General features: G+C 37.8%; 2 protein-coding genes and 1 non-coding gene across 3 annotated transcripts in view; 1 reads left to right on the top strand and 2 right to left on the bottom strand.

Moving 5' to 3' along the window:
* CCDC178 (coiled-coil domain containing 178) overlaps positions 1-63,242 on the bottom strand; it is a 172,025-nt gene extending 108,783 nt beyond the window's left edge. Inside the window, exons 1-16 of the mRNA XM_054192444.1 lie at positions 63,185-63,242; positions 61,137-61,264; positions 58,005-58,039; positions 55,326-55,420; positions 53,766-53,966; positions 50,343-50,563; positions 48,423-48,565; positions 41,440-41,593; positions 38,316-38,411; positions 38,057-38,193; positions 27,312-27,495; positions 21,869-21,931; positions 18,503-18,664; positions 15,030-15,143; positions 10,990-11,135; positions 7,321-7,480 (exon numbers count right to left, since the gene is read on the bottom strand). Of these exons, the coding sequence (XP_054048419.1) occupies positions 7,321-7,480; positions 10,990-11,135; positions 15,030-15,143; positions 18,503-18,664; positions 21,869-21,931; positions 27,312-27,495; positions 38,057-38,193; positions 38,316-38,411; positions 41,440-41,593; positions 48,423-48,565; positions 50,343-50,563; positions 53,766-53,966; positions 55,326-55,420; positions 58,005-58,039; positions 61,137-61,264; positions 63,185-63,242 (2,097 nt within the window). The remainder of the gene's footprint in view (positions 1-7,320; positions 7,481-10,989; positions 11,136-15,029; positions 15,144-18,502; positions 18,665-21,868; positions 21,932-27,311; positions 27,496-38,056; positions 38,194-38,315; positions 38,412-41,439; positions 41,594-48,422; positions 48,566-50,342; positions 50,564-53,765; positions 53,967-55,325; positions 55,421-58,004; positions 58,040-61,136; positions 61,265-63,184) is intronic.
* On the bottom strand, positions 30,996-31,066 carry TRNAG-CCC (transfer RNA glycine (anticodon CCC)). Its single transcript has one exon. It is a non-coding gene; the product is annotated as a tRNA-Gly (tRNA).
* A 35,713-nt stretch (positions 63,243-98,955) lies between the features above and the next one.
* Positions 98,956-236,153, top strand: ASXL3 (ASXL transcriptional regulator 3). The gene is made up of 14 exons (XM_054189564.1): positions 98,956-99,140; positions 125,951-126,014; positions 127,816-127,898; positions 128,239-128,241; positions 163,283-163,391; positions 164,740-164,848; positions 174,421-174,542; positions 187,036-187,153; positions 188,075-188,194; positions 192,681-192,844; positions 217,265-217,361; positions 217,838-217,943; positions 223,034-224,984; positions 227,654-236,153. Exons 1-14 carry the CDS (start codon positions 98,956-98,958, stop codon positions 231,335-231,337), a joined length of 6,915 nt encoding a protein of 2,304 aa, XP_054045539.1. The 3' UTR covers positions 231,338-236,153.
* The last annotated feature ends 2,173 nt before the right edge of the window (positions 236,154-238,326 follow it).

Here is a 238,326-nt window from a genome sequence, read left to right as displayed (position 1 = left end):
TGGTAGTAACTTCATGGAGAGGACATACTCAAGGAATTCAGTATCAATTAAACATTTCAAGTATATACAAGCCTGGAGCTGAACTGACACACAGTGGCTTAGGAAGGAGCTAAAGTAACTCTAGTTATACCACGATCTTAAACTTCAAATCATGAGGAGAACACTCATTATTTTAACTTTGGAGCCAGAATAAGAAAAAGGAAGTTGTCAAAGAAGCCTCACAGCCTAGCTCCATGGTACGTAGTAAGGGTTACCTTCTCAATACTGTACAACACATATACCTCATGAAGGGCATACAGCAGATTTCATACAACAAAGGAGAATTTTATATTTACCATAAATTACTACATTCATGTAACACTAAAGGTTATCCCATGGCTTCCTTGCATTGCATTGACGCGTTCTATCAGCACAAACCAGTCACCTGAATGCCCTTAGAATTAACTAAGCCCAGAGAGAAAGACTAACCATGTTCCAGAAGTCCTCTAGGAGTATGTACTGATCCTTCTTAATGCAAGCACACGAGGTAAAATTCTCCAGTACAATGGTCCATTCTCCAGTGTAATTCTCCAGTGTAATTGTCCAGTACAAACAGAATATTCAAAACACCAGTGTCTTGCCCTCAAACCAGATGGAGGCTTAACTACCACAGGAGTATTTCAAAGGCACAGTAAAACTAAAACACAAAAAGGAACTGTACCTAAATATAAAAATCTCAGCATTCGTTTTCAGTGCATTGGAGATGTGGCATGCCTTGTGGGTTACCTAACAACAGATATGGTATTTAACAGCAGAGACGTCCGGATTGCAGGACAGCAAAAACAGTCCAACATTTTTTAACTGATGAGTTTGCATACTTAATGTTGTGTACTCTTTTTCAGTTAGTTCAACTGAAAATTTAAAAAGTCATTTTAGGAACTTATGGCCATAAAAGTACAAATGCTTACTTCATCTTAAAAAAAACAAAGCAGCACAGACACTTAAGACATTCTAAAAGAAATACCACCTAGCACCTATTACACCATATTTTGAAATTTGTGTCATTATGGGGAAAAAGAAGACATAAGGAAAGATGTAAAAAGAATTCTAGGACTGGAAACTGTATATTAACTAAATGTAATGTCCTGTTTCTGAAATTTCTCACTGAATTCTTCAGCTCCCAAGCCTACACACACCCTCCTACTATTCCATGCAGTTGCACTTTCAGGCATTAATCGTGATTTTTCAATACGCATGTTTCAGACTTGCACTAGATTTTAGATTACGTGAAAACACTGTAGGAAACTTCTTTTAAATTCCTACATCCATAATAGAAAATGCAGAAAAGAATTTCTTCCAAATTTGAAATGCAGCCTTGGCAAAAATCAAATTATTTTTGGAATATTATAAGTGAAGGAATTATAATGAAATGTTGTTTGCAATCTTAGAAAGAGCCTTTGTGTTTGTAGAAAGAATGATTAATAAGTGTTTTAATTTTTAAAAAATAATTTTTAGACCATTATAATAGCTCTCATTGATGCTTTTTAAAATAAAGCGAGGGTTAATTTGCTTTTAAGTATTATGTATATGGCTTGTTTTTCAATGAAGAAACATAAAACTATCCTTTAAAATTTCTATTAACCTTCCACTTTTACATCCCTTTGATTTTCACTCAGAGTATTATTACTGTCATGGCACCCAACCTCTAGCTATGCTTATTCCTCAGAAGGGAAGGTATATGACTTCCCTATGAGCCAATAAAATCAGTGGGATGGTTATTTGGGTAATACTGCCAGCACTTCCCACAGGACAGCATGTAAGTTGATATGCTAAGACTACCCAGGAGCATGGAGTAAGCTTCAAAAGTCTATCTTGTAACATGGGAGTCCCACACACCAGCATAGCACACTGTTGGAAGCCACTGAGTCAACTAATTAAAGACAATTTTATAGCCAGACTATTTGTTATCCTTACCCAGCACACACAAGAAATAGCCTAAAGGGAGCAACGGCTCTCTAGCTTTTAAAAAAATCCTCTTTTGTCATATATCTTCAAATGTAACTCTTGTGTGTACATGGATATTCTGTAACAAAGCTCTTTGGTAACACCAATATTGATTAACAGTATTTTCTGAAAGTAAGAGATAGAAACTGCTCTGAAGGTATTAGTGCAGCAAGACTGAAAAGAATGACTAGAAAAAAAGATAACCTAAATAGATGAATAGTAAATGATAAAAGACACCCAGTGGATTTTACCTAATACCACGATGATAAACAGCCCCCTGGATCTAACTTTGTTTTTCCCTATTTCTTAATTCAGCTTTCAGCAGTATATTATCATATTTCTATAACAATCCCTTCTGAAATACGCCATTTTTTAGATTATGTCATTAGCAATACTCTCAATATCTGATGAAAAAACATATCATGACTAGCTGTTACAACCGGTCATGGATTTTCTGATATATCATTCACTAGATGGAAAATGTTTTTCTATAAAAAAGAAAGTGCTCATAGGAACATGCTGATTTGTTTTAAAATGAAAAAACATTTAAGTTAAGGTAAAATCATTCTGATCAAACACTTGCAGATTAAACATTTTGTAAATAATAATTGATTCCAAACTTATTTTAGTATCTATAAAATTTAAAGTAAAATTTTTTTAAAAAGTATATTCCCCCCCTTTTAAACTTTCTGCATTGTGATAAGGAGACAATATTGTCATTCCTTTAAAGGAATTTCCAAATGCCCTTTTGTATATCTGAGAAATTCTTATTCAGTTTTACATGAAACATTGCTGAACTTGGTGCAATTTTAAGGTACAATGGTAAAGAAATACTGATTTATTACCATCTTCTTTTCCAGTATCATGCAACAGTCAAATAAGTTAATAGAAAATCTAGAAAAATTATTGGGTAAGGAGTTTTTAGCAGAAGACTAATGTTAATTAATAATGTTAGGAAGTTAGGATATTGCTACTCTTTCAAAACAAAAAGAGAGTCAAAGTATCAATATATCCATTAATGCTTCAGATAACAGTATTTAATGGGTTTATCAAAAGTACAAGCCTGTATACATAGATGTCTGAATTTAAAGATTTACACATCTGCACTTCAGAAATATATGTCCATGTGTCCAATACAAGATACTAATGAGGACCAATTTTCACATGGTCATTCAAAATGTCTTGCTCCATCTTCAAAAACCACAGTAATCTTTTTTACAGTTACTTTAATTGAAAGTGCAATAATCACATTAGCAGCAGAAAATAGAGCAAGCAGGCTTGTTTTGAGGTTAAGAAAACAAGGCACAACATAATCATTCTGAATGTGATCCAATACTCATTATGAATTGTTATGTCAAATAATTCTTATCTGTGTGTTTAATACAGCACATATCAGCACTGAACCAAATGGCAATAAGATAGTTTGGGGACTGTACTGTCTCTGTAGAACATAAGGTAATGAGATGCTATGAGAGTAGTTACAAATAGCACAGTGATAAAACATGCCTATTACACATGTAAATTTTGCCACATTCAGTAGCATGCATGTCAGTAAAACAAAAGTCACATCTTCTATTTAGCTGTGACTTTTCTTACATTCACGTGGCATAGTCTTAAGACCTGGCAGTCCTTTCTCCTGTGAGAACACAGAATCTAGAAGGTCTGCAAAAACTATGACTCAGCTCCCCAGCCAAATCATACATGATGTGTATTCCTGCAAGAAACAGGCACAGAGGTTCTTCAGCTTCTTTTCCTATTCAGTCCTGATCATGAATAGACCGCAAGAGTCTCCCCGCAAAATTTCTTTTTCTGTCTGGATCTGTGCTGAGGCCGCTCATTTCTCATGCAGATTCTCCCACAATCAGGGCCATTCTTCAACTCCATTTCCTTTCATGATCCCTTCATGACCCTTCAAGGGACCCTAGTTTTCTCACTGAATTTCTCATCTAGTTTCTGTCCAGTTTATCTCTTGATAAGAGATTGTTTAATCTCCTTTATGGGTTTAATAGTTCCATCCAGCTTCCAGGAGAGAGGGACCCCTTACTCTAATAAAGATGTCACTGTCTATCCCCTTCCTGTCAAGCCATTCAAACCATTTTTCCTTAGCAAAAAGGTTTTCCTTCCTCTTTTCCTCACTTACTGACTTTTATTCATCCTCACAAAAATCTACAAGTCACCACAAAAAGGACACTTTACTGGACCTTTCTGTAGATCTCAAGCTGGGTTTTTCAATCTCACTCTTCAACCTTTCCATTTATTGCTGCATCATTCTCTTCTGAATAAGGTGTAATGGCTCATACCCGTCCATCTTAAAAATAAGATAATGAGGATGATTATTAATTCTAACCCCCAAACTGAACTGCTAGCTGTGCGCCTCTAATTTTTTTTATTGACTTAAACATCTGCATTTCTCCTTAAGTAGGAAGAACTATGCATTAATTTTCAGGGTCAAGAGCTTGTTTTCCTGTTCAAATCTGGCCCTGAATCAATCAAGCAAAGCATCTAACAGCACTTCTCCCAAACTAAAAGCTACAACTTATGCTGAGTTGTTTGAGGTTTTGTTTTCACCTTACCATATGTATTCACAGCCTATATATGAAACAACCCCTTTTAGTTTTTGTACTTCATGACACTTGGAACAAAGTATTCTAATTGTTTCAGCTATCAAGGTAGGCAGTTCTCATTCAGTATGTCTAACTACAGTTTCTAGAAACCCTAAATCAGAACCTTTTGAACCGTCTCCCGTACTCTGTACCCCAGAAGTAAGGGCATTCCTTTTTTATTGTTTTCTCCCCATGGGGGTTAATCCTGTGAGGAATATTTTTTTCAGCAACTCATCTCTCACCTTAAAAATATGCTTAGTCTATTCCTATTGCATTATGTATCAGTTGGGGATTGAATGGTCTCACCCAGCTTCAGACCCAGAGACGCAAAGCCTGTGAAAACTGGTCTGACACATATGCTCCACTACTACTTCAGTAAACCAGCTTTCATCTCCGGACCCTGGGTGACAAAGCCTCATAATCATTGTACCATATTACCTGAAGTTAGGACTTTATAGAAATTGTTCAATCCAAAATCAGAATTGAAATGCTTTTTCATTCAGCCCTGGTTAAAGGAGAAAATTTATCTTTATCATTCGATACCGAAGCAAGGTAGATGATTTGACTTTTTACTGTCAGGAAAAACTGCTGAAAGCTGTCCAAGTGACTTTTCCAGGGAGCCACATGGGTCATCCCAAAAGCCATGGCCCAACTTCCACAAATCACAGCTAGCCTCCTTGAGGAGCCTGTAAATCCTAGGTCCAATGCCCTCAAAAACTTCCTCTACCCACAAGAACTAGGCCTTCTGCCCATTTCTGTTGGGTAGTAAAATGAAGACCCTGCTGAAATGTTTTGATCGTCCGTAAGGAATATTTGGCTTTGCCAGTGCTATTACCTCCAGTTTATTCCTTCCTGACTAGTCAGAAAAAGAGAGTAAATGAACTTGGTGTGAGGAGGCAGAGAAAGAGAGACCTTTCTGATGTAATATAAACATTTAGGACATATTCTACTTTTTATTTCTTAATTTTTAAAAACATTTTCAAATGGATCAGTGGAGTTTGGGATTTTATATATGTGAATAAGTGTTTTTATCTGTATTTTCCATAAAAATAATGAAGACTGACATAAAAATGACTAGGTAATAACACGGTAAATATTCACAGGGTGACGTTGTGTGCCTGCATTCCAGCTGTAGGCCTAAATGGAGAGATGTGATCACAGAGAGCAATGTGTTCCAGTAAAAACTAAAACAGGCTCTCAAGCACGTAGCATAAGATTTCTACTTACATTTAGCCACCAAAAGCTTGGCATAATCTCATTATTCCAACATTAATTTAATAACAAAATACTGTTAAGAGCTCTGTACTTCATGCAATACCCATAATTCAGCATGTAAAGGAGATGGGAGAAAAGATGAGACAGGATAAAACAGGACACATTAGGAAAAACAAAACTTGATGTCCTAGAGCAGGAGGTAAGAAAGGCATCTCACCAAACTATCCTTACAGTGATTTTTGAAGTTAAGGTGATGATTAACAAGTCAACATACTAGCAAGTATCTTTGACCTCAGAATTAATTTAACACAATAAAGGACCCAAATATGGTATTTTGAAATGACCAGTATCCCTGTAAAAAGTAAGAAAGTAGCAACCTCTTTAAAAAACATGTTCTTGTTGCTGTTTCCCTTTCTTTCACATCCTGATCAGTACAGACTTTGTGAAAACAGATAAACCCATTAATTAGAAATAGGAAGGAAAAGTGAATACTAAGGAAAATGTAATTGAGTAGCTTGCTTTATCTAAACTATTCTAAACTAACTGAGAAATGTACATGATGGGCATAAAGGTAAAGAACACAAGATCAAAAGTGAATATTTTAATTATTTCTAATACAGCTACAATTGCAAACATGTTAATTGGGGAATGTTTCCTCAAAGGAGAAACATTTTAATGTCATCATTTTCATGTAAAAACAAAGAAAATTACACATAAAGAATTAGGTTATTATCCATTTTCTTAGGAAAATGTTTAAATAAGAAAATAATATAGAAAAGAACTTAGAGAATTGTACTCGCATCTGATTTCTCTGATGATTTTGTGGTTATTGCCCCTATATATTTTATACTTCTATTTTAGATAGCGCTGATTCCTCAATTACATCTACAAAAACTCTGGCTCCTGTCTGCCTGGTACCAACCACAGCATCTAAAATCCGGATGAGGGTCTTGTTAAGGAGTAGCAAACAGCTCAGAAATGGCTTTATCCAAAAGACCAAAGTTTGACTGCTGCACTAGAAGATTCCATGCATTGAGCACTACTCTTGTACTTAAGTGATTAAAAAGGAATGGAAACATATTGATGCTGATATTAGTCAAAATTATCTGAGATATATTTGTTACTGAGCACTTGGTGAATAGGAGAAAAAAATTTTCATGTTAGCAGAAGTGATGTCTTATCTTTTCTTTCCCAGAGGTATCCACAAATCAAAGCAAAAGAAAACAGGGAAGAGAAAGTATATCACAGCACTAAGCATTAATGAAAAATTAAGTGCCAAAGCAAATGAACAATTTTATAATTTTCCTAGAATTACTTCTTTATTCACAGAAATAAAGAAGTCAACTACAGAAAAATAGCAATTTATTTAATTAGAAATACTTGCATATGGACAAGAAGATACTACTTATTTCAAACATTTGATTAAACTGGTATCCTTTTTAGACCTAAAAAGAGCCCGAACTAACCAAATAAATGTTTCACTTCTCCCATAAAGAAACCCAGCTCTGATAATACTCACTTCCAAATCTTTCAGGTTTTTCTTTCTAATCTGTAGTAATTCTCCATATGTTTTTTCTTCCCGCTTTAACCTTTTCTCATGTTCTGCTAGCTCATCTTGGAGATGATTAAATACCATCTGAACATTTTGCTGCTTAAACTTCACACCGCTTAAATTTTTCCTTTGAAAGAAAAGAAATTCAATGAAGTAATCAAGATACTCTGCTATACTGTTTTTTAGTCTTTACTTACAGGTTTAATGTTGGATTTTATAATAGCTAAAATAGTGTATTCTCGCAAATAATGATACCCTTTAAAAAAAAAAACAAAGAGTTATCATGAATGTTTAGACCACTTAAAGATGCTCTGCCTACCAATCCACATCCAATGAGTCTATTGAGACACATAACTCTCACCATTTTAAAAAACAGCTTGCATTTTTAAAACAACTTTCTAGACAATGGACTGGTTCACTCCCACATGTAAAGTATCTGCTCAAATAATGATATTCTGAGACACAGAATGAGACCATGACCAGTGCCATATTGGGTAACCACTGCTTTACTATTTATTGGGACTGGAAGTGGGAGCTTCCCACCATTTGTGTAATATTTCATTTCTGTCTCTGTCCATACCTAGTATGGTTTCTTTAACCTGTACATATGAAATATGTAACGTTAAGCAATTTTCAGAGGTTTTCACTTGGTATTAATATTCTGTTTTCTTAGGGTCTGTATTTCTGTTACTTTTAGACAAAAGCGTAAGAAAAACAGAAAAAAAGAAAAAAAAGTATTTCTTACTGATTTTCTGCAAGATAACCTAAACTAGAGCCTTGTAAGTAATGTAACAGTTGGCTGCATAGTAACGACTGTATCACAATGCGCACACAAAAAAGGAAACTCAAGAGACAAGCTTAAGGCTACTGTTTATAATTTTAAGGCTTTGTTGTGTAAATCAATGTTATTTTAACACTAAAAGAAAATATTTTTTAATTTTAAAACAGTCTGAGAAAGGGAAAAATCTGTCATGTAAAGATTATGCTGACCCCTCAGGAGCCATTTATTCTGCTAACATAGGAACAGCTGAGACCAATAATAAGCTGTTACCTTCTTATTGCTTAGCTTGACAGAACAGATGTATTTAGGAGTTTTGGAATTTAGTTCTAAATTCTGGAGGTCACAACATCCTCCTCACAGTCTCTTCTGAGAAAAACAACCCACTTTGCAGAAAATTAAAGCATCTAAGGCCTCCTCTGAATCAGTGACTACAAAAATCTCTCTAAAGAGGGGCTAAGGGATCCATCAGAAATTACCTAGAGTTCCTTTTCACTGAAACACCCTTCCAGCCTTCCTAATCTCCAGTACATCCCCTTAACTTGCTTCCTGCCCTTATTTCCTTCTTGCTGGAGGTAGGTGCACCAAATGGGAACTGATGCATATAAATGGTAGGGTCTTCAATACAAGCAAGGATGCTCCTCACACAAACCTTAAGTTCACGGGATTTGCTCATCTTCCTTCTAATTTAATTAGCACCAAAGTCCACTGAGATAAAAAAAAAAGAATGAATATATTTCATGGTCATTCTTAACTTCAGATATGAAGACATGTCTTTATGTCTTCCAAAAGTGCAAAAGAAATTTTTGAAAAGTTATTGATATAAGATGGTTTCTAGGTGGGATACCTGTGGCATATAATTTTCCCTTGGTTGGCAGGTTAGGCTAAATTTTGCAGGAGACTTCAGTTTTGCAGTCAATTTTATGGTGGAAAAAAGTATTTATTTCAAATTACTGTTATTTTGATAATGTGTCAATGTTTCTGTTTCACTCTAGTAGCTATTATTTAGTCTTTTTATTGCATTAATGGTAAGCAATAAGTTAAGAAGGTGTTATTCAGAGAAAGATGCTAGGTAGTACCTATAAACAGTGAAGACTGAAAGCGGAAGTAGGGACTCCTTTACCTCAAGTTTCTCCATTAGATCAGGCTAGAATTATCCTGATGACTTGTCAGAAAAATGGAAATAATAGCTGAGAGTGAAAGTAAAAACAGTTAATCCTTTATTCCCAGTTTTTCTACCAAGTCATGCAGGTATCAGCACTTTTATGAAAAGAAGAAAGATCAGTTCAAATAGTTAAGTCCATTGGATATTGAACTATATGTATAACATAAAATATAACAGGAAATGGCTAGAGCAGACTTTCTTAAGATAGATTGATGAAATGTCCTGTGATATGTCAGATTATTGGAAACATTAATAGAAGAAAGTACGTTAGCCTGAAAGAAAATTTTTTTTCTGAATATTATCACCAGTAATCTTCATTAATGAGAAGCAGTAAGCAATGAAAAAATGCCAACAACCAAAACCTTTTTTTTTTTTTTGAGGGGCAAAACTCCTTTGCCCCTCAAGCGCAGAGTGGCTGAGTGCTCTGACAACCAGAAGGCATAAGCATGCAGTCAGTTTTCAGCAAGTCACATGATAGAGAAATTCCCATGTGCCGTATCTTCTGTGTTCAGAGAATGACAAAATAGCTATTGGGATGCATAATTTGAAAGTCAAAGGGGTATTTTTGGACGTTTTTTTGGCTGTACAGTTCTTTCTATTAGATGGAATGTCTAAAAGTGGGTTATCAAGAAAAATGCAAAGTTTTCATTACTATCTATTTCAGGTCTAGAAGTTGGAGAATTTGCAAGAAAATTCCTCTTTGAAAGAGAGATGGACTTAGATATATAGAAACAATGAATTGCTGTAATGAACTTTCAGTGCCCACTTTGTGTTGGTATTATCCCTTCCTTGACTGAGTCTGAATATAATGTCACTGACATGAAACTACTGACTACTGGCTAAAGAGCTGTGGGAAACAAGATTTTCAGTCACGGAAAGATGCCTTCCATTCTTGAAGTTCAGTAAGTTCCACTGCACATTGGGTCCCTCTGAATCATTCTGTTTGAATCAAGAGTTGGAAAAAAACACACCCAGTCCCACATATTCAGCTAAAAAATTTACACAGAAAAATATTTTTTTTCCCCAGTCAAAAATTTCATGGAATAATCTCTCAAAGATCTCAAAGATCACTGACAGTACATAAGTGAATGAGATCACAGAAAGGGAGCTGTAGTATAACGAGCAAGGATCACTTTTTCACTATTTAGTCTTTCAACAGTCCAAGCTGATTTCTCTTTTGACATTGCACAGCAGGTTCACCTTTATCCTTGAAAAGAATGCTTGCTGTGCAATCAGCATATACGGCCCTCCAAGGCTTGCATGGCCTAGAAGGCAGCCTGCATTGTCAGTTGGATAGAGCACTTTGAGACTATTTTCAGGACTCATCAGTCACGGTAAGTGTAGGTGCACACTTCTTAAACCAGAGAAAACACTAAGTGTGCGGAATCCCCCATTAATTAAGGATGCAACTGACCACGAATATTATCAGATTTCCAAAAGTAATTCTGATGCCCGAAATGCAATTTGGTAGGCAGACAATTTATCATGAATAACTTCTATAGATGTGTTAAAACTACAAGCAGTGATCAGACAAAAACACTCCCAAATTATTGATGAAAAGTGCATTATATTTCCTAGAAATAATATTGTAAAATAATAAAAGTATCTTTAGTAATAGTAATAAAGTAGAATTACTAAATTACGTTAGTAAAAGTAATAAACCATCTTTTAAAATTCATAGAATAGGTCTTACCGCAAGTCAACTAAAGATTTTTCTGTATTTTCCATCTCTATTTGCTTAATGTTCCATAATTCATTTAATTCTTTAAGTTCATTTGTTAAATTTTCCATAGTGTGAGAGTTTTCAGCAATTTCACTGGAAACAAATGAATTTTTTTCCTGGGAATTAAAAAAAAACACCACAGCATGTAAATTAGGCAGGTCTAGATTTCCAAATACTGTATTTTAAGCACATAATTATGGGCAACAACTCATGAAACTGTATACCCAAAGAAAAAGAACTTCTTTCAGAGGGGGTAGTTGGAAGAATTGCATTTCTGTAAGAGCACGGCTTTGCACATCCAGTTATAGTTCTCCAACTTGTTGCACAATTCTTCTACCATATATCCACAAATTTTATTATGGCACTTGTATTTTTGCAGTTGCCTATGTTGTATATGGATGTATGCATATTTGTAGGCTACCACCTTCATAAAATACATATCCTCTTCTTTTATTTTTGCTCTCATACATAGAAGTTTTGCAAATAAGCACTGGCTTGCACAGCAAAAACTTTATTAAAGTGAAAGTATTTAGTGAAATTAACTTTATTAAAGTGAAAGTATTTAAGTGAAATTAACTTTATTAAAGTGAAAAGTAACAATTTTTGCATATGATCTAAGTCTGGGCCTATTTATTTCAGCATATGAAGAGTCAGCATCTTAACTGGCAGCTTTTGTTGTTAGATCATTACAAAATGTAATACTGTTTTAGGCAGATACCTAAAATCTTGACTTTCAGGAAAACCCAGTATTTTTAGTTGCCATTCTCCAGGGAGAATGTGTCTTACTCATTATGTCTGAAAATTGGCATTTTTCATTTAGTTGCCTGAACAGAGAGTTGTTCTCTTTAGATACCAAGTTTTGCATAACGTAGTTGTCCTGTACTCCAGATACTGGAGGATTAAAGCACTGAGAATGACTCCTGAAATCCTGCCTACTTCCCTCAGCTACAAGTACACAACTCAAAGAGATGCTGACGTTAACTCGCTGAAAACCTTTAGATTAAAAATTATTTTAGCTAAACTTCCTATTCTACAGAAGAGAGATTAAATTGAAATGTCTTTTTCATATCAAAAGTGATTGACAGTCACAGGACCTAAAAAACGTAAAGATTCATGACACAAGCAAAAATGTAAAGATTCATGACACAAGCAAACTCTACTTTCATGAGCAACAGTATCTGGTAAACAAAGCTTGAACCTCCCCACAATGAACAAGGCAAACATAAAGCACTGTAGCAGTTCAATAGTAATAAACAGGTGGGAGTCTTCTCTTTGGGTGATACTTCTAAAGTGGTCTTGCTGCATTAGATTTTGTAACCCACGCTAACGGGCTGTAAGCAGCTATGTAAATGGGTTACATTACGAGGGAGGAAAATGCCTTTTGGTTATCCTTATATATACACATGTAATTTAAGTTCACATGTGTACAAATACCTAATTTCAAGACCTCAAAATTCAGTAGGTAGAGAATGCATCACAGTATTTAAATAAAGATTAGTATTTAAAAAATTTCTTCTTTAGATACTGCCCCATTTTTCTGAAGCAGTAGCCTAATGCATAGTGTAATGATCCTTTTCCTTATGAAAGAAGTGCTTCTTAGAGGTATACCTAAAAGGTAGATGTAAAAACACAAGGAATCAAAGCTTTCGTAACAGATGTCAGCATAGATATGAAGGTGTGGAAGGTACCACAAGAATATGACATTTTTAAGGCCTCGGAATTTTGTAGAAGTACCTGTATGGGATTAGAGGGAAATTTCAGGTTTCTTGCAGGAACATAGAATCATTAGAAAGAAAATGAAGATATGGTAATTAATGCAAATCCCTATGCAACTAAACCGCCCATAGAGAGTCTCAAACCTCTGAGGAAAAATCATATTAGTTTTAAGCTTGGTACCAAAAGAACTTGGAGAAATGTGATAGCCCGTGATATACAGGATGTCTGTATGACCTGCCCTGGCCTTAAACTTTCCAAATAACGAAATCTGAGATGATTAATATACCAGGGCCAGACATAAATATGTACACAAAGAAGCCATGACATGTTTTTTGCCAAAGAGTCAGGTTCACATATGAGCTGTGTTAGGTCAAAACTGACATTTAAGAAGAATTTTGTCTCTTTGACTTCCTGCACTTTTTCAGGACCTTTTAAACCAAGGCAGATAAAACCTGTTGGCTTCCAAGCATATGGAATAATAGTCATTGAGTCAGTGCAATCTGGTACCTATCACAGAAGACAGAGAATTTGCAATCAGGTTTTAGAACAAACAAACAAAAACGGTGAGATATTCTACATTCTGTGATCCAAATATCGATAGACTGACCATTTGTTGATAACAGTCCAGTATCCTGCCTAAGCTGAATGAGTTCCTTGGCACTTGGTCATTCAGCTGTTCAATACATGAACAGTATTCTTCATTCTCCTCAGTTGCTGAACAAGACTACGGGTGTTATTATGGGGCAGAATTTGTATCTAGGTACCTAGCTTTTAGACTCTTGAACGTCAGCAGACCAAACTAAGTCACTTCAAATTCAATGGTGAGATGCAGAAGCCTCCAAGGTGTAACTCATCTTGTCCTAAAATAGGTAAACTATGAAGGATTGGGTGAATTGTTTGCTCAGTTGGAAGCTGGAGACTCTCCTGTACTAAGAATATTATGGAATCATAGCCACTTCTTCCATAACGTCATTTAAACTACACACTGGACAAGCTTTAAACAAGCCAATGTATTAATCACAGGAGAGCACTAAAACCTCTGAATATAACTTTAAATAACTTTTCCTTGAAAACAATATAACATGATTAACAGAATCATATAGTGTGACCCTGAACAGCTAGTAATGGCAGTTATTGTTAAAAATAAGAAATTTTATAAATCCCCCTTATACAAAACTTCAATTGCTATGATCAAGGAACTGTATCAGGCTCTAAGAATGCAACTTTTAAGGTATCCAAGTATTGTTATGAGTTCAGAGCTCTACAGATCTCATAAAACAGGCTTTGTACGTTGTTTCACTCCACTTACCCAGAACGCTCCTCTAATACTCTTCCAGAACAGCAACTCAAATATCGCTCAAATAACTAATGGGTACAGTTATTTAGACTTACTAGGAAAGGCAGCATTAAAAAAGTATAGAAAAGAAATACACTGAAAAACATTGTAGAATTACTGATTATCTGTATTCTGACTCTTCAGTCACTTCCTTATGTTCTAAGATCTATTGGTAAACCTGCAGTTTGGTAGAGCACAATCTTTAACAGAAAGGGATTTATCAACTCTGTCCTCCCTGCCAAATTTAGAAATCTGTGTGAATCAATGAATTTCTCAATGCTTAATTTAAGATTCTGTCATATATAGGAAGCCTCGGAGTTTTTCAATAGAAATTACCAGATTCATGAAAGCTTTTCTTTTTTTAAAATTTTTTTTTTAATCCCCATGACTCATCATTGATGCTGTAATATCTAACTTAAGTTTATACAATATGCAAATGAAAGAATAATAAAAATGAACAGAATCTTAGAAAGTAAATGCTTGTTCCTTCTAATGTTTATAGCCATGTTTATATAAAGTATATAATATGAAATTAAATAATTCCCTTTGGTGGATTATACAGTTTAGTAACTGATATAGCAGATATAAGCCATCATTTACAAAAAGATGCCATCTGCTGAGCAAACATGCAATCAGCAGGCACTTCCTATTATACTAGAATCTTTTTCGTCCTTTATTGATTTTCTCCATTGCATTTCTAAAGCCCCTCAAGCAATTTGAGCCAGTGTAGCAAATGAAGAAAGAAAAGGACTTCTCAATGACCCCAATATCAATTCTGCTTTGTACTTTACGCTGTCTCAAGGCTATGGACCTCATAGGCTAGTTCAAGCAAGACACAGAAAATAGTACATACACTGTATGTACGTATATAGTTACGAGGCAACTGTGTAGAAATGACAGCCTAACCTTTGAGATTAAACATACTTCAAAAAAGCCATACAAGCATTAAATTATTCACCTGTATATCATTTAATTGTTGCTGCATAATACTTGTTTTTTGTTCCAGTTGCTGTTCAGTTTGCTTCTGCTGTTTATCTAGCTCTTGTACTCTCTGATCCAAATAGGAGAGCTTCTGGAGAGTTTATGCATAAACAGATGTGTTAGTATTCAAAAGTTATTGTCGCATGTTCCATAGAAATCAGAAAATATATTAGTCATCAGATACTTTAACAGTTACCATTCTTAAGCTTGTTTTTGTTTTCCCTTCCATACCCATTTTTTCATCATGTAGGTTTATATACTCTACGCTTTGAATGAAAAAATGCACATTTATACTTCATATAGTGTTTACAATCTTACAGCAAAATATCACTGCTTACCCTGCTCCCCATACTTCTTTACTTTCTTTCTGCCAAGGAAGTTAAAAATAAAGTTCTGAAATCAAAATATATATTTGGAATAGCCTCCATGGAATTTGTATAAAGTGAAAAATAAATGTTTATTACTTATTATCACCAGCTCATGAAAATAGATTAAGGACAGCTAACAAGAGGAGGAAGAAGAAAGAAAATAAAATATTGGGATATCTCATTTTTATATTTTTCATTAATCCACTCCGTTATTAATTATGACCTCAGAAAAAAAGTTCTTGTCTATTGTATTAATTTCATTTGCATCATTAGTGTGAGCATCAAATATTAAATGACATAAATTATTATTAATACATGCAATAAGGAAAATTTTACATTAGTAAATATGCTTATATAAATTGTATAATAGTCATATTATTTAAAGTTTTACATTCCATTTAGCCTATATAGCAAATAATGTTAAAATAGGTATTAATATTTCCATCCTGAAACAATAATTTAAACATTTAATCTATTAGAAAGTTCTTCCTTGAAATTACCAGCATCTTTTGCATATCATTCCTATACATATCTGCTTGTGGAAACCCTGTTTCCAAGCTTTTAAAACAGAAGCAAATACACAGCTATACACCATGATGGATAACTTACACCACACCTCTCTAGGTTTCCAGGAAACTAATGATGTGATCTTTGTCACACTGTTTCTACTTAGTTTTAGTTGGGGAAGGGCTAACAACATTAGTCACTGACATTAATGCATTGTTTTGAAAATACTATTAGCTATTAGAGGAATCTTTTTCTTTTTTTCCTTCTAATTTTTCAATTTGACTTATCAAACCCGCATTAAAAATAAACTATCACATAATCCATTGTCTGAACTCAAACAATTCAACATCCTCCATCTCTCCTCCCAAAATGGTGAAGTATTGCTACATGCAGACTATGTCAAGAACCCTTCAAATAGAATAACACTAAAAACCTGGAGAAGACAATCCCCCATGACAAGCTATTTACTAGTAGTCAGATAACAGAACTATGAACCTACAGACTGATTCTGCAACAAAAAACTTCTCACTGAGGCAACAAAAATTCTTATATCTGGGCTTTGGGCAAAAATAAAAAATCCTGTATCTAAACTGAATAGGCTCAGAAGATGTTTATCTTACTTGATTGTAAGTATGTTCCATAACAAGCATATGGCTTATTGAAAACTCCTTGCCTTAATTCTGGACATAAACCATTGACAGCTAGTTTTGTTTCCTATTGATTTGGAAACAAAAATGAAGGAATTTTGCTTTTTCTTTTCTGGCAGCAAGGTCCTGTGAAAATGCCCTCCTTTTTCTTACACGTAAGAAATAATTACTTCTTCCACACTGATTACTGTATTTTCAATTCTGGTCCCTAAGACACTTATTTCCTTTGCCAAAAAAAAAAAAAAAGGAAACTTCAAATACCTTCCCTAGACTGTAAAACTTCCCTAGATTGTAAAACTGCTCGTTACAGTGAACAATGCTTGCCCACCTGTTTATACAGTGTGGGGCAGCTCGCATTTGGAAGGACTTGTTTGCAAGGATTTGCACATATTTCATGGTGGAATACAAAACAAAGGCTTTGAGTGGTACACAAACTTAATTTAAGCATCATGATAGAAGGACAGACCCTAATTTTCGTATTGCTGATTTGTACAATTTCCAGTGTGAAAGCCAAACTCTGTTTCACTCATGATAGAAAACTGAAAACAACTAAAACTTTTCCCACGTTTCCAGTTGTTTTCAAAACCATTTCCCAAAAGAAGAAAAGGAATAAGCACCTGCTCAGGGAAAACACATACAAAAATGATTAAGCAAAGGTATGGAAATGCTCTTAATTAAAAAAAAAAAAAATAATCTGTGAATAAATTACATTCCAAACAGGTCTGCAAAAGAAAGATCAAATGGTTTTGTTTAAGAGCTTTGCTTCAATATAATGTACAGATATTACATCTTGCACTAAACTACAGTTCAGATTTTGAATATTTCCACATCAGCTCAGAACAATAAGGTCTGCTTCTACAGATGTTTGTTGATGTGGCAGGGGGACCTACAACTATCAGAATCACTTAAGGAAATGATTGTCTACCTACCTAAGGTCTCATGATGCTAGTCAACTTATCCATGTACTATCAGGTATTTTTCAAATGCATCCATCATTGTAATACCTTGCTTTCAAACAGAAATTTATTTAGATAACATTGTCTACTTTGCCCTGTGCTCTCTGTTACAACTGTTGTAGCACTCCATATAATCCAAGCTTTCAAAGATCTAAAATATCACCGTATCTATAACAGGAAAGTTTATTAATGAAAGGAATGTTTCTCAGACATACAAGTTTAGTTAGGATTCCTGTTACTCTTTTGAGCAGGTCTGGACAAAAGGTTACTTCTCTGAAAAATTTCCTGAAGTTTTAACCTCAGGGAAGGTTAACACCACTAGCATACCCTGCAAATATGGAAAGTAGGCTACTAGGTCATCACTGGACAGCTGAAGAAAAATGGCTCTTTGGCCACACTTTCAAGATGATAGGGGGGCCAACCAAAACATGTCATACTATAACAGCAGGAATGCTCTACCAGAAGCAAAAGAAATGCTTGGAAGAGAAGAATGTATCCAATTAGGTCAATTCAGGTAGGTTGAGGAACTGTTTTTAATACAAAAATTTTGTGTTTTTTTTTCTTATTATACAAAACAGACCTTTCATGAGAGGAAGGACAAACATTTTTACCAGTATCATCCGTAAAGCAGGGAAGGAAAGAAGGTCCCCAGCATGCCATGGCTGGGGGCTTATACACTAGTTGCTCTCTTCAGCATATTAAGTAAGCAAAGAAGTACAAGTCGAACAAGCAAGTATTACACAGTCTTCCCTTTTGTAAGAAAACAGACTAAAGAAGTTAAAAGAGACAGAAAGATTTTTATGATACAGATAGCAAAAAAGGTGAAAAAAAAGGCTGGAATTATATTTTGTTACATTGTATCACAGCACAACTGCACAGCTGCAAAATCCAACTCTTCTGTTTTACCTTATTTTTTTCTAATAATGACAAAAAAAATATGCTAGTGGGTGGTCCAGAATCTACTACTTTTACCTTCTGTTCTTCTTTAAATAGATCTTTATTTCTTTTGAATTTTGTTTCTAGATCAGGTACTTGTCTCTTAATCTCTTCTATCCTCTTCGTATCTTCCTTTCTCTTCTTAAATCTAGCTTTTTGCTTTTCCTCTAGCTCATCATATACTGCTTTAATCCTGGCCTGTTTATTAAAATATGTATAGTATTAGCTTTATGTATAGAATGTGTATAAAATATGTATAGAATATGTATAGAATCCAGCAGAAGTGGAACATAAAAAATGCAAATCTGAAAGAACATTTATATGCTAAAGGAAACACCATAGAATATACCAATAGTTAACAAATACATCATAAGGTGATTCAAAATGTCTTCAAAATGAAGGAGAAGTTGACCATTAAGTCAGCATATTGTCAGAAGCTTTTGAACAGGAAAAGCTGAATAGCCATCAGAACTGGCAAACACAAATACAGCAGAGAAATCGGCAATAAATATTAGGAAATGTAAAAATGACATTAAAGCAGACAATGAATTTACAGTACTACTTAAGCAGACAGAATAAAAGAATTCCATAAAAGGGGAATTAAAATTCTAAATAATAACACCAAGAGTGAAAATCTTTTCTAGTGGGAAACATAATCACCATAGGTATGTTCCCAGATTTTTTAAAAAAAGGAGTGAAAAAAGAGAAGGAAGACACTGCGGAATAAAAAGGAACAAAACCTTTGCAAAATAAATGAACACCCTTCAATACTGGGAAACAGAAGATCCAGCATACATCCACTCCAAACTTCTCCCCTCTGCCCAAAGAAAGAAAGAAAAAGAAAGAGAGAGAAATATTATGACCAGCAGCTGTGTTCTTCAGAATGGGCAGGTCTTACACACACTTAAAATTTCTAATATCCAAAATTCATGATCACTTGAACTCAAATACTTATTTATCTGTGTAGCAAAGACTGAATACACAACATGTGATATTGAGACAGATACATATATATATATACACACACACACACACATATATACACAAACAAACACAGGTATGTCCATATATATTTAAAGTGGAATGCAGCTGGCAACATTTTGAATTCCTTTCAGCTGTAGAAGCAGAGTGAAATAAGCAAAGTAGATTATGGGAAAGAGGGCAAGAAATGACAATAGATGTGACTTACTCTTTTCAAAGTATTATGCTAGGTGGTAAATAACTCGTTTTTCTAGTTTTAGATCAAAGCCTACAAACATAGTTATCCTTACCAGGAGTGTTTCAAGTAGGAAATGCAGCACAATTTCTGAATTCCAACAGAATGGCACGCTATTAGGATAAGTTATGGATAATGTTCCAGGTGACAACATGGTTGGTAGGTGGAATGGACAAGCTTCTCAGAAAACCACTAACATTTCCAGTTTGCTTTATACTCAGAAAGCATTAGAAGATTCCTTATGGCTACCTCAAAACAGACTCTTCTAAACTCCTATGGACTTTGACAGTCACTAGTTAATCATAGTTTTTGCACTTTCAACACCCTTTAACATCATCATTAAGTTTTGTCCTATTAGTAAGAAAAAACCTCTTGACAGCAAGGATATGTATGTTGTCTAACCCAGAGAAATGAAGCTTTGGAAGAAAAATAGAAAAAATAGGTTTACAGACTCACAGAATGGTAGGGGTTGGAAGGGACCTCTGGAGATCATCTAGTCCAACCCCCCTGACAGAGCAGGGTCACCTAGAACAGGCTGCACAGGAACGCGGCCAGGTGGGTTTTTAGTGTCTTCAGGGATGGAGACTCCACCACCTCTCTGGGCAGCCTGTTCCAGTGCTCTGCCACCCTCAAAGTAAAGAAGTTCCTCCTCATGTTGAGATGGAACTTTCTATGCTCAAGTTCGTGCCCATTACCTCTTGTCCTGTCGCTGGGCACCACTGAAAAGAGCCTGGCCCCATCCTCCTGACACCCATCCTTTAAGTATTTATAAGCATTGGTAAGATCTCCCCTCAGTTGTTTTTTTTCCAGACTAAAAAGACGCAAGTCCCTCAACCTTTCTTCTTAAGAGAGGTGTTCCAGTCCCCTAATCATCTTGGTAGCCCTTTGCTGTACCCTCTCCAGCAGTTCCCTGTCCCTATTTAGTTGAAACAGATCTTTAAAACCACCTTAGAATAAGTACAGGGTGCATCTCAAGAACCTCTTCTTCCTGAAAAAACATGGACTACAATGAAAAAAGCAGTTCTGAGCACAGGAAAGCATTCTTTTTGCTTCTGTCTGTAAAAGGAAAGAAGTGGGCTACAGTTGCCACTGAGGATTTTTATCAAGAATCAAGAGAAAGGAAGGAGATTTTTAGTTTCAATGAATAATTGAAAAGGGTCAGTACTGAATACCAAAAAGGGAGGAAGATATTTGGAAGCACCAAATCAAACCTGTCATGCTGTGGCAGTCAGGCCCAGAAATGTATCCTTCAGCCTTCTCTGAAGCAAAGCCTGAGAATCAGTGGGAAGTGTGCATCAACCACAGATGCATGCAATGGAGACCTTGTGCACCACCTGGCTTAGAAGAGGAACATTCAACATTTTCTGCTAATGATGTCTGGGACAAACAGGAACTGCAAGATCTCTCTTAGGACTTGTCTTTCTAGAAATGGGCGATGTAGACACTAGATTCTGCTGTTGAGCTTTTGCACAGTTCAAAGTCAGAGAATAGAAGAAAACAAACTTTGTAACATAAGCAAAACTGAGACTGTGATGGCTCAGAAGCAAATAAAAATGGTTCAGACTTTTCTTAAATAAAAAAAAAAAAAGAAAAAAAATCTCCGAAGGACTTCTGGTCATCACAGTAAATCCAACATTCAATTCTAAAGAAAAATAGGCTTTGACAGCTCTCAGAGTAAATCTCTCCCATATGAGTCCATTGCAAAAGGAGCCAAAGGGGGTTTGTAACTCAAGGATTTGCAGTAAAAGACTGCAATGCCTCCCTCCAGTTTTGGCTATGTTTGGCTACGTTCTTTCAATCAGTATAACATACGGTAAGGGTCTGACAGCAGTTTCTGCAGAAACTGAAGAAAAATACACTAATTCAAATGACAATGTCACTGTGTATATGGATTATTACTACAGTTCTTTTTATCTTTTAAAGCAAACTGGAAATTACTATGAATAACTGGGACACAAATAAAGTGTTTCATTTTTTCACGAGCATTTAAGTTTTCCTAGTTGTTAAACAGCAGGCATCATTATTTAGAAAAACCTTCTTATTATTACTTATTATTACTTGTCTTATTACTTAGCAAAAGCCTTCTATGTGAGTTGTTCATAAGGTACTCAGTTAATTCATAATAGAAAGTAAAAAGAAGATAGAAGAATTTAGATTTGAAGTAAAATGGTTACTGTCATGTTTACCTGAGTCCCTTTCCAAATTCTTTTTTGATCTTGAATTTCTTTTTTAAGATTCCACTCCGAATTCTTAGGAAAAAAAAAAGCCATATACAACAAGTTAATGGACAACAACAATGAAAATTAACATCACAGCAAAGATGAGCACAACTTTCAAATTTTTTCTCAAGTATCACAAAACTGTGTTAAAAAAGGAAATTTCAAGAGAGTGTCATGCACAAGAGGTAAATAAATATAGACCATACTACAAGAAAAGTAACAATATTTTCTATATTTAATGTAATTTATTTTTGGTGGCTTAAAATAATTAAATACATGAAAATGCTGAGCTGGCTTACCTAAATGGATATTGAGCATCAAATATTCAAAATTTAAAAAACTCAGTGCCTTCTATATTTTATATGGTGATACTTTGTCTGTAACTTCTAGTAAAAAACTGAACATGTTTTAGCCTTTTCTTATATGACTGTCCTACTCATATCACTTCTAGGATAAGAATTATATAGCACATTATTATAGTTTGTGCCTTGAATACCTCTAATTTAAAGTATGTCAGATTAGCAGACCACCGAAACTATACCTGATTACAATCTACATCAAGCCCTAATTAAGGCTTTCTGTTTCCTTTATAAGTGAATTTTGGGAGTTGGAAAACTGATTATTTAAGCAAAACTAGGCACAACATGGCCAACCGCAAGTTAAGAAATGGGCTCAATCAATTCTATTATTGAAATGCATTTATTCAAGATGTTTTATTCACATCCATATCTGCACTTTGGAAGTGCATATGCCATCAGCACTTGGAGAGGGAGATTCCTGCATAAGGTGGTCATAAACATCTCCCAGATGACATACACATAAGAAAATACAAGAACAGGTGCTAAACATCCCCATGTATTCTCAAACTCCAAATCATAAAGATTATTAGGAACTTCAAGGAAATGGAAGCAACAGAGATCAGCGTTCATTGGAAAACACATCCTTTAATCGATGAGTAAAAGCCTTCTTTTCCAGATGAAAGTTTACACATCTGCTCCCAGGATAACTCCAAGCAAGAACTCCTGCCCATGTCCCATGCCTGCCCTCCCCCTCACATCTCCTTGCCCACATATAGTGTACCCAAATCCAAATCCTGAGTCTATAAGACGAACCATGACACCTGGACTGCGCTCCAAAATGCAGCAACATTTTGAATGACTAGTGATAATGCTTGGTGATTGCATGAATATATTTTTTACTCTACTCAGCAGCCCAAGGATACATTTTAACTGGTGGTTACAGACATACACTTTTTTCTGACACACCAGGGGGTAATTGCTCTCACAGAACATCAGCAGAGACCAGGCAGTCAACTATAAATTGCACCTTCATTTATATGGTAATATTCCAAATTCACCACTATTCAACTGTTGCTTAGGTAGAGAGGTATCTTAGCTTCTGGGCACTCCATTCACATTTTACCTTGCAAATAGCTCTTGCAACTCGTCACCTTCCCCATGTATGTCCTCATGTGTATATGTATGCTTTAATTGATTACAAACACAATGCTTTTGCTAATTTATGGTAACTAAGACTAAATATAGCGGTGTTAACTTAAAGCTGTTAACAGAATGGTCATTCAGCAAGTGGTAGGAAGGGAGGTATTAATTAACAAGGGCACTGAAGCAACTTGAGTGGTGCTTATCTTATCAGTCTTATCACTGAAGGCAGGACCACTAGCAATGGCTTCATTTAGAAGTTAAGTTGTGCCAACAATAAACCAGAATACCTACAGAATGAAATCTATCTTTAACCATAAATGTATAACTTTGAGATACATTTCTGACTGCCTACATGTCCGGGATTTTAACACTAACTATAACTTGAGAAGAGAGCTTAAGGAAAACAAAACCAAAAAAATGACGCTGCAGTCAAATTAAAAAATGATGTTTAACAAAAATTAGAAGAGTTTATTAAAAAGTTCACGAGGAACAGCTAAAAGAGTAAAATAAGTGCAAGCCAGATGGAGATTACGTACAGATATCACATTGGAGGCTCAAAGTATATGCAAGCCAATTTTGACAGAAAATTTGAAAATATCAAAAAGAAAATCAATGCCACTAAACAGAAGGGAAGCGATTAGCAGCAATACAAAAAGTTGAAATTATGTTTAAAAAAAGGAAAACAGATAAGATCCTGAACTTTGCCTGTTTAAATCTAAAAATACCATCAGGCAAGCTAAATAAGAGTTTTTGGAAAAATCCACAAGGGACATAAAACAAGTCCTTTTCCAAGGACTTTTCCAAGGACATCTGACAGGCAGCCTGCTAGACACAACGTCAGGCCAACAGATGATCAGAAGCACTTAAAGACAGGCTTACCATGAAGCATGCAGAAAACAGAACAGGATTGGGGGAAAAAAATCCAAATTCAAAAACAAATAAAACCTTCCAAACCTTAAGAAGCAAACTCATAGTGTGAATTATTATAAAAAAAAGAATTAGCTGATACATGGAAAATTTGATGCAAAGGAGATGAATCAGCATGACTGGGAAGCAGTGCCTCAAAATCCATTAGTTTTCTGAAGGACTTAAAAAGTATATGGAGAAGAGGTATCTGGGTGATGCAGTCTACTTGGACTCCCAAATGGTATTTGATAAAGTATTATATGAATTAATTTCACATGAGTTAAGGATAAAAGTTCTCACATTCATATATAATGCATTTAAAGACAGAAGACCTACAATAGAAATAAATTACCAGTTTTCATAGTGGCAGTGGGGTCTTGCAAGTATTCATGCTGGATCCTGTGGTTTCCAATTTATTCATAAACAATATGGAAAATGGAGGATTTTGCGGGATGACTTATAAAACCAGCTGGATTTCTTATTTACAGACAAAATTCAATGAAGGTTAATGTATGTTTGTACATTAGGACAAAGTCTTCACTTTAGACAATGCTAGACTCTGAGCTGGCTACTAATCAAACAGGAACGTGATCGTGAAGAATGTAATGCTCCACTGCATTTAAAAGAATAAATTTAATGTTAAGTACTATTAAGAAAGGAACAGAGAATAAAACAGAAGTCATCTTTACACCACTATATATGCCTATGATGTATCTATGTACTGAATACTCTATGTTCTTTCCCCATAACAACAGAACTGGAAAACAGATCTGGATGACAGACACGGGACAGTTTCATTAAACAAGTTAATGGATTAGGAGATTTCAGCTCAAAAACGAGGAAGAATATGACAGAATCCTATAAAGTCACGTCTGACTTGTAGGAAATGAATATGGAATGACTGACCAATACATCTTTGAAAATAAGGACTAGGGCATTGTATGAAGATAGTATGTGATAGGCAGAAAATAAAGAAACAAAGTAATTTTTGACACAAAACATGAGAAAGCTGTCAACGTCCTTGTCACAGAATGCTGTGGATGTCAAAAATCAAAAATGTGACTGTAAAATTCATGGAAGAAAAAATCATCAATTCTAAATTAATTTTTAATAGTTAAAGGGAAAATATAAATTAAGACACCAAAAAAGAAAGGATGTAGGACAGCAAATAAGCAGGGGCTTTGCCTGAATTCCTTCTAAAATCCTAATTTCTTAGACAAATATTTAGTAACTCTTAAATACTTAAACCATAAGAACCATAGTAGATTCCCATGATTGTACTGTTGAACATCCATTTGTGTAAATATTTCAGCACACAACACTGAGAATGTGGAGAAAATGGTGCTTGGCAAATTTATACACAATCAAGAAGGAAAAGTCATACAAATTTAGTATTAAAACATATGGCTATAAGCCAGCATAATATATAAAAAAAGACAATTTATAGAACAAAATTACATGGTGCAAATTCAGACACTGCCGGCAATATAAATTTGATCCAAGAGAAGACAACCTGGCACTACGAAAGGCCTTAAAAACACAAAACTGACTCATTCCTCTTCATTGTGAAAACAGCTGTAAAGTTCTCCAGCTCATGTTTTACTATTTTTCACCTTGACTATACAAGCTTTTTAACTGCCTCTGTTTTAAATCACATCCAACAACTCCTCTTTCTTTTCAGAAGCAGAGTCTGGTACTTGGACATACCTTTATCTTCGGCAAGCAGGTAGATGAAAAGGAAGGCAAGGAAGCACGTGGAGTGACTAATATACCAATGTGTATTTTAACCAGGAAAATACTATTAATGTTCTTAATTTTACTGATTACAAGTTTGAAAATCCTAAAGTTATTACAGAAAATAAAACTGTGAAAGTCTTTCCTTCCAGGCAATCTATACTTTACATGTAACAGAAGATCTCTAGCGAAGAATAAGCAAAACGCCATTTATATCTCCCTGGTATTTCATCTCCCTTTAAAATTCCCCATATTATTTTCTTTCCATATTTCTGAATGCTGAATCTTCCACCCTGCAATAACCCTGATCCTAAAAGCTGTATCCATATGTAAAATATTATTCACTAAGAATTATGTAAAGTGGAAAAACAAAAGCCTTGCAAGTCTTGTAAGCCTTCATAGCCAAGGCAAGGCTTCCATATGAGGATAAATTAAAATTTTAATTCTAGATAACTAATGGCATCAAAATGATAATTAAATAATTATTCTAATGTCGTATTTCATTTGCAATGGTTACATTTAGCATCAAATAAACCATACTGATATATGAATTCTTTTAATAATTTAGATACATACAGAATGAGATTATTATTTGTTAGTATTAATTTTAAATCACCTAGGAATAACAAGATCTTTGTATTGCTGAGAATATTTAATGTGTTAACTTTACTTCTTAGCCTGCCATTACCTGTGACCATTTAGTAACCATTTTATTTTCTCTTCAAGAGACTAGTATTATTTGCTATTTTTCAGGTGTTTTAAAGTACACAGTTAAAATCATAAGTTTTAAATTATTGGTTTTTTAGTATTATAGAATCAGAGAATCATAGAATGGTTTGGGTTGGAAGGGACCTTAAAGATCATCTAGTTCCAACCCCCTGCCATGGGCAGGGACACCTCCCACTAGACCAGGCTGCTCAAAGCCCCATCCAGCCTGGCCTTGAACACTTCCAGGGATGGGGCATCCACAGCCTGCCTGGGCAACCTGTTCCAGTGTCTCACCACCCTCACAGTAAAGAATTTCTTCCTGAAATCCAATTTAAATCTCCCCTCTTTCAGTTTGAGGCCATTACCCTGTGTTCTATCATTACACTCCCTGATGAAGAGTCCCTCCTCATCTTTCCTGTAGGCCCCCTTTAGGTACTGAAAGGCTGCTATAAGGTCTCCCCGGAGCCTTCTCTTCTCCAGGCTGAACAACCCCAACTCTCTCAGCCTGTCCTCATAGCACAGGTGCTCCAGCCCTCTGATCATCAAGGTTGCTCGCTCAGTAATTCTCTGATAAAAAGATCATTATTTTCAATTCTTCCACTCTAAAAACTGAATTATACCTTATAAGAGATTTCTTCTGCAGTTTTGTTTTTTTTTAAGTCATCATACTTTCTTTTTTTTTCATTGTAGGACAATTCAGCATTACAGAGCTCTTCATTTAGCCTTTCTATTTGCGTTTCGATCTCACAGATGCTTTTGCAGATAGTTTCAACTTCTGACTCATACACCTTCTTTTTTCTTGAACTGTTGAAACAAAACAGCCAATCTTACATTTCATTTTATAAAGTATATTAATTAAAATAAAAGTAAAACCCATTATTGAATAAGTAAAGCTAAAACATTTTAAAATCAAAAGCAGTATTTTATCATCCTGGTATTTGATGCTGAATACACCAGGCTCTGCCTCAAAACTTTAAAGTCTCTTTATTCATTAGTATAAGCCCTGATAGTTCATTGATATCAAACAATTATATGTATCCATTTTTTTGTTTTCCTATATATCTATACTGTTAACCTGTATCATGGAAATATAGATTGGCTGAGATTGGAAGGAACTTATGAAGATTCTCTGGTCCAAACACCCTGCTCAAGCAAGGCAACCTAGAGATAGGTGCCCAGGACCGTGTCCAGATGGCTTTTCACTATCTCCAAGCATACAGAATCCACAACCTGCATGGGCAACCTGTGCCGGTGCTCAGTCACCCTCACAGTGAAAAAGTGTTTCCTGATGTTCAGAGGGAACCTCTTGTGTTTTGGTTTTTGCCCATTGCCTCTGGTCCTGTCACTAGGCATCACTGAAAAGAATCTGGCTCCGTCCTCTTTGCACATTCCCTTCACGTATTCATACACATTATTAAGATCCCCCTGAGCCTTCTCCAAGCTGAACTGTCCCAGTTCTCTCAGCATTCTCTCAAAGGACAGATGCTGTAGTCCCTTCATCATCTTCATGGCCCTTTGTTGGACTATCTCTAGTATCTCCACATCTATCTTCTACTGGGGAGCCTAGAACTGGAAACAGCACCCCAGGTGTGTCTTCACCAGTGCTGAAGGAAGGGGGAAGGACCACTTTCCTCAACCTGCTGGCAACACTCCTCCTAATGCAGCCCAAGAGGCCATTGGCCTTCTTTGCAGAAAAGGTACGTTGCTGGCTCATGTTCAACTTGGTGTCCACAAGGACCTCCAGGGCCTTTTCTGCCAAGCTGGTTTCCAGCTGGGTGGCCCCCAGCATACACTGGTGCCTGGTGTTGCTCCTCCCCAGGTGCAGGACTTTGCACTCCTTGTTAAACTTCATGAGGTTCCTTTTGGCCCATTTCTCTAGCCTGTTGAGGTTCTTTTGTTTGGCAGCACGACCCCCCATTGTATCAGCCACCCCCAGTTTGGTGTCATCAGCAAACTTTCTAAGGGTACACTTTGACCCATCATCCAGATCATTAATGAAGACAAAGAGGACTAGACCCCAAATTGACCCCTGGGGTAGACTGCTAGTTACTGGCCTCCAACTTCACTTTGTGACACTGATCATCACCCTCTGAGCTTAGCCATTCAGCCAGTTTTCAATCCACCTCACTGTCTGCTCATCCAGCCTGTACATCAACAGCTTCTCTATGTGGATCGTAATGGGAGACAGTGTTGGAAGCCTTACTATAGTCCAGGTAGACAACATCCATTGCTCTCCCCTCATCCACTAAGCCAGTCATTTCACCATAGAAGGATACCAACCTAATCAAGCATGATGTCGCTTTGGTGAATCCATGTGACTACTCCTGATGAATTTATTGTCCATGTGAAATGTGCCTGGAAAATGGTTTCCAGGATTAGCTGCTCCATCACCTTCCCAGGGACTGAGGTGAGGCTGGCTGGCCTGTAGTTCCCTGGGTCCTTCTTGCCTTTCTTGAACATAGGAGTTACATTTGCTTTCCTCCAGTCCTCAGGCACTTCTTCCAGTCACTCAAAGATTACTAAGAGTGGCCTCACAATGAAAACAGCAAGCTCCCTCAGTACTCGTTAGTGCATCCCATCAGGACCCATGGGCTTATGTATGTCCAGTTTGCTTAAGTATTCCCTGATCTGATCCTCTTCAACCAAGGGTACTTCTTCTTCACTCTAGTCTTTCCTCCTGGTCTCTGGGACCCGGGATTCCTGAAGGCTGGCTCCTGCTAGTGAAGACTAGAAGCAATGAAGGCCTTCAGTACTTCAGCCTTTTCCATGTCCTGTGTCATCAGTTTCCCTGTCACATTCAGCAATGGGCCCACATCTTCCATAGTCTTCCTTTTGTGACCTATACACTTACAGAAGCCCTTCTTGTTGCCTTTGATATCTCTTGCCAGATTCAATTCCATTTGGGCTTTGGCTTTCCTAACTTCATTTCTGTCTGCGTGCTCAGACAACTTCACTGTATTCCTCCCAGGTTACCTGTCCCTGCTTCTGCTTTTGATATGCTTCCTTTTGCTGGGAGCTCCTTGGTCATCCATGCAAGCCTCCTGGCATTTTTGCCTGACTCCCTACTCATTGGAATGGACTGCTCCTGAGCTTGGAGGATGTGATCCTTGAATATTGAACAGCTTTCTTGGGCCCCTCTTCCCAATTATAATATAAAACTATCAATTTTCGATAAAGAGAAAGTGGCAAGAACAGCACTTTTATCTGAAAATTTTAAAAATTGGTCACAGAGTCTCAGTTCATCTATCTTACAATAAATGACCATGTCTAGGGTACTTCATGCCAGTGCAGTGGTACAGGTTAGCCATACAGCTGATGAATTCAAATTCCTAAGTATGTTTCTATTTGCAGAATTCTTAGGTCCCATAAAACAATTTTTGTTTATTTGCATACAAACAAACTTTCAGTAGAAGTGAAGTGTTTAGCAGAAATGAACTTAAAATACCATTCGTTTAGACTGTTGGATTACAGTGCAAAACCCAAACTGAATCAAATACAAAAAACCTACAGATAAGCATTGATACCGCTTTGACTGACAGAATACAACCTCTGTATGAGTATCTGCTGAATTAGAATGATAAACCTAAATGGTATTGTGGGGTATCCCACTTCATTGGGATATCCAACTTCATGGATTTCATTCACCCGCACACATACACTCTGCGCATTCCATTTTCAGTGCATGTGAACTGCTGGTTGCTAAATATACAGCCTTACAGTCAGTAATATTTTCTATGTAGTCGTTGAAAAATCTGTAAGACAGTGCAAGCCCACAGCAACTGAATTTCCCTCCCCAAAATTCAAGAAGTACAAAGAACACAGAAACACAAAGCAAGAAAACAAAAAACATTGCCTATATGTGTCTTGATGACCTCTAGCTAACATGTACCATCTATGTAGTATGTATTACAACTGCCCCTTCTCCATTAAGAGATTGTCCATAACAAGACTAAACTTACTGTGATTCCCAAGCAGTTAACCAACGTGATAGAGATAGAAACTCAGTCCAAATAGAACTGAAACTCATTGTGGTCTTTCCAAAATGCAATATATGACTTAAGGACTTCAGCAATGTTACACACCTGTAAGGCCCTGGTTTAAAGCCATGACTGACTGGTTTATATAAATTGATATACAAGCATTTTTCAAAGATATTGCAGAAGCTATAATAGCCCTACTACCAAACTGAGCTCTACACAAAACAGGAAGAACTATCATGCTTTAGTGCAGGTCAGGGTGATTTCATTATTTAAAACTTGCAGTGCTGCACCTCTTGCATAGGGTGGAAGACAGTGACCTACCCCTGCACCAGCCGGGAATCGAACCCAGGTCACAAGAATGGGAATCTTGCATGATACCACTACACCACTGGTGCTTCCCTATAACTGCAGAAGAATCAAATCACCATGGGCTTCCCCAGAGTGCTAAGTGCTGCATAGTCAGTTGTTGACTTAGATAGGCCTTAAATACAAAGGATTCCTAGCCCTTTTTTCAGCTGTTGAGACAAAAGAATCTTGCATAGATGTAAAATATCTTGTTCCTTGTGAATTAAAACACAAGAGATTACCAAAATCTGCTGAGATTACCAAAATCTGCTACAAACTTGTTAGGAAAAATACAGCATACAGTACACACGTGAATGGCCCAAATCTTACCTAGATGATAATGTTGAAAGATGAAGACAAGAAAGAGTTACAGAGATTTTTTGGCTAAAGGGAGGCAATATGAAAGCAGTCATACTCTGGTACTTCCAAATCTAAGACATTTTTTAGTTAGGAGCCAGCTCATTAGACAGTAATAATAGTTCTATTCTTTAGATTTTTGCAGGTCTGCCTCTATCACATACACTGATCACATCCTCCTGCACACCAGTGAGGACAGGAATGAGATAGATACAGACCAACAATACCAATGTGAGTAGTAACCAAGGCTGTGACATAACCATGACTTATGAGAGATATAAGTGTAAACAGATTACCAGTTACAGACAGACTGATGAAGGAGGTCAAGAAACTATTGCTATGAAGAATCAGTGACAAATAAGGAATTTGTGACGGTACAGTATGTGATGACTTTAGACCAAAGACCAAATACTTAGATGGGATCAGAAGCAATTACTCCACCCAGTAAAGAAAGTTTCAAGGATATTCTGACTACTAGATGAAACTTTTTCTGTCAGACAGGCGACTCAATTTTGCAAATTCCACATGTAGAAGACTTAGAAATCACATATTTCATGACACATGCAGTTGTGTCAAACCAAGATAGCAGTTCTCCCTAATTAAGCACCTTTAAATACGTCCATATATATCCCATAACATCCTCATATGAACAATACTTACAGTAGACTATGTAGGAAGAAGAATTCTCTACCAGAAACAAATTATCTAAAAACAGTAACACATATTCTAAACACTAACAAAAGGTCATTGGGCAATTAACTACTCACTTTGCCTAGGGAAGTTTTGAAACAGTCAACACCAGAAACCCTAAAAAATTCACCTGATTGTTTCTTAAAAGGGGTTTAGGTCTAGCTAATCTTCTTTTTTGGAAGGCAATGACTAAATTGTTTCACAAATTCACTAAATTATGACTATAAAAAGACTTAAATTTCAAAACACCAAAGCCAAGAGAGCAATTCATCGAACAGTGCAGAGTGAGCAGATCTGTGCTGAAGCTGGAAAGAAATAAAATGAACCAAACAATGACTATTCCACTCTAATTTCCTTTCATGTGAAGCAAAATTGTTTTGACGCATAAAAGGCTACTCATGACTCTGGAAGTCAAAACACTTTAAGCATGGATGCAAGAGGAACATAAATATTCCAATCAGAAAAGCAAGTGGACTACGGCTGAAGGAAGAACTATGGTCCTTTGGTGCATGGTTCCATACTACACTCCATGTACGGGCGTTGAAAATGTTATCACAGCTTCTGGGGCTTACTCAGGAACTCTGTCCCCATTTGAGAAGCATATTAAATTTTTGATTTTTCTTTCCCTAAGCTTTCACACATTTGGTAAGTATGCGTAGCATGTGGACCTGAGATTTTCTGATCTAATAGTATCTGTAAGATATACTCAGCCTTCGTCGGCAAAGGGTATATATCAGGTCAAATGCACTGGTTTTCCTCAGCTTCTTTCACTCAAGATGCTTAACATACTATGAAGGAAAGGCAACACAGATAGGGGGTGAATGTTCACATGGACAACAAATCCCAAAGTATTCCAGTAATTGGAACTTTTTTCACAACACAAATACTTGTTTGCATAAGCTTTGTATTTTAGATCCTTCTAAGCCCAATCACAAGTTACCTGGATATAGGTTTAGAATTCAAGATCATTTTCACAAAGGCAACACTATTTCTGTATGTCTCTGCAGAGCACTCAATATCAGTGTGTGTGAAGATGCCCTCATCGACGTCATCAATATAATTTGAAGTACACTTCTGATTATTAAAAGGAGGCCCACTTGAATAGGCTCATAGAAGTAACTGAAAGAATATGATATCCATTTTAGAAAATGTAGGAGGTAGAACTGTCTCTCTCTCATATCAAGAAAAAACACAGGAACTTTTTGAAATTGCTAATTCTCTGTAAGAAGAGGTAAGGATTTTACATTTATTGACAGGAAGATGTCTATACGCTGGATCAAAAAAACTCATAAACCAACTGCTTGGTTCATGTAATAAGGTAATTTGAGAAAAACAACACAGTATAAAGGGGATCAGCTAACAGTATGGATTTTTTTTTCCTATTATGAGAAACAGTACACAAGAAGATTCAGTCAGAATCTGAACAAGTCAGAAATGGATTAAAAGGTGTCCCCATCATTGTCATAAGAAACAAGTTTAAGTCTCTCTATGAAATGGGATCCTTAGTAACAGAAAACACCTTCCCTAATTTCTTCAGAACTGTGTGATAGAAAAGCACAAAAGAGATTTCAGTGCACTGAGGATGGGAAGAGACTACCATGAAGTGAAAATAACGGAGTTGACTAGCAATCAAAACCCCTTCAAATCTAGTACGAAAATTAATTTTATAACAACATAAAAAACTTTGACCTTTCTGGCCATTTATTCCATTTTGCTAAATACATATTAACAAAGAAATCAATTAGTAAAAAATAATAAGATCAAACTAGTGAGAAATAATGAGGAACTGGATAGTGAGAAAAAAACAGCCAACAGATAAATGTGCCCCAAGTTCAATGCAAGCGTAAAAAGAGAGCTATGATCTTGACAATGGGAAGATATTGGTAACAAAACTGTTTCAGACAGGTGGGGATAGTGAGATGTCAATGACAAGTCCAACCCTACTTTGAGGATAATTATGAGCAGCAGTGAAGTTCAGGATAGGTATGGAATCCCTTGGACAGGTTTATTGGGCTTGTCTCAGATGGAGTTAACTTTCTTTATAGCAGCCCGCAGGGTGCTGTGTTTTGGATTAGTGGCTAAAACAGTGTTGGCTGCACACCGGTGTTTTGGCTATTGCTGAAATGTGTTTGCACTTTCTCTTCTTTCCACTTTGCTCCCCTTCTGACAAGAAGTTGGGAAGGGACACAGCCAGGACAGCTGACCTGAACTGCATGCATTATTGCATTGTACAATCATATATCTTTAAAAAGACATGAAATTAGTGTAGTGAAGTTTGAGACGTAAGAACTAGAAAAGCTAGAGTCACCATCTGAACATGAAAGTCTGAAACGGAGTACCTTTTTTGTAGCTGCTACATTATGACCCAAAGAAGAAAATTTTTGTCACTTTGTCCAGACTGACAACTGGTTGTAGCTGTCGAAGAAGAAAAGAAGTTTCTCTTTGCTAAAGCAGATTCTTATAAACAAGAGCTGAGAGAACGGAGTGTACCAAGCAGATGTAAATATCTTTGCATTGTATCCAGGATCCAACTGTTTATCATAAGGTTTTTCTATGTATGACTGAAGCAGTCAGTTTGAAAGAGACAAAAGAGAAAATTAATGATGTCCAGCTACACTTACAAAGATGTTCCTCTTGTTAAAGTATATAAGACAATGAAAGACACAGGTTGCTCATCTTTTTCTTGTTGAAATGCTACCTCTTCCTCTGAAAAGGAAGACAGGTAAAGGTGCAGATGAAACGTTACCTCTGCTAAACAAAACTGAAATGCTCAAGAAAACACTCTGAGAATAAAGACTAAGTAAAGGAATGTCACATCTCATCTTTTTAATTTTTGCATTATGAGATGATGCCCACCAAATGGTTAATGCTTCAAAAGAAGACTGCATATCTCATGGTATAAATCATATGTTTACAGATCAGCGGAAGCAGTTAAACTTCCATAAGGAGAGAAGAAAAATTATATCTAAAATCTGTTCCCCAGGCTTCAGAAAAGTCATGCAGAAGACATTCTTATTTAGCCAGTAAAGCAGCCTTAACTTAATTGAGAAAGTATATCTTCTTTTCAAAAGCACTGAGATATTTGAAACTATCCTCTAAATTATTAGTGTAAGAACACTTCCCCTTCTTATTTAATATGACAGTCACCATAGAAGATAGGTTTGGAGGAGTTTTATGAAATTAGCAGTTCATAACGGGAACATAAAAGTTATGATTGAATCTCCATACCATAGGGTTGTTGGGTAACCAATCTAAAATAAGAATTGTCTTAAGGAAAGATGAGAGAAAGAAATCAAAATTGTTTAGACAATCCAACACATATTTCCAGTTGACCACTGTATAAGAAACCCTGCCAAAACATAACTAGGACAGAAATACTTTAAAGAAAAGTACTAGCAGTAGGACACAAATTTAGAAGTTCAGTCAGTAAAAATGAATTGGGGGCAGCTGAGCTTTGTTTTTTACCCACCTTGTACAGGAAATGAGACTGCATATGCCCCTAGAATCTCAGGTGAGTATGAAATGCATTTCTTGCGTGCACTGCATGTTCTAAATAGGAAAGATACACAACTAAGCTTTCTATAAGATCATTAGAAGTCAATTCTCTCTCTTCTTGCAGCCTAGTAGGAGGCAGAGAGTCACTCACTTTTTAGTCCTGTTGAAGTAATGTCAGGACTCTGTTAATACACAATTAATCAAAACAAGCACTCCAATTATCAGATTAACATGAGACAATGTGTGGATTTTAAAGAGTCACATTCTGACAGAATATAGCAATTCCATACAATACTGCAATTCTTCCCTAATACAAAAGACCACACAGAAATCACAATGTATTCAGAAAGAAAAATGAAAAATAAAGCATAATTATATCAAGAAAGTTTGTGAGGCTAGAAAAGGCTCGGAGTATCAAACTAATGATCTGACATGCAAAATATTTCCAATATATGTCAACAGATTACTGGCAGATCAAATAATTTAAAGGTACCTGAGCAGAATCAAACATCCTGCCTCTCTCATAGCACTTAATGGCAATCCCCTAAAGCGAACTATAGTTATAGCCTTTGTTTATAACATCCCTTACTCAGTCAAGAACTCCAAAAAGATAAAAGGGTATTTTAAAATAAAAAGCGCTACAAACAGCACTTTTCCTTTGTGCTTACATTCAGTAACACACAAGAGGAATGCACACAACTTCTACCTTTTAGTAGGGATTAGCAATTGCTTTCTCCCTTAAGAACTAATGTGTTTCATGCTAGGTCAGTGGTCTTGAAAGTAGAATTGAGAGAGTGTAGGAGTTCTATAAAATATCATTCCAGAAAATCCTTCTAAGAGTTAACTTAAATTATCATAAGAAAGTGATGAACAGAAATCTGGGATTGTATCAGGCTGACTAAGAATCCTGTTTTTCCACTAAAGCAAGATTTAAAAGGTAATTCTTCTGAGTTAGTATTTTTCTTTAAAAAAAATACTTAAAATTGAATTCTATATTGAGCCTCCGCTCATTGTTTCCTGGGACTAGACTAAATAGCAGCCTGAAAAGATATTTTCCCTTCGAAGTATATCTTCAGATCATCCTTTACAGACATAAATAGACTGAGCACCCGGAATCCTTTGTTACTAGGAACTTGTCATAACCATTCTCTGGGTCTTAAATCTGAACTTTCAGATGTGTTTCTTGAACTCCTGAACATGTGGAAGGGCAATAATCAGGACACACTCACAACAGTAATTATATACGAAATAGATAATGCTCAAAGGATTTCTAATGTGAACTTGTCCAGCCTTTCTAGGACCCCTGTAAAGTATTAGTGTACAAGATGGTCTCAAGTAATAACACTTCACAAATCCGTTTTCCAAGAACTCCTCTCTCTCTTGATGCTCCGCATTTGCCTGTACATGTTTTTACAAATCTGAGTTTCCTCTTTCAGCTTATCAGTTAACACTCCCAACATGGGCAAGATCTCTCTCCATTGTCTGACATGTATGATGAAATAAAAGTTTTAATCCATTAAAAAAGATGTCAATGAAATTGAAAATAATAAATTTGGAGAGCTACAGCACTAATTCTAAAATGTTCTAATAATCCCAATAAGTAGTTCTATCAACGTTAGAACTAATGAAGCCTGGTTTCTTACCCATTGTGTGCCATTGTTGATTTGCTTTGGTATTTGTTGATTTACTTTGGTATTTGGTATCTGTTTATCCCCTCCCTTTTTCCACATCTCTTGTATGGAATTTGGGGGGAGCTGGTACGGAATGTCTTCATGCTGACAGGATGTCTGTATTCAACTCAGTCATCAATTTCTACAAAACTTGTAACAATCTAATTATTTTAAAGAACTTTTTTTTTTTCAGTTGACTTTGCTGAAACCAGACAATAAAATCCAAAGTTACTTACTGGGGGGAAAAAAGAAGACAACCTGTCAGATATATAAAAACAGCATACACCTAGTGTCCAAAGGAAGATGGAATGAAAATTTGATTTTATTTGCTGTTATATTATAAACGCACTGAGCATATTATGAAAAAAATTGTTTGGAGTATAGCTATTTCGAATCAATAAACTGAGGAGCTACAAAAGATGGGTGCATAATGTCTTACAAGAACTCGAAGAAAATAGAGAAAAGCACATTTCAGATTGTATGTTTATAACCATTATATATGAAAACCCCACAAATGAAATTCATAACAGTTTTTACCAAAATGTTTTTGGGACTGAGGATTCTGTTAACAAAGAGAATTTCAGCATCTTCCTCATTTTGTTGTTCTTAATTATCAAAGTATATATTTTGCCTATTGCAGAATTTTAGTTATTTTCTTTCAAATGAAGGTGAAAAAAGATAGATTATAAATTTCAGCGTGAAGTGATTTGAAACTCTTGAAATGTTAAATTACAGACAGCATTAAAAGAAAAGCAAGGTTCACTTTTATAGACATGCTTTCAGTGAAAAAATAATGCTTGCTTCCTATATTTATATTGCATGCATTACCTATTTCCAATGTTTTGCAAAATCTCTTCATTTTCTCCCTCAAGTTCTTCGTTTTCACATTTCAAAACGTCCAATGCTTCATTAAGATATAGAATCTTTTGCTTTCTATTCTGTAGATCGCTTTCCCTGGTGGATTTCTAGTGAACATTAAAACATTAAAACACCTTTAGCATAAGTTGAAATTATTTCAGGCCAACACAGAAGATGCAAGTATGCAAACATTTTTACTTCATTTATAAAAATACAATAAGAAACTTACTAATTCTTCCAGAGCTTTAATTACTTCAGAAGAAGCATCTGATATCTTTATGCTCTCATCTCCTTGGGCAGCTATTCTATTATTCAAATCTTCTATCTATAAAATATTTTATGAAGTAAGTAATACAAGTATCTCCTATATTTCTTTATAATAATTAAAGAATATATTTAAAAATAAATTTCAAAGGAAGGCTATTAAACAGTAACTAGATGTATTTCGTGCTATATTATTCATATGCACATTGACATTGCGATGTATCCTAGCAGAATCTTTCGACTTCACAGTATCAGGAAGCACACGCTCACAGCCTGCTAATTTATACATGATATATGTGATATTATTGAGCAGAATACCTTACGTTACTCTCAGTCTCAAGATTTTATTTAATTTCAATATACCTGTTGACTTAATACAGATTCATACAGAGATTCAATGATGGATCAACTACTGGAGCTTAAGGAAAAAATTAGGATGTTAGGGAAGCAAGCATCTATAGGAAAACATCTAAAGTGGCTTCAGATACATAAAGGCATACCTGCTCACACTGAGCCTATGACCTTTGTTTCCTTCACCTCTCCTTCCTCTATAGAGGCTGAAACAAGATAGCTATCCTGGCAGGACTTACCTATACATTCTCCATAGAGATATGGGTCTAACCGGAATATGACCAGACAACAAACATGCCCAAGAAGATCAGGGTTGATAAAGATGTTAGCATAAAGGTAAAAAATACATATGGGAAGATCAGGACAGAATTAGGACACAGGTACTCTAAATGGCACGTAATTTCCTACTGCTAACTCAAGAATCTGATTAAGAGCAGATTTGCATAACATACTTTGTGACTATGTCCCAGCAGCTAAGGAGGGAAACAACGCAGGCTTTGTCTTTTTATCTTGTCTAGAATGTCATAGCTCTGCTGTGTTATATGTAGGATTCTACTGGTTGTTCTCGTATGGTTGCTTCTTCTTAACTAAACTAGTTGGGGACTGAAGGTCCTAACCTGAATAGTTAGGGATTAAAAAACATGATCTGTGAGGAAAAACTGCAAAGAAGCACCTTTACTCATCTGGAAAAAGGAGATAAAAAAGCAAATTGTTAAGTCTCTCGATACATAAAATATTCTAAGAAATACAATTCAGGGGAAGTTTGGGAAAGACAAAGAGAAATTGGTTACGACTGCAGGGGAAAAAAACCCAATGGATTAAGTGTGAGCAAAATGTCACCGTTTCTAAATTGCTAGTACATAGGAAAAACATGATTTAGAAACAGTTTTCCCCCTTTCAATGCCTTTAGCGCAAACATTTTGACAGGAATGACCTGAAATACTACCACACTCTGCAGGTAACTAATGAAGACAAAAGAATAAAGAAGGAATAGTTAAGTATAAGATTAATTTTATAAGGGTTTCTTCTAATATTTGAAGAGCAAAGCCCATGCAGATACAGAAAATTGATGTAATGCATACAGAAACCTTTTTTAATGCAAATCTGGGTAACATGGAAAAAAGAAAACTCACAATTGTCATTACAGTGTCAAAAGTTGTAACACTCCTAATGAGTAATATACAAAATTTAAAAACCAGTGCGAATTTAAAAAGGGAAAAAAGCCAGGGAAAAAAAATGCAGAAAAATATTAGCTCACATCACTAATTCTGTCTTCAAACTTATTGATGTATGTGACAATTGTCATATTATAATTTGGATTCATTTCAAACCCCACTGAAGTCACTGAAAATAATCCCAAAATTTTCCTGATTCCCAAAATAACTCCATTATCCCAGTAACATTTCTACGATGATCAGAAGAAATACTTTGAGCTTTCTGAAAATCCACTATTATTTACAAAGATTTATTCAGTTAGTTGGTTTAGATACGTTTTTGAAGGAAATTTACAATAAAATGTCAGCTCTATGCTAAAATGAACTCTGGCTCACCTTTAGCATAAACTAATCAAACCAAAGGTGGTCACCAAATGGATCAGTTACATGCCCCACCTTACCCCTGTTGTGCATTTCTCCCTTTCCCTTGTGTTGGTTTAATACCCAAGTAGTACTCACTGAAGTATATCAGATCAGGCAAACCCAGCTGGAAACACTTCCATAAAGAAAAATGAAAAAAAAAAAGTTTACTAATAAGCATTGGCTCTATTTGAAAACAGTGGTCTTCTAGGTATCAGTTGGTAGCATCGCTGGTGCCAGTAACAGGAAGAAAACTGTAACAGTTGGAAATAAAAGGCAAGAACACACCCATTGGTGGCTGCCTAACGTGACTGTATCTTTACTTTTTCGGGGGGGGTGTGTGTGCTTTGGGTTTTTTTTGTTAAATTCTGGGCATGCTTGGTAAATTCAGCTTCTCAGGAATACTCCATCTGGATTCTGGATTACACTGGATCCTTAGCAAGACCTAGCTATCTAGATGTACAAACCACAACAGTACTGGGCGTGTACAAGAGAACGAATTTCATACTTTATTTATACATATATACATACACATATATACATATAAAAAAAAAGAACAAGTTCTCTTGTGGGCATCTAAATCCTGTTTTAGGCATTTTCTACAGTGTCCACTTATGGAGCTGTCAATTAATTGAAAACGCCTAGTCAGTCACTGCGAAGAACTCCAGTTCAGATTTTAAACTGCCAAGTACAATAAGATTTCAAAATGAATGCTAAACAAATATAACAGAAACATGGGAATTTTAAGTAAAATAGGGTATCAGTATGCATGCTGTAAGAGTGCATCACATGCCATCTCAGGCCAAGAAATCTACTAATTCAAGAGAACACATGCTGTCCTGCTAAATGGATACATTTTCCTTATGATTTAACAAGATAAGCAATATTGAGCATATGTGCATCCAACAAAAAATACCCAGGTCATTTAAAGGAATGTAAGATGATTCTTGTATTTTTAATAATTAAAGCTGAAAAATAATACTACATTAGAAGAATGAACATGGGACTTCTATAGAATCTACCACACTATTTTTAAATCAGTATTTGTATTTTTACTTTTACAGAGGATCTTAACTCTTAAACATACAAAATATTCAAGCATTCATGTACTTTTCAATAAAAGATACTCATTTACTTGCTTGTTTATAAATATTCAAGACTCACTTTGCTGTTCCAACATTTTACATCTTCCTGGATTTCTGCTTTTTGCTTCACTAACTCCTCAAGGTGTTTTTCATCCTTTATAATCTTCTCCTCTGTTTCTTTTAACTTCATACAGTATTCGGTCCAAATAAATTCAGAATGCTTTAACTCATTCCTAATAGAAATACACACAAAGTGAATCCATCTATTTGGAAATATTCCAAGGTAGTCCCTCTCCATAAAGGAAAATGTAAAGCAGATCTGAATTAGTAAAGATTTATTTTGATTCTCTACTACGTTTCTTGAACAGGTATGCATGAGAGAATTTCAAAATATCTACCCTGGCAGATTCATGCAATTTCAGCCAGATATCAAAACTACTCATGCTACCCATTCACTCGCACTTAAACAGCCTGCCAACATTAAAACTTCTAATTGGACTTCTGAACAGGTACTGGTGTAGTTAAGCACAAGACTTTGTTTCATACCATACACGTTAATTAAAATAGGAGTCAACTTCTTTCTCTGCTAGTGGATGAATCTAGTTCAGAGCCATCTTCACTTAATCAACCCACTGCACTGTCATCTCGTGGACAAATGTAATCTTTACTGACTTCAATTCCTCATGTGAAAAGGAACTTGCAGACAGTAGACAAGGTCAAAGGAGGGGATAAAGACTTTAGTTTGAATACTTTCACCCTCAATAGCAGATTTATCAGCATTATGAAAAGGAAAACTGGCCATAATTACAGAAAGAGATAATAATAACTAGATAATAACAACTACAACAATCGTGAGGAAAACACTCCCACGAGACACTGTTAGGCCTCATTACAGACTGTGCATGGGCCTTTTGTTATAGCTGTTCATAAGAATGGATTTGGTGAAAGGCAGAAGAAATAGAGGGATATCAGGTTAAAATTTTACAATGACTGCTGGCGCTTGTCCATTATTTTTATTATTTTTTTCAGCAGGCAGAAAAAAGGAGTTTCCCCCACGTTCCCCAGAGAACTATCTTGGTCAATAACACATGCCAAAGTATGCCTTACACCGAAAAATGAACCCACTGCAGCAGAACTAAGACCAACAGTAGTTGAATTTTAGAGACATCTACTGCATTACAACCCAAATAATACCTCAATGAGTTTTGCATACTTAAACATAGTAAAACAACAAAAAAACAATAATGAAGAGACTTCATTACTAATTCAAGAGTCATTCCTACAAGATTATTTGACCGACACTCTTCCTTTATTTGCTTCCAAGATTTCCATCTAGTGATGGAGAAAACACTTACTTTGCAAAGTCACATTCCAAATGTCACAGAATATATATAACACCAGCAGGAAATGTAACACTTTAAACACTTCTACTTTCTTAGATCCATCACCCATGAAAGAAACATACACATGATACTTGGAATTATTCTAATGACAGACATGTAACAGGCATAGACTGTAATTTTCTTCTCATATTACCTATCAGCTACAACTTTCTGAGCACAATCTCGTGGAAAAATACAGTCGTACCAGCCACAGTGAATATGTGTGAAAATAACAGACTGTGCTGTGTGATGTACCCCAGCCTCAGTATTTCGAGCTTCAGGCAATCTTCATAATTTTCTCACTGATGGCACTGAACATAAAGAAACTATCAAACTGCAGAACAGTCTTTCAAGTCTGTGCCATCACAAATGTCTCTTTCTCACACCTATCAATACCACATGTTATTCTAGTCCTCCTCAGATGGTAGCTGAAGGGACTGCTCCCTCTGTAATGTATGTAGGACTTGAATTACCAGTCTAGCAAATGGCTGGGGAAAAAGAAAAAAAAAGATACAGTAGGCAAAAAAATTAATTTCTTCACTGAGGGGCAGAAAAAAGTCTTCTACTCGACTTTTCCCCATAAATGCCGATATTATTAAACACTTGCATCATTAACATTTTTACTTTTAGTTGCAAAACAGGTTGCGAGGTGCACAACAGTCTACATCACTGTCATATGGTATGAATAGGAAATCACTTAACTAGGTGAAACAGAAAACTTACATGGTATATTTCTAACAGTATAGATGATGAATTTCCCATATTAGTTATTTATTGCCACTATCATGGTGACTTTACTTACATTACAATTTGTTTCAAGAGAAAAAAGAGTTTCTGTAAAGCAATTTTAATGCACCTCAGAACAAAAGCTTGTTACAGGAAAACAGAACACTTTCTGTCTTGCACATGAAACAAACTCAAGAGCCTTGATTTCCACCAAGACTACAAAAACAAAACAGGAAAACTGCCCACTCTGACCTACAACTGCTAAGTAAGCCAACAACTATGACACAATGACGGAATTTTAAAGGGAACTGAATAAAATCCTGCATAAAAGACTATTAAAAAGTGAAGTAGTCAGAAGGCGAGATGAAAAATTCTAATATTAATGAAAAAATGTAGAAGTAAGATTAAGCAATCAATTTTCATTGAAACAATAGGTCAACAGCATGGTATCTCAAAATCCCATATCTGTTGCTTTGATGTATTTACAAATGATCTGAAAGGGAAAGGAGTAGTGAAATTAAGAGTCTGCATATAATGTGATTACAATAGGCAAGGCCAAAAAGAACTTAGAAACTTAAGAAAAATTTCAAGACAAGCTAAGTAACTGCAGAACACAACAGCACATACCATTTAGTGTCCAAACTCAAAAAAAGTGTAAGATCAGAGAGATTAAGCACACCTTAAAATTCTAAATTAACTGTATAAAACTGAGAAAGACATGTATGTATTTCCACAAACACTCAGAAATTCTACTCAATATTTCGCACACTTAAAGAAGCTAAGAAGGTGTTAGATTAATAAGAAATAGGATGAAAAATACTAGTATAAAAAAATGAGAGTAAGACGTCCCTGTTAAAGTCATTGACAAGGCTTAATTTGGAATACATTATCTTTCAACCCATTTCAGAAAAGTATATTACAGAAGTGAAAAGGAGTCAGAGGGCATTCTGGAAAGGTCATAAAATACAGAAGTCTTCTGAAAGCACCTTGAAAATAATGTAAGTTGCTTTAGAAAACAGATAGGAAGAAGAAACAAAGTAAAAATCCAAATTCACACAGGATATACGCTAGTAAAGGATCAAAATACACAGCAATACTTATCATCACATAACTCTTAAAGCTTAGATTCCAGAACTACAGCAATTTGCCTACAAGAGGACAATAACAAATCACTTCTGACCACACTTTGTAAATATGAATTGATAAGGAATAAAGTTTAATAGTAGGTATAAGCTGGAATAGTTAAAAATAAAAAATGAAAGAAAAGTGAAATCATATACTTTTAACGTTATTTATTCTGGTATTACATGATAAAATCACCTCCAGCAATGGTTCACTATAACCATTGCTAACAATTCTTCCCAGCAGCTAGTAATTCAGACAAGTTGACAGAACACTAAATAGGCCAGTGAAACACTAAACTGATTTGCAGTGTATCTGAATACATAGTAATAAATCACACTACGTTTTTGGTAATACTTCTTACTCAGGACCTGATCTTTCCCATAATTAAAATCAACATGAGGTTTGCAATGAACTTAACCAGTTACAGAATCAGGGTCCATGCTGTCTGATTTCTCTCAGCTGGAACCCACGGAGGAGCTAATGAGCATTTGATCAGATAATCTCTATACACATATTTAAGCTATAATTAAAATTCCAAACATTGTGAAGACATTGTGAAGCTTGCATTCACAGGCTCATATCCATCAAAAGTAAGTATTATCTCCTACTCTTCACACACCTCTTCCTTTGTTTAGACACATGTAGCGACTTTAATTGGAGAATCACATGGTAATTTCCATAAGTCACTCCCGCTTTGATAAGTGTTGGTATTACAGAATTCTGGTCTCTGGTTTTGTATAATAAAATACTTCGGTTTTTAGCTATATTTCTGACTACAATTTTAATTTTCATATACTACTATTCTTTCCAGATTGCAAACTGGGCTCTAAAATGAAGAAGTTCAGCTTTAGTTAACTAAACATAAACATGTTGTCTGTGAATCATTTTAATCTTAGAGGTAATAAAATATAATTAGCATAAATACCTCTAAATATAGTGTCAAAATTATTCTGAACTAAAGAAAAACTAGACAAGAAATTCACTGTAAAGGTCAGAATCAAAAAAGGAAAAAGTCAAACATACTGACAAACGAAAAAAGTCAGACAAAGACATTTATTTTTCCAGTATTGTTAAGCTATCCATCTTACAGAAAAATAACTTTTTTTATCCTCACTGACTTGTCCTTACTGAGACACAGACAGTTTGGATCTCATTACAAGTGCACAGGCACTTCATGAGTGCAAGACTGGAACTTCTCGAGCAGCAATGTCATTTGAGTAAAAGCATGTTACCCAGGATGCCTCCTGCTCCCATATTAAAGTATAAACATATTACAGAAGAGCTATGATCCTTCTTTAATTCTGCAGTTTAGTGCCAATAGCAAAGATATCCACAGTGATATGGTATCTTAAGGAAACAGGATTATTGCATCTAAATAACCTTCCTTTCTTCAAAAATGTGTCATTAAGGTTTCTGCTCGAGCTGACTGGCAAGCACAGATCTCCCTGGATAGCAGACATCGAAAACGCCAGTCATATTAGCCAAAGTAATGATTTCCTGAGGTTGATATCTACCCCCAAATACACTGTAAGAATGCTCTGTTTTTCAAAAGTCAGTGTTACTTTGTGTTGCAGGCTTAACAACTTCTAAGATTCTGAGGCAGGTAGTAAGTACTCCTTCTGTGGGACTGAAAAAAGGTGTTTCAAGTTTCTTAGCACTAATCAGTTTCTGAAATAAAGTTGCCAAGATGCTATAATCTAAAGAAATTGTAAATGTTACAACCAACCGCCCTTATTTCAATCGGGTGTGGCTCCTTACCAGGCCTACTGAGCACCATAAACGGTAAGTAAAACAATCACGCTTATTATCACACCAACAGAAAACAGCTACAGCAGTTATGACCTCTTCTTTAAGTCCCTTTGAGAGCGGGTCCCTTCACAGAGGGGACTAAAATACCTTATTCCCAAATTCTACTGGGCTTGTGCGTAAGTATACTACTGGTTTTGGCTGGGATAGAGTTAGTTTTCTTCATAGTAGCTTGTATGGTGCTATGTTTTGGATTTGTGGTGAAAACAGTGTTGATAACACAGGGATATTTTAGCTGTTGCTGAGCAGTGCTTACACTGAGTCAAGGCCGTTTTTGATCCTCAGACTGTCCCAACAGCGAGTAGGCTGGGGGTGCGCAAGAAGTTGTGAGGGGATGGAGCCGGAATGGCTGACCCCAAGTGACCAAAGGAATATCCCATACCATAGGACATCACTCTCAGCAATAAAAGCTGCAATGAGGAAGGAGGAAGAGGTCATTTGTTTGGAGTTACGGCATTTGTCTTCCCAAGTAACGATCACACTTTCCTGGAGATGGCTGAACACCTGCCTGCTGATGGGAAGTAGTGAATTAATTCCTTACTTTGCTTTGCTTGTATGCGCAGCTTTTACTTTACCTATTAAACTGACCTTATCTCAATCCACAAGTTTTCTCACTTTTACCCTTCTGATTCTCTACCCCATCCTGCTCAGAGGGAGTGAGTGAGCAGCTGTGTGGGGCTCAGCTGCCTACTGGAGTTAAACCACAAGAATAAGATATTCATAACTCCTTACTTTCCATCTTTTTAGAAAGTCTGTCAGTGTGCTGCTGGCCTGTAAACATGCAAAATCACAAAGTTTATTTCTGCTGGTAACTATTTCTACAATTTCTTGTTTTCCTAACAAAGATGTGTTGACACGTGGCATTAGATTCTTAGATACATACAGATGAGAATTACCTTTGGCAAATAGGCTTTCACTGAGCAGAAGTGAATAACATCTCTTACATATATTACATCTGTGCTGGCGTGAAGAGTAGCTCTTGTAGGTCACAGTCATATTTAGAAGCATAGGGAAAGACTGTCACAGCATTCTAGAATCATCCAGTTATCTAGCAGACACAAACCCATCTCTTTAAGGGACCTTTGCTGTCACATGGCCACAATACGGAAACATCTGTTACTGCCAGTAAGGTTATCTTGAAAATTTACTGGTGTTTTTCAATTATGCCTCTAAGCTTTCCTCATCTCAAGTGAAAAAGAGTCACTATGTCACTTGCTACTTTGCCAAATAAAACCTGGCAACTAGCCATAGGCATATGCAGCAAAGTTGAGTGCAAACTCCTACCAAACATGAAAGTACTTGGCATTCTTGTTATTTGTCATAGTCACTCTTGGTGCCGACTCTTTGTCTGTATGTTCAGCAACAGAAAGGAGAGATTACTTGTCAGTGACTGGCCATTAGTGATGTCCTACTGTTACTATAGCTCTAATTGGTAATTCAGGGGTTAATAACCTGACAAGAGGTTACTGTGAGGAAACTGCAACATAAGTCACTGCCATACAGAAGCTACCTTGCAATCCAATAAAGTTATAGTAATTTTGTTTGTTTGCTAAATAGAAGAAAGATAAGATATTTTAGTAAGTTCAAAAGTATGTGCTGTTGGCTAGAGTTGTTCTGGTTAATACACAAGTTCAAAATTAAGTTATAATTGTAACTGTGGTACTACTCTAAGTGCTGATGTTCAATGCAAGTAATTTGTGCAGTCAATAAGAATGATATCAAAAAGTTCTGTCAAAGGGATTAAAAATTCATAAGTAAGTAAAATAAGGCAAAAATGGCATGCTTTTGGAGTCAATTTATGGAACTTAGAATCTGGGTATTATTTCTAGACATCACCCCTTCCTTTTTCTGCTAATGCAAGCTAAGACAAACAAGGCAAACACTACTTTTATATATAATCCTATTAATTTAAATTTTGCAAAAATCAGAATTTCAAATGATTCCTAAAAGCAAATTTTCAATAGTTTGATTGTCACTATTAAAACTAACAAGACATTATAATGCCATATTGAATAGCTCTTACTTGTATTGACTCAGTAGCATCTCAGCACATTTGATTTTCTCATACATAGATTCTATCTTCTTTTCAGATTCTTCATCAATTCTTTTCATTGCCTTTCGGATTTCCATCAGTTCACAACAAATATCACTGTATATTTTTGATGCCTAAGAAAATAAAACAAGTTTTCTGAAAGATGTTATATAAAAATCATACATAATGTTTAAAATAAAAAACAATTTCAAAATTTGACTGATTTTTTGCAGTTTAAAGTTGAAGTAGTACTTTGTGATGTCATACAACTTAGCAACAAATTCTGCATGGTCTGCAAGAGATACAAACATAGCGAAAGATAACAGAATGTGTGTTGTAAAATTTCATGGCATAAATGTTAGCAAGAGGGCTTTTATTCTGTTACAAAACTTTAAAGTTACTGTGAAAAGGTGGCTGCTTCCATGGGAAGATAGTGACCTCTGGAGCAGAAAGAAAGAAATAATGTTGAAAGAAGCCCCCGAGGTTTCACTCAGTAATCTGACAGAATCATTACTTAAACATCTAGAGGATGTGCAAGTCCAGCAGCCACCTATGTAAAAGAGGGGCCTGAGACAATGCAGACAGTGAACACGATTTTCAATGCTCTAAATAGTATCAGGACACTCAGTTTGTAACAACTCTCAAATAGAGATATGTACGTCTACTGTCTCTGCTTTTTAAAATATTATAAATATTAACAAATAACATGATATAAGATGTTTATTATAATCCAGCATTTCACAGCTAAAACTTGTTCTTTGGATATTAAAAGCTAGAGATTCAAAATTAAATAACTGTTTTAATTGCAAAGAAAATTAAGTATCAGCTGCTTTTTTAAGGCCATGGGAGGAAAAAACATACCTGAGTGAAAACCAGCATATTAATTAGAGCAGAATAAAAGTCAGAAATAACTTGACAATTAGACATTTTGTTGAAATGAAATGTATAAATAAGTTACAGTAACATCAAATCTATCTTCTTATGATATGTAGTGTCCCTTTTTGGAAAGAAAGAAAAAAAACCCTCTGAAAAGAAGCAATTTCATAGATCAGATCTAATTCATGATAATTCTCATATTATTTGTGTAATAGGCAATTAACTTTTTAATTTTAGAAGTATTTTGACCTGACCGTTGAGCCCTCAAAGTTCAAAATAAAACAAATTAAAATAAATAATATTAAGAATCACCTACAAACAAGACCCTTTTTAGACTGTAAGTACCTTGAAAAAGAGATTAATCTCTAGATTTGTATTTAAAAATTACTATAGAAAATATATAGAAAAATAGAAAACATAATACTGTACTAAAATCTGTATTTGAAGTAACGCAGTATCCCTTCCTTTTTAGACATCAATTTTAAACTGCCTACAAATTTGCTACACTTACATTATTCAGACTGACATTAGCCACATTAGGCATTTATTATCAACAAATAATGAATTATTATCATTATCAATAAATACTATCAACAAATAAATTAGGAAAAAATGTACATCAGCGCTTAAAAATAATTAAATCTTAAAAACATTTTTGTAACAGCTTCTAACATCTCCATGTTCTGGAACAAACGCTGATGTCTGTGAGAAATCTGAAAAGAATCTATACCTATAACAGGTATGTGCCTTCTGCCTTTCCCATGAAAAATCCTGCGTGAAATCAACTTAAAAAGTTAGAATTACATTCCATATATGCTTAAGAGACATTTATTAAAGGCCAACAGCATTATCCTCCCTGGATTCTGTCTGCACTTAGTGCCTCTAATAACGGTCTGGGCACACAATTCACAGTCTTCGTGTTCAAAATTTAAATCAGACTTTGGTACTTCCAAAACACTTCTGTTCTCTAAAACCGTATGCACCTATGGAGTGGAAAGATTCTAAAAAAAACATCGTCGTATTGTCTGCATTTACCTTTTCATAAGCCAGCAACACTTCCTTCACAGCTTCACCCTCTAGAATCAGCTTTTCTTCCAGCAGAGGGCTGTGTTTCTTCATGAAGTCTATATCCTCCTGAATCTTTCTGTTGACTGTTTCTGTCTGAAGTATTTGGTTTTGTAACTGTCGCAGCTGATGGCTTTTACAATCAAAATGCCATTGTAGCTCCAAGGTATCTTGAACACACATGTCATATTCTTTTAAAAAGATAATCAGCATAACGAAATTTGAGCGACACCACTAATACGTAGTGAGATTAGGAAACATGTTGTCATAATACTAAGACTTGCAAAATTTTGCTGTAAACTACTTTGAAGGCCAAAATAGGATATTGGTTACAAAAGACACCACCAAATATTGCATTAGCAGTGGAACTGTTTTTAAAATCACACTTAATAATACTATTATGTAATTCAAGCAAATTTTCACAGTGAGGGGTAGTTTTGTTTTTATGAAGGAAAATAAAACATCTAACCTTAAGGCATATCTAAAGGAGGCTATTATAACACAATAACAGCTCTACTGAGCTTCCCAGTCTCCAGCAACAGACATATGTGGATGCAGAGGAAGAACAGGGCAAGTATAAATCCCACATCCTCTTAATATGCCAACTATTTTCAGTTCAGGGACACTTCCTGAAGTAGATGTGGGTTCAAGAAAATTAAACTAAAGATACAAACTCAAAGCCAACAAACGAAACATATTCATGTTGCCACACAGAAGTGTGTCAGTCTTAGTTCAGTTTGCTGCATTTACTCTTCTGACTGGCATACATTTCCTATGGGTCTTTACAAGAAAATACGTGACTAGACCACTGGTTGCTGAATGACAACATATATTTTATTTTGCTCAGAAAAAAAAAAGCAGCACTTATTAGAGATGGTGTCCTGCAGCAGCTGATGTTCTATATGGAAAAATTATTGGTATGAAACTAGGAAAAGTAAAGTAAGATATCAGCTAAGAAAAAAAAACAGAAAACGTCTCAAGAGCAGTAAACTTTGCCATAGATTGGAGAGAGAGAAGCACATTTTACCGAGTAAAAAAAAGGCTCTCTAGCTCTGAGAAGTAGCTGTGGAATATTCAGTGCAATCCCTTAACAGTCGTCACAATTTTGCTGCATTAACAAGACACAAATCACAAATTTACAAAATTATTATTTCATTGCTACTAAAAACTAAAGAGACATTGTATGAATAAGTGGCTTTTATACATCACACAAAATTATACCCAACATTGAGACGAATAAAATGTTTTCCGTTGGATTTTTTTTACATTTCAGAGAAGGTAATTTCTGAAGATAGGTTATGTCACTGCAATTACCTGAGTGTGCTACAGGACACAGATGTAGTGGGAGCTAGCACTAATGGAAACCAAGGGAAGTCTAAAGAAATAACAGGATTCAGCGTCTACTCTGAATGGGTCATGCAAACTCTTAATTAAGAATCTCCTGGGTTTGTAATACTTAGATTAGGGATAATTATAATATCCCTGAGGGTCTTTCCCCTTTATCCTCAATTCCAATTTAGCGTAATTTTTGTCTAATAGATAATACTATGAAAAGTCATAATCCTGAAAATGACAAATTTACTCCAAGGACATAACATCATACTGACATAGCCCATTGATAAATCAAGGGAGAAGAGATGGTTAATATTCACAGCCAAACTTCATGCTAGTTTATTTTGCTTTTTTCTTAAAACATACCGTATCCTTGCATATATTAAAAGAATTGAAAATGTGTTAATTATATGCCACTATTCCAAACTTTTCATATTTATAGAGAATGCTAAACAGTAAAGTAAAAGTGACAGGAATGTGTAGCAACACACAAAAATGATTTACAGCTGCATCACTGTAGGTAAGTACATCAAAAAGTACAAAGTAGCATCTCCGCAGCTCAAATCCTGAACTATTGTGCTGAATAATGGGGAAGAAAGATGGAGACAGACTTTTTGGTAGGGCCTGTTGCAATAGGACAAGGGGTAATGGTTTTAAACTAAAAGAGGGTAGATTCAGACTAGATATAAGGAAGAAATTTTTTACAATAAGGGTGGTGAGACACTGGAACAGGTTGCCCAGAGAGCTGGTAGATGCCCCATCCCTGGAAACATTCAAGGTCAGGTTGGATGGGGGTCTGAGCAACCTGATCTAGTGGAAGATGTTCCTGCTCATTGCAGGGGGGTTGGACTAGATGACCTTTAAAAGTCCTTTCCAACCCAAACTATTCTACAATTACATTATCAACCTTCTCTTCTTGCAGTTCTTTGCTTCTGTAAAATTGACCTTTCCATTGCCACAGGATTTTCTGCTGAAAGCAGTTTCTAACCTATCACTGAATTTTAATTCTGATTCTTTATTCGATCTCCTCTTCTGTTTTCAGGATATCATAAATTGTTCTTCAGAAGCAACTGCTTTTAAGGAAAGCAATCTCTGCAAACTGGTAACACCATAACACAGGTTTCTAGTTTCCAAGTCAACAGTTGTCCATTGGCTAAAATAAACAAAGAAACAAACAAACAAACATAGATTGTTCTCATATATTGTTAGGGGATGTGCACTATCTGACATTTTGCCTTCCTAAGGAGGGGGGAAAAAAAAGAGAGAGTGAGAGAAAGCATTTGTGACTAAATGACTCCTGGCTTGCCTCCCTTATACACTACTTGTCACTCAGTATCTACCCATCAGTAAACACAGTTATGGAAGACACTTGCATTATCACCACACTCTGGACTGGGAAATATTTGTCAAAGACCTCAGGATGATCTGCGCTAGAATATGTACTAAAGTACTAACTGTGATTGTACATTTGAGAACCTACTGTTATAAATTATGCAACTTTTCTATAAGTCTAGGTTCAGACGGTACCTGCTTCTGACTGTGAGTCAGAAGACAAACAGCAAACAGCTGCTGCATAGCTGCTTTCTTTTTTTCTTTATTTCCTTAATTCTATTGTGTAGATGCCAGTTCATCACAAAAGGTAATGGCAAACATCCTTAGAATCTTGGATTTCAAGGAAATCTATCAATGGTTACGTCAAACAATTCTTACTAAATACGTTAAGTATTTTATTCAAGTTTATCAGATTGTAATTTTTCTCAAAACTTTTTTTTTGTGGTTTAATCTATGGTTTAACTCAAATGAATTGTTTTATAATTCTGTTTTGTCTTCTCATTCCTTGGCCCAAACTGAGCACTTGTTATCATCTTAAGATTGTCTTGTCTACTCTTATGCTATTTCTCAAACAATGCTGAACATTCCATAGTACTTTCCATATACCAAATTCAGAGTAAATACTGTACTCCTATTACAGTAAACACAACTATAGTCATATCATAATTCTTATTCTTGGTAATGAGATGACTGAAAAATAACAAATATTCTTAGTTTCAATACCAATACCTTTTTGAACAGCTGCAGGAAGCTGCTGTAGCCTCCAAAGTGACATAGAATCAATTTTCATGCCAAGCTTTTTCCCTCGCTGTTTCTCCAACTCCAAAGCTTTTTCTGCTTCCTCTCGATCAGCCTCCAGCCGCTTAATTAGCTCAGTAACTTCCAATAGCAAAGCTTCTGTTTCCTGCTTCAAGGTTAATGTCTTGTCGTCTTTAAAAATACATTAAAAAATATTTTTATGAAAGCTTAATCATATGTTTTTTATTCAAACTTCATTCTCAACACAAAGTTGGCCTGTTCACATGGATCACAGTAAGCACAACTGATTACAATTCTGCCTTTAAAAATACATTATAATTATTTCTTATGAAAGCTTAAATATACACTCTTTATTCCAGCTTCTTTCTCAATATAAAGCTAGCCTCTTCACATGTATCAAGGCAAGCACAACTGGTTACAAACAAAACTTTCACGTTCAACAGCATTTTCCCTCAGCTTATTTCTCACTTATTCAGAGTGCAACAAAAGTGTATTAATATAGATGGGGCAACATTTTCATCTTTGCCTCATTGCTTGAGTAAGTTATCGTCCATATAATAGTACAAGTTCCTCATCTTCTAAATTTTTAAAAGAATACTTATTTCATTTTATTTTCCTAAGAAAGTATCAACGACTTCATTAAGGTCTTTGGAGTTCTAAGAATATTTAGTGTAACATCTCAACCACACTATTTTATTTGTGTTACACACAAATCATCATTTCATACTGGGAAATCTGGCTATCAAAATTGCCTCAGTTATTTGTTTCGATAAAAGATCCTTTGAGGTCATCATCTATAGTGCTGATCTATAAAAAATGGGAAGTATATATGCTATAGAATCCAAGACATTTCTATTTTGATTCCACAGTCAATAATTCCTTAAATTATTTTGATTAAAAACTGCAAGCATTGAAAAGAAGGACAACTACTTAAAATCTGGAGTGAAATTTTGGCTTCACTGCCACCAACAGAAATTTTGTCACACAATTTACTGCAGACAGGATCGTCTGTGGCTAGTAGTACTTAAAAAGTTGCACATTGTCTTAAAAAAAAATTGCACACATTCTCTTTAATATTTAAAATTTAATTCAAAAATATATAACCTGAATAAAGATGCAAACTGTAAAAAACAGAACTCTATGTTGTGAGTACATTATGAATACCCTGTAACAGCAATGCAGTTATTTGTTTTATAGAAACTAAATAAAAAAACCCTAGAATTTCCAACAACCAACCTAAGTAGTTCATCTGGTTCAAATCCTAGATGGATTAAAATACAGTATGAATCTAAATACAGAAATGTAAATCATCTTCTTGCAAACAAGATGATTAAATAGTACTTAATATAGCATTTAAAATGTATGTCTTTCAGCTTATCAGATGACACACAGATTTCAAAGGATACTCATTTCATTTACATAAGACACAAAGCAGGCAACAAGCAACTATTATTGCAAATGCAAAGCATATATTAAATGAGGATAAGTAACTTCTACCACTCAGACTGGATAATTATGAAATATTTTTACCTTCACAAGATACTTCAGCTTCTTTAAAATCCAACTTAGTGGATAATGATAACCAGATATCTTTAATAGATTCAGCAGTGACCTGTTCTGTTATCCTGTAGATAAAAACCACTGTCACTAAAAAATTTTAGGCTGAATTTAAATTAGCATTATTAAGTAAATATTACTTTAACAAAGTCAAAATTTATTTTATTGAATCTTACACATTTAAACGCTGGCAAGTTAAATGGAATAATCATTAAAAAGCACTGCAAGTCATACAGAAGAATTATTAACTGTACAATTCAGTACAATACAGAAGAATTATTAACTGTACAATCCAATATAAGTGCTTTTCTCGTATCTCCTTATAGAAATACAAGAAACAGATTTCTTTACATCTTGTACATACACAGATCTTCATTTTTTGTCCTTATACCCAAGAACGTGCCAAAGTGAAACTGTTGTAGAAAAGCTGTTACTCTTTACGAGTTCTGAATATACAGGAGAAATACATGCTATACTTTCCAGACTCTTGTAAGTGGCAGAAGCATTTAGTGCTGTATCTGTGCAGACACAGATACCTTGCCACTGCAGGCCAGATGTAGTTTCAGTTTTATCAGTTGAAAGGAAGTCACCACTTAAGGGTCAACAATGAAGAAAAAAGATTTTTGAGAGATACAAAAGAAAAAAGATCAAGGCACAAGGCTTAATCAATTTCCAACAGAAAAGCTTTTGAAATCTGTGAGACTCAAAAGTCGAGATGAGGAGGGCTTTATTAAAATGAGATTAGGACAAAGTGAGAAGGTGAAGTAAGTAACATGAGTAGCCAAAGAAGAACACAAGGAAATCATAACCTGCATATGAACTTAGGAGGCTCATTAGCCTACTGGAGTTGAGAAAAGCGGAGGGAGGATAACCACCCTCCGCTTATACCCACACGTGCAGCTTGAAGAGCACATACAGGTTCTTCATATGCAGCTAAGATGAAACAAAATCTGCAGTCACAGTGATACACTGCACATACACGCATAATGTGAACGCACATATTTGAAAGAACTCCACAAACAAGTTCCTTTTCCATGAAGAAATAACAGACAAAAAGCCTATGCCAAAAACAGACCAAAAGAAATACTTTTCAAGCCTTGCTAGATCAACAGAAAATACATCTAAATTACAGGGAATAGAACAAAAAATTCTGTGCAGTAATGGAAAATAGTAAGACATTGGACAGGAAAACTAGGACCTGGTGTTGGAAGAGATATCAAATTAGATAAAGAAGCAGGAGTTTGATAAACAGGAGTTGGATAAATAGGCAAACACAAAATAACTCAATAGGTGTATCTGATGTGAAGTAAAAATACACAGGGAAATACAGAGTTTGTTGAGCAAAACAGTCAGGACAACAAGCTCAGTGCATGAGATACATCGTCCTCTTCAATTTTCATCTTTTTAACTAGAACTACATCATAAAGTACCCTGCATCATGAATAATACAATTTAGCCACACATTCAGGCTTACTTTGCATACCTCTGAGTACTTGCCTTTGAAGTACACTTGTATTATATCCTAGGTTAGGAGAAGTCTGAGTTCTTTAGTGTATTTCAAAATACATGCAGCCAGTATGTAAAATTTAGGAAAAACCTGCATGAGTTTTATGTTTTAAAATTACATTTTAAATTTACATTTTTAAAATTACATTTTAAATTTATAACCTTAGTAACTCTGTATATATTCTAGATATCCCCAGTCCAAACATATCTAGAAAAAGACAATTCTTCAACTTTTTATTTTTAATTTAGGAATTATGTTCTAGTTTGATTTTAACAAGCATCCTTTCTTGTCCTCTAACTTTAAAGATACATAGTTGCAAACACTGTAGTGTGATTCAAGGCAATTTTGTCACTCAAACACATGGAAGTTTTTTGAACTAAACATAAGTATCTGGAAAACCACACTGAAAACAAAAAATCATACATTTAGTAAGAATCTTAACAGTATGCAGTATAGGAAAACCAGGAAAGAAAAAAAAAAAGAAAAAAATCTTGTTTTTTTCCCCATCTTACTACACCATGTGATGAAGAAATGGCCATTTCATTCAAACTTTTTTCCTACTCTCTTTTTAATTACTTGTCCTCTCCCTGTGCCTAGCCAAGTTGAAATGAGAGTAAATTCGACCCTCTATGCAAATTCAGAAAATTGTACACAGTATTTAGAGAACGTCACAAAGATCAGAGTAAGTATAAAAAACATTCAGAACGCTTACACATCATGTTCCAACCCAAAAGCTAATGCAATGAGAGCTTAAAATAAGGATCCTTACTCATATTTAGGTACCTGAGATAAGTGGCCCAATTGGCACAATTTCAGAAGTATCAATAACTGAACAACTGTTATCAACAGAAATTCATTGCTTAGGTGAGTCCTGAGACCTATGATCACCTTGAATCTTTGAAAATTAAACACTGAGTAGGGAAGGTATGAGAAATTCTCCACAAATGCTTTTGGTCTTCTGAAGTAACTAGATCCTGCAGACACTGAGAATGCTTATTTTAGATGCATTCTGCATTACAGAAGAACTTGGTAAACTCCACAGTTCCCAGAGCAGACTTTATAACCAGACTCGAATCTCATCAAATAATTACCTAACATTAAAAGAAGTGCATTATTTTGTATGATTTTGTATATATGATTCTTACCGTGGTATTTTCTCCTCCTTAAACACATAACCATACTGCAAAAGCAAAACATACAACTCCATTATACATCTCAGATATTATACACTTCTTTTTCCTAACAAAAAGCATAATAGGCCACTGAATATAGTATCATAAGAAGATCTAATTAGTGTACATACAGATGAATGCTTTCCAACATTTTAAAATAATTACAAAGCTTTTTAATTTCTAAAAACTGTGCATCTCCGAATAGTTGGTAATAAACCACAGCTTTTGTACCTACATGTTATGCATTACTCAATGTTGTTGAATGTGTTTTAAAAATCCCTTAATATTGTTAATTCTATTTTCCATCTTAACCTCTGTACTTTGTTTTTAATTACAAAACTACCACAGAAATTCTGCCTGAATGTCACCTGCTTTTTCTTTAGGGCTATGTCTACAACAGTAAATTAAACACTGCCAACAAAGTTTTCTGGCCCCAGCAACTTTAACACCTACACCATTAAACTGTTACTAAATCTTACTGGTACAGCCCACAGTAAGGGACGTTACCACATTCACAAACCATTCCCAGACTGTTTCCAACCACAGTCCAGGAACTGGAAAGGGTCAAGGGCCATTCCTCAAAAGCAGTGCGCAAAATCATAGAATCATAGAATCGCTGAGGTTGGACGGGACCTTCAAGATCATCAAGTCCAACCTTTAGCCTACCCTGACAAAAGCCACTTCTAAAGCATGTCCCTAAGTACCATGTCTACCCTTTTTTTAAACACCTCCAGGGATGGTGAATCCACCACCTCCCTGGGCAGCCTATTCCAATGTTTAATAACCCTTTCAGTGAAAAAATGATTCCTAATATCCAATCTAAACCTCCCCTGACGTAACTTGAACCCGTTTCCCCTCGTCCTATCACTTGTCACCAGGGAGAAGAGGTCAGCCCCCATCTCCCTACAACCTCCTTTCAGGTAGTTGTAGAGGGTGATAAGGTCTCCCCTCAGCCTCCTCTTCTCCAGGCTAAACAACCCCAGCTCCCTCAGTCGTTCTTCATAAGGTTTGTCCTCCAGACCCCTCACCAGCTTTGTAGCCCTTCTCTGGACACGCTCCAGCACCTCAATGTCCCTCTTGTAGTGAGGGGCCCAAAACTGAATGCAGTACTCGAGGTGGGGCCTCACCAGTGCCGAGTACAGGGGGACAATCACTTCCCTAGTCCGGCTCACCACACTATTCCTGATACAGGCTAGGATGCTGTTGGCCTTCTTGGCCACCTGGGCACACTGCTGGATCCTATTCAGCCAGCTGTCCACCAACACACCCAGGTCCTTTTCTGCCGGGCAGCTTTCGAGCCACTCCGCTCCAATCCTGTAGCGCTGCATGGGGTTGTTGTGTCCCAAGTGCAGGACCCGGCACTTGGCCTTGTTGAACCTCATACCATTGGTCTCAGCCCATCGGTCCAGCCTGTCCAGATCCCTCTGCAGAGCCAACCTACCCTCAAGCAGATCAACATGCCCGCCCAGTTTAGTGTCATCTGCGAACTGACTGAGGGTGCATTCGATCCCTTCATCCAGATCATTGATAAAGATATTAAAGAGAACCGGCCCCAGCACCGAGCCCTGGGGGACACCACTTGTGACCGGACACCAACTGGATTTAACTCCATTTACCACCACTCTCTGGGCACGGCCATCCAGACAGTTTTTTACCCAGCGAAGAGTACACCTGTCCAGGCCACGAGCAGACACCTTCTCCAGGAGAATGCTGTGGGAAATGGTGTCAAAAGGTTTGCAAAAATCCAGGTAGACAACATCCACAGCCTTTCCCTCATCCATGTCTATCCTGTTTTGGTGGGTAAGAATTTACCATTATGGATATAAGGTTTTCCATGTCAAATGGACATATTATTGGTAACATTTAACTTACGAGCAGAGGTTTAAATAAGTTACTATATAGACAAGTAAAATCCAAACTCCCTGTATTTGTAGTATAACAATTTCAGTATATATCCCTAATTTTGATTTCTAAGAGCATTAATGAGCTAACATTAAAATGTATACACATCTGGATGTGTCAATGCTTATCCATGATTATCTATTCCTGTATATTGATAAAATTATGACATTAAAATCATTTCACTATTTTTACATTACATTAAAGGTGAATGAGACAATATAAAATTTCCTATCAATTTAATGTCTATATTGTAAATCAAGATATCACAGTAGTTCATGCAACTTGAATTCTTCTAATATCTATGCTGCAGTTACAGAAACCTCCCTGCAGAGTATTTAACAGCGTTTGCAGAATACTAATCTAAGACAGTTTTCCTGATGTTCTGCTATGATGACATTATTGTCGGTACTGGAGATAAATTATTTAAATATAACTTGTCTGTGCATGCAGTGATCAGATCTTCTTACTGCAGTGCAGACATATGCAAAAATTATTAACATTTGGAAAACACTTCTCCAGCAAAATTGAATAATTTAAATGATATTAATCATGTTCTCAAATAAGTTATTGGGAAGACTTTACTATACTTTAAAATGGTATATACTGCATTCATTCTTCATCTAGCTACCCGTGTTTTTAGCTTCCCTTTATTCTTGTTTCTATTCACACAAAATCTATATAGGCTAGGAAAACATCATGTACTGCTAGAGAAAGAACCATAACATTTTCAGATTCATGTCTCTCAATATGAGAGTAAAGAAATTTTTTAATCAAGGAATTGTTAAGTATTCAGAAAAAAACACTGCTTACTGTAAATGACAAAAAATGGCACACAGCTGAATTTTACTGTCTACTCAAGACTAGCATCAAGAACTGTTTTGCAGACAATTGATATGATTGAAGCAACTTGACCGTGTATGCATCTGAATCTTCATATATGAATTTACTATCTTGATGATATATTGATATTATGTTATGATATTATGGTATATTGATTTTAGTAAGATCGTTTCACTTGCAGAAACTGTTAGGTAGATGAAAAACACACCATGACCAGTAAATGAACCTGCTGGGCACTATTTTGGAGAGTACATATGACATGAAGCTAAATTTTTATAAAAATCAACATAATAATCCTATTTAAAAATATACTTGTTCCTATAAAGATAAAAAGCACTTGGCCATTTTTAACCATAAATGTACCTGCTCAAAGCATTTCTCCACCTTTAATTCTAACTCTTGAATGTGATGAATGGCTTTGTTAATACAGGGTGATGGAGTATTTACAAAAGCACAGCTACGATGCCTTGTGGTGATGCACTTGTTCTTATCTGGAGAAAGAGAGAGAATACAGAAGGTTGCGAAACTTCATGTGTGGGTGTCCTGCGTTTGAGATAGAACAGAACCATGTGTGAAATTTTCTCATACCTGATTTTCTTCCTTTAATTTGGAACTTAATGAACTTTGGTCTTGAAATTGACTAAGAGAATGTAACAGCTACATCTATCACTATGCACACTTTGCACGCAGAATGTTATTCCTTTTTGAATACAATCTCAAATACAAGGAGAGAGATTCAAAAATGTTTGAAGAATATGAAGGAATAAATTGAAAGAGATGAGACATGATAAAGTGAGATAGGGTCAATATACAATTCTCTATAACTAACTGCACATAATTAATACCAAATGAATCGAGTTTGATGCTTATATGCTACTCCTCAGCAAGGATTTTGTCCAAACAATAAAATAATACCAGAACCCAAAAAGGCAAAGGTGGCAGCTACCACAGAAATGCTCAGAGCAAAACAGAAAAGGTCACAGGGCCTTAGAGGCAAGCTTAGACTACTCTTATGTATACAATACTTAGTTCCAGCAAATGTTTGCTTCAGCCTTATGAAGGGATGAGGTTCCAGAACAGTAGTTCCCGTGCTGGGAATTTAAAGCTACATGACATAAATGAACTGCTTTATCAGAACATGCGGATTTCACAATTATGTTTTTTTTTAAACTCCCTTAGCCTTATAACCACATAAATAAATGATACCATGGCACACTACTGAATGTTAACTATTTAATGAACACACAGAAAGGGAATCTGACTGCAGAGTTCACAAATGAAAGGTGTCAGGAAACAGAACAAGACACTGAAACTTAGTAGTAGAGCTACTGAAAAGTCTAAGAAGCTGTCCTACAAACATGAAACATTAATCTAATTATGTTCAGGGGGATACAGTGCTTTAATGTGCCTTGGAGACGAACCAAAAATAACAATAATAGGAATTAAAATGTAAAATAGAAGCAGATAACCTTCATATACAGTCTGTGGATATTTTTATTTTGTTTTTTAAAAAAGAATTATCTTTTAATGTCTTAATTAAAGTGTGAGCCCAAAACATTAAAAATCTGTAACTTACATAAGGCTCTTCGAACTTTAGTTTATCATAAACAGCCCTACTGGAAAGGAAAAGATGGTTTGCAAGATTTTGTTTGAAAAGACAACCCACTGATATGGATATCAAAACCTGTTTCACAGGATCTTGTTCTGCCCTTTTCCTAGAGCCAGAAACCTTCACAGGATGCCTAAGCAGCACAATCCTAACAAAGTATGTATAGACTTTGTATCTTTCTTGTACTCTGAAGCACAACACAGAAGTTCAGATTTTGAGACCAACATTAATTTACCCTAGTTGCTTATACTGTTATTATTCTTCCATTTTACTACATTAACATTAATGTTGTTGTAAAAACTATGTTTTTCTTCTACATCACTAATGCAACTAAGAATACCACTATTTTTAAAAAAATCTGAAATTTCTGAACAGCTTTAATAAAATAATTACTCTCCTACTGCTTTGGTCTTCTTTGGAAAATGCAAATGTTTATACATGCAACTCTTCTAATCCCTTTGTAAAAGCAAGCTAGAAATACAATTCAGTGAGAAAGTGGGATTCTTTACCACTTAAAATCTAAAAATTAAAGGTAAATTAAATACAGCCAATCTTGTTTTCAGACAGAAAACTGAACTATCATTAGAGGATGGATTGACACCAGTAAGTCAATGACTGACACTCAAAGTCTACAAATGCATCATTTGTATGAAGATTTTTCAAGCAGCGTGACATAAGAACCAAGAAAGAGGACTAGCGTTATATTGCAAACACAAATTATAAAATAATTTCTTATATCTTAAATTTAAGCCCTTCATTAAACTATTTGAAAACTGTATAATAGAAGACTTATCTGACATACCTTGGGATGGCTCATTACTGTCATTAGAAGAACAAGAAAATGACTCTGTTTCACACATTATTGCTGGTAGTACTTTTCAGCCTAATGATGAGAAAAACAATAATACACATACATATATACATACACATATACACATTTTAAAAACTCTTATTTTCATCAGCAATAAAATGTGTTCCATCAGTGATATATCTACAGTATGTTTAAAGGTTAGCAAACCTATTTTCATTTTTCCTACTAAGGGAAAAGCAGCAATTAAGCAGTTGATGGCAGTACAAATCACACTGTGGATCCTATTTAAGTAATGAAATTACAGTTAAAAAGTAAAGGAAAACCAAGACTGCCAAAATTCAACCTATGTGGCCTGGCTTTTTAAATTATACAGGTTATTTTGGAGCCTATCATGACAGTGATAACCAACACTAACTAGAAAAATGTGAAAACCAAAATGGATAACCTATGAGATGAATTTTAATTAAGAAACTGTCAATGGAAGGGAAGTCCATAAACTTGTAAACACTGTTGTCTCAATGGACAGAAGACACATAAGAGAGGAAAATAATCTACCTATTTGCATATAAACTTGTAACTCAGATTTACTACAATAAATAAAACCAACATTATTTATTTATTATTTACATAATTCAGAAAAATAATATTGGCTGAAAACTTAGGTAGTTAAGCCTCAGGACATCAAGCTAAAGTAATTTACCAAAATATTTTATTACCCTAAAAATTCATACATTTGACAAATAACTGTATTGCCATACAGAGATCCAGGTGGACATCTCTCCCTCCTTATCTCGCCCGACTTGCGCAATTCGCATATTGGAAGTCCACAGTAAATTGTGGATTCCAACTACTATCAACCTACAAAAACTGACTAGTAAAAAAGCAAACCCCAACATTTATATTACAGTCTTTATCAATATAAAATATCGCACAGATCACAGATTTTAGCATTCCATATTCTTGTAAGCAGTACTATTAAAAAATAGATATATGTTTATTCCAAATTCCCTGAAATGGAAAATAGTTGCCTGAGAGTTCAAATGGATGGACGGACAGAGAAAAAAAAGAGCAAGACCAAAATATGCTCTTCACACCTCAGGTTATTGATCCACCAAACCCAAACTCAAGTCTGTTCCAAAGAGAGGTTAGAAGACTGTAAGTGTACCAAGCTTGCCAAAAGAAATGATGAATCCACAGCTGATCTTCTGCATGAACTTCCATGCACTGCAATGCAGACAGCATTATTGCTCTGTTACCGTAACAAACTATTTGACTTGGAAACTCTGAACAATATCAACAAAACCTTACAAACGTTCAAACTAAAGCTATGGAAAAGATTTTTTAAATTAAATAAAGTTCATAATACATATAAGTAAGTAAGTTTCAAGTCACCACATTTTCAACTATGCAACTCTCCTTAGGAAATGTATGGAAAATATATTATATGAGCCATTCTTGAATGTCATTTGCACATTAATACCTTTTTTTTTGTAAGTTTGGTGGCTTTTTCAATTTCCTGAAACAATCATTGCCAGCGGTGGGGCTCAATGCTGTTCAAAGAAATATGCCAATTTGGCAAGCAGGAATTTTTAACTATACCTCTGACAGGATGTCAGCTTCTTGGACTCTGCAAAGTGATATTCTACTCTCCTACAGGCTCATCCTGGCAGTCAGACCAGATGGACCATATTAGCTCCAACAAGGAGTATATAAAAGAATCTGAAATTCGTAGTTAAGTCAAAGAAAATAAGCATTGATAGACAGAATAGCTCTAGAGAAAGGAGGAAAGAGGAGAAAAATACTGCATATGAAAGGAAAAAATCCAGGAAAAAAACCCTTAAGAAACAGTTCCAATTTGTTGTGTAATACATTCGGAACAAGGTATGAGCAGATCTGACACGCAAGCATGTGTTAAGAGAAAGGTGAGAACATCACTTGCTTGATAAGGAATCATATACACAACAACACAAAGACACATTCCACTGTACATAACATGCCACTGAAAAAAAATATATTGGACAAATCTGCAGTTGATGACAAAACTATCATTTCAATCTGAGGCTTGGAAAAAAAATTAGCCAGCACATGGTTCATTTAGTCTCTGGTGAAAATATATAAAAATACTAGACTATTTATATTCACAGCTGTAACTATCAAAACACAAATTAAAATTTTTCTTTTATATTGTCCTGTCCAGAAAAAATCAGCCTAATCCAGTGAGTTAGCACTCACAATTCTATAACATATACCTCTGACCTTCAGGAAGTGTTATTCTGCACAAACTGTTACATAGAATTAAAACTAACTTTCTCACTCTAACAAAGACAACAACTACGTTAGTCATATTACTACAGTATACATTTTAAAAGTTATTGTATGCTACTCCAAAATGAAAAAAAAAAGCATTGTGAATCTTTCATCAGGTAAATGTGTATATATATATTTATAAAAGTATACATATATTGTATGTATTATTAAATATGACTAAAGCTAAAATAAATGCACATACCATTTTAATTACTTTCTTGGTACTTTACTATAACAGAAATAATTTGTCAGCTGCTAAAAATAAATTTCTAATACCAATATCTGAAAGAGAAGGATAAGGAACTAACAAAATTTTTATTAAAAGCAAAATCTTTGATAAATTTTTTTCAATGAAAGAGATCAGAATTCAGATGTTATAATTTCTATCCATGTAACATAAGCTAGTAGTACTATTTCTCATCATAAATGCCATTCCCCAGGCAGAGTATTGGGATATTCATAAATATGCCTCATGAAAAGCTTATTCTATAAAAACCTTTTTCTCATCAACTCCCACACTTCCCTCTTCACCAAAATTCTTATTCACTATCAAGTAAACTAAGTGCAAATTGAGATTGTGTACCTCATAAACACAATAGATATGGCCAAATCACAGAAGAATTTTATTTCAAATATTCTCATTGATTCTTGCTTCACTGTGACTATGTCATTTGTGTTGGAATTTTTCCTCCTTCCCCAAAATGCAATCAGCATAAATAAAAATTATAAACTAACTCATAGTTAAAAGAAGCTAACATTCCATGAACAATCTTCATTTTATTCTATCATTTTCTGACCTCCAAGTGCTAACTTTCTGCAAATATAGCATTTTACCATTTGGTTTTAGGGCCCTAAAATTTCTTGCACAATTTCTGCCTGTCCCCAAATGATGCAGTGAATCCTTTTAAACACTGAAATGCAGCCCAGGTTTACTTCAGAATACACAGAAGGGGATTAATGTCCCTGAAAATATACCCCCAAACTACAATTTGTGTAGATGTTTCAAAATAGTACACACTGCTGTTTAAATAGCAGTTTGCCACATTAAAATGTGTTACAGTGATAGTCAAGTCTCACACTTGAAAACAAGGCTTCATGTATAATTTCATAGACTGGGTAATATAAACCACCAACTCTAATAGAAGGATTAGAATTATTATTTAAATCAACAAAAGACATGAAAAATTCCTTAGGTTCTTTGTTGTATTTTATTCCTTTCACAGGAACAAGATCCCAAGAATTAGTCCATTACACTAGCGACTTTAAGCTTTAAGAAGGGAATTAGAATCAAATAATGTCTCTCACAAATTTCCAATGGTATCCAAAATGAAAAATATTATAGCTGAGATCTTACTACTATCATATAAATACCTGAAATTGTTCTGTATCGAAAATCAATTTGATTTTATTCCAGTATTCCACTATTCTTGTGGTTCATTTCAGCTAGTCTGCAACTCAAATAAACTTAATCCCTATTCTTTTTCCACAGACCTTAGTGCAAATGTGAACTCTAAACAAAACAACAAACAAACCCACAGACCATTAAACAGGATGAAAAACAAGGACACTGGAAATCTGTAATAGGCAAGGGAATTAAATCCAGGTTTTCTGTGCCATGGTCACGAATGATGCACTTTGTCTTTCTCTATATATTCTTGAGTTCTGACATGAGTCAGAAAACAGGAATTATACTTCTACCAAGTAGTATTGAGAAAATAAATACCTTCAGAGCTGCTCACATTCTGCAACATGGGTTCACATAAAACATAACTGTGACTAAAGGTGCTACCTAATCTACTGTTTCAGTGTCCCTCCTCACGCATTCCAAGGCCAGAAACAAAACAACTGGAGAACTACTATTCTCTCCCTTATTCCTGGGAGGTGAAAGAGACCTGACAGTAGCAGGAACAATCTCCCTGCTCAAGCAAAAAACTAATTCATTTAAATTGTTAGAAACCAGCACACAAAATTCTATTACCACAAGAATCATCTAAATATGTTTTAAAGATGATTACTACAAATGTTCATGCTACTAAGCATGTTAGTTATTTGATCTGTCCCCTTACACATAATTAAAATATCATGTACTATAGCGTAATATTTTTGCAAAGATTATTAAATCTTAAACCTACCATCTTCAATTCTGCTGTATATGTCTAAATGAAATACAGTGAATATTGGTTACCATAGTAACCACAGAACTGAAGAAATTTAGTTTTGGCATAATTGCTGCATATGTTCATACAAATCACATCTCTTATTCTGCGAATTAGAAATGAAGACACTTTTGAACTCCATTTTTTAAAAATAGAGTAATGAAGAAACAAAAAATTAGATCGAGTATTTATAGACATAACGCAACATATTCTTGTTTAATTCACTGAATCACTTTTATAATTAGAGTATATTTTCTTGCATTCTATTAAACAATTTAGTTAAATACTGTTTAAGTTATCTTTTTACTTATTGATAATTAAGCCAGTTCTGGTTTTGTCATTAAATTCAAAATACTGTTTTAGAATAATAAATTCATTATTAGTCAAACATCCAGAAATGGCTAAAGAAACTTCAGCAAAAATAAACGCCCCCAACAGCCTGTGACAAACTTTTTTTTTTTTTACTTGCAATGAGGTTCACATTGAATAAGGATAAATTTGTTTGTTTCTTTGGTTTCAAGAAATAGTAGAAAAGGAAAAAGTGCTCTAGGCATGCTGACAGTCTTACAACAGCATAATTTTCTCAGCAGCATTAAAAAACACGCATTCAGCAGGAACAAATTAACTCAATTCAACCAGCCCGTGAATTAGCTACAAATTCCTCTCCACTTCCTTATCAGCTCCCAGAATGAATCTTAAACATCTCAAAAAACTCACAACCCCAAAACAAACCACAAGCCCACAGGTCAGATGAACAGTAGGGCAGTTGGGTTTCTATGCTTTTACTTCAACACTAGAATTCTTTCATCCTTTCCCTTCTCTAGCTTGCTATGCTCAATAATTTAGATCCGATTTGGTTGTTTCAGAGCTACCTTACACTTATCGAGTTCATTACCATCAGTACCTTTCATTTTAATATTCAGAAATACAAACAAACAGAATTTCAGAAAGAGTTTGGTAATACAGAACAGATAAATAGACAAATAAATCTTAGTTTAAAACAAGACAAGAGAGATCATCTCTACTTGAAAGCTTGAAGTCTTGGAAACTTAAAAGTCTTTTCTTAAGCTGTCACACACATTGCAAAATAAATCTGTAATCAGCCAATACACTGCAACAAAGAAATGCAAAGTCCAAGAATTTGTTTGGCACACAATATAACACTCCTAGCTTGAAGTACAGTTTAATTTTTGGTTTACCTTATCTCTTCAGCCCTTCCTGGCAGGAACGGGTCAAGGTCTTAATGAACATGTGGAACTGATGCACCCAAATTTTCAAGGATATAACAGGTTCTTCAAAAAAATGAAGATAAAACAGGAATAATGGATGAATGAAAAATTGTATTATTTGAAATAACTGCTACTTATTAAGCAATGGCCTCACTGATATTGCAAAGAACAGAGAAAAAAATGCCAAGAACATTTTACAGCCAAAAAAACCACCCCAGCATTCCCATGACATTACAATCAGTAAAGTCTTCCATGGATTTCCAAGTTTTCCATGGATTTTTGTGCAACATTCCCTCACAGAAGCCCGGCTCCCCTCAGTGTCACTAAGCCTGACCAACACAGCTTCCCTTATTCCTTTCTGGGCATGTGCATAGGACTGGTTTGGAGCTTGGCTGGCTAACCAAAACATGAGTCAATTAGTCAGCTGACTGCTGCCCTACAGAATATGTAAAGGGCCAATTTATAACACCTTTCTTTCAGATAAGGAAATAATTTGTGTCTTTCTTCCCGTTACTTAGCTGCCAATTTTCATGAAACTTGAAGAACTTAACATCTTTGACACTCCTACCCATCTGTCAAATCTCGTTGGAATAGACAAAAGTTACTGGAGGACAGGCACTGGCAGATCACATACAGTGACACTGTACACTTTGTTTTCTTAGATATACCAAAAAAAACTCTTTAATTGAAGGCTACTTAAAGTCACTTGACTGCCTTCATTTATTTCATAGTCTTTCCATCAAAATATGTTTTGTAGGGATCTTAAACTTCACTATTTTAGAAGTAATGCAGAGAAAGGAGAAAAAGATGACATCTTGTATATGCTAAAAAATAAAGAACATAGAAAAAAGACAAAAACAAGTGAAAGAACCAAGCATGTGGGTGCTGCCAATGGTATAGAAAAGCAGGTTGGACAGGGCATTCAAGGAATGAAAGGTGCTTGCAATGCAAATCTGGAAAACATATATTACGCAGTAGGGAAAGGGAGTTTGTAAAAAGATACAAAGATGACAAAGTAAATGAGAGCTAGAGGGGAAGAAAAAAAAAAAAACGACTGACAAAGCCTAGCTACCAAAACTGTAATGGGACAACATAAGTAAAAATGACAGAGGATCCGTAAAAGAATAATCCTGAGGTGCATTATAAAAGAGCGTGGCCAGCAGGTCGAGCAAGGTCATCTTCTCCCTCTACTCTGCCCTGGTGAGGCCAGATCTGGAGTACTGGGTCGAGTTCTGGGCTCCCCAGTTGAAGAAGGACAGGGAACTGCTGGTGAGAGTCCAGCGGCGGGCTACAAAGATAATTAGGGGACTGGAACATCTCTCTTATGAGGAAAAGCTGAGAGACCTGGCTCTATTTAGCCTGGAGAAGAGAAGACTGAGAGGGGATCTCATCAATGATTATAAATACTTAAAGGGCGGGTGTCAAGAGGATGGGGCCAGACTCTTCAGTGGAGTGGACATGGGGCAACGGGCACAAACTGGAACACCGGAAATTCCATCTCAACATGAGGAAAACCTTCTTTACTTTGAATCATAGAATCATAGAATCATAGAATTGTTGAGGTTGGAAGGGACCTTTAAGATCATCGAGTCCAACCTTTAGCCTACCCTGACAAAAGCCACTTCTAAAGCATGTCCCTAAGTGCCCCATCTACCCTTTTTTTAAACACCTCCAGGGATGGTGAATCCACCACCTCCCTGGGCAGCCTATTCCAATGTTTAATAACCCTTTCAGTGAAAAAATGTTTCCTAATATCCAATCTAAACCTCCCCTGACGTAACTTGAACCCGTTTCCCCTCGTCCTATCACTTGTCACCAGGGAGAAGAGGTCAGCCCCCATCTCCCTACAACCTCCTTTCAGGTAGTTGTAGAGGGTGATGAGGTCTCCCCTCAGCCTCCTCTTCTCCAAGCTAAACATGCCCAGCTCCCTCAGTCGTTCTTCATAAGGTTTGTCCTCCAGACCCCTCACCAGCTTTGTAGCCCTTCTCTGGACACGCTCCAACACCTCAATGTCCCTCTTGTAGCGAGGGGCCCAAAACTGAATGCAGTACTCGAGGTGGGGCCTCACCAGTGCCGAGTACAGGGGGATGATCACTTCCCTAGTCCAGCTCACCACACTATTCCTGATACAGGCTAGGATGCTGTTGGCCTTCTTGGCCACCTGGGCACACTGCTGGCTCATATTCAGCTGGCTGTCAACCAACACTCCCAAGTCCTTTTCTGTCGAGCTGCTTTCGAGCCACTCCGCCCCAATCCTGTAGCGCTGCATGGGGTTGTTTTGTCCCAAGTGCAGGACCCGGCATTTGGCCTTGTTGAACCTCATACCATTGGTCTCAGCCCATCGGTCCAGCCTGTCCAGATCCCTCTGCAGAGCCAACCTACCCTCAAGCAGATCAACACGCCCGCCCAGTTTAGTGTCATCTGCGAACTGACTGAGGGTGCATTCGATCCCTTCATCCAGATCATTGATAAAGATATTAAAGAGAACCGGCCCCAGCACCGAGCCCTGGGGGACACCACTTGTGACCGGACACCAACTGGATTTAACTCCATTTACCACCACTCTCTGGGCATGGCCATCCAGACAGTTTTTTACCCAGCGAAGAGTACACCTGTCCAGGCCATGAGCAGCCAGTTTCTCCAGGAGAATGCTGTGGGAAACAGTGTCAAAAGCTTTGCAAAAATCCAAGTAGATAACATCCACAGCTTTTCCCTCATCCACTAAGTGGGTCACCTTATCATAGAAGGATATTAGGTTTGATAGGCATGACCTGCCCTTCACAAACCCATGCTGACTGGGCCTGATCACCCTGTTCTCCTGCATGTGCCGTGTAAGGGTGGCAGAGCACTGGAACAGGATGCCCAGAGAGGTTGTGGAGTCTCCTCCTCTGCAGATATTCAAAACCTGCCTGGACATGTCCCTGTCCAACCTGCTCTAGGTGACCCTGCCCTGGCAGGGGGGTTGGACTAGATGATCTCCAAAGGTCCGTCCCTTCCAACCCCCACCATTCTGTGATTCTGTGAAAATAAATTGATTATTTAATTAAACACATAGAAAGTTCCATGAAGAAGGGGTCGTCCTGGGTAGAAACTTATTTTCTCTTTAGTAATGACAGAAGTGTAGTAGAATGTGAAAACAGATTCCATTTGTAAAATAATGCCTCCATGCATTGAAAGATCCAAGGCAGTTTCACCTAAATCTAAACCATTTCTGACAGATGCCTGTCAAATATGTTTTAAAATCTTTTAGTGACAGTTTCTACCAGATATCTAAGCAAACTTAAACCAATCTTAACCATCCATGCCATTAGTTAGCCCTCCTAATGTATAATATAATCTTCTCATCATATCTATATGGACACAAAAAATAACACATTGCCTTCACCTTCTGAACAACTTCTTAAACATTTGAGAACTGTTATCTCTTTCCTTCTCTAGATAGACCAAATTCTTCTAATTTTTTAAACACACACACCCCTGCCCAGAGATTATACTTTCCAACTGTTTTTCCACTCTTTTGCTACAAATTCTCCCCACTTGGTCCAGGTCTTTTCAGGCATATATTCCAAAGAGGCCACAGCCTTCCAGCTGATGCCTCACCAGTACTAAGAAGAATGGAAGTATTATGCAATGCTTTTGGTTTCATATCCTGATACAACCCCTGCTTCTATCACAAAGCTTGATACTGGTTTTCATGTTTAGCACTTCAACCTACAGATCTTTTGCTACCTTACCAAGCATTTTCTTCTCCGCTGTACACATTATTTCTGCTTATGGATGGTACTTTGTACTTGTTCTTACTGATTTACATCCTATTCTCTGACTTCTCAAGATCATTTCAAATTCCATATTATCCTGTTCTCCAGAATGCTTGCAGCTCCTCCAGCAAGACATTATGTCCAAATTGAGAAAGAATCACGTAGTAAGCCCTTGCTGTCAGTATTATTCAAGTACCTCCGTTGTTCTACAGTGCCATGCATAAGACATGGTTTGTGCCTAAGATGATAATACTATGCTCTTTGAAAGAGAAAAAATGGAGAAATAAACATTTTAAAATGCTGATCCATCTCTATTTGATTTCCCATTTTAAGCTGTATGTATTTTATTACTTTATGTTTCAGAAGGACTTTAAGTTAAATAGTAATTTTAGCCATTACATATATTATATAAATAGTTCAGTTGCAAAGATTAGAAAAACAAAATGAGTTGAAAATTTGGCAGGATCATACAATCTATTAAAAATAAAAAAGGAAACACAACACACTACTAAATAATATGAAATTGCATCTGTGTGTTTTCTAGTTTGAAGAGAAGATCTTGCCAAATTCCAAATCAAGTGCTAAGTAACTATAAACACATTCTTGTTCAGTTGGACTAAGATGTATTTTGTGGCACTGCTCAGATCTTAGCAGCTAATTAATTCTTGATGCTATATAAAAGTCTTGTTTAAAAAGAAAATTAATAGAAAAATATTTTTAAATACATACAGTCTCAGACTGTTTTTTATAAGGATACGACATTAAAGGAAAGACTAATTTATACAATTCAATATAGCTACATTAAAAGTATATTCTTGTACCTGTCCTGCAATATAACCTTAGAAGATGATAGCTCCAAGACAAAGCTCTGCATGACAGGAAAATATAAAAAAAAACCCCAACCAACCCAACACACAAAAAAAGACTAAAAAAGTAATGATAATTACAAAATCAACAATATCGCCAAGCTGACTGGAGCAGCTGCTCACTCAAGCCAATGCTTTCTCACCATCTACCTTCCAAAGTGAGACACATCCTAAACCATAAAACTTTTTACCTAGGAAATGTGACCATTACCTTTACTCGGTGTTTGTGCTCCACGATTCAGTAATTCAACTTAGATTTTCAAACAAAGCTAAAAACACACAGTAAAATGAATAAATAAGTAAGTTTTAAAACACTTTATATGAGATTTTATTACATGTTTGAGCAAAAAGAATGCAGGAAGGGCAATTTTTTGCTAGATTTACTCTGTCTCTGAATTTCTGCTTCACCACATAACTGTTCTCAATACACAGTAGTTCACACCATGTACACATTCCAAGGTCATAGAAACACCCATTTTTTGCTGAAGAGTTTAATTTCTTAACCATATGCAGAGACTGGCATAATCCTTAGTGTTTTCACTCTCCTTAATGGCAGTGATCAACTATGCCAGTACAAAGCCCTTTTAGATGCATGTAGTTAGCCTAATGTTAGGAGAATTACTGTAATGCACTATCTACCTCATCACAGTTCATGGCACAAGTTTTGTGTACAGACAAGTCCTTTGAAGTTAAAAAGGAAGAGACTAAGTGATCCAGATTTTCTCACTATTCACTGTTAAGTGGTTTCTTGTTTACACTGTGAAGTCAACTGATTCAGAAAACCAGAAAAGTTGTGTAAATTATCTAATATCCAACTTTGAGATACAGAATTCAAAATCAGTTAAAATCATTTTGCCTACATACTATCTAAACTCAATGGTTTCATGCTTTAGTTATTACGAAGATCATAACTGTGCACAAAATCAGGAACCCCACAGAAAGCTGGAATAGATAAATAGTCTTCTCTATATTAGGAGATTTTATCACTTTACAAATAATGAACATTTTTAACCATTCAATTTCTATTCTGACTCCAAACTCTCTTTTAACATCAAGTGTAATACATCAGTAGCCATCTCGTAAATACCACAGAAAATAATTTTACTGTCATTTAGGTCAATTTCACTAGACCTTCTATGGGATCTTAAAATATGACAGCAAATATTTTGGGCCACTATTGCAGTATTAACTTTTGATGTTAGTGTGGATAGTAATCTTCCAAATGATAATTTCATCCAAAACTGCATCAGGCAAGGAAAGAGGAATAGGAAATGTCTCCGTCTCATGTCCAAATTTAAATAAAAGTTCTAAAATCACCCTTCAAAAGGAGACTTTTCCTCATTCTGTCTTCATGGTGACAGTTTCAGACTTACCTGTCCTGTTACGCAAGGTATGAAACCTGAAACGGTCACCTAGAGTCCTCTTTTTATTTAACTCCATCTGAAAGCTCTTTACAAAAAGGCTTACAAAAGGCTACCTATAAAGCAGATCATCATATCGACATCATAACAGCAGAGGTTAAAGTCAGATATTTTACCATCATAAAACTCTAATTGGAAATAGGCTATATGCTCTGAAAAGATGAGCGCACTTAGAAAAATTCAGAGCCCCTCAGTAGGGAGGAAGGCTTAAGAGACACATGTATCCATTTTGTAAATTTCTTTATATAATATCTCACTAGAGAGAGCCATGCTGCAACTCCACGAGGAATAATCTTAAAGGATTGCAAATCAAACAGCTCCAAAACCTTACTAAATCCCTGAATACCCAACAGGATCTCATTGTGTTGGCAAAATTATTCAATTTTCCAATTGAGGCAACCTGAAAGAACACAACCAGTCCCAAAATGATCACACACTGGATTTTCATTTGGGATCACGACCAACCCCTCCGCTTCCAATATACATCTCAATATGATCAATATGGAAAAACAAGAAGGAGTTGTTTCTTGAGGTACCTTCTGCTGAAACACAACAGTCAAGCCTACAGTGCATTTTTTCTTTTTTTTACATATTTCCTCAATGTATCCACCTAGGGTCCTGTGACCAGAGTGTGACCAAAACTTTACAATTCTATCAGCCGTTAAAACAAGTCCACTAAACCTTCACTGTCATGAATTCCCCCATTCCTCATTATTTTCAGAAAGAAATAAAAAGACAGACAGAAATTAGAGGTCAATCATTATCACTGTAGTGACAGCCACCTCTTCCTTCCATAAGGTTTTCAAAATATCTTCTTCAAAGTCTATTCTACTTTAGCATGGTGTTATTATAGAGCAAAACTAAGAGATTCCACTCTTTAAAAAACAACCTAAGAGCTTTTGGAAGGTAATAAAATTCTGGAATAACTCCCATACCAAGTCCTTCCATGTTTTCTAGCTGTATGCATTGTGCTTTTTAAGGAGAGAAAAAACTAACCGACAGAATAATTACTATACCCTCTACAGGGTAAAAGATCTAATTTTTAATCAGTCTCCTCTTCAGTAGTGACTCATCACATTCTTGAGCCTGTGCAAAATGTTTGTTATGTATTTGAAACTTGGAAAAGGAAGGCTTAAAACTCTTTTAAATTATATATCAGAAAGTTCATTGTATTCTTTGAATCAGTTAAGAACTCAGCAATAAGAGGGCAGAGCCTATTTAGGCATACAAGCTCAAAAATCGGATCTCTCAAAGATGCTTTAGCTGCTGCATCAAGCACTGCAGGAAGAAAAGGGAATTAATTCCAGAAGCCCCAACAAGCCATTCTAACTGAACCTCTTCCCCAAAGCAGAGATGCCGGCACGCTTCTGCAGCAGGAGATGTACCCTCCACTTAAGCACTTTCCCAGGCTTCAGTTGGACACCTCCAAAGGTGCAACTTCCTGAAGACAAAGACCACTCCTTTGGCTTTTTCTGACACAACACCACAGTGAACGAGGAAGAACGGGATATGCCACACACTGCCCCAGACTTGGGCCAGGAACCCTTCATGACCACCAGCCAAACTTTGAAGAAGCGACAAAAGGCGCTGCACCTACAAGGGCCCTGCACACCCTGTGTGCCAGCAGAGCCCATGGGCAACTGCAGTTCCTGGTCCACCTCCCACTCTGGCCTAGGGCCCAGCCAGCCGCTTGGAGTATGATAAAATACAACTTCAGGGTGCTTAGAATCATAGAATTGTCTGGGTTGGAAGGGACCTTTCAGATCATCGAGTCCAACCATCAACCTAACTCTGACAAAAACCATCACTAAACCATATCTCTAAGCACCATGTCTACCCATCTTTTAAACACCTCCAGGGATGACAATTCCACCACTTCCCTGGGCAGCCTGTTCCAATGCTTGACAACGCTTTCAGTGAATAAATTTTTCCTAATATCCAATCTGAACCTCCTCTGGTGCAACTTGAGGCCATTTCCTCTTGTCCTATCACCTGTTACCTGGGAGAAGAGACCGACCCCCATCTCTCTACAACCTCCTTTCAGGTAGTTGTAGAGAGCAATAAGGTCTCCCCTCAGCCTCCTTTTCTCCAGGCTAAACAATCCCACCTCTCTCAGCCGCTCCTCTAAGACTTGTCTCTAGACCCCTCACCAGCTTCGTTGTCCTCTGGTCCAGAACCTCAATGTCGTGTAGTGAGGGGCCCAAAACTGGACACAGTACTCGAGGCGGGGCCTCACCAGTGTGGAGCACAGGGGGACGGTCACTTCCCTAGTCCTGCTCACCACGCTATTGCTGAGACTTGTCTCGCACTAGGAGCGCCCGGCACCGAGCCCGCCTCCCAGAGCCCCCCTCAGCGGGAGGGCGGCAACGGGCCTCCCTCCCTCCACCGCCTCCCCTCGGCGCGGAGCCCAGGCGTCACCGAGGATCTGTTACCACGCACACACGCCCGCCGCCGGCAATGCAGCTGGCTGCCGGCCCCGGCCCCGGCCCCGCCTCCCGGTACTCACGGCTCCGGCTGGGCGCCCGCCGCCGCCGGGCGGGAGGAGGGGACCGGCAGCCAGCCGCCGCCGCCGCCGCGGCCTGCCCGGCGTCCCTTAGCCCGTTTCCCTGGCAACGGGCGGCAGGGCGCGGCCGGGGCCGAGCGCCTCGATGCTTCAGAGGGGCCGGCCGAGGCCGCTCCCGGTGCTCGGGGCGGGGGGAAGCGGGAAGGAGAGGCGGGCGAGGGAGCGAAGTACACCCGTGGGGGTGGTATGGCTGCCCGCAGACTCTCCCCTTTTCTCTCCCCGCAGGGAATTCAGGATTTAAAGATTTACTTCTGTCCCTGTCCCCCAGGGGATCCCCGCGCCCGCCCCGCGGCCCACATCTGCCAGAGTAGCGGTCTCCAACCTGCACTGCTTGCAGGGCCCGTGCTGTGAAATCATCCCCTTTTTGCATCTTTCCAGTTAAAACTTTGCTGCCGGCTTCGAAGGTGCAAATGAAAATTTATAACAGTGCTCCACGGTCCGAAATTTGGGAACGACTATCTTGAAGAATAAAGCTAATCCTTGCCTACTTAGTTCTTTCCTGTATAAATTATTAGCTGCTAATGAACCCGGTCCGGACCCGTCCCCGTGGTTGCTGCCAGTCCTGATTATTAAAATGCACTCCTGGAAAAAAATGCAACGGTATAATGATGTGAAAAGCCATTTCACTCAAATTTAAGAAGAGACTAGGACTCAGAGAGGGCTCAAATTGGACTTAATTAAGTTAAGGTTTCCCTCAAGAGAAGGATATGCTCTGCTTTCTATACTTCTTATTTTAATGGTAGGAGTTTAAGTTAGGGAAAATGGCAAAGAGTACCTTGGAACTGATATAGGCTTATATTTATTCCTAGATTACCCTTTGTTTTCTCTTTTGACACCTTGTACCTGTCAGAAAAAAAAAAAGTCTGTGACATTTAGGAGACAATCCAAAAATCACTTTCCCCTGTGTTCTGTGTCCTCATCACTTCTTCATCTTTATGTGCATTCTAGTATGTCCAAGTTCAGCCTATATATTTTTAATGAGAAAAAAAAAAAGAGGGGTGGTGAAGTGTTTACCTTACCTCACCTTACTTCCTCAATATAATCTTAGTGAAGACAAGATGTAAGTAGCTTTTGTTTTAACAAAAGTGGGCCAGGTAAAACCAATGTGCGTTTGCTACAAAGAAGGCAAATGGCATTCTGGGCTGCATTAGGAGGAATGTTGCCAGGAGGTCAAAGGAGGACATCCTCCCCCTCTACTTAGCACTGGTGAGGCCACACCTGGAGTGCTGGGTGCAGTTCTGGGCTTCCCAGTAGGAGACATGGATATACTGGAGAGAGTCCAACAAAGGGCCACAAAAATAACAAAGGGACTACAGCATCTGTCTTATGAGGAAAGGCTGAGAGAGTTGGGACTGTTCAGCATGGGGAAAAGAAGGCTCGGGGGAGATCTCATCAATGTATATAAATATCTGAAGAGGATGGAGACAGGCTCTTGTCAGTGGTGCCCAGTGACAGGACCAGAGGCAATGGGCACAACATGAAACACAGTAGGTTCCCTCTGAAGATCCGGAAACACTTTCCCATGAAGGCTGACGATGCAGTTTGTGGATTCTCCATCCTTGGAGATATTCAAAAGCCATTTGGAAACGGTCCTGGGCTACCAGCTCTAGGTTGAGAAGAAGGGTTGAACCAGATGACATCCAGAAGTCCCTTCCAACCTCAACCATTCTGTGATTCATGCAATGAGGGGAATTAATAGCATTGGCACTCTGGAATTCAGAACTACCCTTTTCTCTCTAATGACGTTGCACAGAGATAGAAACCTCAAAATAAATACACTTTGACAGAGAAGGAAAAAATACCCTTCAGCGCTCAAGAAAGCTATGGGACTGCAGTTATCAGAAGAAATACCATGTTTCTAGATATTTTATAGGCTTTGAAATCACAGTTTTAATGAGGTAATTATCTTTAGCAAGACTGAAGAAAGCAGATAGGTAAATGTGATAGATACTGCATTTTTACTTTTCCAGGCTAAACCCAGAGCTTCGGACCCCCAAGCTGTTGCACATATTTCTCCTATTTTGATTTATCACTGCTTATTTGGCAATACACAGTTTCTGCCGCCTTCTAGGCTTTTCCAAGGAAAAAGGAAACCACTCTTGAAGCAATAAAAGGAGCTCTTTTGAGTCACAAATGTATGACAAGTTTTACCCTTACAGTGTTTGATCTTGTGGAGTAGTTACTGATCATGGTAACTATTGTGAGTCAAAGAACATGTCTGATCTTTTGATTGCTGTCACAAGAGTACTGTGGTCATCCTTAGTTGTAGATTTCTTAAATAAAATAAAAAAAAAATTGTTTAGATAGCTGCCAGTTATCTGATAAATTTGAAAAATTTAGACGGTGTTAGTAAAAACTAGATTTACCCAAAAGTTGAGTGTCTTTGTAGTTAGCTGCATAATTCATTCATAAATAGGAATAAAGCTTCAAGAGTGTATTAATATATTCATTAATCTCATAGAAAACATTGCCTGGTGCCTTTTTTTTTTCCTTAGAAGAGCATGAAGTTTATTCTTACAGTTAAACACTTTAAAAGTTAGGATTTAAAAGTTGCTCAAAAGAAGCAGGACTAAGTACATAATGTATTACTCATGTATTAAGAAACATTTTTAAGTTTTACAATTATGGAATTACAGGTATATATAAAATCTGCAAAAAAACCCATGAAGATGATCAACTGCTAGTTTGTATACCAACTAAGTATTTCCAGTGAACATCTCTTTATACCTCTCTTAGAACCTCTCACCCTCACTAAAGAGTAATTAGGACCTTAACAGAACAGGAAAGATCCTGAAAATGTACTACATGTCACTGTTTTGTTCACATATTTATCTTATAAACCAGACAATGTAAAATGACACAATAGAGAATATTGCAAAAAGGCACACTCTAAAATATGGCTTATTTTACTCTTCTGAAGGCTTCTTCCACTGTTGAAAACTCCTAATATTTTTTTCTTTGTTATTATCTGTAAAACATATGCTAGATCAATCCATAAAGGAAGGGCAGTTGTTCTGCATTGCATGTGTTGCAGAATAGGAAAATTTGAAAATATGGGACCAATTATGCCATTTCTTCCAGCCTACACACACTGCACTAGGGCATGCAGAAGCTGTAAGAAGCCAAGCTCTTAGCACTGAATGCTGAATTGCTGAATGATACTGAAATTCAGGGTCCACTTCTTTAATCTTCCCTACAGAAACATAAGAAATTTGTACATGTATGATGAAAAAAATTACAAAAGCAAACACATGTATCTTCTCTGCTAATGGAGAAGAGGAAAGAACAAATATTGGAGAGGTGCTAAGTCACATCAGAAGAGGCACCAGGCCAGCATCCATAGCAGTATTTCTACACCTAACTGGTAAATGGGAACTTGACACAATGCTTTCATTTAGAATGAAGTACCTAAAATCATCTAGAACTCAAAACCTCAGCACCTAAGTTTACCCTGAACAACCTCCCTTCTGTGCTACCTCTCTGGGCTGCATCTCAAGAAATGGAATGGAGTTGCCCCGTCTGATTTGTGTAAGTGGCTTGCACCAAAATGTTGGTAACATAAAACAGCTTTTATTCCCTTCTTTTTTCCTTCCTTTTCACAGTTCATGCCTAATAAATTTGTTAGATGTCCAAGTTGTGTTTTTAATTACATATGTGCAAAGTGTAATTGACTGTAGCTTAACACAAATTTTGGCAATGTGTAAGCAGCAAGATAGTCCTACTCACCCTGCAATACTAATAAGAATATATAAAGATGACCTCCTCCTCCCAATTGCTCGTTATATGCATTACAAATGTTTCAGCAGATTCAAGGAGAAAATGTACTTGTTTAGCAGTGCACCATTTTCATTAAGCAAAATTTCAGAACAAAACCAGACCCTGAGGTTGCCCTTTAAAGAGGTTTTACATTTTCAGCCTTTATGCAAAATTTTAATAATACAGTATTGTCTTATGTGGGAAAATAGAATCTATGTCTCAGATTCACTTCATACTGTCTGCTTTCTACAAATCAAGTAGTGCAAAATTAATTATATTTAGCATAATGAGTTGCGCATTCTGCAACTTTGAGAAACTCCTAGTGTGATGGAGGAAAGTTTAAGTTCTTGCTGCATCACACTTACAGGTCATCGTGTAATATGTAGGGTGGGAGAAAATTAAGTGTACTGCAGGATATACTACTGCTGCCCCATCCTCAGTTTTTGCAATTACATTTCAGGACAAAGTACGAATAACGCCCCAAAGCAGCTGTATCGTTGTGAAGAACACTTAAAAGCAAGAGTGTTTTATAAAAGTTTGCGGGAGGAGACAAATAAGAGATTTTTTTGAAGGCTTTTTTATTGGATCTTACAGACTATTCTATGAAACGTATTTGTCAATTTTATAATGGTGTGCTGTAATTATTCAAATTACATTAACAACTGAAAAAGACTATAGTCAAATGCAATCAAAACAAGCCACTTCAGGTCATTACTCCAGCAATGGAGAACAGCTTCATATGAAAACTGGAGGGAGAGGATTTTCCAGCAAGTTATAAATTTCACATTTTTTATTATGGTCTCAAAAATGCTCTATTTAGTCCTGCTTAAGCAGGGGGGTGGACCAGAAAACCTCCAGAGGTCCCTTCCAGCCCAGATATTTCTGTGATTCTGTGTGAAATGCTGAAGTATTTGAGTCAGATTTGGTGAGGCACAGTTTTAATCACTCACGGGACTGAAAATGTGAGTTAGAGCTCCTCAAAGTAGAAAGAAACACTAGATACGGGTTTCTTGCATCTAGGTTGGCTGCTTCAGTACTGGGTTACTGAACAGAAGCAGTTGGGTGTATGTTGATGTCTATATGTTTTTCTTTAAGTGCTTGAAAATAAAAATTGTGTTACAGAACAAACAGTGTGTTTAATTTAGCATAAAACTTTTTGTTTGTTTGTTTGTTTTCTAGTGAGAAAAGCCACAAATTTGGTTCTTTATGACTCATTCCCACCACATATATTTTTCACTTTGGCTGAGAAGGCAAATATTTAATTATTCATGCAACTCTCTTTAGAGCAGACTGCAGCTATAACAATGCTGGAAAGCCAAATATTATGCTTAGAAATGGTGTCTTGGCTGCCTAAACTAATACCCTTGCACATGACAGTTATCACAGTCTCTCACAAAGCTGTAACATTTCATGTACTGAAATGAAGGTTCTGTGACCAACAGAGACTTTTTTACAGGGTTAGCTTGTCTATGTATATAAATGCCACCTCCGTTGCATTCTCTAACTGTAAGAGGAATTCTGCTTGATAGTCATATACCTCTTTCTATCTAACCAATTTTTGTTGATTCCTGTAAGTCTAAAAGAAGCTGTCACTAAAGGAATAGTGTTTCTCACTTGAGTCAAGTTAATTTGTATTGAACAACTGATAAAGATCATATCTGGTATCAAAATACATGGTACTGGGAGACAGACATTGTCTTCCGGCCATTAAGAGGTGGAGATGCAAATTCTTGTGACAGAGTTGTTAATAACTCAGAAGCTGCTGCTGTGAATTTGAGTAGAAAAGTTCCCCACTCAGATCAGAGCAGGAAAACAAGATGAGGCATGTGAAGATAATGCACACAAACACATGCTACAGGCATAATATATGCAAAGTAATTTAAACTAGACAGTAGCAACCAAGGCATTAATAATAGATAAGGAAATGCATCACTGTGTGGAAGGACATAATACAGTTTGTAAAACTATGGTTGACTTTATATTAATTTAAAAGTAAGTTACGTATTGGAAAATTCTGAACCTAAGAGTTAAAAATGACATAAAAATCAGTTTTAGGAAAATAAGTGAAAGCAGAACATTGATTTAAAGCAGCTGAGGACTTGGGTCTCTGTTTCTTCCCAAGAAGTAAATCTTTGTACAAGAAACATTAAAATACAGGTCTGTGTTTCTACATAATCCAGAAATATGTACATTAATACATGATTGTCAGCACTCCTAACTCGAAATTACCCATTAGCAAAACCACTACCAGTTGCTATTTCATTGATTCAGTGCCATTACTTCCCTTTTCAAAAGTCTTACTTTGCAACAGTGTAGTATCATGAAACTTTATCCAAAAAAAAAGCATACAAAGCCCACCGAGGACAAACTTTCCGAAGGCTTTAGTTGAGACTAATGTGTGAATTAATGTATACACGCCTCCACACATAAAAAGAACACATATCCTTCAAAAAAAATTTTAACCTAGGAGACTTCATTACAATTAATGCAGAAAAACATACACTTTCTTTCAATTTTTTTTTCTCTAAGACCCCATTCTTACCTAAGTATTCCTATGAGATGATACTGAACCAGGACACACTTCTGAATATATCTTAGGTTGCCACTATATTTATACACAATATAATAATAGCAACAGCAGAAAGCAGTTGTGTAAACTTGAGATGCTTTTTCAATTTTTTTTTTATAGAATATACAATAAACTTAACAATGAGAAAAACAGCCAAAGTAAATACCTACCAAAGCGTATGCCTGGCAACAAAAAGTATTTAATAACTTGGAAGCTGTCTGAAGTCTGAAGTCTTGCCAATAATTTCATCTTATCTCTCACATATGGCAAGCGATAATATTTTAAATTATTTATTATATAGCTTAAAAGAAACTTCAGGAAAATACTTTAAGATAGATAAAAGGAACAATTGTTTTCATAACATTCTTCTGTATTTTCAGACTGCAACTGATATAGTCACATAAACATCTCCCCTGTCTGATCTGTCATTCAAAACTGTTGTCACAGGTCTAAGGTCTTAAAATTGCATAGTTTTGATTGGCTTTCAATAAGAAAGCAGATGAAACATCTTACACTTTAGTGACTTGTGAGAAAGCGGTTGTGGTTTCTAACTATCAGCATGTTTCCTAGATAATGCAAAGACTTAAATCATGCGTACTGACAATAGCCCAGGTACTCACAGCAGTGATGCTCTTATGCCCTTAATTATATTTTATAGTTTGAACACTTATTAAAATAGCCCTCATAGGAGAAGTTTGAAGGAATCCAATAATGAAAGAGATTTTTTTCTGAATTTCAGAAATCTCTAAAATGAATGTAATGAATTTTTAATCTAGTGAACATTTCAGGTAAGTCTAAAATGCATGTCATCTGATAACGTTTGTTTCAGTTGGAGAAAGTGGCATTCTTATTTCACATCATTACTGCCATGGACATTACTGAACAATAAAATTATGTTTTTCAATTTGCAGTATATTTTCATGGCACAGTATCTGGTGATAGCGCAAAACTAAATAATATATATGTAACAGATTTTGAGAAAGCATTCTGAAGGTTTTCGTTACATTGTGGAGAAACATTGGCAGAATTTTCTTTGATTTATTTTGACCATTATGCTCATGAATGCTCACTATCTAAATTGCCTGGAAGTATACGTAATAAAAGACCGAAAGAGAAAGGAAAAAATGTATTCCCTGTTCATATTGGTCTGTGCAAGCATATAAACTATTACCTTTCTATCTTACTTCTAATACTTGCCACACTTGTTAAATACATTCAGAAGAACAGATGTTTATTTTAAAGGTGAAAATGAAACCACATGAATTGTCAAGGAAGAGCTTACTACATTTTCAATAAATGTTTCATTTATTTACAGTAATTAAAAATGCACTTAGTAGTTGGCACTTGGTAGTCTGGATATACCACTGCTGTAGCTTTCAGTATCCCCATATTTCAAACAGAATTCCTTTTCTGGATAAAAAGGTTCCATAGTAAGATCCTGCCAGGAGCTTTCATTTAAACAATACTGCAGGAGAGACAGATTAAATAAAAGCTGTTACAGATTGAGTAAAATAGAACTAACTGATACAATATTAAGAGTTTTCAGGAAGTGCTAACATTACTTGGACATTGACAGTGGAAATATTTTTCCAGAAGCGCTGTAGTGGTCTAGCTAGAGTTTTAATTCCATTAAGATTCACTATTTTATCATCTGGATTTTTACTTATTTTACTGAGCACAAGTGAGAACTCGGAGGCATTCTGAAGATTCAGTCTACTGGAAGCAGAGCAGAATCTCAGGAAGAGGTGCTTGGCTGATGAAGGAGTTATCCGAAATAAAAAGTGAAAGTAGATGCAGCTGGAATTTGAAATTTTTATTTAAAATAAAATGTAAATTAGGGGGGGGGAATGCCAGGCTAAATCAGAGTCTTCACATGGCAGTGTTCATATTTCCAGCAACATGGTATTTAAAAATAGGTTTGGTATCAAATTGAAACCTTTGCCTTTATTAAAGTCAATTATTTCCTGCTGATCACGTAGATTTCCTTTGTTTTGACACCAAAATGGTATTTTCAAAACCCCAAAATATTCAATTCCAGATTTGTGTTTTCATTTCTCAAATAGTTCTTCTGTAATGACTTCACAGTCTACAAAAACAATATCTACACCATGTTCTGTTGGTTATGTGAACATTCAGAAAGAACGACATTACCTATCATATCTTCATTTGTGGGTCTCTCAATTTATTAGCAATTGTTCTGCAGTTTGTTTCTAGAAGAGGCTAGTGCCCCCATAATAACACTGTCCCTGTTAATTTTTAGAGCTTTTATATATATGTGGAAATAATTTAAAACATTCACTGGTACAGGAAGTTTATATAATTGGTGCATGGAGCGCAGATATATTTCTGTAGTGCCTATATTTCTGTTACATTTAAATAACGATCATCCTCCCAAATCAGAGAGTCTCTTCTATGGTTTCCTACAAGAGAATTTCTGACCAGAGAGAAAAAGAAATAGAAACAATTCCTACCATATAAAAATTATGTTAAATAAATACAATAAAATTAGTTAAAAATCCCTATTCTGCCACTCTGGCTTTAATAACAGTTCTACTTACAAAATGGTATGTAATTATGAGAGTAGTCTACCTCTGATCCTTTCTGTATGTTTTCTCTCGGCTGAATTTTTGATCAACATTCAGATACTGATTATTCTCTTAATTCTGTGAATAATGAGGTAACGGTAACAAGATACATTTTAGCAATAGTCAAGGTTTTAAAATGCTCTAATATTACTGGAATATTCTTGTTAATCACTGAAACTAATCCAGTGTTCATTTATGATGAAAGAAAATTAGTAGCACACAAAAACAATTAAAAATGTCAATCTTTATTTGCATCTGATCTGCATTTTTAATGGTACCATTATGAAATAGTAATTTCATAATTAATACTTAATTTTCATGAGGAATTAGTTTAAATAAATTATCAATGGTCTCCTAAAGAAAACTGTCAAATTAAACAAAAGAGAATCTGTTAATTAAGTTTATTACTCTCAATAAACCCAATAGGGATATTTTAATTATGTTTTCAGTTACTCAGTTCAGAGAACATGACAAATCTGTTACTTTCTAATGAAATTTTTAAAACGAGCAGTTTTCACAAAGTGAATAGCCATGTCACTTCTGATGGAACTCTGCTTTTAGATGATAATGAATCACAACATGTGTGTAGATTTATAAAATGTTACACGTGTTGACAAGCATTAGTTGTGCTTTTTACTTGTTAATATTGCTGTCCTCGCAAATTCTAAGGCTCGTGGAATGATAGCCATAAGCTATGTACTACGGAAACATGAATTTCAACAAGATGTGTAAAATCAACATTCTCAGGTTATATAGCAGGGCTGGAAAAAATCGTGACCTCATGAAGTCAATAGCAAAATTCCCACAGATTTTCTTCCCTTGAGTCTAATTCCCCATTTTTAAACTTACATTAACATCAGTTGAAAGTTCTCTGTGTTGTTCTTTAAAATATTTTCTGTCTTTCAACATGAATGACACTTTTTTTTAGATTGTAAAATACAGTCATAAGAAGAAGTATTAAAAACACTAAGGAGGAAATAAATTTATACATTTGCGTAGTTCTTTTAACTGAGAAAATTAAAATCTGAGTAAAATATGATAAGTAAGGCTAGATGTTTGTATAAAGTTTGGCTAAGCGATTGAAGAATTATTTCCATATATGTTGAATGCTGCCTACCACCCACTTCCTGAAATAAAGCACTTCATATATGTATCATCTGAATTCTTTAGAGGCTTAAACGGACTTAGGTAATGATTCAGTACAAATTGTCATGCGTGGTCTCACGGACTGACAATAAAGGGTAGAATTGCAGAATTCCTTCATTACTAACCAAATGTCTACTGTAAAGGTCTCATGGAGAAAGTGAGCTCTAAACAGCTGTGTTGTATTTTTAGTGTATTTGTCGGATCGAATTGTCTGTCTTTAAATATATTCAGTCTGTACAACATACATGAATTACAACAGCATTGTCAAGATGTATTGGAGGAGGACAAATCAGAAATGTAGGGAATAGACATATCCCAAATATGGTCATAATTATTCCATAAATTACTAGAAGGCATGTCAACAGCACTATGAATAGTACTGACTTTCATTCCTGAGTTACAAAAATGTAATATGTTATCTGAATTATTTATTTGGAAGAAGAACATACCAGTTTCCAAATAAAATGTCAGGGAACTATTTGAAGTATAAATATCATAGGAGCACAAATGCAAACTGTTCTGCATCTCAACCTTTTTACATTTTTAGTCAACAAATTGTGGAATACACTGAGACTGTTAAAATATGGAAGAAACATACCATGTGGATTATTGAACTCCGGAAAGCTATTGAAATCTGGCCTTTAGGAAAAAAGGGCAAAACCTATAAGTTCCAGGTGGAATAATATTCTGAAAGCTGAAATCCCCAAATGTAGAAGACGGAATACTACTGCCAGTGTTCAAAGAATACTGAGAATTTGAATGTTAAAAGAATAACAAACTGTAAAAAAATGGAACAATGGCAGCTACAAGAGTCAATACATCACATTTTAAATGTAATTTTTTTTTATGCCTCCCTATCTGATCACAAAAAATTATTTAATCATCAAGTGTCCTCTTACCTTTTTCCCTCAATGCTGATGAAAAAAACCCACCTCATTGCATAGAAAAGTGACTATATTTATTGGGGGACAAAGTGAACAGCATGAAGAGTGTTGTGTACCTTTCCCTGGAATCATATAAAAATAATCTAGACCTATTCATTACCTCTAGACTTTGAAATCAGCTTGTGTGGTCTTAATATTGGAAAGCGGAGGTATAGGAGTTATATAAGAAAGAGCAAACCATGCTGGCTCCACTGTTTCTGGTAATGAAAGCACAATTAAATCTATGGCTGAATTTCTCTTCAGTATCTCATATTGCAACCTTTTTGAACAGTAACTTTTCTTCAAGTTAAACCTGACCAGCTTCACCTGAATTTAAGCTTTTAGACTATATTTAACAATGTTTGGGTTTGTGGTTTTCGGTCACGAAATTGTGACAGCTGAGAAGATATGAGTTTAAGGGGCCGTTTGCAACTGAACAGAGGTATGACAATTTACCTCACCATTCTCAGAGTCTTGAACTCCTCAGAAAATGGAATTATTAGAAAAGAAAAGATCCAGCCATACAATTAATATTTCTTATTTAAAAACAGAGGAAGAAAATTCTCCTTAGAAAGGATATACAGCCGCTAGTATAATGATTTATTCTTATGTTTGCATCTGTGCTGAAACTTCTTTGTACAGAATTGCCAAATTCAGTCAGTTTTGCAGTCTGATAAAATTATTGCTGGTTCATATCTTTGCAATGTTCCAGTTGTGCAAAATGTCCAGAAAGCTGCTGTCATTGGCCAGCTGACAATTTTCTCCCACTCAGTCTGACAGAGTGGACTATTCACACACCGCATTTCGACATTTGGCTTTCCCTAGATATCTATATGGAAAAAAAGGTGAGTAATAATTTTATGCTGGGAAAATTGTATTTTTCAAATATCATACAACTGCCATTTACCTTAATATATATACAAATATATATATAAATTCTTTCATATGGTAGCCTGAGACACCAAACCAAGATCATGTTTCCACTTTATTTCATGATGTATACATACCAAGAGATTTTCAGTCCCTGTTCTGACAAGCTTTCAATTTGAATAAGCAAGGAAGACAAATGGAGGAAGAAATGAAATATTAATATCGCTAGTTAGAGACAGAGAACTGTGCTAGAGAAAAAGCAACTGACTTGCAGGGATTCAAAGAGGGAGCGGAGCCAGGATCTGAGCGTACAATTTCTGTGATGCTGCAGCATCTCAATTTGAACGTTATCCTTCTTGCATGCCTCGTGGGATTTCACATATGATTTTTTTTTAAACCAAATCTGGTTCGCAATCCTGACTACAGCGACCACAGTTTTTCTTGTTCAGACCAGAATACCCATCCTCCATTTATTTTGGAACTTGAAACTCTTGTTCCAATCTCTTCCCCACAGAGGAAATGCCAAAAGAAAAAAATGCTTTAATAATGTATGGATAACCACAAGACTAAAGCTTGAGTAATTTTAAGTGAAACTTGATCTTATCAAAGAAAATCTGTATATTCTAGCTAGCTTACCCAGTCATTTAAAAGTATAACCACAACATTACAGTAAGTAAATAAGACAATACCTAAGAGAAGGAGTGGTAGGCACCTTGCTAAATTCTTTGATTACAAGTAGATAATTTTCTTTCAGTACATCACTAAATGTCACCAGGAGTCCCATCGTATTCTGCTTATTACCTTTAAGGTAGAGTTTTAGGTGCCTTGCCTGGCTGCTCACAGAAGGCAGGCACAGAAGCAGCGTGGTAGCAAGAATGCATAGAATGGGCAGCACGACAGGCAGGTTCCACGGGACTTTCCAGGCATTTCCAGGCAAGAAAAATCTTGGGGAAAAGCTTTGGGGTTTGTGACTTTGGATTAAGGCATTTCTGCATGAGTCTGATTCAGGCATCTTAGCCTCTTTTTGGCCTGTAAGCTTGAGAAATATTTCTTATGATGACCTCATGGATTCATGAAATGAATCCTCCATGTAAATGTTTACAGAACAGGTCTTCAAAAGAGTTAATTAGAGGAAAAGCGTTGCATACTTCATTGTAACCTTAGACTACTCCTGATTTGGAAAACTGAAAATGAACAAGTTTTCTTTCAAATTGCAAGGACACGTTTAATTATAGGCTGAATAGACCTGGAACTGGATGCAGCTGCAGCGTATGTGGTTGGGCTGCTTAGTGAGTACCGATCATCTGAAAAATAGCGGTAATCTCTGTCAGGTGGTAAATTAAAAACACATCTTTGTGTTTTTGCTATAGGATTCCATTGCATAATAGCTAACGCATACTGCCATGCAGCATGCCATGTAAATGATGCCTAGGTTGTGAGCTGGCCCCTTGCTCAATGGCAAATTTCCATCTAAGAATTTAGCCAGCATATGTAGTGTTTTGTTTAAGGAAGGATTACAGTAGGCCTTTTGCTGCTGAGCTGTAACACTCCAATTTATCTACCTGAAATATTATTATATCTGGATTGGTGTAAGTGATATTTTCAGCCCCACAATGCTTATTAATATAGAACATTGTCATATGCTCTGAAAAATTCTTACAGTGCACTCCTTGAACTAGTTACCTTGTTCTTTATAAATAACCAATTTAGATCTTTTAAATCAAATCAAGAAAGGCAGTTTCTCCTTTTTGTATAAAAAGGTCTTATTTTCAGTTACTTCTCCCATGTGCATGTAAATGGCTGGCCTTCATCAGGGCAGGGTAGATGTTGTGCATGCAGCATATTATTCTTTGGAAACCATTTGCAGTAATTATATGTAACTATTTTCTTTCCTTGTCTATAAACTCTAGCAGGATGAATGCAGAAAAATTGTAAGATTATTTTAATTGTCTCTTAAATGCAAATAGAGTAGACCAAACTCGTCAGCTATAAAAGCAGCTGACCAGAAGTGATACTTTCCTGTTAATAACATGTGTTATATTCTTTCATTTCCCAAAATAACTTCCTTACAGGCTCTCTCCCTTATAATTATTGAGTATAACCTAAAAGCCAGCTATTTGAAGTGATTGATCTAAAAAGCTCACAGTCCACAAACCTTTATTACAAATTGCACACTTACTTATAATCTGCCTTGTAACCTTTACTTCCTGTCCCTGCCCTAACCTCAGGTTCTGAAAAGAGGAGTCATCTGCCATGCAAATCCTTAAATTTTCCAAATTAGCCCTCCAGTAACTTTTCATAATTTAGTGAAAGTGTTTCCAATCCATAAACTTCCCAATGGCCATATAAAACCCAGTGTAGTTATGTAGGTAACTTGCGGTACTGACAGTGAGCATCCATAGGTGCTAATTCTTCTAGAAAAATATACCAAATCATCTGAGGGTGTGTTTAATTTATTTTTGAGTGGTTATTTAAAATTAACTTTCTTAAGCCAGGATTAACTTCATAAACTCACATTTTTACAAGGATGCTTTAAAAAAAACCTGGAATTTAGAAAATTAAAAAATTAATTTCTGTAAGTTATCACTGTATCTTACTACAAGATCAGCTAGGCGTACTAGGAAAGTGCTATGCTCACTTTTGATTATTTAATAACTTAGAAAGAAGCAGCAGATCCAGACATCGCACGTATGTCTCCTCCATGTGCCCTCTGCAATCCAACCAAATAGTTTCCAATACATATATTACCTGCTGACATGCTGGAAGCCTGGTTCTACTAGTGTTTAAACATTTCCTTCACACAACTATTCTCATGAACTTCAGTGGGCTGCTTCCATATTTTAAACTGAAAAGGGTATAGATCCCGGAATAGCAAAGGCTTTAGACTTCATCTTGTTTTAAACTTTGGAATATCATTGGGCCAATACATGCCAACTAAACTGTGAAGTGTCATATATGCAGTATTGATAATAAATTTTAAGTTGGTTTTGTAGCCTATAATAAACAGAATAGAAATGAAAGATATACTTCTTAGCTATAGTGAGAAATTCTTTCTTAGAAAATGTAAAATAGTATAACAAATATTAATTTAATTTAATATTAATTTTATTTATTTCTTAAAGGTCTGAATATAAGTGTTCTGCAGTTGAATGGATGGACTATAGAAAATGGATGGCTCACAGGAACAAAATTTGGGATGTCCTATTGTGGGCATAAGTTTATCTGAGAGATATGGCAGACGGTAGCTAAGGGTGAAAACAGAAGAATGACTGAAGAAATCAAGCACAAAATACTCTGACATTAAAAATTTTAACCTTATTGTTCTGACTAGTATGTTTTTAATTAAGACTCTCGGTTTCTTGTGTGATACTCACAGAATTTTTAAACTTATTATTTAACAGTTCAAAAAGAGTATATAAGTCAAATGTGCATAATTTTATCTTAAATATATTTATATTGTTATTGTTGTGATGTCTACAGACCAATGTTTGATGTGGTAACCACACTACAAACACACTGCCAAGGATCAGTCCCTGACCGAGATTACAAAACATATATTTTTATATGATAGTAATGAAATATTGTCATTTGAATAACTGTTTTATTTGGCTTTGATTTAAATAGCTAACGAAGTTGTTATGTAAAATGGCACTGATGTGGCAAGCATCGGCATGAACGGGGTCTCTGGCAGAGCCAGGGCCTTAATCAGCAGAAGTGCCCCAAGCCCGCGTAGATTCCTCTGCTAACTTCAGGAGAGGAGATGGTTATTGTTCCTGAAGAGTCAGCACAGCTCAAGTAGAGAAACATAATATAATACACCTAAACCAGAGGTGTTTATTGACCTGTGACGAAGTATCGTATACAGTGGGGTATAAGCGATGGTTGTTTCTGTAGCTGCAAAGGAGAAAAAACACCGCCATATCTACAGCAAGAGCCTAGACTAAGCACACAAAGAGATTCCCCACGCTGAATTCGCTTTATCGCATCAGCGCATTTGAGAAATGCCCTCTGCCGTTTATCACCAATACTGCATTGACCGTATTCTTTTTAAGAAGTCCGCGGTGTTAATAAACCAACGTTTTATTTTTGTGCTATGTTTTTGTTATCTAAAAGTTTCTGATGTGTGCAGATAGTTATCAGCAGTTAGAAGAAGGCTGACCAGACGATCTTGTTCATTCGTCTTGTAATGCAGAGAAAGTAAGGGAAAGTCATCTATTATGCACAAACAATTCAAAATATTTCTAAGTTGCCCTTGGCAAGCAGGTGCAAGCAGGTGTGTACTTATCCCAAAGACAGCTTATATGTATGTAGTCCTTTTCCCCCAACGAGCTTGAGAGACTACATAAACTCTGACTCCCCTTTTCAGAGGATTCCAGGGTTTTGCACTTACAAAGCCAAATTTGAATTGCAGATCCCAAGTACAACAATGATCTTTATTACCTTTCATGCTGTTGAACTGTGTGTTTTGTATCTGATTGTACTACTACAGCAGGCTTAGAGATCCTCAACCTAGTAACATTTAACTCAGCATGTGTAGCTCTCCAGGCATTATGTTTAGGAAATTATTTATGTGATTACATGCCATTCTAGTTTTTCATTGGCTTTAAGGTAACTTGATGATGACCTTTTACATAGATTTTCCCAGAAAAATTGCACATTTTAAGAAGTTAAATGGTACTAATTCTTACAGCTTTAATTCTTGGCTGAAAACAGACAGGAAAGTGATTATAGCAGCAGATGTCACACAATGTAAATGCTCTGTTTGGTCATTTTATGATGTCATCTATCACAGAAAGATAGCTAGATACCTAGAGTAACTGCCCAAAGGGGCTGTGATGTCAGTCATTCATGGACAAAAAAAGGTAAGGGGTAGGCTGTAATGCTACTGCATGAGTCACTTGTATGCATGGTAAGTGATTTTAGGGAAGCTTCAGTCCTTCATATCAAGTTCTGGCCACTAGTACTTGTCCTGTAATTGTTGGTTTGTTCTGACAACTTCAGACTTACCATGAGCATGATGTATAAATTTTGCTTGTAATTCCTCTGGGACACCTTCACAATTCCTTAAAATGCTATATAACTTGGGGTGACATTTTATTACATACCTATCTTGTGGGTGAAGTTCATTCTGTAGGCTGAAACATGGTATTGAAATAGCATCCATGCATTTGGAATTCCTGAATTGCCTTCTAGAGGATATATAATTTCTGCTAAATCAGACACTACAAGAAAACAGCTTTAAATTTTTCTCATGTAATTGCAGCAAACATATTTATAATCCACACAACAACTTCCATATAATCAATTAGATAAGCATCTAAAAAAGCGCAGATGAGATAAACTATCAGATGCTGTGTTTTTGATTTGACTAAACTGTGTCATATAAAAATGAAAGTAATCTTGCTAGCCATCTGCAGACAGATCCTGTTCTTCTGAGTCTTTCTGTCGTTAACGGAACTGCCAGGAGGTGTGATCTGTATGCAGTTGGAGTGTAATGCCTCAGAGGCAGGTTCCCTACTCTTTTGTCGTATACGCACAAAGAAATGTTTTCTTTCTGGCACTTTTATGGTATCTTGTAAGCTGTTCATGGTTCAAACACAACGGTCTTCTCTTAGAAACTGTCCCCATGGATTTGGGGAGAAGTGGCTCCATATTCTTAGGATGAGAAAGTGATGGCCCAGCATGACCTGGGAAAGTGCTCCGTGGAAGGCAGTTTGACTGGAAGGTGACTGCTTGGTAGGCTCTCCACGCTGGGGATACCACTGCTCATCCGTTGGGAGGGCAAAGCGGACCCCAGGTTAGCTGCAATCAGGTTTATTAGTTCAGCTGCAATGCCATAAAAAAGACCTGAGTGTTTATATGGTTGCCAGAGGGCCATGAGGGAGTAAAGGAAATAGCCCTATGTTTATAGTAGTTGGTCATTCCTGGTCTGAGACAAAAGTAATGACAACTACGGTGAACAATGAAGCCTACACTATGACTATTCACAGTCAAAGCTTTAATTGTTTGAAAATTTGCTATTTTCAGATACGCCTCAGGTAAATTTTAGATTTTGCAATGTACTGTTCTTAATAGTTCTACAAACACCTCACAGTTAGGAATAGAATGTATACCTTGATTTGAGACCTGAAAATATGGTTGTAATTCTTTTTAATTTTTTTCCTGGGAAGGTTGAGCCCTTCTAAATGTTCTACAACCTTTTCCAGTCCTGATGGAGAGATGATGTGCTCCAGAAAACACTACCATGCATCTGATTTAGTATTTAGTAAAATTCAGCTTCAGGTCTCCTGTATTGACATGTTGAAGTACAGCCTGTAGGGTTTTTTCATGAGCTTCAGGAGTCTTTCCAAATACAGTAACATCATCCAGATAATACTAGATTCCAGGCTTGTTATTAAGAAATATTAACATATTTGAAAAGCTCTGGATGTTGATTCACGTCCATATGGCATATGATTAAAAGAGAAAAGTCCATGAAGTGTAATAAATGCTATGAAATTCATGCTGTCTGAACACTTGGTAATATGCATTCTTTAAATCAAGAGTAGAAAACATACTCTGCACCTATGACATCAGTATCTGTAAATGGTTAACTGTCACTCACAATGGCTTTGTTTGACTTCCCTAAGTCCACACGAAACCAAGGATTCTGGTTTGCTTTTTGGTCACCACTGTGCTGAAACTAATTCAGAAAACGCAGTGTCTCCATTAGTATCATTCTTGGCTATTTTTTCAATTATCTTGTGACTCAGCATCTCTCATTCAATTGTAGAGAATATAATTTCCATTGTAAAAGTGGCACATTAGATTGAATGGTCATGTTGTGAATAAATCCTCCTGCACACATACGGCATTTCCATGTAATAGCTGATACTATTTCTTTTGTAACAGCTGAAACTGGAATTTGTATTGCAGCAGTGTTTCATTGTATTCAAACAATGTCCATATATATATATATTTGCATAGGTAGTGCAGGTCACAGATTTCTGCTTAAGAGGAATATTACTGTACACAATAAAGAATTCCACAGTATGTATCAAAAGTTAATTTTTATATGCAGGAAACAAGAACAATGTTCTTCGGGTAGCTCACTAGATATATCAAGTGTCAAACTTCTATAGCATTGCAGGTAAATGCATTCACTGAGTACTGAAACTCAGAAGCCAGTGTCCAATGTTATTTTAGTAGCATACGGCAAGAAAAAAGTAACAGGACACAAATGCATTCATAATAAATAGCTGCTTCTATCTGTCGTCAAAACAGTAACATCTGGAACTGTAACGTCACATAAATATTGCTTAAGTAGGCATTAATGATATATTTTAAAATAACATCTTTCTGCAGTATTTGCAGGTTTACAGCTCTCTTACAATGTGCTGTGGAGGCAGCAGTAGTATATTTACACACACACACATATATATGCACATATATGTGTTACATATGCTGAGCTTTTAGTCATAGTTCCAGCGTCTGCAGTTCGAATAGTTCACCATTTCTCAATTTTGCTATTGTCAATTCAGTTAGAGTAGCAACAGTTATGATCTCCTGTAGTGTCAGATCCAATTCATGCAGTAAATACTATCTATAATCAATAGGAAATGCTTTCTTCCATAAGCTGAACTTGACCTTTTTCTGTTGTGCTTCCAGACTTAGGCATGATTTTTCACTCCCTTAAAGCAGCAGTGTATTGTTCTGTGGAGTCACTTGGTTTTTCTGTATGCTGACAATCTTTATAGGATTCAGATAAAACTTTCATTACAGAAAACTAATTTTTCCTTTCAGGAGCACAGATTCTTTTTTTTTTTTTTTTTTCATCAGGAAAGCATACAGAATGCACACTGTCTCTCAGCTCTGATACAGCAAACAGCATAAATGGTTTTCTTTCTGCAGCAAAGTCAGTGCCATTAACTATATGATTTCCAACTATTTGCATGTGAACAACAGAAGGAACTTAGGAGCACCTGGACTTGGTAGAAATGATGCAAATGAATTAAATGGCAGCACAGACACTGGTTCAATTTCTTCACCAGCTGAACAGAAAGGATGCGTAACTACAAAGATTATTCCATGTGTCCATAGAAATACCAGATGAAAGTGCGATCCTGACTGCTGTGAACAATAGCACAAACCAATCAAACCAACAAAAAAACCCCTCAAAGTCAGATTAGCTTTACAGGGTCCCTGAACTTCTCTTTACCTGACAAATGTCCTCCTCTGTCCATCACCAATACTGCAACACCAGAGCTCTCCTGAGTAACAGAGGTTCAGTTCATGCTATGCACGTGAAGCAACTGGATCAACCACCAGATCATCGTCTACCTGTGAACAGATGGGGAACTAATGCAGAACATTTGTTTCAGTCTTGAAACAGCCACTTCTGATGGGAGTGACTGATAAACTTCCCTATGCTTTTTTGTTTTGTTGTAGTTTCAATACTGAAAACAATTATGGTATTTCGAAGGCAGTTTTAATGAGGTACTTAAAATACTAAAGATGTAGACTTTTAGCATGGGGGATGAGATGCAAATGAAGCCTATATGGTGTAGGAACGGAAAGTTACTAAAGGCAAAGAAACACAAAAGAAAGAAAAAGGAAGTAGGACAGAGACATAAAAGGCAGAAAGCAAAGTCAACGAAACAAAACATAGACAAAGAAGTGATTGTAATAGCAAACATTTCCCTTCTAAATGTTACTAAAGTGACAAAGTTATTCAGTAAATAACAAATGAATACATAGCTGTTTTGACAACTGGATGATTGTAAAAATTTTTACACAGCCTATCCCTGTTGAACCTGAAATAATCCAGTTGCAACAACATTTTTCTCAATAACATTTCTGAGGCATACTCAAATCCTCTGATCAATATTATACAGTCTGGAATCAAAATGAAATTTAGAAGCAGCTGTTTTAATAGAATTTTTTTTTCATTAATATTTGTATTTTCATTGAAGTGGGAACGAACTATGAAATCTGGAAACATGTCGTGGTAAAGAGTTATTTTCCATGTATCATTTCCAATTAGAGCATAAAGATGAGGAGGAAAAGCGAGATGCATCTGCAGCTGGAACACCGTACCCCATCTGAGGGCTCTTTGAGAGAGTTTTGCGAATGCTATCAGGTCGCTGCTTCTGCTTCCTCCGGGACTGCCCCCAGCCCTTTTCTAGATAAAACAGACTGAGCATTGTGGTAGCTGGGAATGATTTTTTTTTTCCCCCCAGTAAACTGTACATTTGTGGGAAAATAAGGTTTAATGTTACCAAAGGCAAGAAGGCAAGGCGCAACAGGGGTACTGCTGGGAATAGGATGACGGAGGGAGCAGGGACTGAACAGATGGAGAACACAAAAGCTTGAGTAACTTCTAACTCACTTCAGTCTGATCAACAAATGCCAAATATGTTTCGGTAGTATTCCAAATGTATTTTAATAATTGGGGGAGGGAGGAAGCAGGGGAGAAAACCCACACCACAATATCCTGCAATTCGGAAAGGTGCGCCAAGTCCTTCGCTCTGCCTTTGGTGGGTATCTCAATCCTGGGTCATCCAATAAAAGAAAACATCCTCCAGCAGTTCCACGGGCGCAGCACATCCAACTCCTTTGATTACACTGGAACAAGATGTTCTTTCCTGTTCCGACACGAAGAGGAGTTGAAACGCCGCCGCCGCGGGACCCCTCCGAGCTGGCACCGACCCGGCCGGGGTCTGGTTTGCCGGATTTCGGCACCAACCGAGGGTCGGCACCAAGCGAGGAGGGCACGGCCGGCGACCGCCGCGGCCACCGCCGCCCCGGGCAGCCCCAGCAGTAAGTAAGCGCCAGCGAGGAGGTCGCCCGCCGTGGGGGGTTGAACGACGACCGGGCCTTATTTTCGTCTGGGTTTACCGAACGCGCTCTCGGGGTGAAACAGGGGAGAGCTGCGGGCGGCGCAAGAGACCCCACCGCAACCCCAGCGCCAACGAGAACAACCGCCACCGCCGGCCGCCCTCGCCCCCGCCCCGGCAGCGCCCTCAGCGCCGCGTCCCCCGGGGAGACGCCCCGCCCGCCGCGCTGCACCACGGGAGTTGTAGTGCGGCCCCGCCGCCCGCCCGCCGCGCTCCCCTCCCCTCCCCGCCGACCCCGGCCCCGCTGGCGGGGGGGAGCGCGGCGCCGCGGCCGCTCTCGCGAGGCTTCGGCGGCGGGAACGCTCTCGGGCGGCCTCCTCGCGAGGGCGGCCGCCGCCGCCGCCGCGGGGATGTTTGGTGCGGGCGCCATTCCCCCGCGTGACGTCATAGTGCATTGTTGTGAGCGTAGCGGAGCATCCCTCAAGCTGTCAGCTGTGCCGCTGCCGCCGCTGCGGGGAGCCGAGCCGGCCCGGCCCCCTCTCCCCTCCTCCTCCTCCTCCTCCTCCTCCTTCTCTTCCTCCTCCTCCTCCTCCTCCTCCTCCCCCGCCCCTCCCGCCCCGGGGGCTCCAGAGCTCGGTGTCACCGTATCATTGTCCGTGCGGAACCCCTCCGGGCCCCCCCGCCCCCCCGGTCCGCCCTCCCCCCGCCCCCCCCCCCCGAACCACCTCAATGAGATGCAAACATGAAAGACAAGAGGAAGAAGAAGGACCGCACCTGGGCCGAGGCTGCCCGCCTGGTAGGTGCCGCGGCAGCATTGTTGTGTATGTGTGCGTGCGGGTGTATGTGTATGTGTGTGTGTGTGAGTGTGTGTGCGCGCGCGCGCGGCGCGCGCGTCCCGCCGCCAGCCCGGCGCGCTGCCCGCCGCTTTGTTGCCGGCGGTTGGGGCCGTTGGGGCGAGCGTGCGTGTGAGGGAGGGAGGGAGAGAGGAAGGGAGGGGGGAAGAGTGTGTGTGTGTGAGGGAGACTGAGGGAGAGTGTGAGAGGGAGTATGAGTGTGTGTGAGGGGGTGCCTGTGAGTGTGAGGGGAGTGTGAGTGCGTGAGGGGAGTGTGTGGGAGGGGGTGCCTAGGGGCGTGTGAGGGCAGTATGGGAGGGGGTGCCTGTGTGTGTGTGAGCGGAGGGAGTGTGTGAGGGGAAATGTATGTGAGGGGGTGCTTGCGTGTGTGAGGGACTATGGGTGTGAGGGAGTGTGTGAGTGCGAGGGGGTGCCTGTGAGTGTGCGGGACTGTGGGTGTGAGGGGGTGCCTGTGTGTGTGAAGGGAGTGGGTGAGCGTGAGGGGGTGCCTGTGAGTGTGACCGAGTGTGGGGGAGTGTGAGCGTGAGGGGGTGCCTGTGTGAGCGTGAGGGAGTGGGGGTGTGAGTGTGAGGCAGTGAGTGTTAGGGGGTGGGAGTGTGAGGGAGCGTGAGTGTGAGAGGGTGCGTGTGCGGGAGTGCGTGTGAGAGGGAGGGTGCGGGAGTGCGTGTGCGAGGATTTGCGGGAGGGAGCTTGTGCGTGTGCGAGTTGGTGCGTGACGGGAGAGGCCGGGGTGCCCCAGCGTGAGGGGGGCTCGGGCGTGCCTCGGGGTGTGTGTGTACGGGGGTGCCGGTGAGGGGCTGCCTCCCCCCGGCGGGGCCGGGGCAGCCCGCTCCGAGCGTGGCTGAGCCCGAGCTGGCGGTAGAGGCAGCCCCCCGCTCTCCTCCCGTCCCCGCCTGCAGAAGAGAAATAGCTACATCCCTTCTTCGGTGTATGTGTGAGGAAATGCCTATTCTTTTCTTCTTTTTGCATGTGTGTGTGTGTGAATACCCAGGGATTGTTTCTATCTCTGCAAGTTCATGCATCAGATATCCCACGAAAATCTCTCCTTTTAATTCTAGAGAAAAGTGAAATATCTGGGAATTGCCTTTTCATCCCTTTAGTGCGGATAGGAGGGTGAGGGGCGAGGACGTTAGAGAGAACTCTGTCCTGGGATTTCCCTTCACCCTCTCTACTTCCCCCACTCAGCAGAGAAATATCCAGGGCAATCGAACCCGCTTCTGGAACGGCTCTGTGGCTCTGGAGACCTAGTCCATTGCCACTTCATTAAGAAACTGTCACCCTTACCCTACTGTATCTGTTTTCATGATTCCGTATTATTGTTTGCTAAGTGTAATAGACTGCATTGTTTATGTTGTTTTTCAGTTTCAGAGTATGTACGGGTTCTCTGCATTCTAGGAATTTTACAACAAATAGTTATGCACAATACAGCATGTATGATTGTACACGTTCGTATGTGTGTCTTCTGCAAAGTTGGGTCTGGTTCAGCTTCAGTTGGGTGTGTAGAAAGATGACAAAGCTAGAAAGACAGGCTGCTGGTTATTGCCTTTTGTATCTGCACTAATTTTGTCTTTTATACATCTCTGATCCGAACTTACTTGCTTAAGTAACACGTCTGTGCTAATGGTGCGTCTGTTTTTGGTAACGGGTATTGATATCTTATTACTATTACTTGTTTAGTTGTAAAGCACATTTCTTGTAAAAATGTTTTCACCTTGTGGTATGAATTCCTTCATAGGAAGTTCAGCCTCTCTCTCCTACGTAAATAATTATAAGGTATTAGGCAGACACTACCTATAGATGTCTCTGTAAGCTGTACCAAGGTATTCTCATATTTGTGGTCAGCGCTAAATTCTCATATGGCTCATTGTACGTCCTACAACATCTTGTAATGATGCTGCTTCAGTGAAGACATTCTGATGCAGTGTCATTATTGTCCTCTCTTATTTCTGACGATTGTAACAAAAGTTTAACTGCAGTAAAATGCTCACCTTTGCCAAAATAATTTTGGCAGTGTGTGTTGCTACAGTACTTGTTTCTCCATGCTTTAAACTGGCAACATGTATTCAAAGCCTATAAAATATGTTAAATGCTATTCTAACTTTTTCAAGTTGCTGCTGCAGTTGCCATTATAAGCTGTGTTTTGTTTGACAAATGTGCATAAAGGAATTTTATTGTGTATCGAGTAAAATTGCTATTCCCATGTGGTCCAATGTATGGAAAAGTTTAAAGCTTCTGGAGAACAAAGGCTGAGCCAGTGCTGAGGAGAAGGGCTAAGACTGTCTCTTATTTTCATGATGTCACATCACCTCACGCTTCCCCTAGAAGGGTCACAATTTGTTGAAGTCAAGTAAAAATGATACACTTCTGTATATAAATGGTGGAGATACACAAGGTCCATGGTGTGGTTTTGTCGAGCCTTATGGCGTTGACAAGTTATGGAGAACTTGTCCCAAGTCTATTATGTGAATGATACCTAGTGCAGCTCAGACCAGCTACAGTCTTGCACAGGGCTTTACTTGTGTAGTGACATATGTTTGCAAATCACAATGAAAGACTGAAGCCAAAATTGCCACTCCTTACAGTGTTTTATGTTAGGACCCTGATGGTTCATTATGACTTCGTTTTCTTGGGATACATCAATAAGGTATTACTGCAAGGTTTGATTAAATCAATTTCTTTCCAACGCCAAGTAAACAATGAAGTGATTGATATCTACTCACAAAAAACGACTCATGAGTTACCTAGATCAATATGTTGTAAAATTGTGTGCCGTGGAATTATTTTTAGGAACAAGAGGTTGAATTAACACATACAGCAAATGTATGGATATTTACGTGTTAAATTTTCTACAGAAGCCCTTACATTACAACAATATTTGGCTTTCAAAATGAAATGCTAAAAAGTATGAAATGACAGAGGTAACATTGCTGGCATTGCTTTTTCCCCTCTGTTGTGCATGTCCATATATTAACAATCTAGACTTTAAATTACATACTTGCGTGCCAGTTTCCCAAGTACTTCAAGTTCACTCACTAGAGCTGCTGATTTTTTATTTGCTTTGTTTGATGTGAGGTGCCATACTTAATTTTGTACAAAGCTTTCAAACTCTGTGCTAAAATATATTTTTCTTTTATGTTTCAATTGTACATACATAGCTATTATTAGCAACACCCAGTAGCTTCCCAAACTCAAATGTTTCTATACTTATAACATGCCTATGAAGTTAAGTATTTTGACCTCTGCTTTACCCATGCAGAGTTGAGGCATGTAAAGATTAAGTACCTTACTCAAAGCTGTGCAGGAAATCTGTGGGAGAGGCAGTTATGGTACCAACAGCGTCTCCGTAGTAGTTCTGTTTCATAGTCATAAAATCATCTTCCTTCTGTGGCTACACTTTTGCCTCATTCACTCTCTATTACTATTTCTCTCACAGTAATTATGAGAGAAATGGATATGGTCATGTCTCTATATTCAATCTATATTGAAACTCATAATGTACCATGTAATAGTTATGGATAAAAAGGAGTACAAAAACTGGACTTGAGCCTGAAATCATTACACAGCTTTCCATTTCCCACATTCATAATGAAAGAAGCAGAAATACTTTAGAAAAATACATTACATGATAGTCTTAAAATACATTGTAATGTGTATGTCCAAGTCGTGAGGCTCCAAACTGACAGTGTTGCATTTGCTCTTTCTTGGTATTTTATTAAAGGGTCTTTGAAAACTTAAGTTCCTGCAATGCAGTGTTTTTTCAAGCTGTTCCCTTAATTTTTAAAACATAAGCAGGAAAGGACTCCCATTATATTCAGCTCTTGCCGTACATACCGCGTATGTGGTACAGGCAGTAAAACAGGAGCCACTGGCATGTCCTGTATTGGAACTTACATTTTGTGGAAGAAGCCTCCTGCAGAGAGTAGAATCTTTCAGTCTGCGACACGCTGCTTTTTTCCTCATGCAAGTCTGCTTATCTTAGGGCAAGGCATAGCGCAGCTTACAAGCATTCCTGAGAAATGAACGCATGTGCAGGATCAGTGGAATGGTGGCATACCACTAACAGTTCATGTTACAGTACCCATTTTGTAGAACACACTTTTTTATGGACAAAATTGCAATCTGTCTTTACAACCTGCCAAAGGGCATATCTTTGATGTAGACCCGATATGTCAACTCACTTTGTACTTTGCAGCACACTACAGCAATGCTTATGTACAACCTGGGCATTATCTCCATACCAGTTTTCAGCTTTTTGTGTCTGATAAACTAAGATAGAACACTTAAAAAAAAGAGAACAAAAGAAAATATTTAAAGGAATGAGGAGAAACATCCTGTCTCTTCTCTGTCTTTCAGTTGATCCTCATTTGGTGAAACCATATTGTTGTTTTCTGCTCATACGTGGAGCTCATAAAAATTGAATAGAAAGGTTAAACACTTGAGTAGTTTAAGCAATTTGTAATGATTCCTTTCAGTTGAAAAAACTCACATCCGTTTAGTTTCATCCATTCTTAAATTTACAAGGACTCTCATGCAGCTGCTGGAAGTACTGAAATAGTGAATTCTGCCTCAATAATTTAATGACATAAGATACTGCATAAAAAATATCAAAATGAAAAATCATAGAATCATAGAATACCAGGTTGGAAGGCACCTTAAGGATTGTCTGGTCCAATCTTTCTTGGCAACGGCACGGTCTAGACAAGAAGGCCCAGAACCCTGTACAGCTGAATCTTAAAAGTGTCCAATGTTGGTGAATCCACCACTTTCCTGGGGAGATTATTCCAATGGCTGATTGTTCTTACTGTGAAAAAATTTCCTTTGGTGACCGATCCTAATCTTCCCAGGATTAATTTGTACACATTACCCCTCGTCTTTTCCATGTGACTTCTTGTAAAAAGGTAGTTTCCATCTTCTTTGTATCCATCCTTTAAATACTGGAATATGGCAGTAAGGTCTTCCCTAAGCCTTCTTTTTTCAAGGTTGAACAAACCCAGTTCTCTCAGCCTTTCCTCATATGGCAGGCTTCCCAATGCTTTGGTCATCTTTGTGGCTCTTCTCTGGACCCTCTCCAGCCTGTCCATATCTCTTTTGCACATCAGGGTCCAAAACTGAACACAGTATTCCAGGTGTGGCCTGAGAAGCTCTGAGTAGAGTGGCATAATGACTTCTTTATCTCTGCTGGTGATGCCCTTGTTGATGCAACCCAGCATCCTGTTGGCTTGCTTTGCTGCTGCAGCACACTATTCACTCATATTGAGCTTGTTGGCCACCAGGACCCCCAGGCCCATTTCCACAGAGCTGCTCCCCGGCTGGTTAGATCCCAACTAGTGCTGCACTCCTTGATTATATTTTCCCAGGTGCAAGACCTTACACTTTTCCATATTGAACTTCGTAAGATTCTTAGCCCAGCCTTCCACCCTATCCAGGTCTTCCTGCAGTGTGGCTCTCCCAAAGTGTCCACTTCCCCACTCAGTTTGGTATTATTGGCAGACTTCACCAGGGTGCACTTGATCCTATCATCCATATCACTTATGAAGATATTAAACAGCATTGGGCCCAATATCGATTTCTGGGGAACCCCACTTGTGACAGTTGCCTGTTTGGAAAGGAGCTATTTACCACCACCCTCTAGGTGAGGCCTGTCAACCAGTTCCCCACCCACCACACAGACCACTTGTCTAGACTGTAACACATCGGTTTCCCTAGGAGGAGGCTGTGGGGAACCATGTAAAAAGCCTTGGAGAAATCCATGTAGACAATGTCTACCACTCGCCCCATATCAACCAAGCAGGTTATTTTGTCGTAGAAGGCAATCAGGTTTGTCAAGCACGATTTGCCCCTGCTGAATCTGTGCTGGCTTTTCCCAATCATGTGCTTCATTTGACTTGTGATAGACCCCAGGAGGATTCATTCCGTAACTTTTCCAGGAACTGAAGTAAGACTGATGGGCCTGTAATTTCTAGGATCCTCCTTTAAGCCCTTCTTGTAGATGGGGGTGACATTAGCCTTCTTCTAGTCTTCTGGGACATCCCCTGATCTCCGCAACTTCTCAAAGATTATGGAGAGGGACCTCAATGTCAGCCAGCTCTCTTAACATCCTTGGGTGGATAATGTCAGGGCCCATCAATTTGTAGGGGTCAAGCTCCTGTAATAGTTTGCATACCTACTCTTCCTTCACTGACGGTGGGTCTGTGTTTGCATCAGCCTGGATTTTTGTTCCTGAGGCCTAGGGCCAAACAGTGCTGGTAAAGAAAGTGTTGCAAACCTCTGCCTTTTCAGTGTTGTTGCTGACTAATTCACCTCACCTGCTTAACAGTGGGCTAATATTTTCCTTCTGTTTCTGCTTATTGTTTACGTACTTGAAGAACCCTTTCTTGTAGTTTTTGACATTTCTGGCCAAGTTCAATTTGAGCTGAGCTTTTGCTTTTCTAATTGCATCTCTGTATGCCCTGGCAATACCCTTGTAGTTCTCAACAGGTGTTCACTCACTTTTGCATCTCTGGTACACTTCTCTCTTGGTTTTGAGCAGACTCAGAAGCTTGCAGTTAAGCGAAGGTGGTCTCTTGCTCTGCCTACTTCCCTTATCTTTAAAGGGGATGAACTGTTTTTGTGCTTCCAGGAGACTGTTCTTGAAGCACTTGCTAGCTCCTTTACGCTCCACGGAGGCTTCCCACGGAATCCCTCACAACTGAGCTCTGAGTGAGCTGAAGTTTGCTCTTCTAAAATCTAAAACTTTTATCTTAGTATTAACCTTCAGCGTGCTCAGCAGAATCCCAAACTCCACAATATTGTGATCACTGCAGCCAAGGCTATTGCTAACCGAGAAAGTACAAAGCAGGTTTTCTTGGTTTCCGAGTAGCAAGTCTAGCAGTGCCTCATTGTGCCTGGTTGGCACATCTAATATTTGTATGAGAAAGCAGTCCTCTACACATTCCAGGAACTCAATGGATGACATCTCAGCTGCTGTATTGTTGTTCCAACAAATGTCTGGGTAGTTGAAGTGATCCATAAGAGCCAGGTTCTGTTGACCCGAAACTTGCTTAAGTGACCCAAATACTGTTTCGTTGGCCCTATCGTCTTGGTTTGGAGGTTGGTAGCAGATGCCTACTGTAAGATCCCTCTTGGAGATGACCCTTCTGATCTTGACCCAGAGGCATTCAATAGGGCTTCCACAATTGCTATAGTTGACTTCTATACATTCAAGGTTCTCCTTAACATAGAGCACAGCTCCCACTCCTCTTCTTCCCTGCCTGTCCTCATGAAACAGCCTATATCCATCCATCACAATCTTCCAGTCATGTGAATTATCCCACCATGTTTCAGTTATTCCTATGATATCATAACTTTCTGACTGTGCACAGAGCTCCAGTTCCTCCTGTTTGTTTCCCAGGCTGCATGTATTGGTATATATACACTTGAGGTGATTGGTCTTCTGGTTCTTATCTTGGGAGGCACCTAAGGAACAGCTGTCACTGCTCAGGTTGGCCTGGCTTATTCCCTAGTGGGTTGCAATGGCGTGAGCGTTGCCACCTTGGACCTCACCCCTGAAGTCCTACAGTTTAAAGCCAGCCTCACCAAGTTGGCCAGCCTGCTGCCAAAGATTCCCTTGTGTCTTCTGGACAGGTGGATCCCATCCCTCCCTAACAGGTTATAGGCATTGAAGAATGTCCCGTTGTCATAAAAGCCAATACCCTCATGATATCACCAGCTACAAAGACAGAAGTTGATTTGCATTATACCTCTATTTCTGGGTGCACCCTTTCCTCTAACTGGTAAAATGGAAGAGAAGATAAATTGGGCACCAATACTTTTTGCTTACACCCCCAGGGCTTTGTAGTCTTCCTTGATTCTGCCAAGGTTTTGTCTTGCAGTGTCATTCATGCCCACATGAAACAGTAGCAATGGTTAGTAGTCCGAGCTCTTGACAAGTTGCGGCACCCTCTTGGCAACATCTCAGACCTTAGCTCCTGGAAGGCAGCAGACATCTTGGGACGCACTTTCAGGCTGGCAGATGCACACCTTAGTGCTTCTTAACAGAGTCACGCACTATAAGCAGTACTTTTTGTAGTATCCCCTGTGTGCTGACAACAAAACATGTCTAAGGATACTCTGCCACACAAGAACTGATAATAGTTTTAAGTAGGTAGCAGTGATCCAACTTCTGTCGTTTGACTGCCAGACACGATCCTTTGTTATTTGTGATGTAAAAAGGTGAGAGGTCTGAACAAAATGAGTGGAGACTGCCCACTTTGGGAATGCAGAGCTCAGCATATGTATGAAGCATAGAACATCTGCCTATGAAGGGTGATAATTTATGGTAACATTTTAAAAGGATTATTTATTAATAGCTTGCCCTTATTATTGGCCTCTTCTCTTTCCTGTAAGTGGTGTTTTGAAACACAGTTCAGTTAATTCTCTAACACGAGTTGACAATAAAGCAAGAATGAGAACAGCAGTGCTTGTTGGGTTCTTCGTGTATTGGATGTTCTCTCCAGTATTTTTGCTTTTTTTTCTCCAAATTTCATCCTGAAAGAAAGGTTTTCTTATGTTACTGAAGACTATGTGCTTTACAATGCTATGGAGAGTCCTCAGGGTTCAGATGACGTGTGCATATTGGGTGAGTAATCTTCGTACCTTAATTCTTGTATTTCTTGCACTAGTCTGCTGACAGGATCCAGCTGTTAACTAAGAGTTGTTCTCTTGCTCCTGTAAACTTTAAGAAAATTATACTAATTAATTAAGGAAACCAATGCTGAAAAAAACCCTGAAAATCAACAAAAGCCCATTGGAATTGTTAATTTGCATGTTACTATTTAATGTGTCTGGCTGTCCAAAAGCTGGTTGTTGCTTTGTCTGGTTTGCTAAGATAGTGGAGTTGAAACAGATCATATAGAGGTATAGAAGTATTTTTGCATTACATCTTCATATTGAAAACCACAAGTGAAACAAAAAATTAGAGTAACTTCTGTGTAGCTAGACTATTGATGATAATCCCTTTGACTTTTATCTTAAGTCTTTGCTTTTGTTACTATAAATAACATTTTAAAGCATTGTGTGAAAAGAGCTTCATGTATCTTTAAAAATGGGAGATTTGACATAACTTTGTTTTATGGTATTAAGGATTTCTTTGTTGTTGGCTTAACAGAGACCTACTATTATTTCCATATTTGTTCTGAGTTAATTCTTTTTCAGACATGCAGAAACATTGTGGCTTGGGAAGTTTTGATGGCCTTTCCCTTTGATCCACAATCAATGCTGCTTTGAAGAGCTATATTTTATTTTGGTTTGCTCTAGGGTTTCCTCCAATTTGTTTTATTCAAAGTAATTTTTGTACTTGTTAGACAAGGTTGAGCCTGCACTTTTTTTTTTTTTTTGCCATCTGTGGTTGTGTTTAAAGTGTCAGTATTTTATTTTGTTAGTATGAAATAATACAGAGATTATTGTGGCTTAATATTTTTTATTTTAAAAGGTAATCTGCAAGTAAAATATAAATGTAGTCTATTTCAGCTACCTTTTGCATTTTCATAGGGCAGATTGAGAGGAATGAGATTCTAACTCTTGAGACAGCCCTTTAACCCTTGGCGTCACAGACCTTTAGGAAGCCAGGAACACAACCCAGGAATGGGACCTTTTCTCAGTAATGTCACATTACTTCTGTCAAAGCAGGGTAATATAGGAGAAAACCCTTATAGGAACCTAAATATGAGCATTCCTCAACAATGAGATGGTGTTCTCAGTGCCTTAAGGTATGGTTTAATGCTCACTGTAACAGTGAATGCTTCCAGTGGCTCCTGGCTTACCTTTCTCTGTAGAAGAACCAGTATTTTCCTGTCATACTCATGCTTCTGTTGAAATAACTAATCTGTTTTTCCTTCTTCCAGCAGTTGACAAGTTTCTCACAAACAAGATTTGGTCAGTTTCATGTGAACTGGTGGAATCATAGTGAAGTAGTTTCCACTAACCACACCCAGTAGTTCCCACTACCCACTCTTCACAGCTAGGTTGCTCCAGTTCTGCTAGCCCAGTTCACCAATTCCCATGATCAGACCCTGTAATTGCAGCATCCTAGCCTGGACCAGTAGCACGCTCTCCTCAAGGAGAAAAGTGAAACTCACTGTACTTCCTGCCGGAGCCTTTCTTTGTTCTTTATACTCTGACCAGTGGATTACAGTCACTTTGCGAGTCATTTGCTAAACTTGACCTCTTGGCCTTGGAGACCTCTTGGCCTTGGACTAATAGGTTTTTTTTTAAATGTTGTAAGCTTCAAAATGTTTTCTGTTTTCCTGGGTGTCATGGTGATAGTCTTGGCATTCCCTGTAAATAGCGGTAACTAAATAGTGGCCTCTTATTCCACTATGTCTGCTATCAGGACCTGGGAGAAGGTGTGATTAGTCAAAATTATTTCATTACAATTCCATGGGTTCCAGTTGAAATTGATCAGATCCTCCTTTTGGGAAACTTACAGATGAAGGAATCAAATATCATAGCATCATAGAATAGTTTGGATTGGAAGGGACCATTTAATCTCTTATCAACTTTGAATGAGAGTCATCCACCCCAAAGAAACCCAAATCATTGACGTACTACCCCTCAGAGGCTACTCTGTCTTTGTGATGTCCTGCTAGATAGTTTCCTATTGGTAGAGTTACTTTCCTGGGAGGAGATGTACCTACTGAGAATGTAAAATGCATAGAGAGATGCCCTCTTATCTGCAGCTAATCTTAGGAGGGGAATGACCTACATCTCTCTGAATATCATACCTTAAGCAGACCAGTACCTAAAGATATCCACTTATGACTATGGTACTTTAGCACAGACATCATAAGTATCAGGTGACAGTTAATAAGCCATCTGGCAGTGCATTCCTTCTTCCTAGAGCCTCTTTGGTTTCAGTGCACTGATTGGGGTTGGGGACTGCACTTACTGGTGGAGGGATCTAGAGCAGCACCATTCACTCTGGTCTAAGCAAGCTTTGGTGTTTCTGGCATTGGAACTGGAAACTGGGGGGGGGATCTCGTGTTTTTATCCTTCAAATGTGAAGAGTTCAGCTTGCTTTAATGGCTTGAGCTCAGCAGGACAAAGTCTGTGTGTAACCTGGCATGTAGCTTTTCTCAATATCAGAGAACCTTTTAGTTGAGGTTTTTAACATATGGGATCCAGCTGTTACATTGCAGGTTCTGAGTCTGATGTGGCATCCTGTACCTCAGGTGTCTGAGGAGACTTGTTTTGTCTTGAGTTCATTGTCATTGAGTTCAGTTTCTGTCTGACAACCTTTGCCAGGATCGGCAACCACAGTTCAGGGTGTGCTTTGGAATCATCACGGGCATTCACAGACTTATTAAGAGGATTGGGCTATAGTTCTCTAGAAGACATTCCAGGTCATGTCCTAGTTTATTGTTCATGATTTTGGAGCATCAGAAAGTTATTTAGAAGGCACACATTACCTACTCTGTTTTAAAACTTGTCCTCCTATATGCATAGATTGGTCTAGCCTAGCCTGTGGTGATGAGGTTTACTTACTTCATTAAGTGGTAACAGATTTGATTGTTTTTCTTTCAGTTCCATCGGTTTAAACTGAACGAATTCCACATCCAGATGTTTCAATGCATCTATTGATGTCTATTTTAGGATAAATGTTAATTCTTTTTATGTCTCAAAATTCCCAGTTATCCACCAGCTGCTGGGATATCTATTTGCATTGCTTTATCAGAGAAGCATGTGACATCCCATGTCACTACACTTATGTGCCATTATTTCCTAGCAAGGGTAATGTGAGAAAATAGACCCTTATTGGCCATAGTGTGCTGTCATTCTTCTGGACCAAGATTCTGGCAGTGATCTCAAAATCATGACACTCTCTGATCACACCAGCTTCTTTCATCTTATTTGGCATTTCTGTCATTTAGAAATTCTAGACATGTAAGACCAATGAGAACCTCTTTAGAATTCGGTGTTTAGAGTGGGAAAAGCATCTTAATTAGAGCATTAGAGATGACTTTGGTAATCATAGAACCCATAATGATAGTAGATGAAGTTGGAAAGGGCCTCAAGGTCACCTTGTCTGTTTAGACTTGAAAATAAGACACATGCCCAAATTAGTTTTAGTTTTGTGAAATCAATAAAATCATGTGGTGACTTCCATTACCCTAGGAGCTAGGACTTTGCTGGCCTTTGCCAGAACCTGGTCTTTTTTTTTTGTGTAATTTCACATCCTACTTAAAAAATGGGATAACTAGGAGAATAAAATGATTTATGAAAAGTTGTCCGATGGGAATGATTTAAAATTCAAATGTATCGTTACCTCTTTCTTTCTGACAGTGACTAGACAGAAAACATCAGTTTTCTTGTACAGATTGAGAATTTTGTATTCGTTTAATGGTGTTCATTCACATTCTCTGCTTTTTTGAGGCTTTTTTGGACTTAGTTGGATTTTTTTTTGGCAGTTTGATGTAGCAATGCTGCAGCAGGTTCATACTTAGAACAGTATGCTTAATGCATTCTAATCTATTTCATAATTCGTTTCATTCATCGTGCAGGTTTTTGAGACATCTTGCAAGCACTCATCTTCTGAGAAAGAAAAAAAAAAGTAAAATAACATAGTGGGGTTCACTCTCTAGCTGTGGAATAAGCTCGGTAAATCGCTGTTAAAGACATTGTCAAATAAGTTACTGTTGAAGTTACTATATTAATAACTTTCTGTTACTGGTTTCAAGATGACCCATGGCTCCACAAGTGTGTACCTTCCTGAAGATGTCAGGGACTACCAAGCATTTGCCTGGATTGTTCTTGTACTGAGGTCTCTCCATTTCAAACTATTTTTTGGCCAAGAATAATAAAAATCTGTGTAACCGATTTTGCTACATTAGCAATCCTTGTCAAACAGGTTGCTTGTCTTCCTTTTGTCCTGTTCCCGGGATGCTGTGCTGTCAAGTTGTGTTGCATTATTAAACATCTCCTGTCTGTTAAGCACACGTCAGCAGAACGGCTGGACAGTTCAGCAGGTGCTTGGGTCCATCAGGCCATCGTAGAAAAGAAAGGGGAAGCAGTAGTATAGAGCATGAGCTGTGTTTTATGAAGCTACTGATCTTTTAAAATAACTGTGGGGATTCTTGTGATGATTTATTTCACTCTGCCTGGTACATCTGTGCACCTGGAAACTTTGAATATAGATCACAGCACAACAGTGACCTCCCGGGCAATAGCCGAAGTAGCTTCTGCCAGGGATCTCAGTAGAAAATATTCGATGGGAGGACAGAATAAGGATTCAATGTTTTGATACGGTCCCTTGAATTCCTGACACAGCAGCCCAAATCATATATATACATGATTGAGATTATATTATATATGTATATATATATGTCAAGTATTGGGTTACAGCCCTGTGAGATTGACTGGGAGAATCATAGAAACAAGTCCGTGTCTCTGGGTCATTCGGTCTGCCCAGAAGGAGCCCCAGCATCCTTTGGGTAGACAGTTAGCAATAGCAAGAAATGGGCACTGCTCCCAGCTCTTGGGTTGGTCCAAGTTGTGTGTTTGTTTCATCTTGCAAAACAAATTCTTTGTGCTAAAATGCTGTTCCTCCAGTCAGTGTTCAGAGATCAGCAGACTCACTGCCCGTTTCTCTATTGCTTTTGGAAAGTGGGCTACACATCTGAATGGAACTTGTCAATGATAACCAACCTATGTCTTTGTCTTGGTCCAATGCTCCTTGTCCTTACTAAAAGTCTACTTAGTAAATACTGTGGTTTCTAGGGCACAGGACTGCCCCCCAAAGAGCAGATACTGAAAGAAAATGAAATTACTGCTTTAACCTACCTTGAACATTGCAGCTATCTTATGAAGAAGGATCTTTCCTGCTCTGTGTGATACAGTGTTACAACGACAAGAGCCTCACTAAGTGGTTGTGATGTTAAAACATGCTCTTTTTTAGAGTTGTAGAAGCACTTAAGAACTACAGGGCTGTGGCTTCAGAAGGTAAATTTGGAGATTTTTATCAGTCTGGCTGTGCAAGTTCCTGCATGCTGTATACATGCATTGCTGATGATTGTTGAATTTACTAAGTACCTCCACAGGAACTTCTGAGTACCTGTGCTATGATCAGCCCTTCACAGTAAATGTTTGATGTTCCCTGTAACCATTGTGGGTTATTAATTTAGCCTCCAGGCCCACAACAGTGGTGGCGCTTGAGGAGGAGACTGCAGAACTCATATACGGCTGTCTGGGGAGTTTCCCGATGAAAGAGATCATAAATGTGAGAGAAGTGAACAAACAGATGCTTGACTGACTGAAGGGTTCAGGATACAGTGTGAGAGAGAAGTAATAGGAGGAGTGGGCAGAGTGAAAGGCCTTGAGGATAAAGTCAGTGTCTGAGCAATCATTTGAGCTATTGTGCTTCACGGACTCTAAAACGGTAGTCTTTCGACTGCTCTGTGAACTATGGATTGAAGAAGTTCAATAGAAGATGGGAAACTAGAAAAAATTGTGGAGTATTAGATTCAAAGCAGTTGATCAAAAATGTTTTCTATGGATTTTAGAAGTTAGATCAGAAAAGCATTGTCTTATCATCTTTTAATCTATTTAGAAAAAACAACCAACGAACCAAAAAAAATCTAAAATAATCTTTCAAATTAGTATGGCCTAAGTGTTTTGTTTTGGCTTTTTTTTTTTCAGGGACCTGTTAGAATTTCTTGTAGATTAATGAAATAATTGGTATGTTGCAAAAGAGAACACTTCTGCCTCCATTAATTTGTGGGATTACCTACTTTGCTTAGAGATAGATTGTTTGACACATTATCAAAATATTCCATCTTCCTATAATTCTCAAAGTCTTTTAACAGTTCCATTAAATTAAAAAACAGCAAAAAAAGAAAATCTCTTGTCTGAGTAGTCAATTTTAACTATCCTTAATGAGGACAGACTCAGTTTCATACTGTAATTTTCATGTGGTAAGTCATTATATTAGTGTCTGAGCTGTAGGAGAATGTTTCAAGCTATTAAAAGTGATGTTAAATAAAATAAAATAATGCTCCTGTCTTCGTTCTGAGCCAGATCTACAAAAGCGTCTGCCTAGATAACTGAGGTCGGTATATATGCATGGTGATAGGGAAACGCATCTGAAAGAGCTGCAAAGAGAATGAGTGTTTTTAAAAAAATAAAAAAATCACTGCACCTGTATGCTGTTATCAGCATTTATAGAGCTGTTATGGCAAGAAGCTTCATGTGTTAGTTAAAGTGTTGTTAAATGCTGTAGTTAATTTTATAGAAAAATATGGGTGTGTAGAGGGAGGGAAGGGATCTGGGGAAAGCATTCTGAGGATTACTGTTCAGAAAAAAAACAAGGTTTTACGTGCTACATACATACATAATAATAGTTATGAAGCTTATTACTTTTAGTACTTGCATACATTTTCTGGGATTAGTAGAAGAGAATGAAACTGGGTTTGTGTCTGCTGGAATGTCACGTGATGAAAAGACGGTGTGCCTGGCTGATACTGATGTAATCCTGGGGAGGAAAATGGTAGTACTATATTGGGAAGTGGTGAAGAAGAGATGGAGGTGTTCTTGTACCAATGAGAAGCACAATAGGAAATATACTGAAGGAAGGAAAAAAAAAAATAAATCTACGACTGACAATGAAAGAAATCAGGAAAAAAACCCAAATGCCTTCTGAATTCTAGGATAAAGTTGTATTTAATTTGTTTGTTTATTTATTTTCGTACCATTTCACTTAATTAGATAACTGGCTAAAGTCCCAAAACCTTCATCTTTAAAGTTTGGATTCTTCTCAAACTTTGGTAGCATAAGAATCGCAATGAAACACCGAGATAAAAAAATTCTGTCTTCTCTCCTCAAAAAGTTCAGGGCCTTTGTCTTGGAGATTAAATGCTATGTTTTGATTACGTTGCATTCTGTTTATTTTTTAGAACATGTTCCCTTATGGGTTATCTCAGCCAAAGGAGTATTGTTGAAATTATAAGTAATCCCTTTGAAATAACTGAAAAGACCCATTTGAAACATTTTCTCATCCATTTGGTAGTAAGATCTCCTATTAGAATTCTCAGAATTGGTTTCAAATTGTCTTGCCCAGGTTATTTCTAGAGCAGCAAAAAATACAAATCTAGAATCTCCCATGTCCAAATGTCTCTCTGATGTGATGTTTGAATATGAGACTGTGGTAGTTTTCTTGTTGTGAGTCTGGACACCTTTGTTTATTTCTGTTTTAACCTCTGAGGACATAGCATGTAAATGTCCTAAATATAATTTTATGTCTTTGGATGAGATTGTCTGGCACAGTTAAAGGAAGATTGCATTCCTGGATTTGAACTGTAAGGCTAATTTCGTTACTAATTATCTTTGTTTCAAAGGTACGGTATGAGTTCAGTAGTTACACTGGAAGCCCAAGTTGAGGCAGTGTAACTTAAAACAGTTTTAATTTTTCTTGTCCATTTATTGCTAGCTATTTTTGGAGGGAAATGGAAGATTATTATCCACTTCTAAAACATTAAATATGAAATGATGTGCCTAAACGCCATAGACATTGAATTTATTTGCCAGTAGCATTTCCTAGGAGGTGACAAATTTTATTGCTACATTTGCTGAGGAGATACGACTTTGGGAAAATTCATGTGTATGTATGTTGGTGCCCATAGAAAAAGAATAAAACCCATGACTGAATATACTGTGTAACAGCCATGTGTTGCTCTCTCTTGGTTTACTTTACTTGTGTTACAGTTACTGTCCTGCCTGGTAAGAGTTGAATCTGTTTAATGTATAGTGAGGGGTCTTTGGTTAAGAAATATGCTGTGATATTAAGGACCCTTGGACCCTTAAAAATAGAAGCTTGTCTTGAACAGGAAGCCTAGCTTTATAAGAAGTCTCTATTTGTATTCCTTTATAAAATCCTCTGTGTTTCCTCTCTGTTGACCAATTACTTTGTTGTGATTATGGAGTTCGATGATGGCACTTGCATGATGTGTATGGCTGATGGTCGTTTCTCACTGTAACCTGGTCGGTGCTTGCCCAGCTTGGCTTGAAGGGGTCAGCCAGTCTTGTAGCTCAGAGTAATGCCTTCAAGCAGGGTCAGGAGTTTGGAGCCTCCACACCAATTGCAGATTATCCTGAACAGGTTTTTCCCCCATGGAGGAGGAAGACATGTTCTGTATTTTGGTTTGAGATGTGATTACAAACTGTTGGTTTAACAACGAGCATTTTGTCTCCTTACAGACTCCAGTTTTGAAGTCACAGTTCACCTTTCTTCTTTATAGGCAAGAGGTCGTATTTAATTTGTTTACCTATGCCAAGTGATTGGGCCTGTTGGTTTAAATCTCTAAGGGAAATTGGCATCCAGCTGGTGGACAGTTGTACTGATGAGGAACCATTGATTTTTTTCTCCTATCAATAAGAAATGTCCTTAGCTTTCATTATACTTCTTCCCTGCCATAATGTTGCCCTGTTACCTGGCTGGTCTCACTGTCAGGGCAGCTCTCGGTTGCTGATCGCATTATATGTAGATGTGATTAACAGCCTGATAAAAATGTTTAAGCCAATACTTGAGAAGCCTAGATAAAGATAATGCTTTGTGGTGAGAGCTTTTTAATAATGTGTTCTGTTTGATGTAAACCAGTTGTAAAGAATTGCTGTTTTTAACAGAAAAAACCCTTTTATATCAAGGATTAAAGTTTACCCAGCTTGGCATGATTTAGCAGTATCTAGAAAAAGAGAATTTAAGAAAATACTTCATTTTTGGGGAAAATAATTCTTCCCTTTTTAGCAGAACTTTTGCTTATCATGTTTTTTTTTTTACATCACAGTATTATCTGAAGTATTTTCTTTCATAAGGAGTGGGGACCATGTAAACAAAATATTCTGTGTGTATTTCTCCAAAGTGATAGGTTTTTGAAAAATTATTAACTTAAATTTAGGATGGTCAGATTATTTTACAAGGTTCCTGGAAAGAGGTGAGCATGTAACTTTTCTCAAAACTTGAGAAATGCTGTTCCTTCTATCCCAAGCTTTGTTTATGTATTTATATATGAATACAAACACAGATACAGAGCCATTATATTTTCTTTCTAATCTGCCTGTGTTGTGATAAATGTTTCTTAGTAATAGTTGTTAAATAGATATTTAACCACATATTACCTTTAAACAGATATTACCAAATATATCTATAAACCACCAGCATGCACTTCAGTTCTGCAATAAGTAATGTGTTTAACAGGACAAGCGTGGGTGGACTTAGGTGACGAGATGGGGGAAAGGACTGTGTGGAAAGACTGATAAGAAGGACTGAACAAATAAACGACACAAAATGGATATGAGTTAGTGAACTACAAAATATTCTCCTATTTTTGAAAATCTTAGATGAGTAATTGTCAACTGTGCCATCTGTAAGTAATGTGGGCTTCCAAACTTGTGGCAATTAAAACTGCCTAGCCTCCCACTCCAGCCCTTTATTTTATTCTGTGTACAAGTCAGTACTGAAGACTAATCTCTTATGACATTAATCGTCTCATGAGGAGAGACAGAATAAATCACAGTAGCCCTTCCTCTCTTCACTCATGAAGATAAATGCCATAACATGATGGCTGATCTTTGTTATGACACTAACCATTATATATTTAACAGAGATAGCAAAATCCCACTGACAGCTAACAAAAGAATTCTCTCTTTACACATTCTATGAGAAGGCTGTATTTCTTTAGTTCAAAAACACGACTTACCATATCTGCTCTCAGAGCAATTTAAGCAGTAGATCTGGATTGTGCCAGTGAACTCTGTTCTCTACACAATGATGTAATGATTCAGACTAATGAAAACTGATGTGAAATAATTGTGCAAGTTTTGGAAGGAAAAAACTGCATAACACCCAAGGACTCCTAAGATTCTCTTGTATTGTCTGTTCTGACAAGAAAGAATAAGTCTTCCATTTAAAACAAACAAACAAGCAAGCAAAACCCCCCCATCCCTCCACCTCCCCAAAAAAACCCCACAACCAAACCCAAACCAAAAACAAACCCAAAGCTTTCATCATTTTTCATTTTGTGGAGATTTCGCTTTCATAGAACTAAAAGTGGCTTTTGTTTTGACAATTTTTCCAGCTTCATCACTCCCTGTATACCTCTTGGGAATTTCTTTCCAGGTCTTCCATGCATTAGACACATTCTGGTCTTTCTTTCTGAGATAAAATTACTAAGAAGGATTCTTAGTAATTTTCTGCGTCTTTGCTTGCTTATTAATTTGAAGGGAGCGATGCTGTGTATCATCCTGTGAGTGAGGAACAGAGCAAACAACTGAGTTGTGAAGTTTATGGACTTCTCTTTTGACGTGAAGAGGATCAATGTGACTTATACTGGCTTTTCACCTAAGCATCAAAATGTGCTGTAAATTTCATGAGGTAGTTTCATGCCATCTATCTGTATAATTTTTACAGCTTTATTTTTATGTTTGCTGTCATTAACCATATTTTAGTAACATGGATAGAATTGCTTTTCAGTTGGTTAAATGTATTCATAGTGCATCAGTAGAGCCAATGTCAGTTGCAGCATGAAACTTTTCTTACCTTTTTAGTGGGCAAGTTTTACCTGGATGAAATACTTAAAATGTCCAAAACTAACACGTAAGAATATTTAGATAGAATGATAGAGTGCATAGTTTAAAATACTTTATTTGTATTCTGATGTTCTTTCCCCCCCACCCCTCTTTTTTTTTTTTTTGTTTTCTCTTTTGCCTTCTGGAAATCTTAGATCTGTATCTTTAGGACACTGTCTAACAAGATAAGCTCTGATAGGAAAGCAATGGCAAGAAAACCGGCATAACTGTCACCTCCTATTAAATTTGGTACATTCAGAGAGTAGCCAGTAGGAATTTTATTTCTCACATAAAAAGTAACCCTTACACATTACATTTGCCTGAAGAAACGAAGTGATGAAGGCTTTTAAAACAAACACATACTCATTCTCTCTGTTATTTTTGTGGGAAGTTTTACTCATATTTTTTTTTTATTTTACTATGTTGAAACGCAAGTTACACAGCAAACCTTTCCGTGTCTCAGAAAAAAAAATAATCTGTTTCAGCTTTCAATAGAGAAACAGCATATATGAAAGTGAATATGTTTAGGGTTTGGTGCTTCTCAGTATTTATTTTTTTTATTCCCTTAGTAGCGATGAATGTATTCACAATGGTGGAAGTTCTTTCCTCTGTTGTCTGTAATACTGATTTCCTCTGTAATCCTGCAGCTGACAGGACACTCATATCCATTCCACTCCATTAGTACCAGTCACCTAAGCATCACCTCTCTTCATTTTGTACAGGGGTAGGTGCCAAAGCGGAATATTTATCCCTGCTGGAATTAGAGGCATTTCAGGATTGTGGCCTGTGTGATCACCAAATGAGTGCTGATTTCAGAAACACTTTTGGGTGGCAGAGCTGTGTTTTGCTCCTGGCCCCATTTCTGGAATAATGATTCGTAGCTGTAAACAGCTTTGACCCATGTTTTTTCAGCTGGGTGCACTGATACAGAAATTGAAACTTCTACTCTAAACTAAATAGGCAAGGAGTATAGTCTGCAAGCAAGAGGAGGTTCACATTACAATTTGTCCTGTCAGCGCCTAAGAGCTACAGTGTGCTCCAAGCTAGTTGTTCAGTATTGACTGTCTAGGCAGCACTTATGTACCTGTGGGGGGGTTTTGGGGAACCCATGGCAATGAGCTGCATTTGTATGGATGTGCTAATGTTTCAGGAGGTAGAGGACATAGGAGTGTAATGTGGGAGTGTACTGTCGTAAGGACAAGGGAAGAAAGGTAGAATAGAATCATGGAATCATTTAGGTTGGAAAAGACCTTTAAGATCATCGAATCCAACCATTAACCTAGCACTGCCAAGTCCACCACTAAACCATGTACCTAAGCCCCACATCTACCCGTCTTTTAAATACCTCCAGGGATGCTGACTCTACCACTTCCCTGGGTACCATTTTCCAATGCTTGACAACACTTTCAGTGAAGAAATTTCTCCTAATATCTAATTTAAACCTTCCCTGGTGCAACTTGAGGCCATTTCCTTTTGTCATATTGCTTGCTACTTGGGAGAAGAGACTGACCCCCATCTCTCTACTGCCTCCTTTCAGGTAGTTGTAGAGAGCGATAAGGTCTCCCCTCAGGCTCCTTTTCTCCAGGCTAAACAACCCCAGTTCCTTCAGCCGCTCCTCATGAGACTTGTGTTCTAGACCCCTCACCAGCTTCGTTGCCCTTCTCTGGACATGATCCAGAACCTCAAAGTCTTTCTTATAGTGGGGGCCCCAAAAATGAACACAGTATTTGAGGTGGGGCCTCACCAGTGCCGAGAACAGGAGGATGATCACTTGCCTAATCCTGTGGAAAGGTGGGAGATAAGGAAGTTAGGGGTATTGCAACACCACAGAAGATCAGAGTATCACTTTGAGATTAGAGAAAGGCTGGGCAGGGTGGGAGGCAATGGGGTATTGTGATAGAAAGCAAGAAGAGGGATGGCTTGCATGGCTAAGCAGAGTCTGGAGGCTGGACTGCACTGTCAGAATTGAGCAGTCATTCTGAGAATCTGGGTGCTCCGTTGCTTGAACTGAAGTCATTGCTAGTAATCCTGCTGCTAATAATGGAACCCATACCAGGGTAACACGTTTGATATCCTGCTCACTGGGGTATGTGTCTTTGATCCTGATCTTACAGAAATCTGGTAGGATTCTGTGTGCTCACTGGGTTCATCCTGTTACAGTCACTGAGGTGTTTACGGATCGAGGCTTACAGAGCCTTTAAGTGAGTTCCTGCTTGCTTGGCCAGGCTCATTGCATTAGTAAAGAGAGAAATACAAAGGTTACCTTTTGTTTCAGTATGTTAGACCAGATTAATAAGTTGTTATAAGACAGTTGTTTAGGGTTGAAAACTTTACTCTGTGTTTTCTGGTGTGATGGACGAGGTCACTGTCAATGGCAGGATGTCATTGCTGCTAGAGCTTGTGTCTTTTAAAGGAATAACACAATTGCATGTTTAATTTTAACTGAATTGTACTACAATTTCTTTTGAATTCAAAATGCCAGTGTACAGCTTATCTGGAATTTCCAAACACTGCTGCCGCCTTTCTATCAGTTTAAAATATGACATAATAAATAAATTAGAAAAAGAACAATAAAAGGGTCTAGACATCTCAGAACAATCCTCAAACCAGACAGTCAAAGCAATGGAACGAACAAACAAATCATTCAGCTTCTTTCTTGGTCTTTCCTTTCATTCAGTGTTTTAGGAGATGATAATGCCTTGCATACGTATCTGGCAGGTTAGCAAAGCTAGGCACTTTCAGACTGACTTGCAAACAAATTCCATAGTAGAAATTCTCTTGCAGGAAACACTTTCCCAGTTGTTCCCTGTAGTTCATGCTAAAGGAACTGTAAAGTGGTCTTGACTGAAAGAGGCGTGGGGAAAAATGTTTTTTTGGGTGTACTTTAAAGCATTTGAGCTCTACAGGTCAATTGCATTACATCTGAACCTAAAAAAAGTGTGGACTATCAAGCATGCACATAACTGATGTTAAAATTTAATTTAATGTATTTCAGCAGGTTTAGGTATTTTGGTGTGTTGCTTTCTTGTTCATGTTACATCTTTGTTCCTTTCCTTGATTGATTTTACTTTTCTTTCTTATCTGTAGTGATGCATGGATTACAGAGACAAATTCATAGTATGGAGCATACCGTGAAAGACATGTCTTATGAAACACACCTTCTTCTACTCAGATTTTATAACTTCCTTATTGCAACTGAACTGCCCAAAGCCAGAAGTCCTACCAGGAGAGAAATTACTCCCATTTCAGCTTCTTTTAATATTTTAGGACTTAGAAACTACTCTTTACCTTTCTCTTAATCACCATCAGCAAGAGCTCCATGAGTATCTATTTGACATCTTATGTTAAAATAACTTGTAGCGCATCTTCCCTTATTTTCATTCCTCTTTACTCTTTTTCATGTATCATGTACCCTCCCTCCTCTCAATTTTTTTTTTCTGTTTTCTCCTCTTCATCCATCTCTATGCACTTCCTTTCTTCCCATACTCTGTATCCTACCCTACCCTCCTCTCCTAACCATTTACCCATCTTTCTTCACACAAAGAGCTTTGAACTTTTACCAGGCTGCTGATAATTCCCCAATGACTGAAGCTGTTAATCAAAAATGAATACAAAGGATTTGAGTGGGGCATTTCCCACAATAGAAGTCACTCCTCCTGTTAACCTCACACAAGCAGCTGGAAAAGACAATGCTGGATTTTTTCCAGGATGCTGTTCTTGTACCCTCTTTGGGACTCCATCTTTCAATTCATTAATTTAATAATGGGTGGCTAGAAAATATCATATATTTTATGCTTCAGAGAAGGAAAGTTATTTTTCTGTTCTTTTATTCACCCTCCTGTCTTTGGGCAGTAAAGATTGTCTATTGTGCAGTTCAGCATGACTTGTATTATAGCTGTTGAGTGGGAGTACTGGCAAAAACTGTACTGTTCCTCTTTCTCCTCCCAAATTATTTAAATAATGTTCTAAACAGAATTGCTTCAGTTTGAGAGTAGTGGCTCAGCCTATAGTTTCACCAAGCAGACGTGATAAGATGATCCTGATTTTTGTCAGCTACCTGAGATTCAGATCCCTGCAGGCAGCTTCCAGGAATAGAAGAGGCTCTGGCCAGTTCCAGCTAACTGTACTTGGCCACGCATTCAGCATCAACAAGACTACTAAACTGATCTGCCTGCTGCTTTTGGACCACAGCACAGTATCAGACCACCTTTGGTTATTGTTTAAAAGAATCATATTCTGTCAGCATAATAACTGATAGCTGCAGGAGCAGCGACTGCTTCTCTGGCATAGCTTCCCACTTTCTGCAGGAACGTTTATGGGTGTCAAGAAGGCCAGCTTTCTCATTCGCTTTTCTTCATGCCGTCCCTCTGCTTGTGTTCCCTCTAGTGGCTGAAAAGCAAACGATTGGGCAGATCTGATTCAGGTAGTCACAAGCAGCTGTGTATGTAAATTAAACTAATAATTCCATCAGTTATGTAGAGGTTCGCTTCTGATTTTGTAGGTGAGCTGAGCATTCAGGATTTTTCTCTTATGCAAAGATGAGAGTCTTGACTCTGCTCTAGAGTTTTCTTGTTAACAGTTCAATGGAAAGTGTTTTTTCCCCAGTGTGGCAACTGATTTTTTTGACCAGTTGTCAATGCACAGAAGATGATAGATGCCGTGGTGAGAAAAGGAGTTTGGATTTTTTCCTGTCCCATATAACTGACATGACTTTTCCAATGAAACTGGGAATGTGTGTGTTTGTGGCATCTGTGTAATTATTTAATATCTCAGAAGTTGTGGGTTGATGCATGTAGGTGATACAAACATAAAAATGTGTTAGGCTCCTACCATTTGCTGGGAGGTTTGATTCCACAGTGCTCGGTAGGGGCTAAGTTGTCTTCTCTTTGAGCTATTAACCAGGGTTTGAATGAACACCAAGAATGTGTTCAGTGCAGTGACGACTTCTTTTCTGTTCCAGATTGTCCTGATGGGTATCAAATTATTTGTCCCAGTTATTTAGCGGCTGTCCCTTTTTAAGGCTGTGGTTGAATGGCAGGAATAAATAGAGCATATTTGATCTTCTGTGATAGAGGTTGCAGACAGTGCAAATCATTCTTCTGCCATTGTCCTTCTTAACAAAATACATTGAAACAATCATAATCTTCATGACAGTACTTTGGCATGCTTTAATTTCGGCATTATTAGTCACTGTCCATATATGATACGAGCGTTGGTGGAGTGGGAAGAAGGAGAAAGATAGTTAAAACAGATAAAGATTTCCTCCCCTGATGTGCATTAGTTTTTCTGACCAAGAAGTCTATGACAACTATGCTACTGCATTTTAGTGCTTTATTTGCCTGAAGGCACAGTTAGTAATTCAGTTTGAATTTCTAATATTATTCTTAAAAGTCTTAGAAATGCAAAAGGGATTGCGGGCTTTCAGCAGTGTTAATGGTGAGATACAGAAGCAAGAGACACTAGTGCAATTATCCGTTCAGTGTCTTCATTAGCTCACGGAATCTTAAATAATACTCTGGTGCTGTTTTCCATAACTGGAGGAAGAAAATGAGATTATCGTTAAAATATTTTCACAAGTAATTATTTTTATTTTCTTACTGTGATAAATGCTTTGGTCAAAATGGGGGGGGGCGAGTCACAGCATGGTGAGAGGGGCAGAAAAAAACATCTTTGCTAAGGTTTTTGGCTAAATTAATCTTTGTTCTGATAAAGAAAACTTAATCAGGTACACAATAACAGGTTTTTCAACTTAAGCAGTGTTTGAATTGGAGAATTGATGCTTTTCAGTTAGGGTATGAACAGTTCTTTAAATAACAGGCTTTAAAGTCTTTAAAGGGTTACATGAAAAGAATTAAATTCATGGGGTATATGAACTGCAGCCCATGCTACATGTCCGGCGTAAAACAAGTCCACACAATGGACAATTGTTTGCTCCAGCACTTTCAGCCTGTCTAATACTCTGCATTTCAGTTTGTCATTATTCCCTGAATGTGTTCACTTCATAGTGTGGTATTTGAAGTCTGCATTGTGGGTTTGATTAAACTTTCTGTAGTGGTGTTACATGTCCTGCTTGTTGGTTTCATTGTTTTTTGGTGAAGATGATCTTCTGTTTCCGTATGTCTGGCCATTGTTTCCACAACTAGTTCAGCGCAGCTTCCTCAGCACAAACTGCTCTTTCTTCTCCCATTGTCCAGAACAGAGTAACTTCTGATGTTTGCGTAGCTGTATTGTTTTCTTCCCATTATTGTCATACTCATGTGGTAATACTTGGCACTTTTACTGACTTTGTAGAGTAGGATGTGATGTCGTAGAGGAGGGGACAGGGCTACCCAAATTTTCTCAATTGCAGGGAGGAGCTGCCCAGGTGTGCTGAGGGGCCTGTACTCAGGAAGAGAAACAGGGAATCCTCCACAGTGAGTAACCCCACTTTCAAGTGCACACAGTTTACTTCATAGCCGCGTCCAGTACAGTGTAGTTTCCTCTTCTGTCCTTTCCAGTTTGCCCTCTGGAATGTTCCCAGTTCAATTCCCATCTTTTCCGTTTATTTTAGTGTATTCTCATTTTACCTTGTCCTTTTTCTTTGTCTTCTTTCTGAAGGTTAAAGTTTCCATTTTTTGTCTCTTCACACCATAAATCTTTTCTCATCCTAGTCTTAATCTTTATACACATTGTCATTTTTCCAGTGTGTCATTGTGGTTCTGTCACTAATACATCGTATCGTTTCTCTTCCCTTGCTGTGCAATGGCCCTTTTTCCAGCCCTGTGCAGTTCCTTCCATCCTTACTCATTGCTGTGCTCTTTCCTACCCACTCTTCTTTCTCCTTTCAAATCACCTTTTGGTTTTCCTTTCCTGACGGGTCCCTTTTGAATCTTGCCTGTTGAGGTACATGAGATAAGCTCAGTTCAGCTCCAGACCTTTCTAGTGCAGCCCTCACTTCTGCATTTTCCTTTGTGGAACTGAAAGATGAAGGATACAAAGCTTATCTGTAGCAAAGAACTGAAGGATCTGGTAAACTGTGTTTTGGCTGCGAAAGGGGAGAACAGGCAGTAAATCAGAACTGTAAAATGGCAGGAGAGGGCTGAGCTGATCAAGTTGTAGTGAGTAGGGAGGGTTTGGGTGAGCTGCTTGAATTCCAGCTCTGGCTAGCATCCTTCACAGTTTGATGACTTGCATGATACGATGTGGTGGTGTCTCTAGTTCTTAGTGGGCAGGTATGCACAGGTAGCTACTTTCACAACTGCCATCATTTGGTAACTGCTAGAGATAAGTTCAGGATCGGATGAATTTGAAGACCAAACTGATTTCTTATTTACCCAGGGTAGAAACGCAAGTTCTGGCTGAGATACGTTGGCAAGATGCTCTGGGAAGCTTGACTGCCGTAGCCTGTGCTGCACCTTTTACTGCTGATTGAAAGGTTTAATTTTCCAGGGCTGTCAGTCTGGCACTTCACATGAGCAAAAGAGTGGCTGTTTGTTTAACAGCTTAAAACTGATGGGGACAAAAAGGAAGCGGAAAACCAGAAAAATCTGTACAAGATGGTTGTATCTGGAAAGAGGAGTGGGTTACTTTGGGCTCAATTGGAAAAGGCAAAGGAGTGGAAAACTGAGCTGAACTGGAAAAATATACTGCACTTTGTCATGTAGCATCTTGCGTGCTATGACTGTTCTGACTGCTTCATTTTTCATTGCTTTTAGAAAGAAAAAGCATTTTAAAATTGAAACCTATCTGCGTCAATTCTCAAAGTAGCTCCTGCTCTACAAATTGAAGGTTTTAGCCAATTTTGTTCCTGAGGTCATAACAAAACCTAAGTGTAGAATATTCAAATGACCTCAAATAGTTCTAAAGTAATAAAATGAAAAAAGAAGACTAGCTGTCTCTTTTTGTTTTGGTTTGTTTTTTTCCCTCCTGCCTGAAAGGAACTCTGTTGCTGTGTCATAAAATTAGATGCATATTTCAACTCTTTTATTTGGAACCTGGTAAGAATTTTTCCCAGGCAGATGTAGCAGATGGTGCACAAGAGCAGCAAGTAAATCTTATTCTTGCTGCAGTTTCCTGGATTGTATCTGGCCTTCCAACAAACAGAGGACTCCAGTCTCAACACTACCGTTCCCTGCCTTTCACAAATGACTACATAAAAACTGCATGATCGCATAACCTTTCAGATTCACAGGACAGCTGTGTCTTGTCACTTACACATTTATTATTTCTTTTCAGGCATTGGAAAAGTACCCCAACTCCCCAATGACTGCAAAACAAATACTGGAAGTCATTCAGAAAGAAGGGTTAAAAGAAACAAGGTCAGTGTTTATATGTTCTGTGTTTTTGCTGTCTCTTTGAAAACCATCTAGGAATGGTATATAATCTTTACAAAACATAAAAGTGCTGGTTAATGGCTGAATTGATTTCCAGTGCCAAAGTGGGAAATAGAGCTGCTGGGTTTTGTTTTTTTGTTTTAAAATGATTAGTGACTGGCTTGCCTTTGTACCTTCCAAAAGGAGTCTGTGGGCCAGCTCCAGTCCAATGGCCTTTCTTTAGAAAGACAGTATGATCTGCTCAGGCAGCCCGGTGCTACTTCTCATTTTTGCTTAAGGACTGAAGCTTGACAGATGGGTTGCCTCTGCCACCATGGGCATGGAGAAAGTGTGAGATGGAGCTAGACACACCCCTTTTCTCACTTGGGTTTGTGGTCTGGTGCTTAAATCACTGTTATGACAAGCTGGTGTTGCCTGTGTAATGGGGATTGTGCTGATAAAGAATTGGGACTAGAAGGAGAGGGGTGTTTGAACACTGGGAGCTAGTCTGTTTGGCTGCAGAGGTTGGATATGGAGTTAGAATCAGATAATGGTTTCGGTTGGGAGGGACCTTAAAGATCATCTAGTTCCAACTTCCCTGCCATGGGCAGGGACATCTCCCACTAGACCAGGTTGCTCAATAACAGTTGCTTAATAACAGCATACTTTAGATGTATATTTCAACTATAACCATTAAGCTATTAGGGGATAGGTGGGTTATCCAGAGCCTACAGAAATCAACAGTTTTCTTCCATTGACTCCTGGTTCAGGTGGGCATGCAGCTTCTTGTTCCTCAAAGGTGACTGGTACTTGATAGGTCTTCTAGTGACCTGCATATTGAAACTTGGGCAGGAAGTAAAATAAGTCAAGGAAAAACTGGTTGGTTGGTGGGAGTCTCCTACAAGATGAAGTTTCCACTTCTCCAAATATTATAGTAAAAATTTTATATTCTAATAATTTTTTTTTAATACTTGTTGCTGTCTTAAAGCAAAGGGAAACATCCGCTTTTACTTTAATTATATTCTTTTAGTGTGGAATCTAAAATCTAGGCCAAGAGAACTTCAAAGCCTGCGTAGAGGAGTAGTAACACATTATGTCTGTTACTTCTGAGTTTATTCTAGTGAACCAGAAGTAACCATGGGACATATTTTTACTTAATTCACTGTTGTTCTTAAGAAACAGAACACACTGCATGATCATTTGCACTGCATAACCATGCACTGCTTTGTTGGTAGCCTCTTAACATGCTTATAATAGCTGTATTTTGGTAAATATACAGAAGAGATGGTGTGCAAGACAAAGTTCAGTTTGCCACCATTTACAGATACAAAATGTTTTAGTTCCTGTCAAGAAATTGCTTCAAGTATATTTATTGATGATGCCAAAGAAACAAGGGGATGAAAACTTTGGAAAATGACGTTCCAAATGTGTGTTATGCTGCCAGAATTTGCATACAACAACAAAAAAGCAAGAAAACCTAACTTTGAAAATCTGTTTTTATGGCGATACTGTTTCTCACAGCAGTGAATAGATTACTTTCTTCTTCTTTTGTCTTGTGATATGAGACAACTGCATAGGAGAGGCTCACATGCCTGATAATAGCATTTCTTTGTAATTTTAAAAATTCTTGTTTCCCTGAACAGTGCACGAATAAAATTTTGTGTGCAAAACCTATGTGAGGGAGTGAAGGCAGCGTTTTTATTTGATTTAAATGTAGAAAATGTGGAAGCCCTTTTTAATAGCTGTGAAATGAATAATAAGACAAAGATTCCTTTAAAGAGGTTTTAAAGCTAGATCTTCTTTCATTTCTTCAGTTACTAAGAAACTGAGAATTGCAGGGAAATAGGAAATAAATTCAGGTTCGTTCTGGTTTTTATTCATGGTATGGTATGTGCAGGTATGTGTGAATGTGTAGTAGATTGCAAGATGCTGTATGTTGTCATGAGTATCTTGATGACTGAGAAGGATAAAATTTAATGTCCTTTACTCCTTACTTGAAACATTGTACTATGTTATAGGCTAGGTCATCCAAAACTGATTAACCTAAAAATTCTAAATTCTGCAACTGTAAAAACAAAAAATGTTTATTCTGTGTTGGGGTTTTTTTTAAGTATTTGGATTCTCATTTAACTTCTGATTTCATGTAAAAGTTGTGTTTCTGCTGCATTTTAATATTGATCAGGCAGAAACCTGCAGTTATCTGAGTTCCTGACTCTTAGTAGGAACCGATAAGATATTTGACTTCATACGCATATTTGTTGGTTGGGCCTCAGTGCTTAAGTAATGTTTTGTTTTGACAGTCCTTGAATTTAGAGTCTTCCATTTACTTCATCCAGCTCTGCAATTTCTTTCAGTACTTTTCTGCCACTATGGTACCTTTGCCATTACTAACGATGAACTTTCCTGGTCTCTGTGCTGCAGCAAGCTAAGATGTGCAATTACCTGGTCATAAGCAGTAGATTGGCACAAGCATATTTTATTCTCTATTGATTTGTGTATTCTTCAAGTCTGAACTTATACCAGCAATATGTTGCTACTTTTAATATACTTTACTTATTCCTTTATACTGGTTATCATTGTCAGTAGAACCTTGGCAACCCTAAATGAAGTTCTTCAGAAATTTTCCTCTCTATTGTTCCGTTTATAGATGAACGAGATTAATTGGCTTAGTCATTTTTCAAAGATACTGCAGCATTAATTAATCTAAAGCTTTTTGCTGTGGTAGTAAATCTGAATGAATAACGTATGATTTTCAGCAATCTCATTGTAGTCATTTTGTGTAATCTTTAAAAAGACACTGTCAGACTGTTCAGCCTCTTCTCCTCTTTGTTTGCAATAAAGACCTCAACTTGCACATTTATTTTTTTATTACTTACATAATTAAATACAATAGGAGGAAAACTCCACAGTTATAAAGCACATAATATGTTAGAAATTAAAATAAAAACTTACTGACATGTCCTGTGAGAGGTTATACACATACACAGTTTCATATATCTTGGGGGATGTACAGCTCAATTTTGGTTTTTAAATATCTTTCCCGTTATGATGGTTAGTTCTAAAATGGTCAGCAGGCAGGCAGTTCTTCTGCTACTTAGAAGGAGTAAAAACTTCTAAGATGAACATTTTGGGGATGTAGAAAATATGTGGTTTTCTTCTGGGCGTGGTGGTGGGAGGAGAAAGAAGTACTTATTTTACATTCATGCCTGTGCTGATAGTGAACAGTGTCAAGCCAACAGCCCTGAACACTTAAATCTCTTTACAAAGAAGATAGACAGCTGCTCACTCCAGTAGTACACAGTGCTCTGGATTTTCATTCCTAGTATCTTCTCTCCCATTCTTTTGAAAACAATTCCCTGTTGCATTGTAAATTTGTAGACTCTCAACCTGCTGGTTGTGCATCCTAGCATGAGATTTTGCTGATTTTTTTCTAGTGTGACTTAGACTACTAGTCAGAATATGATCCACACTAGCCTCAGTCCTCCTTTTCCACTCTTCTGCTGCCTTGCTAGTTGTTCTCCATCTTGTATTTCTGATGTTACTTACTCCCGTTAAGGTCTAGAATTCCCCTTGCTGAATTGTGGTCAGGTCTTCTGCAGACCGTTTCTCAAATTTATTCAGATTGCTTTAACATATAGTCTTGTCTTTCAGCATGCGTGCAGCCCATCCAAGTTTAGTGTCATCTGCTTATTAGATCTTATTTCCTTTTGCAGCATTATATTTCTCATTAGTGGTTATGAAAGTCTCATGAGAAACAGCGTCCAAAGACTCATTAAGTCAGGCTATATGATATGTACTGCAAATTCTCTAACTACAGGGTCTGATACTATGTCATTAAGAGTATTTTGATAGGTTTGAAGTAACTTGTTCTTGACAGATCTGTGTATTACTCAACTTCTTATCTGCTAAATACTTCCAAATAATTTTTATTCCATATTTTGGGAGAATTGAAATTGAGTTGCTGCATCTCTACTTCCTTGGCCCTGCCTTTTTTCATTTTTTTAAAGCTTGTCACTAGATGTTACCCAGTCTTTTGGAATCACTGCTGCCCCCTACAAACTCTCAAAAGTGACTATTGATAATTGTGAGACTGGTCCAGTCAGCTCTAAATACCTTATGGTGAATTTTATCAGATTTAGCTGATTTGAGCTGATTAGATTAACATCTAATTTATTTCATTATCATCTAATCCATTTTTTCCATGTTTGTTCCCAATGTTGGTTTTAGTAGCTGTCTAATCATAGATACCTTTCTAATTAGGTGCCAACAAAGAAAAGGCACTGGCACTCCTCTGCTCTTGGTGTAAGTGCTCGGTGCCACCTCTTCATGGAAGAGCAAGTCAATTTCCAATGTGTTGGTGTACTTACAGAAATATCTTTGTGCATAGCGGGTGGGTGAGTTTGATGAAGTTTAATTTCCTGAAGCCTGTTTCGTTTGTTTTGCGTTCCCCCTTATTTTCCTAAGATTGAAGAATCATTCCTTCATGAACAGTTCATGTTTTCAGCTGCTTCTTCCTCACTGGTTCAAGTCAAACCTAGTACAGCCTTCCTTCCTAACTGCTTTTTATAGCTTCTGGTTAAGGATTTTTGTTCCTAACACGGCCACAGGAACTTGCCAGATGCTTCTCTGTGCATGTGTCTTTCTTTTCCCAAGAGGTGCTTGCATAGTCACAATGGGGATATTTAAATAGGTCATGTGTTTTAAAAATTTTTGCTGATTCTCACAGAAAAATGCTTCTCTCTCCAGTTCATCCTGATTTCTTGGTTTATTAAACTCTGACCCTAATACTGTCCTTGGTTTTGCCCTCTTCTGTCATTACTCGGAAATTGCCTGTAGGACCACCAGGAATAACCTGTCTATTCCCTTCTGTTTGGGGCACTGCACCTTCATGAACGGTAGGACCAATTGAAGACTGCTTAAAATTATACTGGAGATAAAAATAGGACAGAAGTTTGTATGAAATAGGTGTTTGGATTAAGGAAGAGAAAATGGAGTTTAGCCATAGTAAGTCTTCTGATACATAAAAAATAAGGAAAAAGTAAGGGAGTAAGTTACCCTGCATGTCTGATATGTACAGGACAAGAAAGAAGGCCTTTAAATTGTAGCAAGAAAAGATTCCGATTAGATATTATGAAGATTATTTTATTTTATTTTCTAACAGGTATAATTGATTTCTGTCATGAGCTGGGAGGGAGATGAGAGATCTCTCTAGATCTCTCTAAAACCAGTTTAGATATGTCTCTGTCAGGAATTATGTAGATTTGGTTGATCCCGCCATGGACTAGGGGAGTGAACTAGCATACCCCTTGATCCATGTTTTTCTATGAATTTTTTTAGATAAGTTTGCAGTACTTGGGCCATACATATAGTTTGAGTCCTAGGGGAGAGTATCCAGCCAAATTCTGATAAATGTTTGATGCTAGTAACTCTAGATTATGTCTTGGCTTCCTGTAGTTCCCGTTCTCCTTTGCTGGGTGAGGCTGGGAAATTGACTTGTTTGGAAAAGATTAAAGCCAAAGATTCTCAGTATAAGTTAAAAGCCAATAAACTTTCAAAATGGGACAAGCAATTTTTAATTTTTTGGAGTGCAACTTTAGCCCACAGCTATGCTAGCTTTCCTCCTCCATTAGACTCAGGACTGTGAACCCTGGAATGGGATAATTTCATAGTATTTTTGCTGTTCAGCTAGAGTAACTGACCTCTGTATTGTCAGGTGACCTTGATTATTATTTTCAGGTAATTCACATAAGAGGTTAAAAAATTGCTGCCTTCTCATTCAGTTTTTCATTTTCCAGTAGGAATTTTAAACTTCTTTCTCTTGATGTTTCTTTGTTGATCTTCAACTATGAGAATCGTGGCATTAGTCCTCCTCCTTTTTTCCTCTGCTTGTCTTTTGCTACTCAAGATTAAGCTATCTATTGATTTATTGTTGTGACAGTAGTCTTTCAGAAGACTAAGAAGAGATGCTTGCCACTGGCACTGGCAATAGTGCTGTTTCTTCTGCACTCCACAGTGTTGATAATATCTATCATGAATGATATCATAACATATTAAGTCTTCTGAGCCTAGGAAGGCAGCAAGGTATGACCCTTATAAATCTCAGGACACTCTTACTATATTTTTACTCTTTGTGCAGAAATATTAAACTGGTGGGTTAGCTAGAAATAAACCCTCTTTGAACTGTTGAGCAGAGTCATCGATGGAATAAAAGTCACGATCCGTACAGGGTCTGTCTGTAGCTCTGAAGTGAGATGGTACTCCTGAAAATATTACCGTCACTTCTGAATCCTTTGATCTTTTTGACAGTGTCTCTTTAAGCCTGTGCAGACTTCATCCTTAGAGCTATTGACTTAAAAATAAAATCCTCTCTGAATGCTGCTGTTTCTGTAAATAGGCTAAACAAGCTGGCAACTGTGTTCCATTGTTTATCTTTTTTGATTTCCTTGTTTTATTGTGTATGCATGTAGACAGAGAAATTTTTTCTTTCTGTATCTGTGAAGTAATTCGAAGATGTCATTGTGATCCGTAATTATTAACAAGTCATAGTTTTTATCTTCCACTTAAAAAAAAAAAAAAAAGAAGGCGGCAAGTGCCATCTAATAACCAAAAGCTCTTAAAAATTTCACTGAAGGAACCACAGTTTTTGTCTTAAAGCTGTGATTGTTAACAGAAGAGTACAAGGAGTTAAAAGGCTTCAGTGGTTGCATATATGTCTGATAGAATTTATTTGGGAGCCTCTTCAGCTGAAGGAGTGCACTGTTTTGTCTTGAAGGTAGTTATTCCTTGCAACAGACTGAGAGGAAGCCTTGGTGGGAAAAGAGAGGGAAAGCTGTTCGCATTCTTTTGCCTGGCATTATTAGGTTGATTTTTATGCCTCTACAGATGAGGCTTTTGGCTGTAGAGCAGTGAAGGAAACAAACTTTCAGTACAACCTGTCTTTCTACATAAGTTCACTTCAGACATCTCTTTGAAACACTAGTCTTCCCAGTGTAACAACAAAGCACCTAATTTGGTAGGCAGTTGTGATAGCAGCAATTCACCAGCTGAAAATCACAGGCTTGCTCCTTCTTGCCTAGGTATTCCCGGCGTGGTTTATGCCACAGTTCAGTCTAACCTCTTAAAACGGATGGGTTTCCTAAGTTATTGCATTCCAGTATTGGAACTGTAGCTTGCATAATCACACCCATGTCACCTCTGTGATAACTATTTCAGTTTTTGATAGTGATGTAGCCCTAAAACAACTACGGTATTAACTCGAGCCCAAAAGCAGGGTTGTAGGTCAGTTTGGTAATTCTTGATTCCATGTTGCTGCATTGTCATTGCCCTACCATTAGTTTAAAGCTAGCTTGCTTATGCCTGTACAATGGTAATCCTGTCTTTGTATTGATTTGGAAAACTGTTTTTTGGGTGCTAATGAAACAGATGTAAAATAATAAAACCAAATGTTTTCTCTCAGCTAGTTGCAATGACAACAGAATTTTTATTTGTGATGATGCTTCTTCCATTGTGTATAGCTATACAATATATGTTTCAATATAAGATATTTAACTACCTTGGATGTTTGTTTTTTTTTTTTCCTGAACCACGTTTTTGCTCTCATATTTAGACTTTTAGAAATTATCTGCTGTAGTTTTTGTTTTAATGCTGCTCCTCTTCCGTTCACAGGACAATGGAGCATCTGTCCAGGGACTTTAATAAACAGTCCATTAAAATCAGCCTGCACGTCAGCATTTTTGGTAAAATTACCTGTTTGTTTGGGTTTGGTTTTTTTTCCATGACACACTAGTAACAGGTGCCCCAGCTGTTACAGGCAGGCTAAAAATCATGCTTGTGTCACAGGTGCAAATTCCTTTGTTAGTTGTATTAAGGTATGGATGTAATTTTGGAAATATTTTGGATGATAAATAACACAATGTAAACAGCCAGGATCTTTTGAGTATGACTCAGAATACTTTGGAGGATACTGTTCTTACTGCTAAGAATTGAGCATATGTAAAAAGAGAATGGAGATAGAAGCAAAGTAATATTTTTGAAAGCTAAATGCAGAGCTAAGAATACATCCCAGTTCTCTGCTACTCCACTCCCAATATCCTGTCCATTAATTAATGTTCCTGGTGCAGTATCTCTACTAGTTCCTGTCTATATGCAATCGCTTGTCCCAAGAGTTTCTGCTACATGAATCTTCCCTCTTTTTCAAACTGGGTTGCCAATCCCATAGTCTCCAATTACCCCAATCTGCTGTCATCCTTTTTTCCTTTCCCATATATGAGGACTCAAACTTCACTTATTTGACCATTCTGTGTGCCTGAAATTTTCTTAAGTAATCCAATGTGGGCATCCCAGATTTCAGTATTTATTCTGACTCGGGACCGACAAAGCTTTCTTCTTAGTTTGGTCCCGGGACCAATTATGTGAAATAAAAACACAATTCCATCATTTTATCATGTCAAGGACGTTCAATAGATGATTTACAACAATTTAGAAAAGTTTCTATAGCTTCCTCTTTTGTACTTTGCCCCTGATGTGTCATCATGTTGAAATTTGTTTTTGTATGCTCTGGTGAACTGAGATTTCAGAACAGTTGATTCTCTTTTTTAAAGATTATTATGTTACCGTTACTTTTCTGTATACATTTTTTCTCATATAGTGTTCAGTACTTCAGTTTTCCATTTTGTACAATAGTTCTCTGTGTCTGGGTGCTAAAACATATATTGTAACTACCTTTCTACCTTTCCTGGAAGTAATAGGAAATAGGGCTGCCTGATTTATTTTTTGTTTGTTTTGTAATTTTTTTAAAGATCTGCTGTAAAGTTGTTTGCTTTAAATCTGTTAGCAGCTCTGCAAAATGTGTCTGCAAAGACTGGAAAAACAGGAATCCAGTCCGTGTGACACACTTGCTTCCTTGGTACTATTAAACTATTTCTATTTTACTTGTGCAGTTACTTAGGTTTCTTCTCCTCCCACCCAGGCCTAACCTGTATTTTCTCAACGAATGTTATGCTAGTGCAGCATATAAAGCTTTTTTATTTGTTTGATGCTTTACTGGTAAGAGAGACTGGCCCATGTGATCATTAGGTAGTCAAGTTATAATAATTCAGTGGAAGTGTGAAAATTTGGAAAGTTAATTTATTTAACTATAGTAGAAAAAATTATGGTTGTTAAATTTTGTGATTTGATAAACATGTTTCAGATTCTAAAGGCCTATATGGCAAAAATATTTGCTGCAATTAAGACCACCATAATATCTTACCGCCATATTAAATATATTCCTTTTTTAATACAAGAGGAAATCCAAAAATTTAAATGTAACAAATAATAGATAGCAGTGCAGATGCTGATGGTCTTAGATTTACTACTTATTTTGTGCAGTAATGACAACACTTCCTGTTAAAGGATGATTTATTTTGAAGTAGGGGTTGGACATAATCTGTGACTAAATAGTGTAAATTTGTCAACAGATTCTGGTGTTGGCTTTTTTTGCATAGTGTAATAATTCCTTTGTCAATGTATTTTGGTGTTTAATGTAAGAATGTGAATTGTGTTTTCTTTTTCCTATGTTGTTTCTCTCAGTGTAGACTACTACTGAAAGAGACTGAAAAGTAGTGATGTAGTTCAGGCTGATGAAAAGAAACACCTTCTGTGTTATAAATGGCTGTTGCCAATTCCATCATCCTGAAGTGTATATTGTGTGATAATTGTCTTCCCACATATCTCTTAGAACGTGTAACTTCTCTTTTAGCAATATTTAAGTATGAGTTCTACAGATCTTTTCTCTTTAATGTTTCTATATTTCAAAGAGTAATTCTGCATTAAAGTTTGTGTCTTTTTCAGAAAGAGAAATTAAATAAAGATATCCAAGATATCTAAACACGTTCAAAACAATCAGATACTTGTAGAAGTTATGTTAGGAAAGTTTCACCAGATCTTTAGTCCATCCTCCCAGCAGTGCAAGTTTTTTGGTTGGTTAGTTTGGAGTGATTTTTTTGTTTGTTTTGGTGGGATTATTTTGTGTGTGTGTGCGTATGTGTATAGTATGTTTCCCATAGCGTAGTGCTTTAAGCCTGATTTAAATGACTGAAGAGATGAGACCTTCCAGTCTACAGAGTGTTTTCCTGTTCTTTTATCCAAAGTCTGCTTGCAGTTCTATAAACTGATCCATGGCTATGTGGAAGGTAGGTAGATATATATGTTATTTGATTTTACTACCTTTATCAGTCTGCTTTGCCAGCATCTTTTGCAGAGGAACAAGGATATAGAATAGCTTTCCAGTAACAGTTATCCATTGCTGTCCAGAGAGAAAACTTTCAAAAAGATCTTTGGGAAATTGAGATTTGACAGTTTGTATTCTCTTTCCATCATTGTTCTGAAATGAAGATCACTCACATGTTAACATTAAAGTACACAGGTAATAAACTATTACTGTAAAATAAAAGTCAGAAACAAGACCTGCAAGAGAGCTTAATATCAGTGTGTGCTAGTTAGGGGCAAAACGCAAGAACTGTTACTGAGTAGCCAGCAACCTTGTTCAGCTCTCTCGTGCTTAGAAAAGGCAAGAATAATGTAGTGTATTTCCTTTAGGAAGTATTTGAGCAAATGTGATTCAACACATAACCTGTCAGGAGCAGCCATAGATCTCAAACTTTCAAACACAGAAAGGTATGGAGACTTTAGCTAGGAGGAGTCACCTTTTGAATGAACATTCTATTAAAATATTCTTAGGAAAAGAGTTTAATCTGTTGAAGACTTAAAACCTGCAGTGAAAATTGAAGTCTGGCTGGGAACTTGAAGGCATGACTGGTTTAATGGATTTATGAGCTTTTGTTGCAACATCTGAGTAACCTAAGAAGCTGCTTTTTCTTGCTGGTGTAAAATGAATTAATCTAGGTTTCAACTTGCTAGTTGCTGATTGAGATTTATTTGTTGGGGTTGGATTTTTTTGACATTTCTGCTTTGTTCTCTGTGTTTCTCTTCTGCATTGAAAAGTTAGTATTTAAACCTATTATTTATTACTGCTTTGAATCTCATTTATCCCACAGCTGACTTTTGTCTTTATTTCTAAGTGCTTAGTCTTAAGGGACATGCACAACATCCCACAAAATGGCATAATCTTTTTTATGCTATTTCTAGTATTCCATAGCAACTGGGGAAAAAAAAAAAAGCCTAAACCGAACACTACAACACAGGCAATTCATTACAGATTTTCCGCTCAGTATTCAGTAAATTGTCAAGTCCTTATTTTCATCATTAGCATATTTTTCACAGAGCAGAAGCATAGCCATTTCTGGCAGACTGAATTAAATATGTTTTACTTGAATGTGAAAGAAGAAAACATTGTCATACTTTCTATGAAAGCATCATTTTCTAGTAATAATTTATTTTCTGGAACAGTTTGCAGTGGATGTCTTTATGTTTCCATGAAGATATGGGAATGTGTTTCAGTCTACCTGTAATTAAACCATTCCTTAACTGAAGGGGAAAAAATATGAAAATAATTCTTTTCTCTTATTTTTTTTCCTTGATATTGCACGAGCTGAAAAATTTACTAGTTCTCTTATAGTCATGCACCGGCATACCGGCATATTTTATTTAGAATTTTGAATAAGGTTTTATATAATCAAGACCAAAAAAAGCCTCCGAATTTCACATTCAAGGACTATGAAAAAGATTAGATATAACTGTTCAGAAAATTCGTTAAGACATGAATTTTTTTTCTAAGGCTAGCTGATAGCAATTCCATTTTATTTATTTTGAGTCTCATAGGTAGTCATGTTAATTACTGTGAAATTAAATTACGTGCACGCTCTTCATTTCAAAACAGAATTTTGAAAGTGCCTAAACATCTTTTGCTTACTTACATACTATAATGTGTATTTAAACCTATTATTTATTACTGCTTTGAATCTCATTTATCCCACGGCTGACTTTTGTCAGCTTATTTTTGCATAAAAATATGGTTTATGCAAGATATGATTTTCTTTCAGCGGTATAGAAAGCTCCCATCTTCTGCTTGTAATCCCAATAAACTCTGCATTTGTCAGTGAGGCTGTTGTATGATAGCTGTATGCTAGAACTAGTAATTCTGTGGCTGGCAAATATTTACAGTATCAACAGAGAACTGAAAACCAAGGCACATATATCGAATTTAAGTATAAATAAAAGAACTTAAATACTGCATGTATGAAACTGTGTTTATGTGCTTGAGTGTGTAAATACACCTACAGACACAAATTCACTTTTGTACACATGCACGTACACACATATGCAGTTGTAAATCACAAAATTGTACTCAAATACGTCCTTTACTCAATTATACCAATAGTAAAGGCTATGGGAAAGAGCTCAAAAGATTCCCAAGAACTGTTTTACTGTTTACCCTCAACAACTAAAAGAGAGGACAGATTGATTTTCCCCCCGCCCCGCCCCCAGTTTCTCTTGGTTTTCATTTTATTTGTAATATGAGAAAAGAAAAATGGGATCTAGTAGCTCTTTTGCTGGAAGGTAAAACTTACTAAAGAAAAAACAAGCAAAAGTAGCTAACTGTAATCACCCTATTTAGCACCTTATAGCATCCATAGCTACTGCTGTATGTTTTATATGTTTCAATAAGGCTGCTTAAAATATGTTTATCTGCTATCAGGAATCTATCAAGATATACCATTCTGTACCTTTTTCCTAAAAGAGCTTCACTTGTGTGCTTTTATATTTCATTTACAAATAAAATAAAACAAGTGCAGAATCTAGACAATTATTATTCTGTCTTGCAAATGGCCCCCATTACTTGTTATTGCTTCCTTTCTTTTTCTTGTGTTACCAATATACCTGGAGGAGTCTTTGTTTTATAGACTGCTAAGTGCTTTAGGTAGCCATTATCAAATATGGAATCATTGTGTCAAAAATAACATGCCACCCCCTACAGTCATCACAAAGGAAAAAAACTATTACCTATAAAGGACAGCAAGGCACTTTTTGAGAAGAAATCTTTAAGAATATATGAAAAACAGGAAGTTGTTTTGTTTTGTTTTGTTTTTAAAGACAGTCAGGGAATTTTTTCTTGGCCAGTGAAAATAAGGCGCTTTCAAACTGTATGCATACTCTTAACTGTCCTCTTCAAGCAAAACCAACACCATTAAACCGAAGCCAACCATTAACATTTCTCTGTTTGAAGTGGTAGTTTAAGGATATTAATGTAAATAATTGCATCAAAATATCATTCAGTCAGATGGTGTACTGAACTGTATAAACTAACATAGTAGTGATACAGGATTATTTGTGCCCAGGTTTATAATCCAGGAATTCATTACATGATTGGCACTGTCAGTTGATTTAATTTTATACTTACCATTTAATTCTTTATTAAAAATATTTAGACACAGTGATCAGGGTGACTAACAAAACAATTGCTGGTTAAGACTGAATTTTGTTTGTGATGCCACATTATGTTACATTTCTTTGTCTCTTTCTTTGTACGTTGTGTGTCTCAGCCCCTACATTCAAAGGGACTTTATTAATGATTTCAGCAGAATCATTCCTTTCAGATGGAATGATGTACCTATTAAGCATGGGGAGTCCAAAACTTTTATTTTAGGTATCAATGCTTTGTATTTACAAATTATTTGATGTTTACTATTGTTATAATTTTAAAACATTGTGACATTTTGAGATTAAATTTACTTTTAGTTAGCAGTTAAATAGAAACTTAAGTCTTCCAGTTCCACACTTAATGAGCTGTTATAATTCATAAAAGAATATGGAGATCTACTAATAGTATGAATTGCAACAGCTGGATTAAGTTAAAACACAAAAATAAAAGTATCTGCTCAGTCCTTTGAGGGAAGGAAAGAACCTTTTGCTACGCTGTTTCGCCAAGTTAAACTCCCCTATGTACAACAAATATAACTTAAACATTTCACATCCACCCAAATATTTTAATTTGAACCAATACAATAAATCATGTGTTACTATATTTTTAAAGGTACAGGATGTGCTGTGATTGCCTGTTCTGTATTTATTTTCATGCGTTCCTTACAGGTAAAGCTCCTAACAAAAATATTTTAAGGACATACCTGACACTTATTAGTCAGCAAAATTGCAGTAGTTACTTTTATTTCAATGTGATGTGTGAAAGCATCATCTTGCTTACAGAAGTATTTTTGTAGGAATAAATATTACTAGAAAGCAGTAATTTGCTTTTCTATCTAATCTTTATTTATGTATGATTCCTTCCAGCTTCCTTATTCTTTATATCAGTTTGATTTTTCTGCCTGTATTGATGGTTGAGTAAAACATTCTGAAGTGCTGAATTACTCTTCAAATACAAGAATATTCAGGGAAGGAATGTTTTTCTTCATTCATTCCTTCTTTCACGTGATACAATAGATTTTAGAATTTTTTTGTCAATTTAGTGCAAGCTGAAGATCTAGAAATAGATTGTTCTCAATGTGTTCTCACTTCCTTTTTCTCTTTTTGGGTTGTATACAATGCTTTGGATGCTAAAAATAAACATGACACTTTTGCATAATTATACCAGAATTTGACACTTAGTTTCAAAATTCTAAATTCCTTCAGTTAGAAGTCATGCCTTAACTGAAAACTGGGGAGAAACAAAGGAAAAAAACTGTGGGGATTTCCCTGATTTTTTGTGAGTAAGAAGGAATAAGATATGATATGATTTCTTTGTTTTGAATAGAAATAAACAAAAATAAAATGAAATTTAGTGACTTCAGTTGTTCTTTCATAAAAAGGTTTATTATTATTTTATACTTCTGCTATAAAGGAAGTATGATTCTTTTATAGGTAAGGCATATTATAGGATAGAGAGAGAGGAGGGTGAGAGAGAATGAGAGGAGAGTGAGAAAGGGAAGAATGAGAAAGGGAGAAGAGGAAGAGAGAAGAAGAGTTAAGGAGAGAAGATGGAGGGGTAGAAAGAGAAAGGAGAGAGGAAGAGAAGAGGAGAGATAAGGCGTACATGACAAGGTGCTGGCAGGGGCAGGCTGCAGGGGCAGCCTCTGCAAGGAGCCACTGGTGCTGCCCCGTGCAGGACATGGCTGATTCCAGTCATCTCCAACCCACCCACCGCTGGTCTCAGCTGAGCCCAGCAGCCAAGATGGCTGTGTCTCTGTGGTAATGTATTTAGAAAGGGCAAAACCACCACTCAGGCAGAAGAGGAGAGTAAAAAAGAGAGTGCAAAATAGTAGTGTGAACACCAAGGTCAGAGGAGGAGGGGAAGAGGTACTCTAGGTGCCAGAGCAGAGATTCGCCTCAGCCTGTGGAGGACCACACCAGAGCAGATATATCCACACTGCAGCATGTGGAGGGCCACATGCTGGAGCAGTTGGATGTTTCCTGAAGGAGCTGTTGCCCATTGAGAGCCCAGGCTGGAGCAGGGTCCTGTCAGGAGCTGCAGCCCATAGAGAGCCCACACTGGAGCAGACAAAGAGTGCGAGGAGGAAGTAGCAGCAGAGAGGAGCTGTTATGGAACAACTGTAACCCCCCCATCCTTCAGTGCTGCTCAGTGAGGGGAAGGTAGAGGAATTTGAGTAAGGACAAAAGTTGAGCCTGGAAACGGGGAGCTATTTCAATTTGTTTTGTCTTTGTTTCTCTCTACCCAAATCTATTTTACTTTGCAATTAATTAATTTTCTTCAAGTCGAGTCTGGTTTGCCTCTTATAGTAACTGGTAAGAAATCTCCCTGTCTTTATCTCAACCTATGAGCTTTTTCATTCCCATTTCTCCCTGTTTCATGTTGAGGATGGGGAGTGAGTGGCTGCATCAGCATTTGACTGCTGGCCAAGGCTAACCCACCACAAGAGGAAAGAAAGAGAAAGCAAGGGAGAGAAGGAGAGAGAGGAAAAAAAGAGGTAAGAGAAGAGAAAGAAAAGAAAGATAAAAGAGAAGAAAAAAGACAGAAGGAAAAGAGGCAAGAAAGGAGAAGGAAAGGGAAAAAAGAGGAGAGGAAGGGAAGAAGAAGAGGAGGAGAGGAGAAGAGAGAAGAGAGGAGAAAAGAGAAGAGAGAAGAGAAAGAAGAGAAGAGAAAAGAAGAGAAGAGGAGAGAGAAGAGGAAGAGAAGAGAAGAGAAGAAGAGAAGAGAAAACGGGAAACAAAGAAAGGGAAGAGACAAAATGAAAGAATGAAAACAGAAGAGAGGAGAGAAAAAAGAAGGGAGAAAGAGGGCCAGGGATTTGCTGGCCAAAGTACCATGGGACAAAGCTCTAGAGGGAAGAGGGGCCCAGGACAGCTGGTCAGTATTCAAGGATCACCTTCTCCATGTCCAGGAGCAAACTATATTGACAAAGAGGAAGGCAGGAAAGAATGCTAGGAGACCTGCCTGGATGAACAGGGAGCTTCTGGACACACTGTCACACAAAAAGAAACTTTATAAGGAGTGGAAGAAAGGACAGCTAGAATGGGGGGCATATAAGGAAGCTGTCCAAACAGCAAGAGACCTGGTGAGAAAAGCTAAAGCTCAGTTAGAATTAAATCTAGCCAAGGAGATCAAGGGAAACAGCAAAAATTTCTATAGGTACATTAATGGTAAGAAGACGACTAGGGAAGGTGTGGGCCCCCTCAGAAAGGAAGCGGGGGAGCTGGTGACAAGTGATATGGAGAAGGCCGAGGTTCTCAATGACTTCTTTTCCTCAGTCTTCACTGGCAAGGGCTCCAGCCACACTCCTGGAGTCACAGAAGACAATGGCAGGGGTTGGACAGAACTGCCCATCGTAAGTGAAGATCAGGTTTGTGACCATCTGATGAACCTGAAAGTGAACAAGTCCGTGGGACCTGATGGGATACACCCATGGGTACTGAAGGAACTGGCGGGTGAGGTTGCTAAACCGCTCTCTATTATATTCCAAAAGTCATGGCAGTCTGGTGAAGTCCCCACTGACTGGAAAAGGGGAAACATAATCCCCATTTTCAAAAAGGGAAAGAAGGAGGAACCAGGGAACTATAGGCCAGTCAGTCTCATCTCTGTGCCTGGTAAGATTATGGAGCAGATCCTCCTGGAGGCACTGCTGAGGCAGAAGAATAACGAAGAGGTGACTGGGTACAATCAACATGGCTTCACCAAGGGCAAATCGTGCCTGACAAACCTGGTGGCCTTCTATGAGAAGGTCACAACATCAATAGACAAGGGGAGAGCAACTGACATCATTTACCTGGACCTGAGCAAAGCCTTTGACACTGTCCCTCATGACATCCTGGTCTCCAAGCTGATAAAATATGGGTTTGATGGACTGAGAATTTAGTGGATAAAGAACTGGCTTGATGGCCGCACCCAAAGCGTGGCTGTCAATGGGTCCGTGTCCAAGTGGAGGCCAGTGGCAAGTGGAGTCCCTCAAGGATCAGTACTGGGACCAGTCTTGTTTAACATCTTTGTCAGCAACATGGACAGTGGCATAGCGTGCACCCTCAGCAAGTTTGACGACACCAAGCTGTGTGGAGTGGCTGACATGCTGGAGGGAAGGGATGCCAGCCAGAGGGACCTTGACAGGCTGGAGAGGTGGGCCCATGCCAACCTCATGAAGTTCAACAAGACCAAGTGCAAGGTCCTCCATCTGGGTCGGGGCAATCCCAAGCACCCATATAGGCTGGGCAGTGACTGGCTTGAGAGCAGCCCTGAAGAAAAGGACTTGGGGGTGCTGGTAGACGAGAGGCTCAACATGAGCCATCAGTGTGCACTAGCAGCCCAGAAAGCCAATCGTATCCTGGGCTGCATCAGGAGAAGCGTGGCCAGCAGGTCAAGGGAGGTGATTCTCCCCCTCGACTCCACTCTCGTGAGACCACACCTGGAATACTGCGTCCAGTTCTGGAGCCCCTACTACAAGAAAGATATGGACGTGCTGGAACGTGTCCAGAGAAGGGCCATGAGGATGATGAGAGGGCTGGAGCACCTCTCCTATGAGGACAGACTGAGAGAGTTGGGGTTGTTCAGTCTGGAGAAAAAAAGGCTCTGAGGAGACCTCATAGTGGCCTACCAGTATCTTAAGGGGGCCTACAAGAAAGCTGGTGAGGGACTTTTTAGGATGTCGGGTAATGGTAGGACTAGAGGGAATGGATTAAAACTAGAGATGGGTCGATTCAGACTGGATGTCAGGAAGAAGTTCTTCACCCTGAGGGTGGTGAGACACTGGCACAGGTTACCCAGAGAGGTGGTGGAAGCCCCATCCCTGGAAGTTTTTAAGGCCAGGCTGGATGGGGCTCTGAGCGACCTGATCTAGTGAGAGGTGTCCCTGCCCACGGCAGGGGGTTGGAACTAGATGATCTTTAAGGTCCCTTCCAACCCTAACAATTCTATGATTCTATGAAAGGAGAAAGAAGAGAATAAATACATGGAAAGAGAAGAGAGAAGACAATGAAAAGTAGGAGAAAAAATCAGAAAACCGTTTTCTCCCAGAAAACATGGGAGAAGGGAGAGAAGAGAGGAGAACTGAGGGAGGGATAGGACAAAAAAAGGGAAGAAGAGACAAAAAGGGGAAAGAAAGCGAAAGAGAAATAAAAGGCAGGAGAGAGAAAAGGAGGGTAAGAAAAGAAAAAAGCAAAAAAAGATGAAGTGAAAAGAGAAGAGAGAGAAGGAAAAGAAAGAGAAAGGAAAATGAGAGAAAAGAAAGAATAAAAAGGAAACAAGTCCAAGCAACTGTGGTTGAGGAATCTAACTGAATCCTGTTAGCAGCAAAGTTGAAATTTTTAACTGACTGGAAGAGTTGCGTGTGGTACTGGCATGTGGTAAGCAAGACTCAGGAAATTACTTTCCATCAAGTAAAAACTGTAAAATCCTTATATTAAAATAACTCAGCTTTGGTGGTTTCAGCATTGCCATTCAATTAATAGATATGTCCTTTCTGGGTAAAAATTTCCATAGAAATTGTAATAAGCATTAAAAACTTTCTTACTGATTTGGAAAATTGATTGCTTAGACAGATGGATGGTGTAGCTGAAATGGCACAATGTAACAAACTCCAGCAGGCCAGCATGTTGGCATGTGTCAATTTTTAAGAATGGGCAAAGTTTGTGAAACAGTTTAATTAGGATAACTCAAACTTAATAAGGTTTTTGCTAGTTAAAGAAATAAATCACTTTTAAGTTCAGCAAAGCAATTTGCTTTAATGCTGTCCTTTCTATCAGAGAGAAGTAGTATTTAATAAAGTAATCTCATATTACAGCTCAACATTAACATATTCAAGATTTAAAGATTTCTGAAGTGAAAAAAGAAATCCATAATTGTCATAAAATGTAAACAATAGTTTTAAACTATACAGTAGTTAGTGAACTTTGCTTAGCAATACTTCTTCATTATTTCCTTTAAAAGGTTAAATATTGCCACAATTTAAGCCTTTTCTCTGAAATATGCTTATCTTAAAATTCATTATAATAGGTCTTAGCAGCATGCTGTGTTTTGCTTCTTGTGTTTTCCTTACTGGGCAAAGGTGGAAGGAGATGTCTGTGCGTAGGCACATACTCTAATTTTAAAAATTTATTTGCAGTTGGTTTTAATGGCAGTGATTAGAAAACTTCATTGATATCACGTGAGAGAGCAGGGACATAATATTAGGCTCAAGTGGAAGAACGTGTCGGGGTGTGGGGCTCCTTCAAGCTCAGTAATTCTGCCTTCCCTCAGCAGGGTGGTACCTCCCCTTCTCCTCCCCTCCTCTGTGTCTTCTCATGCCAGATGTAGCAACTCAAGGGGCTGCAGCTCAGGCGAGCCAGCTGCATCTGGCGCGTAGGTTTGGGAGCGGCTGGAGGGAGCACGTTATGTTACTGACAAAGGGTGAAATACAGACCTTGCTCTGAGGAGTCTGAAATGGAAACCAGTTGTGTCAGTCTGAGGCCATCCTTCTCCAGTTACCGAAAACTAGTATCGCAGCCGAAAGAATAATCCCACTCTCTCCAAGCTGCTTTTCCTGTTCTGGGCTGCCCTCCTCCCTGGGTGCTGGCACAAGCATTCACATTTAAAGGAGAAAAAAAAATAAAAGGGTGCGGGAAGGGGGGAAGATGGTATGGAGGCAGGAACATGTGGTCTGCCTTGGAGGGAAGTTAGGCTGCTGCACTGAGTGGCAGAGCTGGCTGAAAGTGACATGAGCCTGGTATTGATCTTGGTGCAAAGCATGTTGGTGAAAACAGAAACTACTCCATTGGCTAACATACAGGTACACGGATGCACCATCACTGGCATAACTGCAGGGTGCTGTCTTGTCACTGACACAGCTGACATAACAAAAACCCCTGCTCTGGATGTAAGAAAGGCTGGAGATTCTTCTAATCAATCAGAGGAGGAGTGTGGCTGGAAGCTGTGACTGCATTGTGATTACATTCCTGGTAAAGCATGATAAAGTAGGAGTCCTACGTAGCCTTCTGAATTAGACCAGGCCCACAGTGATTTTCTGGTAACAGTTTGTTCTGCCTTCTTTTCCCTTTTTCACTGTGCAACAGAGTTAATGAACCCACTGTCAGATATTGCAATGGCTTTCTCTGTGAGTGGAGCAGCAGCTCAGAAGTCCTCTGTTGTTCTTTTGCAGTACATTTTGCCGCTGTGTTTCAGATCTCCAGCAGAGGCAGCTAATCAGAGACCTAGCATTGCAGTGGTTTCTAGGTTCTTCTTCAGGAAACTTCAGGGAAATCTTCTGGGAGCTTCTGCTTCACGGAACTTTGGTGGCTTGCTGCTGCAGGTCAGAGCCAGCCTATGGAGGCATTTGCTTCTGTCAGCTCCTACAGACAGCTTTGGTTGGCTGCTTGCTGGTTGTGGACAACCTATGTATTTTGTCTTCAGCTGACTGTTGATCAGTGTCAAGCACCTGTTTAATGAATGCTTGAGGAACAGCTGTATAACAGGTAGGCAACAGCGCAGCTCCTAGAGCCCAGGAAACAGAGGGAACGAAGACCTAGGAGTTACTGCAGCAGTAAGAGTGGCACAAAGGGGTGCAGAAAATTACTTCAGGACAATGTGGGACTGCTGAGGACTGTGCAGTGATGGTTCTGATGTGCTATAGGGCACGGTCACCAGCAACTGTTCCTTGCACACCAGAGAGAGCTCCAGGTCTTGGGCTGCACTTCTAGGTCTAGGACTCACACATGGCAGGGCTGTGGTCTCACCCTTGGGAAGTGCACTTTGGTCAAGGTGCTGACTTGCCAAGTGAAAGAACCAAGTGGGTGGAGATGAGTAGACCATGCAGCATGGGAGGGACAAACAGGAGATCAACAGGATCTTTGCAAAAGGCAAGAACCCAAGCTCTGCAATGTAGAGGCAGCTAAACATTATATTCAAATGAGCTATGGATAGAGACTCCTAAGATTGAAATGTTGGAAATTTATGACTTCTGGCAATAGAAGATTCTCTGCTTGCAGAGAAGGGTAGGTGTAGTGCCCTGGAAGGAGGTGAGCAAGATTGCCAGGGGCGGCATCAGAGCCAGCTGAGGCTAAACCAAATGTGTACCTGAAGAAGAAAAGAAGGATGACAGTTATTTGAGACCATATCCTAAGAGAAACAGAGGCACCCAGCTGCCAACCTGGTGTACTTGCTGTAGCTGGAGGTTTACTTTTTGTTGGGTACTTACATCACAGATGTTTTACATGGACATATCTGAGGTTTGTCCAGCCCTCAGACTTCACCCCTTGCTGTTCATCCATGTGGCCACCATGATACTACTGGGGTCAACCCAAGTATATAAAAAATTACTGCAGAGACCTAGGGGCAAGGGTGAAGGGCACAAATGCCCACGTGGTGTTCTCTTCAATCCTGCCAGTGAGGTGGAAGTGCTCAAGTTGCCGAGGGCACCATCCCTCAAGTCAATATGTAGATGCATGGCTGGTGTCACAGACAGAGCCACGGTACCCTCTTTGAGGAATACGGACTGCTGAACCAGGGACAGGATGCATGAGATGAAGTGTGGCAGAGGCATCTTTGCTGACAGTCTTGGTAACCTGTTCTGGAGGACTTTGACATAGCTGCTTAAGGGGAGGGTTGCTGCAATTTGGAGGAAGTGAAGGCGTGGGTAACATTGAGGAAGTGTCTGGGAACAATGTGATCGGGTAAACCTTGCACTTTCCTTATGCGGGCAGTATGAATGGGGCATCCGTTTCAAGTGTCTGTACACAAAAGCACAGAATATGGGAAACAAGCAGGAGGAACTGCAAGTCTGTGCGCACTTCCAGAGCTCCTGGGGTTACAAAGACATGGTGGGATATTTCACACAATGGAGTGCTGCTCTGGATAGGTGGATGGATACAGGCTGGCAAAGAGGGGCAGTGTATGCAAAGGAGGAGCAGGAGTGCACAGCACTTTGCCTTGGAATGGGTACTGAACCTGTCAAGCACTTAGGAGAGGGCAGAACAACATGAGTAATGTTGTGGTAGGCATTTGCTGCGGATCGTCTGGCCAAGAAGAAATAGATGAGGCCTTTAAGTAACTGCTGGGACCTTGCAATTATTGCAGGCCATAATAGTCATGGGGAATGCAAGCAAGCCAGGACATTCCTGAAAGTCAATTTCTTGATGCAGGTGATTGATGACCCAACTAAGAGACATGCTGTCCTGGACTTGTTATAGATGAATAAGGAAGAACTGGTTGAAGGTGTGAAGGTTGATGACCACCTTGGCCATGATCGATCATCAGACTATGGACAAAAGGGACCAGGAAAGCTGTTTTATCTTCCTTGGTGAACAAGAATGGCCCATTCCAATGCGCAGAAAGTTGAGCAAGTGTGGCAAAAAGCCAATATGAATGAACAAGGGCAAATCATACCTGATCAGCTTCTTCACCTTCTATGATCAGATGGCTGGTTCAGTTCATGAGAGAAGAGCAGTGGATGTTGTTTACATTAACTTTAGCAAGACTTTTGGCATCATCTCCCATAGTATCTTCACAGACAAACTGGTGAGATAGGAATTCAGTACGTGGACAATAAGTTGGATGGAAATTTGACCAAACATTTTGATCAAAGCTGGTAAGTCCAGTTGGTGACCAGTTACTAAGTGGTGTTGCTCAGGCATTGACACTGCAGCTGTTATTGTTGAATGTTGCTGTTAAACACCTGGACAATGGGACAGAGTGCATATTCAGCAAGTTTGGAGGTGATCCTCAAATGGAGGGAGTGGTTGGTACACTGGAAGACTGGGCTGCTCTTCAGAGGGATCAAGACAGCAGAGAATTGTGTTAACAGGAGCCTCATGAAATTCAACAAAGGCAAGAGCAAACTCCTTCATCTGGGACATAGTAACCCATGCAACAGTACCCGTTGGGGGCTAACTGGCTAGAAATCAGCTTTGCAGAAAATGACCTGGAAGCCATGATGGTTAACAAGCCAGATGTTAGTCCAGCCATGTACCCTTGCAGCAAAGGTGGCCACACTCATATTGGGCTGTGTTAGCAGGAGCATGGACAGCAGGTCGAGGGAACTGATACTTCCCCTCTGTCCAGCACTTATGAGACCATATGTAGAGTATCATGTCCGGTTTTGGGCCCCCTAGTACAGGAAGGAAAGAGATACCAGAGTGAGTCCAGTGGAGGTTCACCAAGATGGCTGGAAGCTAGAGCATGTGATGTATGAGGAAAAGCTGAGAGAGATGGACTTGTTCACACAGGAGAAGAGAAGGCTCAGGGGGATCCCATGGCAGTCCACAGCTCACTAGTGGGAGAGTGTAGAGAAAACAGAGCCAGGCTTTTCTTGGAAGTTGCACAGAGACAGCATGAGAAGCAAAGAATGAGAGGCAACAGACGCAAATTGGAACATGCAAAAGTCTGATTTGATACTAAGAAAAATATTTTCCCAGTGAGAGCAGTTAGGCACAGGAGGAGGTTGTCCAGAGAGATCATGAAGTCTCCATTCTTGGAGACTGCACAAAACTTGACTGGACAAGCCCCAGATCCAAGTTGTCCTGTTTTGAGCAGGAGGTTGATCTAGATGACTTCTGGAAGTTCCTTCCAATGTAAATTAGGCTACGATTATATGAGTGTGTGAACCTTGGTGGAGCTGAATGTTCTTAAAAATAACTGTAATGTTGTTTTGGTTTGGGGATTTTTTTTTTGGGGGGTGGTGGGTATTTTTTATTTTGCATTTGACTAACCATTTATATCTCAATAACACACACAAGGTATTCTTAAAGCACTACAGAGAAAGTTGTGGAGACTGGCCAGTTAAAAAGCCAAATTAAACAAGAGAACTTGGGATAACTTCATAGAGGTCCCTTGTGTAGGATGATTAAATTTTAGAGGCCAAAAGGCATTCGGTGATTACTGACTATGTCTTGTTCAGCGTAGTCGCTTTACTTTCCACCTTAATTTTTTTTTGAAGAGTAAGCTTCACCCAATTTGAAGCCAAGAATATTTGGAAGGGTGGGGTGGTTTTTTCATTTTATACATTGCACATTTTGTGGCAGTGTTTTTCTTTGGTTTAGTACATTTTTGATTGTAGCACAGTCATTACTTCATTTTTCTAAACATATGTATTTAAAACCCACAAGGGCCTGTGAAATCTGATACTAAAATAAGACATCATATATATCAAAACCATGGTTTCTTTAAGAAAGCCATTTTTTAACCTCTACTCCAGAGTTCCTTTCATGTGGCAGTAATTCATTTTTTTTCCTTTCTTTATAACTTTTTCGTTCGTGGTGATCATTGGTATTATAGTAGAGAATGAAAAATGTACTACTGCTTTTTAATGAAATCAGTTAAAACTATTAAAAGGTAATATTTTAGTAGAAGAGAAAAGAAAAAATGTGTATTCTTGAATAGGAAGTAGCTGTCAGAGAGAACTGTATTATTCGACCAGTATAAGAATTTGTTACACAAAGAAATCAAATAGTTTCTTTCAAGTGATGTTGAATGAGGAGGGTGTTCTCGGTCCAGCAGACACCTTAGCTGTCGTGACCATCTCTGACGCGCTGATTTCTTGTTCTTTTGGGATTATTTCCTTTCAGAAACATTTTTCTTTTAGTATTATTTCGAAAGGTTCTCTTTTAATCTTTGCCTGTATCTTTCAAAAACACATTCAAAATGTCTTTTTTTTGTTAGCATTGTTTTTTTTCTTGTATTATTTGCACTACATCTAATGAAATGGGAAGGATTCAACGTACAGAGATAGATTTACTATATATCCTTGCTTTGAGATTTTTCTTCACAAAGAAGAAAAACCTGAGGTTTTCCCAGGTGTTACAGAACACAGAAAAGTGTAAACATTCTCTATAAAACTTGTATTCTCATTTCCTTTCTGGTCGAGGAATGCTTGTTGCCATATGTGAATATCATTTAAAGAGGTGTCACGGTGTTTCAAGCATACTTTCCAGAACATTAAAGATATTCAGGGAGACCTACTCAGAGGCATGGCTGACAAAGGGCAAGGGTAATCAGCAAAAATAATGGGTAGGAATATTTAAATTTCAGGAAATCACGTTTGTGTATTTCTGTTTGCAGTGTATAATATGGCATTGGTATGATATGTTTGTGTGCTTTTTATTTTTTCTACTGGAATTTACTAGCTATACTGCTAGTATCTTGTTTTCAAATACATTATAAACCTAGTGTAAATTTGTATCTCCATAGGAAATTTTTCTTTCAAAAACATGTTTTTGAAGAAAAAAATATTTTCTGTGGAAAATCCATGTCAATAACTGTGAAATTCTATTCAGGAACACTTTTAAATTTTACAAAGGTTCTGGAACTTTAGTATGTAAAGACTTTCTGGAGAGAGAAAATAGTTTAAAAAAGAAAAGAAAAAGCCTCACTGGCTTAAGGAGTACTGAGATTTGTGGTGAAATTTTGTTCCCAGGGCGTTTCATTTTATTATTTTAGATGAGTTGTAATAAAGCTCTGGTTTCACCACAGATGAACTCCTTTTTTTTTTTTTTTTTTTTTTCCTGGAGCATTACTGTGGCTATTGTCACCAGGTTTGACACCATCAGAAGTTTTCCCAGGCTGCCAGCACCAGGAGATACAATACATTTTGCTCTAGATATCAAAAAGATTCATTATCAGTGTTGTAGGGTACCAGAACTTCATATACCCTGCCCTCAGACCACCGAGTGTTCTAAAGTTAAGGGTGGAAATGCTGAACTTGATTGAAATGTTTGTCAAAGGCCATTGTACAGAGCCGAGGGCAGATCTGATGTGTTTGCAGTAGTCTTTACCTCTGAGGAAAAAAAGAAAGGTCAGATACACCATAGTGCTGCCATACAGAGGTGAAAAAAACTAAGTCTATGCCATCATTTGCAAAAGTGAGCCAAACTCTTAGCTACTGAGAGAGAATAAAACTTTATGGGTAGCCGTGCATGAGAGCTTTGCTTTACCAAGAAAGCTAATCTTAGATTGTGTGGTCGCTTGTGACCTACAGTCGGTGAATGCAACCAGGCTGGCAAACTCTTAAACAACGAAAGAAACCAACCTTTTTTTTACCAGCATCCCTTGTCTTTTTGTCATGTCACCTTCAACTAGCAGTTTCGTTCACTTGTCCGCCTTGATTTTTACATGACAACATACGGCTAGTGCTTTGTTACTTTTGTGCTTTATCATGTGTGCCAGTATCACATAATCACTGCGCACAATGGCTGTATGTAGATGTACAAAAGGCCCAGAGGGAGATTGGTTCTTGTTGGAGGATCCTAGAAGTGGCAGTGGCATAATCTCCAGTATTTGTTTATCTTGTATATCCTTTCACAGAAGACTTGATTAATCTTTTCCTGTCTCTCTGGGTGGCTGCTTGCCACTCCTCCAAGGAAAGACAGCCGTTTAATGCTTCCAACTGTCTGGTAAGAGGTAGAGGACACCTGTTGGTTCTGTGAAAACAGCTTCAGTTCTGACTCCTTCCCTGATTCCAGGTTTGGTGAATTCAAAATGTAAAACCAGGCTAGGTGAGTTTGTAAATGAGATTTCCTGCTGAGGAATGCAAGAAATACCTTTTTGATGATACCCGGCTTGAATTTAGTGTCCATGTTGAATTTCTCTCCAGTATTGCTCCAGATTATTTCACATTTGAAGGAGAATGAAAAGATTCAGTTTCTTGGTGATGTATCAGACACTTTAGTCAGCTGTGATTCCAGCTGCTTGTAACTCACAAGCTACAAAAGGCAAGGTTCAAGTTCATCACTTTAGTTATTTGGGATTCACTACTTTGGTTAACTTCAGTGAAAGCTGATAGGTAAGTTCTGCTGACTTGTGAGACAGACACAAGGTTATCTACGACAGATGTGTTACGTTTAGCACGTCTGTACTGGTCCTTGTTTTTTTCCATCATACTAATAATATTCTTGCCTCCATGTTCATCTGGGTTAGAAAAACAAGAAATCTATGTGAGGGTTGTGTACAGAGTGATGTCAGTAGTATATATAATGGGTCTTTTTCCCTATCATCTTCTGGGATTTGTTTACAGTCTGTGAGACTACCATCAAATCAGCTGTACTAGTCTGTCTTGTTGCCTGATAGCTGTGAGCTTACTGCCTTACTTGCTCTGCTGAAGAATAGTAGCCGTGTTTGTGATATTCGAAGGCTAAAAGTCAGGTGCCACAAGTAGGACCAGAGATGTAAAAATTTTCTTTAGGGTGATGCCCAAATGAGAACAAAACTGGTGTTAATTTTGGCTAACGTGGATAAAACTGATTAAAAACAAACTTAAAAAAAATAAACATCTCTTTCGAGAAATTTATTTTAATCCTTTGAAATACATGTAAAGATCCAATTGGGAGAGCTCATATTAGGAATAAACCTTAAGTATAGTTTATTCAAACTGTATAAATAGTATTCTACCTATATGCACTTCAATTTCTATAAAACTTTAGCAAATAACTGTTTAAGGCTTAAGAATTTATATATTATGACTTTATTTATTATTTAAGTGGTTAAGACTTCAGAACATAAATAGTTTTGACAATCACACCAACTGTGGGTATCAAGAGTGTTTTCTGTAGATCTCATTAGATCTCTCAGTGTGAGAGGCTGAGATCGAGCAACCCTACAGTTTCACTAGTTTTTATATAAAAATAGTAGATGGTTCCCTAGCTACCTACTACCCACATACTAAAAGATAATGTTTTTATTGTTTAATAAACTGTTGGATATGTAATATTTTGAAAAGTCTCCCTTTTTTTCTTTTCTGTCCAACACATCTAATGTATTTTCATTCAGCATTTAAAAGACAATCTTTTAATCAAGTTCCAGTTTCTTTCCAAAAACAACTTAACACAAATAAGTACACTTGTAATGATTTAGTAAATGTGTTGCCATTTCTATTTTAACATCAGAAAATACAACTTAGATTAATTTTTGAAAGTTAAGTTAGATAATTGCTGAGTGTATTTATAGTCTCACGATTAGCAAAAAGTAACATTACATTAAAGCCCTATTTATTTGCTGATTGGGGTATTTTAATCATTTCAAGCAATGAACGAATTAACCTTGTGGTAGGAAAATAAATGGAAAAAAATTCAAAAGCAAGATTTAAATTGATTGTTCAAAGCAGGTTTTCTGTTTGATAATTTAAATTGGTTTAGTTTGGATTAACATGTTTAGTTCATGATTTTGCTGTCTATTGAAAGAAGGGTAACTCTGAATGAAATTTTACCTGGAACATGTAGTCTGTGTTTAACATTGGATGAGAAGCAGATATGCAGCTTGCTGCCTTCCTGTGTAGGGATCTACAAAATAACCAGGGAAGACAGTGGAGACTTCATCATCATGTGATTTGATTTGTTTAGACTAACTTGAAGCTTTTATTGCTGAAAAGTTTGTAGATGGTTGGCAGGAAATCTTGCGCTCATCAGCATTGTTTTCAGCCATTTACTCTGTGCTCTCTACTTCCCTCTGTGCCAAGGGAAGGATCCTGTGCCTGTACTGTTTGAATGCAGTAAAATGTCTGGGATATTTTTCAGTCTTGGGTGTCAAGATGTCAGCTCACTGGACATCTCCTGGTTCTTCCTCCTGAGCCCAGGCTGGAAGAGCTTGCCTCGGCCTCAGCACTAACGGCGGCTGCAGCACGGCCAGCTCAGTCAAGCATGGCTGTGGGGGGAGGGTGGCTCTAGAGTCATCAGCAGCAGTTTGCCTGTCTTCTTGATATATAGAACAGCTCTCTTCTTGTCTTGGTGTTGCTGCTTAGATTCCTGGTGGTTTTGTGTCACTCCCAAGCTAGGTCATGACTGCAGTCTTGTAAGGGAAGTTCAGACATTTTGCTGGCATATGATAGCAAGACCATGGTCACGTGGTCTTGAAGACTGTGGGAAAACGTCTTCTTTGACTTCATCACACTGAGCATCCAGTACTGCATGCATTGCTCTATGAAACACTTCAGCAAGCAATGCACATCTAGACATCTAGCCAATTCTCCAGCATTTCTGGCTGCTGTTAATGTTGGAAAAAGTATAGTTAGGGTATATGGTTAACCTCAGGCTTAAACAAAATTTTGATTTAATAAAAAGATAAAGAATCCTAGGATACAGTGCTAGACACATGCTCAAGAGATCATTCAATACAAATGCTAACACTGGCACAGGTTCATATAGTATATAGAATCATAGAATTCGTTAGGTTGGAAAAGACCTTTAAGATCATTGGGTCCAGTCGTTAACCTAACACTGTCTACTGGGGACTAACAAGTCCACCACTAAACCAGGTACCTAAGCACCACGTCTACCCGTCTTTTAAAGATCTCCAGGGATGGCGATTCCACCACTTCCCTGGGTAGCCTGTTCCAATGTTTTACAACCCTTTTGGTGAAGAATTTTTTCCTAATATCCAACCTAAGCCTCCCCTGACACAACTTGAGGCCATTTCCTCTTGTCCTATCACTTGTTACTTGGGAGAAGAGACCAACCCCCACCTCTCTACAACCTCCTTTCAGGTAGTTGTGGAGAGCAATAAGGTCTGCCCTCAGCCTCCTTTTCTCCAGGCTAAACAACCCCAGCTCCCTCAGCCGCTCCTCATAAGACTTGTGCTCTGGACCCTTACCAGCTTTGTTGCTCTTCTTTGGACACGCTCCAGCACCTCAATGTCTTTCTCATAGTGAAGGGCCCAAAACTGAACACAGTATTCAAGGTGCGGTCTCACCAGTGCCGAGTAGAGGGGAATGGTCACTTCCCTAATCCTGCTGGCCACCATATTTCTGATACAAGCCAGGATGCTGTTGGCCTTCTTGGCCACCTGGGCACACTGATGGCTCATATTCAGCTGCCTGTTGACCAACACCCCCAGATCCTTTTCCACCAGGCAGCTTTCCAGCCATTTTCCCCCAAGCCTGTAGTGCTGCTTGGGGTTGTTGTCATCCAAGTACAGGACTTGGCAGTTGGCCTTGTTGAACCTTGTACAGTTGGTCTTAGCCCATCAATCCAGCCTGTCCAGATCCCTCTGAAGATGCTTCCTACTGTCAAGCAGATCAACACTCCCACCCAACTTGGTGTTGTCTGCAAACCTACTGAGGGTGCACCCAATCCCCTCGTCCAGATCATTGATAAAGATATTAAGTAGAACTGGACCCAATACTATACCAACCAGGACTGGTGTGTGTTTGATCTTCTGATGAAGGTCATTTTACAAACTTCCCTGCTTTGTTCTGGTGTTGATTAAAGCAACATCAGCTACATTCACACTTTTAGACTACGTGTGAACTTTCTTTTTTTCTTCCCTCAAGGGCCATGAAGACCATTTATCTCCATTGACTTCTAACAGCCTTTTACATTTTTCTGAAAAATTACAATTATTCTGTTTTCTGGACCACAGAAATGTGTTTTCTATAGCCTTCCCTCATAAGTCTTATTTTCTTTATCTGCTATCACTCTTGTTCTTCTTTAGACTTTTTGCCTGTATTTCTCTTTAAATAGGCCCTGAATTTGACAGGTATCCACTAGCACTGGAGGTAAGAGAATGTTCACCTTGTATGTTGGTGGGCTGGCAAGCTGGTTGACACATACAGTTGCTGGTGCCATTACCTTCTGATCTGTTTCACTTTGCTGGTGTCAGTCCTTTGGACTTGACATGAAAATATGCATTTTCTGGATTTGATTTCACATTCGGTTGTATAGCACTTAGCACTTCCTTTGAATTTCATGTTGCTAATTTTAAGGGCTGTCTCCAATACATCATGGTATTTCTGACTTTATGTCCTTTCTTCCAGGGGGCTTTTGAACCTTCCCAAACTGATGTAACTTACATGCAGTATAAGCATATTTTTTTCTGTTTGACTTCGTATCAGGCCTAGAAATCAGTTCTGAAGCCTTTTGGTTTTACTTTGTTTCCAGCAGTGAGTAGAAATTATTGCTCCCTTGTGACTATTTATGGATCTGTATAAAACGAGCAAATGATTTCAAACAAATAAATACTGATCACATTTACGATAGCTAAGTGCTCCTCTTACAGCAGTCGTTGTTCGATTTGGGAAGGTATCAGGAACCCTGGTAAGCTCTGTGAGGGGGATATGGCTGAAACGCGGCCTGCTGCAGGACCCGAGGTGCCTTGTCTGCATAGCGTCGGGAAACTTTCACTGTCTGCTATGCTATATTGTCTGGACAGGTTGGCTTTAGTTAATTTATTTTCCATGTTTAAAACATTTTTTTTGCCAAGATCATATTTTTTTTTCTCTTGGCAAGCAGCCTAGCAAAGACCATTGGAATTGAAAGTGTAACCGTAGTTTTCAGGGGTTTTCTGACACAACTGTGTGTTTGAGGAGTTTAAAATAGAAAAGTAAATAGTGTTTTTACTGGTGTTTTTACACATTTTTGTAGCGTTTGGGGGAGGGTGGCAGGGGAGAAAGTAACTGAAACCTGTACTTCCCCTACGTGTTTTTACAGAGCTTTGTGTTTAGAGACGGTGTAGTCGAGCATTTTGGTTTAGGTAACGCGGGCTGCATGACCAGTAGAGGGAGCCCAGAATCACAAAATATTGGAGATGCTTTTGACTGGGGGAGTTGGGGTGAGAAGCTTGCTTTGATAATGTACAGGAATTTTGTGATTATATTTAGCAGGATGCGTTGATTACTGCCAACTTATAGAGATTCTGGGGAAGAGCATTTATGAAATGTTGAAATGCTTGATTGAGATATTCTAAATGATCAAATTGTATTAACAACTTTTATATTGGAAGGCTGATCAGTAATTCTTTCTCTTTCTTATGTTGCTGCTGGTTGCTGTGAATTCATATCACCTTTACAGAAAGTAAGTAACTTTTCATTTTTTAAATCTTTTTGAAAGGGTGCGGGTGTGGGTATGCTGCTTGTATGTATGTGTATATATATATATGTATACATATATAAAGTAAACATATGAGCAGAAAATGATGAATCTTAAAGACATACTGCTACAGAGGATGACTCCCATGTGTGAATGACTTTTGGAGTACTGCAGTGGTTTAAAGCAATCTCACCCAAAAGGTTATAAATAGTATGAAAGTTCTGCATCCAAAGGCTGTAAATGGTAAACACATTCCTCATGTGTAGACTATGGCAACAGAACTTAAAAAGCTTAAAATAGCTTATGGCTTTAAAGATTCACAGATACCAAGTTACAAAGTAGAATGTTATCGCATCCAAGTTGATTTAACTGAATCAAAGTTGCACTGACTTGGAGTGTTTCAAGAACTTAGGTCAAACAGCCATTTTTGACATTCAAAGGTACCCAGGCTTATATTTGGCAGTCCGTGGCTGCAGCATTAATACATCCCAGCAGCTCTGAGCAGAACGAATATGTCCTCAGGCTGTAGGAGAATTTAGAAAGCATGCAATAAGTAGTATGGATCCCTCAGAAACTGCTCTGTGATTCAGACATCAGTCTGCATCCTGGGATCTTTGATTGCTGGCTTTTCTAACTGCGGTCCCGTGCGAGCATTTCCAGCATCTCTTGTGGGTAATATTTAATATAGTGTTTTAAGGATGCCTGTGCTGACAGAATAGCCAAGTCATTGGTTAACATGGGTCAAAATAGCAGTGATAAAGGACACCATGGAATTTCACTTTGAGCTGCTAGCTCAAAATAAATCCCACCCCACAGTGTCCAGATTATTATTTCATTTGCAACTTAAGTATGTGTGGTTTGTTTTGTGCTCATTATAGACATACCCAACTCCAACTTTCAAGAAGGGTGGATATGGCCCTTTGGTTGCATGCCAAATTATTTAGGAATTGCAGATATCTGTATGAAACGAGCATAACAGTAGCTAAAGTACTTCTTGGCTCAGTAGCTGATACGGATTTCTTTGTAAGTCAGAGAGTATTTTCTATTGTCCACTTGCCAGTTGGCTAGACTTCGAAGATTAAGATATCTGCTGCGAGCACAGTAGTGGTCATGAGATATTGCCAAATCCGCTATTTTGGGTTCATTCATCTTGTATCATTTTAATTGGTTAATGATATCTAAAAATAAGTGTAGAGTCCAAAATATCTACATTGGAATAGGAGGATACAAGTTGTGCATACATACACACAGAGTTTTGTTTCTTGTTGATATATTGAGTTCGTCTTCCACTGCAGAGTCAGCAAGTTCTTTCTGTCTTGCAGAGAAAGTCTTAATCTGTGATAATGTTTCAGTAAAAAGATCCAAGACTGTAAGAGTTGAAAATGCTCCACGTTATGTATGTTAACATATGGAAGAAATTATGCAACTAGAACTACTCTATTAAATGCTTTGTGTCTTTGCTTGTCAAACATTAATACAATAAGGAAAATGTGTAAAAAGAAGTATCCTACTTATTCCCAAACTGTTTTAAGTAATCGTTAAACACAATGAAATCTCTTAATGTTTTCTGTGCTACTGCTAGCAGTATCATTATATTTCTACCGTATTTAGTTTTGTATCCTCTTATAGTATTGTATCAAAACCAGATGTGGAATTAGTTTTATTTGCAGGGGGGGAAAGAAACAACAAAAACCTGTCAGAATTTTCATATTGCATGATTATATTTAGAATACTTATAAAATAGATGTCTGTTAAATATCTGATGTGTTTACCATCAAGCAGCATTTTTACCTGTACTTTTTGATTTTAGATTTAGTAATGTGATAGATTAGGTGACCAGTAGTAAACAAATTAGATTGGACAGGACTTCCTGTCTTGAGGACACTTTATAGTTGATTTTTTACTGGAAGAGAAATTGCCACACTATCCACCTTGCCATTAAATTAATGCAGGTACAGTAAGGACGAATTCTGTTGTAACAGAGCCATGGAAATCAACAGAAAGTATCATCATATGAAAGATTATAATTTCATTCCGGTTTTATTTATAAAAAAAAAAATCAGCCAGCAATTTTCAGCAAAGATTGGATGTTGTGTTATAATATTGCATAATAAAGAACAGTAGTTTATGATGGACTTTTGAAGCCCTGTTCCTGGTTTATGGCTGAGTGTATAATTAATCCTGAAATACTTCGCAACACACTTAATTTAATGCACAGGCATTGTTCCACTTAACCAAGTGGAATATATTTACGTGGCTAAAGATAAGCGTGCGTGCAGGCGAGGGACCCCAGGGAGGAAGCACAGTTTCAGATTCAGTCCCTGAGTACACCGTGTACATTAGTCAGTAAATGGGGACAAAGATGTGATAGTACATCTATAACTCTTGTACTTTAATTTTTAAATTAAAATGAAATAAAACAATTAATGACTACCTTCTTCACTACCATTTCTTAGATCAACTTTTCAGAATAGCGTTAAGTGTAGCTAGGGTAGAAACATTTGCTTTCTTTTTCTGATGTAAACATGCATATATACAAAGACATCTCTGTACAAGTGCTCTTTTTTTCTTAATGAATTGTGTTTCTTTTTAAATAGTCCTTTAATAGTCCCACGCGTTCCACAGTGGTATTACAATTACTACCTTGAGTAGGTCAATCTCTTAATCTCTAAAACAACTCTAATTAGAAAGATAGTGCTTCATAGAAGGTACAAATGTGCTTGTATTTGTGTATACTAATGCATGCTGACCATGTTAAACCAGAAGAAGGCTTAACTATATATCACTTTTAATTTTAAATGTGTTCTTCCTGGGCTCTTTATTATTCTTTTGTTGCCTTTCCTCCTATGGGATGGAGCTGCCCTTGAACTTGGTACTGTTTTGATCATTCATGTGCAGCAGCCACATTGTCTGTAACATTTTAAAAATGAGGCTTCATGGTGTTATTTACAAAGTAATTTCACATAAATATTTGGACTTCGGTTCTCAGAATGTGGAGCTGGTTGCTGTATGAAGAAAAGCATAATTATAATTCACAGACTTTTTGCCTCAAGCCTAGGGGACAGATGCATATGATTAAGTTTGAAACTGGCCTGTTATTGTAATGTAGATGTTTTCAGGGTTGAGAGAATTAAAAAAAAAAGGGGGGGGGGGACACAAAAAAAAGCCAGGCAAGCATGAGTTTTAAAAAAAAATAGACCGAGGGAATAGTTTTACAAGAGGCACTCAATCTTGGACTGCACAATTTTATTTTTCAGTGGAACCTCTCCATTAGCTTGCCTGAATGCAATGCTTCATACTAACACTCGTGTAGGTGATGGAACATTCTTCAAAATCCCTGGGAAGTCGGGACTCTACGCTCTCAAAGTAAGTTTAAATTTTGTATATGGAAAGTGCATAGCACTATTAATCCATTTTATGAATGTCTCAATAGATATAAAGGTAAACAGATTAGATTCTTTGGAGAGGAAATGACCTGATAGTCCTTTAACTGCTTTCAGATGTCTTTTAAAAGGATTTATAATGAAAGTAAACATTGAATGTTTTATCCTAGAAAGCATAGACATGTTCTTGAATTTGGCATATGGTATAAAAAACATGTAGTTTAGCTAAAATGCTGCTTTTTCAGAGTTGTTCACAGAAAGGCCTTTGTTTTATGAGCAGTGAGCTCAAGAGGATCACTGACTTTCTCGTTAAGTAATTGTATTAATGTTTGATTTTTCAATAGTGCAAAATTTTTTGCAAGTCTAATATAAATCAGCTTTTAATTTACAGATCGCATCATTGCTTTGGAGCAGGAATATAAAATAGTGATAGAATTTTGCCTTTATGCTATTTCTATTTCTTTTCCTCTTTATTTTTCTTTTTTGGTATGTATATGATGATTTCTGTGGGTGGAAATTTTTTTCGTGTTGTACATGATCAAACTTAGACGGGCTTCCCAATAGGAGTGGTGGAATGTGAGGCAGAGGTGAGAAACAAGAAAGTAAGATTATATGTTTGGCAGTGTAAATGTAGTCAATTAAAATTTTGGGCTGGGGGGAAGGATCCTTGGTGATTTATGACAGACTCATTTGATGTAAGGGTTTAAAAAATATAAAACTACATAGATTTGCCTGCTCCTTATAACTAAAAATTCTGTATCTGAGATTGAATTAATAGTTTTCAGAAGCTCTATTTCCTAATTTACTAAGAAAAATGCTGCTGTTGTTCTTTAAATCGGGAGATATTCTTGGCACAAATCCAGGTATTCACAATCACTCCCATGCTTGTGAGCTCCAGGTTGCTTCAGCTATTTGAATTCAGGAAACAGGCAAAGGCAGAAAAGAAACATTAAAGGATTTGTGTTTTGCTGCAGCATTATGGACACTCAACTGGAAAACTGGGATTTTTAACAGGCAAACAGGTCTGTTTCTGTTAAAAAAAAAAAAAAAAGACAAGTGGAAGACCTTGCATTTTATTTGACATTTTTTAAAAAAAGAGTATGTTATGACTTCACAGAAAAGCTTTTTTGTTTTTGCTTTGCAAGTTTTTTCATGAAGGTCTGTTTTTATGTCTTTCTCTGAAGTAACTCACAAGCATGTTTTATTTTATTCTGTTTTTTGAAATGTAAGCATGAGAGTACACTGCAGTAATCTATTTTCGGAGATGCAGCAGGATCATGATTGATTTTTTTCTTGTTAATTTTAGTTTTCTTTTTCTTTTTTAACTGTAGAAAGAAGAATCAACATGCCCTACTGATGGAACATTGGATTTAGGATGTGAATCTGAGTTAGATGGCACTGAAATGGCTGAGACAAATAATAATGGAGAAGAAAATGGTGGTAGGTGTTTTTATTTCAATATTAGAGGGCATACTTTGGAAAAAGAAAAAGTATTGTTTACTTAAGATTTTCATGGAGTGATTTCTAAAGAGTGTAAGTAATGTTTTCTACTCAGTGGAATTATTTTTGAGTGACTCCCTCTCTTTTTTGGCCTTTTAAGGAAATCGGGAACATCAAATGCCTTTATTTGACTTACATTTGTAAGAGAAAATGAGTGATGCTGTGGGGTGTGGTTTGGGTAGGTAATTCTTTGGCTTACAGTGTTTTTGGTTTAGGCCCCACAGCTTATCAGGCTTCAGACTTGCAGTTGTCAGATAGACATCTCACTGATTTCAGTGTGGGCACGTGGGGTTGGTCCCTCAGTAGAGTTCTGGGTACAGGACAAGGGCTTGTATTTTTTTTGTTTCAGGCAGAGATTCTCCTGGGTGCCATGTTGACATAAAGACATGTTGAATTATCAAATCCTGTGCATTTTTTTTTCTCTGAGATAATGACACACTGAAACATTGCAAGAAGTTGAAAATGGCAACCTTAGAAATATTTTTCCTTTTTGAGAGGTAATAACTGCTCATAAAGAATACACTGTTCTTCAGTCATCTAAAATTACTTGCAAGTAATAGACATTAATATTCTTCTTATTAAAACTACACTCGTGTAAAGTGAATGCTTTATTCAAAAATCAAGCTTCCCAGGAGCTCTGAAATAAACCTTTCCTTGATCAGTTCTTCTCTTCTGCTGCCCCCTCACAACCTGTCCTACTGCTGGACTGCAGCCTGCTGTTTTGACTCACTTTGTATATGGTGAGAAGGTGTCCTGTTTACAACTAGGACATGAAAAAGCTCAGCTCGTGGTGTTGTTCTGCGACAGACTTCCTTTTTGATCTTGAGCAACTTAACTAGCTTCCATTCTGCACCTAGTATTGCTTTCTAGCAGCATTGAAAAATCAGAAAATGCTCAGTGCCAGGAGTAACAGAACTACCTAAGACAGGTTGTTGTAGATCCAGTGGTGAAGTTTTGAAGCTCAGTGGAAAAAGAAAATTCGAGAATTATTAAATGGGTCTGCTTCTTCATTTTCTTTGATATATTATGTCTAGAAGTTAACAGACCCTGCATGTGCAGTGGTTTTATGCTTAGGTAGTAGGTACTGCATGTATAAGTGAATATACGTATTTGTAGTTCTTCAACAGTTCCTGTCTGGTACTCAGACAATTTGTTGATGTACACTTCCCTAAATCTCAGGAAGAATACAGCAGTGAAAAGCGGTGTAAATACAGTTACAGGAAGGAAAGCAAAAGTTGATGTTACTTGTTATAAACAAATAAAAATCATGGCAAAAACCTGGCAATTATTTAGGAGTGGTAGGATGTAAATAAGGATGCCAGAATGCCAGAAGTAGAAAATTGCTGGGTTTTGACTGGGAGGAGGCTGCATACTATTTTCACAGTTTACAGTAATAAACATAATTCTAGCACTTGTGGTGACATAAAAGAGCAGCTGCTAAAATTAAACATTTTCAAATATTTGGGGTAGAGCAGTAACTTACACCTAGATTGTTTTTAAAGCTGAGACATTTCCCTCATGTTCCATCTTTTAACAAATCTTGTAAAACTGCGATATATTTAACTTTTGAAAACAAGACGTTTTACTTTTTTTTTATGTCATGCAGTGGGTATATTTAAAAAGAATAAGGGATGTCAATAGTGAGTCTATATTGCATATAGAAAGGCCAATGCTGGATGTGATCAAAAAGGAATTGAAGACAGTATATCTTGTATCAGTCAGCTGATACAGAACATAGTTTTGTCAAACATGTTTGATAATAGCTTTTCTTGAGACTAGGAGTTTTGTTGTTAAAGGTATCTATTGAAATATATGTAGAATCCTGTAAGAGATTTCATTTACAGTATAGAATGCCTGGCTTGAAAAAGGGACCATGCCTGAGAAATGCAGCCAGTTTTAAGTGGATTGAAAATTACAAATTATTAGATCTGCAAAGGCGTAGGAATCTCCATCCACAGTAGGTATTTTTGCTCTTCTCTTGAGGTTGTGATATGAACGCTCTTTATTCAATATCTTCGTAAATTCTTTTGGAAAAGTATAAAATCCTTCTTGATTAAATTTAATGATAATAAATAATAATGTTGAGACCCCTCTTGATTGGCTTGTAAATTATTACAGTTGAACAGCATGATTTTTTCAGACGTTAAAGTGAAGAAAAAAGGTCACAGTTGCACAGTGGAAAAACATATATTCAATAAATCAGTAAATCTGAAAAACATTTAAGGATCACGGTAGAAAATGAATTGAACATGAATGAAATGCTTTTGCTAATTAGTCCAATGCAGTTCTTGGGCTATAATTCTGGTAGTACTGACTAAAGAATATAGGCACATTGTTTCCTTTGGGTATAGCAGTAGTTAAATGATTACTGGTGTATTGCATTCATTATAGCTGTAAGAAGGAATTAAGAAAAATAGGGAAGGATTTAGAAAAGACACATAAGAACTCCTGAGTGAACAAATGCCTCCTTTGCTCTGAGAAATTTAATGGGGACAGTCTAGTTGGTTTGTCAAAGGTGAGGCAGTGACTTGATCTGTTTGTAAATATTTGAGAAAAGGTATTTCTAAAGAAAATATTTGTTCTAGCAGGCCAAATCTAACAAGATGTCTAACAGTTAAAATTTTCACACTAAAGCTGGGATTTTTTTTTTCTTTCCAGGAAATGATTCTGTGGCATAAAAATAACATTTGATTCAGTACAAAAAATGCCTTATGAAATTCTCTGACTTGTGTTTTAGAAAAAGTCAATAGATATAATGTCTCCTTTCAGCCTTAGTATGTGTGATATATATGAGGATGGACATTGTTTGCACACTGTATTCTTAATTGCCCAATTGATTGCATTTTATTTGCTCTTGTTTCCACTGTGGTAGAGGCCAGAAGCCCCAGTTCTGACAGAGTGATCAGAAATTGTTTACAAAGAGTTTAAAAAGTGCCGCTTTAAAGTTAGCTGGAAGCAGAGGATGAAACCCTAAGCAGCAGCCTCAGTCCGTTTGTGGGCGTTTAGATGATGGTCTTCAGCTTTTGGAGTAAAAAGTACCAGCTGACACTCAAACACAGAAGAATCACATTATTCACCAGCAGGCACATTTTTCCCAGTACAAATGCAGACTACTGAACAATTTTATTAGCATAATAATATAAAAATTCCCCACAGTTATAAACACATGACTTGGCGAAAGCTGTTCCTCCACATCAGTACTGCTAAACTGACAACTGGAATAGTCACACCTCAGGATTTTTCAGATGCTGTGGAGAAGTCTTTCTTTCCCCACCTTCTCTAAAGGCATATGTTAAACTCTTTACGCTACAGTTGATTTTATTTGGAATGGGATTTCTATAGAAGCAATCTAGCAGTCTCATATCTTTTTATAAATTCCATTTCCCTCAAATACAGGGGCAGCATGTAAAGATGCAGTCAGTAAAAGAATTAAAATCCCAATTACTGTTGCCTGGGAAAATGACGACTATAATATCCTTTTGCCCATCAATAGGATGTTCTGTTCTCAAAAAGCATTTGTCCCTAGGGTTTCTGAAGCCAGGGCTAATCCATCAGCCACGGAGCACAGTTGATTAAAAATTGTCTTCACGCAAGCCAATGGAATGCACAATGATGTAACTGTGGAGGAGGTAGCAATTCCTATGGTAGTATGACTTCCCTCCCCAACCCAAACATAGGTTCTTATGTTTGCCCAAATATGAGCAACATATGTCTCCTCTTGAGACACTTTGGGTTTCAGCATTTCCTAAAATTGCAAATTGCAAATGTGAAATGGCAGAATTAATTTCTTAGGCAGTTTTCGTAGTAGATGAAATGATGGATGATAGAGGATCAGGTTCATGCTGAATCCTGAAATTTTGTCTTTGTAGCTACTGTGCTCTTGAACACATTGTGCTTTTTGGACGAGGAAGCCACTAGGATAACTCCTGTAGTTAGGAATGAATATTCACCATTGTTTGAAACCTGAGTCCCGATTTAGATGTTCAGTTCCTTTCCTGGAACGGAATTTCTGGCAATTCAGGAAAACCTGTTATCCTCAGCATCTTGTCTCTTGGGAATAATATTGGAAGAATCTGCTGAATGTGTCCGTTGCGCATGGCAATATTTGGATGTGGGACAGGCCCTTCTAAAAACAGAAGGACGGTAACAGAATAGCAGCTCGAACATCCGCAGTTTTGGATGACACATCAGAAAGAGACAGTTTTTCACTTTTTTCTCTTTTTTTCTTTTTTTTCATCTCCCCGCAAGTAGCTATAAAATGAAAATACTGTACCCAGGACTGAGTTTAACTTCTGTTTGTTTCATTGCCACTGGAGGGGAGTCATAAGAGTGAGAGAAGATACTGTGAAGCTTGAGGGAGAGATCTTTCTCATCTGCTTTTTTGCTATACGGTGGAGTTAATGAGGCCTGAGAAATCGGTGGCTTAGTGATGACAGGCTGTATATTTTTAGTGGAAAATGTTGACGTCCTTTGGAGTAAGGATTCACAGTTTTCAAAGCTTTGTGAAATGTTTGGGCTCAAAAGCACGCCGAGAATATAATGTGATTCAGTGCAAGCTACCAAGCTGCTGTGGTATTTGATGTCTTTTTCCAAAAAATACTCTTCAATATTACTTATCATTTCACAGTGCTAGTATTGCTTTTCAAAAAGAATATTACAGTCACAGTAGTGCTCTTGATATGTGCATCTGGTTTTGCTTGCACTGGCGTACTTGTACAATTAACTAACTCCCAAAATGGTTTTCATTTTCAAGAGCTGATGGCAACAGTCGGGTTCTGAATTGTTCAGATTTTGCAAGTTGGGCTCTAGAGATCAAAGAGGGATGGAGGTGAATTGCTCGATACATCTGTGTTGGCAAAGCATGACCATTTATGTCAATACAAGTATAGATCTGTGTCACCCAAAGAAAATATTGAATTCTATGGATATTTTAGAGAGAGATTTTGTGTGTATGTTTTCCTAAGGGAGTTCTCTGTGAAGTTTCGTTTCTGCAGAGTGTGTGCATACATTTTATGCTTGAGGTAGACTCTAGTCTTCAGCATATGGTAGTAATATTAATTTGTGTTTTTTTAATGTGGCCATTAGTAAACAATCCTTCTCATCTGCTGTGGTTTCTGTAACAAAGAAGGAAGTGAACTGCTGTTGATTTTACTGGTTTGATTTTAAATCAATATGGTCTGTCTGAAATCGGAATTAATTGTGCTATTTATTTTGGAAAAATAAGCCCCTTAAAGGACTCCAGAAATTTTTCTGTCCATCTAGTTACATAAATCTGTTTATAATTATTCCTAATAACTTTCAGTGGCAGTGAGACAGAATAATTTTAAGTTGTAGTCCTATAAAAATTGTTTCCTTGAAGAAACACATCTTCTAATATGTTTTATGTAGGTGTCGTATTTCTTGGTCGGGGAAGGTAAAAGGTAATGAAAAATTACAGAGGTAGGCTATAAAATTTGAAGTTAAAAGATAGCATTGCTGATTTTTATAAATGATAGCCTTTCATAATAATTACCAAAACTGGTCCTGGAAAAATGGAAGAGAGGAAGTTATTTTAAATGGAGGTTGTCAAGAACATTTTTAACATGTTCATTTTGCTAAGTAATTCTAATTCTATCATTCATGTTAACACTCTCTGAACACTCACTAAGGCGGTCTTATCTTCAGAAACCCAGCTGCTCTTCCAGCTCATAACCTAACAGTTTATGGCTTAGTAGTTGCTTTTTGCTTTATTCCTTCACTCAGTCCTGGCCCTTGAAGAAGCCGACTTAAAGAATGGAGCCTAATTATTCTCCACTAAATGGAAATGCCTCCCGTAGGCTTAAAACAGCTCTTGTTCTTTTTTCTACTGTAGCAGTAATGGTGCATCCTCTTTTTTTCCTACCCAAATATTTTTCCTTCATCTGTTGCATTCTTTCAGCATTCTTTTTTTCCTCCCCAGCGTACAGTTTATTTTTAGCATTCTTTCCTGATAAAGTTTTTCAAGAGAACATGGATCTGATGATATCCATGCATCTTCAGTGCTTATGGACAAGGTAGTTGCAGCTTTCCAAAGTTGTACGTATGTACAAATATCACCGTCTCTTGCTGAATTTGTTTTTCTTTTACTGTGTTCTTTGGTTTTCATAAGATATGCCTGCTCTGTTCTTAAGGCATTGTTTTTCAATGTTCGTTTCAAACACTTAGTTATTTTTCTGTCATATTTTCCCCTTTTTTTACTTCTAACCCGTTCAGAGAAAAGCAGTTGGACTTTATCCACTAAATGAACAAACAAATAAATACAGTTTTCTGTGGTCACAGGCATTGTAGTGTAGCGAGATTTTGGCACAGATTGATTTAAATCACTAAGTAGCAGAACATGTTTTAAACAATAAATTTTTTCATTGTCTTATATTTGTATTTCATTTCCTACTGAAAAGTCAATTCATATTGTTTTGTAAACAATATCTTAATTATCCTCTAAATAAAGCCTGTATATCACTTTCAGTATTTTTTTTTGCTAATAAAGTGAATAGAATGGATAATTTATTAAGCAATTATATAAATTAACATAATGTGTTTAGATTTTTAATGTTTGTATCTTCTACTTTTGGAAAGTAGGCAATGACGTATCTCTTATTTACTAGATGGTTAGGTTTATAGCCATTATTTGTATCAAGCTGGTTTTAAATGGAAATAGAAATTTAATTAAAACATGGAAAACAATATTTGAAGTAGCTTCTTACTATTTTAAGCTAATAGATATATGAAAGAAAATATTTATAATGTACAAAATATATTTTAGAAAGGAAGTATCATTTGTTGTTAATAAATGGCGTTGACTGTTTCTAATAACCATGTCATTTTAAATTTTTTAAGCAATGGACTTCAGCTGAACATACGTTTTTCTTTAAAAAGACTACAGGAAAAAGTGTATTTTTCAAAACTCTGGAGGAACTAGGTTTGGGTTGCACTAAACTGAACCAGTCTAGAGTGAGAGATTCCTTCTGTAAATGCAGAAGAGATTATAGGGATGGAAAGCTATTTATTGTTTCAGTGGGTTTCAGTTCCAGTTGCTTCACCCATTAGAACAATCCCTGTTCCTTGGTTTAACTTTGTTGTCAAAGCTTTAAAGAAACAGAAGCAAAAGAAACCAATACACTAGTAATATTTTTATGTAAAATTGAAGTAATGATAGAAATAAGTAGTATGGCATCTCATAGACCCTGGCACAATTTCAGGGTTCATTGTTAAAAGAAAAATGAATGAAAGCAGAAAATTAATATAAGGCTATGTTTATTTTTATTCCTGTGCTGTATCATGGCTTTGACATTAACAGTTGTAGTGCTGAGCATCATCAGTTAGTGTTGCCAAACCTCACCAGGATGAACTTTATCACCAAAAGAAATAGGGGAGACTCTTGGATAATATCCTAGATCCAGAGTAATGAAAATCAGAATTTCCCATTTAAACAAGAAGGTAATGGGAGTTGCAGGCATCCCAGAGAACAGGAATAGGTTTTTTGTGACAGGTCATGTTGTGTCCTCTCTTAGAAGGGACAGTTAAGTATGTAACAGTTTCCATTCTTTAGGCATTTTTAATTTTTTTCTGTTCTCTCCTTAACTCTGGGGTTTGTGTGCTCACACTATTTCTGTTTTTTTTTCTTCTGTACTTTGACTCTCAGACTTTGCCAGAAAACAGTAAAAAAATTCTCTTTGAAAGAAAAGACAAAAGCTGGGTAATTTGAAATGTCAGGTTTTTATTTTGGTGTAGGTGTTCTTTGTCTCAGGAGCTTAGCTATTGCAGTGATTTAGATTATATAAACTAGCTGTTATTTGTTTTCTGCTGACACTTCGCTGCTCCTTTAAGTTGTCTTTTTTGATAGTAAGCTTTGTTCATCATGTGGAAAAGATTGATCCAAACCAGGTGTTGCTGTAAACTCAAAACCTGTTTTGTGTTACAGCTTCTTTGTATATTTTGACAAATCCTTCAAGTATCAGGGAAAAAAGTGACAACTATCAGTTATAAATCTTGTGACAAAATAGGTTTTGTCTTATCTGCTAATGAAAATTTTTAGTCTGATATGAAAATTATCTGGACACAATGCCAGTGCCATAAAACAGAGTGTATTCTCTGTTTTTGAGGTAAGTATTAATTCTTTTTTCTTTCAATGTGGAAACAAATGTTTAATATCACATGCATCTTATGGTGGCCATTAATTCCTGGCAACTAAATTGTCTCTAGTCTATCTTTTTTTCTTACAAACACAAAGAAAAAATCACTACAATATTTCTTCTACGAAACATTGCTAAAGGCAAGAGAGTTAGAATGTTACTTCAGGTGTCTGCTCATCCCACTAAAGGATGGGAGGAGAAAACCATAGGCAAACAGAAACATTGGGCTAAAATTATTTCTGGCACGTGTCCATGCAGCTGCTTGGAGTGTCTTCAGATTGTTCCAGTAGGTGTGCGAAGTATGGCAAACCTTGGAAAACCATATACAGCTGCAGAGCATTATAAGGAAGGTATGTCAGCATGCAAACCAGCTTTGAGCAGCGCTGGAAGACAGACTTGAATTGAGTCAGCAGAGGAGAATGGAAAAAAAAGTTGCTTCATTTCTGGATTCATGCTAGTGCTCTTTTAGCTGGGCTGTCCTAGGACACTATTGAGAGGAACAGTAATGCAAGGCATTAGGAGTGGAAAGGTTTTTACAGCCCTTTTAGTCAAGCTTGCTGACCACCAAGGTTACTAGGATCCTCCAGCTATTTTCACAGCTTTCATACCTGTTTAATAAAGCTGTTTTTAAAAAACAATTAATCAAATTTCCTTTTGTTTTTAACCAGGAGATTTTTTCTGTGCCTCACACATGTATTCAAGAGTCTGTTTAATGCAAGCTCTGTAGTATTTGTTCATTAAAACATGTATTATTTAGAAGGCAAGTAGCAGTGTGTATTACCTGAGAGACCAGAATTATTCTTTGCAGGATGGATATTCCGGTCTACTCTGTTAAACAGGAAAGTGTGTGTTCTTAGCTTTACTAAGAAGTACTTATAAAATAGATGAGTCTGGCTCCTAAAAAGCCATTACAATCTGGCGTGAAGTTACATATTTATAAATATTTTTAGAACACAGGGTCATCAGTGTCTTTTGTATAAATACACATTTAGACACATAACAATCCATTAAAAATGTCTTGGTGAGGAAGATAATTTTTGTCTCGCTTCTGTTCGAAAACCATATTTAAACTATTTCAGTTACCTTCTAGGACCTGAAAGGCAAAATATGCAAGGCCTCCAGAACTGCATAGAAAGGGTGTGATGAGGTACAAATATTTGTGAAGCATTGCATTTATTTAGAATATGGCAGCATTTTTAGGTCATCTGGACATCAAGATTAGTTGAATATCTTAGAGCGAGCTTTTTATTTTCCAGGCACTGGCCTTTTTTTTTTTTTCTTTCCTGTCCTCAGGACTTTCAAAGATATAGGGAATATAACCCCCAAAACAGTATTCTGATTTTTTTTTTTCTTTTTATAAAGTTTGCCCAAAGCAGACATCTGAAGAAATGTCTTCCAATCGTGATTCAAGCCTTACTAATGCACCGGTGCAAAGCAAGCTAGTATCTTCCTTCCAGCAGCACACAAAGAAAGCACTTAAGCAGGTAAGCTTGTATTGACTGGTAATCAATTGGCTTCCCTGTAGCATGTGTGTCAGTCTTATACGACTAAGATCTCAGCAGAATTTCAAGGCGTTTCTGAGGATTTTTAGTGCTTTGTTTAGTGGTGTATTGCTGGGGTTTTTTTCTTCTTTTTTTTTAACCAATGATGCAGTCCTCCTATTTATTGTGAGTTTGATGGTTTTGTAAGTGCTTTTCAAGTAAGCAGAATTGTTTATATTATCACATCCCTGCTTTTCCTGTGTAAGCATTTGTATTGGAAATTTTATGTGAGGCTTAAAATAAAAAAAAGATTTTGAAAGAGGTTCTGCAGATAGGTGAGAATCTGGGTATGCCTGCTGTTTGGTTTTTCTTTCATATTTATTGTATTTGACACTACAGTGTATAAAAATGGGGTAGTTTTTGTTTTTTGAATAACTTACGATTTGGATGATTTAGCTTGCATGACAAGTAGTAAAGCTTGGCAAAAGTAGATGATTATTGAAAGATAGATATTAACTGAAAGCATAACAATGTGAAAATTATTTTCCAACAGTGCCAAATTAGTTCAGTTTTCATTCGGGCAAAGAAAAATGAAAAAATAAAACACTGTAATTCCAAAAAGTTACCATTATCTCCTCTCAATTTTGAGTATGTAGGAATTGTTTTAGTCTTGTATAGACTACAAAAAATGAAATACAAGTTTTTGAAGTGTTAGAATAATGAGATGATGTTGTTTTAATATTTCTCATAACTGCTTTCTGAGTTATGGTTAACAGAGGTCTAGTATTTCATGGGGTAGTTTATTGCCGAGTTGTTGATTTAGGCTTAAGGTAAGCAAAGCCCATCCACATCTCCTCGAAACACTTAAGTATTTGTGCTTAGTTTTTCGTGTGGTTTGAGTTTAAAATTAATAGACCTTTTTCATTGACGTAAGGTAATCTTGTGCTTAGAGGCTTTGAGGACTGGGGAGGAAAATTAATCAGTGGGCACAAAGCAGCTCACTAACTGTGCGGGTAGTAGTGAAAAAGACACACGTTTTGGAAACTTCTATACTTTTTGCGATACAGGATGTCTTTTGCGATACACGAACTTTTTTAGTGGTGGAGGGAGCGGGCAAAGGGAAAGGAGGGGAAAAAAAGAGAGCAAAGCAACAAATGTTTGAACTTGTATAGCTGTTTAAACTCTACCACTTGTCACTTAGCCGATATATAGATTTGAGAATAATTTTTAAAAGGGCAAACTAATCAGAAGAGCCTAATTAATATAAAAAGTCATAACATTGATGGAAATACTTGAAAACATTCCCTAAGGCGGTAGGGTTAGAGCAACATCAGAAAGTTAAGTAATCGATAAAAAGAAATTAGTTTTAATTAAGTTGATGGTAATTAGATCCCGTACTTCAGAGTATGAGAGTATTATTACAGCTATCGGTAAAATGTTTTCTCTATGTACAGTATTAGACAAATGGACATTTGTATTGTGGAACAGTAGAGGGTATTTGCTTTGTTTTCTCTGAAGTTTCAGGTGTTGGCTACTGCCATATACATGCTGCAGATTTGATTTAATTTGATATTGTAGCAGAGGTGAATTAATTTGAACAGCGATTTTATTTATAAAATTGCTGTTGGACATTTATTCTTTCACTTTCCAATCTTTCTATTGCTTTTATGGATACATAATAACTAAAATTTATACAAATAAGAACCTTTAGTACCTTTGAATACACAAGAAACTTTAGACAGTTATATGCAACACTCCTTCAGCTGATACTGACTTACTGGTTCCATGCTAAAGTAACAGAACATGAGACATCAGCATGCTGTCAGGAAGTGCTTATACTATCTAAACATATGTGTACTGTATATATGTCGTAATGGGGTCTTCCCTAGCTATTGTGTTGGTTTTTTCTATTATTAAACAGTCTTCACAGAATGAAAACCTAGGAAAGAGTCTTTCAAACAGAGTCCTACTCAATTTATTTAAAAACAGTGGGTTCTTCACATTAACTTGGTCTGGTGTGTATTTGTTTTGGAATCCATTAAAATTCAAGTGAGAGGCGAGTTGATAATGTGCAGTACTGCTTGAAGATCTGAGCTAGAATTAGAAGATTTTCTCCACTGTTTATCTACTTATTAACCACTGTAGTCATATGTAATTCACTTTAAAGTATTATATGATGGATTTACATATGATTCGATTTTAATGAATTGTAGAGGTATATTCCCGGGTTTAGGTTGCAAAGAGCAATCTCACATTTCCTTGTAACAGCCTGCATTTTCAGATGTTCTCATGAATTAAATTGGTCTCAACACTTCATTTCTTGAGCTGTGCTAGGAGCTTGGAGGAAAAATGGCATTTTCTGAGCCCTTGCTCTGGGTCTTGACTTCTCTCAGGTGGCAGTGGATCTGGAGTCCTTTGCAGGGGCTAGGGAGGTTTGCAGTTGCAGTGGACTCTCACAAGGTCTCTGTTATAGTTCAGAGCTTATCTCTTCACCTTTCAAAGGCTGGGCTGCCATTTTGGTCTGGAAACATTCTAGCTTCACTGCCTTCCACGGTGTCCTTGTTGGGAGAAAGGTTTTGAGTGTTTTACCACTGAGTGTGTTTCATTCTTCTTTTTCGTTTTTGAGGGAGTTTCAGTTTTGCTCGTGTATAGTACCTGAGTGTAATGTCCAGCAAAATAGTTCCCATTCATGAGGGTTTAGACACAAGAGTGTACGGTGTAAAGCTGCCTTTTATGCTTGGCTTTCTGACGGCAGATATTACAGATTTCTGTTTCCCTTTTGTTGTTGGGAGTGCTTGGGTGTGTGTGCCCAGCTGTTGCTGATCTAGTACCTTTGAAAAGAAGGTTTATGGCATGCTGTCACACGCTGATTTCCTATCAGTACTGATCAGTTCCATACTGATTTACTTCATTTTCACACTCAAGAGTTTTGGCATGCAGACCCATGTAAGGACCTCTTCCTGGGAAAGTACTGAACTACATCTGCATCTGCTAGCAGTGGTACATGGTCACACTACTGTGTGAATTGTTCTTGCTCTGGACAAGGCTAACTCAAGTACGGACATCAAGTCATGCCATAGTATCTACCATGCTCCTCTATGGTCCAGTTTCTGTTCCATTGACTTGAGGTGATACTTTTTTTGGAAGTCTTCGCTATGTACAGATCTGTCTGTATCTATCAAGATGTTCTTGGAACATTTCTCAGAAGAAACGATCATACCTGCAAACTGGCCTCACGTAGGTAACACTGAGCATGTGTGAATATCCAGGACATTGAGGTGGTGTTAGTGTCTGTTGGACTCTGATAGCCAAGTATAAGAGCACCTTGTCCATCAGTGTACCAGTTGTTTCCTGGGGCAGTACCAAGAGAGGATAAAGAACTTGAAGATGCACTATAACGATGTCTGGGATGATAGTAGAGCTCCCAGACGTGGAAGAAAATCCTGCCTCACTTTTGGCACTTTGGAATCAGCACCAAGAAGGGTACCCATAAATTTTCTGTTGGGAGAAGAGAAGGATACTCCATTCAGACTCAGGATCTGAATACAGACCAGGACATGTCTGAGACTGTGCTGGGCATCCAGATCTCTTTGTAGAGACAGAAACTCCAGAGACAGCAGCCAAGTGGGTTTGGGAGGAGAGAAGCTCAGGAATTAAGGGAATCTACACAAGGTATGTTACTGCCGCTGGTTTGTTTTGTTTTTCTTAACTTTGGGCTTTGTCTGCATGCTTGGTGGCTGGGTTCATATGTGTGCCACTATTTTATTCATAAGGTGGGTAGATGCAGATTTTTATTGAGAAGGAAGGCACCCATCTGTATGATTTGTTCTCATAGTAGAAGTAGCAACTCCACACCTTTTTTTCCAATGGATGTTGTCAGACCCCAAGCAGTAAGACAGCTATGGGGAAATTATGGTTTGGCTCACATGTTGCTTCTGAATTATAGGACATTAGACCTGTACAGTTCCAAATAACACTTCAGGCTGAGTTTTCTAGCACAACTGTAATTATTATTAGAAACCACCCTACAACCTGAAGCAACACGAGACTAAATTTCAGAACAGAATGGTGAACAGTGTAATTTAGCCCTGATTTACCCAAATTCACAGGATAGTTTATCCAGATTTCTTCATTTGTTTGTTTTTTAAGGACACAGGTGTCCAAGTGCCTAGGTTGGCACTGAAGGTAGAATCCTGATCTCCCTTGTTGCTGGTGTGGTTTTGCTTTCCTGTCTTCAGCTCAGGCATACTGCTTATCTTGCTTTGAGAGAAGAACAAGAGCAAACTCACCAGTCTTGCTCCCTCCACACGCATTCTGTTAGGACTTCTTTCCTTGACTACAGCCAGATGCAGGTTATCTTGAAGCATTTTTGCTCTCCGTAGAAAGTAAACCAGTATGAGTCTGTCTGTGGTGTCTGTCCTTTGACTCATTTGAGCAACTATTCACTCACATGTTCTGATACAACCCTGATACGTTTGCCTGCCCTCCTTTCCCTTCCTTGCCCCCACAGAAACAAAGGTGACAGAGGAGTTCATTATGACTATGTCCTTATCACTTAGAATTTGAGCACAGGGTGTCTTCCTGAAAGGCTCTGAAAATCCACTGTGAACTGAGAGGTATTTTTTGTACTGAATTCCTCAGTATAGAGAGTTTGCTGCAGTTTCTCAGGGTTTCTGTTAACCATTTTCCTATGTTTCATTTCAGATGCTACAAATTTACCAAGGCCACAGTTGGAGAATTCTGGCTCCCTAGCTGAAGCATTTGATCTGATGTCTGGCAACATAAGTGATGATTCTTGACAAATTTTCCTGTCAACAAATGGAAAACAAGGAAAACATGTTGCTTTTTGACTTCTAGAGAGACATGGGAAGGGACAGTGGAATTTACAAAATGCATTCAGGAAAATGGAAGTTCGAAGATGATAAACTAAACTGATTTTCTGATTGTCAAGACAAGTCTAGGGAAGAGGACAGAGAAACTATGGCAGGGAGACTGCATAATGGGGAAAAGAAGCTGCAAGAGCAAGAGTTCCAGCAGGAGCTCTTCAGGGAGTACATGCATTGCCCGAAGGCAGGCTGCACGGTATGTCCCTCTAAAGGTCCCTATGCATGGGCAGCAGGTACCAGCTGCTCAACAAGTGCTTTGGTAAGACGCAAGTTTATGGGACTTTCTTCTGGTCTTCAGCCCTTACCTGTGATGGAGAGAAAGGGACAGGAATCCACACAATCCCTGTATTCTTTTCGTACCATTTTTAATAACTAGCTCCCAGTTGCTGGGGCATTCTGCTTGTTTGTTTTTCCTCTGGGGTTGTTTGCATAGCATGCTTTTTTGCAGCTCTCCTGCATGTTTCTGTTTTAATAAATGTGTTTTCCAGAATTTCTTGCTCTGAGAAAAGAAGAATTTTAAAGCAACTTTAGAACAGTACCGTGTTGAGTTACCCCTCTACATCACTGTAGGACAGTGTCCCCCACTTAAAACATATCCTGGTGTGAAAATTACCTTTGGTTAAATCTACCACTGCTATGTAGTGGAATGTTCCCAAATGCAGGTTGAAAGTGCGCTCTTTATTCTGTTCTGTAGATGCAGTGACTTGTCCCAAGTCTCAGACGATCAAGCTGATGATAGTGGCCTAGCTCTAAGCATTGTACTTGTCTGATGATGTTTTTCTTTAAGTTACCTGAGCAACTATTTAAGATGGATGGTTTGTTGCTACCGTATTAATGACAAATACCATCACTGGAGAAGAGAGTCCCATTTTGCTTGCTCTGTGCATAGCAGTCAAACTTTTCAAAGGATGTTACTTGATTTTTCCGTATAGTAGCAGTGGGTTTCTAAGTGAATATCGTCTTTTGGGCCTTATGAAGAGAACAGCTTTTGATTTGAATAGTTTATAACATGAAATGATACCCAGGTGAAAATGAATCATGCCTTGATTTTGAAGTGCATGCTAGAAATGGTTGGCCTTTTCCGGGAAGGACAGGAGTTGGAACAGCCCACAACTCTTCAGAGCTCTAGGAAGCCTCCTACAAAATGCTGACAAGCAGTTATCTACAAATGCACTTCCAGGAGCTGTTGGGTAGGTCCCCAGAAGGCTGTGTGCTCAGGGTGTGTGGGCATGTGGCAGAACCAGGGATGAAACAGGATGTCTGGCAGAAAGGCATTACAGTGGAACTGCTTATGTTGCTGCAATATAAATTGGTGCACCTGTTTCTCTGAGAGGTAATATGAGAGGATTTTTTTATCTGGAGAACGGTAGTCTAGTCCTGAAGCCCCCAATGTATGCTTTGGACACTGTGCGGAGTATGTTTGCAAATTTGACTTAGTGGAAAAGGTTGGTTACTGTTTTAAGATTTTGTATTGTCATTGCTGTCTTTATTTTAGTTCATTTTTAAACTGCTTTCTACAAACTGTTTCCTTACCTATATGTGCTTTGTTGTGCCAAGAAACAGATTTCCCCATAAAGCACTTTTCAGTTGATAGATATTTTTGGTTTAATACTGCACAAGCAATTTTACAAAAAACCAACACTCTTCTCTTTGGAAAAGAGTGTCACTGAGTCGATGCATATGCCATCATCATTCCCATTCACATGCAAGTCAGAACAGACGTTGAACACATCACATGGTTTTTGTCCTTCTCTTGTTTCTGTGGTTGGGAAAACAACAAAAATGTTTACTTCGCAGTCTATCATGATCTGCAGCAACCGTAGCACACCTATAGAAGAGAGTGCTGGCTTGCAGTGTACATACACGCACATAGATACACACGTTCTCTCTGTCTCTGCATCTTGAATGTCCAAGCACTTTAACTTTTTTTTTTATATACGGATATGTGTTCAGTTGTTAATGTATACTGCAGTTGTACAGAAAGACCTTGACTGCTACTGGGAGCTAAAGAACAAATACGCAGTAAGAAATTATTTTTGTTCCACATATGGATATAAGTGTCACAGGGTAGGAGGATGACATGGGACAGGAACAGATGCTTATTTGAGAAGTTACTAGCAGAGTTTGAAAATAAACCTTACATCTCCAAACTTCCAGCCTGGTGTTCCACCACTACTCTTCATCTCCAAATGATCGGTTGTGTACACTTGGCACCAATACCGTTATGTTTGGTGTACAAGTCTGGTTGGAAGTAAATTACTTTGCTCTGTGCTTTGGAAATGGCACCTTGTACTTTGTAGCTGTTTCCATAAGACGTCTTTATTATTGTTTTAATGTTACGTTTGCAGGCTTATAACTGAGTACTTTTAAAGTATGGTTAGTATAACAATTAGTAGCATCTTAAAAACAATAATCCGTTTGTTCTTCATGACTTGTGGTGCTTACTGTTTTATTTTAACTGCTCTGTGTGTCCGTGAAACAGGTTGCCACTGAGAAATTTTAGTTTAGTAGAGACATGGGAATTAAAAGCTGTCTTAATTTTACTAACAAAATGAGGGTGAGAGAGAGGATGAAGACTGAATTTTATGGTTGTCTTAAGTGAATCAGTGATAAACTATGAATCTGTTTCATCTTTGCCAATTTGGGATCCATGACCATGGTGTAGAGTAGTTATTTATTTTGTGCGATAGATTTTTCTCCATGTATCACAGCTCGTGTTTTTCACATGGCAGAACGGAAGAATTCCGTAGCTTTACATTTCTGATCCATAATGTGTGAAATTTCAAAGGTTATGTTTCATGATATGAGTTTCAGAATGTAGACTTGACATTTATGGAACAAATAGAAATCTGGGATGATGTTGCTTAGTGCAGCCAAGTGTTACATATCTTTGTTGTTAATAACTTAATTTCTAACATTCTCAGCATGTCATGCATTTAAGCTCAAATGAAAGTGGTTTTCTGCATTAATGGTTTATCTGTATGCTGCATTTGTTCATTCTGAGTTGAAAAGATGTGGGAAAGAAAAATAATAAAAAAATATCCTGAGCAGCAGTAAAATCAGAGCACAGAGCTTGACATTTTGCTTCTGGTGCTCTTTTGGGGATGTATTTTTCCCCTGTCCCCAGTTACCTTTTAGTTCATATTGTTTCCTCTCATTCCTACTTCAAAGATGACTTTATTAGTTTTTACTGAAGAGAGTCGACCATTTTGTCATATGAGTGAAGTCTTTCCTGTGTTAAGATCAACTGAATATGAAATGATGATTCTAAAGAGCAGATAATGACATTCATGAAACCTCCAACACATTGCTACACTCTGGCAGGGGCATAAACTCCCCGAAAAAGAGAAGGAGGCTTGCTCTTGTCACCCCTGTATAAAGAACTGCTGGGAATTATATCACTGTTAATTGCATGGTGTTTTTCTTTTGCCATCTATCTTCAGAGTTTGTGTTTCTTAATACTCATCTTTTTATGTTATTTTGAGTTCTTTTGATAAAAATGGATTGATAGGTTACTTAAAGATTTTGGCAATAAAAATAATTGAATTAAACAAATTAATTATTCCAAGCCCTGTATAATGTCCGTGGCAGTGTTATTCAACAGATGGTCACAGGTTCATTTTTATGAATGGGAATATTGGGAATTCTCCATACTCATTATGTGCAAGAGATTCACAGATGTCCTTTGCAAATCTGCTTGTGAAAGGCTGGATGTAAGTACTATATTTTGGTGGTGATTTTAAGAGAGCTTTTAATGTTTAACTTGTATACCACATGACCTTTCATTTTCTTTCTCTCCTTTTTTATTTATGTGCTGTACAAATAGGATGGTAGTAATGTTTTACAGAATACTTCAACAGTGATCAGTTCTAGAAATTTACAACTCGCAGCTTTTTTAACTCAAACATTTAGCACAAAGTGATCGAATACATTTGAAATGTAAACACGGAGTCTTGTTAAAGAAAAATATACTTTATTTAAGCTATTATATGTGCTATATGTGTTTCTCTCACTTTCCATAGTAAAACTGACACCTTATCATTTGGTAGAATCATCTGCTCTTTCTTGCAGATCTGTAGGCAGCCCAGCTAGGAGGTTACATATCTCTAAATATGGATGAGATACAAAAGGCTGTGTTGGTAAAAGATGCTGATGTAGTTTGTGTGTTAGTTACTGTTACTGTATTCACAGTGAGATCTGGAACCATTTTTCTTTGAAATCAGTTATAAAATTTCTCATTTTCTTTAGTGCTAGTTACAAATTTGACTCAGCTACTTTGTGTTTATTCCCTTCACCAGAAGAGCCAAAACTAGAGATTTATTTGGTCGTGGTGACTAGGAAAGCACTAAATTAGCTTGGTGCACTAAAGGCTCAATATAGCAAAGCGTTTGGTGTATGTTTCACTTTGAGTAATCCCATTGACTTCCCAGTTAAGTAGAATTAATCTTGGGATACGAGATTCTTGTCTTAGCCCACAGTAGTCTTGTATCCTAAAATTAATATCCCTCAGGCTAAGTGTAGAGGAGTTATATATTCGTTCTCAGCAGAGACTTCACAGAGTGTCCTTGGTTTATACTTAACTCCTTCTGGTGTTTGGCTTTACTAGTAACTAGGCGTCAGTCGGCGTCTCCCTCTGCTGGGTTGTTCCTAGGGTTGTCTTGCAAAGACTTGTCTATTCAAAATCTCAGACCCTGCAGCTTTAAATTCAAGGGTGAATTTAACACAAAATTGTTATGATTAGCTGGGAATAATATGTCCCACTAAACAGGATGACTGGGCAAAATCTTAGCCATCTCTTTACCCTGTAAATCAAATGTTAGATTATTTACTTGATACTTTTGGACCCTCCTCATCTGCCTCATAGCTTTCCTTTGGCAAATGAAAAGATAGAGAGGCGTAGGGAAGATTATTTGTCTATTCTCTGTGCACAGCGTAATTCATTGGCACTTTGTGTTAAAACTTTGAACTTAGATTTTGATGTCTGCATGGTTTTAATTATTTTTTTGTATCCTACAAGCTGTCTTTCAGGTGTCCACGTGTGTAGCTTTACTGCCAGCTTGAGTCATCCTGTACAGACTGATTTCCAAATTTAACTATGAGCCCTGCGTGGTAATCATTTGTGTTGTGAAATCAGAAATGGGGGAGGGACTGGCAGTGAAACAATGAACGTTAGGGAAAACGCAAATGTGTGTCAAAGGGAAGTGGTGCCTTTAAGGTTTGCGCTTGATCCTCACGTGTTGAGGTTCTTAGCCTGTAACTCAGAAGTGGGCTATGCCTCAAAGTGAATAGTTCCGGTAGCAGCGTTTGCCTGCTTCCAGCTGTGTTCCCTGTTCTTGTGGCTCTGAGTGTCTGGGTAGCGCTGGGATGAGCCGTGCTGTCTTGCATTAGTGCTCCGTGAGCATGGGGTGGCCCGTGCTTCTTGGAAGTGCCAGATCAGTTGCATGAACGTGTGCTTAAGGTCTGCAAGTGGCCTTCCTGTAACACGAAAGAAGGTAAGTGGTGCGCCTGACAAAGATTGAGTACCGCTGCCCTTGCCCCAGCAGCGCATGTGTCACCTAAGGTGTACAAACTCTACTGCCTGTCATTGATGGTGGATACGTTGCTGCTTACTTTCTCTCATTCGTGGGAGTTGAGTCTAAAGCATTGAAAATCAACTGTGAGGCTTTACAAAGAATCTACCTTTGTCACAGTGGCTGTATGAATCATTAAAATGGTATTTCCTTATGGATGCTGGCAAAAAGGCTATGGTCCCTGGTAGAGGTGGGAATTGTCTTGAAAGGTGAGGAGGAGACTGGGGGAGAACATGGGGCATCATTTGGGTTCTTACTCTAGTGTGTAGGGAGGATGACACTGAGGATGGATATTTCTTCTCTTTGCTCTTCATAAGGCAAATCACACTGGGGGGCACAACACCATAAAGTTTGGGTTGTGGATCTATTGGTATGCTGTCAGCACAGAAGTTGGCTGTCTTTTAAGTTAACTTTTAGTGGACTACTTGTTACTGTGTCAGTGGTATTACTATTAAATAAGGATCACCTGGTTTGACGCTTGGCTTGGCAGGACTGTGCACTGAGGGTCATTTTTGGAATTTTGTGGAATTTTTGAGAAATGTTAACATTTTGGAATTTTCCATCCACAAGTGTGGCTGTTCTTGCTCAATACCAGTATGAATTTTCTGTCTCAAAAATGTCTGAATTATATGCTGTTCCTCATGGCGTTCTGCTTGCTTCTTTGGTTCAGTGCAGATCTGACCAGCTTCTTCTCTTTGTTTGATTTCAAGTGTTCTTTCGCTTTTTATTGTACAGTGCTTATGTGTCTTTTAAGAAGTGTACTATAAAAGGGGTTAATCAATGAAATAGCTTTTGTGTGTCTTGGTGTATCTTATGTTGTATAGTGTGTTATTTAGAGGAGTGGAGTGATATCGATTTCTTTTTTTTCAGAGGTTTTTTTTTTTATTTATTTAGCTATGTGAACGTTTTGGAAAGATATTACAGATTAATTGAAGTTACAGACTTAAACCTTATAAGGCATCGGTCATTCTTGCTCATAAACCTACAGGGATAATTCATATCAAATATGTTCCTTGTTGATATAGTATTACTTTAATAAATCCCCCCCCCAAGATCATAACACAAATCACAATTATAAAAAGAGAGTGCACAGTAAGATCGGAGTAAAATAGACAGGAGGATAGGAGAGATCTGTATTAAGCCCAGCCCATTCTGATTAATTCCAGAATTTTAATGCTTGCAAATATATTAATTGGCAAGTATTCATATTTGTATGTTGTAAGATCTTTTGAATCAGATATCATTTTCCATATAAAACAGTCTGGCAGGTATTTGCTATTTCTAATCTTTAAATATTTTGTATGACATTATCAACCCTGTATTCAATCCATTTATGAAACACAAAGCACTCCCATTTGTAGAGATTTATTCTTGTATCATTTTTCCCCAGATTTGCCAGAACACCATCACGTTCGTGTTCTGAAGGTTAATGCCCAAAGTCAAGCAGACAGTAGCCAAGTGCTGCAAGGTTTCCAAGATTAGGACTGATTCCCTTCACAAAAATAAATGATTCCTGCCATGTTCAGTGATTTTGTGCAGCACTACTCACGGCTGAGTGAGTGCATCAATACTGTAGTCCTTACATGCTGTACATACTGATGACACTCTGTGTTAACTTGATTGACTGAGCAGTATACTGGAGAGGATGCACCTGCGAGAGATGTGCAGACATATATATTTTTATTCTGGTTTTGAAACATTTATTTTACATTTTTTTTACTTGGAAGTCTTAGTTTCACATTCCATGGGTTATCATGTGCTGTTAAGGTAGAGCAAACAGTTACGTGCTTCTTTGTTGTCAAAACTGTATTGGAAAATGATCTAAGGTGCATCTTCTTTCTCCTTATAACCACAAGCCTGATTTTATATTTTAAAGGAAAATGACATAAAGGGGACGAGTGTGAAGTCTGGCAAGTCAGTAGCTATGTAAATTATGCTTATTTTAAGAGATTCAATTTAATGGTAGAGAAATGTCTCGTGTAATTCACTTATAAGCATTATTTTTTGTTACATTTTTATGTTTTGTTATCATTTTTGTAGGCTTTAAGACAACAGCAGAAAAGAAGAAATGGAGTCTCAATGATGGTAAACAAGACTGTTCCTCGTGTTGTTTTGACACCATTAAAGGTGTCTGATGAGCAGTCGGATTCACCTTCAGGTAAATAGCTAAAGGACCGTTTGCAAGATCAGCTCTAGTCACAGAGCCTTCCTCTGAATCAGCGGTGTAGCATACAGAATTTGGAGCTGCTGAAATAATATTTCCACTTGGTGGCTTTGTTTAATGTCTTTATTTCCTTATCAAATCTGATGTCTCAAGGATGGAGATTTTTCTTTAATAAAGAACTGAAGGCACCCAGTGAAATGACAGTTGGTAATAGCAGCAGCTTTAAAGGAATGCAAAGTAACATTTTGTTTGGCTCTGGAACTCTAATGGAGGACCACATGCTGGTATTCAGTGCCATAAAAAGGGGGAGGCGGGGGGGGGAAAGGCAAGCTTCTCTGTGAATGTGAATTTGTGTCTTGATTCTGCATTGCAATACTCGGATCCTTTTGTTACCTTTTCTTCTTCTGGTACTATGCTTATCACTGCAGCATAACCTTGACCTTTAGTTCTGGTGGTTACGTTGCTTCATTTTAAGAGATTTCTATGTCTATGTTTAACACAAATTGACAATTCTATTTCCAGGCATCTCTCTTCTATAAATGTTTCTTCACAAATGTTTTTTCACCTTTAGATTGCTTTACTGCCCCATAACTTGAGGTTAAAATATTTTTAAAGATATCTCGTGGGCATTATAGGAAAATGTTATTTTTATTAGATCAGTGAACATTTTTACTGACTGCATTGTTCAGTAAACTTTAGGTTTCAGCACTTAATTGATTTATTGAGCTTTTACTTCCATTTCCTCTGATGATGAGGAATCGTATTGTGACCAGAAAGGTGTATTGCCTTTCAGCAAGTAGCTGCCAAATTTTTTTAAATCCTGTTATTGTTTTGTTTGCAGTGTAGGGGGTGCTGGGGGGATTGTTGCTACAAGTGCATCAGTATCATGTTTGGGGGGTTTTATTTTTTCCTAAGGATCTGAATCTAAAAATGGTGAAGCAGATGGTTCTGATAAAGAGATGAAACATGGGCAAAAGTCTCCAACTGGAAAACAAACAAGCCAGCACTTAAAAAGGTTAAAAAAATCTGGTTTAGGTGAGTAGGAGTAAAATAAATATCGTACTTGTTAATGTAATACTGATATTTTTCTGAACTCTGTCTTCTCTTTAATAGTTTCATTTTTCTGGTTTATCTAACCGTTTTTCAAACTCAGCAGCTGACCCTTTCTCAAGAAGACATCTTTCTTTCTGGCTACCTGGAAAATCCATGGGCGTTTTTTTCCCCCAGAATGCTTTTCTGTAGTTGCTTTTTAAAGTTTGACAGACCTAAGCAACGGCAGGCAGAGAGGTCATTTAGGAATTACCTTGTGATTACTGCATTATGATTTTGGTGGGGATGGGGGCGAGGTGTAGCAAGAAATATTCTTTCTTCCTGGGAAATTTGCTTGCAGTCTAATATGCATTTATTCCCAAAAATAATAGCATATATGCTTACGTACCTGCCCTATTAGAAGTTAACCTTCTTTTCTTCATTTTCGTTGTTGCATGTCTTACAGAGATTTGGCATATCATTTTTGGTTGATTCTCTTTCTTTGGTTGCTTTGTTTCTTCAGTTGGATCCTTAATTATTTTGAAGCTACATCTCTTGAGGTGGTAGATACAGTTTCTGGTTTTATTTTCTGTGTTTTTTAGCAGGATTCATGGATGATGATCAGTAATTAATGCAGAACTTTCTCTGAAGAGATGCTAGGAGTAAATTCTCAGTAGCTCCATGTGATAGGCAGATTTTCCTCCTCTGCATGAAATATAATTGGAAATGTTCCCTAAGGAGCAGAAAATGTAGTGTTCACTAAGCTTCTTGTCTCGACTAAAGTAAAGTAGAATAATTACATAACTGTTTCTTTATCTTTACAAAGGACTTTTTGCATTCAGCACACTGCTGAATCATTTAGAAAAGTATTTTTCAACGTGGCCATATTGGAAAAGTTAGCAAACAAGTTTTTGTAGTGGCTGGATCACCCTAAAAATTATTGAATGTCTGTTTTTGTGAGGATAAGATTGTTCTTCTTTATTAGTTGATTCAGCCTAGTCCTGTTTTTCTATATAACCATTCTGTAAAACAGCTTGAAGGTACTTTACTTCCTAAATATCATAGGTTGGTTGTTAAGTCTGCTATTGACAGTTTCTGGTGAACTGTTTCATGCAAGCCTTATTGTATCACAGCCTCCCATGAAAGTGTACTTTGGTTTCATACATGATCCTTCTGCAGATTAGTCATCAGTCTCAGATGAATAGCTAATTCTCTGTGTTGATCAAATGGCGTTATTCAAAACCGAAAATACTTCTTCAGTAGCAGAACTTTTGCTGTGCAAAGATACATTCAATTTTAGGTTATTTCCTGTAAGTTTTCTCTACATTTAAGGCTGAGATATATAATTTGATGTATACACTCCTCCCCATCCCCAGATATTTCATCAGTTGTTGGCCAACGATAACAAATGTAGAGTGAATTAATTAGATTTTTTGTGGTCTTCAGAAAAAGTCCTCAGGCCTCCTGGGAACACCACACTTGGAATGCGGGGACCTATGTTTAAGGTTTAAGGGTTTCTGTTCTTGTACCTGCTGCAATGTTTCTCTTATGACATAATATTTCTTCGGATACTAATAGAACACTTGTTGAGCATCTCTGAGAATAGGTCCAGTGTCCTATTTAGTGCACGATTCAGTTCCAGGTGTTGTTTGATTTTCTGAAACTCTGCTGATCTGCCCAACATTCAGTGCACGTTGTGTTTGGTAGACTTGCTGAGCTCCCATTAAATGTGATGAATTTTCCTATTTTAGTTAACTTATTCTGCCAACTATGTGTTTTTGTCCTTTTCCTATTTTGATTTTTATACTTTGATGTAGAACCATGGTGCTCCCATCCTTTTCATAGTTAATTCTCTGTGTTGGAGACTAATCTCTTCATTTCCAAGGTTGTAAGCTTGAGTTTCTCTCTCATCTTCCAGGTTCTATTTCTGATCTGGGCAGTGATCCCCACAAACTCTGGTAGCAGCCATAGAAGGATTCAAAATGTCTTTCTCTGTAGAAAGCAATATAAAAAAAACATTAGCATATATTTTGTCATAAAATCCTCTCAGAGTTACAATTAGCTATTCGGTAGTGGCATACTCTTGTCGCATTGCACAGAACAACTACGTTCCACGCTGCTCCCAAATACTTCCCTACATCTGCTTACAAACTTGAGACCTGCACTAAAGGTCCTAAATTAACCATAGGAAAGGTGCAGGAGAGAAAATTTGTTATCCTTCTGAACAGATTTTGGTTTTTTTAAGTATGACTATGCTGGGTGTCTACAGTGAGCTACTGGCCTATCATCCTAGGAACAATACACATATTTTTTCCACAAGTTGATAAAGCCTCCATAGTAGCCTGTAAGCAGTAGCAGGTCAAACAAATCAGAAAATATATGACCCAGACACACAGAATTAGATTTGACTTTCTGATAGTGTCTTGGGCTTTTCACAGTATTGAAATGCCTGTCACTGACTTTGCAGTCATATATATTTTGTTTTAATTTGGATCATCTGTATGTGTATGTCTTTCCATAGGGTATGAAGCATTAGCTGGGGAAAATGTTACTCCAATATGGAGTCACTTAGAACACGGAGATGTATATTCCGTATTGATTAAAGAAAGGAGTATACATACAGGCATTAAAATCAGATACATCCTGCTACTTGTGTTACACTTAGGGACTGTGTTCTTTTTGCATTTATTTTTAGTGGGTGGAACAGATGGCGAGGGCAGTTTATTGTGATGCATTCGTGAAAATGAACACTTCTTCCATACAATTGTCCTTTATAACAGGGCATTCATTTGTTTGTAGTGGAGTCTTTGCTGTACGAAAATACAGTATGTTGGAAATATGTGTTGGAAAAGGTTAACTTGTGCTGAGTGCAAAGTAATCCTTGTCTCATTCAGCTAGTATTATCTGCTGAAAAGTAAAAGGAAATTGCAAGACTGTTTGTGGCTGAAGGGGAGCTTGCAGAATTTACAGATCTGCTGCTGTTTCATTTGTACGTTTTGTGGGTCATGTTATAGCCTTTCAGGGGCGAACACTATAGGCCTTCCAAGAAATCTAAAGCATGATTGCATTATTTTGATTAATGTTACTGTTAAGTAGTTAGTAGCCCATTTGTAAAATATATTTCTTCTTCTTAAGATGCCAGTTGTAATCCTTGCTGAGAGGTCCTATGTGAATGCCAAATACCATCATTGCTCATAGCAATGGAATATTATTTTCACTTGCTGGTTTGGAGATTCTGCAGGAGTTTGTGTATGATTTAAATAAGACCCTTTTTGTAGCATCTTTGAAATATTTGAAAGTACAACAGACCAAAACCTGGAGGAGTTTCCTGGGAGGGGTTAGAGGCTTTTGAGTTTTTCTAGCCACTTGGATGCCCCACTTCTTCCATTTCCATTTTGAGTGTCATAATATGTTAAGACTGAGAGAAAAAAAAGGATTGCAGCAGTATGTATATACCCTGAAGCAGGTAGCAATAATTGCTCTTTAAGGAACTTTGAAAGGTATCTTTTAAATATTATCCTAGAAATAATAAAACAAGACCAGATGGGACCTCCAGTGGTCATATAATTTGTTGGTCAGTCAGAGAGCAAAATCAGATATACACCTGTCATTCCTGACAGGTATTTGTCTAACATACTTTTAAAGATTTCCACTGATGGAGAGTGTAATGCCTCCCGATGGATCTAATTCAGTGTCTCCTTGTCCATGGTGGCTGAAAGCTCTCTTTTCCCAGTATCTTAACAGAAATATTTCTTACTGTGCAAGAGTTTAAGCTCATTACCTTTGCTTTCTACTGTGGACAGTAAGAAGTATTTCCCCTTCCCTCTGCTGAGTCTTTATCTTACTCATTTCCAGGTTTGTATTTTTTTCCTCACAGGCCCTGTTTTCTAAACCTCTGATAATTCCTGCTGCTGCCTTCTGTGTGTTGATCATTTTAGATCAGAGGTTCTTATGAAAATTCTGAAAAATGCATGTTTTTAGACACTAAGTTAACACATTAAATATTCTCATCCCTATGATCACTCTCTGCTCACAGGTAGTTTTTAGCAGGTGCTATGGAACAAGTTACGTAGGCCGTAGTACGCTGCAGATGCAGAGCACAGGGAAAGAGAAGCAGTCCATAATGATTGGTTCATATCAGCCTTGTCAAGCAGCCTTTTGCTTGGAAGTATATGCTTATAATTATGTTGATGACATAATAGGAAAATCTTCTGCTGTTGCTGAGTTGAGTTGGTCTCTTGAGCTGGAAGTAAGAATATGTCAGCTGTGATGTTAACTGGATCATGGATCCTGTCGGAGCTCTAGAGACAAATACAGGAAATATAAAAGAAGCCACTAAGACACCTAGAAAAGTCTGTGTTAGCCTTCTCAGAGTACCATTTCTCTGGAGCTTATTGTATTATACAATAAAAGCTAAAAACTTAAAAGAAGAATTGTTCTTACTCTCTTCCTTTGTTTATGTTTAAAGTTATTTCTTGTTTATTTACTCCAGGACATTTGAAATGGACCAAAGCTGAGGATATTGACATAGAAACACCAGGATCTATTCTAGTGAACACTAACCTGAGGGCTTTAATAAATAAACACACCTTTGCTTCTTTACCTCAGCATTTTCAACAATACCTCCTGCTTTTGCTTCCAGAAGTAGACAGGCAGGTAAGTAGCATCATGCAATATTTCTTTCTTTAATGGGACTTTTTTAACAGTGTGTTTCCATAGGCTGATTTGATTGACTAGGAGTTGTTCCAGGAAAGAAGAGGAAAATTTCCATACTTTCTTAGGTAAAACTGTTAGATGTAGAATAACTGTAAAGTTTATCTAAGTGTCAACCAGCTCCTGCTTCCTTTCTTTGTGAAAACTGTGTAGCTCCCTGGTTTGTCTAAGTGGAAACTGGCCAGCGAATCTTCTGAAGTTGCCAAATCTCTTAATTAGTTTTTCTACCTATGGTGTTGAAGATAAACTCATCCTCAAGACTTTATTTACGTTGAATCTCTTTTCATGTGTGATCTTCATGGGCACTCTGCCGGCAACGTCTAGGTCAATATTCGTTCTGTTAGTTTTTTCTCCTCCTTGCCTTTTATGCATGCCTATGTATGCATCTGCTCAGCTCCAGTGCAGAATCCGTTCATTCACACCTTTTGTAAGAAATTTCTTGTTCAGAGCTCACAGCCATAGCTTCATACAGGTTATTAATCAGTTCTGTTGAGTAGAATGATTTGGGAAGTAACAGGGTGGAAATAAAAGTTCAATTTCATGTTGTTTCCTACAATGTTTGGTCCTTCCTGCACTTGTTAGCCAGATTGCAGGTGTCTTAGAGCGAGAAAAATATCTTCCCAGCATGTCTAGCAGTTAGAATAGTTAGAATAGTAAAGAGAGCCCAAAACAATTTCATTTATGCACTTGCCTCACTTCCAAATTTAAACAGTCTTAGCAATTTCAATAGGGAATACTCACGTACTTAATTTAGACACATTAACTTACCCAAATAGGGCATTATATTTTTTGCATATGCTCAGTATCCCTCTTTTTTGTAATATCTAGAGAATGCAGGTCATTTAAATGACTGATTAAAACCTGCATCTTAAATCAGTGTGTTAAACGCCATAGTATCATTTCTTAAACTGTTAGTATTTAGTGTCTACTACATTAGCACAGGGGAAAGCAGTGCAATATGAGACAAAAAGAGAAAGAAAAATTATATTGATGAACAGTTACTCAGCATCTTGTTAAATTAGGTACTGTATGTTGTGGACTAAAATTATGCGCTTTGATAATGGAATATTTGAAAAAAGAACATTAAAAACCAGAGCCATAGGAGACGCAATGTAAATGTATTTATTCTCAAGCTCCCACAAGGCAGTCAAAGTCAGTATTGACAAATTTTAAGAGAACCTTTTTCCCTGCTGTAAAACAGATTTTAACTTAGTGCCCAGCAAATATTTTCCTGATGATAGTTTTGGTTTGCTAGTTAATTTACCAGAAGAGATAAGAAAATCTGCTAGGTAAAATCATGTTTTCTCTCCATCCATCAAAGATCCCAGTGTTCATGAATTACATTTCAAGTACAGGGGCCTTATTTGGAAGTTTCTTGCTTTAAAATTTATTTTTAAAAATGGAGGCTATAGAACTGACAAGCCATTTACCTTCTTATCAGTGTTCCTACAGCAGAGTTTTTGGCAAGAAAATCAAGAGAACGTTTGTTGAATTTAATCATACCTCACTAGTTAAAAGCAATGCATTTATTTTTGACTTTTATTTCAGAAAGCGTTCACATAGTGCATACATTGCCAATGTTATTTCAAAGGCCCAACGCTACATAATTGGACACTGTTACTTCGCAAGTGAACTAGTCACAAAAAAGCAGTTGTCGTGAGACATTTACAGGTGTCCTTCTGTCTGTCGTCTTCTCACAGGGTTCTGTGGGTTCGTGTAGCATACCATGTTTCAATGTGCGTTTGGAAGGCAGGAATCTCCATTCATCTCTGGAAGATTAATGGAAATGTTTGGCCTCTGAATGTGATAGTTTGAGGATTGTGTTCTGGTGGGGAGTGAAATAGCCATGAATCCTCACTTTGTGGAGGTCTTAGTAGAGAAAGAATTGCATCCATTTTCTTGATATCTGAGAATATGTTCTTTGCTGTGTCTAAAGAGTAGCATCCCAGACACGGGCTGATGAAAGCAGTTGAACTGATATTCTTTTCCTTCCTGTGGCAAGTGAAAAATGCCAGTGTAGTCCTCAAGGACCAAATGAGAGGGAGAGAATTCCAGCCAGGGAGCTCTGGTGGGAGTCTCGTCACTCCAACTGGACAAGGCAAGAGTATTCAGTCTTCCTCTTTTATTTCTACTGTCTAAAATCAAATGGGGCATCAGGCAAGCAAAAATGGTGTAAAACTATTCTTTGAGTTAGCTGCCCATCTCTTGAGGATTGAGTTTCATTGTTTTATATTGTTTCGCCTGAGAATTCCCACCCCTGCTTTTCTGGCTCTGAAGTGTTTCCTCCTTGTGCGCTGCTCTGCAGTTGGCTGCTGCTGTCTTCCCCAGAGCAAGCTGCATTTCTGTGTTGTCATGTGGATATAGTATGTGAAGTACTGTAATGAATGGCACTATAAAAATGTAATAGAGTTATGCTATTTGTGTATATATAGTGATCTGTGAAATAAATTACTAATGAAGTGCAGTCTCATTTAGGCTTTATTACTGCTCCACATAGAAAAACCCTATGATGAATGATCCTTTGTCATTTCTGTCATAAACACCATTTTTCTGGGCGGTATAACTCCTCCTCTTTAAATCGTACTGAGCTGAAACTTGTCATGCATATGTCAGTTTGAATAAGCATTTTTAGAAACCATTAGTTAAGGGAGTTGAGGTTTTCTCTTTTATTTTGCGTGCGAGTGTTTATTATAAATCTCTCTCAAGCCTGGTTAGTCTACTGTGTTCAAAAAAAGTTCAGGGCCAAGACCGAAGCTTCATGGGATGCGTTTTCTGATTTTTGTTTTGTTTTCAAGTTTTACGGTTGCTGTTAGGGAGCCATGGGAACCCCTAATGGAACAAGAGCCGTGGGAGCCCATGGAACAAAAGGCCTTAGGAAAGGTGTCCCAGAATGCAAGAAGTTGAGAACAACTCTGCTGACGTTGGTGCTGTCATTTTTCCTACTCCAGCTAGATTTTTGACAAAGTGGAAGTGAAGGTTCATTGCCTTTTTTTTTTCCCTTAGGAAAAGATAAATTGTATAATCAGTCATTCACACTTGAAATTGATTTCAGCTTTTATATTAGTTTAAATTTTATTTCAGTAGCAATGAGGCCTGTGTGTAAGTGTCTTTATTCGAAGTGCCTATAAAAGAAATGGGAGCAAGTTGGCAGTTATGGTAGATGTATTTTGTCAAGGATTTTATTTACTTTCATTCGAGTTCAGAGTGACATAGTATGTGGACGTTGATCGTAGAAGCAGCCATGACCCAGACTAGTCTATTTAGCAGTCTGCTCCAAAATGTTCCATCATTGGATACTGGGAATGTCATGTCTGAAATTTGAACATCCAGATTTTCAGGTCTTTGTTAATTTATATGGACTCAAAAGCTCAAAAACCTTAAAGCTCAGCTGATACAGAAGCCTGTTGGGCGATCCTCAAGGAGACCTAAATGGCTGAGCTGGCAATAAAGAAAACATGTAGGTATAAAAACTATATGAAAAGCAAAGTCTCTGCGCAAAAGCTTTCAGTTGTCACAAATCCTAGCAAAGTATTTTTCTCTTCAGCTCTAATTAGAACATTCTGCAGCTGAAGAACAATGGAATTTTCATCAAAGAAATACCTCCTTCTAATGTTAATACATCAAGCTGATAATTACATGTAACAGAAGCCTTCCTGACCACCTCTCAGCAAACATTCATCTTCAAAGCAGGAAGTTTCTCTCTGTATCTAGATTGCTATACTGCATCAGTGCCTCTTTAAATATTAATTAAACAACGTATGTTGTGCAAGGATGAGTAACAGGTCTGTACGACAGGTTGCTGAAAAGGAATGGCAGGTGGCGATATCTGGTCTACTCCACCTTTCCTTGTTGCTGCTCCTGGGGAGTCAGGTTCCAGCTATTAGCACTGGGGTACTGGCAACAGGAAGGGAAATACACCCGTGTAGTAAGCTTCCAAGAAGGGAAGTGCTGCCTCGTCTGAATAGGAGCAGAAAGCTTAAGTGATTTTACTCATCCTTAGAGAGCTAAACAAAATGTTCTTTCCTGAATGCTCTGAAAAAATGTGTCTTTCCAGACTCTACAAATGCTTAACAACTTTCTGATCTCGGAGAATTTAATTCCCTGTCCGGTATTTTCTCTTCTGGTAATATTGGTTTCTTCTGAGTCTCTTGTGGTTTGCACTTGCCTTGCCCTTTCATATGGGATGGGAATTTCCTCCTGCAAAAACAACCACAAAGGATCTCAAAGCCTCCTCAGACCTGTGTTAGGTTGCAGTGCCATGTTATCTGACCAAACCTACTCATGAAGAGCATTTAAAACAGTAGAGGATATCCTAGTAAAAATTTTATCTTGTCTTATCTTTATTTGTTTTGTGAAAGAAATCTAGCAATCTTTTATTTTATTTTCTGAATCAGTCTACAGTTTATAGGAAGTTGACATAATTACTTGAATTCAAAATTCTAAACTTAAATATTCTTAAGGGAATACTTAAGCCAAGTAGTATTGCAGAAGTGCCTGTGAATATTTCAAGTTTATAGTAAGCCAATCTACTAAAAAGAAAAACATGACGTAAAAATCATAAGATTCTAAAATGGGTCAAAACCCACCTTAATCTCTTTCTTTTAACTTCTAAATCAGTGAATCCCAAAATAATAACTGTCTCTTGGGTCAGTGCTAGTATTGTTGTTACGTAATAACGTTACAGCATCCTGGCATTTTAAGGTCAGCGCAGGTTCTGTGTCTCTGTTTTGGCTTACTTAATTTAGGTTGATGCTGGTGCTTCCAGGTTGATTATATTACCTTGCAAAGATTCCCTGTCACCTTGTACTGAAAAAAAGGCACAGGTTGATTTTCTCTGTTCTGTTTAAAATAGTTAGAAGTAATTTTGGGGAGGTTATCTACAGAATTCCATTTCAAATCCTCTTTTCTTTCGTGTAGTATGAATCAGCTTAATATCTGTTCCTACCATTTGAACAACAATAACAATGGGTAACCGTTGGTTTTGATATGCACAAATTACTCCTACTCCCAAGCACATCAGTTTGAGTTCTGCAGTGGAGAGCAGGTAATGAATAAAACACAAAATTCTTATGCTTGTAAAAGACAAGGAGAGAGGCCTGGTATCTGCCATTCTGACACTTAGTATTTATTTTATTCTTTGTAACCAAAAGAATAAAAGAGATACTGTTCAGTTTATATCTTACTGTATATTAGTTTTATATTAAAAGAGAGTAAGCGAAGCATTATTTTCACAGTTCCTTCCTTGCAGCAGTGTAACCGTCTTCCTTTTTGCTTTCTTAACTTCGTCAGTACTTGGGGATTATATTTGCCATTGGACTTTTCCAGCGTTTTCTTTATAAGACATCAGACTGCAGAAATTATTCCTGTGTGTGTTATTTGCTGCCAGCTTTGTTTTACGTTTCTCTCCATCGAATTATCGTGTAGTAGTAGCTAAATGGTTACCTTATCTTACTTAGCTGCCTTTTCTACTTACACTGCAACCTTTTAGCTGTCCTTTTCAATTCTCTATCATGAGTAGCTTTCAAATATTTATTATTATGTTCCTGTAAATGTTTGAGTTTTACACTGAAATAGTTCTAGGGTTATGACAAAAGCACTTAGTTAAGGAGAACATTTGCAATAGAAGCTTAAATGTAACATATGTCTTCTGCACCTAAGTGTATTTAAAAAGCTGTTAAATTGGCACCCCTGTGTGTATAGTAATTGAAGGTCATTTTATGTCACATTTCTCCCTTTAACTGGCATTTTTTCTTTGGTTTTATTGGTTAATGTGGATAGCATGGCATTGTTGTAATGTGCTTTATTTGTACAGCTTTCTTAGGGTAGCTTTAATATAGGTGTCTTACAGACTAGATAGATGAAGAAATTCCAAAGCATTTAAGCTGCCTTTTCAATAAGATTCTAGCTCAGCTAGCCAGGGGTGTTCAGAGAGGTTACTACCCCCAGCTGGCCCCTCCGTCCTTGTGCTGCAAGTTAATACCTTTTTTACCAAACGCAGCTGTACGGATGGTGTATCTGCACATTTCACAGTCATGTATTAACAACAAACATCAGCTTCACTTTACATGAGCTGAAGGCTGAAGGATTTTACTTCAAAATCCCTGTTGGCTTTAGCTACAGGAATACACTTTAAACTTCCCTAGTGCAGTCCAGTAAGGCTCGCTGCAATTGCATTGCAATCTGGCTGCTCTGGTTGATGTGGTAGTGGAATTCTTGTTTGCGTGTTTGCAATAATCCTTAGAGGTCCTCCTCAATATCAGTACTTCTACATATATGAATAGGAAGCCTTACATTTTTCATTAAGTGTCATGTTTTTGTATTTCTGCAGGCTTGGTCGTGGTATTTCAGAAGCATGAATCCATATTTTCCACCATGCCGCATCCATGTTGTGGAAGTTCTTGTTCCATTTCTAAAGCCCTAGCTACAAGCTCTTGTCATGCTTAAAGCATGTCTCACCTTTACGAACAAGTTTTGCAGAGGTGTTAGCAGAACCGCTGTGATTGCTTTTGTCTGTAGCAAGGCTCAACTCAGAACGTCTAGTCGGACACAGCAATGGTGCTGTGCCTGCTGAAAGCTGAAAATACAAGAGCCACAGCTGTCTCTGCAGCATCCTTTTCCATAAGTTCTTTTGGTGTGTGAGGGGCCCTGCGCTCGTGGTTGTTTTGCTGATGCAAACTAGTGAAGCTTTTGTTCCCCTCTCCTTCCCTCCAAACAAATTTTATAAAGTGCAGTGCACAGCTGTTAGTGCTTAAAAAAAAAGAGGACCTTGTATGCGATACCAGCTCCATTTACATTTGACAGAATTATTATTACCTTAAAAAGACAAAAGAATTGATAAAACACCTCCCTTCCAGTGGGAAAGTACTTGCACAAGTGCCTTTTTAAAAGACTTTGTGCTAGGAGCTGCGTTATCAGAGTATAACTAATATGTGGACATAAATGGTAACATATATGGACACAAGGGACTGTCATGCTTCAAATGATGTGGCTATAAAGAATCCATTTCACTACTGCAGTGTGTCGTGTTTCAACTGTTCCTTCCTTGCAAAGTGCTACTAATTAAGTGATATGAGTTAGTCTGCAGTGCCTCCAGTGTTTCCACCGTAGGGCTGCACTGGAATTAGATTGAGAACAGAACATTCCTTACAGTCCTGATTCTGAAGATAGCCGGGGACTTGAAACAGGGTGTTGGATGCAGGTGCAATGAAAAGAGCAAGCAGAAGTGATCCATCCATGCTTCTGCTGCAATCTCTCTCCCTCTCTTCACCCTTTCTTTCTCCCTCCCCCTCTCCCTTTCTCCCCTCTCTTCCCTCTCCCCTCTTTTCCCTGTCTTCCCCCTCCTCTCCCTCCCCACCCCTTCAGTAGATTTGTTTTGCTTAAATAAAAAAGGGAAAAAAAGGTTGAGGGGGCTTTTCTTAATTATTTCAGAACATTGCTCTTCTTTGTGTTTGAATTATTTAAACTCAAATTTCCTTTAGCCTTTTCTCTTCTGTGATAAGGACATCCAGTCGTTCTTTTTTGCATAGGAGGGCAATGTTGTCTAATGTCTAGAGAAAAGCGATTGGATGCAGGGTTTTAATTTAAAATAATAGAATAATAGAATCGTCAAATAGTTTGGGTTGGAAGGGTCTTTTATAGGTCAAATTTTAAATGTTTACGTGTAAACATCCCCTCACCTTCTGCTTCTTGGGGTCAAAGGCATAAGTCTTTTATTTTCATCAAAAGGTAGATGAATAGACCCTGGCTGTTTACATCTCTTTTTCTGCACCTTCCCCAACATATGAGCATTGTTGGATAATTTCATAATGTTTTACTTTCTCAAAGTCTCCAAGCATCTTTTTTTAAAGAAGTTTCATACATGCTTGCCTTGACCATGATCTAGGTATGTTTTTCTATTTTACCTTTTTTTTTTTTCCAGGCCTATGTGCCTCTTCTAGTACCTTTATAAAAGCTTGCTGTTTGTTGCATGATCAGACATGCTTGGGACTGGTACTTGTATAATGGATGTAATAGAAAAATAAATTTTAATTGTAATGTATATAATTTGAATGCAGTTAGAAGGTACTGTTTGCTGCATATTCTGGTTTTCCTTATATTTTACTAGTTTTTTGCTTCATTTTAAAACATGCTTTATCTTTTCATTTTGCCAGATTTATTATTCTCCTTAAATTCTTCATTTAATTTCTTGCATCTGAGCTCAACCAGATTGGATTCTATTGTCTTTTTTGACACTACAGTGTATTGGAATGAATATAGCTATCCCACTTGTCTTCTTGATTTAGACAAGGTCTAAATTAACAAGTCACATTTCATTTTGAAAACATATGTTTGCAATTCTTCAGTCTTACTCGGCATATTTCCCACTTTAGTCGAAATGGAAAAGGTCTTTGTTTCTTTCTTTAAAAGACTTTTCTTCCTTTTCTCCTCTTGTCTGAAGCAATTATTCCGATTTTCTTCATTGAAAATATAGAAATATAGGAAATATATAGATATTTCCTTTTTCATCCTTTGATGTTTAACTTCTAAGTGTAGCCTGGTTGTTTTTTAAAGGACTAAAATAATATTCAGAATTACTTTCACCATCTGTCTTCAGAATCTGTCTCTTCATTTTGTATTCGAGCACAAACTGTTTGTTTTATATCAATGATTAGTTGGGAACGACAAGAGTTTATCTTATAAGGATTGATAACTTCATAATCAGGACTAAATAAAATTCAGACATATTCTGGGTCAGGTTGTACTCTGCTGCAAAAAAGTGAGACCCATGGAAGAGACGTTACTCAGTGAGCATTAGCAGTCAAGTTGTATTACATCAGAATTGATGTGACAGACACACTGTTAAGTTGGTATCTCTCCATGTCACCTACCTAAAACGTGAAGTTGGGGTGGCTGAGTTTATTGTTCTGGAAGCAGCTCTTAAGTCAGATCCATGTATTGCTGTCTACTATATTCCTTTGTGTTGGATGTGTCTGTCTTATCATTCATGTACTTCTCAGCATTATTATAACTGGTTTGTGGTCACAACAGCAAAAAGGTCCTGATAGTTGCATCTTGTCAGAAGCAATTTTATTATACTCCTGTTTACTTACTTTAAACTCAGAACCTCTTCAATTGTTGGCTTTAAATAAATGGAAACTTTATTAAGAAAGGGTAGATTTTTCTTCAAAGTCGTAGCGCTGTGTGTAAATGTGTGCCTGTATTTTTATATTTGAGATGAGCCTCTAAGTGTTCCTTATCTTCAGGCAAAGAAACAGTTGCTATCCTTTCGTCTCTGTGTTTTTTGGCAAACCCTGTCTGTTTTTTTAAACGTTCTCTAGCTTCCAAATGCACTACTTCTTCCACATTCCTACCATCTGTGTCCTCAAGACCTGAAATCATCAACATCTTGTATTAAACTTGGTAATTACCAACTCCTTTACTATTCATTCCCCTCCTTTTTTTTGTTCCTCTCCAGTATTATACTGTGTCTTTGTCTGCACATGTTTCTCTTTCCTTTTTTTATGTATATCAAAAGCATTGATGAAAATGTACTTCTCTTGAGAAAAGAGAGGCAAGAGAAGACAAGGGGTGTGGTTGCCCTCAAGGGGAGCAGCATATATGTATGGAACTCCTCTATAGGTTGGATTACACCCTGGTTCAGATCCTAGGGGTCAGGGTCAGAGGAGAGGTGCGTGGCATTGGTGTCATTGTGATGGGGAGTTTGCTAGACCATCCGATCTAACTCAGCACTGGTAAGGTACTAAAGTACTTTATTCAGTTCCAGGCTCCCCAGTAGAGAGAGATAGAACTACTGGAGACTACAGCGAAGGGCCACTGAGAGGATTAAGGGACTAGAGCATCTCTCATATGAGAAGAGGCCTTTGAGAGGTGGGACTTAGCCTAGAGATGAGAAGGATCAGAGGGAATCTTACCAATGTGGATAAATACACAAAGGTAGGGTGGGACAGGACCAGAGGCAATCAGCACCAACCAAAAGACAGGAGGTTCCATATGAACATAAGGTAAAACATTTTTTAGTGAGGGCACAGGTTGCCTAGAGAGGTTGTGGATTCTCCATCCTTGGAGATACTCAAAAGCCATCTGGACATGGTCTTGGGCAACTGGCTCTCAGTGACCCCGCTTAAGCAGGGGACTTGGACAAGATGCCCACCTCCAGAGGTCCCTTCTAACCTCACACCAAATAATAAGTAGTAGTAGACTGAACAAAGAAAATTTGTGACCATTGCTGAATGGGGTGTGTGATCTAATGACTATGAATGCATATGCAGCTGACATAAGGCCTTCTTTGCCTCCATTTTCTCCAACAAGATCTCCCAGGCCTCTGAACTTCGTAAAAGCATTCAAAGAGGATAACTGCCAGCAGTAGATAAGGACCAAGTCAAGATTATTTGCGAGAATTTGACCCATAGAAATCCATGGGATGCAACAGACTGCATGCAAGGGTGCCGAGAGAGGTGGGTAGTGTCTTTGCAAGGCCACTCTGTCATCTTTGAAAGGTCCTGGAGTTCAGGAAAGGTCCCCAATGACTGGAGAAAGTAAACATTGCACCCATCTTCAAAAAAGGCCAAAAGAGCCCTGGGGTCTTGGTGGGCAGCAAGTTAAATAAGAGCCAGCATTGCACCCTGGCAGTAAAGAAGACTGGCAGCATCCTGGGCTGAATGAGCAGGACCACAGCCAGCAGATCAAGAGAAGTGATCATTGATACCCTTTCTTTCAAGAAAGACATTGACATATTGGAGCAAGTCCAACAGAGGGCTACCAAGACGGTTAAGGGGCTGTAGCACAGGAGAGCTGGATTTGTTCACACAGGAGAAGAAGAGGCTGTAAGGGGATCTTGTGGCAGTTCACACCTAACTAATGGGAGATTGTAGAGAAGACAGAGCTCTTCTTGGACGCACATAGTAACAGCGTTAGAGGCAATGGAAACAAGCTGAAACATGGGAAATTCTGATTTGATTATCAGGAAAAATATTTTCACAGCAAGAGTGATGAAGCACTGGAAGAGGTTGTCCAGAGAGGCTGTGGAAGCTCTCTTTGGAAACAGTCTGCACTCAAGTGGGCAAGGCCCTAAACAAGGTGCTCTAAGTGGAATAGCTTTGAAAAGTTCATGACCTCTGGAGGTCATGCCCAACCCACATGTTTCTATGTATGATTCTATAAACGATATCTGCTGCTTTTTCCGCAGACCTATCTGAGAAAGCATTAGATTGGTGTCATGATTTCTTCTTGAGAGCTCCATCCTGGTTGGTGCTCATTTCTTTGTAATCATCTGGGTTCTTTGTTGCATTATTTCCCTTTTTTTTCCACAAGATTTGAAATCTACGTTCTGTATGTGTGAAAACCTGGAGAAGTCCAAACAGCATGTTAGCTGTTCAGTAATGAGCTAGCTCTTTAATGTAGTTTAAGATGATTTGTTAGTGTTCTTGTTTCCCTTTGTTAGTATATCTCATTTTTTTTGCTTGGCCTCTGATTTTGATCCCCATCTGAAGTGTATTATTATAGTTTAATAACAGCCAGGTTAGTACTTCCAATGTGGTTCTTTCTGGTCTTAGAGATTAATGAAAAGCTTCTTGTGCTTTTTTTCCTGTCTCTTTCTTTTTTTTTTTTTTTTACCTACACTGACATAATTTGCAAGGGTGTACTTTGCCCTAGCTTAATTTCTGTAAACAATTTACAGAATTCTTACTTTCTTGAATCAAGCTTGTGCAGCTACTAATCTAATAATTTACTGAAGTCCTGTGTTTTTATTTTGCTGTTCACTGTGTGTCAGCTTGCATTCAAGATGTTTGTTTTTTTCTGTTCTCAACTTTCTTGTTGGGGCCCCCATACAGTTTTTTTTTCAGGGCCTGATAGTGTCACTGGTTTATCCCCATAGAATTCCTTTTTCTGGATCACCAAACTCTGCTTCCCTACCAATTCTGAGGGATATACGAATTGTCTCTCACACCTACAGGTACTTCCTGTGGACTCTTGAGCTCTGTTTTTTTGTGGCCATTTCCCTTGCCATGTGAGGTTTACCCAAAAGTTCAGAGGTAATCCAATACTGAGGAGTTCTATAGTAAGGCATTCTAAGCTAGACATTGAAGCTTAATGGTGGCAGTGGGGCTTTAGGGTAGGAAAGCATACACCATTTTGCACTGGAAATAATGATGTGGGTTATTCCATTGCTAGTTTCTAAATCAGATTTTGAAAGAAGATATGGTCGTGATTATGGACAGCTCAGCAGAAGCATCTGTTCAGTCCCTTTAAGTAACAACAACAGGGAGGCTGCGCTAAAGAAAATACCCTTTAATTAAATAAATAATATTAAGTCATCATCTTGAATATTATGCATGGCCAGTTCACTTCAAGAAGCTGTGGAAAGAATCCAGAGAAGGGCACCAAAATTTACATGAGCCATAAAAAAAAATCTAAAGAAAAATTACTGGATTTGGGTGTTTTAATCTACCAGAACCAAATTAAATGTAAAGAGCAGCAACCTTAATAACAATCGAGTGCTGTATTTCATACAATAGACAACTAACCCTTTTGCATTCTAAAAGTTAGCATTGATTGCTGGCAGAGTTTACTGATATAAATAGAAGATGGTGGATGCATATATATGAGTAGTAGCCACGGTTATACCAAATGGAATGAAATATTTATGGAAAATAAAAATCTCCTTTTTCAGTCTTATGCCAGCTAAGCTAAATAGAAATAGAAATCATTTATTTGACAGCTTTCCTAGTAATTGGCTATTATGTGATCTCTCACAAGCTTTATTTACATGATCTGTTCCTTGCCATTATCAAGGGTTAGTTTAACCTCTGATTTTATCTGATATTGTTACCGTATGGTACCACTCACGTGTTACTGACTGCTGAAAAATATAGTATCTTTGCTTAACATTGAGTTGTGTAGCAGAAACACTATCATCAGAAATGCAGCCATTGTTTAACAGAACTTAGAGATTTTATGTGACAACTGCAGCTGCTTTTCCTTTTCTTACCCAAGTGCATTCACACTCATTCTCTATTATAGACTTCCCAGCTGTTAGAGCATCCTTTTAGTTTGGTTCCATTTATCACAATCTCTTTGAATGGTAGTTGTATAAGTGGAAAAATGACTTTTACATAGGTAATGGCATACCTGAACAGTCAGCAGTATTCTGTAGGAAATGGAGAAACTTCTTCAATAATTTTCATACTAGAAATAAATGCGAGTTCACTTAAAAGTATTTTTCAGGTGATAAAAGTTAAGTTTTATAATTGCCAACTATTACTTGGCAGGGAGAGCTCTAGCTGTGGGGAGCTCCTTGACATAATTTGTTCCCAGATCATTACCCAAAGTAATGAACAGGAGAATCATTGTTTTGCATTATTATATAAAATGTAGGCTTATATAGGTGCAAGCAGATCTTGTTAGAGTTTCTGAAGAATGTGTCAGTCAGAAATTAAACAATCCAGAGACTGACAAGAGCACATACAGTAGTAAGTTCGGTTCCCCTTTTTAGTGCCTTGTCCATTTTGCAATGGTAACATTCTTTTCTAGAAAACATTGTTATGGACAAAGCATATGGCCTTATAATACTACTCTCTGCAGCCATCCTGTATTTCACAATGATAATTTCTGGGTCTTGGGCTTAATGAGAATTCTGTTCTAGAGGGATGCCACATACAGCCCGAAGAACAGTATCTAACTTGGTTTTTAATATGCCTCAAGCTATCAACTGGTAGCAAAGCAATTATTGATGAGCGAGGAAGGCTCCTTCCAGCCATCATTGAAGCATAGTTGTGGTGGCTGATAGTTTGTGTTTGAGAAAGATAGTTCCAGAAAATGAGAGAGTGCATCCCGAATACAAGCAGAGCCAGAACACAGTGCAATGGTCCATGCTATGACATCCATTTAAGATATTTTCGAACTAATTGCAATCTAAGTTTTAAATCGCATGCAGGCAAAGCTAAGCCATTATCTTATGAAATCGCAGTGTTTCTGAAGGTCATTCTGTCCAAATGAGTGGTTATTTCAGATATGAATCATGAGCTGTGGTCAGTTACAGTGTATTGCATAGAGTGACTCCATTGGAAGGGCATTAAGAGGCTAGAGCCCTTGAAGACAGAATGCAAGGACTGACTTAGCACCTTTCTGTAAAAAAAGGAGGTTGGCAATTGGTCAGAAGAGAAATGCATGCAAGAGTGCTTCTTATTTTTCTTTTTAATGATGATGTAATGGTGATTATTCGATATATCATCCTTTAGCATTTTTAACTGTGAAACACTGTTACTAATTTATTTTTAAACTTCTTTGGCATCTTTTATATCTTGACATAGAAAATATGCAAAGAAAGGACAATTTATCTAGTCTTCTCTACGCTAAGGCAGAATTAACAATATCTGTTTTTCTTGATAGATATTGTCTAAAAGGATTTTTGGCTGTTCAGGGTGGAGAATTCACACCCTCCCCAAATAAGTCTAGTGCTTCACTGTTTTCACTGTTAGGAAGTTTTTTTCTCAGTATGTAATCTGAATCTCTCTAGTTGTGATTCTGACTATTATTCTTTGTTCAGGCCAGCCTCTACGTGGAGAGCATGGAGATTACCGTGTTCATTTTAAAATAGGCCTCAAACATGAAGGCGGGAACCCATTCCCCATCTCCCTGTTTCTTTTTGTTGAGAAGCAGCCCTTACTAATGCAGTTTTTGTGGATCAAGGACCATAAATCTGTGCTCAGCCTCATGTCTCTCCTTTGGACTTTGTACCAGTTCTGAGTTGCAACAATCAAAATTGAACATATTACTCCAGCTCAAGTGATAAGTAACACCAAGGAGAGCTGAATTGATTTCTGTGTTTTTACACAGGACTCCCATTTATAACTTCCAGTGTTGTGCCCGCCTTCTTTGCAGTTTTGTGACAAGGTTGACTTATATTCAGGTTGTGATCAGACCATGTGCTCATAAGCCACAAATAGTTTTCTACAGAAGCATTGCATAGACACTTAGTTTCTAGTTATGTATTACTACAAGAGTCTGAAACTTTGCATTTGATACTATTGCAATGCCCTACTTATCCCTATTGTTTCCGAAGTGGTTCTCAAATCCATGAAGAGAATTCTGAATTTCAGTTGTAGATTTCAGTGTACTCAGTCCTTCTCTGACTGATGTTATTTGCAAATTCCTTCCATTTTTTTTTATCATGCCTCTGAAATACAGCCTCACGGTTGATAATAAAAGAACAATAGTTTGTATCTGCCCAGAATGTGTCCATATGAATATCTGAGGACACCCTAGGGCATCTCAAAAAAGAATTGGTTGTCTGTGTGTAGGCCATAGAGTTCTTCTGAAGCCGGCTTCATCTGTAAGTCCTTAGCTGTGCTTATCCCCTTCTTTAGACACAGGTGATACATATGTGCTGTATACATATAGCTACCATGTATAATTTTGCAGTTGTCCTCTTTACTGCTCTGAAATACATCTTTTAACCGTTCTGAAATAAATTCATAATTCATTTAACAGGCTAGTCTGTAAACCACGAATGATTTGAATGCATGTAAGTAATATTTATTCATTTCCTTGCTTGTTCAAGGTTGAGATCTTACCCTTTTGCCTTTTGTTGCTGGCATTTATTGTGTATAAGTACCTTAATGCAGGAGATTTGTGGTGAACATGGATGCAAAAAAGGCAATATGAACCTTAGCTTTGCCTCCGTATCCCTCTAGTTTTTCCTCTGTGTTGCATAGTGGGCTAACTTTTTCTTTCATCATCTTCTTGCTCCTAATATACTTATGGAATTATTTCTTACAGAGTTTGATGTGTCCCTTGCCAACTGTGTCTAATTTTGGCCCATTATACCATGTTCTGCTGTGGTATTCTTGCTTAGTAAGTTGACCTCATTTCCATCCCCTGCATGCTGTGAGATCAACAGTGAGGTCCTAACTAAGACAATGTGGTCTCATTGTACAATCCTCGTTACTCCTTTGCAGGAGGCTTTGCACTCCATGTGGTCAGCATTGTTTATTTAAAGAACTGTGAGGTTTCTTTAACTCCCTTTTCACTAGCACCATGTTCTTAGGGATTCTCCCAACTAATTCTGCATTTATTGAAGTATTCCTACTTGAAACACTTTATTATTTTTATTCTCTTGTAATTTCTTCTTTCTTTTTTTTCCCAAACAGGCTTTAATCTTTTGTATTATTATCAGTCATATGAATTATCAGATCTCCATTTTGCCAATTAAGGCAAAATTTTGATTGTCAACTAAATCTTACAAGTCTTCCTAAGTACCATTTGTAGTTCTTGCATTAGCGTTCAACTATCAAAGACTGAGATAAGTGTATCACTGTCATCACATTGGCCCCTTCTTTAACCCCTCCTTTTATAAATAAACTTGTTTTGGCAATGGTGCACAGAACAGTATTTTATTTGATTTGATTTGCCCATGCTATTGGGCCACATATATAAATACAGCATGCAAATTTTGGAGAAATTAGCAAGCCTGTTTTTACAAGATCTTCTTTTCCTCTGTCAGGGCTGTTGTCCATCTTTGCTTACCTATTGCCATATCTCGAAACCTTCTTGGGGCATCACCCCATGGATGATGATGCCAAAACTGTTCTGCCTGTAGTACCTCTTGAACCATAACTTCATTACCAGTACATGTCTGTCACTGCTGATAAAAACATTAACAGATCCCTAGGTTCCATGGTGATTCCTACAGCCTCCTTGTCACTTCTGAGCCACTCAGTCTCATTTCTGGCTGTGCTCTTAGAGTGAAGGTAGGTGGACATCAAAATTTAATAACCAGTGAAATGGGTAGATTTTGCAGGCATCATACCTACCAAGACCTTCATGAGGTTCATCACATGGTCTCTGTTGTTCATATTCCCCTTCATTCTCCTCTTGGAATCCCCTTTGAAGGTGGTGAATCTCTTGGACACTGGGAGCACTGGCTTTTCTTAGTCTGTTCTTGGGATTGGTTCCTCTCTTTTTCCAGAACAGGTTCTGATTTTGGGATTACCTTTCTCTGTATATAAAGATCATATGAAGGTTTGGAGTTTTAGCATGGAGAGATTTTTATTGTCTGATAGTGTGGTTGGGTGGGTTGGGTGTATTGTGCTGCTATATCTGAATTTCAAACTTGCCAATCAACCACACAAGCAAACTAGTAACTGGTGCCTGAGACTGCCTATTTAAAATTCGCATGTGCCTGTCTTAAACATGCTGTTGCAAGAGGAATAGGAATGTAGTCTTTGGTGTCCAGTGCAGCAGATGTACGTTCGTATTCTGATGTATCCGTGCTTAGGAGTATGTTTGTGAGTGCTTATACCTGGAATGTTTTGTCCAAAGGTATCTGCAGAGCTCGTAACTGGTTCTGCTCTGTGTGACAAAGGATGATTTTAAGTTTTCAGCAGTTAATGACAAGGTAGATGGCCTTTAGAAATCGCCTTATTTTTTATGATGTGCTTTATAAGCATTAACAGGAATTAATTTTTCAGTGCTTTCTGTTACGCTTTTCTGTCATTGCAGTGTGTTACCTCCTTGTAGCTTTCCTGTATCCAGTTTCTGAGCTGTTTGACACAGAGAAGGGTAGGATTCACCTCCAAATGAAGACACCTAAATTGGGATGTCTGCAAGTGTACTAAGCATCTAAACTCCCATTACAGACGATGCAGATCAAGTCAATACAGGAACAAAGAGCCTGAAGAGCTATTTGTCTCACTGTAACGTAGATGCTGACTTGCTGGTCAGCTGAATAGTCCTCTAGGCTCCATTGGCTGCATCGGCTAGACTTCCATAGACTGTAATAAGAGATTGGAAACCTAGGCCATGTCCAGACATTTACATTAGTTGTTTTAATCTTAAGCTGATTTCCATCCAGGAATGCCACCACCCTCTGTTACTTTTTAAGTTACATTTGTATAGAGCTGTAGGGTCTAGGCTTGTATGCCTTGGACACTAACACTATAGAAATCATTATTAGCAAATATTAATCTTTGTCATCAAATGATAGTTTGTAAAGTATGAGTTTGGATATTGTTTTTGTTATGACTGCTAGCAGTCACACCTTCTATTTGCCCCTTCAAAGAATCCCAAAAGCATTTTAAGTAGTGGCCTGAAGCCACTGACCACAGGTGGCAAGCATCCATACTACTTCACAAGCCTTGAAAAAGTCTCAGGCCTAAGGTCAGTGTTTTCTGACCTTAGTCAACTAAGATAGTTTGATAGCTATAAATAGTTGTTGCTTACATCTGTATTTGGGTGGCTAAAGTAATCTGAGTAGGTAGCCTATTTTAAAAAGTCATGGCTTTAAAAGAGAAGGCAGCTGACTCCTGTTACAACATGGACCGCCAAGCTTGGTGTTAAGTACTGTGAGATCTGTTTGTTGGTCACAAAGACACTGCCATGAAGGAACAATTAATGCATAAGACTTCACGATCACCAGTAGGAAGCGGTAGAAATTTATAGGATCAACAAACATGAATTTGGACACAGTTTACCTAGCTAATATAATGGATGTGTAAGAAAAGCACAAAAATTAGTCACCAAAGCATATATTCCAAAATACTCACCTGGTTTAGAGTAGTCTGCATTCAGATGTTGTCCAGTTAGTAGAAGGTCGTGCATGTTAAGACATGCATTGTGTTGTTGCAGTCTCTTCTAAAGCTTACTATCACTTTTTCCTAGATTTGATAGCAAATTTTAATCCTTTGGGGATTTTGTGGAGCAAGAGAGCATCTGGTACACTACAAACAAATCTATTGGTGTTCTCTTTGGATTTAGGTTGTGAGGGTGTGTTTCATGCTGACTAGCTTAGGTAGCAGATGTAGAGGTCCTAATTAGGAGTCTGATCTTCTTTATGCTTCCTTTAGTGTTAGTGGAAACAGAGGAGCTCTTCCAGAGTGGTGATGCAGAGTACCTAAATTAAGTGTTTATTTCTGTGTACTTGGACTCAAACAGTTCTGTTTCTTGGAGAGTATTTCCCTTAGTATTAGAGATTTTGGGGGGAAAATACAGATACTGGTCTTCCCTGTCACCTGTGAACTTTTGCTCTTTGATGGACAAGAGTAAAATGAGCCAGGCCTGGCATGTTGCTCTCCAAAGTGTTTGCCTTCAGAAAGTCAGTCACTAAGGTTTCTGCATCTTCAGGTGCTACATTTGCACTGTACATTCATCACAGGTCAGTTTGATGCTGGTCCCCAGTACTGGAGAATCACATTTGTTCCACATTACAAAATGTCAATGGTGTCTCTCCACATACATAAATAAAATGTAATGGCACTTCAGGGCATGCTCTGAAGGGCGGAGATTGTAGGTTGTTTGGTTGGACTCGATGATCTTAAGGGTCCTTTCCAACCATGAAGATTCTATGATTCTGTAATTTTCTCCTCTGTGTGATGTAAATGCTGCTAAATTTTCATTTTTAATATTTTGGAGGCTTTAATGCAAAAATGTCAAAATGTATTTTCTCATACCTTCCATCTTTTGCACATAATTCCTTTTACATACCTTTGGGAAAGTCTGTGAATTATGGAACTGTTCTTCCCCCAAGATAGAATATAAAAGCACAGAAGAGGGTTTCTAGAAAGTGTATAACTACTTGAGTGGTACTGAACACTTAATTTGGATGTATCTTCACTTCTCTCACTGATTTTTTTGTTTGTTTTTGTGTTGTGAGGTATGGTCAAATGGCATAATGTTCATACATAAGCTTTCGTGTAAGAAATACATTATACTACACAGGAACTATATATAGGGGATCACTAGTAGTTTTATAAATACATTAGGAGAATTTTGAATCATTGGAAAGAGAGATAGAAATAATAGATTTGCTAATTCTTTGTCTTTGAACATTCTAGCCAAGATCAGGTAACCTACCAGTACACACCTATGCAGTACTTGCTGTATCCCTACGAAACCACCACCAGTAATCCCTGCCTTATTGTCAGAAGAGAATTTTCAGTGGAACTTGGAGAAAAATAATTGAAGTAGCTGTTCATAGAAAGATTACTCAGTTCCTTTTGATAAGAGTGTTGACATTTGCTTTGTAATGCAAACAGATGTTGGGTTTTAGCAGATATGTTTTGGGGTTGGGTGTTTTTTTTGTTTGCTTTCAATAAAAAAGGAACTTTTAGAAGCCATTGTGAGTTCTGCACAGAGGTATTAATTAGAAAACATAATTCTACCATTGTGCTTAATCAGAAAAAAAAAGAAATTTAAAGCTCAACAGAATAAAACATAAACTTTCCAAGAGATGTTTTGTGTTCCAGCTCATTAACACGCTGTCTCTGTTGGACAGCATTTTTTAAATACCATAAAAATTAATAGTGTATTTAAGAACTGCTTTATTGATGTGTTTCTTCGAATTCTAATTTAGACCTAGTGGTTAATTGTGCTGTCTCGATCATCAGAGCATATAGAAGTAGATACACCTCTTGGCTTCAAAATTTTCAGTTTCCACTTTAACTTTTTGACTTGGGTGAAAATGCATTTTCTGGGTGAGGTAGAAAAGAAGATTTCAGTAGAGGTTGTTAGCTAATATGTAGCAGGAAGACCTCTTAGTCCTTCCAAGTTCAACAGAGCAGAAAAAATGTCAGCCTGATACATGACTAGGGTATTGAGAAAAAGACTGAAACATCTTTGTGTTGTTGTTCCTGATAGACTCTTTCAAAACAACTAGATGTAAAATTGCTCATTTTGTGTCTGTTCTAATTTCTTCAAACTTTTTTTCACCTTTGTAGAAAACTTTAAATTAATCAAAAATAGCAAAATGATTGAACTTCTTGTTAGTTTAGTTTGAGTAGTTTTCTTGATTTGGTAGTGGATCTGCTTTCTGCTTAGTACTTTTTTCTTCTTACAACATTTTGAAAATTTCTGCCTCATTCGCTTCCGCTCTTTGGCCATTATGAGTTCCTTTAGCTATTTTGTCCTCCATTCCCACTATAGGTTTTCTTTTATCTCAAATTTCTGAGCAGGTTTGGCAAAGTCACTGGGGCTGGCCAACTCTTTATTTCCTGCGTTTTTTCCATTGCTATCTCTTACCCTAAATTATGTGTATCAAGTATAGGTAATGATGACTACTTTCATGCATCCCACCATAATGCTTTAGCCTGAAATTATTTTTTCATACCATGTTAAAATAGATCACTGGAAGCTTCTCCTCTAACTAATTAGTCTTTTTCCACCTTCTGTATCATTATATGCTCTTCTGTCTAGATTTCGGCTGTTCCAGCTACTTAGATCTTCCATGAGGTGTATGGTCCCATGAACAGGTCTCAGGAAAGGTCTTCCTCTGCCAGTTCATCAAAGGCAATGACTATCATGAAGTCAGCAGTGACGCCTTCTGGAGTTTGTTCTTCTCACTTTTCTTAACCAAAGCATCTTTACAATCATAATCATATTTTCGATCTTGTGAACATAGTTCCCTAATACTTGTCAGCTGTTACAGTTAATATCTAAAGCAGTCAGTGCAGCATGCATCTGTTTTCTGATGCAGTCCTTAAATGATCTGTTGTTCCTTTGCAAGTTGACCTACACTAATTTTTCTTCTTAGGTAATCCACTGCAACCTACTCCCTTTCCGCTATTCTTCTCCTGGATTTTTTTCCCCCTCCTTTTTTCTTCCACAGGTACTTACTATTGACATTTTTTCTGGTCTACAAGAACTAATGAACTTTACCTGTGACCTCACTAACATTTGCTTTCTGTTCTGAAGTTCCAGCCTGTGCTTTTCTCTCAGGTGGACTAGTTAACATTTGAATTTGATTGAACCTCTTTCTAGCATTTGGCTTGGGGTTTGCAGTTTCAGTTTCACACCTTATAAGAAATTGTACACCCAAAAACTTGGGCACTTTTTTTCCAGGTATAATAGCCCATAAAATAAAAGATGCGGTAACTCTTCCCACAAAGCTTGCTTTTCTCATGTCCTTACAACAAGAGGGTTACAACAAAGCTAATACTGTTGTTCTTGTATTCGCATGGTACTATAATTTGGCAGTCTTCATAATGCTCTTGGTTTATGCAGCCTGGTGAAATAGCTCAATCACACTTGGCTACACTCTCATATTATGTGTAATGCAATCTGAAAGTGGATTGCTGCTGAAAAGTTGCATTCTCTTTCCGCCCCTTGCAGAACATTCCAACTTTGCATGAGATCTAATGATCGTATGACCTTAGGATAACTTGGATCCTCTTGCTGCTTTAACAGAAAATTATTGTCCACAAATTATTACTTTCCTATGAGGTTTGTTGATCTGGCTAGTCTTATGGCTACACTGTTTGCCATCAGCTAAGCAATGGAGTTTCAGGAGGATCATGCCTTTCAGAGACAGCCTGCAGATAAATGAGGTTAAATATGATAATAAAAATTTCATGTCTGTATTACTATTTCCTACAAAACACTGTCAGGCTTAGAGATAAAATGTTGAATTTACTGAAGTTTGGAGTAGAACCTACATTGACACAAGTGGGTATTACTATTTCATCTCCTTTTATGTTGAAACTGAAGGTAGCTTCAGCACCTTTCTTTGAGGCACAAGGAACTGTTTATTTAGTGAATTGTGATTCTTATCTTTGTAACTTCTTGTCTTACCTTTTTATGAAATCGTGCAAGTTCCATTTTTGACCATATATTGGTTTGTCTTTAGGTGCAAGAAGCACTGGTATCTAGAAATCTCACTTAATATATTAATTCTGGAATTTAAATATTTCTGGAAAAGTTCATTTGTGCAGAAAGGAGATAATGTGTCATACCAGTTTGATTTCTACAATAAGTACATGTTCTTTATGGCCTTTCTCTTGTCTCACTGGTTTTATTTTCTCGCTGCTTCTGCTGCATGTTTCATTGTTTCTTTACAGTTTTCCTCCAGTTTCAGCATTAGTCATAGCCTATCTGTAATTAATATGCGTGAGTTCCACAACCCACATCATGAGAAGCATAGAAGCATTACATATCCACCCTACTTGAATGCAAATCCTATGACATATTGGCAAAACAATGCCATATAGCAGGAAATCACAGGCAGCAGTACTGTAGGTTCATATCCTGCTGAGGGACCCTGGTACCGTGCACACACTGTTTTTCTTGCTGTAATCAAATGCCTTTAGCTTTGCCTGTTTTTCAGCATCCGTGCTTATCACTCTATTTCTCTTTTTACTACTTCACATCTTTCTGGTTTACTCCTATGAGATTATTGTGAGACAGGATGTCAGCTAGGCAATGAGTGAATTAGCAAAGACTGTTCTGAAAGTAGAGGCAGTATTATCAGTGAAATATAGAGCTCAGTGAGGGAGATCCGGCTAAATATAATTTAATGTTTCTGACACATCTGCTTCTTTCTAGCTCCGGTTTGAAACAAGCACTGAGAATTAGGGGATATTACGTAGCTAAAACATGTTAATATGCTGGAAAATGTGCTGGTTTCTACTGCGAGATCATAACTGGTGTTGTCAAACATTTATCTCTTAGTTACCTTAAAGGATGTAAAATAGTGAGAGTGTTTGTTCTAGTAATGTTACATCTTCTGCTGTTCCCTCTCTTTCTCTCTGTATTTGCTAGTTTGTTTTTATTGTCTGTTTATTTATTATGCTAGAGGTGATGCCCACTGCTAATTTGTTTTATGTAATTACTTTTTTCAGTTATTAGAATTCCTTCAAATAGTCAGACATATCCTCACAACCTGAAAATAAGCACTAAGTTTTATCATAAAAGAAAGCTCAATAGTTGGATTGCTTTTGAGAATTATTGTAGAAAATACCATGATCAAGACTTTTAATGGTGCTTTATTATTGAATGTTTGACAGATGTATAAAGTAAAAATAATTATAATGTTCTTCCACAGTTTTCACTGTCGATGCCTATAAAATTATGTGTATAGCTGTATCTAGTTTTAGTGCTAAGTTTACACCAGTTATTTTATTAAGGTTACCTGTCATCCACTCTTCTGCCAGTACAGCATATTAGCTAACATGAGTGTTAGATTTATTTGGAAAGAGCAAATTTACTGTCTTCATTACCTTTAATTAACTTGTTTTGTACCATATTCCAGGCAGATGCACAAGTACAATAATGATCTTAATTTTTGATTGCGTAAAATAGCTGTAGACATAGGCTCAAGATAGCGGGCTGTGATTAAAACACATCAATCAGTTGTAAACTGAGTTATCATCAGTAATACTGATGACTGAAGAGAGCACACCGATGCTGGATTAAGACCACTTGCATTTACAGTAACGACTATAATGAAAATGCTGGTTTAGTAGTAGTAGGTAATTTTCTTTGTTATTCCCATTCCCTATCCCTCCCCACTTCCCTTAATTGGAACTCTGTTTTTATGTAATCTTAGCTGACGCTATTTCTGACACTATCTTCTGCTACCATCGGCTTATTTTCTAGATGGGAAGTGATGGAGTTTTGCGCCTCAGTAGTTCTGCTCTAAATAATGAATTCTTCGCATACGCAGCACAAGGGTGGAAACAGCGATTGGCAGAAGGTAACTCTCTACTTGTTCTCAGATTTACCAAAGGTTAATTGTTTTTATGAAGAATGTCTCTGTTTCTACATTTGAGAGATACTTATAGAATAGAAAGTGTAATACACCAGTAATTCAACAAAAGGAAAATTGCTGATTCCATTTTGCATTTAGTGTACATTTTTACAGCTTGCTGTGGCAGCTTGTTTTGACAGTTTAAAGAAAAAAAACCCAAGCATTTTCATCACTTCCAGCCTTGGAAACATAAATGCATGCAACTAAATGCCACCAATATACTTTTGAAATACTGATATTATATGGTAAATTAAATCTTTCTATGTCACATTCACTTTTGTTTTTCATTATTTTCATTTGGAATTGTTGGATGACTGTAACAGAAATCGCTGTATGTCATCTTTGTATCTGTAATTTATAATTGCTCATCTTAAGCTAATCCTTGACAACTTTTATTCAATATGTTAGTATTTGTTTTTTAGGAGAATTTACACCAGAAATGCAGCTGCGCATCAGACAAGAGATTGAAAAGGAAAAGAAAACAGAACCTTGGAAAGAAAAATTCTTTGAAAGGTTTTATGGTGAAAAGTAAGTATTGAAGCAAATAAAAGCATTTTTTAAATTTTTTTTTTAGGAGCAAATGAAAATATAAATCTCTGCTTCACAGAGCACAGTCATATGCTGTAAAACTTAATAAAGCAGTTATCAAAGGCAGTCATTCCCCAGTATAAGAAGTTGTGGATAGAATTATAGTGGTGTGTCTGCACTTGCATTACAATTACATTTGTGAAGGTTCATAACTCATCCATAAAAATTCATTCCAAGGAGAGCTTAAGACAGAAGGCCCAAGCGTGTGAGTATTTTCTAATTATCTTTTAAAAGATAGCGTTAGGGCAGTTCTCCCCTCCTGCAAAATAGAAATACAGCTTCTACAGACTAGAAGACCGGTAGAAATATTTCTGTAGTATGTTTTTATTTATTTTATTTTTCTAACCTAGTTGCAAAGTTTCTAAAATCAAGTAGTGTTTTTTATTGTTTGACTGAGATGACCCTTTGCTGGAGTAGAATATATGACATAGAAGAAATATTGGCTAGAGACAACTATAAGTGACAATGACTAGTCTAATTTTATAAGTGAAATGCAAAGGATATATAAATACCCTTATATGAATTAGATCATAACACTCCAGGTGCACAATGGGACAAGTCAGCACAATTTCATTGATGAAGATATGGAGATGGCATTCTGCAGCATCTGAAGATTCAGTTCTTCAGGTTTTTTTAAAATCAAAATTTAAGGAGAGTCATATCTTTTTAAAATTCAAAAATCTTCCATTTAAAAATTTCTTCAAAAAGTTAACACTTGTAATTACATCTCTGTTTTTAAAATTATTAAGTATTAAAAGTATTAATTTTTGTAAAGTATAAACTAATTCTTTAAAAGTTACTGATTTTTTTTTTTATTTATTCATTTTCAGGTGGGTTTTAATGGAATTTATGCATAATACTTAGCAGACAAAAATGCGCCATTGGGAACCATCCTCACATGAGATGCCTTAGTTTTGTTGTTATAAGTTTTTTACTTAGGAAGTCCAGGGCACAGGGAACCCTTCATATAAGTGATTAACGTACAGATTAAGGCATTAACTAAAGTGTTTCTGCAGTAACAGTGCTACTTCTCACAACCCACTGCCTTGGACCACTGGGAAATGTACTGAAAACAAGGCAGCAAATGGACAGATCCATTTTAATATTTTATTTTGCACATGCTTGCTAAGTGCTCTCTCCCAGTGAGAATACTATTTCTACACCACTTTATCTTTACATATAATGGGAATTCTAGGGTCTTAATATGGCAGACTTTCTTATTGTCAAGTGCGTAATTTCTTTGAGACCTCAGCGTAGTCCAGGTGTTGATGCCTTTAGTATCAAAAAATATTAATTACGTTTTTCGATAAGGAACGTAATGGTTTTTCCTTATGCGCGTCAAGAGAAGAGTCGGTTACCAGCCTTTCATGAAGGAAAGGGCTATGTAAGGTATTGTCACAGGGCCTTCCACAAGAAATAGGAGCTTAGTACCAGCAAAGGATGAGCACTTCACTCTGAAGCCTATTCCTCAGTCACAAATGACTGTCACATGCACAGTGAATGGTGCTCATAATTTTACAGAGCCAGCAGTCCTGCCGTGCTAGCTGAATGCTGGACACTGTGGTGGTTGGCAGATAATTGCTCAGTCTGCAGTGATACATGTCATTTGGCTTGATAGGTTCCTGACATCAACATTGTTATGCAAAATGTCATATTGCACATAATTTCCATTATGACTACAGTATTGAATCTGGTCCCCCCTGCTCTTTCCCCAGCTTGCATTGTTTCACTTGCATTCTTCTTCCTGGCTCTTACATAGGCAGATTCTACTTCTTCGTTGCTTGGCCAGATTTAAGTACTTTTTCTCATTATTTACTGACTAAATGGTAGCTTTTGCTATAGTTTCCACCTTGTGCAAGTTCTCTCACCTTTTTTCACTTTGGTTTTTAAACTTGCTTTGAGTATGACTAGGCTTTGTCTCTTTTCAGCTATGTTGATTCAAGTGAAGTAGCAGATTTTGAAAGCTTCCTGAGCTATTTCTCACATGCACTGTCTGCAAAATGGATCTCCCTTGCAGTCTAAGTTGTTCACTTTACAGTCAATGTGGTATTTTTGCTCTGATTTCATCTGATTTAATCTTTTAATATTCCATAACTAAATTCAAGTTTCACCTTATACTTACAGAAGGACCATTAATAGATGCAGAATCTTTGTAAACTTTCCCAGTTCATGGCATTCAAAGGCTTTAGAGTACTTCTTCCATCTTGGCTCTACACATTATGTTTCTTGTGTTTGCTCTTATCTGTACTTAGGCTGTTTATCATGGGACTGTCAGTTGTAGTTTACTTCCATCCATTTATGATCTTTTTCCGCTTCCTTATGGTTGTTAATTTTTCGTCTCTCTGACTTGCTTTAAAAAACAAAAACTTCTTTCTGCAGTCATTTATCTAGGATCAGCTGATGCGTGTTGCCAAAAATCCACATTCTTCTGGCTTGTTGCCCCAGGATTGCAAGGGTTATACTCTATTGTCTCAGTATGTTATTTCTTTTCCCATGCTCGAGAGAGTTCCATGTCAGGATAGTACTGCCAGCTCACTAAATCAAAGCTTTAATTTTGGGTAGACCTTCTCTAAATTTTATTGCTGATTTAATCCTTCATTAATTTTTTTTTATTATTATTTTCCCCGGTACTCATTATCACAGCACTAGAACATCAGCGTCCGTATATCTTTGAGTAGCTGTTGTGGGTTTTTTTTATTTGATGACTGACTGCCCTTACTTTATCAGCTCAGTCCTGTCCTTATCACTTTCACTGATGGCTATTTATTGTTGTCCTCGTATTTTTGTGCCATTTTGCAAACGTTGCGTGTCTTTTTCTTTAAGGAAGAAGACAGATCAGCTGTTTGTCTTGCAATCTGAGATTGCCTTAAACATGCTGATCTTGAGCCTTCTCTTTTTGAAAGCCTTTTTCTTCACTGCAGTATCTTCTTCAAGATAGTAGTATTTCCAATACTGCAAAAGATGGATTAAAATTCAGTACGTGTTCTGCTGGCCTTAATCCTGCATTATCTTATTTTTCTTACACTTCTTCCTCTTCAATATGTTACTAGAATGGGTGTATTTGTGTAGTGTCCGTGTGACAGTTGCATTCACCTTTATCCTGTCCTTCGTTCCTTTGCTGGTTTTCATTCCATAAAGATCAAGCAATATCTATTCATGATGTAAGCCAGCTAGAGGAAATAGACCGCTGATTCAGTTTTCAGTAATGCAGTGGATTTCTTTCCCCTCCTCATTTTCCTGAGATAACTTTTCCTCATTTACACAAGGAATTTTAGAGGAAGTTACTCACCTAAACCTAGGTAAAATAAACTTTACTCACCTAAACTTAGACGGTATAGGGTATATATAGTCTATATAGAAGAAAGATACATCTTCAGAAATGCATTCAATGTGGGAGATGTGAATTTGGTGTTCTGAATTGCTCTCTAGAGAATCCTTCCTCAGCATATTGATGGCACAGGGAGACTTTGTGCATATTAAGTGACTAGTAGTAGGCAATATTAATAATTACCCTGAGAGTGCTTTTTGAGGTACTAATTCCAGGCTGGGTTTTGCAGGTTTTTGGGTTTTCTGGGTTTGTTTTTTTTTTGCACTTACAGCTGTCACTGTAATGCATCTACTCAGTATTTTTAAAATCTGCAGCCACAGATTTTGGTGTTTTACATGTTTATTCTGTACTTCCATATACATGGGCCTTCGTGATCTCTGTATCCTCTGGCTGCACATTGACAAGTTTCTTGCTTCCATAATTTCTGAATATCTTTTATGCTCACTGATTTACATGTTATTCTTTGTTTTCTGATTAAAATGAGAACAGAGATCAAACTTCTGTTAATTAGATTACAAGATCCTTAAGACCATGAAATTTCTTTTAAGGCTTCCAATCAAGCTTTTGTGTATTTTCTACTATTATGGAATTGCCGAGGTCCAAAGTCTGCTTGAAAAATCTTACTAAAGATGCTGAACACCTGTACTCCCACTGTCTTTAGAAGGAAATTAGGATGTCAGAGTGCATACATTTTTTAAAATAACCACATTTTCAGCCTTCAGCTTTTCTTTTGGTTTGTTGTGGGTTTTTTAATTCTGTTGAAGTAATAAAACTTTTTTAAGCTAATATTTTCAGGACCACAGGTAAGAAAATTTTCAGAAGAGACCTATGCGTAGGAATAGTTCCTTTGCATTCCATCCCTGAGAATGAATGCATAGTTTCTAAATATGTGTCTTTTTAGCTTCTTAAGAATGTTAAACTTCTTTTTAATTATAGTGGTATTGAATGAATAGCATATACGTAGATCTGTTTATTTAGAAATAGTTTTCATCTTAAATGAAGCATTTAGTTTGCTGAAAAAATGGAGCAAAACCACACAAGCTGTCAGCTGAGATCCTTAGAATTGACTCTGAGGCCGAAGTTGAGTTACTTTGATTTTCATAATAAATTTGAAATGACTATCAAATTACAAAACTGAAATACATGCTTTGCCTTATTAGTTTTAGGTGCAGCTTTTTAAGTGCAGCATTTAAGCCATATTGCTGGCTGTGTTCACCCTAAATGTAGTTAAGCCATATTGCTGGCTGTGTTCACCCTAAATGTAGTTGTATGAGGAAAAAAGGGATTTGCTTCAGAAGTGTTACCGATGGAAGAAGATATAGTTGTGTGTTTTCTCTGCAATGCATGCTGTATTAGTATCGCAGTATTGTGGTGGTATTTAAAAGCAAAACAAAACACACATTTAAACAGATATGAGCTTTTTTGTTTCATTGAAGTGCCAAATAGTTAAATAATGAATGATAGATTACTTACTTTAAAAAATATTTAGGTTTTTTAACACTGTAAGAAAATCTGGGTAGTTAGGTTTCCAAAATATATAAAACCATACATAAATTAGTCAGCCACCACTTAACCAAACCACTATTTTTAAATGGAAAATATGTCCTCTTTGTAAATAAAAGATGTGGGTGACAATGGCAATCCTGTTCCTTTATCACGTCTGTGATGAAAAGACCTTTTTAATTTGTGTGTTTTTATTTAGGTTGGGAATGTCAAGAGGAGAATCAATGAAACTCACTGCAGTGCAGAACAATGATGAAGATGAAAGCAGTTCTTTGTGTGGATCTTCTGGCACACCTGGTCCTTCTAAGCAAGCAACTTTTGAGGACCAAGAAGAGAAAGGCACTAAAATTCCACCTTTGCCAGAGAGAGATTATTGTCCACCTCTTTGTAGTATGGAACAGGTTCCTGTCAAGGATCTAACCGCAGAATCAGAGGATATACTGGTACCTGAAGAATCAATCATTCAGGAGGAGATTGCTGAAGAGGTTGAGACAAGTATTTGTGAATGCCAAGAGGAAAACCATAAACCAGAACATGAGTTTTCTGAGGAGTCAGTCAGTCCAGCTGGCACAAATGAAGAAACAGAGGCAGTACAGCTTGCAGACAGCACCGAGTCCTGTGTCATGATGAATGATGTAACTGATACTGTATCCCACATTGAAATTAAAGTGGAGTTGAAGTCTGAATGCCCTCAGGAGGAGATGTCAGTTGTGATAGATCAGCTGGAGGATTGCATATCACCAGCACGATCAGCTTCATCCTCAAACTCTGTCAGTGATACAGCAGAGAAAGATTCTGAGTCTGCAAAAGAGATAATTGCACCAGAAATGCAAAATGCTGCTCTGGAAGGCTCCTTGTTCACTGGTGGAGGCATTGCAGTGGATATGGAGCTTCAAAGTGACCCTGAGGAACAGTTGTCTGAGAATGCCTGTATTTCTGAAACTTCCTTTTCCTCTGGAAGTCCAGAGGGACCATGTGTTTGCATTGCCTCCCCTGGAGGAGACACTCAGTCAACTTCAGAGGAACCCTGTACTCCAGCGTCTCTTGAAACAGCTTGCTCGTCTGAAGTGTCCAGCACTGAAAACGTTGAAGGTGATATTCAGCAAAAGGCCAGTGATGAAAATTTGCACACACCTTTAATGTCAGAAATCTCTCCAATGTCCACCTCACCTGTAACTTCAGAAGCATCTCTGATGTCAAATTTACCTTTAACATCAGAGGCATCACCAGCTTCTAATTTACCTTTAACATCAGAAACATCTCCAATGTCTGATTTGCCTTTAACATCAGAAACATCTTCAGTATCTTCTGTTCTTCTAACTTCTGAAACATCCGTAGCAAATAGTTTGCCTCTTCCATCAGAGACATCTCCAGTTTCTAATTCCCCAAGCAATGAAAGACTTATTCTGCAACAAAGGAAATCACCATGTTTGTTGGAAGACTCCCTTCCCACTTTGAAAGAAGAAAGCCCTGCCATTCCTAAGGTGGTTCAAGAAGAGAATCTTGTTGTTCAGCCAAAGCAACTTCAGAGTGCCCCTGAAAATATGAAAGTTGGTCCACTAACAATTATGCCTGATACTTCAGTATTGGAAGAGCCCCAAAGCAAAAACCTCAGTCATCAGCCATGTAAGTCACATTCTGAAACTGAGAAATCCTACATTGCATCCATTCCAGAACACTCTCCTCCAGAGGTGATCAAAATTAAAAATCACAGTGTTCAGCAAAGAGGTGACAAGAAAGGTACACTCTTGCCATCAGAGGTAGCTGTCTTATCAGAAGGATCAGTTGGCAAAAATATCGAATTGCTTCCATCAAAGCCACATGACAAACTATATACCTCATCTTTAGAGAAAGCTACGTTCTCTGAAGTGTGCAGAAGTAAATCTCACAAGCTAACAGGCAGCACCCAAAGCCGCCTAGAGAGTTCACATTCTTCCAAGTCATTAGAACCCACAAAATCACCTGAAGTGAGGAATGAAAGAGACCCAGAGATCCCAAAGAGGAAAACAGCAGAACAGCACAGTTTTGGAATCTGCAAAGAGAAGAGAGCTAGAATAGATGATGATCAGCCTAACCGTAGTGCTTCATCAACGAGTCCATCTGATAAAGATCAGCCACCCAGAGAAGAACCCCGAGTTCCACCCCTTAAGGTAAAGTAATGAATCAACAGGCTGAATTGGAAATGAAAGGTTTATTATCTCCCTCCTACTGACTGCATGCAGACACAGCGCATGGTGTATTTTTCGTGAAAGTGTGAGGGGTGTTAGTACTGATGGTTTCACTTTACTATTACATTCCTACCATGCCAAATTACTTCTGATATAAATATACCTGTAGTTCTTCAGTCAGGGTCTTTGCTACAAAATTGGCTTTGTGTGAGGGAAAGTTTTCCAGGATCTATGGCTTAATCTGATTCAAGAGCTTCCCCATTATTTCAATAGTCCTACTTGTTTTTCTAATTGCCCAACTGTATTATCCACTTGTTCTCCTGTGGGTGACTTCTCCAGCAAGCACAAATAGTAAATGTTACCGTAACCAATACTAAGAAAAACAACCGGTGCCTTAATCCAGCAAGAGAACCTAGAGTCTGAATAATTGGAGATCCCTTTGCAAGCCCAGGGCTTGGGGTAGGCTGAAGTAGAATTCATTGAAAACAGAGACCTGGCTATCAGGGGGAAGTGTCTAATTGATATATGTATAAATAGCTTTGTTAATGGCAAAGTAAAAAGTAGAATAGATACAACAGCTAAGCAAACACTTTTATGTGTATCATTCTGCTATGCAAGAAGGTAAATTCCGGGTGAAAGGTGGGGTTTTTTCCTAACAGAGGGTTCTATAGATTTAGTTATATATAGGCTCAGCATTTTTACCCTTTTGATTTTGTACATGATGACATCAGCCAAGTTTTAGATCCAATTTGCTGAACTTAAGCCATTGACTTCGCAATACTAGTTCCTGATTATTCAGAAATGCCCTTTTCTGCATTTATTTTTAACTGCTGCAATCACTGAACATTGTTAATATGGCCAGGAGGGCAAATAGGCTAACTGTTTTTATCACTAATGCAGCAGCGTATTTCAACTAATTTATTTTTATGATCAGTGATGCAACTGGAAGTTAGCCCATTCTGAGTTTAGTGATATTCTTTCATATTTGGAAGGTCTCTATCTAGCCTAGTACATTCTAATAATTCTCTAAGCACAAAGGAAAATAGATCACTAAGGAATAAAAACAGGTCATGACTGCAATACTGAAAAAAATAATGAAGCACTTAGAGCTTTAGCAGTTCTGGTGATGCAAAGTGGAAACTGAAAAAAGTTGCTACTGAAACAAAAACCAAAGTGTTTTGAAGTAATTGTGAGTTTGTGATAGTCTTTAAAATATATTCATGTAAATGTTAAACCCTCACAATATTACGCATGAGCGTTTATTTATAAGCCAAAAATTTAACAGCTAGGAAAAGTGAGGTATTCCAGCCCTCCAGACCAGCATGGAGTTGTATGGTTACATAAATGGTTATATATTACATTACCATCTTACTATTGATTTCCACTGATGTCTTATGGAAAATCAGATGCTGTCAGTTTTGCACAGTCTTATCTGTTGAATCTCCCCGAAGCCTCCAGCCAGTGAATGAAAATACTGAAAAGTTGGCAAGCATTTCAAAAAATAATTTTGGACAATCAATTCTAGTTTGTTTTTTGTGTGACAAATATTTGGCTCTTGGGTCTTCTGACCAACAAACCCCTATCCTTTGTTATTAAAAGAGGAAAAAGAACCCCAGTTATCCTAAATCATTCTGCTGTATGGCTCTCACTTTTTCTTCAAATATTATCTAGTTTTCTTCTTGGCTCCTTTCAAAATAGAGTTCACAGCATTAGCCACTAAGTCCTATTACTGTGGACAGCCGGTAGACATGTGTCCCTTTTAAGAAATGGAAATGGTTTTTTGCCAACCTTTGGGTATTCTGAGAGTGTATGAGTTATGAAAGTGGTCCCAGGACTCTTAATCTCTAATCCTAAAAACAGATGTGCCTAAGTGGATACATACTCGTAATTCCAGTGATTTTACAGGTTATTATTTTGCTTAAAGTTTTAGGTATTTAAAACTTTAATATTTGCATTTTTAATATCTGTAGGTTTGAGGATTTAGTTTTTGAAGTGCAGTAGTGTAGGAGGTATCCCAGGGATGTACTAAAGCAGGTCTTTTAAAATTGCAAGCGAGGAAGGGAAAGGCGTATCCTTTGATGATTCACTTCTTTTACACCACTACTCTAAAGTGCTCTATGCTATAACATGAAAAACACGCTCAGTGGAGACAACTGCTACATCCTATCTAAAGGCAAGATTGGTTGTCTGGTATATAAGGGAAAGACAGGCTGTTCCTAATGTCTTAGTCATTGGAGAACAAGGAGCAAAAGCACTACATGATCATTTTTTCACACATTTCCAGCAAGTGCTTAGTTGTAGGCTCTTTTCCAGTATCATTGCACTAGGCTTGTTGACCTTCTCAGTTAAATACACTGCAGATAAAACAGGTCTGACAAATTGTATCAGATAAGCATCATGTTGTCATCCAGATCAATCTTTCTTCTTGTCAGAAGGATCAATGTGAGTAGGCTAATACAGGTGTCAGTTATTCATGCTGGAGAATGATAAAATACTGCAGTGTAAGTATCCTTAATTTATAGCATTTTTCTGTATAGCTGCACTGAACAGAAATTCTCTTCATTACCTTTCTCTGACCCCTTTAAGAGACTGCTGGTGGTTTTAGTGAGTCGATGATCTCAATAAAATTATTGGTTTTTTTCTTCCTTTAGATTCAGCTTTCAAAAATTGGACCACCTTTCATCATCAAGAGCCAACCTGTTTCTAAACCAGAACCTCGAGTTTCCCCAAGTACATCAGTCAGCAGTGGGAGAAACACTGGGGCTAGAACTCTTGCAGATATCAAAGCAAGAGCTCAGCAAGCAAGAGCCCAAAGAGAAGCTGCAGCTGCAGCAGCCGTGGCAGCGGCTGCGAGCATAGTCTCTGGAGCAATGGGGACCCCATGCGAAGGTGGGAAGACAAGAACACTGGCACACATCAAGGAGCAAACAAAGGCCAAGCTATTTGCAAAGCATCAAGCCAGAGCTCATTTACTCCAGACTAATAAAGAGTCAAAGTCGCAGTTCAGCTCAAAGGAAAGTACCTCATCTCTGGAGATACCGACTTCTACTGACGCAAAGATTGAAGGTTCTACTGGTGTCATTATAGTTAATCCTAACTGCAGGTCCCCTAGCAACAAGTCTGCTCATCACCGTGAGACTACCACTTTATTGCAGCCATCACTGAACACAGCTACGTTACCAGAAACTGCTACTGAGATACCTGTGCACAGTTCTGATGAAAATATACCTGTGCCACAATTGTGTGAGAAAATTATTTCATCTACCTCTACTGAAAGTAACAGTGTGCCAGTGCTTTATAATAAAAGTTCAGTCTCTGTGTCTGTTTGCAGCACTGCTATGTCTGGAGCAATTAAAGAACTTTCTTTTGCAAGTTCTGTTGATAAATCCTCTGTTTTAATGTCTGTTGACAGTGCAAACACAGCAGTTTCAGCTTGTAATATAAATATGCTGAAAACCATCCAAGGGGCTGATACTCCATGCATAACCGTTGGACCAAAATGTATTGATAACAGTAATGTACCAGTCTCCATAGACAATACGGTCTTATCAAATGCCATCGATGACAAAAGGTTGCCGATACCAAGTAGCAATGCGAATAACACAGTCTCCAGTCATTATGCCACTGTGCCAGCTTCATCTATTGCAAATAATTTGCCAAATCATCTCTCTGGTAGTTCTGTACTGATTCCCCCAGTGGGGACTACCAACAGATTTTCTTCTGATAAGATAGCCATAACTGGGTGTAACGAGCAAAGCCCTGTCTCCATTCACACTACCGCTAGGTCAGCTTTAAGTTGCAGTGAGGCCCTTGCAGTAGCAGATTCTGTTGCAAGGCCGCCCATTTCAATGTTTACTAGTAACATGGTGACAATAAGCTCTTATGATAACGCTACTAAATTAAATGCTGATCTCTTAGAAAAAAGCTCTGGAGCACGAAACCGAATGGATCTCTCTGGTAAATCTCAGCCGGTGAGCTTTACACAAACTGTCATGAACAGGTCTATACCTTGCAAAGTCATTGTTGACCACACTACAAATCTGAATTCCAGTCTGTCACTTTCATCTTCTATTGAAAACGCGGAGAACAGCATTGACCTGCAGAGCAGACCTGTAAGGACAGAAGCTGCCTTACAAAGTATAGCCTGTCCCCAGGTGTCTGTCATAAGCAGGCCTGAAGTGGTCTCTAATGAAAGCCTTGAGCACAATTCCAGCTTTATCACCATTACAGCAAAGCAAGACAGCAAGAACTTGCAGGCAGGTTGTTCAAGTCTTCGAGAAGTGCCTCTTGCTCCTCAAGATAAGTTAATTGAGGTGGTTACTCCCAGCCAAGGTTTTGCTGAGCAATTAAGAGGTCCTTCAGCATTTAAAAATGAAGCAGATGCTGCCTGTGCCAATCAGTATAACACTAACAATAGAATTTGTTGGCATGATGAAGAGGCAATGAGTACAGACCAGCCAGTGGTCAGCCATCTTAACTCCGGTAAGCATAAGGAATACACAGAGCAAAACTGCTTAAAAAATGTCAAAACCGAACCTTCCAGTTACACACAAATGTCAGAACTGCAATCCAGGAGTCTTTTGACGAGCATTGCTGTTCCTGTTAAATCAGAAACTAATGAGTCTGACAAGTGCTTCAGGATGGACACCGAAGATTTTACAGGACCTGAAATGCCTGCCCAGACCGGGGAAATAGCCACAAGTGCGCAGCCGCCGCAGGCCTCCAAGACGTCCATCGCGGACTCCATGGAAGACTCCCTGTCCCTGACGACAGAAACCCTAAAGAGAGTTACCAGTGCCGGGGGCTCTAGCTGTCGCTTGTCGTCAGTGGAGGCCAACAATCCTTTAGTGACACAGTTACTGCAAGGGAATCTGCCTTTAGAGAAAGTGCTGCCGCAGCCCAGATCAGGAGCCAAACTAGAAATTAACAGGCTTCCCTTGCCTTTGCAAACTACCTCAGTATGTAAAACAGCAGTGTCCGAGAGAAATATTGTTGAACATCCTTCCAACTCTCCTAATCCAGATGGTAAAGGATTTACCGCAGGCAGCATAGCCCCACTCCAAATCAGAAAGCGTGAAAACCATCCGAAAAAGAGGATGGCCAGGACTGTAGGGGAACATGCTCAAATTAAATGTGAGCCTGGGAAGGTGTCAATGGACACAGATGTTAAAGTGGCTCCTTGTGTAATTAGTTCCAGCATGAATCAGCTAGGGCATGGTCAGCCATTTAAGCAGGAGTGGCTGAACAAACACGCCATTCAGAGCCGAATCGCTCACAGCCCAGAGATCAAGCAGCAGAAGAGGCCTTTGCCTTCATGCAGTTTCCAGCAGAGCTTATTTCACATTGATAAAAATGGCAGCTTTCACGCAGAAGCTAGTACCTCACATAGACAGCATTTTTACCAAATGTCCATGGCTGCGAGAGGCCCCATTCCTACGGCAGCTTTGTTGCAAACTACTTCAAAAGGCCCACCTGGCTGCAACGCATTTGCTTTTAGCAGACACCTGGAACAGAAGGGCTTGGGAGATGTGAATATTTCTACAGCAGCTCACCAGCTGAGGCTAGGAAGTGTGTTTTCCCCTAATATTCAAATTAAGGAAGGTGATGACATTGCCAGTGCCTCTCAGACTCTGCAGAGTAAAACATTAGTGCATCCCCCTCCTCCCCCTCCTCCCCTGCCGCCTCCTCCCCCTCCTCACCCAAATGCAGAAGTCCCCTCTGATCAAAAACAACCGACAGTCACTATGGAAACCACTAAAAGACTTAGTTGGCCTCAGCCAGCAAGCATCTGTAGCAATATAAAATCTGAACCTATTTCTTTTGAGGAAGGTTTAAGCAGCAGCTGCGAACTGGGCATGAAACAAGCTTCCTATGATCAGAACGAAGTGAAAGAACAGTTAAAAGCGTTTGCATTAAAAAATGCAGATTTCTCTTCCTATTTACTTTCTGAGCCACAAAAGCCTTTTACCCAACTTGCTGCTCAGAAAATACAGACGCAGCACCCACCGCAGCAGCCGCAGCAGCCGCAGCAGCAGCTCTGTGGAAATTACCCAACGATACACTTTGGTAGCACAAGCTTCAAAAGGGCAGCATCTGCAATTGAGAAGTCGATTGGGATTTTAGGAAGTGGCTCGAACACTGCCACGGGCCTGTCTAACCAGAACGCGCAGATCCCGCTTCAGAAATTTGCTGACAGTAGCAATGCCGATGAACTGGAACTGAAATGCTCTTGCAGGCTGAAAGCCATGATCGTGTGCAAGGGCTGCGGAGCCTTCTGTCACGACGACTGCATAGGGCCTTCCAAACTGTGTGTAGCTTGTCTGGTTGTACGGTAGGAAATGAATCAAAGATGCAGTATCCCTTATCAGCGTGGGAGAGCAGGACAAAGGAACGGAGAAATTGGAACAGTTTAGGCCACTAATGGTTTGCAATTAGTTGATTTATTTTGTTTATTTTTTTTTTGAGGAAACCGGTAGAAGTAGTTTAAAAACAAAATAGCCTTGTTACTGCAGCTTCTATGATCTCTCTTGCTGTGCTAAAAAAAAAGGCATTAATGCATGTCATTTGTAGCTTCTATTTATTTGCACAAAGTGCAGCACATTTTTTCTCCACTTTTTGATAACCGATACAAGCTGCAGGTTGAAGATGAGTGGAAGAATAGCTCTGCAAGAAGTGGAGTAACTATGCAGAATAGTGACTGTTTTGAGTGGGGTAGTGGCAAGGTGCGGGGTATTGGCCATCCTAGCTTCTAAGTTTGCAGTTTTTCTGCTGACAGGATTGTCTTCTTCAGTTGACTTTCACTATCGAGGGCTAAAATACAGTCACTTCACCTAGCAAAAAATAAGGGAGGAATTTAGATTGTTAGAGGAGTTTCCTTACATGCCCGCCAGGGACTATGGAATTCAAATCTTGCTCCTCATCTCTTCTTGTTGATTCCTCGAGAAAGATTCGTATATGCGATGGGTTAGTGGGACCAACACTGGAATCACATTGGCTTCAGTAGAGTCTGGAGAAAGTGACTTCTCTACTGGGAATTAGAAACCTGTTTTCTCTTCTTGTTTCCCACTCACATATTCTTTATTTGTATTTTTCTCTAATCTTTCCACTCGTTTTGTCAGTCCCAAATATATATATAAGGTCAGCCTTATGTAATAGGTTCTGGATGTTTTAGCCTTTCCGTGGCCTAAAAATCATGCATTCGTATGGTGAATGAATAAGGAAAGATTCTAATTGTGTATTGGTTGAATATTAGGTTATCAGTTGTTTTTCCTCTTATGTGAGTTACTCTATTTTAAACAACATCTCAGAGTTTTGCCACTTAAAGTAATTCTTAGGCTTATTTACAACACTGACTTTTTTTCTCAAAGGAATCCAGACCCCTTACTCTACCTTTTAGAAATTTTTGCAAGGGATACTGCATCTTTAAAGTAATCTTCAGTATTTATCCAGTACTGTATTTACATTTAGGACTATAGCCGCATTCCAAATGCGCTAGCCACCGTAACAGCAGAGAAGAAAAATGATACTTTTGGGGCCCTATTCACCTAAAAGGAAAATACTGTAAAGGGATAAAGCACATGCAGTTGCTGGGGAGATGAAAATACCTTGGGTTTTTTTACTCCCACTTCAAGAACACAAAGTGTGGAGTGCAAGTCATCCATCTGCCAATATGTGGTTGGGTCTGCCCAAATGTCAGCATCAGAAAGAAATGTTATTTTTACCATTACAGTAGAACCTCACTAATCCAAAGACCTTACAGTCTGCTGAAGAAAACTGATTTTCCTTCCACAGTTTTCAGAGAGCAATGTAGTACGAATGTGTGAGATGTAACACTGCTTGGGTTTCGTGGTGCAATTTACTGTTGCATTCTGAAACATTAGTGTGAATGATAGAACTACATTTAGGAAATAAAAAGTATACCGCGTTTTACACTATACCTTTTCTATATGGTGTTTGTTTGCATACTTATTCATAAGCTCTAACTGGATTCCCTGACATGGGTGCATATTAGTGAGGTTCTATTGAATGGAGGAACCACATTTATTTTCTTGTGGGACCATTTTCACAAACATGATAAATGCCATTTATTGTCTTAAAAGTGAGCTGGAATATCTACAATGTACATTCCTGTCACAGGAAGCTCTATGGTGCACCTTGATGTTCTCTTTTATTGTAATTAGCAACATATCGATATTATTTTTGACACTGTGTGGTACAAAGGCCATTTATAATTACACTAACAAATTTGTTGCTGATACAATAATATATTTTTTCTATACAAAAGTGCTCCTTAATATGACATGTGAGTTAAGAAATGGCTTCTCAGCACTTTCAGGTCTTCTGGTAGGAAAATAAGCCAGCCAAGCAAAAACCTAAAAGTAACCACATGAAAATTAGCATCCAGTGCTATGCCCGCTGCTGGCAAAACAGTGACTGGAAAATACTCATGAGTAAGCATGAGTGGAGTCAGCTCGTGCATATAAAATACATATTTGAGGAGCCTTTGTATTGGAATTGTATTGCATTGTATTTGTCCTTGGTAGAGGTAGGATACTTCTATTTAAAAAAAAGAGAGCAACCAGTCTTAGACTTCTAATAACCTGTGTTTGTATAAGCCTGCTGGGAATCCTTATTTCTAGCTCAGGTTTTCCTGTCCACAGCACATAAGTCAATATTTGTTTGTACTTGCATCTTGAAATACTTCTTGTATTGACTGACATAATATAGAAATAAATTCCAGCCACAAAATAGTTTTACTTTGTTCAAAGGATAAGAGTGTGACTAATGTGGTAGGTAACTCATTCATGTCACATTGTCATTTTTGTATCAGGATTGCAACTTGCATGTGTGAGGTCATGATAAAATGTTATTTAAAATGGCATTAGACTGGATGGTGCTATGTTGTATTACAAAACTGACCAAACTCTTCCATAGTGCAGTTCCACTCCTTCCGTTCTTGAGTCGTTGGAGCTGCACCAGGCATAAACTTGACCAATATGTTAGCCAACAGTCGTGAAGTGTTGTTGCAGATGATAGTTTTTTAGGGTATTAAAACACTCAAAAGCAACTGTGGTGACATAGGAGCCTGACTGAATCCCAGTGGGACTGAAAACCTTACTTGGATTCTGGTAGCACACAAATGCTTGGGGAAGAGTGAGCCTTGGTCTTCAATAAGAACACAATCACATTTAGAGGTTAATTTTGAATGACTTCTTTTTTTGTTTCATTGTCCAGGTTTCAGGCCCAATGTCATTGTGTTTTCTAATGACCATACAGTTTGCACCGTGGGGTGTTAATAGTTTATGCACTGAAAAGTGGTGGAAGAATTGCTTAAGAACACACTGCTCTGTGTTTGCGTGTGCGTACGTATGTGTCCCAATGTCCAGCATGTATAATTTACCTTTTTTTTTCTTTTCTTTTGAATCTCCAAAATTGTTCCCCTACTCCTACCCCTGGAGCAGCACTTTTGGGTGAGAGGGAGAAACATTCTTTTTTTTCTTTCCTCCCTCATTATTGTTTTAATTGCATACCTGTGAGATATGCGGATAATGTTAGGGCATTTGCAGCGTGTGTGTGTTTGTGTGTTTCTGTTCTGAACTAATTTTCCAAGCAGAAATTCCCTTTGAAATAATGTTAAAAAAGAAATAATTAAGAAATGGTGAACTGGATGCTCCCTGTTTGCATTTTATTTATCTGCTGAGGTCTAGTACGTGAAATAGTGTTTAAAAGACAAAAATCGAGGTTGAGCCATAAAGCAAAAGGTGTATTCTCTGTACTATATACTTTCTTCTTGAGGGTGGTGCATGTTGTCAGGGTAAGCTACAGAACGTGCAGGTGGTTTTTCAGGGCCCTGCAATTCCTTGCACAGTTTTGAAGCTGGTGCATATGGTGCTTTATAATGCAATTTCTGAAGTAAAATTACCTTATGCTGCACCCCCTTCCCCTTATAAACACACGCACAATTTCAGAATCGGTATTGTAGCCTCTGGTTTAGCAGTTTCTCCAAGGTGTGGTGAAGTACCAGGATAAACACTCAAGATGAGCTGAGAAGCGTCACCGAAAGGGATCATTTTAGCTGACACGCGTGAACGGCCCTGCTCTGAGCACTGAATGGCTTCTGCAGTCTCCTGGCAGCAGCGCAGTGCCTCGTGGCTCTGCAGAACACTGGGGGGGCAAGCAGCAAAATATTCAGTGGATTTATCATGGACCCGTGTGGCTAAATGTTTCTGAATATATGAAATCCTGTCGTCTTCGGTCATCATGCTTTGTCACTGTAAAACCAACGAAAAGAAAAAAGAAAAAAAAAAAAAAGCATTTTTTAGTCTAATTTAAGGAGCTGCTTCTTTTATAGCACATAATATTTCGCTTTGTACTATATTTGATAGTTAAAGAATAATTTAGTCCGTAGAATAACTTTGTTGTATTTGTACTGTTCATGAATGTTACAAGAAAAGTGCTTTACTTTGTTGCCATAATTCTCTTGTACTGCTGTAAAATATTTTTTCTGCTTTACGGAAACTTAACTCGATTCACATTTTCAGTACAGGGTTTTTTGTGTGTATGTATTATTATTATTTTTTTTTGTCAGTATTCTGAATGTTTACATCTGTTCGACATTAGCCATTCTATGCCTTTGTAGGGCAGTATTACTCCTGCAGTATAACAGCGATGTGAAATCCACTCGTACCTAACGTGCATGAGAAATACAGATTTACTGGGGAGATCCCTAACGTGCATAGATGTTTTTTTCTATCTGCATTCAGTGAAGTAAATAAATACCCTCCTTCAGTCCTCTACCAAAGAAAATATTATTCCCACAGGACAAGCTCAGAAGGTGGTTCTCTGAATCTTCAGAAGGGGGTGTAGTTGGTTTCAGCAGGATTGCTACAGTTTAATGCTGTTATGCTTTGCTTCGTTACCCCACCAGACATGACTGGGTGAAACAAGCATTTTAGCAATTTTTTTGGTTCGAGACAGTGTTTTGTTTAGAATTCAGGGATCATGCTTTCTTTAATGGTGCTGTTTGTTTGGTTTTTTTTTTTAAGAAAACAACATTTTGTTGCCTACAGAAATGACCATTCACAAAACCATAAATTAAAATAATTTGTCTTCATAACTTCTCTCTTCTCCCTTTCCTTTTCCCCTTCCCTATGCCTTGAAAATAACAACTTGGACTTCAATATTAAAATATTCCGAAAAAAAAAATAAAGAGATGAAATAATACTTGTCATTTGTTTATTTATTTTACGTTCAGTGCCTTAGGCGGGAGATCCTGCTTGTGCACATCCTTTGTATGTACAGGTTGGTGAAATAGAAATGTGAGGAAAATTGGTCCTTTGACAAAGATTTTTAAATGACGATGTAAGACATAGTCTGAATGACTTTTGATGTAACTCAAATATTAATCATCTTATACTAGTAGAATAAAACTAGGTGTTGTATAATAAGTTGTTGTAAGTAGAATAGTCTGTGGATGAAAGTGATTATACTGCTTTCGGTAGGTAATGCCGGGTGTATTTCAGTACTTTGCCTCCATCTGCAACCCCGTCCAGAACGTGCTTAACACCAACAACAATCCAGGCATACACCTCCTTTATTTCTCATTCCCACAGCAGAAGAAATTAGATGTCCATGGCACCCAAAAGGCAACCAGTCCAAGTTATACTCTTCAAATCAGTTATCTTTTGAAGTCTGGAAGGCCTTCCTGAAATGGAAATTCAGTAGCCATTATATTAAAAATTTTTAAAAAAAAAAAGGGTTTTCATCATTTTACCCTGCAAAGAGAGGTTCGAGTACTGGTGGTTAGGGTGTGAGTGTTAGAGGGGGGGCAACAAATAGCTTTTTCATAGGCCTGCTCAGAAATACCAGAACAACGCCTCCTAAACACCATCTTTTGTCTATCTTCCAGTCATTATTATTATTATTTCAGCTGTGGAACCATCTGAGGGTCTTGCTAGCAGCAAGTGGCAGCCCCTTCTGCCAAAATCTGTCCAAATCCAGAAAGAATACAGTGCCACCCTATGCACTTTATAATCCAATGACCTTTTTTTTCATATCCAGTACCTGGCAAACTCTCTCAGCTAGTAGTCATGCAGATTATTTAACTTGTTAAGTTCTGCTTAGATATTTGTCTTTGCGTGGGGCTGTTACAAAGTCAGGGACCAGCTCTGCTTCTGGCAGCAATAACTTTTCAAGCTAATTCCTTTTCACAAGCTTTCATCAAAGCAATGGAATGCAAATCAATTTGTTAAATCTGTACTACCTAAATACTGACTTTTGCCCTTTTCCTTCTTTTTTCTTTTTAAAACCTGTAAATTATTTCTGCACATTTTTATTCTGTCTTAAAAAATAAATATTTGACTTTTGAGCGGGGATTGCTAAGGACCTTATAAGTATTAATAAATTAAGCCTTGTCCTTTTTTTTACGTCCATGTGCTCTCCTTAGGTCAGCCCAGACTTGGGGAATGAGTTCAGCCAGCAGATGGCATCAGGAGAGAACAGGCTGCTGCGGTCTCGCTCTCTTCAGTTTTCCTGTCCCTCAGCAAAAGCACACGGCACGGAGAAAACCGCGAAAATAGAGGGTTTCTGGGTTTGTCTTTCTTCAGTGCGGAGCTTTAGTTGTGGTGCAAACAAGCCCTCCTTCTCCCCCGGCCCTGGGACTTGGCCTTCAATAGAAATGATGCCCTGAAGCTCACATCATCCTTCCCTGCACTTGGCAACTTTGGCAACCTCTGAAAGCACTGTCTGAGTTGTGCAGTCCATGGAAGTGAAATACTGATACACTGGAAAAAATTCTTCCTCAGGCCAGAGCCAGGGCATTTTTTATTTATTTTTTTTCTCGCTGTTTCCTTTTCCACTGGTGGATGAAAAGAGACAGCAGCACAGCCTTTGGTATCAAGGCGCTTTTCACAAATGAAGGCTTTATCGCTGCTTGGTGTGCAGAGGGTGTGCTGTTACCGCCTTTGTCGGATGACATGGCTTGTAGTCGAAGGGCCACCAAATAGCAATACCTTTGTGCACCACCGCCTTGGAGACAGCTTTCCATGATAAGGAAAGTAGATGGAGTCACAGGCACTGATACCTGCTTGTGGAGACAGAGTACGTTATTGGTACAGCTGTTTTTTTTTTTTATGGAAACTGAGCTAGACATAGATATAAAGCAGCATTTTTTGAGATAATTCAGGCACCTGGACACTGGTACTCTACAAATACATAGCAGACACTGATGAGAGGACTTTGTGATATCTTGTTTGAATGACAGTTGTTTAAGTATTGAAAGTTCACGCGCTCAACCTATTGTGCCTATTGACTCACCAGCAGTGAT

This window comes from Rissa tridactyla, chromosome 2, assembly GCF_028500815.1.
Source record: "Rissa tridactyla isolate bRisTri1 chromosome 2, bRisTri1.patW.cur.20221130, whole genome shotgun sequence".
Lineage (NCBI taxonomy): Eukaryota > Metazoa > Chordata > Aves > Charadriiformes > Laridae > Rissa > Rissa tridactyla.
The sequence above is the reverse complement of the archived record's forward strand: the minus strand, read 5'-3'. Positions and strand labels throughout refer to the sequence as shown.

What these genes read in the sequence shown, in the direction of transcription:
- ASXL3 (XM_054189564.1), top strand. Translation starts at nt 98,956, where the DNA reads ATGTTCTTTCCTGTTCCGACACGAAGAGGAGTTGAAACGCCGCCGCCG. An exon ending in GCAGTCGGATTCACCTTCAG is followed by an intron (nt 187,154 to 188,074) that starts GTAAATAGCTAA and finishes TTTTTTCCTAAG; the next exon opens with GATCTGAATCTAAAAATGGT. An exon ending in CCCGAGTTCCACCCCTTAAG is followed by an intron (nt 224,985 to 227,653) that starts GTAAAGTAATGA and finishes TTCTTCCTTTAG; the next exon opens with ATTCAGCTTTCAAAAATTGG.